The sequence below is a fragment of the Neoarius graeffei genome, chromosome 12 (assembly GCF_027579695.1).
Source record: "Neoarius graeffei isolate fNeoGra1 chromosome 12, fNeoGra1.pri, whole genome shotgun sequence".
NCBI classification, from domain to species: Eukaryota; Metazoa; Chordata; class Actinopteri; order Siluriformes; family Ariidae; genus Neoarius; species Neoarius graeffei.
This window is the reverse complement of record NC_083580.1, coordinates 22431119-22719476: the sequence shown is the minus strand read 5'-3', so window position 1 is coordinate 22719476 and position 288358 is coordinate 22431119. Positions and strand designations below refer to the sequence as shown.

Genomic DNA, 288358 nt, shown 5'->3' with positions numbered 1-288358 from the left:
TCTCTTAACATATTAATTGCTTGATCATATTGCCTTTGTTTTGTAGCTTCTATATGAACCAAATATTGAAAAATGCTTGCATTTTCATTTTTTTCTTGATTGTTTTTCCCTTTTCCTATTCTTTATATTTCATTTGTTCTGTCTTTTCAAAGCCTCCTGTGGACTGGTGTTGCGAATTAGCACTTGTGCTAAAACACTCAAACAATGCATCTGGTTTGTCCAATGTAATTGCTATGTCCACATCAAATAAACATTTAAATAAATAAATATTTATAATGTCCAACAATAATGATTTAAAATATTGCAATGCTATCTCAGGCTCTGGGATCAAATTTACCGTAGTCTAATCACAGAGATAAAGGTCATTTAAAAAAGCTTGTTCACAGAATTACTTAAAATTTCTCTAAAGTATAATACGTGATTTACACTTTGATAACCTTGTGTCTCTCACACAAGCAATTATGCAGTGATCACTAACATCATTTGCAAAAACAGCAGAAGCTTTGTATTTCTGTGGAACATTAGTTAAAACCAAATCAAGGAGCGTTGACTTCTCAGGATGTTTGGTGTTTGGCCTAGTTGGTGAGTATATAATTTGGGTCAAATGCGCTGAATCGCAGAAGCATTTAAAAGAATCAGATGCAGGAGTTAACCAGTCCCAATTTAAGTCCCCCATTAAAACCAATTCATTGTAGTTTAATGATAAGCAGTCAGACAATGAGGATAATCCAACGTTCCACTAAAGAACAAAAGTAACACACTTGATCTTTTTTTAACCATAACATCTGTAATCTTATTATTTATGTTAACGTTGATGTATTTTTTGTTTACTCTGATGAATCTTTTCTTTGTTTCTTCATGTCAGCCTTTTTTCAGTGCATGTTTTATGCTGCAAGTCCTTTTTTGATGTCTACTTTTCAATGTTACCTTACTCTCTCTGTTTTGGAAGGGGAGGAGTTTGGAGGGAAGGGTCAAGAAATTTGTCATTTGCATATATTTAAATGAGACAAACGTCACTGTCCCAGACCCAATGTCTGCCAGCTTTGCCTACAATCCTCTACATTTCAACTTCACTGAGTGCACCTCTGTGACAGGCAACCTAAACCACAAGTATGTCTTTTTGTTGCCCCAAATAAACCGGGATGGCATAAGGTTTACTTTTTTCTTTGTGCTGTTTGGTGGATGCTCTGTTGGACCAAGGTTAACATGAACTGTAGCTAGGTTGTGTTAGCTAGTTTAGCGATGGTTAATGGTAGGCTAGGTTAGCTAAGCTTAACTCTTCCACCCTGTGACTGTGCTTGAATGAACCTAAGGATGTTGTAGACTACAGTTTTTCCTTATTTAAATGCATATATTTAAATAACACATTTTCTTGAGCCTCCACTCCAAATTTGTCCCCCTCCATGCCAAAACAGAGACAGAGCATTGACACTGAAAAGTACTGACATTGGAAAAAGACTTGCAGTGTAAAACAAAACAAAACAAAAACAGCAACTGAAAAAGGTTCAAGTTATGGCCCTTTTCCACTACCCTTTTTCAGCTCACTTCAGCTCGCTTCAGCTCACTTCAGCCCGACACGGCTCGCGTTTCGACTACCAAAAACCAGCACGACTCAGCTCGTTTCAGCCCTGCTTAGCCCCTAAAACTCGCACCGTTTTGGAGTGGGGCTGAAGCGAGCCAAACCGTGCTGACTGAGGTTGGGGGCGTGAGCAGACACTCCCCTGTGCACTGATTGGTGAGGAGGAGTGTCCTCACATGCCCACACACGCCCCGCGAGCGCGCTGGGATCTGTAAACACCGCAAACCCGGAAGAAGAATAATTATGAATTACGAGAATTTCTGAAGCCTTATGCGCCTCGCCTCATCTATACGCTCTTGCCAGTATCTGTTGGCGTTGTCGGTGACAACAAGCCACAGCACCAAGACCAGCAACACTAACGACTCCATGTCCTCCATGTTTATTGTTTACTATCCGGGTCGTGAGACTACCGCTTAAAAGCTCACTGAATCAGTGACATACAGAGCATCGTGGACGAGTTCGCGGAGCGCAAGGCTCGTCGTATGCCCTTCAAATAATGCGCGCAGTAGGCTATTGATGTTTTATTATGAGCCATGTACAGTATGTCGCCGAATGTTTTTTTGTTTCTGAGTTACATGTTCGTTTGAAGGACTTAATGTACAAAATAACATAGTTGCACCCCGGAGTGTTGAAATTGGTAAACACAGTGCATTCAGTGAGGTTTGCACCGCCCTCCTTTTATTTCTGACTCTTCCTGTCACTGCTGCAACCTCTGAGCGCTCATTCGTATGCCCTTCAAATAATGTGCGCAGTATAGGCTATTGATGTTTTATTATGAGCCATGTACAGTATCCTAATGTTTTTTGTTTCTGAGTTACATGTTCGTTTGAAGGACTTGATGTACTAAATAACATAGTTGCACCCGGTAGTGTTGAAATTGGTAAACACCGCAGTTGCGGACATTTTGTAGCCTAAAATGATGTTATGATAAGCTTTAATAAAGGGCCCGGTCATTTGCCCCGCCCCCGGCCCGGCTCTGACTTGTTCCGCCACTGTCACTGATGTCACTGTTTGCGCTGCTTAACGACATCACATGACGTCCACCCACTTTCGCTAACTCCACCCAATGTGTCCACCCACTTCCAGCCAGCACGGTTCAGCGCGGTTGTAGTCGAAATGCAACTCCAACAGCCCCGCTCAGCCCGACTCAGCTCGACTCGGCACGGCACGACTCAGCCGCGTTTGTAGTGGAAAAGCGGCATTAGTAAGACAGAGACAGGGGGTGCTGTGAACCTTGGGCATTTGTAGTTTGCTTCGTGTTCTGACTCACAATGCTATTACTGACACAAATGAAGAAACAATTGTCATTGAAAAAGTACATCAGAATAAATGAACAAAAAATAAAATGTAGCATAAATAATAAGATTACAAATATTATGGTCAAAAAGGATCAAGTTGGTTACATTTGTTCTTCACTGGAAGCTTGCATTATTTTAATGACTGTTTTTAAGTTCAGTGGAACTCTTTTCAGTGCCCAAAGTTAATTTCGACACAAGTGTTTCAATGCCAGAGTTCTATTTTTGAGTTTTTAAATCAATGCTGATTTTGTTTTATTCAATGCCAAATTTAAGGCCTCTGATTTAGGTCCATATAATTCTGCCATGTTTTACCAGCACTGGCTCCTCCCACTGCTACAGACAGCATGTAATTAGTATATGAATAATACATTTAGCATTAAAATTGAACATTTAAATGTAACATTTAGATTTACATTTACCATTTATATTTAGATTTACTATTAACATTTAGCTTTACAACATTTACATTTAGGTTTAACAGGTACATTTAATATTTACATTTAAAAAATTAGGTTTATGTTTAACATTTATAATGTCTGATTTAAAAAAAAAATCATTATATATTTATTATATTTGAATCACTACCTAAATGTAACAAAATTACCTCAAATATTCAAAAGTAAGTGTGTGTGTGTGTGTGTGTGTGTGTGAGAGAGAGAGAGAGAGAGAGAGAGAGAGAGAGAGAGGGAGAGAGATTCACAACAGCCTATATTCCCTTGAAACACATGGGGCCACACACACCACATTTGTTTAGCTTTTGGGGCACACATTTTAATATACTCTTTCAATCATTTATCCTTATTTTACTTCATCCCCGTGTTTCAATCAGGGGTTTATTTGGCATTGCACTAAATTATAGCTTGTTTTATGTATATGTGTGTGTGTGTGTGTGTGTCTGTACTCGCTTCTCGTTCAGCACCCAGACTGCTTTGATTATGCTCTTGCTAACCCCAATGCTCTAATTACACTCCAAACCAAACGATCCCCATGCTCTCCAAATAACCTAGCCAGACCAGATCAAACACATGCACACCATCATTAAGCAGGCCACGCCTGCTAAGACCGCCAATACTACTCCCTCAGCCAATCACAGCAAACTCTTATTGCCAGGAACAATCTACCGCCCATGAGCTTCTTGCAATAATTTCATTATTTACCAAAAACTAATGATATTTTTTCTCCACTGATTATTAAGTTATTGTTTTTATTATAACGGCATTATTATCCTGTTTACAAACATTCAACTTATTTAAGCTGTTGTGATTCCATATATATTTGACTGTCATAGTAACATATACAGTGCCTTCCATGATTATTGACACCCCTTGTAAAAATCAATAAAAAGGGTTAGAAAAAATCCACCTTTTGGTGAAGTCATTTCATCTCACACTGAAAAAAAATGAGAAAAATCCAACCTTTAGTTGAAATAAATATATTCATAGAAAAACAAGTCCCTCACCAAGAATTAATTATTTTCAACAAAATAAATGTGCCACTATTATTGACACCCCTGCACTTAATACTTTGTACAACCTCCCTTTGTCAGTAAAACAGCACTGAGTCTTCTCCGATAACATTTTCTAAAGTTGGAGATACAGAGCAAGGCATCTGAGACCATTCCTCTTTAAACAATCTCTCCAGATCATCCAGGGTCCACGGCTCTCTCTTGTGCTCTCTCCTCTTCAGCTCACTCCACAGGTTTTCAATGGGATTCAAGTCAGGGTACTGAGATGGTTATGGCAGAAGCTTGATTCTCTGGTCAGCGAACCATTTTTGTATTGATTTGGACATATTTTTTAGATCATTGTCCTGCTGGAACATCCAAAAATGACCCAGTTTTAGTTTCCTGACAGAAGCAGCCAGATTTTGTTTTTAAATATCCTGGTATTTCATGGAGTCCATGATGCCATTGTCAGGGACCAAACAGGAGAGGAGATCAAATGCGCTCAAACCACAGTTTATTAATAACAGGGGAAAAGGGAGTTGGGAGAATGTGTGTGGGTGAAGTCCAGTGACAGGAGAACTGAGAGGCAGGGATGGCTGGTGGTGACATCTGAGGTCTCCCATCCAAGTACTGGCCAGACCTGACCCTGCTTAACAGCTGAGATCTGACAGGATCCAGCATAGTCAGAGAGGTGAGGCTGTAGGCTGACAGTACTTGGGTTTCAGGCAGTCTCCCAGCAAGCAGTACCACAGCAGGCAGGAGTTAGAGAGCAGGACCAGGCAGATGGAGAGGCAGGCGAGCAGCAGGGCTAAGTGAGCTGGAGATCAGGCGAAGGTACAGGAGAGGCAGGCAAGAGGCAGAGTCGACAGAATGGAAGGCAGATCAGGTTACCAGGGCTGGAGAGCAGACAGAGTCAGACGGAACAGGATAATTTCAGGAGTCAGAGTAGTTGGAACACAGAGCAGGTTATCAGGCTGAGAGTTGCAGATGATCTGACACAGAAGCTTGGGAGGACTGCAGCTTAAATACACACAGGGGGGAAGCAGGTGATCGGCAACAGCCAATGACAGTCACTGAAAGATAATAAGAGGAAGTGAGTGCGGGCGTGGCCGGTAATGCTGAGTGGAGATGTTACCTGAAGAGAGAAGCCCACAGGTAGGACCATGACAGAACCCCCCCTCAAGGGACGGCTCCAGAAGTCCCTAGCTCCAGATCCACAAAGACGGGTGGGAGGAGGGGGAATACTGGTGGAGGGTCAGAACTCCTCTGACAGGTCAGAGTCCAAGGCCTCAGGATCTGGTTCAGGATCGGACTCAGGGACAGTAGCGGTGGGCGCATCGTCATTCCGACAAGGCCCCTTTCGTCGGCCCCTCCGGTTGGCCAGCTGGTCCGGATGCAGGCGGTGAAAGGTGCTGATGAGGGTACGGTCTAAGATCTTCCCAGCAGGGACCCACATCCTCTCCTCAGGACCAGAGCCCTCCCAATCTACCAGGTATTGGAGGCCCCTGCCCCTGCACCGTGACTTCAGCAGTCGCCGGACAGAGTAGACCGGGCCACCATCGATGAGACGAGGAGGAGGAGGAGAAGGTGCAGCTGGGACCAGTGGGCTCTCATGCACTGGCTTGATCTTAGAGACATGGAAGGTGGGGTGCACTCTCATAGACTTGGGCAGTCGGAGCTGGACAGCAGACTGGCTGATTATCTTCAGGATAGGGAATGGTCCAATGAACCGAGGTGCTAGCTTACGAGACTCCACCTGGAGGGGTAGGTCTTTGGCAGATAACCACACCTTCTGGCCCACCTGGTAGGTGGGCGCAGGCGTCCTCTGCTGGTTGGCTCCAGTAGAGTAGCTGGTGACTGACTTGAGGAGTGCAGCGCGGGCTTGAGACCAGGTGCGGCGGCATCGGCGTGCATAGGTGAGGGCAGCCGGGCAGGTGACCTCTTCCTCCTGGCTGGGGAACAGGGGTGGGTGGTAGCCATACACGCAGTGGAATGGGGACACTGGGCTGAGCTGGTGAGGGAGTTGTGAGAGTATTCCACCCACAGAAGGTGCTCGCACCAGGCCCTAGGGTTGCGTGACGCCATGCACCGAAGTGCCTTCTCCAACTCCTGGTTAGTCCGCTCCGACTGGCCATTGGACTGGGGTCAGAATCCGGAGGTGAGGCTGGCGGTGGCCCCGAGTAGGTGACAGAACTCCTTCCAAAAAGAGGAGGTGAATTGCGGCCCCCAGTCCGAAATGATGTCCTTGGGTAGCCCATGGATGCGGAAGGCATGTTGCAAGACGATCTGGGCAGTCTCCTTGGCTGACAGTAGTTTAGGGAGGGGAACAAAGTGTGCCATCTTGCTAAAGCGGTCCACGATGGTGAGTATGACCATCATCCCGTTAGAAGGGGGTAGACCCATAACAAAATCCAGGGAAATGTGGGACCAGGGTCGCATTGGCATGAGCAGAGGCTGGAGCAAACCGGCAGGGGGCCAGCTGGAGGACTTATTTTGGTTACAGGTAGGGCAGGCTCGGACGAAGTCTCGCACATCCCTGCTCATAGTAGGCCACCAGAACCATTGGGCGAGCAGGTGGTAGGTGCGAGTGGAACCAGGGTGGCAGGCTAGATGGGAGTCGTGTCCCCATTGTATAACCTGGGATCGCAGGTCTTCAGGAATGAAGAGGCAACTTGTGGGGCATGCGCTGGGGCTGGGTTGGTCATGGAGGGCTTCCCGCACTCGTTCTTCAATGTCCCAGGTCAGAGCAGCAACGATACAAGGGGTCAGATAGGATGGGAGCCAGGTCCTTGGAGGGGGCATCATCCTTCTGGAACTGGCGGGAGAGTGCGTCAGGCTTGGTGTTGTGAGATCCGGGCAGGTACGAAAGGGTGAAATTGAATCGGGTGAAAAAGAGAGCCCAGCGGGCCTGTCTGGGGTTGAGTCGTTTGGCGGTGCGGATGTATTCTAGATTCTTATGGTCTGTCCAGACCAGGAATGGGACTACGCTCCCCTCCAGCCAGTGGCGCCATTCCTCCAGGGCGAGCTTAACCGCCAGCAGTTCCCGATTGCCTACGTCGTAATTGCGTTCGGCTGGCGATAGACGGTGGGAGAAGAACGCACAGGGGTGGAGCTTGTTGTCATCCACAGACCTCTGTGAGAGCACTGCCCCGACTCCTACATCCGAGGCGTCCACCTCAACGATGAATTGCTGCTCCTCATCAGGCAGCCGGAGGACAGGAGCAGTGGTGAACCGAGCCTTGAGGGTGGCAAAGGCTTTGTTGGCGGCTGGAGTCCAGGTGAAGGGCTGTTTGGTGCTGGTCAAGGCGGTGAGGGGTGACGCAATGGTGCTGTAATTACGAATGAATTTCCTGTAGAAATTTGCGAAGCCCAGGAACTGCTGAAGCTGCTTCCTGCTCTCTGGTACTGGCCATGAAGTAACTGCAGAGACTTTGGCAGGGTTCAGCTGGATGCTCCCTTCTGCCACGATGTACCCCAGGAACCCCACAGACTTGGCATGAAACTCACACTTCTCCGCCTTGACGAAGAGGGAGTTTTCCAGGAGACGACGGAGCACTTGCTGGACATGCTGGGTGTGTTCGGACAGGGTTTTAGAGAAGATCAGGATGTCGTCGAGGTAAATGAACACGAACTTGTTCAACATATCTCGCAGGACATCATTCACCAGAGCCTGGAATACCGCTGGCGCGTTGGTAAGGCCAAACAGCATCACCCGGTATTCATAGTGACTGGTGGGGGTGTTGAACGCGGTCTTCCACTCGTCTCCCTCCCTTATCCGAACCAGGTGGTAGGCATTCCGGAGATCGAATTTGGTGAAGACTGTGGCTCCCTGGAGCAGCTCGAAGGCAGAGGTAAGCAGTGGGAGAGGGTAACGGTTCTTGACGGTGATGTCGTTGAGACCCCTGTAATCGATGCAGGGGCGCAGGGATCCATCCTTCTTTTCCATGAAGAAGAACCCAGCGCCAGCGGGAGAAGAGGATGGATGGATAAGGCCGGCAGCCAGAGAGTCATTGATGTAGGCCTCCATCGCCTTCCTTTCTGGGGCGGACAGAGAGTAGAGACGACCCTTGGGTGGTGCAGTGCCTGGGAGGAGATCAATGGCGCAGTCGTAGGGCCGGTGAGGAGGCAAGGAAGTGGCCTTGGTTTTACTGAATACCTCCCGAAGGCTGTGATAACACACTGGGACATTAGTGAGGTCGGGGGCAGAGCTGGCAGGTGGAGTACGGGTGTTTAGGATGGCGGCTCATAAGCAGGTCCGGTGGCAGTCCTTGCCCCATTCTCTTATCTCTCCAGTGGCCCAGTCGAGGTGAGGACTGTGCTGGCGGAGCCATGGATAGCCCAGGATGAGAGGTTGGCCAGGGGAACGGAGCAGGTGAAATTGGATGGTTTCGTGGTGGTTGCCTGACAGAGTCATCGGAACAGGGGCAGTGAGGCGGGTGACGGTGCCAAGGAGATGGCCATCCAGTGCCCTGGCTGGAATGGGAGAGGATAGGTGATGGCTTCGCAGACCCAACTGGCGTGCAAGCTCAGTGTCCATGATGTTAGCCTCGGAGCCAGAGTCCACCAGGGCGGCCAGGGTGTGGGTGGAATCCAACAGACGAAGGCAGACTTGGAGCATAGGTTTCTGGCTGGTGGAGGATTGGATGGTCATTGAGCCCAGCCGGGCCCCTCCTATGTCCGGTGAGCTCATCGCTTTTACTGGGCAAGAGGCAGCATGGTGACCGTCACCCCCACGGTACAGGCACAGATTGGAGGTGATCCGACACTGGCGCTCTGCCGGGCTGAGGGAAGCACGGCCGATCTCCATGGGCTCTGACTGGTCCAGAAGGCTCGGCAGAGAAGCAGCAGGAGACGTAGAAGGGGCTGGGTTACTTTGTGTGCTGGTGACTGGCTGATTCTGGCGGGCCCTCTCTCGTCGACGGGTCCAGACCCGGCAGTCAATGCGGACGGCCAGGGCAATGGCCTCATCGAGTGTCGATGGTTGTTTGTACAAGACCAAATTGTCCTTCATGTAGTCAGCCAGGCTGTGCAGAAAAGCGTCCACCAGAGCCTGCATGTTTCAATTGCTGCGCCGGGCCAAGGTCCGGAAATCGATCGAGTAGTCAGCCACTGTTTGTCCGCCTTGGCGAATACTCATCAGTCCTCCGGATGCCTCTACTGACGACGAGCCCAGGTTGAAGACCTTGGTCATCTCCACTGCAAGCAGGGATAAGGAGGCACATGCTGGTGTCCGGCGTTCATACTCTGCAGTCCCCCACAGGCGTGTGCGGCCAGTCAGACGAGTGATGACGAAGGCCACCTTCGCTGCCTCCTACGCAAAGGTTCTGGGCTGCAGGTCGAACAGCAACCGGCAGCTGGTCAGGAAAGCACGGACTTGGGAGGGATCACCGTCAAAATGCTACCGACTGCTGACCTTGGGTTCCGGGGCATCGAGTGTAGCAGGAGCACCTTCCGGAGCTGGAATGTCAGCGGCGGGTATGACGGGGGCTGATGCAACAAGGGGTTGCGGTGGTTGACTCAGAGGAGCAGGGGGTGCTAGGGCGGTGAGCAGCTGGAGTGCTTGGTCCAGTCGTTATTGCTGTTGCTGCTGCTGATGACCAAGCTGGATCAGGGCTGTAATGTCGGCAGACATCCGACTGACCTCCCCTTCGGTGCGCTGCAGCTGGTCTAGGGCAGACCTAGGGCACTGACTCCATGTCTTGGTCAGATCGTTCTGTCAGGGACCAAACAGGAGAGGAGATCAAATGCACTCAAACCACAGTTTATTAATAACAGGGGAAAAGGGAGTTGGGAGAATGTGTGTGGGTGAAGTCCAGTGACAGGAGAACTGAGAGGCAAGGATGGCTGGTGGTGATGTCTGAAGTCTCCCATCCAAGTACTGACCAGACCCTGCTTAGCTTCTGAGATCTGATGGGATCCAGCGTAGTCAGAGAGGTGAGGCTGTAGGCTGACAGTACTTGGGCTTCAGGCAGTCTCCCAGCAAGCAGTACCACAGCAGGCAGGAGTTAGAGAGCAGGACCAGACAGATGGAGAGGCAGGCGAGCAGCAGGGCTAAGCGAGCTGGAGATCAGGCGAAGGTACAGGAGAGGCAGGCAAGAGGCAGAGTCGACAGAATGGAAGGCAGATCAGGTTACCAGGGCTGGAGAGCAGACAGAGTCAGATGGAACAGGATAATTTCAGGAGTCAGAGTAGTTGGAACACAGAGCAGGTTATCAGGCTGAGAGTTGCAGACGATCTGACACAGAAGCTTGGGAGGACTGCAGCTTAAATACACACAGAGGGGAAGCAGGTGATCAGCAACAGCCAATGACAGTCACTGAAAGATAATAAGAGGAAGTGAGTGTGGGCGTGGCCGGTAATGCTGAGTGGAGATGTTACCTGAAGAGAGAAGCCCACAGGTAGGACCATGACAGCCATGTTCTCTAACAAGGTTTCCAGGGCCTTTGGAGGAAAAACAGCCCCAAAACATCACCAAACTTCCACCGTATTTTACAGTTGGGATCAGGTTCTTTCCATTATAGCCATCCTTTTTACGCCAAACCCACCTTAAGTGTTTATTGCCAAGAAGCTCCATTCTTGTTACATCAGACCACAGAACACAGTTCCAGTCAAAGTTGTAGTAGCATTTTGTAAACTTCAGGCACTTACATATGTTGTTAATTGACAGAAAAAGTTTCAAATAATCTGTTGGCATGGAGGTGGAGTCTGATGGTGATTTTGGAGACTTGGAAACCCCACGACTTTATTTTTTCTTGTAATTGACCAACAGTGATCGTTGGGGATTTTTTTTTGCCTACTTTACCATCCTCCTCACTGTACGTGGGGGCAAAATGAACTTGGGTCCTCTTCCAGGCAAGCTTGTAACAGTTCCAGTTGGTGTCCACACTTTTAACTATTGCCCTAATAGTGGAAATGGGCATTGTCAGGCAAGTAGCTATTTGTTTATAACCATTCCCTGACTTATGAAGGTCAACACACTTTCCCTCATTTGGTTTGTGTGTTCTCTTGTCTTTTCCATGTTGATGGATGACTAAGGGAATTTGGCCCCTGTGCCACCTCATATTTGTACCCCAGTTAATCATGGATTACAGCTTGAAAGTTCCTCCACACTCCAATCAACTCAAAAATGTACAATTTAAATGGGAAAAATGGTTCAGTTACATTGTCCATCCATTATTCATAACCGCTTATCCTATGCAGGGTCATGGGCAAGCTGGAGCCTATACCAGCTGACTATGGGCGAGAGGCAGGGTACACCCTGGACAAGTTGCCAAATCATCACAGGGCTGTCATCCTTCACAAACACCTACAGTCAATTTAGAGTCACCAAGGAACTTAACCTGCATGTCTTTGGGCTGTGGGGGAAACTGGAGTACCTGGAGGAAACCCATGCAGACACAGGGAGAACATGTAAACTCTACACAGAAAGGCCCCCATCGACCACTGAGCTTAAACCCAGAAACTTCTTGCTGCGAGGCGACAGGGCTAACCACTACACCACCGTGCTGCCCAGTTACATTGTGTTCACTATCATTTCCAGGGGTGCCAATAATAGAGGCACATGTGTTTTTGTGGAAAATAATTATTTGTTGATGAGGGATTTGTTTTTCGCTGAATAAATTATTTTTCAATTAAAGGTCGGATTTTTCTCATCTCTCTCCCCCCCTTCTAAACCTTTTTATTAATTTGTACAAGGGGTGCCAATAATTGTGGAGGGCAATGTGTCAAGCAAAAATGGGACAACGTTTCACTTTCAAAACTACAGGAACTGGTCTCTTAAGTTCCCAAACATTTACAGTATGTTGTTAAAAGTAGAAATGATGCAACACAGTGGTAAACATGCCCCTGTTCCAACTTTTTTGAAAGGTGTTCCTGGCATCAAATTCAAAATAAGCATATATTTTTCAAACAACAATAAAAGTTCTCAATTTCAACAGATGATATACTCTCTTTGTACTCTTTTCAATAAAATATCGGGTTTCCATGATTTGCAAATCATCGCAGTCTGTTTTTATTTATATTTTACACAGCATCCCAACTTTGATCATTTAGTGATACTGCCACTCTCATGCTCCACTCCGGACTTCCACTCCAGAGATTACTTATCTCCCAGGTCAGCGCTAATCCGGATCCAGGACGGTAATTCCATTTTGCCTGCATTCACTTCCTGGTTTTCTCTGCTGTGTATATAAACGCCGTTCTCAGACAGGGACTTCGCCAGAATGTCTCATCAGTTTTTTTCGCTGTTTCTGTGCCCTTTATACCTTCATGTTTTTTTTGCTCTCTAGCCTGCTTGTTTCTTGTCACGGTTTTTGCTCTAATGTTTTGTCTTTTTCATGTTTTTTTGTGCTAGAGTTTTTTGTCCTTGCCTGCCTCGTTTTTTGTCTCAGTTTTTGTCTGGATTATTTTTCGTGTTCTTTGTGCTAGCGTTTTTTGTCCTTGCCTGCCTCGCTTTTTGTCCCAAGTTTTGTCTGGACTATTTTTGCTATTTTTTGTTTGTTTACTTTTTGCTTCAATGAAATCACCTTTTTTACTGGGATTACTTGTCAGTGTTCTGCTTTTGGATCCTATCACACTTCATCTCGCCACCCTTAGCAGTACGTTTTGGCCAATATGGAGCCAGAAGAACTGACCCAGCTGAGAACGGCTATACAGCAGCAAGGAGCTCTCCTCGGGGCCCACCAACAGGAGCTCCAACAGATTACCCAGAACCTCTCCACCCTGTCCAATTCACTCAACCTTCTAGCCATGCAACTCCAGCACTCCCAAGCCATGCCTACCCCTACCCAGTGGCCTCCTTCACCTCCTGCCACCGCCGCTCTCCACGAACCAAGACTCCCTTCACCTCAGCCCTACAGTGGAGAACCAGGTACCTGCAGACCTTTTCTGTCTCAATGTTCACTGATCTTGGAGCTACAACCTCTGGCCTTCCCCACAGAACGTTCCCGGGTAGCCTATACCATCACGATCCTCACCGGCAAGGCCAGGGAATGGGGAACAGCGGTCTGGGACACCGATGCATCCTTTTGTTCCAGCTTCAAAGAATTCTCTGAGGAAATGAGGCGAACATTCGACCGCTCTCTGTCCGGCCAGGAGGTGGCTAGGGAGCTCATGTTGCTGCGGCAGGGGTCCCGATCTACCTCGGATTATGCCATTGAGTTCCAGACGTTGGCAGCGTCATGCGGATAGAACGAGAGTGCCCAGGTCGACGCGTTCCTACATGGCCTGTCCGACGCCATTAAGGATGAACTAGTCTCTCAGGAACTGCCGTCGGACCTCTCCAGCCTCATGGACCTTGCCAACGACATCAACACTCGGATTCAACAATGGAGGAGAGAGAAGAACCATGCCAGCTTCACCTCCTCTCCACCTTCTGCCTCGTCCCTCGAACCCATGCAGGTAGATAGGGTATGGGTGTCAGTGGAGGAACGACTGCACTGTCAGAGCACAGGGGCCTGCTTCTACTGCGGTCAGCAAGGACACATCTGCTGAGCCTGCCCGCTAAAAGGATGAGCCCACCAGTTAATCAAGGGGCCCTGGTGGGCAATGCTTGGAACCAGTCCCCTGCTGACTGACCATTGCTCCCTGTTATCATCACCCACAACAACCGGCATCACCATCGTCAGGCACTCGTCAACTTGGGGGTGGACAGGAATCTGATCTGCTCCACCACCGCCAAGGATCTTGGAATCCCGTTACTCGCCCTCAAGGTCCCTCTCACCATCCTGATACTCAGTGGCACTGGCTTGACCACCATCACTCACCTTACTGCCCCACTCACCTTAAGGATTTCAGGCAATCACTCCGAAACTATTCAATTTCACATCATGAATGACCCTCACGTTCCCGTCATTCTAGGACTACCTTGGCTGACGCAGCACAACCCTCACTTAAATTGGACTAATAACACCATCCCAGGCTGGAGTCCTTCCTGCCTGGCCTCCTGCCTGAACTCCACTCTGCCTCCTGCCAAACCACCACAGCCCTCAGCCAGCAAGTTTCCCGACCTCTCTCATGTGTCTTCGGAGTATCTGGACCTTAAGCTAGTTTTCAGTAAGACCTAAGCAGTGTCCCTCCCTCCTCACAGACCCTACAACTGTGGTATCGACCTCCTGCCTGGGACAGCACCACCAAGGGACGCCTCTACTCTCTTTCTCCTGCCAAAAGACAAGCCATGGAAAAATACATCACTGAGTTGCTGGCAGCTGGGATCATCCCCCCCTTCCTCCTCCCCAGCAGGGGTGGGGTTCTTCTTCATCGAAAAGGACAAGTCACTCTGCCCCTGCATTGACTATTGGGGTCTCAATGCTATCACAATCAAGAATCGTTATCCACTAACACTCGTGACCACGGCCTTCGAACTACTCCAGGGAGCCAAAGTGTTTACTAAACTGGACTTACACAATGCCTACCATCTCGTTAGGATCAGGGAAGGGGACGAGTGGAAGATGGCCTTTAACACCACCACAGGCCACTACGAGTACCTCGTGGTCCCTTTCGGCCTGACCAATGCACCCGCGGTCTTCCAGGCACTAGTTAACGATGTCTTGAGGGACTTCCTTAACACCTTTGTCTTCATGTACCTGGATGACATCCTGATTTTCTCTCACTCCCTGGAGGAACACCGGGGTCACATCCGGCAGGTCCTCCAACGCCTGCTAGAAAACAAGCTGTTTGTCAAGGCGGAGAAAAGCGAGTTCCACCAAAGCTCTGTCTTGTTCCTGGGATTCATCATCTCTCCGGCGAAGATTCAGATGGACCCCCTCAAGCTGGAGGCAGTTGCTGACTGGCCCACCCCATCTTCGAGATGAGAGCTCCAATGCTTCCTGTGGTTCGCCAACTTTTACAGGCGCTTCATCCGCAACTTCAGCACAGTGGCCGGACCTCTCTCAGCCCTGACCTCGACCAAGACCCAGTTCAAGTGGGGGGAAGAAGTGGAGAAAGCCTTTTCCATGCTCAAGTGCAGGTTTACCACAGCACCCATTCTCACCCTACCTGATCCCACAAGCAGTTTATCATCAAGGTCGACGCTTCCGAGTCAGGGGTCGGAGCCATTCTCTCCCAGAGAGCCAGTGACAACAAGGTCCACCCGTGCTCCTTCTTCTCCTGCTGGCTGTCGCCAGCCAAACGTAACTACGACATTGGCGACAGAGAACTACAGGCTGTGAAACTAGCCTTGGAGGAGTGGAGGCACTGGCTTGAGGGGTCTGATCTTCCCTTCCTAGTCTGGACTGACCATAAAAACCTGGAGTACCTCAAGTCCACCAAACGCCTCAATTCTCAACAAGCCCGATGGTCTCTCCTTCTCCTGGTTCAAATTCACACTCTCCTACCACCCAGGCTCCAAGAACGGCAAACCCGACGCCCTGTCCAGGACGTTCTCTTCCTGCCAGGAGGAGTCCAAAATGCCTGTAACCATCCTCCCTCCATGCTGCCTGGTGGGGGCCGCCATACTTGAGGTTGAGACACTAGTGCAGAAGGCCCTGGAGCAGGACCTCGGAGAAGGTAACTCCAATGACATTCTATGTAATCATCTGTTTGTTCCCTGTCCTGTGTGAACCCAGGTGCTGCAGTGGGGTCATGGCTCCAAGCTGGCCTGTCATCCGGGAGCTGCCCGAAACCTGACACTCATCCAGCAGCGCTTCTGGTGGCCATCCATCAAGGAAGACGTTCAGGAGTTTGTGGCAGCCTGCAACACATGCTCCTGGAACAAGACAGCCAATCGACCCCCTGCAGGCTTGCTAAGACCCCTCCCGACTCTGCATTGACCTTGGTCTCACATCGCTCTGGACTTCGTCACAGGACTCCCCAACTCAGGTGGCAACACATGCATCCTCACTGTTATTGACCATTTCTCTAAGACCGTTACTTTCATCCCTCTGCCCAAGCTCCCCTCAGCCAAAGAAACTGCTGAACTACTCATCCAGCACATTTTCCGTCTACATGGACTGCCCACTGACATAGTTTCTGACCGGGGTCCTCAGTTCACTGTGCAATTCTGGAGGGCCTTCTGCAAACTCATCGGGGCCACCTGTAGTCTCTTCTCAGGCTTCCACCCACAAACCAATGGCCAGGCAGAACAGGCGAACCAAGCTTTGGAGGTAGCACTCAGGTGCATGGTGTCCAGGGATGCCAGTTCTTGGAGTAAGTACCTACCTTGGATCGAATATGCTCATAACACTCTCCCTTCCTCTGCCACAGGTCTCTCTCCATTCCAGTGCTCCCTACGTTACCAACCACCACTGTAAAGGATTTATTCTTAATTGTAAAGGATTTATTCTGTGACCCTCTGTTTCTCTCAGCTAGAAACAGTATTTTTGTTTAAAATGACCAAGAAGGCATTAATTTATTCTGTGACCTTCTGTCCAGCTAGACACAGTATTTTTTGTTTAAGAATTCCATTACTGTCGTAAGGACATATTGATCTGCGTTATCAAGAGGTCGTGCGTAATATTGATATCTTTTTGAACATTCTGTCAGAACATTTGCTGATATGATTGATCCAAGGTTTCACTCACACATACAAAAGGTTCAATATGATCACTACAGCCTGCATTCTTTTCTCAGTCAACATTGAGCAGAACTACTGATAAGTGCTCACAGACTGACCCAGTTACAGATATCAACACACACACACACCACCCACCCACACACACACACACACACACACACACACACACACACACACACGGTATAAAAAGCTTTTGTATTCTCTCGTCTTTGGCAAAGCTGTGAATAAAAGACAGTGAAACTAATTTCTGGGTTCCTGTCTGTTTCATGATTTGCCCCAGAATTCTGGGTGACACAAGGGGACCTATCTGCGAGAGTGTGATCGCTCCGGTTGGGGGCAAGAGGGAGAGATGGTGGATCTCTTACCTATCAGTTTTGGGGGCTTGTCCGGGATACTCCTGATCAGGTAAGAAATCTTTTATTTTAAGGGACTTCCGCCTGGTTGGTAGTATCCGAAAACCCATTTATCTCCGTGTGAGTTGCCACGGAATGATTAGTGTATCCCCGTGAAGAGTTGCCACGGGATGATTAGTGCACGTGCGTCTGTGTGAGTTACCACAGAATAATTTATCTCAAGACGGTCCTTTCGTGTCACCATGGGGGGAAATTGTGTTAAGGTACCCAGACCGGACCCCGAGGAAACCCCACGGGATTGGATGAATCGCTGTGGTTTAGCATTCTACACCAGTCCATAGTTAGACAATTTGGCCGGTTGGACTGAATCCCAGCCTCAGTTTTTGACTTATCCTCGTGCAGGAACTTTTAATATCTCACCTCGGCACATAGACAAATATACGAGAATGGGATTATGATTATATGACTAAAGGCTATTTAGAATGGGTCAGAATGAAACCAATATGGGACGATTTTCACAGAATTAAAAAAAACTATATCCAGATTTAAGTAATCATTCATGCCCTGCTGATAGCGCTCCCAGCGCGCCTGCATCTCTTGAGACAGGTGCTAAACCAAAGAAACCCAAAGCAGGTAAAAAAACCTCTGTAAGCTCAAATATGCTGTTACTAAAAAATGAGACTAACGATTCTAATACAGATGACGACTCTGATGATGACGATGATGATGTGGGACCAGATAGACCGCCGCCTCCCCCCACGAATACCGCTTGTGTATGGATTCAGAAGGGCAGAGAGCTGAAAATCACTTCGCCTTCTGCATCAGACCTAAAAGATATTATTAAAATGTTGCCTTCGTTAGACAAATCACTTAACTTCGTAGACATGCTCGTAAAAATGTCCCGACACTGCCAGCTGGTAGGAGCAGATTACCATTTTATCCTTCATGCTGTCCTAGGCAACAGTTATGATGAAACTGCATTAATAGCTGCAGTGCCATATCTAGATCCTAAGAATGATGAATATGAAGTGGTTAAAACTAAGATAGAAGTAGGTGACGGCAAAACCACCACAAAGAATGAGTTTAATTTCTACTGGAAGGATACCTGTAAAGCTATGAAGGAATTAAAGGAACAATTGATGTGTTATCTGCTCTCACGACAGCAGGCTAACCGTGATCTTTCACAGGTTACTAATTGTAAACAAGAGAAGGCTGAACTCACTTCAAAGTTTCTGACGCGTTTTAGCGAGACTTGGACTTGTCTGGGAAACATGCAATTAGATCAGCAGCGAGCCAACATGCTCTTTATTTCGACATTTTTGAATAATTGTCGTCCTGACATACAGAAGGTTCTGAAATATCATTTAAGTGACCGTAGCAATATGATAATAAAAATCCTAGGGGAAAGAATTAGAACTATGGAGGGAGATGGTATTCTGGATAGTAAGCAGGTAGCCTGCCTCTCTGTGGCCAGTGGAAAATCGTACTCACAGCCCCATGGAGACATGAATAGACGACAAAAGAATCAGAATTCGAGCATCCGCCCGCAAGGCAGGGTACGCTCTGGAGCGTGCCACTATTGCGGCAAAGAAGGACATTGGCAACATGAGTGTAGAAAGAAAAAGGCGGATGAAGCCAATTCGCAGCATATGCTTCCCCTTCACCCCCCAACCCTCAATCTTCTGATATGTTTCCCCTTCCTCCTCCTAATCTTCAGCAGCTGCCACTGGCTGCCCCTACGGCAAATCCTTTTGTGCAGCAACGCCCCACAGGCCCATATCAACCTTAGAGCTGCCTACAGAGCTGTGACCCCCTAATGCTACATTGTTCTTTCGACTCTTATCTAGCCAATGATTTGCCTGTCGTAGAATTAGCTATAGATGGACAGGTGCTTCCTTTTCTAATTGACACTGGTGCTACGATGTCCTCTGTGGGAAAACCCTATGAGGGCCCTCTCTCTAACAAAACCGTTCGCTCTGTGGGAATTGATGGGGTCCCCTTCTCCTCCCCTTGCACTCCTCCGTTATTGGTAACCTGTCCCGCCGACACAGCACTTCGTACACATCATTCTTTTGTGTTTATGCCACAGTGTCCCTTTAATCTACTGGGGCATGATCTAATGAGTCTGTTACATTTATCCATTTCGTTCAGGGATCCAGAATGATTATTTGCACCCCTGACTTTCTGCCTCCCGCCTTGGCTCATCTCTCTTCATGTATGACTGTCCCAAATATCTCTGCTGTTTGTGCTGCTGCTGTAAACCCTGTTGTATTCTCTCCTACAGAGCCTTTGAGTGCTCTCCCCTCCTCCCTCTAGGTGGAAGATAAGGATGAGGTTGGCTTGGTTCACTGTGTGCCTTATGAGGCTAAGCTTAAACATGTGCTTCCTGTTTATGTTAAACAGTACCCTCTCTCTGAAGCTAAGGCTCAGGGGATTGATGGCATCCTACAGTCTCTTCTCGAGCAAGGCGTGGTGAGACCGTGTACCAGCTCGTACAATACACCTGTCAATCCAGTACCTAAACCTGATGGTACCTGGCATTTTACACAGGATTTACATAAGATTAATGAACTGATTGTCCCTGTTGCACCCATTGTACCTGACGTTTCCTCTGTAATGTCACAGGTTCCTGCTCATCATTGCTGTTTTTCCATTATTGATCTCTGTTCTGCCTTTTCAGTGTTCCTGTTGAAGAACAGACACAGCCTTTGTTTGCCTTCACGCACAGGGGGAGACAGTATACTTGGACACGGTTGCCTCAAGGTTTCATTGATTCTCCTGCTGTTTTCTCAGCCGTAGTTCATGACGCACTCTGTGACCTCTCCCTCCCCCAGGGCTCTGTGGTCCTGCAGTATGCAGACAATCTTCTGGTATCTGCTGAGTCACCAGAAATCTGCCAAGACGCTTCCTTACGCCTGCTCCAACATCTGGCTCACAAGGGCTTTAAGGTTTCCAGGACCAAGCTGCAATATTGCATGGACACTGTTAAGTATTTGGGGTTTGAACTTTCACAAGGTTGTCGTAAGCTGTCATCTGATCGGGTGCGGGTGATTCTAGACACAAAGTGCCCTGCAACTAAACATGCACTGATGGCTTTCCTGGGTCTTATCAATTACTGCAGACAATGGATCCCTGACTGCTCTTTATTTGACAAGATTCTCCGTTCTGCAATCTCTCATCACGATCCACTACAACACCCTTTGACCTGGACTGATGCTATGGTGGATGCTTATCACTCCCTCAAAAGCGCTCTTTGTTCCACCCCAGCCCTGGGTTTACCTGATTACTCCAAGCCCTTCCATCTCTATGCCTGTGAACACCAAGGCACAGCCTCTGTGGTGTTGGCCCAGGAGCATGGGGGGGGGAATGCATCCTTGTGCGTTTTTATCTAAAACGTTAGACACTGTTGCTAAAGGCTTACCTGCGTGTCTAAGGGCTGTCGCCGCATGTGCTCTGATGGTTTTAGACACGGAAAAATTGGTTTTGTCTCACCCATTGATTTTGCACTCGTCACATCAAGTTAAACAGGTGTTGCAAAATGTACAGACCCAACATATGACTGCGCAGTGCCGCTCCGGATACGAAACCATTCTCTGTTCTACTAACAATCTCGAAATTTGTGCCACATCCTCTTTCGATACTGTAGGTCACGCTCTCGCATGCCTCCTTAATTCTCAGGATGACACTTTAGACATTGATCATGAATGTCTGTCTGAAATCGTACATACTACAAGTATCAGGTCCGATCTCTCCTCCAGCCCTCTAGGAATAGGGGAAGTACTTTTTGTTGATGGCTCTTGTTCTAAACCCTCAGACGGTGTTTTCCTCTGTGGTTACTCTGTGTGCTCACTGCCTGATATTGTGCATGAGGCATACGCTCTTCCTTTCTCCTCGGCTCAGGCAGCTGAGTTGTATGCTCTTACGCGTGCCTGTATTTTGTATCAGGGCAAGGATGTCACAATCTACACAGACTTTCGTTATGCCTTTGGTGTGGCTCATGATTTTGGGAAGATTTGGCAGTCTTGAGGCTTCCACGCCGCAGACGGAAAGCCCATTTCTCACTCTACCTTAGTACAAAATCCCATTGATTCTTGTCATCTCCCTAGGTCACTCGCCATAGTTAAAACTAAGGCGCATGCCTCGGGAAACACACCTGAAATCATGGGTAATTCTCTTGCCGATTGTATTGCAAAACTTGCTGCTGCCTCTGGTGTCATGTCTCCTGGCCTAGATCCTTCGCTGTGTAATACCTCTTGCCTCACCAGCACGCTGATTCCTGACTTAGATCTTTTTTCTTTACAGGCTTCAGCCTCTCCAAATGACTCTGCCTTTTGGCAGTTACAAGGCGCTTGTGTTGCCCCTGATGGCCTATGGTACAGTCAGGATGGCTGCCTTTGTCGTCCATCTCATTGCCTTCCCTTCCTTGTGCGCGAATTTCATGGCATGAGACATCACGCACAAAGGGGGGTGAAGGGGGACATGAACAAACTTTTTTGTAAAGCCAATTTAAACAGCTCGGTGGACTCAATTCTCGAGAGATGCCTCATCTGTGCACAAAATAATCCCTCTAAAGCAGGCGCGGAACACGAGTGTTTACCCATACCTATGTCTCTGTTCCTAGAATGGCAAATCGACTTCACACACATGCCTCCCTGCAGGCCATTTAAATATCTCCTGGTGATTGTGGACAAATTATCTAAATGGGTAGAAGCCTTTCCCTGTTCTCGAGAAAACACGACGGTAGTTACTCGTATTCTGGCAAAAGAAATAATACCTCATTATGGGGTTCCAGACGCCATAGACTCAGACAAAGGTACCCCTTTTACCTCAAAAGTCACACAAAATCTTTGCAAGTATCTCTCACTAAACTGGCATTTTTACATTCCGTACCACCCTCAATCCTCTGGTATCATAGAACGTACTAATCGAACATTGAAAGACAAACTAACTAAGGCCATGCAGGCCACAGGTTTGAAGAATTGGGTAGACTTATTGCCAGCCACTCTGGCTGAAATTCATATGACACCAAGACCTAGCCTAGGGGGATACTCCCCCTATGAAATTATTTTTGGAAGACCTTTCCCTCTCCCCTGGAAGAAGGGAACTCCGTCTCTGGGTACCTCTGATTTGAAAACACATATGGATGAGTATTCTGCAGCCCTTATAGATAAGTTGCATAAAATTTGTACCAAGGTCAATAGTACAATATCGTCTCCACCAGCAGCACCCACACACCCCTTTCACGTGGGAGACAAGGTGCTGGTGCGACTTTTTAAACGATTTGGACAATTGGGAGAACCTAGATATAGTGGGCCTGCAGAAATAGTCGCCATTACTCGTACTGCTGTTTTAACTGACCTTTTTCCACAGTGGATCCATGCCAAGCAATTGAAGAAGGCCCCATAACAAAGCTGTGTTACAATGACCTGTTTGCCACTAACGTTTTCTCTGTGTCCCTCTCTAGTCTCTCTCTCCTCTCTAAACTCTGTACAGGGATCCTGCAGGAGCTGAGGATCTTCAGATCACTTCCTGCAAAAAGCCGTGAACAAAGAGGGGAAGAGATCTCACGCCCTGTCTGGGACCAATCATCCTCACTACAACCATGAAAATCCTCATCACGAGCTTCATGGCCACTCTACTGCTGCTCAGAGCAGGGTTACCCGCTTGAGCTGGACCTCGAGACAACATCTTTTGGCAATTCGCTAACTGGACTGCATGAGCGCACACGAATGAAAGTTATGTCTGTCATCTGATGCCGTCTTCTACTATTATTACACGTCCACCTTTGCCTCTATGCTCTGAAGCTCTGTATTATGCGTTCTCGGAGAATCACAATCCAATTTTTACTGTTTGGGGCCCTTTCTGTAATTACTCTCCGCATCCCTCTGTGGCAGCAATGTTAAACCAGACTTCTTCAGTATCTAGCACGGAAACCCCTGCCATTGTCTTACAGGACTCTGTTCTCACTACTCTGCAGGTCGATATGCCCTCTAATTTCATTTTCTCTCACTGTTTTAGAACAAATTACTCTGAAGGAAGTAGAGTATATTTGGGACAAATTCCTAATTCTCGATGTAATCACATATATGATCAGAATTCCACCACCTCTTCATGTCCTCGCTGGGTCCCAAATTCATGCCAATGTAACCCTCCGCTAACTAATTGCACACGCAACAGCATCGGGTATGTCAATAATACGTGTAGGGCTCATCCTGCTTGTGTTCCGCCGCACCCTAATAATTATCCTGGTGTTAAATTAGCATTAAACTGGTACTCGTACTGCGGTAATAGATCTGACCTCTTTGTTTAGTTTCCCACCAATTGGTCAGGCGTTTGTGCTCCCATACAACTCAAGAACGCTATCACTGCTCTCCATCCCCTCTCTGCTCTTCGCCAGAAATGAGATGTCTATAGTACTTTCCCACCCCCGGCACATCAGCTTACTTCTAAATGGCACCGTTTCTGGATGTCGCTGTTTCCTCAGTTTGGCGTATCTGATCTGTGGAGGGAAGTAGAAATAACACATTATCGCTTAGCCAGCTTTGTTAATGAAACCACTAGAGCTGTAGATGGTATTAGGACTGAATTAACTGCCCTGCACCTAATGACTACTCAAAATCATATGGCCCTTGATATTTTGTTGGCAGAAAAGGGGGGTGTTTGTGCTATGGTCGGAGAAAGCTGTTGCACCTTTGTCCCTGCTAATGACAGCCCAGATGGCGAAATAGGTGCAGCCGTACATCAAATGAAATAGATCGCTCAACAACTGGAGCATGACGAGCATGGAGACTCAGCTGGGTGGATATGGTTCTCTAAACTGTTTGGGAAATGGACTGCGACTTTATCTATGTGTGTACCAGTGATTGTGGTTTTCCTTTTGTTTCTTCTTTTTGGACCCTGTATTTTTAGATGCTTGGTGGATAGGATATATAATATGATGAATGTTTTTACCTATACCCCCCCCCCCCGCGCAGGGAAAACCCCAATGTATATTATCCTGCTATTACAAAGAATACCGGTGTGTGATACTAGTTGTAATCTCTAGTATCAAAGAGGCATAGGCGGTTTTAAACGGGGGGCCAGAGGGGGCCAGTGCCCCTGTAAAATTGCTCCTGGCCCCTGTTGTGGCCCCTGTGCTGAACAGATAATAAGATTTATTAATTTCGACGTGCGCTGGCTCGAAGATCGGAACTGACATGACGGAGTGTTCTACACGGACTCCTTAAAGCGCTACACGCACACTGTTACCTGCAGCAGAAAGACCAGCAGCAGCGCGAATTGTAAACTTCGGACGTGAGTGATAACAGCTGTCACGTCCGAAGTTTTTTGATTGAAAAGCCATCAGATACAGTAGCGTTGACACGTTTCACTGAGCCATATAAAGAAGTATTTTTTGAGCTCTTTAGACTATGCAAAATAGCTGTGGCACTCCCAGTGAGATCTGCCTCTTGTGAGCGGAGTTTCTCCACTTTGAAACTGGTGAAGACCTACCTCCGATCCACCATTAGTGAGGAGCGTCTAAGCAATCTTGGTGTGCTCAGCATTGAATCCAGAAGGTCCAAGGCTTTGAACCTTGATGCATTTGTAGACCGTTTCTCAAGGAGTCACAATCGCAGAATCTTGTTGTTGTAGTGTTTCAGCCTGCTGTGAATGCTATAGGGTGATTCTGAGACCACTGTATGTGAATTTATTTTTTCTTTCTATTCCCCCCCCCCCCCCGCCCCGGGCAGCACGGTGGTGTAGTGGTTAGCGCTGTCGCCTCACAGCAAGAAGGTCCGGGTTCGAGCCCCGGGGCCGGCGAAGGCCTTTCTGTGTGGAGTTTGCATGTTCTCCCCGTGTCCGCGTGGGTTTCCTCCGGGTGCTCCGGTTTCCCCCACAGTCCAAAGACATGCAGGTTAGGTTAACTGGTGACTCTAAATTGACCGTAGGTTTGAATGGTTGTCTGTGTCTATGTGTCAGCCCTGTGATGACCTGGCGACTTCTCCAGGGTGTACCCCACCTTTCGCCCGTAGTCAGCTGGGATAGGCTCCAGCTTGCCTGCGACCCTGTAGAAGGATAAAGCGGCTAGAGATAATGAGATGAGATGAGATAATGAGATGAGATGAGATTTCCCCCCCCGCTGTACATAAAGAGTGAGATGACAGTGTGATTTAGATAAAGATAGTGATTGTACATTCAAGTCTCATGCTGTGAAAAAGAAAATTCATTCATGCTGTGAATTTAAAAAGTGTCATTGAACAGATAAAAGGTTCATTGTATGCAAAAATAAAAATCTTATTTTACAAAAAAGAGAAACATGGTTTTAAGATTTATTGAGCACAATTTATTTTATGTTTAGGCTATTGAGACAGAATGTTTATCTCATTGTATTTATGCTCAATGTATTTTGTTTTGGTTTTAAATAAACTAAACAAAACATTTTGAACGCTTAAATATTGCCATGTTTTTTCCTTATATGTGCCCCCCTGAAAAAACACTGGCCCCACCTCGGCCCCCCTAGTAATTTTGGTCTAGAACCGCCACTGCAAAGAGGGGAATTGTAAAGGATTTATTCTTAATTGTAAAGGATTTATTCTGTGACCCTCTGTTTCTCTCAGCTAGAAACAATATTTTTTTGTTTAAAATGACCAAGAAGGCATTAATTTATTCTGTGACCTTCTGTCCAGCTAGACACAGTATTTTTTGTTTAAAAATTCCATTACTGTCGTCAGGACATATTGCTCTGTGTTATCAAGAGGTTGTGCGTAATATTGATATCTTTTTGAACATTCTGTCAGAACATTTGCTGATATGATTGATCCAAGGTTTCACTCACACATACAGAAGGTTCAATATGATCACTACAGCCTGCATTCTTTTCTCAGTCAACATTGAGCAGAACTACTGATAAGTGCTCACAGACTGACCCAGTTACAGATATCAACACACACACACACACACCACTCACACACACACATACACACACACACGGTATAAAAAGCTTTTGTATTCTCTCGTCTTTGGCGAAGCTGTGAATAAAAGATGGTGAAACTAATTTCTGGGTTCCTGTCTGTTTCATGATTCGCCCCAGAATTCTGGGTGACACGAGAGGACCTATCTGCAAGAGTGTGATCGCTCCGGTTGGGGGCAAGAGGGAGAGATGGTGGATCTCTTACCTAACAACCACTGTTCCCCAGCCAAGAGGAGGAGGTCGCCGTACCCTCAGCCCAGCTCTTTATACGTCACTGCAGGAGGACGTTGGCATTGGCCCGGAGAAGACTCATTCGCTTTTCCCTCACATCCAAGAGGCAGGCCGACAAACACCGTTCCAAGGCACCCACCTACCGGGTAGGACAACGAGTCATGCTCTCCACATGCCACCTGCCACTTAGAACCATCTCCCGCAAGCTAGCACCCAGGTTCCTTGGACCCTTTCCCATCAAGAAGATAATCAACCCATGTTCCGTTAGACTGGCATTACCACTCACCATGCGATGTGTTCACCCCACCTTTCACGTATCACAGCTCAAACCTCTGGTCTCCAGTCCTTTCCTCTCTAGCCTGCTTGTTTCTTGTCATGGTTTTTGCTCTAACATTTTTGTCTTTTTCATGTTTTTTTGTGCTAGCATTTTTTTTTGTCCTTGCCTGCCTCATTTTTTGTCCCAAGTTTTGTCTGGACTATTTTTCATGTTCTTTGTGCTAGCGTTTTTTTTTTGTCCTTACCTACCTTGCTTTTTGTCCCAAGTTTTGTCTGGACTATTTTTGCTATTTTTCATTTGTTTACTTTTTGCTTCAATGAAATCACCTTTTTTTATTGGGATTATTTGTCAGTGTTCTGCTTTTGGATCCTATCGTACCTCATCTCACCACCCTTAACAGTCACTATGTTAGGACTAGGACTGTTTTGGCCTCTAGAGGCCGCTGTTATTTCCTTTTCGTGTCATGTTTATTTTGGCCTCTAGAGGCCGCCACTGTTCCTGTGTTTTGTGTTTGTGTTAATTGCCTGTTTAGTCCTGATTATCTTCACCTGTGTTCAATTTAGTTTGTGTATTTATACCCCCTGAGTTCAGTCCTCTTGTCACGGAGTCTTTGTGCTGTTATGTTTATCTCCAGTTTCCTCTGTACCGTGTTCTTTATTTTGCATTTTGCTTTTCTTTTGGACCTAGTAGTTACTGTGTTTTTGGATCTTCTGAGCTTTGGTATTTTTGCCTTTTCTTTTCTGTTTTTTTGGCTTTTGTTTTGTACTTTTGGATTTTTTTATTTTTTCTCTTATATCTTCTGAGCGTTTTTGTATTTTTACTTTTTGGATATTTTTTGTACATATTGTAAATAAACCTTTTGATACTTTTTCTACTTCCGCCTCACTCCTCTGCATTTGAGTCATCCTAGTGGGGGTTTGCTGGATTATGACACCAACGAACCAGGTTCGAATCCCAGCAAAACCCCAACACACTAAGCTTTGGAGAACCTGATCTCATGTAAAATTCATCAGTTCAAAGAGTGGTATAGTGATTTTGGTTGATTACTTGAAATTTTAAGAAAACTTAAATCTCTATAATGGGCGGCATGGTGGCATAGTGGTTAGTGCTGTTGCCTCACAGCAAGAAGGTTCTGGGTTCAAGCCCAGCAGCCGATGGGGGACTTTCTGTGTGGAGTTTGCATGTTCTCCCCGTGTCTGCGTGGGTTTCCTCCGGGTGCTCTGGTTTTCCCCACAGTCCAAAGACATGCAGGTTAGGCTAATTGTTGGCTCTAAATTGACCATTGGTGTGAGTGTGAATGGTTGTTTGCCTCTATGTGTCAGCCCTGTCCAACTTGGCAACTTGTCCAGGGTGTACCCTGCCTCTCGCCCATAGTCAACTGGGATATGCTCCAGCTTGCCTCTGACCCTGAGAAGGATAAGTGGTTACAGATAATGGATGGATGGAAAGATCTACAACTTTTAATATGAAATGAATCATACTGGGGCGTCATGGTAGTGTAGTGGTTAGCACAGTCACCTCACAGCAAAAAGGTTCTGGGTTTGAGCCCAGTGGCTGACAGGGACCTTTCTGTGTGGAGTTGGCATGTTCTCCCTGTGTCTGTGTGGGTTTTCTCCGGGTGCACTGGTTTCCCCCACAGTCCAAAGACAGACAGGTTAAATTAATTAGTGGTTCTAAATTGACTATAGGTGTGCATTGTTTGTCTCTGTGTCAGCCCTGCGATGACCTGGCGACTTGTCCAGGGTGTACCCCACCTCTCGCCCATAGTCAGCTGGGATAGGCTCCAGCTTGCCTGTGACCCTGTACAGGATAAGTGGCTACAGATGATGGATGGATGGATGGATAAATGGATGAAGGAATCATGCTGATTGATACAACTTTGCAAGCGTGAGATGATGTTTGCTTTAGAACATTTTCTGAAACTCTATGGAACTTTTTATAATCCAATGCAAAAAGAAAGGAGTGACCATATTCTGTCTCAATTTAATTAACGCTCAAAGGCCATCTGTCAGACACTTTTACATTCTTTTCTTACACTGATTATACTTTACATTTTATTTGTTGCAGAAATTCATTAATTCATTCATTTTTTACACATCTTATCTATTGCAGGTCACATCCCAGCTGACCTTGGGTGAGAGGTGGGGAACACCCTGGACAGATCACCAATCTATCATGGGGTTAACACAAAGAGAGACACAGCCATTCACACTGACACACTCACAGGAGGCATGAGGATAACGTGCAAACTCTCCACAGAAATGCCCTGGTTGACCGACAGGTTCAAACCCAGAACCTGATTGCTGTGAGATATCAGTGCTAACAACAGCACCACCGTGCCAAACTTGTTGCAGAAATTGCCTTAAAAAAAGATTCTATTTCATGACAATGTTTTGTTTCTTTAATTTATTGCTTCTTTTTGTCAAATATTTCTTAACAAATCTCAAAGAACTTCAAATAAACTTTTTATCGCATTAATTCAGTATGTTTAGTATATTATTTGTGCTTATTCCTATTGTCCCCAAATAACGTTTAGGCTCTGGACACAGCCGTGTGTGTGTTCTACCCCATATGATGTAGTCATCATTTTAAAAAGTTTCTTAAAACAGGTGTGGGTGAATAAAGAGGGCGTTTTTTTGTTTGTTTTTTTGGGGTTTTTTTTGCGGCCTGGAAGTGTGTGTATTCAGACCTGAAATTCAGCACTAATTTCATGCTGCTTAACCTTCCATGGAAAATCACACCATGTTAAAGTGGCTAAAAGTACACATAATGAAAGGCATTTGTAGCCTACCAAGAGATTCTAAAAGACCCTTTTCTTGTACTGTGAATATTTGCAGTTGAGAGAAATAAAGCCCCCAATTCTTTTCTGTGAGATTATTTGTTCTAGTGGGAAGCAAAATTATAGCCATTTTTTTTTTAACCTAAATGCAGTTCTATGTTCACACAGGGTAGCACTTTCTAGAAAACACTGCACTGGCCAGAAGACTCTTAATCACATTTAAAACATAAGCAATTAACCCTGTGTCTTTGTCAGTTAGGTAGTAGACAGTCTTGCAATGCCAATCAGTCATTTATATTCAAAAACACTTTGGCTTATAAACAAACACATTCAGTTGAATCTTTTAGCTAGCTTTTGGTGGCACCAGTAACATGGTTTTGCCTACAAATGAATGCTGATGTGCAATATTGGAGATGTAATTAATGTAGTCTGTCTCATCGCATTGTCTTATTGGCTAAGAAACTTCCTTTACTTTGCTCATTGTGTGAATATCACTGCTGTTTATTTATAAGGATAAACCATACAATACTTAGGTCAGTGTTTAAATAATAGCAATCATGAGTATAAATAATTGCTGATTGCACTGATCATGTTTAAATACCCATCCATCCCCTGTCAGTTGCTGGGCTTAAACCCAGAACCTTCTTGCTGTGAGGCAACAGTGCTAACCACTACACCACTGTGCCACCACAGTTAAATACCTCCTATTAAAAATATATGGCTACTTTTTAGGCTGACATTTTGACATACTTTGTAGTAGAGAAATTTATCCATCAAGAGTCGTACACTGTGTGATCCATTCTGAAGTGACCCCTGTAAAGACTATGCAGTCTGTAGTGAAAGCTGTGAAATGTCCAGCTCTAAATGTGATTGTAGGACTTTGAGCGGGTGGGTGGAGCATAGAAGTACGGCAGGCCAGAACTGAATTGTCAAAACTCTTTATTGTGACACTTTTCAGTCGAACACAATCTCCCAGTCGCACAGACACGCACACACACATTAGTCGTCTGGTTAGGGAGATAGCTCCCTTCCTCTGCTCTCTCTCTCTCCTTATATAGGGCGCGGTCACTGGGGAAGACACACAAACACAGGTTAATTCACATCAGGTGTAGTGATTCTGCCACTTACCTTCCCTGACTCCGCCCTCCGGTCACAGACCGACGCTTGACCACGCCCCTGCTGCCACAGTGATGAAAATAACAGCTATCTGCATTCTGTCATTTTAGAAGCTGACTCCTGGTTTTGAATGTTACACAGTCAACCATGTTAAAATAAAGAAGAATAAATATCAATTTAACAGTGAACAATAACTGTCACTATTCTAGCTAGCATTAACTATCTGACATTAGCTATCTGGCTAAATGTTTGACAGGGTATAAGGTACTACAGATATAAACTACTTGTAGCTACATACATGTTCTGAAGTGTTAACTTGTGCATAGTTAGAATCTACAATTTGTGTAGCCATCTGGGAAAACTTGTCAGATGTCACTTTGACTGAATTCTGGAACATAGCCAAAAATGATAGAATGCCAATTCAAGATAATGCCAGTCAGATGATGTTAAAGAGATTGTCAACCAGAACCCATTGTAGTAGTTCAGGATTAAATTTGCTGGGAACATGTTTGTGATGTTATGGAGTGAGAGGGTGATGATGATGATGTTTGCAATGTACTGTGAGTTCAAACAGTTTATGTGATATGAACCCATATGCATTAGCAAGGTCCAACCATAGAATGGTACAGAGTCTCCTCTGCTGTCACGGGCCTCTCTAATGATTTGTGTGACTACACCTGTATGTTCTAGGCAGCTGGGGACTCTGGGTATGCCTCCCCTTTGTACCAAGGTGTTGATGTAGTTGTTTCAGAAGGAACTCTCTCTGGGACAGACTTTTGTCTGGGACAAAATATTAAAAAATATCTTTCCCTCTTCATAGGGAAATGGTTCAAAACTGGCTGATGTTTCTAGAGTTCACTTCTTTAGGAATACAGACACCCTCCATAAATCTCCACTGTTCAGCAACTCGTCCCCTATGCCAAATTGCCTTCAGAATCTTCCACAGATGTCCAACAGCTCTTGACACCACCTTCAGACAGTGTAACATGAAGTAAGCTAAAAGGTTTCAACAAGCAGCACACTATTCCTTGGTCAAAATAAATCCCAGTAAAGATGGGAAAGGCAAGTCAGATGAGAAAATATATTGAAATATATAGGGTTCTAGGGCCATTTCTAAGGCTCTTTGACTCCAAAGAACCTGTCACACCCAACCAAAACAATTCTATGCCAAAACTCCAGAGGGCACCCTCCCTTGAATTTAATTTTTTTTTCAATTTGTCATGTTATTTTCCTGTTTGTCTAATATAAAAAGAAGGTAGACCTTAGCTTCACAGCCAAGCCATATAGTTTGCCCTGTCTTTTATGTAAGTTCTGAAAAACTGATTGTATAAAGTGTGCCTGTGTATGACCCTATTATTTCTTGTCTTGCTGCTGCCTTTAACTGATCCTTTTTGATTTGGTGCTATATCTGACTTCTGGTTTATTGACCCTGCCTACCCTTTTAACCTTTTTTGGATAGTCTTTAGGATTGTTCTTTGTTTGTTATTATTTGGTTTTTCACCTGAAATGTTGTGACCCTGATTTCTGCCTTAATGATCTTAACTTGTATATGGATCCCTATAACCTGCCTGAGAGCCCTTTGTTATTGAAAGCTTTGCTTCAAGCCAAATGTGAGTGTGAATGGTTGTTTGTCTCTATGTCTCAGCCCTGCGATGACCTGGCGATTTGTCCAGGGTGTACCCCGCCTCTTGCCCATAGTCAGCTGGGATAGGCTCCAGCTTGCCTGTGACCCTGTAGAACAGGATAAATGGCTACAAATAATGGATGGATGGATGGATGGATGGATGCTTCAAGCCATGGATTAAGCAGAGGTTCATGACCTGTGCTCTGCCATCATCGCTCAATGTCAACTTTCAGAAATCATGAGCAACAGCTCCAGCGGATGATTACAGTTGTGGAACAGACTAAGAATGGTTTGCCTCAAAACATTCTTTGTGTCTGAAGCTGAACTGATGAAAGTGGCTCAAGTCAGTCTCACCACTGAGGAAAAAGAATACTGTAAATGGTTAGTACTTTGTATGTACTGTAGAAATAAAGGACATTGGTGATGCATGCTAATGTCTGATATCCATGGCCTAAAGTTTAGAGAAACAACCTTGGGCCCAAAGGGTCACTGGTTCAGTTCCCTGGACTGGCAGGAAAATCCATGGCTGACATGCCCTTGAGCAAGGCACCTAAACCCCAACTGGTTTATGTGTGTGTGCTTGTTGTACATTGCTCTGGATAAGCGCAATGTACTGGGTACACACTGGGTATGTGTGTGTGCTTGTTAGGGCCCGAGCCCTATGGGCGAAGGCCCTATTGTTCTTGTAAGAGTTCACTATTATTATTCTTCCGTCTTCTTCTTCTTCTTTATTTTTCTCCGCTGTTGGGCCATTTTCGGGGCGCTTGCCATGGGCGAAAACGCACGAAATTTGGCACCAGTTCCGAGAATTGGCACCGCTACTCAGAACCAAAAGCCCAAACTTGGCCGGGGCTCAGGGCCTCTATAGCGCCCCCTAAGTCGTTGTGATTTTGGTCTCCCGCATTAAGGTGACTGGTTGCCATGTAGTTTGTAGTAGTGGCATGCCATTTGGTACGCATATGTATCTCACTAGGCCGGACAAAAATGTAATGCCAATGCATTAGCCACGCCCAACAGGAAGTGAGGTAATTTCACTTTTGTGCGACATGCATGGCCACGAAGACGGCGCAACTCCTCCTAGACCGTTCATAGGAATGTCACCAAAATTGATACACATCATCTACAGACATGGCTGACAAAAGTTACTAAATACGTTTCATGTAGCATAAACCGTTCAGAAGTTATACATCAATCAATTTTTGATGCAAAATTTTACATGCTTAAAAATTCATAACAAATCTTCTAATTGCTCAAAACTGCTCATGCTTCACACGCAAATCACTCATTGGGCTTCTGACATGTTACCCAATTTCTGTGATATTTCGCCACTGGGGGCGCTATTTTTGGGCAAAAAATCCAATCTTTCCTCAAATTTGGTCAAACTTCACGGCCACCCTCTTACTACCTCCCATGTCATGTATACCACATTTTGGGAATTTCCGTCCATGGGGGGCGCTGTATTTGGCCGACGCAGTTGCTCCAAAACGGGTTTTTGGTAAATTATTCCATAATGCTTTTCCTTCACACCACTACCTTGTGATAGTACGTTGCTGTTGTAGACACTTATTTTTCCAACTCATAATCGCTCATGTACAGCATTGCGCCACCTACTGACATGGGAAAAACCAAAAAATTTATTCTTCAAAAATCTATATCTCATCTTCTATTTACTCAATTGTCATCAAACTTCATACGCAAACTCTTCATAGCTCACCTGACATATACGCCAAATTTTGTGCACTTTCGCCCCTGGGGGTGCTGGTTATGGCAAAAATGATATTGCAGCTTCTGATTTGTCAAACTTGGCCAGCAAACTCTTTACAAGACCCTTTTTGGGGCGCTTGCCATGGTCGACAACGCACGAAATTTGGCTCCTTTTTCTTAGACTGCCACCGCTACTGAGAACCAGAAGCCCAGATCCAGGCGGGCCTCAGGGCCTCTTTAGCGCCCCCTAAGTCGTTGTGATTTTGGCCTCCCGCATAAAGGTGCCTGGTTGCCATGTAGTTTGTAGTAGTGGCATGCCATTTGGTACTCATATGTATCTCACTAAGCCGGACAAAAATGTATTGCCAATGCATTAGCCACGCCCAACAGGAAGTGAGGTGATTTCACTTTTTTGCGAAATGCATGGCCACGAAGACGGCGCAACTCCTCCTAGGCCGTTCATAGGAATGTCACCAAAATTGATAGACATCATCTACAGACATGGCTGACAAAAGTTCCTAAATACGTTTCACGTAGGATAAGCCGTTCAGAAGTTATACGTCAATCAATTTTCAATGCAAAATTTAACATGCTTAAAAATTCATAACAAATCTTCTAATTGCTCAAAACTGCTCATACTTCACAGGCAAATCAGTCATTGGGTTTCTGACATGCTACCCAAATTCTGTGATATTTCGCCACTGGGGGCGCTATTTTTGGGCAAAAATTCCAATCTTTCCTCAAATTTGGTCAAACTTCACGGCCACCCTCTTACTACCTCCCATGTCATGTATATCCCATTTTGGGAATTTTCGTCCATGGGGGGCGCTGTTTTTGGCCGACGCAATTGCTCCAAAACGGGTTTTTGGTAAATGATTCCTTAATGCTTTTCCTTCACACCACTACCTTGTGATAGTACGTTGCTGTTGTAGACACTTATTTTTCCAACTCATAATCGCTCATGTACAGCATAGCGCCACCTTCTGACATGGGAAAAACCAAAACATTTTTTCTTCAAAAATCAATATCTCATCTTCTATTTACTCAATCTTGATCAAACTTGATACGCACACTCTTAACAGGTCACCTGACATATCTCCCAAATTTTGTAAACTTTTGCCACTGGGGGCGCTGTTTTCAGGCAACATTTTATATCTCGGCTACTGATTGGTCAAACTTGATCAAACTTGCCAAAACAACTCTTCATAGGTCGCTTGACATGTATACCAAATTTGGTGAACTTTCACCACTGGGGGCGCTCATTGCGCTGTAGCAGTTTCAGGAGAGGTCTTTACAATCATGAGGCACCAGGAGTATGTTGTTTTGGTTGCCTTAAAAACACATGACTTGTGGGGAATGGGTAGGCAGTCGGGAGCAAGTGTTGTAGCGTTACATACAGACTAATAGATGTCTAACAGAAGACAATCCTACGTAGCTATAGCTTGGTGACTGATGAGGTAAATACATTAATTTGGTTGGGAAGCCATGGCATAAAATTTTCTGTCCATGACAACATCTCAGCGCACCGTGTACTCTGTGTCCGATTCTGTGCTTTGTCGCAATTGTGGGAGTAATGTCTCTTGCCGAAGAAGCTGTGGAAGGTCTTTCGCGGGGACGCATGCCCCCGCCCCCCTTGGCCGCTGGCGCGAGGGCCCGTCGAGGCCGCTTGCGGCTTTAATTATTCTTCTTCCGTCTTCTTCTTTATTTTTCTCCGCTGTTGGGCCATTTTCGGGGCGCTTGCCATGGGCGAAAACGCACGAAATTTGGCACCAGTTCCGAGAATTGCCACCGCTACTCAGAACCAGAAGCCCAAACTTGGCCGGGGCTCAGGGCCTCTATAGTGCCCCCTAAGTCGTTGTGATTTTGGTCTCCCGCATTAAGGTGCCTGGTTGCCATGTAGTTTGTAGTAGTGGCATGCCATTTGGTACGCATATGTATCTCACTAAGCCGGACAAAAATGTAATGCCAATGCATTAGCCACGCCCAACAGGAAGTGAGGTAATTTCACTTATGTGCGAAATGCATGGCCACGAAGACGGCGCAACTCCTCCTAGACCGTTCATAGGAATGTCACCAAAATTGAAGCACATCATCTACAGACATGGCTGACAAAAGTTACTAAATACGTTTCACGTAGCATAAACCGTTCAGAAGTTATACGTCAATCAATTTTCAAGGCAAAATTTTACATGCTTAAAAATTCATAACAAATCTTCTAATTGCTCAAAACTGCTCATACTTCACACGCAAATCACTCATTGGGCTTCTGACATGTTACCCAATTTCTGTGATATTTCGCCACTGGGGGCGCTATTTTTGGGCAAAAAATCCAGTCTTTCCTCAAATTTGGTCAAACTTCACGGCCACCCTCTTACTACCTCCCATGTCATGTATACCACATTTTGGGAATTTTCATCCATGGGGGGCGCTGTTTTTGGCCGACGCAATTGCTCGAAAACGGGTTTTTGGTAAATAATTCCATAATGCTTTCCCTTCACACCACTACCTTGTGATAGTACATTGCTGTTGTAGACACTTATTTTTCCAACTCATAATCGCTCATGTACAGCATAGCGCCACCTACTGACATGGGAGAAACCAAAAAATTTATTCTTCAAAAATCAATATCTCATCTTCTATTTTCTCAATCTTGATCAAACTTGATACGCACACTCTTAACAGGTCACCTGACATATGTGCCAAATTTTGTGAACTTTTGCCACTGGGGGCGCTGTTTTCAGGCAACAATTTATATCTCGGCTTCTGATTGGTCAAACTTGATCAAACTTTACAAAACAACTCTTCATAGGTCCCTTGACATGTATACCAAATTTGGTGAACTTTCACCACTGGGGGCGCTCATTGCGCTGTAGCAGTTGCAGGAGAGGTGTTTACAATCATGAGGCACCAGGAGTATGTTGTTTTGGTTGCCTTAAACACACATGACTTGTGGGGAATGGGTAGGCAGTCGGGAGCAAGTGTTGTAGCGTTACATACAGACTAATAGATGTCTAACAGAAGACAATCCTATGTAGCTATAGCTTGGTGACTGATGAGGTAAATACATTAATTTGGTTGGGAAGCCATGGCATAAAATGTTCTGTCCATGACAACATCTCAGCGCACCGTGTACTCTGTGTCCAATTCTGTGCTTTGTCACCATTGTGGGAGTTATGTCTCTTGCCGAAGAAGCTGTGGAAGGTATTTCGCGGGGTCGCATGCCCCCGCCCCCCTTGGCCGCTGGCGCAAGGGCCCGTCGAGGCCGCTTGCGGCTTTAATTAGGGCCCGAGCCCTATGGGCGAAGGCCCTATTGTTCTTGTAAGAGTTCACTATTATTATTCTTCCGTCTTCTTCCGTCTTCTTCTTCTTCTTTATTTTTCTCCGCTGTTGGGCCATTTTCGGGGCACTTGCCATGGGCGAAAACGCACGAAATTTGGCACCAGTTCCGAGAATTGCCACCGCTACTCAGAACCAGAAGCCCAAACTTGGCCGGGGCTCAGGGCCTCTATAGCGCCCCCTAAGTCGTTGTGATTTTGGCCTCCCGCATTAAGGTGCCTGGGTGCCATGTAGTTTGTAGTAGTGGCATGCCATTTGGTACGCGTATGTATCTCACTAAGCCGGACAAAAATGTAATGCCAATGCATTAGCCACGCCCAACAGGAAGTGAGGTAATTTCACTTTTGTGCGGAATGCATGGCCACGAAGACGGCGCAACTCCTCCTAGACCGTTCATAGGAATGTCACCAAAATTGATACACGTCATCTACAGACATGGCTGACAAAAGTTACTAAATACGTTTCACGTTGGATTAACCGTTCAGAAGTTATACGTCAATCAATTTTCGATGCAAAATTTTACATGCTTAAAAATTCATAACAAATCTTCTGATTGCTCAAAACTGCTCATACTTCACACGCAAATCATTCATTGGGCTTCTGACATGTTACCCAATTTCTGTGATACTTCGCCACTGGGGGCGCTATTTTTGGGCAAAAATTCCAATCTTTCCTCAAATTTGGTCAAACTTCACGGCCACCCTCTTTCTGCCTCCCATGTCATGTATACCACTTTTTGGAAATTTTCGTCCATTGGGGGGCGCTGTTTTTGGCCGAAGCAATTGCTCCGAAACGGGTTTTTGGTTAATAATTCCATAATGCTTTTCCTTCACACCACTACCTTGTGATAGTACGTTGCTGTTGTAGACACTTATTTTTCCAACTCATTATCGCTCATGTACAGCATAGCGCCACCTACTGACATGGGAAAATCCAAAAAATGTATTCTTCAAAAGTCTATATCTCATCTTCTATTTACTCAATTGTCATCAAACTTCATACGCAAACTCTTCATAGCTCACCTGACATATACGCCAAATTTTGTGCACTTTCGCCACTGGGGGCGCTATTTTTGGGCAAAAAATCCAATCTTTCCTCAAATATGGTCAAACTTCACAGCCACCCTCTTACTACCTCCCATGTCATGTATACCACATTTTGGGAATTTTTGTCCATGGGGGGCGCTGTTTTTGGCCGACGCAATTGCTCCATAACGGGTTTTTGGTAAATAATTCCATGATGCTTTTCCTTCACACCACTACCTTGTGATAGTACGTTGCTGTTGTAGACACTTATTTTTCCAACTCATAATCGCTCATGTACAGCATAGCGCCACCTACTGACATGGGAAAAACCAAAAAATTTATTCTTCAAAAATCTATATCTCATCCTCTATTTACTCAATTGTCATCAAACTTCATACACAAACTCTTCATAGCTCACCTGGCATATACGCCAAATTTTGTGCACTTTCGCCCCTGGGGGTGCTGGTTATGGCAAAAATGATATTGCAGCTTCTGATTTGTCAACCTTGGCAAGCAAACTCTTTACAAGACCCTTATTGGGGCGCTTGCCATGGTCGACAACGCACGAAATTTGGCTCCTTCTTCTTAGACTGCCACCGCTACTGAGAACCAGAAGCCCAGATCCAGACGGGCCTCAGGGCCTCTATAGCGCCCCCCGAGCACCGTACAGTGCGAGACCCTATTGTTACCATGTGTCCAATTCTGTGCTTTGTCGCCATTGTGGGAGTAATGTCTCTTGCCGAAGAAGCTGTGGACGTTATTTCACGGGGACGCGTGCCCCCGCCCCCCTTGGCCGCTGGCGCGAGGGCCCGTCGAGGCCGCTTGCGGCTTTAATTGTACATTGCTCTGTTTAAGTGCATCTGCTAAATGCCTGTAATGTAATGAAAACAATGGACCAGTCCAGCCTATGACAGAATGTAGACATATTACCCTGGCAGTGAGATTATCTTGGTGCTCAGAATTCCACAACTTTCCTGCTCTCATTGACTTCAAGGCAGTGGGGTGAAGACATGTTTAAATTGCTCAATGTCCCTCTCATCTCTCTCACAGACCCTGTGACTGCAAGGCTCTTGATGGCACACCATTAGGAGTTGGAAAGGTCACAACATGCACTGTTCCCTTCCAAATACAGACAGGAGTGCTACATAATGAAATGTTATCATTCATGATCATTAAATCTCATAACTCCATCGTCCTAGCATCACCTTGGCTATCTACACATGACCCCCAAAATTCTTGGAAAACAAGTGAGCTTGCTGTTTTGAACCAAACAGGCCATACTCTCTCTCTCTGCATTGCCATTCTACTCATATAAAAAGCCCAGAAACATCAAGTGAATTACAAATTCCTGAACCCTACACTAAACTGGCCTAGGTCTTCAGCAAAGTCAAAGCCACTCAGCTATCACCTCAATGCCCCTAGGATTACACCACTGAACTCCTGCATCTCCCTTACATATCCCTTATATCCCTGCATATCCATTGTCACATCCAGAACTTCATGCCATTGGCTACATTCATCCATCTACTTCATTTGCAACTGCCAGCTTGTACTATCTGAAAAAAAAGGACAGAGGGCCCATGCCTAATATTGATTACAGAGATTTGAATGCAGTCACAGAAAAGTATTATTACCCCCTTCCACTGGTCCCATTAAGCATAAAACTGGTAAGGGTAACACCAGAGAGGGAGATGACTGGAAGAAGTCATTCATCACCAACAAAGACCAATAAAAAAATGGTAATGCCATATGGACTCATGCTCCATTGATCTTCAGTGCCTTAGATAATTTCTGAGCCATTGTGTTATCATTGACATTGATGATATGTTAATCTACTCAAAATCTGAACTAAAACATATCCAATGCCATTCTTGCTCTCTTAAAGAAACTCTTGGAGAATATCATCTATGCTAAACTTGCAAAGTATAAATTTCATCAGAGATCAGTTGAGTTCCTAGGGTATCTCCTGGACCAAAATGGGATGGAGAAGGACCAGAGCAAGAGGCAATCATATCTTGGCCAAAACCCCAAACCACCAAAGTGTAACAATACTTACTTGGATTTGCAAACTTCTACCAATGATTCATCAGAGGGTTCAGCACAGTGGCAGCTGCTCTAACCTCTCCCCTAAAGGGAAAACATAAAACCCTCAGTTGGAGACCAGAAGTGGAACAGCACTCTGAAACATAATTTTATGACAGCCCCATCCTCCATTATCCTGACCCAGAATTTCAGTTCATAGTGGAAATCAATGCCTCTGATAGTAGGTTGAGAGCAGTGCTGTCCCAATGCCAAGGTAACCAACTAAAACTTACCCATGTGCATTCTTTTCTAGGAAGCTGTACCTAGGTGAGAGGAAGTAGGGTGTGGACAACCAAGAACTGTGCACCATAAAAGCTACTCTAGAAGAGTGGGGGCATTTGCTAGAGGGAAATGCCTAAGTTCTCATTTCTCATTCTCGCAGATCATGTGTCAAGTCTGCAAAGAGACTGAACCCTCACAAAGCCCGATGGGCCCTATATTTCACGAGGTTTAATTTTACGCTGACATACAGGCCAAGTTTTAAGAATTGGGAAGACAGATGCTTTCTCTAGAGACTTTGAAAGCAACTCAGTGAATAGAGAACCTAAATCTATCCTCCTTAAGTCTTGCTTTGCAGCCCCAGTTTACTGGGAAATCATGGAGGCAGTCTGGAGAGCCCAGCAGGAAGGACCATCACTGTCAGAGTGTCCCCCAGCAAAAGTATATGTGCTGCACTGGGTCCACACTCTCCCCAGCTCAGGACACTCTGGAATACACAGAATACAATTATTGGTGGAAATCTAATTCTGGTGGAAAACACTAAAACATGAATTTGAAACATAAGTCAAGGTGTGTTCAGCATGTGCACAGTCCTGAACCTCAAACCAACAACCCACTAGATGCCTAGAAGCCTTTGCGATACCTCAAGGACCCTAGTCACGCATCACACTTGACTTCATCACTGACATCCTGAACTTCCAAGATAATACAACCATACTCACTATCACTGACTGCTTCTCCAAAGCATGCCATCTTATCCCTCTTCCCAAGCTTCCTACAGCCATGGAAATCACTGAAATGCTTTTCAAGGAGATCTTCAAATTATATGGTCTCCCAGAGCACACTGTCTCACATAGGAGTTTTCAATTCACCTGGCATGGATTATACAAATGCCTGAGATATTAACATTAGTCTGTCTTCAAGTTATCCCCCACAGTCTAATGGCCAGACAGAGAGATTGAAACAGGAGATTTGGAGGTTTCTTCAGATTCCCTGTGCCAAAGCCAGCAGGAATGTAGTAGGTTCCTTCCCTTGGCTGAATATGCCGAGAACTCCTTGATTCCTCAACTGGCCTCACACCATTCCAGTGCACCCTGGACTATCAATCTGACCTGTTCCTGTAGTCTGGGGAACCACCTTACCTTTGACAAGAGGATACAGAAGAGCAAGCAGACCTGGGGGGGGCACATAAGACTTCAGAGGGCTGTCCAGGGACAGAAACATCTGGCCAATCTAAGTCATTGCCAGCCTCCATCTCTAGATCTAAGTCCTTGTCTCACAGGACCTTTTAAAATTCTCAAACAAGTTTCATTCACCCTAGAATTGCCAGCACAGTGCAAAAGTGCACCCACATTCCATGTATCGTTACTAAGACCATGTCTATTTACACCATCTTACCTTCTGTAACATCCAGCTAGGCTGCCAGATAGTGCTATCCCCTGAATTTTAAATATTCAGTTACCATGTTAATTTCCTGCTTCTCTGACATGAAAAGCACATGGACCCTAGCTTCCTCACAAAGTCTTACAATTTGCCTTGTATTTCATGTAAGTTCTGTGCCATTGATTGTGGAAAGTTTGCCTGTGTATGATACTGTTTTGTCTTGCTGTGTCTCTATTTGATGCTATCTGTGACTTTAGGATTGTTGACCCTGCTTAGTCTTTTGGTCATGATTTTTGGATAGTGTTTAGCATTGTTCTCTGTTTATGGTTATTTGGTTTCGACTTGTTTTAACCCCAATTTCTGGTTACTGAACCTCTTTCAAATGAATCCCTATAACCTGCCTGAGAGCACTTTGTTACAGAACCATTGTGAGAGCCATTATCTCCATTTGAAAAAAGTTGAAACAGTAGTGAATCTGGCAATTGTTTTTCATGTGGATGATGTAGGTGTTGCATAACATTTTTCCTTCAATGAATGAAGTAGTAATTTATAAACTGTTTTGTGTTTCCTCATGTTATCCTAGACTTGTATTACTTTGTGTATGAATATCAGAAACATTTTAGTGTGACAAATATGCAAAAATAGAGGAAATCAGGATGTTTTCATGGCACTGATACACTAGAACAAAATGTCAACAGTTCAGGTGAAGAATTTTCCCAGGTAGCCATATATAGATTTCCCATTCCCACTCACACTAAAAGTGGTATGTTTTCTGCTATTATGCTGTAGTGGTGTCCTGTGGGAATAGGATCAGAATGGCAAAGTCAAAATGTTAATCTATCCCATGGTGACCTAGTAAAATTTACAGAAATCTTTTGCCATGGCTCCAGTCGGAATCAGAACCAACAGATTTACATGTTGTGACCGGCTGTGATGTTGCTGGTGGTGACAGAAATGATGATGTAGTGATATTATGAAGGAACTACTCATACTACCTCAATGTAAAGCAACCAGCAGCAAACTCAAAACAACAAGCAAAGAAAACATGAACAGATACTGTATAAGCAAAAATGTTATAAATAGTCTTTGCTTGAACAAAACAAATGTTCAGAAACAGAACTCTCTCAACAGAAACATGATGCAGCTCGACTCATACCATGTAACTAGCTAATGTCTCAACTTGGGCTTTAAACAACAATGGATTTGCCACCTTGTGAATTATATGTCATATCCAGTCTCACATGGTTTGCATGTCTTGCAGACGTTCGTGCTCTGTAGCAATCCGTTAAATATAGCCAGGTGGGAATACACAGTAGTCATTACTTTTTGGTTATGGAAGACTGAGTGGGAATGAAAATTTATGTATTCCATGTTGCTTTTACCTCATACACAAACTGATTTTGTATGTGAAAGGGGCTAGTAAATAATAACTTTACTTGCTTTGTACTTGACATACATTTCATAGGCTACACAAACAAAAATTATTTCGCCACTGCTTACATTTTTCATTCAAAGCATTCAAAACAGCACAAAAAAAATCTTGGAACGTAGTTTGTCACAATTGGTTTCTACAGTAAGAAGCCTCTTTCACATACAAAACTTGTTAATGTATCAGATAAAAACAACAAAGGATAGATACATTTTCATTCCCGTTCAGTCTTCCATAATGGTAAAGTAATGGCTGACATGTATTCCCACCTGACTGTATTTAACAGGATGTGATAGAGTGTGAAATTCTCTGAGACGTGTAAAACGTAAGCCTGGATATGATGTATAATTCACAGGGTGAAGAATAATCATATATACCATGCACTGAGGGGCTCCGGTTGAAATTATGGATTCTCTGAGGTGACTGGTATAGTACTATTTTCTGAGGGGCGCAGCCTCGAAGAAAACAATACTATGCCAATCACCAAAGAGAATCCATAATTACCAGCACCCCTCAGTGTATATTTGATTTATATCCATCATAAAAAAAAATTCCAAACCAAAAGTGTGAAGATTGAATCTCGGCATAAACTCACTGGAGGCAGCCATGTTTGTTGTTTACATCCGAGCAACCTTCGACCTGCGCATCTGCAATGTATGATGCTATCACCTGCCTCGCATGATCATGATACATAGATCTACACACACAGGAATGCTTACGGAGCCACAACTGTGACTCGAATTGACCGTATAGCTTGAAATTGTGATGTCAGTTTATGGTATATCCAGAGTATACCATGACTGACTCATACCACATCCATTTTTTATTTTTATTTTTGATGTCACAAGATACATTCCTTAATCAATGGTGGAACTATTTTATATCACTAGTTTATGCCACGTTTTATATCACATATCTAATGAGCAAGTTTGTCTTTGGCATAAGCAGCCAACAGGGCTTTTATATGTGCATCATTCCAATTTCCAGCCATATCTGCCAATGTTTTCTTTCCCAGTTGTTTTGAATTTGCCACCAGTCACTTTACAGTGAGGCAGTATTCAGCTTATGTAGGTGTTAGTAATTCTGTCGCAATATCACTGTATTTTCATTTACATCACCACCATCAACATCATAGCATTTTACTCAGGTGGGTCCAATTCCCACTGGCGCTGTGGCAAAAGATTATTGTTAATGTTAGTAGGTCACCAGGGTATATAAAGTTTTTACTTTATGGTATTTACATCATAATAATGATAAATAAATGGTTTTCAGTGTGAATGAGTGTGAATGACCCTGCACATAGCTACTATTAACATTCTCCTATCAAAGTCACCTACATAGGATTCAGTTATTTCAGTTCAACAGCACTGATGATAGCTTTCATCCAACATGCCTAAAAGTTAACAATTCGGGCTCAGGTCCTATAAAAATGTTACTCAGATATAGGTCAGAGTTGGGGTTGGGGAGTGTTTGTACACTATCAGATTCAATCGTCATCAAGCACGATGAGCGCGTGCCACTAAGTGCATGGCTGTTTCCGTTTAGGAAAGTTGCTTTGAAATTCAACTTTGAACCTCTGAAATGGCACTGGTCTGCTTTTTTACTTATATACACAACCGTTCAAAAGTTTGGGGTCACTTTGAAATTTCCTTATTTTTGAAAGAAAAGCAGTGTTCTTTTCAATGAAGATCACTTTAAACTAATCAGAAATACACTCTATACATTGCTAATGTGGTAAATGACTATTCTAGCTGCAAATGTCTGGTTTTTGGTGCAATATCTACATAGGTGTATAGAGGCCCATTTCCAGCAACTATCACTCCAGTGTTCTAATGGGACAATGTGTTTGCTCATTGCCTCAGAAGGCTAATGGATGATTAGAAAACCCTTGTACAATCATGTTAGCACAGCTGAAAACAGTTTAGCTCTTTAGAGAAGCTATAAAACTGACCTTCCTTTGAGCAGATTGAGTTTCTGGAGCGGTGGTGTAGTGGTTAGCGCTGTCGCCTCACAGCAAGAAGGTCCGGGTTCGAGCCCCGTGGCCGGCGAGGGCCTTTCTGTGCGGAGTTTGCATGTTCTCCCCGTGTCCGCGTGGGTTTCCTCCGGGTGCTCCGGTTTCCCCCACAGTCCAAAGACATGCAGGTTAGGTTAACTGGTGACTCTAAATTGACCGTAGGTGTGAATGTGAGTGTGAATGGTTGTCTGTGTCTATGTGTCAGCCCTGTGATGACCTGGCGACTTGTCCAGGGTGTACCCCGCCTTTCGCCCGTAGCCAGCTGGGATAGACTCCAGCTTGCCTGCGACCCTGTAGAAGGATAAAGCGGCTAGAGATAATGAGATGAGATGAGTTTCTGGAGCATCACATTTGTGGGGTCGATTAAATGCTCAAAATGGCCAGAAAAATGTCTTGACTATATTTTCTATTCATTTTACGACTCATGGTGGTAAATAAAAGTGTGACTTTTCATGGAAAACACAAAATTGTCTGGGTGACCCCAAACTTTTGAACGGCAGTGTATATATTTTTAATTTCCATGAATGTTCACTCTTTAAAAAAAGGATTTCACTATGATTTTGAGGACTTAATGAAATAATAATAATAATAATAATAATAATAATAATAATAATAATAATAGAATGTTCAGTGAAAAAAAATGATAAAGAGCGGCGTGTAGCGGAGCGAAACCCGACACCGTGAGCGATTCTCGCACGGTTAGCCTTTTTTTTTTTTAATGGAGGTGTGTGTGTGTGTGTGTGTGTACAGTAAGTAAGTAAGTAAGGGGGGCGGGGGGCGGGGGTGTAAAAAGAAGAGGGACGACGCCGGTCCGCTCGTGCCTCCAAAAGCCCATCTGGAAAGCGCGCGAGTGCGTCTTGCCCGCATAAATGCCTGGTCCAGAGCGGCGGCTGTGGGACGACCGGAGAGACAAAAAGCGCTCGCGCAGCCGCGCTGCACGAAAGGATTATTTTTTTGCTGTTATTCTGGCGGGGTTAGAGTGCGACCCCAGGATTCTTCCTTTCAGCACCTTCAGCCGATACGCAAGTAGGGCAAGAGGGTACCGGCTGGTGACGGCACGTTAACGGATCAGGACTTTGAACTGGCAGGACAAATGAATACAAATGAATTTAGCGACCCGAAGGAGAGACCGCGGTACCTCTCACCTCCACGCAAAGTAAGTGGACTTTAGGAAACGGACTATAAGGAAAAGGAAGCGCGCGCGGTGCCCTGAGACCTGCCTTGTGTCACTCTCCGGTAGTGTGTGTGTGTGTGCGCGCGCGCTGTATGAATGGAGTGCTGTGTTTAAGGACTCGCGCGGTTTAGTTTACCTGTATGGAGGTTGACGACGATCTGAAGTTGAAAAAGTCGAGCTCTCAGAAGAACAAGTCGAGGCTCGATCCTAATAGGATGTAGTGCACAAAAGAGGGTGCAAAAGTCGCTCATTTCTAACCTACCTTTGAGTTTCTTCCTCAAGTCTTTATGTATAACTTAATGCATCACTGTGGTTCTTCACTTCCGAATAGCCTTGACCCTGGAATTCATTTTCATGTGAATTCCTTTTGTCTAGCCTATAAGTTGTAGGGTACCCTTAAGGGTTCCACCTGAGGGACAGAGTAAAAGCCTGAATAGATATATCTGGAGATAGAGAGTCTCATCTCATCTCATATTATCTCTAGACACTTTATCCTGTTCTACAGTGTCGCAGGCAAGCTGGAGCCTAAGGGCAAGAGGCGGGGTACACCCTGGACAAGTCACCAGGTCATCACAGGGCTGACACATAGACAACCATTCACACTCACTTTAGAGTCACCAGTTAACCTAACCTACATGTCTTTGGGGGAAACCAGACCACCCAGAGGAAACCCACACGGACACCATGCAAACTCCGCACAGAAAGGCCATCGCCGGCCACGGGGCTCGAACCCGGACCTTCTTGCTGTGAGGCAATAGCGCTAACCACTACACCACCGTGCCACCTGAGATAGAGAGTGTGTTTGTTAAATATGAGTGTAAGAAGTTTCGTGTCTGTTACCGCACCTTACACTAACACCCAGGGTGTAAGGAGGATGCCATTTAGGACCAAGCCCAGGTGTAGCCGGTTTATTTTGCTCGATGGTTATTTATTTCCAGCCATCCATTATCTATAGCGCTTATCCTGTACAGGGTCGCAGGAGCCTATCCCAGCTGACTATGGGTGAGAGGCAGGGTACACCCTGGACAAGTCGCCAGGTTATCGCAGGGCTGACACACAGAGACACAGCCATTCACACTCACATTCACACCTACGGTCAATTTAGAGTCACCAGTTAACCTAACCTGCATGTCTTTGGACTGCGGGGGAAACTGGAGCACCCGGAGGAAACCCACACAGACTCCACACAGAAAGGCCCTCGTCGGCCACTAGGCTCGAACCCAGAACCTTCTTGCTGTGAGGCAACAGTGCTAACCACCTTGCCGCCCTATTTATTTATTGAAATTCATTACGATGGGCTATAAATAGGCATATATGCCTAAGACTTTTCTTCCTGTTGAAGTTTGTGTAATTTATTTGTTTTGTTTTTAAATGAGATTGGTGACTCCTCTTCTTCTTCAAGAGGGCCTTGTTCATTGCTGAAAGGTATTTTATTTGAGCGCGCGTGTGCTAAATAAACACGGCTTCCGCTTTTCACGCGCTCGCGCTGTGGCCTGTCGGTACGCGGACGGACGCGGCGGTGTAAAGATCCGTTTGTTTCGTGCCAAATGACACTCTGTTTGGCACGTAGGGAACTTTCTAAGGCTATAGTGCACCAGAGGGCCGTTATTTGAGTTTGAAGCGTAATTATACCGAAATGTTTTCAATCATCAGAAATGCAAGAAAAAAAAAAACACTGAAGCGAACGTTGTTTCTTGAGCAGGTGTCAGTGAATGTGAGCAAATTAACATAAGATAAATGAATGAATGAATGAAGTGGCTGATTGACGATGAGTCATGTTTTCTGAATTTAAATCCGTTCGGATTATAATCCAGTTGCACTTGTGGCCTGCTATAGTCGGTGTTGTCCACTAGGGGGCAATTGAACTGCACTGATCACAGGTGCTTATTATCTGAGCGCCCTTTATTTTGGGAGTTAAAGACTGTATGTGGTCTGAAGGCTGAATTTACTAACGCAATCCACAAATTCCATCTGACACCCCAAAGGCTTCTTCTCTCTTCATTTAATGCAGAAGAATACAGTTTCGTTTTCAGAAAACTTAAACTCGTTTAGAAAACTAGGACTGTTAGCCATCAGATCTCTCACTGCGCTGACTGGCATGTAGTTAATGTATTCATCTCATCTCATTATCTCTAGCCGCTTTATCCTGTTCTACAGGGTCGCAGGCAAGCTGGAGCCTATCCCAGCTGACTACGGGCGAAAGGCGGGGTACACCCTGGACAAGTCGCCAGGTCATCACAGGACTGACACATAGACACAGACAATCATTCACACTCACATTCACACCTACAGTCAATTTAGAGTCACCAGTTAACCTAACCTGCATGTCTTTGGGGGAAACCGGAGCACCTGGAGGAAACCCACGTGGACAACATGCAAACTCTGCACAGAAAGGCCCTCACCGGCCACGGGGCTCGAACCCGGACCTTCTTGCTGTGAGGCGACAGCACTAACCACTACACCACCATGCCGCCCTTAATGTATTCATTTTATGCAAAGTTCTGAAAGGACCTTAGAATAAGATAGGTATATGGATAAAACACAATGCACAAGGCATGCTTTTATAAGAAAATTATTGACAGAAAAGGTTAATAATCAGCCAAGGCTGGCCTGGAGTTGTTTCATTTCTTATAACAGTCAGCTACTTCTTGAAGTGCTATTTGATACCACATTGATATCACAATGACTGTAATATTAGCATCATCTCCTCTGACTTTAAAATTTTCCAAAAACCTAACATAACAGCTTAGCATCTGACTGTTACAAAGTGCCAACACTGGAACTTCCTGCCATCAATGTTAAAGAAAGGCCTTCCTACAGAAAGCTCCATTAATTCTTTCTTAATTGTCCTTGTTCATTATCAACAATGTTTAAAGATCTGGGGTGGGTTTCCCAAAAGCACTGCAGCACAAAGATCATCATTAAATGGTAGAGTGGGCAGCACAATGAACACTCTCTCTCCTAGTTAAGACACTCTTAGCGTTAAGAGGCTTTTGGGAAACCCACTGCTGTTCATTATTAGATTTAGATTAGCATATATGAGCCATATAACTGAAATACTATAGAAACAATGCCATATTATGATGGGCAGGTTAAGGTGGGATTTCCTTGCAATGAATAATACTGTCAAAGCTGCTGTTATAGAATATTAATCAACATCTTTTGACCTTTTGATTTGGGTATAATTCGGTATAATGCTTGTCTTGTGCATGTGTGTGAGGGAGTGTAGGTGTTTCAGGTTCCTCTTGGGGTTCTGTTTGTTCAGTTTGTTTCCTAGGTCCACATCTCCCTATGCATGAAGCTGAATGTGTGCATCAGTGCCCTCTACTGACACACACACACACACACACACACACACACACACACACACAGTCTCTCGCTTGTCTCTTTGTGGTTAGTTTGTATGTGTGAGGTCAAAGAGCAGACTGAGGGGTTCTGTGGTCAGACGTTTTACTTTCTCTTACAGGTATGTCCCTCCTCAGGGAGTCTGGGAGTGTGTATTTGTGTGTTTGTACACACACACACCCACCCACACACACACACACACACACACACACACACACACACACACACACACACTCGTGTGCGTGCACACACACACACAGTTACTGGCAGCAGATAATGTATAAAACAGCTGTCAGAAAAAAAGCACACTCACGGACACAAACCTATTAGGGGTCTTGGGATCTATCACTTGTGGTGTTTGTGTGCATTCAGTGAGTCCACATAAACACCTCAGTCTTGTGGCATTCACGAGTTCAGAAGTAAAACATTTCTTATACCTCTGGGTTCACAAATTGTGAAACAATATTTATGTTTCTTAGTATGGTGGAACCTATGGGATGCTTAAGTAGTAGTTAAGGCAAACATGTCTTTTCTTAGTCATTTATGAACATGTTTGAAAGAAATGTTGATTGATCTGGCTTTACATTGGGGGTAGACCTAATGGCTATATGTTAGCTAGCTAAATTCTTAGCCCCAGCAGCTAGATTATTTCAGCCATACTTCCCAGGTGGTGGGCAACAGAGTTCATATAACTTCAATACCTGGCAAAGTGACCTTCAAGGTGACATTCTTTCACAAGACTAGAATGGAGAATAGAAATAAAGTGTCTGTTTAAATCTTTGTTCCTATATGTTTAATGAGGAAATAATTTCAGAAAGATAAAGAATGATTCAGTTACACTAGATAGCTAGTTATGTCTATCAAACAACACTGATAAACATTAACAGAGTAACTGTAACTGCCTCATAACTGTCTAAAAACTTTTAATCTAAAAAGTGTTTTTTAAAGCCTTAAAAATCTGGTGGCAGCAGTTAAAAAAAACAAACAAACCCGAATCATCTTGGGGCTGCTTTATGCATGGTAAGATGTCAACAGTTTGCTCATGGTTAAGGAAAAATGTCTGGTTTATATTCTGTTCATTTAGGAGAGCTCTACTCCTGTGTACTCTTCTGTGTTGCACTTGTTCTTCAGGAATCACACAAGCGCTGTCTGAAGGTAGGTTTTTAATTTATTATTATTATTATTATTATTATTATTATTATTATTATTATTATAGGTTTTACTAATCTGCCTGATGCACCAAACTGAGCACCCATGTAGCATATACCAGTAGTTACATTGTATATATGACCCTGTGTGTGTGTGGTTATGTGATATGTCTTTAAAAGTCCTCAGTTATAATGGTTCAATCGAGTTTAATGCAGTCAGTCAGTTTGTCAGTACATGTTCAGTGGTGGGTTTCCCAAAGAGCGCCCAACATTAAGACCATCTTAACTAGGAGAGAGAGCATACTTTGTGCTACAATGCTTTTGGGAAACTTGGCACAGTTCAGTTATTTATATATTCTGGATTCTAGTGTACACACACACACACACACACACACACACACACACACACACACACACACACACCAGTCTCCCATATTTCAGCAGTTTCCCCCTTTCTTTTCCCAGGGTCCCCACTTACTGCAGTTTTTCCATCATATTCTGTATCTTTATAGATGTGAGAAAGTGTTTTCAGTGTGTGTGTGTGTGTGTGTGTGTGTGTGTGTGTGAGAACATTGTAAGGGGTGATGTCTTTAAAAAAATTAATTATAAATGTTTAATAGAGTCTAATGTAGTTTGGCCATACATGTTTGGTAATTTGCACACTGAACAAAAAAAAAATACTAAAATATAACACATACACACACACCTCTCTCTCTCTCTCTCTCTCTCTCTCTCTCTCTCTCTCTCTCTCGTGTTATATACAGTGCTTTGGAAAAGTATTCATCCCCCTTGGTGTTTGTCCTGTTTTGTTGCATTACAAGCTGGAATTAAAATGGATTTTTGGGGGTTTAGCACCATTTGATTTACACAACATGCCTACAACTTTAATGGTGTACATTGTTTTATTTATTGTGACACAAACAATAATTAAGATGAAAAAACAGAAATCTGGAGTGTGCATAGGTATTCACCCCCTTTTGTATGAAACCCCTAAATAAGAGCTGGTCCAAACAATTCACTTCATAAGTCACATAATTAGTTGATTAAGATCCACCTGTGTGCAATTAAAGTGTCACATGATCTGCCACATGATGTCTGTATAAATCAACCTGTTCTGGAAGGACCCTGACTCTGCAACACTACTAAGCAAGCAACATGAGAACCAAGGAGTCCCCAGACAGGTCAGAGACAAAGTTGTGGAGAAGTATAGATCAGGATTGAGTCATAAAAAATATCCCAAACTTTGAATATCCCAGGGAGCACCATTAAATCCATTATAGCAAAATGGAAAGAATATGGCACCACTACAAACCTGACAAGAGAAGGCCGCCCACCAAAACTCACAGACCGGGCATTAATCAGAGATGCAACAAAGACACCAATGATAACGCTGAGGGAGCTGCAAAAATCCACAGTGGAGATGGGAGTATCTGTCCATAGGACCACTTTAAGCCATACATTCTACAGAATGGGGCTTTATGGAAGAGTGGCCAAAAAAAAGCCATTGCTCAAAAAATCACATTTGGAGTTTGCCAAACAGCATGTGGCAGATTCCCCAAACACACGGAAGAAGATTCTCTGGTCAAATGAGACAAAAATTGAACTTTTTGGCCATCATGGGAAATGCCATGTGTGGCGCAAACCCAACACCCTGAGAACACCATTCCTACAGTGAAGCATGGTGGTGGCAGCATCATGCTGTGGGGATGTTTTTCATCTGCAGGGACAGGAAAGCTGGTCAGGATTGAAGGAAATATGGATGGCACTAAATACAGGGTAATTCTGGTGGAAAACCTGTTTGAGTCAGCCAGAGGTTTGAGACTGGATGAAGGTTCACGGTCTAGGAGGACGATGACCTTAAACATACCGCTAAAGCTACACTGGAGTGGTTTAAAAGGAAACATTTAAATGTCTTGGAACGGCCTAATCAAAGCCCAGACCTCAATCTAATTGAGAATCTGTGGCATAACTTGAAGATTGCTGTACACCAATGCAACCCATCTAACTTGAAGGAGTTGTAGCAGTTTTGCCTTGAGGAATGGGCAAAAATCCCAGTGGCTAGATGTGCTAAGCTAATAGAGACATACCCCAAGAGACTTGCAGCTGTAATTGCAGCAAAAGCTGGCTCTACAAAGTATTGACTCGTGTGTGTGTGTGTGTGTGTGTGTGTGTGTGTGTGTGTGGTGGTGGGGGGAGTGTTTGACTATGCATACTCCAGATTTCTGTTTTTTTCATCTTAATTATTGTTTCTGTCACAATAAAAAAACAATGTGCACCTTTAAAGTTGTAGGCATGTTGTGTAAATCAAATGGTGATCACCCCCCAACAATCCATTTTAATTCCAGCTTGTAGTGCAACAAAACAGGACAAACATCAAGGGGATGAAAACTTTTGCAAGGCACTGTATATTACTATATTTGTAAGGCTTTCCAATTAACTTGAGTATCACTGTAAGTTACAATCAATATATCTAACATATCTTAAATACTTGTTTTTCCTATGCAAAATATATTCTGTGCATTTCTTCTGAACTGCTCTCATGCAATACTCCTGATATGAGTATTATGATCATTCTCTACTTGGTCTTCTACTGTCCTTTACTGCACTTTTTTCCCCACTCTCCTCATCTCATTATGCTTCTCTCCTGTTACAGTATTGCCATTGTTGAAGCTACTGTTAGTGAGATTTCTTACAGTCTATAACAAAATAATGCTAATCCCATATCTGATGCTAATTTTAACCAAACTAAAATGAAATTTGGTTCTTTAAGGTTTGTTTCAATTAATACATAGCAGAAAAATCACTTTTAAATGTATTTATGGAGACCAGCCAGATGTTCCCACAAGTTCAGAATTGTCATATGACTATCATCGTTGGAGCATTTGGTTAGTGATAAAAACATTTGTCTTGCTATCCTTGTGAGGACCGCCGATTATTCCACTGACATAATCAGGAATGCAGTTAGTTAATACCTGCACTGTAATCCAACACTAAACTTCATCTCAGTAACCAAAAGGAAATCTCTGAGCTGTTTTAGTTCTTTCTTAATATATTTGAAACAAAGAAACAAACAAACACTTGTGTCCTCATTAGTGTCCTTGTGGGGACACTGAATATAACCTGGGACACCAAGACACAATACTATGGCAACACACAGCAGTTTTATCTCTCTGTTCCCCACGACCTCACTTTACTTACTGCAGTTTTTCCAATATGTTCTGTAACTTTATAGAGGAAATGTTTTTCCTCTGTGTGTGTGTGTGCGCGCGCGTGTCTGCAGTCTGACTGCTCAAGTCATGTATGCTGAAAACACACACATGCATGCATGCACGCACGCACACGCGCGCACGTGTGCGTTCCAGCTGTGGCCTGTTAACTCTTGCCCTACAGCCTGTTTCCTGGCGTTGTATAGCAAAGTGATAGACACACATTCAGACATGCTCTTTTCTGAAGCTGACTCATTCAACTCTTTGTCTTAAATCATGTTTTCCCAGAACATCATAAACCACTTCCCAAGCGCATACGCATAAGCACACAGAGGGCTAGTGCTGTACACCATTCACACATTGATGTGATTATGATGTAATGCAGAGCTCTGGATCTCACTAACAGTAGCTTCAACAATGGTAATACTGTAACAGGAGAGAAGCATAATGAGATGAGGAGAGTGGAAAAAAAAAGGGCAGTAAAGGACAGTAGAAGGCCAAGTAGAGAGTGATTATAATACTCATACTCGTATTAGGAGTATTGCATGAGAGTAGTTCAGAAGAAATGCACAGAATATTTTGCATAGGAAAAACGAGTATTTAAGATTTCATCTCATCTCATTATCTCTAGCCGCTTTATCCTGTTCTACAGGGTCGCAGGCAAGCTGGAGCCTATCCCAGCTGACTACGGGCGAAAGGCGGGGTAGACCCTGGACAAGTCGCCAGGTCATCACAGGGCTGACACATAGACACAGACAACCATTCACACTCACATTCACACCTACGGTCAATTTAGAGTCACCAGTTAACCTAACCTGCATATCTTAGGACTGTGGGGGAAACCGGAGCACCCGGAGGAAACCCATGCAGTATTTAAGATTTGTTAAGTATATTGATTGGGTGATAAAATGAGCCAATATTACAGTTTCACAAAGTTATTTGTATTTATTTTTAAGCATTAGACAGTAAATAATGCAAGGAAATATAAAAGAAGCAAGTAATTGGTTTTTATTCAATGGCATTATGTTTTCAGGTTGTACGTCTGTCCTCTGTCCATCCGTGTGTCTGTCTGTCTGAGATTCTCCTTTGTGTAATATTTCAAGAATGAGTGGTTGAATGATTGTAGGATTTGTATTGAATTATCATTGTAACCAGAAAATGAACTGATCAGATTTTGGAATTGATCCAGACAGCGTCAAGGTCACAGCAAAGGCAAATTTTTTAACTTTAACACGCAACCAGGAGCCAGTTTTCTCACTTATTTGAGAGAGGAGCTGCTGGCTCTGAACACAATGGGATGAGCCAGGATACGACACCCCATCCCAGCGGAGCTGAGGAGGAAACCCAGGGGCTGCAAGGCTGGAGCTAAGCTAAAGGCTAGGCTAGCGGACAACCGGCAGCGCTACAAACCATTCATTCCCTCCGTTATCATGGGGAATGTGAACTCGCTGTCGAATAAAGTCGACGAGCTTTCCGCTCTGAACAACCAGCGGATTTACCGGGAGAGCAGCTTATTTATCTTTACGGAGACATGGCTAACACACCTTGTACCGGATGCTAACGTGGACCTGCGGGGATTAACTGCTGTGAGAGCCGACAGAGACACTAACACATGCGGGAAAAGCAAAGGTGGGGGACTCATCATTTATGTGAACAACCGCTGGTGTAACCCAGGACATATCTCCGTAAAGACAGTTTTATGTTGCCCGGACTTGGAGCTGCTAGCCGTTAGCCTGAGGCCATATTATCTGCCGAGGGAGTTCAGTCATGTGATCACCATCTGTGTTTACATCCCTCCGAGGGCAGATGCAGCCGCTGCATGTGAGAGGATTCACTCTGTCACAGCAAGGCTGCAGACACAGCACCCTGAGGCATTTATGATCATTTCTGGGGACTTTAATCATGCTACTTGGACTCTACTTTGGCTGCTTTTTACCAGGCTGTGGACTATCCAACAAGGAACAACAGGACAATTGACTTGCTGTATGCTAATGTGAGGGATGCATACAGAGTCACACCCCTCCCCCCACTAGGGAAGTCTGACCACAACCTGGTTCTTCTACAGCGGAAGTACACCCCCCTGGTTCAAAGGCAGCCTACAACAACTAGCTCCATCAGGAGGTGGTCCCCTGAAATGGAAGATGCCCTCAGGGACTGTTATGACATCACGGACTGGGATGTGCTGCTTAGCCCACACTGTGAGGACATAAGGCCTCTGCATGCTCTTGCGACAAGGCTTTTGCAGATAGCTTTTCGCAGACAGTTGTAATTTATCGTTGAGCGGGGAGTAATAGGCATGCGCGATGTTATTCACCGCCACAACGCAAGGGGGCGCGAAGTCACAAAATCGCTAGGAGTAGTTGGTGGGTGTGGTTAGTGGAGTGTTTATCCTCCGGTTACTTATAATGACTAGAACTGGAGTCGTATAGATGTACGTACTTCCTCACTTCCTCGATCAACCGCTCTTCGTGCTGCTCCATCTTCGCTCGTGTTTTTAAAAATGGCGGTCGTGAAAACAAACCAAACCGGGAAAGTAGGGAAGCGGAAGTGCGTGTACAGCGGATGTAGAGTGGACCAATCAGAGCCCTCTTGTCTGCGAGGCTTCTGCGGTGGTCACAATTTTTGGGAGGTGCGCGCAGATCGTCTGCGAAGGTGGGGGGGGCTACGCAGACGCTATCTGCGGCGCCGTCTGCGAGGACTGGGTTGTCAGCATAAATTGGCCTATAGAGGGGCTGACACACTGTCTGACGGATTACCTCAACTTCTGTGCAGACGTGGTCTCCCCCGCTAAGACTGTACAGTGTTACCCTAATAACAAGCCATGGGTAACACAAGAAGTCAAAGCTGTCCTCAACAGGAAGAAGGCCGCCTTCAGGAGCAGGGATAGGGAGGCAATGAAAGCAGCACAGCAGGAGGTAAAACGCTGCGTGAGGGAAGCTAAGGACAGCTACAGGAGAAAAGTGGAGCAGAAGCTGAAGGAGAACAGCATGAGGGAGGTCTGGGAAGGTGTGAAAACCATCACAGGCCACAATACAAAGACCAGAGTCGTTGAGGGGACAGTGGAGAGGGCGAATGAGTTGAATGACATTTTCAATCGGTTCAACCAGCCCACGTCCCCCCCACCCTCTCCCTCACTGCAGCCATCTCTCCTTCTTCCCTCAACACACCTCCCCCCAGTCATCACAGCAGCCCCCTCCTCCCCCTCCTCCCCCACCTCAACACAGACTCCTCCATGCATTACTGCAGACCAGGTTAGAGGTCAACTGAGGAAGCTTCACCCCAGGAAAGCAGCAGGCCTGGACAAGGTGTGTCCCCGACTACTGAAGACCTGTGCTGCTGAAAAGGGTGAACCACTCCAACGCATCTTCAACCTCAGCCTGCAGCTGGGGAGAGTGCCAACCCTCTGGAAGACATCATATATCGTTCCAGTTCCCAAAAAGAATTGGCCCAGCGAGCTGAATGACTTCCGACCGGTGGCACTCACTTCACATCTGATGAAGACTTTGGAGTGGTTCTTCCTCAGCCTTCTCGGACCCCAGGTACAACATGCCCAGGACTGTCTGCAGTTTGCGTACCGGGCAGGTGTCGATGTGGAAGACGCCATCCTCTACCTGCTACACCGAGCCCACTCGCATCTGGATAAGGGAAATGGCACAGTGAGGATCCTCTTCTTGGACTTCTTGAGTGCCTTCAACACCATCCAACCCCTATTGCTTCAGGACAAACTGAACAGGATGCGAGTGGACCCTTGCCTGGTCACCTGGATCTCCAGCTACCTCACTGACAGGCCGCAGTATGTCAGGCTGAAGGACATCACGTCTGACACTGTGATTAGCAGCACCAGAGCACCCCAGGGCATGGTGCTGGCCCCTCTTCTCTTCACCCTGTACACCACGGACTTCTGCTACAACTCGGAGCTGTGTCACATTCAGAAGTTTCCCAATGACACAGCCATCGTTGGGTGTATCAGTGATGACAGAGAGGAGGAGTATAGGAGCCTAGTGAGGGACTTTGCTGTGTGGTGCAACAGGAACCATCTGCAGCTCAACACCTCGAAGACCAAGGAGCTGGTCATTGACTTTGGGAGGTCCAGACCAAGGTCACGACCAGTTCTGATTGAGGGAGTCGAGGTGGAGGCTGTGGATTCCTACAAGTATCTCAGGCTGTGGCTGGACAGCAAGCTGGACTGGACTTGCAACACCAAACACTTATACAGGAAGGGACAGAGCAGGCTATACTTCCTTAGGAGGCTGTGGTCCTTTAACATCTGCAGGAAACTCCTGTGGATGTTCTGTCAGTCTGTGGTTACCAGTGTCCTGTTTTACACTGTGGTGTGCTGGGGGGGCAGCACATCCAGGCTGGACAAACTGATCAGGCGGGCCGGCTCTGTGGTCGGCATGAAGCTGGACTCTCTGGTGACGGTGGCAGAGAAGAGGTCAATGGACAAATTATTGAACATCATGGATGATGCCAGTAACCCTCTGCACACCGTCATCAGCAACCAGAGGAGTCTGTTCAGTGACAGAATGCTCCTTCCCAAGTGCAGGATGAACAGACTCAAAAACTCCTTTGTCCCTCATGCCATCAGACTGTACAACTCCTCTCTGGGGGGGGGGAGGGGTAACAGGATGACAGAGGATGGGAAGGAGCAGTAGCCTAGCCTAATAATAAGCAATACCAGACAATGTGCAATATAATGTGCAATATTTCTCCTGCCGCCGCCCCCCTTTTTTCTCCCTCCTTCCCCCCTTCCCCATATCTTATTCTTTTTATATTTGTATATGTAAATAATTTATTTTAATTTATCTAGAAGTTTTCTCTATTTATTTTCTCTGTTTATCTGTAATGATGCTGCTGGAATCTTAATTTCCCTGAGGGAACCCGCCCAAAGAGATTAATAAAGTTTTATCTAATCTAATCTAATCTAATCTAATCTAATCTAATCTAATCTAATCTAATCTAATGTCTGACATTTTTTTTCAGACATAGTGTTAAATAGTTCAATAGTGTTTGTCCTATGGTGGTGGGTTTCCTCACATGAACTGCTCGCTTCAGGTCCTTCCACAACATTTCGATTGGATTAAGGTCAGGACTTTGACTTGGCCATTCCAAAACATTAACTTTATTCTTCTTTAACCATTCTTTGGTAGAACGACTTGTGTGCTTAGGGTCGTTGTCTTGTTGCATGACCCACCTTCTCTTGAGATTCAGTTCATGGACAGATGTCCTGACATTTTCCTTTAGAATTCACTGGTATAATTCATAATTTATTGTTCCATCAATGATGGCAAGCCGTCCTTGCCCAGATGCAGCAAAACAGGCCCAAACCATGATACTACCACCACCATGTTTCACAGATGGGATAAGGTTCTTATGCTGGAATGCAGTGTTTTCCTTTCTCCAAACATAACGCTTCTCATTTAAACCAAAAAGTTCTATTTTGGTCTCATCCATCTACAAAACATTTTTCCAATAGCCTTCTGGCTTGTCCACATGATCTTTAGCAAACTGCAGACAAGCAGCAGTGTTCTTTTTGGAGAGCAGTGGCTTTCTCCTTGCAACTCTGCCATGCACACCATTGTTGTTCAGTGTTCTCCTGATGGTGGGCTCATGAACAGTAACATTAGTCAATGTGAGAGAGGTGTTCAGTTGCTTAGAAGTTACCCTGGGGTCCTTTGTGACCTCGCCTACTATTACACGCCTTGCTCTTGGAGTGATCTTTGTTGGTCGACCACTCCTGGGGAGGGTCTTGAATTTCCTCCATTTGTACACAGTCTGTCTGACTGTGGATTGGTGGAGTACAAACTCTTTAGAGATGGTTTTGTAACCTTTTCCAGCCTAATGAGCATCAACAACGCTTTTTCTGAAGTCTTCAGAAATATCCTTTGTTCATGCCATGATACACTTCCACAGACATGTGTTGTGAAGATCAGACTTTGATAGATCCCTGTTCTTTAAATAAAACAGGGTGCCCACTCACACCTGATTGTCATCCCATTGATTTAAAACACCTGACTCTACTTTTACCTTCAAATTAACTGCTAATCCTCGATGTTCACATACTTTTGCCACTCACAGATATGTCATATTGGATCATTTTCCTCAATAAATAAATGACCAAGTATAATATTTGTGTCTCATTTGTTAAACTGGGTTCTCTTTATCTACTTTTAGTACTTGTGTGAAAATCTGATGTTGTTTTAGATCATATTTATGCAGAAATATAGAAAATTCTAAAGGGTTCACAGACTTTCAAGCACCACTGTATTCAGTGTGAAATTAAATTAATTAACCATAAAGACATTTTTTTGCATAAATCCATCTTTATCAAAGGTGCCAATAATTCTGGAGCCATATTAAGTTAATGTGTGTGTAAAGTTGTTCATTGATGTGTCTTTATGTGAATGGGCATATCTGTGTGCACGTTTGTGTCATTGCATACTTCTTTGTATTAATAGGCATGCATGTAAATCTGTGTTGCAGATGTGGACGTGTTGCAGCGGTTGGCTCTTCGCCGTGAGCAGGGTTCGCGCTCTGTCCCGTTTGGTGTCATCCCACTCCGCTCCAGCATCATCCTCACAGCACGGGCACGTGTCACTGCTGCCACACACTCCATATTCTCACAGCCTTTCTCCTGGAACACCACATTCGTGCTAAGCATTCGCTCACATCGTGCCAACACTGCCTTCCTTTTCTCTGTTTTCTCTGGCTCACACCTCCAGTTAGGCTTGCAGGTATCGCCGGATGACATTATACTCCATGCTGGGCCTGGCAACTCAGTCCACTTTCCATATCACCTTCATGATGGCCGCTGGCACCACCTGGCCCTTGTGCTTGCTGGCCAGACAGCCACCCTGCTGCCTGCTTGTGACAATGGCAGCAGTGGAACAACCCAGGAGTTTCCACTACTCCCTCCATTTCGCCTGGACCCCCGCAGTACTTTCCGACTGGGCGGAAGCAGTGCCCTCCTACCTGGAATTGAACCTTTTGAGGGGGCAGTGTGCCAGTTCGATGTCATACCCACAAGACAGGTTAACTACTGCAAGGCCATTCGCAAGCAGTGCAGAGAAAATGATACCTACCAGCCAGCACCATCCTCTCCCCTGCTGCCTTTACCCTCCACAATGGTGCAGTCATCCAAATCTAATCGTACCCTTGCAGTCATGCCCACTCTAAGTCCTGTGACACTCCTGAATAACTCTGTCACACCTAGAGTCAGAGCCAACCATAATTCTGCAGGGTCCCGAGCCACAGTGACTCCTCAAATGCTTCCAACTCAGATAGGACTTGAACCGCCACCATTCCATGGAAACCTGAACATTGCCACACCTGCACCAACTTTCAGGGCACACAAAGCACTGCCCCAAAAAAGCAGCAAACCCACAGCCTCCAAGCCCATTGTGGCAAAATCCATCAGTGCCACCAAACTGACAGGGTTCAGACACACAACAGCAAAAGCTCAAGCTAAAACTGTTACTGTGAAACCATTACACATGTTTGCAAGTCCAAAACCTACTTTTTTAAATCCCATTAATGTATCAAAACCCAACAGCTCAAAACACACAAGTATATCAAAAGCCTTCAGCTCAAAACCCACCAGTGCACCAAAACCCAACAGCTCAAAACCCACTAGTCTGTCAAAACCTTCTAACTCAAAACCCAACAGTGTATCAAAACCTGCTAGCATAAAACCCACAACCAAATCAAATCCCACCAATTCAAAACATATAACCTCGAAATCAGCACCAGTAAAGCCCTCTAAATCCACAATTGCAAAATCTATAGCCATCAAACCCACAATTCCGAAAGGATCTCTTCCCAAACCCTCCCCTTCTAAACCTTCATTGGAAACAACCAGGACAAAAAGCCCAGCAAATCTCTCACAGTCTCCAGTGACCCCCACTGTCACTTCCACTAAGCGCCAATCAAACTTAACAATATCTTTATCCAAAAAGATTCCAACTACCCCCAAGGAACTAAGCCCTTTGCCAACTAAAAAGGTCCCAAGCAGCACCCAAGAGACACCCAGACACATGCCTCCCATGTCCAGGACAACACCTGTCATCCCTACTGTTTCAAAGATGTCTCCAAATAGACCAGTAAAACCTACCAAAAACTCAGTGGTACCTATTACCACATTGGCCCCAGAGACAGAGACAGTTCTGCCTGCTGATGGACTTCAGGGCTGGGATCTGGATCTAGGACTGTTTGCTTCTCCGATTGGACCACCAGGGCAAAAGGGAGAACTTGGACCTGCAGTAAGACCCCAGATTAGTTTTATATGCAATATTGTATTATGATAATTGCTGAAACTTGTGTACTTTGTCCTGCAACAGTCACTACGTTTACATGCACATAGAGAGAATCGAATTTCTGCCGTTGCTCGACTGAAATCGAAGTTCAAAATGCCATGTATACACCTTAATTCGGCTGAAATTGAACCGAACTTGATTTCTCGGAATCGAGCTACACGACCTAGTTTATGCGATTTCTGCCGAGCTACTTTGTGCATGTATACCCTATCGAGCTAGTTGTCGAGCTACTTCCGGAAGTGACAAGTGACGAGACCACAAGCGGGAAACACAACAGCCTCGGTCGGCATGACAACAACAGTAGCGAGCAGCAGAAGAGGTCAGGAGGAACAAACGAAGAAGAGAAAATGGCGATGTAGAGCTCTCTGAAGTGTGGGTGGAGCACAGAGGACGGCAGGACAAAGCTTCTGGTACTAATAGGCTTTTTATTGTCAGACTTTTCAGTTTAACAGCCTACTTTTATTCTTGAGAGAAGCGCGCGCTGTGTTCTAGTCCTGGGATGAGCTGTCCCCTCTGCTCTCCCTCTGCCTCCTTAAATAGGGCGCGGTTACTGGGAAGACACACAAACACAGGTTAATTACCGTCAGGTATAGTAATTCTGCCACTCACCTTCCCTGGCTCCGCCCTCCTGTCACAGACCGGCGCTTGACCACGCCCCCACTGCCACAGGCAAGCAGAAACGTGCACTTCTGGAGCAATGAGGAGAAAGAGTTCATGCTCATTCAGCTTAAGGAGTTGAATATATTAAAATTCATGGACGGAAGAAAAACGCGCAATGGAGAACACGGAACTGATAACTTTGTTTACACTCTTGAATAGCTCTTCTTCATGACGACAACCGGAAGTGTACCAACACGATGGGGCGTGTTGCGCCACCTGTGGCTCGGGTGCACAATGCACCTCACACAATAGCCCGATTTCATTGTGTGCATGTAGGATTGGATTTCTCTGGCACCCTGCTGGGACCTTCAGCTTGATTACCGACAGCAGCTCGATTTGGATGTGCATGTAAACGTAGTCAGTGTCCACTTTATTAGGAACACCTAATAGGCAGTTATTTAATCAGCCAATCATGTGGCAGCAGCACAATAGATAAAATCATGCAGAAATAGGGCAAGAGCTTCAGTTAATGTTCCTAGCAAACATCAGATTGGGGAAAAGTGTGATCTCAGTAACTTTGTGGGATGGTTGTTGGTTCAACTGTCCAGTTTCAGTGAGTCTGAGCCCATGATAGCCTCAGACTCCTATTCTTGGCTGACGTTAGTTGAACCCAATATGGTCTTCTGCTGTTGTAGTACATTCACCTTAGTATTTGATATTTTGTGCATGCCTGAGATGCTTTTCTGCTCACCACAGTTATAAAGAGTGATTATTTGAGTAACTGTATCCTTCCTGGCAGCTTGAACCAATCTAGCCATTTTCCTTTGACCTATCTTATCAACAAGGTGTTTCCACCCACAGAACTCACTCAGTGTTTTTAGTTTTTCACACCATTCAAAGTAAGCCCTAGAGACTATTGTGTGTGAAATTCCCAGAAGCTCAGAAGTTCCTGAATACTTAGACCAGCCTTTCTGGTACCAACAACTATGCCACGGTTAAAGGGCATATCATGAGTAAATTAAGGAACAAGATCAATGTAATTCTCCTATTTTATATTAAACTTTGGTCAAATATCTGTAACATTCTGCATTCTCTGCAATTTTTTTACCTTGCGCAATACCAGAAAAATTCAGTTGAAATCAAGCCATTTGAGGCAAATTCGTCCGCCTCTGAAAAAACTTGGCATTTGGATTTCCTGGGAAACATTGATTTTCGTGACGTCATCTGCGGGATGCCTCCCTCTGAATCCTACGTCAGCGCTGGTTTGTTTATGAGAAAGCGACCTGGTGGTTTTCTGCAAATTTCTTCAATGTTATCACGTAATTATTAAAATGGTTAACAGATGTATCGTAGGAGGGTGTAGCAACACGAATCTTGATGGGATTAGTACTCATCATTTTCCAAAAGACCGGACATTGAGAGAGAAATGGGAGCGCTTGGTCTACACAGGCTGTGCACTTACCGTAAATCGTGCAAAGCTCGCGCAGCCTGCTGGCGCTTCCGCAGATAATGTCACGATTCTGGCCCCAGACTCTCTTGGGATTTTTCCAGACGTGTTTTGTTATTTTATTTTTTTCTTCTGTAGACAAATGGCCTTGTGCAAAATTACCCTTCTGGATGAGTGTGTAAAGGGACATACTTTCATATAACCCCCCCCCCCGAAATTGGTCCAGAATATGCCCTTTAAAGTAACTGGGATCTTTTTTTTTTGCATTGTCTGATTAACTGAAACTCTTGATCTGTATCTGCATGATTGTATGCATCATGCTGCTGCCACACGACTGGCTGATTGGATAACTGCATGCACGAGCAGGTGTACATGTGTCCCTAATAAAATGGATAGTGAGTGTCTGTTTGAAATCTTCTATTTGGTGAAATATAGACAGTTTAGTTTGACCCATGTATGTTTATGTACGACAGATATAAGGAAAAGAACAGTTACATGCACATCATTACATATTCATACATTCATATGTGCATATCCTAAAGTCCTGCAGATCATGTATCATTTTTAAGTAAACGTTCATTTTGACACCTCATAAAAAACCAAACCAAACAAAACAGGGGGGAAAAACCCACACCAAAAACTAACACAAAAATTATAGGTTTTCTAAAGATTGAGGATAATTTCATGAGTTTGCAAGATACATGAATGTGTAACATGGCCAACAGGAAACATTTTATGTGATACAGTCGCATACAAACACAGATTCTCTTATATTAAGAAACAAGCTAGAAGGCCCCAAAGTTACTGCTTTCTTGCATCACTTAAGGACAGCAAGATGACAGACTAGGTGATGTGTGTGTGTGTGTGTGTGTGTGTGTGTGAGAGAGAGAGAGAGAGAGAGAGAGAGAGAATTATAAGGGTAAAATGCAGAGAGAACATTATCAGGAGTGTGTCTGTGTGTTTGTATGCAACATGACTCCTCTGTTATTACCAGTTTATTAGCTGAAGTGCACCATTATCCACCTTAATCTCACACACACACACACACACACACACACACACACACACACACACACACACACTAATTCTAACTTACCCTGCTGACACACCTTGGATACCTTCTTATTTACACACACACACACACACACACACACACACCACACAGTGGAAGCACAGGAGCCGTGAGCATCACAGTGCAGACTTGGCACTTAAAGAAGGAAATGTATTCCCACAGTGCTGGACAATGAAGTGTGTGTGTGTGTGTGTGTGTGTGTGCGCACGCACGCACACATGCACATGTGACAGAGAATGCACCGCTCGTGAAAAAGCCAGTGTGTCCCATGTGTGGATGCATAGCTTTAACCCTTAGAGATTCTTTACATAAATACACACGCATCCCCCCCACCCTCAAGAGCTTTCGTCAATAGAGTCCTTTCATCCATCGCCACGTGGCATTGTGGAGGGGGGCACACAGAGAGAAAGAGAGAGATAGAGAGAAAGAGAGAGAGAATTTGATCAGTCATACCTCTTTTTTAGTTAATAAAAAGTCACATTTATACATGTTTTTTTATCCGTGTGTGAACAAAACTAAACTTCATTATCAAGATCAGTTTATTTAGTAACACAGACAATGAGATGTAGCTTCTTCTTCTTGTTAGGTTTTGACTATAGATTTGACTGTAGCAATGTTACCAAATATAATGATGCCTGCTGAGTCAGTGGGCTGATCGAAAAATATGCAAAAAGCAATGGGCCATGCGCACGCGTGCGCACACACACACACACACACACACACGCGCGCGCGCGCGCGCGCACACACACACACACACACACACACACACACACACACACTTTTCACCCCATTATCAGGAAAAGGAAATTCATTCTTATAACTTCCTGTTTCGTCCGTATGTTTACTTTCTAAACATCGAGCTGTATTTTTATTGCGCTGTAGTTTAGAGGAGCAGTGTAAACTTTATGCATACACACAAAAAGAATAAAGATTTTTTTGTATGAGTGCGTACATATGTATGTAGAAGTATAACTTTTGTCACATCTCTTTTTTAGGGAATTCAGGGACCACCAGGAAAACCAGGAGCACCAGGAAAAAGGGGACCACAAGTATGTGTGTGTGTGTGTGTGTGTGTGTGTGTGTGTGTGTGTGTGTGTGGATGTGAGTGTGTTTGTTTTTGGGTGTGTGTATGTTTGTGAGTGGCAAAGACCTTGCTCCAGATAGAATCAGGAAAAAATTTTATAAAAAAGGTGTTTATAATAGCACATCCCATAAAACGTCACACATTTTTACAGTGTGTTAACTACTTCTTTCAAAAAAAAAAAAATGACAATGCTATGCAAGTGGTGAATGAACACAATTGGTTTGTGATCATATATCTGAAGAATGCATACTTCCACATTGCGAGTGGTGTGTAGTAGAGGCCATTCCTTCACTTCTGTATACATGGAGAGCTGTACCAGGTCAGAGACCTTTCCTTTTATTAGCTTTAGCACCTAGGGTGCTTGCAAAATGTGTGAGTAGCCTAGTCTGTCTGAGTTTGTGCTAGACAGACAGACAATGGGCAGATAACTCACTGTATAATGTAGATCCTAGATAGGGAAGAGACAGAGGCAGTGGTACACAATTGGCTAAACCTTTTGAAACAGCTGTGACTGTTATGAGTGCTCTATTGACTAAAATGAAGCAGTCAAGCAGTAACGTTAGTCCAACACAGTAGCAGAGATAGTTTCACATAAAGGCAGCAACAGCTACCGTCAAATGGTGCTGTTGGAGCATCCAAGAGACTATGCAACCAGTGTTGTTCATAGCCTACAGTTTCTGACTGTTTTTGACTTTACTGATAAGTCCTGCAGCAGATGAATGGGTCACTGTGGCACAGCAGACCATTCTCCTTGAAATGACGGGTCTGGCCCCTGGGAGTGACTCCAGGACACTGGCAAGTTTACAAAGGGTCAGGCACACTCTTGTGATTCTGCATGCTCACTGAACATATTGAGGCGAGTCAAAATGTTCTCACTCGTGCAAAACATTGGGAATAAACCAGTGTTGTAGTCGAGTCACTAAACCTCGAGTCTGAGTCCAGTCTCAAGTCCCTAGTGTTCAAGTCCGAGTCAAGTCCAAGTCATTAAAGAAAATTTCGAGCTGAGTTCACCATTGATCCAAGTCAAGTCCAAGAACAAAGCTCCAGCGGCACCATTTGATGGTGGCTGTTGCTGCCTTTATGTGAAACTGTCTCTGCTACTGTGTTGGACTAATGTTACTGCTTGTCTGCTTCATTTTAGTCAATAGGCTACAGATAAAAAGCTGGTTCATTGCCCAGCAAGCCCTGCTATCAACAGAGTAATGAACATAACATGTCATTTACTTCTCTGGGTGGAGTCTTACCAAATGGCGATTGAAGTTCGAAGTTGTCCCTGTCATCTCCTCTATAGTTCTTCTACATATGGAAGATATAGCAGTGCATTTTTTCCCACTGCATGAGAAGTCTGTATAAACAAAGCGGACAGTCCTAGTGGCATTCTCTCCAGGCATTTTAGAGCCATTAACATTGATTTGTTCCTGAACATGATGTATGAACAGGTGAATGTGCATTCTCTTGCACAAAATTAGTATAAAAGTTAATGTAGATATAAATATCTTATGCCAAATTATTCTGGCATGTTACAAAAAATAAAGAAAAAACAGAGTCCTCATCTCCAGTTTACGAGTCTGAATGCAGTTAATGCATGAATCCGAGTCCAAGTCCAAGTCATCAGTGTTCAAGTCCAAGTCAAGTCAAGAGTTGTTAAAATTAGGGCATGAGTCAGACTCAAGTCCAAGTCACTTGAGTACTACAAGCCTGGAATAAATCTCCCATATTACAAAGTTTTCGCAGAATCAACTTGAAGCATCTCTTTCTGGAGCTGCCCTAAATGTATAAGTGGTACATTGATGGATTTGTGCTGGGAGCACATAAAGTATTTCAAAGACAATTCTTAAAGGTGAGGTTTCAAAAAGGTTTCTGGCTTTCATGCAAAAACAGTGGTCCCACACTGGGACTTGGCCTTGGCACTTAGAGGTTTGCAGAACTTGCCATGAATCTGAATAGAAGATACAGATATAAAGTGGCTTTTGCTTAAGACAGCTTTTTTGCCATCCATCATTCAAGCTCTATGTGGAAGCAACTGCCAGGTGGCGTATTACTGACCAGGTGTTTGTGTGCTTTGGGGCGTACCATAAAGGGCTCTGCTGTCTAAAGGCAAGTGAGCCCACTGGGTAAAGGAAGTGATTGCTTAAGCATACTTGAATGCAGGTCAAGAGGCACCTTCAGTTAAATTTTGATGCATGCTGTGCCTACCTTCTGATGCATGCTAGAGGAATGTTACTTGCAGACATACCTATGTGAAGTGGCAACATGTCTACCTTCTCCAGATTCTATAGACATTTTGTAGCCCATGAACTCTGTGGTGAGTCTGAGGGATTCTCAACCCAGTAGTGAAAAGTGTCAGACTGTTATATAATTCTTATCCTCAGTAGAGTACAATAGAAACTGCAGTATGCAGTACGTAAATCTGAATATTCATTATCATGACATTAAATTATTGTAATTATGTGGAATGATTATGAGACAAAGAATGAGAAAGTGAGAACATCAAAGGACATCCATTTCAGTGTTTGGACACTACATGCAAGTATACACACACATACATAACACACAGTTCATGGTCTCACCTTTGACCTTGGGCTAATACGCATGTGGGTGTGATATGTCTCATTAGCAACTGTTGCTAACATGAACTCATACACCCATGTGTTGAGATCAGGGGTCATATTAGGCTGCGTCTTCCTGTCTGTCTGTCTTGTGTGTGTATGTATGTCACCTATGTGCATGTTTTGTATTAGGGTGTATTTCATTCAAGTTTGAATGGAGCCTTGTGTATGTGGAGATTTTGTGAATTGCACAGAGACACACAGACAGACAGACAGACAGACAGACAGACAGATGTATGCACACACTGTCATATCCACACAGTTTGGCATGTTTAAGCTCTTTTTGTCATCGTCAGTTCCCCTCACTGACCTTGACCTCAACCTCATGTTTGAGCCCTGGAACCAGGAAGGACATGTACTCAGTCAGATTTCATAGGTCACTAGGTCAGAGGTCACAGGTTTTAGTGTTTTGACCTCACTTCTGACTTGGACATAAATGGAAAATCTGTGTGTTTGTGCTTGTACCTCTTGGCATTTTCTCTCTGATGATTTGTGTTGCAGGGACCACCAGGGCCACATGGTAATCCAGGAAGACCAGGTCCCCCAGGATTAAAGGTATGTCTACACACTCTCTCTCTCTCTCTCTCTCTCTCTCTCTCCCTCTCTCTCTCTCTCTCTGTCTCTTTCTCTCTCTAACTCCATCCTGTTTTTCATGTATGTGTTTGTGTAAGAATGTATTCTTTCTGGGGAAGTCCTGTCCATATTTATAATTCTGAAAATGAAATGGATTAAACTTGATAAAAATGGAGGTACACAGCAGGGTACATGTGTTAACAGTAGGGATGTGGTTCTCTATATTTATACATTTCCTGTCTCCATTAAAGGCAATAAACCTACTTATGTTACAAATATAAACCAAACACAAAGACATGTATTCACAGTGCCAAAATGTGTCAGAGTTTAACAATACTTATCACACCACTCAGTCCCCATTTCTCAACCCCTACTTCACTACCTGATTCTTACACTTTTTGTGCCTCTTTTTCAGGGGAAGAAGGGTGACCCTGGACTTTCACCTGGAAAAGCCTCTAAAGGAGAGAAAGTGAGTGAAGAACACCCCTACACTGCCTTATGTTCACACTCTTAAGATATTGGGAAGTCCCTCAAACTAGCAACAATAAAATAATCAGAATGATCTCTTTAAAATGGTGTTTGTTGCAGAGGTCAGTCATCTATATTTCTAGTTTGTTTTCTGTTTAAAAGAACTTAAAGATGTAAGTGAAGGCTTGAATGTGGGAGCTAAGGCAAATTTTACTACTCATAATTGTGAAACCTTTTGGGCTGAATCTCATTGAATAGGTATAGCCTTAAATCTGTTATGTAATCTATACACACAGGAATGCTTCCTAGTTTTCTTTAAGCCAAGTGCGTCTTCTGGTAAAAATAAAAACTGAGTGTCAGGAATACAGGCGACAGACGGACGTAAGAGCTGAAAGAGAGCTTATTCAGGCAAACAAATCCAAATCGTCAGACAGAGAGCAGAATATAAAAAATAAAAAAATAAACAGGCAAAAGTCAGGTGAGGCACAGACAAAATATCAGAGGCAATAACAAAAAGGCAAAGTCTAAGGTACAAAACAAAGTCAGACCAGCACAATAATCAGAAGGCTTAGTAAACTTGGACACACACAACTGAGCATTTAATTCACAAAGTTCTAATGCTGGGAGTGTGTTTATATAGTGTGCTGTGGAGATTGAGTCCAGGTGAGTGCAATCAGTAATCAGGAGTCTGTGGATGGTGAAGTCCACGATGGATGTTGTAGTCCATGGCGGCCATATTTGAAGGCTGTTGTGAATTCTGCGAAGTGGTGTCTTGAGTGCAAGCAGGTGCAGGGCTTAATTTGAGCCGGAACATGATGGAACAAGATCCAGAACCTCCGTCGTCAGATCCGGCAGCTATTTTCATTTCATTCGGTGTTCCGGCAGCTACTTAAATGGATCAGATCACCTCTGTGACCATCACAAAGGGAAAAAAATCAAACAATAAATTAAATAAATAAGTAAATAAAAATTTGTTTAGTGTTCGGTTTTGATTTTGATATCTGTTGTTGATTTCTCTCCTATGACATCCACAAAATCTATGCGAAAGGGGAAGGGGGGGGCATGGGGTGTATACTTCCGCTCAATAGAACACTGGTTTTTTTGTAGCCGTTAGCTTGCGCTGTGGAAAAAATGGCAAAAAAACAAGAAAGCTTACTAAAATTTTTAAAATGAATTCTCCAACTTGTTTTGTAAACCCTTTATTTCTTAACTATTACTTGAATTGATTGCACTTATGTTTGCTGGCACTGCTTTTCAATTATTCTCTTTTTTGGGCTTTTTCCACCTTTATTGGATAGGACAGTGTAGAGACAGGAAATGAGCGGGAGAAAAACAGAGAGGGCTTGGAAAATGACCGTAGGTCAGAATTGAACCCGGGGTCCCCGGATTTATGGTATGGCGCCTTATCCACATGAGCCACGAAGTTTTTAATACCCTAATGCTTTTAAATACCCTACTTAAATCCTTAAAATGAGTCATTTAACTCATGTCTTGTGTGATTTGATCTCCAGTGGTGAAATAAACCGGTTGTGATATGAGTACAGTCTGTTATTTTAGAAGATAAATTTAATATATAATTTAATATATAGCCTAATAAAAATAATATTTTATAACATAATATCACAACATATTACTGTCTGTAACTGTTCGTCACTAAAGCGTTTTCTAAGATCATAATGTCTGATATTATTATTATTTTTTTTACACACACAATAGGCGTGTGTGTGTAAAGTTATAGTAAACCACCCCCCACCTTTTTTGTTTTTTTTTGAGTCGCCGGACCCACCCACCTCCTGCGTTCCAGGACCTCCCACTTCACAAATTAAGCACTGAGCAGGTGCATACATAACACTGAGCTTGCTGTGATATGACTCTTTCATTCAAACCATACAAAACTTACTTATTGTTCTTTTCATAGAATTTGATCAATGTGTGCTTAGTCTATTTAGAAGAAGCTTTTATTTGTCACACGTACACTTAAGCACACAATGAAATTTCTCCTCTGCATTTAACCCATCTGAAGCAGTGAACAAACACATGTACACACAAGTGAGCAATGAGCACACACACATACCCAGAGCAGTGGGCAGCTATGCTACAGTGCCCGGGGAGCAGTTGGGGGTTAGGTGTCTTGCTCGGGGCACTTCAGCCCAACCTCAGGCCATGGCTGCCCCATGTTAACCTAACCGCATGTCTTTGAACTTTCACTTCTTTCAAAGGCATTCTGAAAAAACAAACTCTTGAAAAATTAATTATCGAGGAAGTAATCCACCTCATTCGTGTTTATTACATCCTTTATTGTATTTCATGTTCTCAATCACCACTGGTGATGTGTTATGGATGAAACAAGCTTAAACAGATTATCAGCAATGGACACTAAATGTGAGGGCTTTTTCTCAACAATCGGATTCTCAACGGAGTCGACAACAGGCTGCATAAATCTACAGTATGGAAAGAACTCAGCCCCAGACTTTACATCATATGTTTTATTATTATTATTATTATTATTATTTTGAAAGAAGGGGGATTAGCGGTTGCTTAGCCACTCTAGCCCACGTTTGCTGGATTTGTATGTTGGCCTAAATGTCAGGCTGCCCAGGATACAATCAAACATACAAACACCAGTTATATTGATGCCTTCTCATTTCATCTGAGAATCCATCAATATTTTATTACAAATATCTTTTATTTGTAAAGATTTTCTAATATTAGCACTGTTGTATAGCAGAGAATTTTTCATAATGGGATTCACTAATGTGGTCGAAACTCAATCCTTAGACAGTCTTTGCAACTGTACAGACATTGGCCTTTTATTGTGTATAATCCATCCAAGGCGGCACGGTGATGTAGTGGTTAGCGCTGTCGCCTCACAGCAAGAAGGTCCGGGTTCGAGCCCCGTGGCCGGCGAGGGCCTTTCTGTGCGGAGTTTGCATGTTCTCCCTGTGTCCGCATGGGTTTCCTCCGGGTGCTCCGGTTTCCCCCACAGTCCAAAGACATGCAGGTTAGGTGAACTGGGGACTCTAAATTGAACGTAGGTGTGAATGTGAGTGTGAATGGCTGTCTGTGTCTATGTGTCAGCCCTGTGATGACCTGGCGACTTGTCCAGGGTGTACCCCGCCTTTCGCCCGTAGTCAGCTGGGATAGGCTCCAGCTTGCCTGCGACCCTGTAGAACAGGATAAAGCGGCTAGAGATAATGAGATGAGATGAGATAATCCATACATCCATTATCCATAACCACTTATCCTGTGCAGGGTCGCAGGCAGCTGGAGCCTATCCCAGCTGACTATGGGCGAGAGGCGGGGTACACCCTGGACAAGTCGCCAGGTTATCGCAGGGCTGACACAGAGACAAACAACCATTCACACTAACATTCACACCTACAGTCAATTTAGAGCCACCAATTAGTCTAACCTGCATGTCTTTGGACTGTGGGGGAAACCGGAGCACTCAAAGGAAACGCACGCAGACACAGGGAGAACATGCAAACTCCACACAGAAAGGCCCCCATCAGCCACTGGGCTCGAACAAGAACCTTCTTACTGTAAGGCGACAGTGCTAACCACTACACCACCATGCCACCCCCGTTTTGTATCATGTAAATTGTAAATGTAATTTTCATATAGTATCAGCCTATAACACTTATCTGGACAAAACCCCCATGAAAACATGCTTCTGTGTACATTTTTATTAGTCTGACAGGAAAACATACTGTGAACAGCATGACAACAATGAACTTTTTAGTGCACGAAATAGTCACTGGATTGCAAAAGGTTTATGAGGTTGCAGTCAAATAGCTTCCTCATGTAGGTGCTTTTTTAGTGATGAAACTACCAGGCTTATTAGTGATAAGTATGCATAATATGATGAGAATATTGGCTTGGTCATAGTGACTTCACTGATACAGATGTTTAGCTATGTTGTAATTCTTATATGGTACTTGATTCTACATGTGATACATCTCATAGTCCTATAACATTTCACATATCGGCAAACAAGTTACCTGCTCAAGTAAAATGGAATTTTCTTTGTCAATAGATTTGAAGTATGTGAAGTATTACCAGTAATTATCTACATTGACAAACATTTCAAATCACTCAAAGATTTTTTTTTTTGCATAAAATCACTTGGGGCGGCACGGTTGTGTAGTAGTTAGCACTATCGCCTCACAGCAAGAAGGTCCAGGTTCGAGCCCCGTGGTCGACGAGGGCCTTTCTATGCGGAGTTTGCATGTTCTCCCCGTGTCCGCGTGGGTTTCCTCCGGGTGCTCCGGTTTCCCCAACAGTCCAAAGACATGCAGGTTAGGTTAACTGGTGACTCTAAATTGACCGTAGGTGTGAATGTGAGTGTGAATGGTTGTCTGTGTCTATGTGTCAGCCCTGTGATGACCTGGCGACTTGTCCAGGGTATACCCCGCCTTTTGCCCTTAGTCAGCTGGGATAGACTCCAGCTTGCCTGCAACCCTGTAGAACAGGATAAAGTGGCTAGAGATAATGAGATGAGATAAAATCACTTGGATGGAAAAATTTCTTGTGCTTACACTGATCATCAATTAGACAATTAGGTTTTATTACATGAAATGTGCAATATATGAATATAAACTAAATTCTCATATCATTCTCGAAGATCTTTTCCTAGCATTGACTATTGAGTTCATTGCTCTGAATATTGTGTTTGTTTATAGGGAGATCCTGGTATTATTGGTCCTGCTGGTTCACCTGGCGTAGTGAGTCAAAAGGTAGGTAGCAAAACTGTTACTTAAAATTACATATAAAAGTGATTATGCCTTTTGTGCTCTCTCTCTCTCGCTCTCTCTCTCTCACACACACACACACACACACCTTTGTATAGACATATTGTAATATCTCACTGTGTGTCTATGTTGTCATGGATATAACTATAAACACTGCAGGGAATCCCAACGGAATGTTTTACACAGCTGTGACGCAGAATCTGACACACACACATGCACATTCCAGCTCATCTCGATAGGGCTAAGTGCTTTTAAGCATCTTTCTCTGTCTCTCTCTCTCACACACACACACACACACACACACACTTGTTGCACTTCCTGGATGAAACAGGAGATCAATGTACAAACTGCACAGGTTTGTTTATCCTTTTTGCCTAACTGTTTATAAATGTATAATCATTATGCAAGAGCAGTTTCCTGTTACTGTCAGTGCGTGGATTCTTCTCATCTGCCAAAATCTCTGTTACTTTGGCTGAGCTGAGAGTTATAGGAAATGCATCCTTTCCTCCTCAATCACACAATATATAACAGTTATTCCATGAAATCAAGTCGTACGTGAGCTGATAGCCAACGAGGTGTGTTGTGCCGAGTTGGCTGTAAGCCATGTGCGAATAACTGTTTTATTCTATCCACATTCACTGGATTTTGAGAAACTGAGCATTTTTGTTTTTATTTTTTGCAAATTCGATAAATAAAAACTTTATACAAAACGTATGACAAAATCATATCTGCTTATAATGTAAAAAAACAAACAGTGAAATGACAGTAGCAATTTGTGAAAAATGCTATAATCATAATTCATGAAAAATAAAAAGGATACATTCTTACCAGGGCGGCACGGTGGTGTAGTGGTTAGCGCTGTCGCCTCACAACAAGAAGGTCCTGGGTTCGAGCCCCGGGGCCGGCGAGGGCCTTTCTGTGTGGAGTTTGCATGTTCTCCCCGTGTCCGCGTGGGTTTCCTCCGGGTGCTCCGGTTTCCCCCACAGTCCAAAGACATGCAGGTTAGATTAACTGGTGACTCTAAATTGACCATAGGTGTGAATGGTTGTCTGTGTCTATGTGTCAGCCCTGTGATGACCTGGCGACTTGTCCAGGGTGTACCCCGCCTTTCGCCCGTAGTCAGCTGGGATAGGCTCCAGCTTGCCTGCGACCCTGTAGAAGGATAAAGCGGCTAGAGGAGATGAGATGACATTCTTACCATCAAATACTTTTATTCTATATTTTGTTGCTTTTTTTGTTTTGTTTTTTTGGGGGGGGTTTCTTCTTTAGGGTTTTTTGGCAGTTGGCAAACCAGCTTCAAGGTGTATTACCACCACAAACTGGGCTGGAGTGTGGAACAGGAGATATTGTGGGGGGTGTCTATTCTTTTAGCTATTTCTGTTTCTTTCAAATACTTGATAATTTTTAGGATTTTGTTTTCGAGTAAAGTTTTTATTTTGTCCTCGGTTGGTTCAGCAACACGTGCCGCTATTTTGTTTTTCTCTACTCATGGTACTGTATATGAGCTAATATCCTAGTAGTTGAGGAGCCAATCAGAGTGTGCGATTGCTCATATCCAGTAAATGTGGATAGAATAAAAAGGAATAAAGTACTAGGAGATTTTCAACTACATGTTCCATAATGCACTGCAGCCAGGAAGCATGTGATTGTTGTCTCAGAGAATATTTGATTATTTTCTTGTAAATTTACAAGTTTATTCTTGGAAATTCTGTTCTTTTTTTTCTTAAAATAATACCCACCTCCCCCAGCTCCATATTTTTTAAACACTATTTTTCAGAGTATGTTTCTTATAAATTTACAACTTTAATCTCAGAGAATTTCTGAGTTTTTGCTTGCAAATTTATGACTTCATAATCTTAGAGAATATCTGAGATTTTTCTCATAAATTTGTGACTTTAATCTCAGAAATTCTGTTTTATTCCCCCTTGGAATATTACCCCCTCTCCCAGCTCTATAATATTTATATATTTTACCTAAAATGGCTGTAATAGGCCGTCGTAATCCTGCTAGTCTACCTAACCTACAATAATACTCATTTCTCTCCTCCTGCATTAATTCAATTGACCTATAACCTTGCTTTGCTAAAAGAATGCAAACAGCCTGTGTTATATCTGCATAATCAGAGTTTTTTTTATCCCCCACTGGCCGAAAGGCCTGAAGGGGGATTATGTTGTGGTGATGTCTGTCCGTCCGTCCGTCCATCCCGGGAAGGGTGCTCACCTTATGAAATCAACTCCTCTCACAATTTTTGGAGGAATTTCACAAAACTTCACAAGGTTCTTTGTTATCTGTCGGTAATACGCATATTGCAATTTCATTCAATTCATTTGCATTTTACCAGCGTTATGGCATAGTTGCCAGCGGGGGATATTGTGCTCTCAGAGCACTTTTTTTTTTAACAGAACATTTTATTTGAATAAAAATGTCGTCTGTGTAGGCTTCTCAACCATATGTTCTAACATTTAAAGTCTATTTGTAGTAAGTAGTGAAAGCTTTCATTATCCATACTAATCAGATTAAAAAACTTTGAATGACATCATTCAAAACTCCATTGGTAAAACTAATCCACATTGAGTAGGGCTAAACGGAGACTGGTGGCTTGGGACATTCACATTCTATGATTCCTGCCGTGTTTCTAGAATATTATTTTCATATTCATGCATTTGGTTTGTAAGTTCTATTTTCTGAATATTAATATAAAGTTAACTTTCAGCGTTAGAATGTTTGTGTTTTTTTTGGGTGCAGTATCGCCTACAGAGCTGGAGAGCATTCTGAAACAAACTCTACAACCTCAAGACACCAACAGTATTACATTTCAATGTCAAAACACTTTAGCATTCGCTTCACCTAAAAATAACTTGCGCTACTTTGTGCAGTATTAGAGTTGGAACCAAAAAAGCCACTTGGCAGCGTCTTCTTAATAAACAAAAGTATAGGATTGGAATTTACCTCCTTATCATAATACGTATCTGTGACACAATTATAATGCCAAATACCTTACATGACCTTCCTTTTGCTGTTCTTTGTTTGGGACACAACATTTTTAGGGTCTCAGCCTGAAATTGCTCAGTCAAGTTTCTGTATATATGAATTGCTTTGGAACAGGATCATATTGTTTACATATTACATCATGCACAAAAGGTATACCGTATATATTTATATACCGTAAGCTGAGAAGCTAAAAGTAATGATATATGTTGATGCTGAAGTGAGTACCTGAAGTGCCTTTCACGTTCAGCAAATATCACTCAATAAGACAGAAACTGAGCATGTAGCCATTAAAAAATATAGAACATCACCACAGTATCATCATATATGCAATTTTGATTGAATGCAGCATTAAAAGTGTACAAAACTCACTGACTTGAATAAAAGTACTTCTACTGTAGTAATAATTCAGGAAAAGGAAAGTTATTGAGGAGTTATCAAGGAGGACTAACGAAATCATCTGATGAAAAATTACAGTGTTTTGCAAAAGTATTCATCCCCCTTGGTGTTTGTCCTGTTTTGTCACATTACAAGCTGGAATTAAAATTGATTGGTGGGGGGTTAGCACCATTTGATTTACACAACATGCCTACCACTTTAAAGGTGAATTTTTTTTATTATTATTATTGTGACACAAATAATAATTACGATGAAAAAAAAACAGAAATCTGGAGTGTGCAATCAAAATGTCATATGATCCATCACATGATGTCTGTATAAATCAACCTGTTCTGGAAGGACCCAGACTCTGCAACACTATTAAGCAAGCAACATGAGAACCAAGGAGCCTCCAAACAGGTCAGAGACAAAGTTGTAAAGAAGCATAGATCAGGGTTGGGTTATAAAAAATATCCCAAACTTTGAATATCCCAGGGAGCATCATTAAATCCATTATAGCAAAATGGAATGAATGTGGCACCACTACAAACCTGACAAGAGAAGGCCACCCACCAAAACTCACAGACCGGGCACGGAGGGCATTAATCAGAGATGCAACAAAGACACCAATGATAATGCTGAGGGAGCTGCAAAAATCCACAGCGGAGATGGGAGTATCTGTCCGTAGGACCACTTTGAACCTGTTCACTCCACAGAGTGGGGCTTTCTGGAAGAGTGGCCAGAAAAAAGTAATTACTTAAGAAAACATATTTGGAGTTTTCCCGATAACATGTGGCAGACTCCCCAAATACATGAAAGAAAATTCTCTGGTCAGTTGAGACTAAAATTGAACTTTTTGGCCATCATGGGAAATGCCAAGTGTGGTGCAAACCCAACACTTCCCATCACCCTGAGAACACCATTCCATGGTGGTGGCAGCATCATGCTGTGGGGATGTTTTTCATCTGCAGGGACAGAAAAGCTGGTCAGAACTGAAGAAAAGATGGATGGCACTAAATACAGGGTAATTCTGTAGGAAAACCCGTTTGAGTCGGCCAGATGTTTGAGACTGGGATGAAGGTTCACATTCCAGCAGGACAACGACTCTAAACATACTGCTAAAGCTACATTGGAGTGGTTTAAAGGGAAACATTTAAATGTCTTGGAATGGCCTAATCAAAGCCCAGACCTCAATGCAATTGAGACTCTGTGGCATAACTTGAAGATTGCTGTACACCAATGCAACCCATCTAATTTGAAGGAGTTGGAGCAGTTTTGCCTTGAAGAATGGGCAAAAATCCCAGTGGCTAGATGTGCTAAGCTAATAGAGACATACCCCAAGAGACTTCTAGCTGTAATTGTAGTAGAAGGTGGCTCTACAAAGTATTGACTTTGAGGGGTGAGTACCGTGGCACACTCCAGATTTCTGTTTGTTTGTTTTTTTCATCTAAATTATGATTTGTCACAAAAAAAATTGCACCTTTAAAGTTGTAGGCATGTTGTGTAAGTCAAATGGTGCTGACCACCCAAAAATCCATTTTAATTCCAGCTTGTAATGTGATAAAACAGGACAAACACTAAGGGGGATGAAAACTTTTGCAAGACACTGTACTTGAGTAATTACCATCCATCCATTATCGCTTATCTTGTGCAGGATCATACGCAAGCTGGAGCCAATCCCAGCTGACTATGGGTGAGAGGCGGGGTACACCCTGGACAAGTCACCAGGTCATCGCAGGACTGACACATAGAGACAAACAACCAATCACACTCACACCTACGATCAATTTAGTTCCACCAATTAACCTAACCTGCATGTCTTTGGACTGTGGGGGAAACCGGAGCACCCAGAAGAAACCCATGCAAACACGGGGAGAACATGCAAACTCCGCACAGAAAGGCCCCCATCAGCTGCTGGGCTTGAACCAAGAACCTTCTTGCTGTGAGGTGACAGTGCTAACCACTACACCACTGCGCCGCTCTTGAGTAATGACATACTTTTAATATGTGTTGACACAAAATAAAATCTACGGGCAGTTTCAGAATCATGGTTGTCTTTTTGAATAATACCAACTAACTCCTGCAACTAGGTCCAGTATATACACTCACTGGCCACTTTAATAGGAACTTGTTCTTGATTCTAAGATTCCTCTTCTTGGCTGCAGGAGTGGAACCCAATGTGGTCTTCTGCTGTTGCATGCTGAGATGCTTTTCTGCTCACCATGGTTATAAAGAGTTACTATGAGTTCCTATATCCTTTCTGGCAGCTCAAACCAATCTGGCCATTTTCCTCTGACCTCTCTTATCAACAAGGCATTTCTACCCACAGAACTGTCAATCACTCAATGTTTTTTGTTTTTCACACCATTCTGTGTAAACTCTAGAGACTGTTGTGTGTGAAAACCGCAGGGGATCAGCAGTTTCTGAAATACTCAAACCAGTCTATCTGGCACCAACACCCATGCCACAGTGAAAGTTACAGAGATCACAATTTTTCCCATTCAGATGTTTGACATGAACATTAACTGAAGCTCTTGATTTGTATCTGCATGATTTTATGCATTGTGCTGCTGTCAAGGGATTGGCTGATTAGATAACTGCATAAAACAGCAGGGGTATGGGTGTTCCTAATAAAGTGGCTGGTGAGTATATACAGTGTCTTGCAAAAGTATTCACCCCTCCTTGGTGTTCGTCCTGTTTTGTTGCATTACAAGATGGAATTAAAATGGATTTTTTTTTGGGGGGGGGGGGGTTAGCACCATTTGATTTATACAACATACACTTTAAAGGTGGGGGGAGAAATCTGGAGTGTGCATAGATATTCACTTCCTTTTGTATGAAACCCATAAATAAGAGCTGGTCCAACCAATTCACTCCATCTCATCTCATCTCATCTCATCTCATCTCATCTCATCTCATCTCATTATCTCTAGCCGCTTTATCCTTCTACAGGGTCGCAGGCAAGCTGGAGCCTATCCCACCCAGCTGACTACGGGCGAAAGGCGGGGTACACCCTGGACAAGTCGCCAGGTCATCACAGGGCTGACACATAGACACAGACAACCATTCACACTCACATTCACACCTATGGTCAATTTAGAGTCACCAGTTAACCTAACCTGCATGTCTTTGGACTGTGGGGGAAACCGGAGCACCTAGAGGAAACCCACATGGACACGGGGAGAACATGCAAACTCCGCACAGAAAGGCCCTCACCGGCCACGGGGCTCGAACCCGGACCTTCTTGCTGTGAGGCGACAGTGCTAACCACTATACCACCGTGCCGCCCCCAATTCACTCCATAAGTCACATAATTAGTTGATTAAGATCCACCTGTGCACAATCAAAGTGTCACATGAACCATCACATGATGTCTGTATAAATTCACCTGTTCTGGACAGACCCTGACTCTGCAACACTACTAAGCAAACAACATGAAAATCAAGGAGCACTCCAAACAGGTCAGAGACAAAGTTGTGAAGAAGATTGGATCAGGGTTGGGTTATAAAAAAAAAATCCCAAATTTTGAATATCCCAGGGAGCACCATTAAATCCATTATAGCAAAATGGAAAGAATATGTCACCACTACAAACCTGACAAGAGAAGGCCGCCCACCAAAACTCACAGACCGCGCAAGGAGGGCATTAACCAGAGATGCAACAAAAACACCCAAGATAACACTGAAGGAGCTGCAAAAATCCACAGTGGAGATGGAAGTATCTGTCCATAGGACCACTTTAAGCTGTGCACTCCACAGAGCGGGGCTTTATGGAAAAGTGGCCAGAAAAAAGTAATTGCTTAAGAAAACACATTCTGAGTTTGCCCAACAGCATGTGGCAGACTCCCCAAACACATGGAAGAAGATTCTCTGGTCAGATTAGACAAAAATTAATCTTTTTGGCCATCATGGGAAGTGTCATGTGTGATGCAAACCCAACACCCTGAGAACACCATTCCTCCAGTGAAGCATGGTGGTGGCAACATCATGCTGTGGGGATATTTTTCATCTGCAGGGACAGGAAAGCTGGTCAGGACTGAAGGAAAGATGGATGGCACTAAATACAGGGTAATTCTGGTGGAAAACCTGTTTGAGCCAGCCAGAGGTTTGAGACTGGGATAAGGGTTCACATTCCAGCAGGACAATGACCCTAAACATACTGCTAAAGCTACACTGGATTGGTTTAAAGGGAAACATTTAAATGTCTTGGAATGGCCTAATCAAAGCCTAGACCTCAATCCAATTGAGACTGTGGTATAACTTGAAAATTGCTGGACACCAACGCAACCCATCTAACTTGAAGGTGTTGGAGCAGTTTTGCCTTGAGGAATGGGCAAAAATCCCAGTGGCTAGATCTAAGATGCTAAGCTAATGGAGACATACCCCAAGAGACTTGCAGCTGTAATTGGAGCAAAAGGTGGCTCTACAAAGTATTGACTTTTTGGGGGGGCTAGAGCACACTCCAGATTTCTGTTTTTTTTTCATCTTAATTATTGTCTCATCTCATTATCTCTCGCCGCTTTATCCTTCTACAGGGTCGCAGGCAAGCTGGAGCCTATTCCAGCTGACTATGGGCGAAAGGCGGGGTACACCCTGGACAAGTCGCCAGGTCATCACAGGGCTGACACATAGACACAGACAACCATTCACACTCACATTCACACCTACGGTCAATTTAGAGTCACCAGTTAACCTAACCTGCATGTCTTTGGACTGTGGGGGAAACCGGAGCACCCAGAGGAAACCCACGCGGACACGGGGAGAACATGCAAACTCCACACAGAAAGGCCCTCGCCGGCCCCGGGGCTCGAACCCAGGACCTTCTTGCTGTGAGGCGACAGCGCTAACCACTACACCACCGTGCCGCCCCTTAATTATTGTATGTGTCACAATTTAAAAAGAAAAAAAAAACAATTTACAGATTTAAAATGGTAGGCATGTTGTGTAAATCAAATGGTGCTAACCCCCCAAAAAATCCATTTTAATTCCAGCTTGTAATGTGACAAAACAGGACAAACACCAAGGGGGATGAATACTTTTGCAAGACACTATATGCTGGAGTTTTTTATACCTTATTTTACAGGGACACACCAGCCCTACCTACAGCAGTAATGTCTCTTGTGAGTTCTTATAAATATGTTTGTAAGAATCAAATGGAGGTTTGATTTTGACCTTGTGGTCATTTCATTTAATTCTACTTTAATCATTACACTAAGATTTTTACTGGTTAAATTCAGAATTGCATTTTTTAGCAGTAGCTAGGTTTTACTTTTGGACATATACTTTCATTCACAGCAGAAAGATATTTACGTGTAAGTTACATAAAAAAAAAAACTAAGTGCCTCCGACAGTATCCTTTATCCATCAAAAATATCGAATCTGGAAAATCACTAACCATATGATGAGGTTGTAACTGAGGTGTTTTTTTTTTTTGGTTTATTTATTTTGAAGCAGAATACTCTGTTGTTGCACTGTAAAGTAAAAACAGGACTTGAAACAGATGCAAAGCACATTTGCAGTAGAGCTTCACATGTGGTTGAAATGTGAGTCCATCAAAAAGTGTCCCTACGGAAAACCACAAGGATCGTCACCACTTCAGTTGTTACTACAGTTACCACCTTTACAAACATTGTTGCATGGATATTGAAAATTTGGACTTAAAATTACATACATTTCAACCGTGTTTCACTTTGTACACCTTATTCTTGTGGACTATAAGAAAGTGGGTCAATTTTAGAAATACACAAAATGCTGTCTTCTCACCGCAAGTAACATGCCCAGTATATGGCCTGTAGCTTTGAAATTCTGCATAGTTAATTTCCATCTCAAAATGTAATTTTTTTTTCAGCAGAGAAGCAAACAAAAAAAAATCTGAGGTTTGATATTTGGACTATTGCGGACCTGAAAAGTATACCCTGATTGTGAAACAGCCCCTATGCAAAATAATCCATTCTGTTTTTATGTAAACTAATCATGTGAGCTATGCTGAAGTGAGCACCACCCCATCAACAGTATGTAAAAAAATATCAACATTAGCTGACTAGCTAATTTAGCCTAATGCTATTCAGGTTTCAGTAACTTGTTAAATTTGCTAGCTAACAAGCTAGCTCATGTTAAGTCACATAAGTTTCTAGCTAAATAATTAGCTATCTAGCAAAAAAAAGAAAATGCCACTTTACACATTATCCCATTATCCTAAGCACTTCCTATCATCTGTAGTAGCACTTGGATATGTTTAACATGACAAACAATTGCTATTGAGCATGTAAGTTACATTTTAAATGTGTAATATATAGCTTTCATACTATAAAACATCAAAAAATTTGGCTAGCTAGTCTAGCTTAGCTGTACATAGTAGCTCAGGCATTCAGGCTGATACTAATTGGAAAGTTGTGATTGCAAATCCCAACTCCACCATGGTTGGATCCTTGAGCAATGCCCTTAACTCTCAATTGCTCAGATGTTTCCTGTCTCATTTCTAAGCATCTTTGAATAAGCTGTTTACATAAGCTACATTCTGAAGATGATCAACTTTGTTTATGACATATAAATCACAGTCAGTCGAGATAATATAAAAGCCATGAGGTTATGTACAGGGAATGAATAAATGTAGGGAATGAGTCTGTGAAAAAGTTTCATTGGCCACTTGGACCAGCATTTTTAGAGTTATGCGCTTGAGGTGTAATGTGTGTGTGTGTGTGTGTGTGTGTGTGTGTGTGTGTGTGTGCGCGTGCTTCCGTTGAAAACACTGATGAGAAAAGCAGCCAACCCTCAAAAACACAGCATGCAGTATTTAATTTCACAACCTTGGCTGAGTGAAGAGAAAAAGACAGAGAGTGTGTGTCAGCGTCTGTGAGTGTGTCTTTGAATGTGCATTTAAAATACATGTTTTTGCATGTGAATGGATTTCCAGACACTGGCAGGTCAGGAAGAGTCCTGCCAAGACATAAATAACTACACATTTCCCACTGCGTATACACACACACACACACACACACACACACACACACACACTTGTCATATTATCCTTGTGAGGGCCTTTCACTGACAATAATAAATGCAAGTAATTAATATGACACCTACACCTAACCCTTAACCTCAGTAACTAAAATTCCCTCCTACACACACACACACACACACACACACACACACACACACACACACACAGTGCTACACTTAAATCTTACTCCTACTGTACATTAAAAAAACCTGTCTCTGAATAACTGCATTGTTTACCCTAATTCTTCAGATTAGTATTATTTTATTATTTGTATCAAGAACAGATCACAGCAGTTCAGCTAAAGTTTGCAACAGTAAAAGTTCACCAAGGCTCTGTCTTGCCATGGAAAATGATCGTATTGATCAACATACCCGTATTGTTCAACCAAAGTGTGGCTACTGTGTTCCTTTCAGAAAAAACAAAAGTAAGCCAAACATTATTCCTCTGTTTATATAATACCAGATCTATCCTGCTGTATCCTAGTCCTGTCACATGTAATAGCCATTAGTTGACTGAGTACTTAGATTTTCCGTTTTGATGTATTATATTAAGCCCTGTGATGACCTGGCAACTTGTCCAGGGTGTACCCCGCCTTTCGCCCGTAGTCAGCTGGGATAGGCTCCAGCTTGCCTGCGACCCTGTAGAACAGGATAAAGCAGCTAGAGATAATGAGATGAGATGAGATGAGATGAGATGAGATGAGATGAGATGAGATGAGATGAGATGAGATGAGATGTATTACATTAGGCGGCACGCTGGTGTCGTGGTTAGCACTGTCACCTCACAGCAAGAAGGTTTTGGGTTTGAGCCCAGTGGCCGACGGGGTCTTTCTGTGTGAAGTTTGCATGTTCTCCCCGTGTCTGTCCGGGTTTCCTCTGGGTGCTCCGGTTTCCCCCACAGTCCTAATTGGCTTAGACAATTAAGCTAATTGGTGGCTCTAAATTAACCACAGGTGTGAATGTGAATGGTTGCTTGTCTCTCTGTGTCAGCCCTGCAATGATCTGGTGACTTGTCCAGGGTGTATCCTGCCTCTCGCCCATAGTCAGCTGGGATAGGCTCCAGCTTGCCTGTGACCCTGCACAGGATAAGCGGTTACGGATAATGGATGGATGGATGTATTACATAAGTTTCACTTGTTTGCTAATTAGTCCACAATGATTCAAAAATACTTTGTCATGAACTTGAGCAGGCTTTGCTTACTGTCCTGTACTTTTCCAAGTAGGCATTTGTTGGTATTCTCAGTAACATCTTTTCTTGTAATTAGAAGACACAATTTTCATGTGTTGTTGTGTTTTGACGAGAATACTAGATTGCACTTTTTAAAAAATCGAACTTCACCTCCAGCTCCGAGCCTAACTCCACCCACTGCATATTTTTAATAAATGCAAAAAAAAAAAAAAAAATAGTCAAGGGGCTTAGGAGAGGGCGGGGTGGGGTTCTGGGATATGTGAGGCAGGAGTTGCTCAATGAGTTTCGATCAGCATATATTTGAAAATAAGCATGGTTTCACAGACTCCCACTCAAAGGCTGGGCCTGGGTGAGGTCACCCATTCACCTCTGATGAGAGGTCGTTAATATTCTTTTTTTTTATTTTAAAATACAAATTTCATGATTCTCTGCATCAGCATTGGCCTTGCAAGGTTCAGGATGATTTTAAGCAGTATATGGCTTTTTGAGCCATTTTCAACCCATACAATTATACTTTTGTCAATATTAACACCAGCATTGATGTACTTTGTCACAGTACAGTCATATTTAGTTTACGGCTCAGAAAAACACATTTAAATGTGCAGTACTTCTTTTATGTTGGCCACATTCCCAGTGGAGAAGCCATAGGTACAACTGCTCAAAATGATATGCTAACTGAAGTTCAGATTAGCTTAATAAAAATGCTGCTCGCAGTTGTTGCTCACTGAAATGTTAATCAATAGAATGCTGTTTCTCAGACTTCAGAATAACATTAGAATAATCTTCTCTATATTATATAAGAAAAAATGGATGATATTAAGAAAAATCACAAGATGTCTTCAAAATAAAAAAAACCCTTTGATCATGTCACAGGTTTTTTTTTTAACAATTTTTCTTTTATTCTGAGTCACATGTAAATGACACATGGATTCTATGTGCTTCACCACGTGCTACACTATGTACTTCACCAGGGATTATCTACAAAACAGAGACTTAGTGTTTTTTCTTTTGGATCAGCGTGAATAAATTTGTTTGTTCTGACAAGAGCAGCAGGTTAGTATTAGGATTCATAGGAAGCTAGTAGAGAAGAAAACATGCACACACAGATTAGTCTTTGTGGATTTGACTTTTGATGCATATATTCCATTCTTGCTATACTGTAGTAGATCTTGCATTGAGCCGAAAGTATTTATGGGAACCATCCTCCCGAAAATAATTTATATACGGGTATATAAAAACTAGAAGGGTACCCAGTAGAGCGCATACAGTGGTGCTTGAAAGTTTGTGAACCTTTAGAATTTTCTATATTTCTACATAAATATGACCTAAAACAACATCAGATTTTCACACAAGTCCTAAAAGTAGATAAAGAGAACCCAGTTAAACAAATGAGACAAAAATATTATACTTGGTCATTTATTTATTGAGGAAAATGATCCAATATTGCATATCTGTAAGTGGCAAAAGAATGTGAACCTTTGCTTTCAGTATCTGATGTGACCCCCTTGTGCAGCAATAACTGCAATTAAACATTTCCGGTAACTGTTGATCAGTCCTGCACACCGGCTTGGAAGAATTTTAGCCCATTCCTCCGTACAGAACAGCTTCAACTCTGGGATGTTGGTGGGTTTCCTCACCTGAGCTACTCGCTTCAGGTCCTTCCACAACATTTCAATTGGATTAAGGTGAAGACTTTGACTTGGCCATTCCAAAACATTAACTTTATTCTTCTTTCACCATTCTTTGGTAGAACGACTTATGTGTTTAGGGTCGTTGTCTTGCTGCATGACCCACCTTCTCTTGAGATTCAGTTCATGGACAGATGTCCTGACATTTTCCTTTGGAATTTGCTGGTATAATTCAGAATTCATTGTTCCATCAATGATGGCAAACCATCCTGGCCCAGATGCAGCAAAACAGGCCCAAACCATGATCCTACCACCACCATGTTTCACAGATGGGATCAGGTTCTTATGCTGGAATGCAGTATTTTCCTTTCTCCAAACATAATGTTTCTCATTTAAACCAAAAAGTTCTATTTTGGCCTCATCTGTCCACAAAACATTTTTCCAATAGCCTTCTGGCTTGTCCATGTGATCTTTAGCAAACTGCAGACCAGCAGCAATGTTCTTTTTGGAGAGCAGTGGCTTTCTCCTTGCAACCCTGCCATGCACACCATTGTTGTTCAGTGTTCTCCTGATGGTGGACTCATGAACATTAGCCAATGTGAGAGAGGCCTTCAGTTGCTTAGAAGTTACCCTGGGGTCCTTTGTGACCTCGCCGACTATTACACGCCTTGCTCTTGGAGTGATCTTTGTTGGTCAACCACTCCTGGGGAGGGTAACAATGGTCTTGAATTTCCTCCATTTGTACACAGTCTGTGTGACTGTGAATTGGTGGAGTCCAAACTCTTTAGAGATGGTTTTGTAACCTTTTCCAGTCTGATGAGCATCAACAATGCTTTTTCTGAGGTCCTCAGAAATCTCCTTTGTTCGTGCCATGATACACTTCCACAAGCATGTGTTGTGAAGATCAGACTTTGATAGATCCCTGTTCTTGAAACAAAACAGGGTGCCCACTCACACCTGATTGTCATCCCATTGATTGAAAACACCTGACTCTAATTTCACCTTCAAATTAACTGCTAATCCTAGAGGTTCACATACTTTTGCCACTCACAGATATGTAATATTGGATCATTTTCCTCAATAAATAAATGACCAAGTATAATATTATTGTCTCATTTGTTTAACTGGTTCTCTTTATCTACTTTTAGGACTTTTGTGAAAATCTGGTGATATTTTAGGTCATATTTATGCAGAAATATAGAACATTCTAAAGGGTTTACAAACTTTCAAGCACCACCGTACCTCCGCCAAGCCACACTTTTAAATCACTTGTACCTAGGACAATACGAAAACTGTACACCAAATTCCATCAAAATCCGTTCACTACTTTTTGAGTTACGGTGGGAACAGGCGCAAAAATCAAACAAACAAACAAACAAACAAACAAACAAACAAACAAACAAAAACCTGGAACCACATACAGTACATATCTGGATCCTGGATTCACATACATATCCGGATTTGCATTAAAATCTAATCAATTGTTCCTTGGCCCATGGCTCATCTTTCCTCAAAATTTAATCAAAATCAATTCACTACTTTTTGAGTTATGTTGGGAATAGATAAACAAACAAACAAATGGAGGTAGAACCACAACCTCCACCAACAAAGTTGGTGGAGGTAAACATACAAGTAGGCAAGCAGTTTGAGACACACACACACACAGAGTTACATAACAGGATGTTGAAATATATAAATATCAGAAAGTTACAGCAGTGTGCATGTGAGTATGTCAATCATTTTGATTTTCCTTTTTTTATTCTTACAGGGGCAAAAAGGCTATCCTGGACCACCTGGTCTACCAGGGGAAGCAGTAAGTCTAATGCACGCATGCACGTGCGCACACACGCTTGTATTCTTGTAAGGACCTTCCACTGACATAATTATTAATGTAGCTTATAAATGGTATGACTACACTCAAACATAGCCATAACCTCAGTAAAACTCACATTTTTTTTCTCAGTAAAAACACACACTCACATGCACACATGCCCAAAATGCCCTATATACATATGATTTTAATATAGTTGTTAATATTTCATTTTATGACTTTAAATCACTCACTGTCTCTCTCAGGGGAAACAAGGGCCTGATGGAAGTGCTGGTGCCAAAGGTTATCCTGGCAGGCAGGTGCAGTAGATCTTCTGCCGTGAAATGTGTTTGTATGTGTGTGCGTCTATGTTTCAGAGCATTTGTCTGTTGCATGTATTTGTCTGTCTGTCTGTCTGTCTGTCTGTCTCTCATCATTCTCAGACCTTGATTTACTAAAGGTTTTTTGCAAACTTTCACACAAGCAAAATTGCATGTCTCCTCCATTTTTGCATGTTTGCCTTAATGAATATGGACCTTGGAGCATAGAGTTGATGCAAACTGATTAATTTAGTGCTCACAATCTGAATTATTATGCCTGACAGTCATTTTACAAATGGCAATTACCATAGTAAATTAGCCTGACTGCTGGACAGGGGTTAAATTTGTGTAAATGGTTCCACTATTTCACGACAAAGCATAAACAAACAGGTTCAGCAACACAACTGAATAAGAAAAATTTTTTAAATCATTATAAAATATTACAATAAGAAATTTGGTTTCAGATTTGCACCTTTGATGCCAACATCTTTTAAAGAAAAGCTGTGAAAAGGTTTTGTTTACATATAAAGAACTGTGCAAAAGTGTTAGACCCCTATTTTTTCATACAAATTTTGATCTTGGATGTATTCTGCATTATTACATCTGTAAAAAAGAGTGATTTTTAGATTTACATTTTTTCAAAATAAATAAATACATCTTACAGAAAAAAATGTTATTTGTCAGTAGAGAAAATCATAAGTCCTTCCCACACCAGAGCCTGGTCTTCCCAGGCAGTCTCCCATCCCAGTACGAACCAGGCCCTTAAGGCGCCCCTAGCGGCACCAATCTCCATAGCCCTTGGCCTCTTGCCTGGACAGCTAGGGTTAGAATAGGGGCCAGTCCTCTGGTCACCATGAGAGTTTGACTCCTCACTCGTATTCGTGCCTTGCCAGATGGTCTTTTGTATGACCCAACCGTGAGTAGAACTCGTGATCTCCCGATCAAGAGGTGGATAAGCTAACCACTAGGCCAACTCGCTGTCAGTAAAGAAAGTAGCATTTAACAATTATTCACTGAACACAAAGTGAATATTGGTGAATAATAACTGAGATGAAGTTGAGATTATTATTCACCAATATTCACTGAGCCTGAGGCGAATAATTGTTTAGTAGAAATATAAAGGTAATTAATTTAAAAAATCATATTAAAAAACCATTTATTTCAAACTTCAAAAGTGGCATGCAAATGTAGTAATGGCACACTCAGGCTTGTGTCACTTATCTATGCCGAGTCACTTTGTTTTGAAATAAATAAAATAAATCACATTTCCACCTTACCTTTGAATATTTTTAGACCAAATTTCATAGCATCTTTCGTGCTTTTAGGAACAGCATTTTCTTTCATAATTTGTAATTCATCCTCACTTATAGAGATGAAGTGATTGGCTGCCATTTTGCTGAGTCGCTCAAGGTGATTATTGAGAAACAGTCTGAGTTTCTCGACCAGTCAGCGCATGTGATTTCCTATAATCACCTGTGTATTTATATTAAAAAGGTATAAAAGCTGTCAGGGATCAAATGCAAATACAGAAACAAGTGTGAAAATCTCCATAAAACCTGCAGCAAATTCTCCAAGATGCTTAAACTTACCAGGCAATGTTCTCATAAAGTATACCTGTTTCAGAAAGCAAAGGTTGGTTACACCAAATGTTAATGCTAGTTGTTCAACATTGATCAGTTATGTACTTGATGTGTACTAGTGGATCTCAAATTAGAATATTGTGGAAAAGTTAATTTTTGTCATAATTTAATTCAAAAACATAAACTTTCATATATTCCCCTTACACGTAAAGTGAAAATTTCAAGCCTTTTTTGATTAAATTTTGATGATTATAGCATATAGCTCATGAAAATCAGAAATCCAGTATCTCAAATTATTAAAATATTTCCAAAAATCAATCAAAAAATGCTTTACAATAGAGAAATGTTCAACTTCTGAAAAGTGTGTTCATGTATACACTCAATACTTGGTTGGGGCAACTTTGCCACAAATTACTGCATTAATGTGGCATGGCATGGTGGCGACCAGCCTGTGGCACTGCTGAGGTGTTGCTGAAGCCCAGGTTGCTTTGATCATGGCCTTCAGCGCATCTGTATTTTTGGGTTGGATGTTTCTCATCTTCCTCTTGACAATAAACCATAGATTCTCTATGGGGTTCAGGTCAGGCGAGTGGGCTGGCCAATCAAGCACGTTAATATCATGGTCATCAAACCATTTGGTATTAGTTTTGGCACTGTGGGCAGGTGCTAAGAACTGCTGGAAAAGGACATAATCTTCATAAAGCTTGTCAGCAGATGGAAACATGAAGTGCTCTAAAATATCCTGGTAGATGACTGCATTGACTTTGGACTTGATAAAACACAGTGGAGCAATACCAGCAGATGTCATGGCACCCCAAATCATCACAGACTGCGGAAACTTCACACTGGACTTCAAACATCTTGGATTCTCCACTCTTCCTCCAGACTCTAGGACCTCGATTTCCAAATGAAATGCAAAATTTACTTTCATCTGAAAAGAGGACTTTGGACCACTGAGCAACAGTCCAGTTCTTTCCCTCCTTAGCCCAGGTAAGACGCTTCTGACATTGTCTCTGGTTCAGGAGTGGCTTGATATTAGGAATGCGACAGTTGTAGCCCCCTTTCTGAAGACATATGTGTGTGGTGGCTCTTGATGCACTGACACCAGCCTCAGTCCACTCCTTGTAAGGCTCTCACAACTTTCTTGAATCAGCTTTTCTTGTCAATCTTCTCAAGGCTGTGGTCATCCCTGTTGCTTGTGCACCTTTCCCAGCCAACCTTTTCAGCAATGACCTTCTGTGGCTTACCCTCCTTGCGGAGGGTGTAGATGATCGTCTTCTGGACAAGTGTCACGTCAGCAGTCTTCCCCATGATTGTGGTTATGTGTACTGAACCAGACCGAGAGATACACAGTATTTTGAGTTTTATTCAAACTCAAAATTAAATATTTTTTGCACTGTAGGCCTCATCTCCAGCTTGCCTGCGACCCTGTAGAAGGATAAAGCGGCTAGAGATAATGAGATGAGATGAGAATGAGGCCTCATCTCGTCTCGTCTTCTTCCGCTTATCCGGGGCCGGGTCGCGGAGGCAGCAGTCTGAGCATGGAAGCCCAAACTTCCCTTTCCCCAGACACCTCGGCCAAGGAACTCCTCGGGAAGAACACTGAGGTGTTCCCAGGCCAGCCGAGAGACATAGTCCCTCCAGAGTGTCCTGGGTCTTCCCCGGGGCCTCCTCCTGGGGGGACATGCCATAGGTGAGAGTCAGAATGTAGATCAACCGGTAAATTGAAAGCTTTGCCTTTTGGCTCAGCTCCTTCTTCACCACAACAGACCGGTAAAGCGACCGCATCACTGCGGAGGCTGCACCGATCCGCCTGTCGATCTCATGCTCTATCCTTCCCTCACTCGTGAACAAGATCCTGAGATACTTAAACTCCTCCACTTGAGGCAGGACTTCTCTGCCAACCTGGAGAGGGCAAGCCACTCTTTTCCGGCTGAGAATCATGGCCTCGGACTTGGAAGTGCTGATTCTCATCCCAGCCGCTTCACACTCGGCTGCAAACCGCCCCAGTGCATGCTGAAGGTCCTGGTTTGAAGAAGCCAACAGGACAACTTCATCCACAAAAAGCAGAGATGAAATCCTGTGGTTCCCAAATAGGATTCCTTCCGGCCCCTGGCTGCGCCTAGAAATTCTGTCCATAAAAATTATGAACAGAACCGGTGACAAAGGGCAGCCCTGCCAGAGTCCAACATGCACTGGGAACATGTCTGACCTACTGCTGGCAATGCGAACCAGACTCCTGCTCCGTTCGTACAGGGACCGGACAGCCCATAGCAAAGAGCCCCGAACCCCATACTCCCGAAGCACCCCCCACAGAATACCATGAGGGACACGGTCAAATGCCTTCTCCAGATCCACAAAGCACATGTGGACTGGTTGGGCAAACTCCCATGAACCCTCGAGCACCCTATGAAGGGTATAGAGCTGGTCCAGTGTTCTGCGACCAGGACAAAAACCGCATTGTTCCTCCTGGATCTGAGGTTTGACTATTGGCCGGATTCTCCTTTCCAGTACCCTGGAGTAAACCTTCCTGGGAAGGCTGAGAAATGTGATTCCCCTATAATTGGAGCACACTCTCCGGTCCCCTTTCTTAAAAAGAGGGACCACCACCCCAGTCTGCCACTCCAAAGACACTGTCCCCAACTGCCACACGATGTTGCGGAGGCGTGTCAGCCAAGACAGCCCCACAACATCCAGAGACTTGAGATACTCAGGGCGGATCTTATCCACCCCCAGTGCCTTGCCACCGAGGAGCTTGCAAACCACCTCAGTGACTTCGGCTTGGGTAATGGACGAGTCCACCTCTGAGTCATCAGCCTCCACCTCCTCAATGGAAGACATGACTGTGGGATTGAGGAGATCCTCAAAGTATTCCTTCCACCGCCCGACAATGTCCCCAGTCGAGGTCAACAACTCCCCACCTGCACTGTAAACAGTGTTGGCAGACTACTGCTTCCCCCTCCTGAGGCGCCAGATGGTTTGCCAGAATTTCTTCGAGGCTGACCGATAGTCCTTCTCCATGGCCTCCCCGAACTCCTCCCAGTTCCGAGTTTTTGCCTCCGCAACTGCCCGAGCTGCGGCATGCCTGGCCTGCTGATACCCGTCAGCTGCCTCAGGAGTCCCGGAGGTCAACATGGCCTGATAAGACTCCTTCAGCTTGATGGCATCCCTTACTTCCAGCATCCACCACCAGGTTCGGGGATTGCCGCCACGACAGGCACCAGAGACCTTGCGGCCACAGCTCCGAACAGCTGCGTCTACAATGGAGGTAGAGAACATGGTCCACTCAGACTCAATGTCCCCTCGGAAGCTGGGAGAAGCTCTCCCGGAGGTGGGAGTTAAAGACCTCCCCGACAGAGTGCTTGGCCAGACGTTCCCAGCAGACCCTCACCATACGTTTGGGCCTGCCAGCTCTGTCTGGCTTCCTCCTCCGCCAGTGGATCCAACTCACCACCAGGTGGTGATCAGTTGACAGCTCAGTCCCTCTCTTCACCCGAGTGTCCAAGAGATAGGGCTGGAGATCAGATGAAACGACAACAAAGTCAATCATCGACCTCCGACTTAAGGTGTCCTGGTGCCACGTGCACTTATGGACACCCCTATGCTCGAACATGGTGTTTGTTATGGACAAACCGTGACTAGCACAGAAGTCCAATAACAAAACACCACTCGGGTTCAGATCGGGGAGGCTGTTCCTCCCAACCACACCCCTCCAGGTGTCACTGTCGTCGCCCACATGAGCATTGAAGTCCCCCAGTAGAACAATGGAGTCCCCAGTCTGAGCACCTCTCAGTACCTCTCCCAGGGACTCCAAGAAGGCCGGATACTCTATACTGCTATTCGGCCCGTAGGCACAAACAACAGCAAGAACCCTCTCCCCAATCTGAAGGTGCAGAGAGGCGACCCTCTCGTTCACTGGGGTAAACTCCAACACATGGCGGCTGAGCTGGGGAGCTATAAGCAAGCCCACACCAGCCCGCCGCCGCTCACCATGGGCGACTCCAGAGAAGTGGAGAGTCCAGCCCCTCTCGAGGAGCTGGGTTCCAGTGCCCAAGCTGTGCATGGAGGTTAGCCTGACTATCTCTAGCTGGTACCCCTCAACCTCCCACACAAGCTCAGGCTCTTTCCCCCCCAGCGAAGTGACATTCCATGTCCCAACAGCTAGCCGCTGTGTTCGGGGATCAGGTCGTCAAGGCCCCTGCCTTTGACTGCCGCCCAATCCACACTGCACCGGCCCCCTACGGCTACCTCTGTGGGTGGTGAACCCACAGGAGGTCGGGCCCACATCACCACTTCGGGCTGAGCCCGGCCGGGCCCCGTGGGCAAAGGCCCGGCCACCAAGCGCTTGCATACGAGCCCCAACCCTGGGCCTGGCTCCAGGGTGGGGCCCTGGCTGCGCCATACCAGGCGACGTCACGGTCCTTGATCGATTATTCTCCATAAGGGTTTTGGTGAACTGCTCTTGGTCTGGCCTGTCACCTAGGACCTGTCTGCCTTGGGAGACCCTAACAGGGGCATAATGCCCCCGACAACATAGCTCCTAGGATCATTCAAGCACACAAACCCCTCCACCACAATAAGGTGGCAGTTCTAGGAGGGGTTTGTGTGCTTCCTTTGTGTGAGGGGTTTTAGGCACTGTCGGCCATAATTATTAAAATTAAAATAGAAAAATACTTGAAACATTTTTGTTTATGTGTGATGAGTCTCGAATATATAACATTTCCCTTTCTTAAATAATTGATGGAAAATATTGAACTTTTTCATGATATTCTAATGGTTTGAGATGCATAATCCAGAGCCTTTGGATTATGTAGATTATGTACATTAACATTCTTTATTTGGGATCCTAGAAACTTGGGCCTGATTCAGAGTTTAAATCTGTGCATCTGTCAGGTACACAGGTGGCAGGCGGATGTAAGTGCAAAAGGAAAGTTTAGTCAGGCAGTCAGGCAGACCAATACAAATCATCAAGTAAAAGAGCAATCAAAATGTAGGCAAGGTTCAGACGAGGCACAAACAGAATATCAAAGACAGAGGTAAAAGTGCAAAATCCAAAAACAAAGACAACATCAAAACCAGGCAAAGAATATGGAATTCAAAAGGTTTGGTAAAATCAGATCAACAGTTACTGAACATTTACTTTACAAAGTCCTGGTGCTGTGAGTGTGCTTAAATGGTGTGCAATCGTGATTGCCTCCAGATGTGGGCAATCAGTAATCAGGAGACTGTGAGCAGTGATGTGGGTGTGTGTGTTGGGTGTTGTAGTCCATGGTGGCCATATATGAACAGTGATGGGAATAACGGCGTTAGAAATAAACGGCGTTACTAACGGCGTTACTTTTTTTAGTAACGAGTAATCTAACTAATTACTTTTTACATCGTTATAACGCCGTTCACGTTACTTACAATAAAATACTATGCGTTACTTTATTAAAGCTGTTCTCATCTGGCACGCTGCTCGTTCAGCCTTTCTTTACTCTGCTTTAGTGTGGGGCGGGGAGACGCGAGACAACGGCACAGTAAGCCAATCAGAGTAGATTTTGACAGCATACGTAGGTAGGCCACGCCTACTGCACTGCGCACACTTTCAATGAGAAGACACAGCGATGGCGAGCGGTCAGCCCAGCACTGCGCTTTCACATTGGAAATACAGCCAGGACTTTTCATTACTTGAAATAAAAGGCAAAAATGTGTACGTGCAATGCACATTATGTCGAGGAACAAAGCGTTTGTCCTCGTCAGTGGCCAGTAATTAGTAACATAATTTTAATAACTACAATATATTAAATTTGATAGATGTCTTATCTCACATTGTCCCACAAAAATATTAATATAGTGTAGATAACGTTACTAACTGGTTCTGGTAAGTGTCCATTTCAGTCATTAAACACATTTAACATTCACTTTTATTATGATTACACTAATTGAATTTGATTTTTTTTTTTTTTGAGGGGGAACAAAATGTAACGGAATAATTACTTTCCCTGGTAATTAGTTACTTTTATCACAAAGTAACTCCGTTACTAACTCAGTTACTTTTTGGGAAAAGTAACTAGTAACTATAATTACTTTTTGAAAGTAACGTGCCCAACACTGTATATGAAGGCTGCCGTTAATTCTGGGAAATGGAGTCTTGAGTGCTGACAGGCGCATATGTGACAACATCCAGTAAGCACCAACAATCCTGATCAATTCCAACAACATAAATGTTTCCATGTAAATTATAAACTTCAACTAAGAATGTTCTGGACTACAACATTCAGTTTTAGAATCACAAGATTAAGTTATAAAGTAGCTATTTTTAGGCGCTGCCTAAAAGCGGAGCTCCTGATGAGTATATGAGCAGAATATTTGCAAAGGCACAAAATCAACCTGAATAGAATAACAATATTATGGCATATGAACCATCGGATTATGTAGTGTTGTGTATTTTGCATCAATAAATTGCTGCATTGTCTTGTGACAGTGATACCAATAATGAGATACACATCGCAGTTACGATTACATATTTATTCCTTTCTTTGACACAGCATCCCATCCACCAGAAACAACACCATGACATTTATTATTTGGTGCCTGGTGGATAGCAGTAAATCAACGCTTTCACTTTATATTATTACTATATAGTTACAATCGAATATCAAACTTGATGTCAAACAGTTGTCTGATTACATCTTTCTTGGCCACACACGCTGGAGCTTGGAGCATAGCCAGACTGCAAAGCGTGCGCACAAAATTAAGACTAATTACCATGCACCTGTTCCTGATTCGAGCTCAATCACAGCACATACATATAAAAACTCTCGGTAACACAGAGACTTTGCAAAAGCCTTATATTTTGTATCCCTTTTCTGCTTTTGATCCTCTTTGTGTTTTTGGACTGTCAGTATTGTATTACCTCTGATATCCTGTCTGTGCCTCACTCGACCACTGCCTGTTTTTCGACTCTGCCTTTGTCTCCATTTTGGATCTTTTTGCTAGCGTGTTTTCAACAAAACTCTTCCTGCGCTTACATCTGTCTACCATCCTTACATGACAGAAACTGTTAATTGTCCAACAAGTTAGTGGACTAATAAAACTGTTTTAACTAGTTTAACTAGTTTTATATCAAACTGCCATGAATATTTTCCATCAAATGTTAGTAAATAATCCTACGCTGTTTTTTAAAAAGCAAATTAAATTTAAGTGCTGGAAAAAACCCCAGCCATCTTTTTTAAATAAAGATACAAATTTCATTGATCAGTGGTCAAGTGTTTATGAAATATGTTGCCTTGCACTTACAGCCAGTTTCCCTGTGGTGGTACGTTTGTACGTATGTACAAACATCATACGGTCAAGCCATCAAAAATCAGGTCGATGCATTTCATAAAATCTGAAATTTAGTTCTGTCTGAAATTTGGTCATTGTGATATATATTTATTTCTGTAATATCTCACAAAATATCAGGCTATTCTGTGGCTGGGAAGTTATTTAATTTGAGGGGATTCCCTAGCAAATAATGTGCATGAAATTGCTCGCTTTGCACAGTCAGCAGACAGAGGAAGTCCGTGTGCACATGCTCAGGTTTATCTTTGACCATCTACTGACAGTTACATTATTCTGTCGCTAAACAAACAGCGGATCACACCAAGATGCTCACTGACTGCCGATATTTATTAGTTTGGTCCTGCGTTTCCTTTCCTTCGCAACATAAGGTCTTTGCTGCTCACTTTCTGTTACTGTAGTCGGTCTTTCCAGTTTCATTTGTACACTCGTGTCCTGCATTTTTTCTCCTGTTTCAAATTTGTATCCCACAATGCCTTGCACGAATGGGGAAAGCCCACCATGTGATGCATGATGTAGTATCTTGAACTGAGTCATGTTGAAGCAGGCAAAAATAGCAGAGAATTTAGGGCCACATGGCCCTACATTCATTAATTGTTCGATTAGGGGGAAAAAAACCCAATAAATTTGGAAGTCTTTGATTCAAATTCAGTAGCTTTCAGTTCACTAAACAAAAATAACTGGGTGTCAGGGAAAATTCTTGTTATGACCTACACTTGAAAAATCTGAAAGGCAGGCTACCTTTAAATATAGGGCGTGCATGAGAAACTCCGCTATTAACAAGCCCATCTAATGACAAGCTTTTTTTTTATAAAAAAAGAGTTATTTTTAATAATATATGTTTGTCTGTTGTATGCAAGTGTGTGTCTCTGCATTCTCCTGTGTGTGTGTGTGTGTGTGTGTGTGTGTGTGTGTGTGTGTGTGTGTGTGTATACCCATTGTATCTACTGTATCACTGATGAAGTACTGGAAGATTTCATTTGATGTAGCAGGAACAATGATTAAACACTATCATGCTTACAGCGTTAGTGAAGAAGTGACCGATGTTCAGATATTAAAGCTGCTTTTAGTTTTAAGTTTAACAATTAAACTTTTCAGAGCTGTTTTAAATATCCTGTTTTTTTTAACTTCTCTACTCAGTACTAGATCACCATACAATCCATCAAGCCAAAAGTTCTTCAGCAAAATGCTCTCTATTCATTCCTGCATCTTGAACTCATAATACTGGTGATAGGAAGCCTCTGCTATCATTAAAACAAAGCTTTGTTTTTATACCAAAAAAGAAATTGAATTATGGAATTATAAAATGTTGTTTTTAATTTTCCTGCTATCATCCAAAGTTCATATACAGTCCAGTCCATAAATATTTGGACAGGTTTTTTTTTTTTTTTTTTTTACTCTTTACCATAGTATACTGGAGTTAAAATAAAATAAAAAAAATTAAATAATAATAATAATAATAATAATAATAATAATAATAATACAAAAAGAATATGAACTCAAGATATAGAATTTCAGCTTTAATTTGAGGAGATTTACATCCATATCAGGTGAACACTAGGAATTATAGCATTTTATACATGTGGTCCCCCATCACAGACACACACACCCCTCCACTTAAGGTACCAAAAGTAATCGGACAATTGGCTGCCCAGCTATTCCATACCCAACTGTGTATAAATCCATTATTACAAGTAAGCAGATAAAAGGTCTACAGTTGATTTCAAGTGTTGAATTTGCATTTGAAATCAGGTTCTGTTAACTCTCAATATGAAGAGAATCCAAAGAGATGTGATGAAATTCAAAACAAACCTGTCAGAGTGATAGCAAAAACATTAAGCATGGCCAAATCAACTATTTGGTACATTCTTAAAAAGAAAGAAAGCACTGGTGAGCTGAGGAAAACTAAAAAGCCCCAAAGAGCACAGTGGTTCATAACAATAGAATTCTTTACCCTGAAGTGTACAGGGCCTGCAGGATGAATTCTGAAGTGTATCATGCTATATTATATGCAAAAATTCTGCCAAATGCTCCAAAACTCGTTGGACAACATTTTAATGGTATTTGGCATAATGACTTACAGAAGTGCTTTGAAGTCTTTATCCGTAAACAATGGTTCACTAGGTCATGAAGAATAATCAGTCTTAAAACTCTGTTGCGGAGGTGATACAGTCAGAAAAGCACACAGACAGCACAGTTTTTTTTAATGGACATGCTTTGTCGTGGAATGTTCAGCAATGGCCAAGCCATTCACCTGATCTGCATCTAGTTGAGCATTATTATTACATTTCACTTGCTGAAGGCAAAACGCCCCCAGAACAAGCAGGAAGTGAAGACAGCTGCAGTAAAGAACTGACGCAGCATCCCCAGGGAAGAAACATAGTGTCTGGTGACATCTATGGGTTCCAGACTTCAGGTAGTCATTGACTTCAAAGGATTTGCAACCAAGTTTTAGAAAACAAACGTTTAATATCTTACAATGTTAGGCTGTCCAATTATTTTTGTTCCTTTAAAAAGGGGAGGACCACATATAAAAAGTGCTGTAATTTCTTACACTGTTACCCCAATTTGGATGTAAATGCCCTCAAATTAAAGTTGAAAATTTGAGCTTTAATAAATAATGAATAAAATATTCATTATATAATTTCAACTCCATCCAATAAGAGCACTAACAATAACTTTGATAATGTCCATATATATTTTAATGTCCTGGATTTTAAATATACAGTGGTGCTTGAAAGTTTGTGAACCCTTTAGAATTTTCTATATTTCTGCATAAATATGACCTAAAACATCATCAGATTTTCACACAAGTCCTAAAAGTAGATAAAGAGAACCCAGTTAAACAAATGAGACAAAAATATTATACTTGGTCATTTATTTATTGAGGAAAATGATCCAATATTACATATCTGTGAGTGGCAAAAGTATGTGAACCTTTGTTTCAGTATCTGGTGTGACCCCCTTGTGCAGCAATAACTGCAACTAAACGTTTCCAGTAACTGTTGATCAGTCCTGCACACCGGCTTGGAGGAATTTTACCCCATTCCTCCATACAGAACAGCTTCAACTCTGGGATGTTGGTGGGTTTCCTCACATGAACTGCTCGCTTCAGGTCCTTCCACAACATTTCGATTGGATTAAGGTCAGGACTTTGACTTGGCCATTCCAAAACATTAACTTTATTCTTCTTTAACCATTCTTTGATAGAACGACTTGTGTGCTTTGGGTCGTTGTCTTGCTGCATGACCCACCTTGTCTTGAGATTCAGTTCATGGACAGATGTTTCCTTTAGAATTCGCTGGTATAATTCAGAATTCATTGTTCCATCAATGATGGCAAGCCATCCTGGCCCAGATGCAGCAAAACAGGCCCAAATCATGATACTACCACCACCATGTTTCACAGATGGGACAAGGGTCTTATGCTGGAATGCAGTGTTTTCCTTTCTCCAAACATAACGCTTCTCATTTAAACCAAAAAGTTCTATTTTGGTCTCATCTGTCCACAAAACATTTTTCCAGTAGCCTTCTGGCTTGTCCCCATAATCTTAAGCAAACTGCAGATGAGCAGCAATGTTCTTTTTGGAGAGCAGTGGCTTTCTCCTTGCAACCCTGACATGCACACCATTGTTGTTCAGTGTTCTCCTGATGATGGACTCATGAACATTAGCCAATGTGAGAGAGGCCTTCAGTTGCTTAGAAGCTACCCTGGGGTCCTTTGTGATCTCGCCGACTATTACACGCCTTGCTCTTGGAGTGATCTTTGTTGGTCGACCACTCCTGGGGAGGGTGACAATGGTCTTGAATTTCCTCCATTTGTACAAAATCTGTCTGACTGTGGATTGGTGGAGTCCAAACTCTTTAGAGATGGTTTTGTAACCTTTTCCAGACGGATTAGCATCAACAATGCTTTTTCTGAGGTCCTCAGAAATCTCCTTTGTTCGTGCCATGATACACTTCCACAAACATGTGTTGTGAAGATCAGACTTTGATAGATCCCTGTTCTTTAAATAAAACAGGGTGCCCACTCACACCTGATTTTCATCCCATTGATTGAAAACACCTGACTCTAATTTCACCTTCAAATTAACTGCTAATCCTAGAGGTTCACATACTTTTGCCACTCACAGATATGTAATATTGGATCATTTTCCTCAATACATAAATGACCAAGTATAATATTTTTGTCTCATTTGTTTAACTGGGATCTCTTTATCTACGTTTAGGACTTGTGTGAAAATCTGATGATGTTTTAGGCCATATTTATGCAGAAATATAGAAAATTCTAAAGGGTTCACAAACTTTCAAGCACCACTATAAATTGTCTTGCATGCCTAGTTTCTGCCTGTTTCATTAATGTAAGAAAAGAAAAAAAAGAAGGAACTTCCAAACATTTTTGAAAATACTGTTCCAGAGAATTTTTTGTCTTTTAAGTACTAGACATTTTTGACAAAAAAAATATAACTGGAGAGACAACTGCAGCAAAAGAAGGACTAAACGTTCTCCAAGAACAAACAATTTCCTTCCAGTACACTTGAGAGTATTTATACAGTTTTAAATGCAAAAGTAAACAGTGATTAATTTTAATTGTTATATTTTTTATCAGGGGCGTAGCTAGGACTTTTCAAAGGGGGGGGGGGGGGGGGGCACACACTGACTGGCAGCCTGAGTACATACCCGCAGGTTTGTAAATGAAAAAAATACATTGAATACATTTGAGAAAATAACATCATTCTTTCATCTCATGTTGCGAGCTGTTGAGATGTCAGACAATGATTAGGCCAAATCAGCTTTATCCGGCAGTGTACATGTAACAAGGTTTGAGCAATTTCCCAATGTTTGTGTAAGATTGAATTTACTAAACCGAAAGGTGAAATGTTGTTCAAAATTGCCGTTAAAATAAAGATGGTGAAAATGAGTACAGTGTCTCTCAAAAATGCTCTTAAAACTATGGATGGTGTAGAAAGGAGGATGTCCTGTATCTAATCTAATGTAATGCAGCTGTGACAAACCAGACGCTCTCGGATTAAAAATAAACTCAATGCTTTAATGAACACAGTGAGAGAAAACAATGTACAAAAGCCAGGTCAGATCAATACTGAGAAATCAAACACAGTAATGAGAGCTAGACAAATCGTGGTCAGGAAACAGGCAATAGTCCAAGAACTGGGAATCAGAAAAGCACAGGCAAGATAAACACAAGGGCTAGGGAAATCTGAGTCGAAAAACAGGCGAGGATCGAGAAACCGGGAAGCAAGAAAGACGAGCAAACAAACACAGGGGCTAGGCAAAACAGGAAGAAACCGGAAGGCAAAATGGGTCATACATATGAATGCAATCAGAAATAGAAACACTCAGTAGGCTCACGAAAATGTGGAGGCAATACTGTGCAAAGGGTAAAACAAACAGAGGGGTATAAATACAGATATAAACAAAGAGGTATGGGTGATGATAATTAGAACTCGGGGGAGCCACTCCTAGGAAGTGGCTCCGGGTTGGCTGATGGAGTGCACGTGGTAGTGACAGGTGTGTGAGGGGGATTGTGGGAAGTGGAGTCCTGAGTGTTAGGTGAGCCCGGGATCGTGACAGTACACCCCCCCCCCCAAAGGAGTCCAAGGAGGCCGAGGGACAAGGGCGACCACAACGACCACCCACCACGCTGCCAGGAACATTCCTGAATGAGCCATTGGAACTGCCACAGTGCTGGACAGAGGGTCATCGCCACAGACTACCTCTGGGACCATTGCTGCGCAGATTGCTGGGGGGGCTGGACCCATGGCACCTGGGACGGCCCCTAGGCCGAGGTGCGGGCTTCTCTGATGACGCTGATGGAACTCCTCCACCAGCCCCAGATCCAGGTTATCTCGTCTGGGAACCCAGCTATGCTCCTCGGACCCATAGCCCTTCCAGTCCACGAGGTACTGCAGAGTCCCTCCTCTCCTTCTGGAGTCCAGCAACTGGTGGACAGCATACACCGGGGTACCTTCTACGTCCACTGGAGGTGGGGGCGTGACATCGGGTGTGGCCTAGTCCAACGGACCTGAGACAACAGGTTTCAACAGAGATACATGAAAAGAATTGGAAATGCGGTAATGCACAGGCAGATCCAATTTGTACGTGACTTCATTAATTCGCTGGAGAATTTTAAACAGACCTATGTATTTGGGTAATAATTTTTTACTTCCCTCAGGAAACCTGAAGTCCCGGGTCGACAGCCACACTCTGTCCCCAGGGAGGTAGGTAGGGGTGTCCCCTCTATGATGATCCTCCAGCCTCTTGTGTTGGTGGAGGGTGTCCTCGAGCCGCTGGTGGGTCTGTTCCCAGACCTGCTCACTCTGTTGCATCCAACTGTCCACGGCTGGGTTGTCAGAGGGCGTGGCAGACCATGGCATTAAGGGGGGTTGATAACCCAGCATGCATTGAAAGGGTGTGAGACCCGTAGCAGAGCTAATTAATGAGTTTGGGGCCATTTCGGCCCAGGACAAATAGTTGGACCAGTCGGCTTGGTTCTCATGACAGTACAGTCTCAAAAACTTTCCCAGTTCTTGGTTAACCCTCTCACATTGACCATTAGACTGGGGATGGTAACCGGAGGTGAGACTGATGTTAACTCCCAACCTCTCGAAGAAAGCAGACCATACTTGCGAGGTGAATTGGGGCCCTTGATCGGACACTATATCCTCTGGGATACCAAACATACGGAACACAAAATTAAAAAGGGTTTCAGCTGTCTGAAAGGCGGTGGGTAGGCTAATGAAGGGAATAAATCTAACTCCACGTGAGAACCTATCAACAATGGTCAGAATGGCCATGTAATTTTGTGAGGGGGGCAGGTCAGTGACAAAGTCTACCGCTACATGTGACCATGGATGGGAAGGGACAGGCAGGGGCATGAATTTACCGGCAGGGAGAGCTTTGGGTGTTTTGCATTTAGAACAGGTGGTGCAAGAGGAGACAAACCTATGGATATCTGATAGCATATTTTCCCACCATTATCTGCCAGACAATAACTGGTGCATACGTGTCTCTCCTGGGTGGCTGGATGACAGAGAGGAGTGGGCCCATGTAATCAGCTTATCCCTGCATTGAGTGGGTACATATTTACTTCCTACAGGGCAAGATTCAAGGGCAGGAGTGACTGATAGTTCTCAGTCGATCTCTTCATCTTTTTCCCATCTAATGGGGGCAACTACAACGGACAGGGTAGTACATCAACTGCTTCCAGGGAGGATTCGGGACTGGGATATATGCGAGACAGAGCATCTGCTTTAGTAGTACGGGATCTGGGACGATAAGAGATGGAAAAATCAAATTGGGAAAAGAAGAGAGACCACCGAGCCTGACAGGGATTGAGCCGTTTAGCTGACTGTAAATATTCTAGGTTTTTATGATCTGTTAACATGAGGAGGGGCTGCATAGCTCCCTCTAGCCAATGGTGCCATTCTTCGAAAGCTAGTTTCATGGCCAGCAATTCTCAATCCCTGATTACGTTCGGCAGGGGTCAGTTTGTGGGAGTAGAAGGCGATTGGATGTAGTTTACAGGGGTCACCTATGTGCTGGGAGAGCACCGCCCCAGTGCCTACCTCGGAGGCGTCCACCTCCACCATGAAAGGCTGAATGGGCTCAGGATGCTTCAGAATGGGGTCAGAAGTGAAGACTACCATGAGGGTTTCGAACGCCTCCTGCGCCTGGGGGTTCCATGAGAGTCTCTTAGCAATCCTTAGCAAAGGTCCTTTCAATAAGCTGGTAAGGGGAGCTGCTAGACTACTGAAATTGCGAATGAAACAACAGTAGAAATTAGCAAACCCAAGAAATCATCGGAGCTCCTTTATGGACGTAGGGACGAGCCAATTCATTACGGCTTTCACTTTTTGATCGTCCATAACAACACCTTCCGGACTGATGACATAACCTAGGAAGGAAGTAGAAGGGAGATGAAACTCACATTTCTCTCCTTTAACATACAGCTGATTCTCAAGCAGACACATAAGGACGGAACGGGCGTGACGAATATGAGTTTCAAGATTAGGGGAGTAGATCAAAATATCGTTGATATAGGCAATGACATATTTGTCAAGCATATCCCAGAGTACATCATTCATTAAAGCCTGGAATATGGACAGGGCATTGTGCAACCTGAAGGGCATTACCAAATACTCATAGTGTCCCCTAGTGGTAAGAAATGCTGTTTTCCATTCGTCACCCTCCTTTATACGGACTAGGTTGTATGCACTTCTTAAGTCTCATCTCATCTCATTATCTCCAGCCGCCCCATCCTTCTACAGGGTCGCAGGCAAGCCGGAGCCCATCCCAGCTGACCACGGGCGAAAGGCAGGGTACACCCTGGACAAGTCGCCAGGTCATCACAGGGCTGACACATAGACACAGACAACCATTCACACTCACATTCACACCTACGGTCAATTTAGAGTCACCAGTTAACCTAACCTGCATGTCTTTGGACTGTGGGGGAAACCGGAGCACCCGGAGGAAACCCACGCGGACACGGGGAGAACATGCAAACTCCGCACAGAAAGGCCCTCGCCAGCCCTGGGGCTCGAACCCAGGACCTTCTTGCTGTGAGGCGACAGCGCTAACCACTACACCACCGTGCCGCCCACTTCTTAAGTCAAGTTTTGTAAATATTAATGCTTCACGAAGTTGTTCAAGCACTACGGGGACTAAGGGCAGCAGGTAGGAATAAGGTTTCATGATTTAACACACGATAGTCAATGCAGGGCCTAAGTCCCCCATCTTTCTTGTTGACAAAAAAGAACTCTGCAGCTGTGGGGGAAGTAGAAGGATGGATGAAACCCTGTTGTAAGGTCTCCTGGATGTACTCCTCCATAGCTCTCTCCTCTGCCTGAGTGAGTGGGTAAATTCTAGATTTAGGTGGGAAAGCATCATCTAGTAACTCAATGGAACAGTCATTCTCTGTGAGGGGGAAGTTTGGTAGCACTTTTCTTACTAAATACTTCTAACAGGTCACTGTATTTGGGGGGCACGGAAACTATGGCATTGTCATTGGGGCTTTCTATAGTCGTAGATGACACCTGGGCTGTGGGAAGCATGAGACAATGATCATAACAGTAACTGGACCATGAGAGTATTTCTTTATCAGACCAGCAGATGACGGGGTTATGCTTTCTGAGCCAGGGCAAATCTAAAATAATGGCATACTCACGAGTATTCAGTCCAAAAAAAAAAAAAACAATCTCTTCAGAATGCAAAGCACTGACAGTCATAGAAATGGGTTTCGTGACCCAGTTAACAAGTCCTTCTCCCATGGGATCTCCATCGACGGCAGTCAATCTCAGTGGCGTCTCCAGTGGCTCCACGGGAATCTGGAGTTGCTCCACCAGCTTGGCGTGGATAAAGTCCTCCTCAGCTGCAGAATAAATTAATGCTGAAAACACACAGACAGACTGAGGGCAGTTAACTGTCACAGGCAGGAGGAAGGACTTGGAGACCAACCCCTTAGTGGGTGCACTCACTACATTAACGGGGGTTGGTGCCAGAGTACTGCCTTGGCAGATTTGACAGTCATGTAGAAGGTGACCCTCAGCTCTGCAATAGAGACACAGCCCCTCCTGGAGATGTTGTTGCTTCTCCTCTGCAGACAAACGGAATGAGTCATACTGCAAGGGTTCGGGGGATTCTGGCTCCTTATGAGCCAGTCAGTGCGGGTCAGTGGTGGGCACTGTACGGGTCAGTGGTGGGCACTGGTGACGAGGAGTCAGTGCAGCAGCTGGAGCCATAGGGGATTTATGCAGACCTTTCCTGTGCTTCAGTTGGTCTAGGCGGATGGCTAGGGAAATCAGCTTCTCTAGTGAAAGGCTGTCATCCTTGCATGCCATTTCCACTAGTATGTCAGAGTTCAAACCGTTGCGAAATGTCACCAGTAACGCTGGCTTATTCCAACCACTCCCAGCTGCAAGAGTGCTAAAGTCCAAAGCATAGTCAGACACTGAGCGATTACCCTGATGTAAACGGGTGAGTAATTCCCCTTAAGAGCAGCCCTCATTGGCATGATTGAAAACCGCTTTAAATTCTTTAATGAAATTATCATAAGTGTCAGACTGGACTATGGGCCAGACTGCGGTAGCCCAATCTGAGGCCTTGCCTGTAAGGTGAGAAATCATAAAAGAAATACGAGCCTTGTCCTAGCTCGGGGGGTAATTTGCAAAAAATATTGAACATTGTAACAAAAACCCCTTACACTGATTAGGTGAGCCATCAAATTTATCCGGCTTGCTGACAACAAACGGACTGGAACCTGCTGTGGGGGGAGCAGCCTGGTTAGTGACCATAGGCATGCCGGGGATGCTGAGTCATTGGAGTTGGGTAGTAATTTCTTTCATGCTTTCAACAATCCGCATTAACTGTTTTTGCTGCTCCCCCTGCTGCTGCGTAAGATTCTGCATGGATTGAGTCACGGAGTCAAAACACTGGTGATGTTGTCCAAGCATTTTGTCCTTGGCTGCTAAGCACCACCTGTAGCTCCGTGTAATCCGCCGTCTGCATGTCGGCACAGTATTCTGCAACGCGGCTGTGACAAACCAGACGCTTGCAGATTAAAAATAAACTCAATGCTTTAATGAACACAGTGAGAGAAGACAATGTACAAAAGCCAGGCCAGGTCAATACCGAGAAATCAAACACAGTAACGAGGGCTAGACAAATCGTGGTCGGGAAATGGGCAATAGTCCAAGAACCGGGAATCAGAAAAGCACAGGCAAGATAAACACAAGGGCTAGGCAAATCGGAGTCGAAAACAGGCGAGGATTGAGAAACCGGGAAGTGAGAAAGACGAGCAAACAAACACAGGGGCTAGGCAAAACAGGAAGAAACCGGAAGGCAAAAAGGGTCATACACAGGAATGCAATCAGAAATAGAAACGCCTAGTAGGCTCACGAAAATGTGGAGGCAATACTGTGCAAAGGGTAAAACAAACAGAGGGGTATAAATACAGATATAAACAAAGCAGTACAGGTGATGATAATTAGAACTCGGGGGAGCCACTCCTAGGAAATGGCTCCGGGTTGGCTGATGGTGTGTACATGATAGTGACAGGTGTGTGAGGGGGATTGTGGGAAGTGGAATCCTGAGTGTTAGGTGAACCCAGGAGCATGACATTGAACGTGAAACTTTTCCATAACACGGCCGTGTGATATAGCTGCAGCAGCCTTTTGCAGGTACTTGACAAGCTACAGTATGGAACACTGCCGAGAGCGGTAGGTGCTTCATAATCTTCAAGATTATTTCATCTGGTAAATCAAGAAAGCCTACATCAATCAAAAAGAATGGTTGAGCTTACTGACCGTACTAATGTTTTGGGCTAATTCTATCAAACCAAACAACAGCGACCATAGCATAAGCAAACCAAGCTCACTCACCGGCAACTGCCACTTGGGCCGGTGTTTCTTGGTCTGCCGAAGGCGATGATGCATCTTGTTTTGAGTCTGTTTTATCATAAAAAAATTGACTTAGTTCTAGAATAGAACTATGAAAAATATGTAACAAAAATAATTACCATTGCTAGTTTTAGGTAGTTTAGAAACCGGTTCTTCCATTATTGCTGTTTCTTCCATGTTTTCTTGATGCTGTGTTCTAGAAATGGCACACTAAAACTTAGCTTTGAAGCCACAAAATGTAACTTTGATGGAAAAAAATATATAATAAATTGCTTACCTCTCTTCACGTCGAAAGAAGGAGGAAAGTTTCGCTTGTTTTGACATGGCAAATTATTAACACAAGAGGAAATACTCATAATTCACAACTAAAAAGACTGCAGCTACACTGGCAGCTTAACCTTGCTTTCTAGTGCGATCGTGTTGGGCTTGCACAGAACTGGGTTTTCGCGCCCAAACCACAGGAAGTCCATACAAGGTTATAGAAACCCTAATGAGGCTGCGTTGACAATCTAGTTTTTTAAAAAATGTTAGAAAAATTACAGTGGGTGCTTTTCTAATATTCTTATGCGGCTATTGAAAAAATGTATGGTTTGACAAAGGAGAAGGGGGTGTCACAGGCACCCCAGGACCCCTCCGCTACACCCCTGTTTATGTAGCAATTATGCAAAATCTATTTCCTGCATTTGGGGATAAAAAGCAACTAGTGTACCACAGCTTTCCATACACTAGATGTCAGCAGAGATCTGTACTGATAAAAGATCCTACTGAATAATCAGTGCGTACACACACACACTGGTTGAAACTATGCATCATAGACCATAAACACAACACATTCTTGAAATCACATGTACTATAACCGTCTTCAACAATTTATTTATCCATTTTTTTATTAGAATCTGACAGATATTTTACATTAAGCTTTTAGATAATCCTTCAGCTGGATGACTGTAAAAAAAAAACGTCATAAAATAATTGGGAAACGTACTGTTTGTGTGATGTAACCCAAAATAATGGAAGCCGAAAAACCAAGTTATTGGTCTTAGCCAGCAATGTTTGTCTCAGTGGTTCAATAGTTACTGCTAGATATGATTGATGTCAAACATTTCAATGAAATAGCAAACAAAATGCTTTCCAGACTTCCTGCAATTGTTATCAGAATAAATTAAGGTTTAAACTGTGTAATATGAGGCTGTGCTTGATAGGAGTGTGTTGTAACTGAACCAGCGGTCTAGACAGTTTTTTCCCAGTTAAAACTAAATTTAGGTTAAAAATTGAAAATGTTTACAGTACCAGTCAAAAGCTTGGACACACCTTCTAATTCAATGTTTTTTTTCCTTTATTTTTATTAATTAAAAAAGACAATTCATGCCTTAAAGTAATAATGGACGTCGTTCCTCTTTACTTAGTTGAACGCTTCTTGACTTTATATGGATTGTATAAAGTCAAGAAGCACAGTACTTGAATAGGACTATGTACTGTATTGTTATTATTTGCTATTTACTGTTTGATGGTCTCAAATGCATTAAGAAGGCAAGAAATTGCACTAATTAACTTGTGACGAGGCATGCTTGTTAATTGAAAAGCACTCCAAGTGACTACCTCATGAAGCTGGTTAAGATAATGCCAATAGTGTGCAAAGTATCATCAAGGTAAACAGTGGCTACTTTGAAGACTCTAAAATATGAAACGTATTTAGTTTTTTTAACACCTTTTTGTTTTCCACATAATTCCATGCATGTTGTATAAGTTATTTCATAGTTTTGACGTATTCGATATTGTTCTACAATGTCACAGTGAAAATAGTTACAATACAGAAAAACCTGTGAATGAGTAGGTGTGTCCAAACTTTGGACTGGTACTGGAAATTTCTTGCTCATATTCTTCCTGGTGGGCGGCACAGTGGTGTAGTGGTTAGCACTGTTGCCTCACAGTAAGAAGGTCCTGGGTTCAAGCCCAGCAGCCGGCGAGGGCCTTTCTGTGTGGAGTTTGCATGCTCTCCCCATGTCTGCATGGGTTTTCTCTGGGTGCTCCGGTTTCCCCCACAGTCCAAAGGCATGCAGATTAAGCTAATTGGTGGCTCTAAATTGACCGTAGGTGTGAATGTGAGTGTGAATGGTTATCTGTGTCTATGTGTTTGCCTTGCGATGACCTGGAGACTTGTCCAGGGTGTACCCCACCTCTTGCCCATAGTCAGCTGGGATAGGCTCCAGCTTGCCTGCAACCCTGTAGGACAGGATAAAGCGGCTACAGATAATGGATGGATATTCTTCCTGGTCACTCATAAACTTTTTTTTACATTCTTGTACTTGGATTTGATTCTCCTTGCTCCTGGTGCAGCTCAGACCCTGTCCACATGTCCTGTATACAGATATTTTAGATAATGTAATTTGCATTTTGGCATCCGATTCAAATAGAAATGTTGTTTTTGGTCACTGAAAACGAAGCTTTTTGAAAAGCACATTGTTCTAAGACTTTATAATGGCTGCTAATCAGGTTAATACTTTGTGGTCTACAATTGATCATTGGATAATGTTAATTTCACTTAGTTTTATGATTAAATATAATATGACCCCTTCTGTACTGCTGTTGAATCCATTGCTCCAGCGGTAGAAATCACATTGTCAATGAAGATTTTGGATAAGACCCAAATGTAACATTAAGCATTTAGTTGCTTTAGGTTGCAAATAAAATCCTTGCCATTTTTATTCTAACATTTGGCTAACTGTGACCCAGACCAGGACAAAGCACTTACTGAAAATGACTGAATGACTGAATGAATGATGTTGGTGTTCTCTTAATTGAATTCTTGACTCAATCGACTTAAGAATTTGAATCAATACAAATCCTTTTATTGTCATGTACACCAAAGTACAATGAAATTCTTACTTGCATGTCATTCCTCAGTACAATACAGACATATGCTATAGCTATAGTCACAACAGAATGAAATACTATCACCATCTAACTTGATGGTGTGCTCACTTGAACAGTGTGGAGGGAGATACTTTCAAAAATGCTGTTTGTGCAGATGGGATTTTTCTTCCCCAAAAGGGATTGGTAAAAACTACATTTTCAGAAATATTGTATCTGTAAACAAGTGGACAGGGCCTCAGTGTTACATTGCCAGAAGACATCAAGCAATCAGGTTTATGGGTTTTGACAAAAGCACTTTTCAGTGACTGTTCCTACTCTCCAGTGTTTATATTGGTAGAAGGGACCACAGACTAAAAGTTTTTGCACAAATGATATATGGATCAGGAAATGATTGCTTTGCCTGGAAAGGTTTATTCGATCAATTGTTGTAATATAAATTAGTTTTACTAAATGATCACTTTGGATATGATCTTGTACTGTATATAATCCCACTTTGCTACCATTGTACTATTATTTGTGGAAGATTATCAGGTTTTATTCTATCCACATTCACTGGAAATGACCAATCACGTACTCTGTTTGGCTACTCTACTACTAGAATATCTGCTCATATACCGTGAGTCAAGGAAAAACAAAATGGTGGAGTGTGCTGCTGAAACAACCGAGGACGAAATAAAAACTGTACTCGAAAACAAAGCCCCCAAAAATACAAAAAAAGCAACAAAAATATGGAATAAAAGTGTTTGATGGTAACAAAGAATCTTTTTTTTTCAAGAATTATTATTATCACATTTTTCACAAATTGCTACTGTCATTTCGTTGGTTTGTTTACATTCTAAGCAGAAACGATTTTGTTGGATGTTTTAAATAAAGTTTTTATTTTTCGAATTTGCAAAAAATAAAAATGCTCCATTTCTCAAAATCCAGTGACTGTGGATAGAATAAAACAGTTATTCCACTCAATCTCATCATACAAGGCTTATAGCCAGCTCAGTGCTACCTGCTGCTTGGGGGGGGTTTGAAAATTTTGAAATTTTGCATTCAAAATGGTGCATTCTGGTGGCATATCACTTCACGCATATCCACGCTTTGGGGAAAGTCCTATATATATGTTTAAGCTCAAAATATAGATTCAATTCTGCTCATTACCGTGAAGGGTGCCAGTAGTTTTTGGAGTTGACTGTACTAGTGTTTTTTTCATGTTTTTCATGACAGTGACATTATAATGTAACATAATAAATGTAATAATTTTAATCATAATTATGATATTTATTTTCTTTATTTCAGGGGCTTCCAGGTCCCATAGGGCCTCGTGGGCCAAAAGGCGCTCGGGTGAGTGCAAAGCTACTTCCACTTTCAGCACTGTCTGTAGCCTTCATCACCCCGGCCATGTAACTGTGGCAACAGGTTGGGCCGTAACATCAGACTTGGCCTGTGGCATCCATGGTTACTAATTAACAGGCTTGTTGTCTGGTTATTATAGGGTGTCTTGGTGTTTCTTCTGTGGTCCAGCTTGTAATATTAAGCAGTTTGAGTGACTCTGTTGTAGAGATGTGATAACTCTTGTTTTGCCTTGGTCTGTTTGTTTTTCTTGCTTTCTCTCTTGTTCTACCTCTCTTCCGCTTTATCTTACCTTTTCTGTTTTTTATTTTTACCTTTCATGTATTTATTCTGTTTATTCTTATACTATCCATTGTCCTTTTTCTTTCACTGTCCAGAACACACCATGTGAAATTGCTTTCTGGACTGTTGCTAAAGCCATAAGGCTATATATGTGTGTGTGTGTGCTCAGTACAAACTCACTGTTTGTTTTGATGCTTTCTACTCCTTCAACATGTATGACAGACAGACACCCACCCACCCACCCACCCACAAGCTCTTTATCAGGGTTTGCTCCACCCCTACTGACTGGAATTTCCTGTTTAAAATCAGACTGAGGCCCTGCTGTCTTTTTGCTTAAACCCACTAAACACACACACACACACACACACACACACACACACACACACACACACACACACACACACACACAGCAAGGAGCAGCAACAACAACAATAGAGAATTAGTTTATTATTGATTACCTCCACTCTCTCTCTCTCTCTCTCTCCCTGTGTGTGTGTGTGTACTTGCTTATCTATGTGTATGTGTGTAATAATTAACTCTCAGGTGTTTGTATAGAATGTGTGTATAATACAGTTGTATGTGTATGCTTGGGACTTAATGTATAGTATGGTGTGTGTGTGTAAGATAAATTAGCATGTATGTATGCATGTGTCTGGTGTCCGTGTAATCAGTAAATCTCAGGTGTTAGTATAGGCGATACTGTCATACAGTTTCATAGGTTATATTTGTGTGTGTGTGTATATATATATATATATATATATATATATATATATATATATATATATATATATATGTGTATGAATTTCTGCTCCACAGTCAGCATGGCACGGCGTGTGTATCCCTGGCGTGAGGGTATGTGCCCTTGGACTACATTGTGGAGGCCAGCACCATGCAGTCCATGGGCATATACACTTTCCTCAAGGTTTACCTCTACAGTGAGACCATCAACATGTCCATTAATTCTTTCATCTGCCTATCCATCCATCCATCCATCCATCCATCCATCCATGCATCCATCCACTTTTTCTCCTGCAAATATATGAAAGATTTCCAGTAGTCTTAAAAGTTTTTTTTCTCTTTCTTTCTCTGTGCTCCCTGCTTTCTCTCTCTCTCTGTAGGGTTTTATTGGCATCCCGGGCCTTTTTGGTTTACCGGGACCTGATGGTGAAAGAGTGAGTTTGTTCACCTTTTCTTTATATTTATACACACTTACTGGCATCTAAAATGGAGATTTTTTTCTATGTTTTGCTTGCTCCTCATTGAATGTTGACAAAAATAGCTAATTTGTTTATTTGAGCTAGGTTTCTAGTCCTCTTAGCACTTGACATTGTTTCTATGGGCTCTTTTACACACTGTATCCCATTAATAATGACTCTCTTTGTGATAAAAAAAAATAACCCAAAAGTGATGATAAAAAACTGAGGACTATAAACAATAACATTTGCTGAAGACTCGTAATAGACTGGCGACCTGTCCAGGGTGTACCCCACCTCTCACCTGTAGGCTTCAGCTTGGCTTCAGCTCACCTGCAATTATATTACATTACATTAATGGCATTTAGCAGACACTCTTATACAGAGTGATGTACAACGTACCCAGAGTAGCCTGGGGAGCAGCTGGGGGTTAGGTGCCTTGCTCAAGGGCACTTCAACCATTCTTGCTGGTCCAGGGAATCAAACCGGCAACCTTTTGGTCCCAAAGCTGCTTCTCTAATCATTTGGCCATGACTTTCCCCAATGGGATGGAAAAGTGGTATAGACAGTGAATAAATAAATGAATGAATTTGTTGAAGAACAGGAAGTGAATTTTTGTAGAGTAGAATGTAGAGATATACAATCGAGAGAATTGTCATTGTAGCCATTTACAAGTATACAGTAAAATCAAATAACATTCTCCATGGCCTTGGTGCAATACATTCTAGAAAAGTGACAAGAAGGCAATACAAGATAATAACCAGCCAACATGTAGTGTCAGGGTGTAACACAATGCCAATATCTGTATCTGTATATTTACAATCCCAATTCCAAAAAAGCTGGGACGCTGTGTAAAACATAAATAAAAAGAGAATATGATTATTTGTAAATCATGGAAACCTATATTTCGTTGAAAATAGTACAAAGACAAAATATCCAATGTTGAAACTGAGGAATTTTATTGTTTTTTGAAAAATATATGCTCATTTTGAATTTAGTACAGCAACATGTTTCAAAAAAAGTTGAGACGGGGCAACAAAAGACTGGGATAGTTGTGTAATGCTAAAAAACAAACAAACAACCCTAATAACGTTAATTGGCAACAGGTCAGTAACATGATTGGGTATAAAAAGAGCATCCCAGAGAGGTGGAGTCTCTCAGAAGTAAAGATGGGGAGGGGTTCAACGTTCTGTGAAAGATTACTCGGGGAAAATAGTGCACCAATTTAAGAATAACATTCCTCAATGTAAAATTGCAAGTATTTGGGGATCACATCATCTATGGTACATGGTGGGTGCAGTGGTTAGCACTGTCACCTCACAGCAAGAAGGTTCAGGGTTTGAACCTCATGGCCAACGTAGGGCTTTCTATGTGAAGTTTGCATGTTCTCCCCGTGCCTGTGTGGGTTTCCTCCAGGTGCTCTGGTTTCCTCACACAGTTCAAAGACATGCAGTTTAGGTAAAAATACCCAGCTACTGGGGTTGCACATGCCAGTGCACATGCCAGTGCTGATCCCAAGCCCAAATAGATTGGGGAGGGTTGTGTCAAGAAGGGCATCCACTCTAAAAACCTATGCACTACATGAAAACCAGACACAATTCTGTAATGGAAATCAGTGTATGGGCTCAGAAACACTTCTGAAAACCACTGTTTGTGAGCACAGTTCATCACTGCATCCACAAATTCGAGTTAAAACCATATATAAACAATATCCAGAAACACCGTCACCTTCTCTGGGCCCGAGCTCATTTACGATGGACTGAGGCAAAGTGGAAAACTGTCCTGTGGTCTGACAAATCGAAATTTGAAATTCTTTTAATTTTAACCATTAATGTAACAATAAACAATTAAATCCTCCTCTCCTCTTTCTCTCCCTGTCAGTCTCCATATATATATATATATATATATATATATATATATATATAGTGCTCAGCGTAAATGAATACACCCCCTTTGAAAAGTAGCATTTTAAACAATATCTCAGTGAACACAATTTCCAAAATGTTGACAAGACAAAGTTTAATATAACAACTGTTTAACTTATAACGTGAAAGTAAAGTTAATAATATAAACTTAGATTACTCATTTTTTCAGTTTTACTCAAATTAGGGTGGTGCAAAAATGAGTACACCCCACAACAAAAACTACTACATCTAGTACTTTGTATGGCCTCCATGATTTTTAATGACAGCACCAAGTCTTCTAGGCATGGAATGAACAAGTTGGCGACATTTTGCAACATCAATCTTTTTCCATTCTTCAACAATGACCTCTTTTAGTGACTGGATGCTGGCTGGAGAGTGATGCTCAACTTGTCTCTTCAGAATTCCCCAAAGAAAATAATTTCTTTACACCACAAAGGTGAAGGCTACAAGATCAGCAAAGCTTTACTTATCAGTCAGAATACTGTAGCAAAAGTGGTACAAAAATTTAAGAAAGATGGAACTGCAACCATCTCACAGAGATGTCCAGGTTGTCCACGGAAGTTAACACCTCGACAGGAGCGTCTTCTGATGAGAAGGGCTGAAGAAAATCGGCATGCAAGTTCACTGCAGTTATCTAAAGAAGTAGAAAGCCAAACTGGGGTGACTATTTCCTGTGACACAATACGGCGTACACTGCAGAGGAATGGCATGCATGGATGCCGTCCACGAAAGAAGCCTCTCCTAAAGCCCAGGCACAAAACAGCCCGCCTAGAGTTTGCCAGGGCCCATGCTGACAAAGATGAAGACTACTGGGACTCTATACTCTGGAGTGATGAGACCAAGATAAATGTTTTTGGAACTGATGGCTTCAAAACTGTATGGCGTCGCAAAGGTGAGGAATACAAAGAAAAATGCATGGTGCTTACAGTGAAACATGGTGGTGGCAGTGTCTTTATGTGGGGCTGCATAAGTACTGCTGGTGTCGGGGAGCTACATTTCATTGATGGCATCATGAATTCACAGATGTATTGCTCTATACTGAAAGAGAAGATGCTACCATCACTCCGTGCCCTTGGTCGTCATGCACTTTTCCAACATGACTAAACATAGATCTAAGGCCACTGTTGGATTTCTGAAGAAGAGCAGGGTAAAAGTGATTCAGTGGCCAAGTATGTCTCCTGATCCGAACCCAATCGAACACCTATGGGGAATTCTGAAGAGACAAGTTGAGCATCGCTCTCCATCCAGCATCCAGTCACTAAAAGAGGTCATTGTTGAAGAATGGAAAAAGATTGATGTTGCAAAATGTCGCCAAATTGTTCATTCCATACCTAGAAGACTTGGTGCTGTCATTAAAAATCATGGAGGCCATACAAAGTACTAGATGTAGTAGTTTTTGTTGTGGGGTGTACTCATTTTTGCACCACCCTAATTTGAGTAAAACTGAAAAATGTGTAATCTAAGTTATATTATTAACCTTACTTTCACGTTATAAGTTAAACAGATATTATATTAAACTTTGTCTTGTCAACATTGTGGAAATTGTTTGTGTTCATTGAGATATTGTTTAAAATGTTACTTTTCAAAGGAGGTGTACTCATTTACGTATCTTGATTTTTTTTTTCAGGGGAGTCCTGGTCCTCCAGGGAAGAGGGGCAAGATGGGTACGCCGGTAATGTTTAATCTTAACTTCCTCAACTCATTTTGTGTGTGTGTGTGTTTTAGTTATATGCCAAGCCCTCACACCAGGTATTAACATCTGTCTCGGGTGATCTAAGAGGACAGCCGAGACAGAGAACGTTTCACACCTGGCATTTCTTATGTTTTGAATGCATGACTACTTCTTATCAGATTTCGTAAAGTGGCCAATGAAAGTACCTTTAGCTTATACATACCTTTACATCAAGTATACTAGTTTATATACTGTATGTCATCCAGTATTTTTAAGAATGTATTACAGTATGTGGGTGTGTGTCTGCTTGTATGTGTGAAATCTTTCTTCTGAGTCATCAGTCATGTTTTCAGCATGAGAGAGTTGTCTGTGTATTACTGGAACAGGAGTGGATTTCGACTCAAGACACACACAGATACACACAGACGTTTGAAATATGTACAAAACCAGAAACATGCTTAAGCCTAAACTGCAGTGTCAGCAAGTGTGTAGAGAGAGAGGTGTGTGTGTGTGTGTGTGGGGGGGGGGTGTCTGCTTTTCACTCAGTTTGTTTTTTAGCAGTCTAACTTTCTCTTTATATTCCTGCAGGGCTTTCCAGGTGATTTTGGTGAGAGGGGACCTCCAGGAGCTGATGGAGAGCCTGTAAGTCCAACTGTATCCCTGCCTCTAAACACAATACACACTGTAGGCCCAATGAGAAACACATATGTGAGAACAGCCTGTCCAAGTGTTAAGTCTGTAGCCTAACGTATGCCTTTAATATGACTATAGGTTTAGATTTAGCTCCCTTTCTAAAATGACGCTGTGAAATAAAAACTTGGCTTTGATACATTTTCCATTAACTCACAGAGAGTATAAGCACAACACCATGCCACACAGACATAAGCATGCGGTCAGAGCCATAAAAGACACGTTCTCTTTATGCCACTTGAAACTTTGGAAATTCTTTCACTTATGTTATCCCTCATTTTCATAGTTCTCTGTGGACATGAGGGTTTGACAACACTCCACATTCCATGTGCTTCACTAATGAAACATTAATTCCTCCCTCATGCTTAACTATGCAGCCCTGCTGCTGACATGCCTACTTAATAAAAATAATGCAGGGCCACAACTTGTAACTGCAGGGAAATGAGCTCTTAATGCATGGTCATGGCCTAATAAAGCATGGGAACGAAGACATTAAGTTGTGGCCTTGGCTTAGGGAATTAGATGATTAAGTGCAGTAACATCTTGATAAGTTTGTGCCCCCACCTGGAGTGTGTGTATATACAGGGTATTATAAAGAAGCTGCTGCACATCTGTTTTAGTTTAAGTGTAGACATTACAAAAGTTCAACTTAACAACTTTTCTTCACATAGAATGTTGGTTTTGCATCCATTTGTTCAACGAAATTGCTTTCAATTTCAATTCAATTGCTTTTTATGAAACCATATATAATGTATAAAACAGTAAACCTTTCAGTTCTGTAGTATGCAATTAGATAAAATAGTTGATATAGTAATGGGAAGAGCTCTACTCTATTGTTCTTTAAAATAATATTGTATTGAAACATAGTCTTTTATCAGCCTCAGAATTTAAGGCATTTCAGAATTGCCATACTGAACTGATTTCATATTAAAGAACAATAGAATACAGGTATTTAAAGCTATATGGCCTTTCGATTTCATAAAATCAGTTCTCTCTGAAGTTTATTTCCCTCTGAAAATTAGTTCCCTCTGAAACTTGGTCATTGTGATTATACGTTTACTTCTGTAATATCTAAAAAAAAAAACACACAAAAAAAACAAAAACAGGCCATTCTGTGGCTGGGAAGTTATTTAATTTGAGGGGATTCCCTAGCAAATAATGTGCATGAAATTGCTCACTTCGCGCAGTCAAGCAGACAAAGGAAGTCCGGTGTGTGCATGCGTCAGTTTACCTGCTTCTTCTTCTTTTCCTTCTTCTTTTGGGTTTTACAGCAGCTGGCATTCAGTGTTGCATTACTGCCATCTACAGGTTTACCTTGACTGTGCACTGACAGTTACATCATTCTGTCGCTAAACGAACAGCTGATCACACCGAGGTGCTCGCTGACCGCTAATATTTATTAGTTTGGTCCTGCATTTCCTTTCCTTTGCAACATAATGTAATTTCTTCTCACTTTCTGTTATTGTAGTTGGTCTTTCATGTTTCATTTGCGTCCTCCATTTTCCTCTCCTATTTCAAATTTGTATCCCACAATGCCTTACATGAATGGGAAAAGCCCACCACATGATGCATTATGTAGTATCTTGACTTGGGTCATGGTGAAGCAAATAAAAATAGTGGAGAATTTTGGGCCATGTGGCCCTAAATTCATTAATTGTTCTATTAAAAAAAAAGGAAGTCTATGATTTGAATTCAGTAGCTTTTGGTCCACTAAACAAAAATAACTGGCTATCAGGGAAAATTATTTTTATGACCTACACTTGAAAAATCTGAAAGGCAGTCTACCTTTAAATAATATTGGTGGGTGTTGAGTGTTATATCAGATATATTTAATTTAGCTAGCATGATACTGAATGAGTCGAAGATGAGTTCAATATCATGCTAGCGGAATGGAATATATCTGATATACCGTACCATGAAAAAAAGCCAGCCAATATTATTATTATTATTATTATTACTTACTCTCTTCATATCAGCATTCTCAAAGGCCAACGCTAGCTTACTTGCAAGTTGGCACTATCAGCACGGCAGTGCAGTCACCTTCCAGCCAGTGTAGCATTCATCAGTAGTGTTAGCGAAGGCCAACGCTAGCTTACTCATGACTCGGCGCTGTTTGCCCGACAGTGAAGTCACCTTCCAGACGGTGTAGCGTTCATCAGTAGTGTTAGTGAATGCTAATAAAGCAGTCAAGCCAGTGCTGTCGAGAGCAAATCACAAGCTAACGACCGAGAAACTAAGATTTCTGTCTCCAGACTCTTCTTCCATGCACGCTCGCCTCAGTATTTTTCACTCATACTTAAGTATTCATTTCCTTGTGTAATTTACTTACTTACTTTTAAAATCAACATCAACAACTACACACAATAGAGCCACCTGGCAGCCAAAATTCTCTCAAAAGTTTCCATATTTAACGAAGCAAACCTGGCTTGTTTGTTTACAATGTTTGTTTCCAAATTGTCACAATCACTCACTAGCGCAGAAGTTTTACATGTCCGACATGTCTCTTTTCCAGTTTTTCAATGTCTGTTGGTATGCTTTTCTCTTGTAAATATATGTGAAGAATATCTAATGAAGTTTTGGAAGCCTTTAGGATGTTCAACGCATCTTTCTTTTTCCCGGTGAACACAGACATGATTGCGTGCATGCACAGCAGAAAAGTTTCTCATTGGATATTCGTGCTCTGACGTGTGACATCGTGTTGTCTTGACAACGTGCAATATCGTAGCGGTATTGTACGCTCATTCTCCATTGGGTAGAATGAACCTATCGAACCAAATGAATGAAACCCGATAGAAGGGAATAGAATACATGTTTTTATTCCATCAAAAAAGTATCCTGTATGTATAATAATAGCCAATATTATACATTGTACATTTTATCTAGTTATTGTTACTTATGTCACTAGGATGTTCAGTTTTTGTTTTATTTGAACAAGCATATGGGGTGTGTCACCACAAAATGAATCCAGTTGGTCAAGAAATTAAAAGTGGTTTTATTGGATATTCTAAATCTACAGTTAATTATCTTTAAAATAACAGATGATTTGTTAAATTTGTTGGAGCCAATCCAGAGGAATTAGTGGAAATGTTTAAGGTATTATCATCTTAACAGAAAATCAAGTTTGGAGAAAATCAGCTGTAAACTTTGTGTTGTGTAAATTAAAATTAATGCATAGCACATCTTTCTTTGTGCTATTCATTATAATTATAGATTAAGGTGAATGTACTTACAGTAAAATGTAAAAAAAAAGCATATGTAAGTCATTTTTTGACACACTCTCATTACAAATTGTGATATCTTGGAATGAACTTTTGCTACACTGGACTCATTTTGTGGTGACACGCCCTACATGCAAAATGAACATTCTATGCCAGCAAAAAATGTTATTCACAGGAATTATTAATAGTGTTTATGGCCGACTTTTTCATGTCAGCTAATTAATTTGTTCCCTTACATAACTAAGCCATGGCCACTCATTAGTTTTTCATTATCATACATGATAAGTTATGGCCGCACCCTGAAAAATGTATCTGCTGTTTGGTGAAGGTAATGATACAGCAGCCTGCATTTAAACAAAGCCAGACCTCTCAATTATTTAAGCATAGCCCCTCTTCCTTCAGAGGAAACAAGAGGTGTTGCAGGTTCTCATTTCCTGTCTCCATTCATCCCAGCAATCCTGAATAAAAGAAAAAAAACCCCACAAAAACCTGAGACTATCAGTGACCGCGTAGCTCACTCTGGCCCAAATTTGGGTAGAAGCTACATGCACCCCAGGCAGACCCACCTTCCTGCCAAAAAGAATAAAAATCAGTGAAGAATTGAGAGAGGGAAGAAGCGATTTTCGTGAAATGTGGACGATGCCATATGGACAATGGACGACAGATGGATGATGGACAACACATAATGGCTTAAGTTCATTGCCTGTCGGCTGGATGAGCTAATAATAATCACACCTCATCATGCCAGGGCTGGAGGAAATAGGTACCTCTGATATGATGAAAGGATGATCACTTTACTGCTTCAGGAACAGGAGGATGGGTGGAGACAGGAAATGTGAAGAGGCACGTTCTGTTGATAGTCCACAGAACCCACGTGCACACACAGACAGACACACAGGGTACATGCACATGCATAAATATGAACACAAAAGCAACATCTACTCATAAATGCACTTGGGTGTGCACTCATACAATTTTTATCATAAATGCACAAAGCCAGACTGAGCACAGACACACATTACACAAACACGCTCACGCACACGCGCGCACACCTAGTTATATGCTAAACCTCAAAATCACTTCTGAGATGCTTATAGGATCGCAGGAGATTTTAATCAACTGTTATTATGGAGTTCTATGCAGAGAAACTTGATTTATGGAATATTTTCCAATAATAATGAAAGCTATTTTAATATACCAAAATTGCACTGACCTAGATGTAGGGTTCTCAAACCTTTTGCAGCACAGAACACTTTTAACTGTAAAAACTAACTAAATAAATAAATCCATCGCTCTCCATCTTTTCAAATATCTGCCTCATTATTTAAATGGGTACAGTAATTTTGTGACTATTTATTACAGATACAGAGCTTTCTATTCATACAGTTTCCATCAATGGAGCATGTTAGGTCCAAATTGACATTATTTATAGGCTTACTTGTTTTTAGGTTATTGAGGTTTGGATTAAACCCATTCAATTTATGTGTAAAGTCAAATAGAATAATAACTATAATAAGTTAATATTAAATATTATTTTAAATGGTGGGGTGTGATTTTCCACCACTGCAACAAAACAAAGCTATCATTCATGAACCCCACTTGGAAAACCATTGGCCTAGACTCTTTATTTAATTTGGAGCATCTCTTTCGTTCCTTTTTATACCAGACCACAGCAGTGCTGCAGCCAGTATGCTCCCAAGTACAACCCTGATTCTAAAAAAGTTGGGATGCTGTGTAAAATGTAAATAAAAACAGAATGCAATGATTTTCAAATCCTTTTTGACTGATATTCAATTGAATACAATACAAAGACAAGATATTTAATGTTCAAACTGATAAACTTTATTGTTTTTTTTAAGAAGAAGAAGAACTTTATTCATCACATGCACACTTGTGAAATTCCTCTCTGCATTTAACCCATCTGAAGCAGTGAACACACATGCACACAGACGTGAGCAATGAGCACACACACATACCCAGAGCAGTGGGCAGCCATGCTACCAGTGCCCGGGGAGCAGTTGGGGGTTAAGTGCCTCGCTCAAGACAATCAATATACAGAATACCAATATACAGAACTAAATATATAAATATCAGTATACAGAACTCAGACTCGGCGGCACGGTGGTGTAGTGGTTAGCGCTGTCGCCTCACAGCAAGAAGGTCCGGGTTCGAGCCCCGTGGCCGGCGAGGGCCTTTCTGTGCGGAGTTTGCATGTTCTCCCCGTGTCCGCATGGGTTTCCTCCGGGTGCTCTGGTTTCCCCCACAGTCCAAAGACATGCAAGTTAGGTTAACTGGTGACTCTAAATTGACCGTAGGTGTGAATGTGAGTGTGAATGGTTGTCTGTGTCTATGTGTCAGCCCTGTGATGACCTGGCGACTTGTCCAGGGTGTACCCTGCCTTTTGCCCATAGTCAGCTGGGATAGGCTCCGGCTTGCCTGCGACCCTGTAGAAGGATAAAGCGGCTAGAGATAATGAGATGAGAACTCAGACTCAATTAAAACATTCAATAAGCATTTAAATGATACAAAATTCTAAATGAATTAGTTTCTTTTACCTACAAGTACATCCACCCATCCATTATCCATAACCGCTTATCCTGTGCAATGTCGTGGGCAAGCTGGAACCGATCACAGCTGACTATGGGTGAGAGGCGGGGTACACCCTATACCCATCCATCCATTATCTGTAGCCGCTTATCCTGTTCTACAGGGTCGCAGGCAAGCTGGAGCCTATCCTAACTAACTATGGGCAAGAGGCAGGGTACACCCTGGATAAGTTGCCAGGTTATCCCAGGGCTGACACATAGAGACAAACAACCATTCACATTCACACCTATGGTCAATTTAGAGCCACCAATTAGCCTAACCACGAGTTGGCCTAGTGGTTAGCGTGTCCGCCTCTCGATCGGGAGATTGCGAGTTCTACTCACGGTCGGGTCATACCAAAGACTATCATAAAAATGGCACCTATTGCTGTCTGGCAAGGCACGCTGCAATACAGATTTGAGTGGGGAGTCAAACTCTCGCGGTTACCAGAGGACTAGCCCCCCACTGTAACCCTAGCTACATAATAGGCGAGAGGCTGGGGGCTACGGAAACTGAGATCGGCGCCACATGGTGTGGGAAGGACTTTTGACTTTCACTCTAATTAGCCTAACCTGCATGTCTTTGGACTGTGGGGGAAACCGGAGCACCCAGAGGAAACCCACACAGACACGGGGAGAACATGCAAACTCCATACAGAAAGGCCCTCGTCGGCCGCTGGGCTCAAACCCAGGACCTTCTTGCTGTGAGGTGACAGTGCTAACCACTACACCACTGTGCCGCCCACCACTGAAGTTTTGAAAGTGAAATTCTTTTCCATTCTTGCTTTATATACGACTTCAGTTGTTGAACAGTCTGGGGTCTCTCTTGTCGTATTTTGCACTTCATAATGTGCCACACATTTTCAATATGAAGCAGGCAGGCCAGTTTAGCACCCACACTCTCTTTTACTGCAAATCCACACTCTTGTAACAGATGTAGAATGTGGTTTGGCATTGCCTTTCTGGAATAAGCAGGAACATCCCTGAAAAAGATGTCATCTACATGGCAGCATATGTTGCTCCAAAACCTGTATGTACCTTTCAGCATTAATGGTGCTTTCACAGATGTGCAAGTTACCCATGTCATGGGCACTAACTCACCCCCATACCATCACAGATGCTGGTTTTTGAACTTTGTGCTGGTAACAGTCTGAATAGTCCTTTTCCTCTTTAGCCCTATGGGCACAATGTCTGTGATTTTCAAAAACAATTTGAAAGGTGAACTCATCAGACCATAGCACAGTTTTCCACTTTGCTTCAGTCTATCTCAGATGAGCTTGGGCCCAGAGAATTCGGTGCGATTTGTGGATGTTGTTGATATAGGGCTTTCGCTTTGCATGGTAGGCGCAGTCATGAACTGTGTTTACTGACAATGGTCTTCTGAAGTGTTCCCAAGCCTATGTAGTAATATCCTTTATACAATCATGTCAGTTTTTAATGCAGTGCCGCCTGAGGGAACAAAGGTCACTGGTGTTCAGTGTTGGTTTTTGGCCTTGCCCCTTATGTACAGAGATTTCTCTGGATTCTCTGAATCTTTTGATCTTATTAAGGATTGTATATGGTGAATTCCCTAAATTCCTTGCAATTGTACATTGAGATATCCATCCATCCATCCATCCATCCATCCATCCATCCATCCATCCATCCATCCATCCATCCATTATCTGTAGCCGCTTATCCTGTACAGGGTCACAGGCAAGCTGGAGCCTATCCCAGCTGACTATGGGTGAGAGGCAGGGTACACCCTGGACAGGTCAATATTGAGGTCAGGTCAACATTGAGATATATTGTTCTTAAAGTGATGAACCTTGGCCCATCCTTGCTTGTGAACGACTGAATATTTCGAGGATGCCCCTTTCATATTCAGTCAAGCTACTATCACCTGTTTACCTGTAGAATGTTCCAAACAAGTGTTTTGGAGCATTCCACAACTTTCCCAGTTTTTTGCTGCCCCTCTCCCAACTTTTTTGGAATATGTTTCAGACATCAAATTCAGAATGAGTGTACATTTACAAAAAACAATAAAGCTTATCAGATTAAACATTAAATATCTTGTCTTTGTCCTGCAATGGCCTGGTGACTTGTCCAGGGTGTACCCTGCCTCTCACCCTTAGTCAGCTGGGATAGGCTCCAGCTTACCTGCGACCCTGTACAGGATAAGCGGCTACAGATAATTGATGGATAGATGGATAACTTGTCTTTGTATTATATTCAAATTAATATAGGTTGAAAAGGATTTCCACATAATTGCATTTTGTTTTTATTTATGTTTTACACAATGTCCTAACTTGTTGGGAATTGGGGTTGTAAATCAAATTAATACCGAATGTGCACATACATAGATTGTAATTTTTTTTCTTCTAAAAAATGATTCATCCAAAGCTGAAATGCGTGGGCAGTGTACAGTATAAAATCAGCCTTATACTCATATTATGCGAAATGCAACACATGACCTTGATGGAACCAACAAACTGAACTACTGATCCCATTTATTAGCACTTTTTTTTGTGCAATGCAGGGCACTTGGCAGTCTGTACTGCTTTCCTGCCCTCTTAATAAACATGGTGAGTGCAGACTGCTAAATAGCAATGAAACAGATTTATTCATATAGTTTTCATTTTCAAATAAGAAAATTACCAAACATTATGTGATTCGGCACTATTTCACTGTAATGCACCATGAAATTTCAGGCTTATTAAAAAAAAAAAAAAAAAGAAAATACAGAAGTAGGGGGAGGTAGAGTTATGAGAATGTTGGGCTCTTAATATGGGGTAACTGAACAAATAAGGTTGAGAACCCAAGCCTTAACACATTTAAAATTAAAATAAAAAGACAAAAACACACAAATACCCCAATACCCATTCATACCCAAAACCTACACAAGCTATGTCTCGGTCTATAGTCATACTCACGCCATATTTAAAACCCAATACTTTCTATTCTTGGCATGTGTGAAACAGAAAACTTCTCTTTCTCTATCTCTTTCTTCAGGGTGTTATTGGTGCCACTGGCCCTCCTGGAGTACATGGACTGATTGTGAGTATATTAGTTATAAAATGTATTATAGTACTTGATGTATACATTGTACTTTAACTTTCAACCCAAGCATGCGGATGGACAGCAGAGCAGCACATTTGTTACATAAAACAAAGTAAGATTATTGAAAACCTTTAAACACATTTTTCTGTACCTTTCTTAACATTAAATGTGCCACAGAGAGCAAAATTAGGCATGATGTGTGGATGGGAAATGATTCGCTCACGTCAATCACAGTAACACCAGCCAATCCTGGGTGTCTGTAAGCTCATGAACACAGATAAGGGCAAATAGCACTTTCCTCCTGCGATGCAGCATGAGCAGCAATTCTAAAAGATGTGTCTGGCTAACTTCGTGTGTCTTGGAGGAAGCACATATTAGCTTTCGCTCTCACCAGTTGGTAGCTGTTGTATGATAAGGAAGAGCTACCTGGTGGGTGGGAATTGGCAGGTGACCAAATTTGAAGAAAAGTATTTTTTTAAAAAATGTTTGTAACAAAATGTTTGTATTTTAATGCATGATTACACTGCCCTCTCCTGGGCGCATCTGGTAGTGCAACAATATAGAATGTTTTTTCTCTGATCTGAGACATTACAATTTATAACATGAGAGGACTTAATCCATAGCTTGAACATTTCATCTTAAATTTTATCTTAATTTGGGATCCTTTGAGAACTCCGTCCTTGTCATTCTCAAAACATGGTATAGCAATGCGTGTTACTCTACTACTGCATTCCCTGCACTGGCTCAAAATCCTGTAGCTCATCCAACCACACCAGACAGCTCCGGTTCTATTTTCAGTGATGCTTTCATTAGGCAAGGTTCTCCGTTTTGTTAGTTGCTCTTATGTCTTAGGATAGATTTCTTTCTCTTTTAACATTTCCAATCTTCCAAACAGCTTCCTGCTATACAGTGTCTTGGACTTTTGAAGCTTGCCTAACCCCAAAAGTGAAATGGAATTCTGATACTGTATATTTGTTTATGAGGGAGAACAGCATTATTTTTTTAAATATGAGGATAATTTATGTTAGAGGAAAGATGCGGAGTTTATCCAAATGATTGAAAGGAAACTTTGATCATTTGTGTGTAATTTTGCTCATTCTTTTGATAAGTGCCAATAATTTCAGTCTTCATTGTAGAGCAGGAAAACAAAATGAGTTCAGAAATTAAGATCAGGATATGTGTTGGTGTGTCTAAGACATTTTACTGTTTCAGGGTGACATGGGCCCAGCTGGCGTGGTTGGTATTCCAGGACTGATTGGACTAAAAGTTAGTAGCATGCGCGCGCGCGCGCACACACACACACACATACACACGCACATGTCCTGACTTATTAATAACAATGGCTGTGCCATGTGTTGTACAGTAAGGTCCAAAAGTCTGAGCTCTCTACCGAAAGGACAAATACAAAATTTTGTGCTGATTTTGTGACCCATTTAGTTCACATGCTGATTTGTCAGATTGTTATGATGACACATCTTTCATGAAATTGTAACAAATGTATTCATCCATAACAAAGTTATGAACTGTATAATAATTTATACAATCAATTGTAACTATTGTCATTTCATATCAAACTAGAAGTGCACCCGGTAGAGTGCATACCACCGCCAAGCCACATATTTGGATTTGCATCAAGATCTAATCAATTGTTGCTTGGCCCATGGCTCAGCTTTCCTCAAAATTTCATCAAAAGCCATTTATCTGTTGGGAACAAACAAATAAATAAACAAATGGAGGCGAAAACACAACCTCCTCCAACATAGTTGGTGGAGGTAATAACACCTGACATTCACTCAAATATTACAGTCCTCTATGTGTTACATGTTATTAGTATAAATATGCAGGTGACTTAAAAAAATTGCACGTGCTGATTGGTCAAGAAATTCAGGCTATTTCTTGATAATCACCTCGAACGACTTGGCAAAATGGCTGCCAATCGCTTTGTCACCATAAGTTTAGATTAGATTAGATTTGACTTTGTTATTGCACATGTCACAGGTACAAGGCAACGAAATGCAGATTGCATCTAAACAGAAGTGCATAGCAGTAAATAACATACTAAGTGTAGTATACAAATATAAATGTACAGGAATTACAGAGTATGGAATGGTATAATGATATGATAGATATTTACAGTATGTACAACGTGCAATATGAATGTACTATAGTGCAATGGTATGGTATAGATATTTGCAGTGTATACAGAACGACAGTAGTGCAAATGGTGAAAGTGCAGTGATAGTGCAGTGAAGTCAGTTCAAGTCAATTCAGTTTGTTCGGGGGGGGGGGATTGGGGGATTGGGGTGTGCGTGTGTGTGTGTGTGTGTGTGTGTGTGTGTGGAGGGGGGGACCATGGGGGTGGAGTTCAGCAGTGAGACAGCTGAAGAAAAAAAAACTGTTCCTGAACCTGGTGGTTTTGGTCCGAAGGCTCTTCTAGCGCCTTCCAGAGGGCAGGAGAGTGAACAGTTTGTGTGCTGGGTGGCAGGAGTCTTTGTTGATGTTTATGGCTCTCCTGAGACATCGCTTCCTGTAGATGTCCTCAATAGGAGGAAGTGAGGCTCCCACAACACGCTGGCTGATTTTCATCACCCTCTGCAGTGCCTTTTGGTCTGAGAGAGCAGTTCCCATACCGGACTGTAATATAGTTGCTTAGGATGCTTTTGATGGTACAGCGGTAGAAGTTCACCAGGATGTCTGAAGAGAGGTGTTTTTTCTTCAGAGTCCTCAAGAAAAAGAGACGCTGGTGAGCCTTCTTGACCAGGTTGGAGCAGTTGGTTGTCCAGGTGAGGTCCTGCAAGATATGGATCCCCAGGAGTTTCAAGCTGGTCACACGCTCCACTGCTGTACCGTTGATGTGGATGGGTGTGTGTGGGTGTGTCAGCATTCCTCCTGAAGTCCACGATGAGCTCCTTGGTCTCATTGGTATTGAGCAGCAGGTTGTTCTTGCTGCACCACACAGCCAGGCGGTCCACCTCCTCCCTGTAGGCTGACTCATCGTTGTCCTTGATGAGGCCTATCACTGTGGTGTCATCCGCAAACTTGATGATGTTAGTGTAATGTACAGGTCTGCAGTCATGAGTAAAAAGGGAGTAGAGGAACAGGCTCATCACACAGCCTTGTGGTACATCGGTGTTTAGGATGAGGGTGGAGGAGCAGTGATGGTCTAAATGAACATGTTGGGGCCTGTTGGTTAGAAAATCCAACAACTAGTTGCAGATGGGAGCATTGATGCCCAGATCTGTGAGTTTGGTGATGAGCTTAGAGGGGATGACAGTGTTAAATGCTGAACTGAAGTCTATGAACAGCATTCTGGTGTATATGTTGTCATTGTCCAGGTGCGAGAGGACAGAGTGCAGTGCTATGGAGACTGCATCTTCTGTGCTCCTGTTCTTGTGGTAGGCAAATTGGTGGGGGTCCAGGGTGGGGGGAAGACAGGATTTGAGATGTGCTAGGACTAGCTGCTCTAAACACTTTGTAATGATGGGGGTGAGTGCTACTAGACGGTAGTTATTGAGACATGCTGGAGTGGAGTGTTTTGGTACTGGCATGATGGAGGTGGTCTTGAAGCAGGTCGGAACAACAGCATAGGCCAAAGACATGTTGAATAAATACATCAGGACCCCCGCCAGCTCCCCAGCACATGCTCTGAGCACACGTCCAGGGATGCCATCAGGGCCTGCAGCTTTGTGTGGACTGAGCCTGCTCACCAGTGCTTTGACATCAGTGGGGGAGAGTGTTAGGGGTTGGTGGTCTACAGTCAGCCTTGCCCTGGATGCAGACTCTTGGTTGTCCTTCTCAAACCGAGCATAGAAATTGTTGAGCTCATTGAGAAAGGAGATATCAGAGGATGGGAGGGAAGGTTTGTTGGACTTGTAGTCACTGATGACCTGAATGCCTTGCCACATACATCGGGGGTTGGAGTTGGAGAAATGCTCCTCAACCTTCTGTTTGTAACAGTGCTTGGCCTTCTTGATGCCACGCTTCAGGTCAGCTCTGGCTGTACTGTAAGCTTGTACATCTCCTGATCTAAAGGCAGCATTGCGGGCTTTCAGCAGTAGATGGACATCTCTGTTCATCCAGGGTGGAAGTGAGGAAGAATTAGAAATTATGAAAGAGAATGCTGTTCCTAAAAGCACTAAAGATGCTATGAAGTTTAATATAAAACTATTCAAAGGTAAGGTAGAATTGTGATTTTTAAAATCTATTTCCAAACAAAGTATTTTATGTGAGTCAGCATAGGTAAATAGTCTTGTAAAATTATTCATCCCCCTTGGTTTTTGTCCTGTTTTGTCACATTACAAGCTGGAATTAAAATGGACTTTTGGGGGGTGAGCACCATTTGATTTGCACAACATGCCTACCACTTTAAAGGTGAAAATGTTTTGTTTTATTGTGATGCAAACAATAATTAAGATGAAAAACCAGAAATCTGGAGTGTGCATAGGTATTCACCCCCTTTCGTATGAAACCCCTAAATAAGAGCTGGTCCAACCAATTCATTTCACAAGTCACATAATTATTTGATTAAGATCCACCTATGCGCAATCAAAGTGTCACATGATCTGTCACATGATGTCTTTATAAATCAACCTGTTCTGGAAGGACCCTGTCTCTGCAACACTACGAAGTAAGCAACATGAAAACCAAGGAGCACGCCAAACATGTCAGAGACAAAGTTGTGGAGAAGTGTAGATCAGGGTTGGGTTTTAAAAAATATCCCAGACTTTGAATATCCCAGGGAGCAGCATTAAATCCATTATAGTAAAATGGAAAGAATATGGCACCACTACAAATCTGACAAAAGAAGGCTGCCCACCAAAACTCACAGACCAGGCAAGGAGGGCATTAATCAGAGATGCAACAAAGACACCAAAGATCACATTGAAGGAGCTGCAAAGATCCACAGCGGAGATGGGAGTATCTGTTCGTAGGACCATTTTCAGCTGTACACTCCACAGAGTGGGGCTTTATGGAAGAGCGGCCAGAAAAAAGTAATTGCTTAAGAAAACACATTTGGAGTTTGTCCAACAGCATGCAGCAGACTCCCCAAACACATGGAAGAAGATTCTCTGGTCAAATAAGACTTAACTTGATCTTTTTGGCCATCATGGGAAATGCCATGTGTGGCACAAACCCAACACCCTGAGAACACCATTCCTACGGTGGTGGCAGCATCATGCTGTAGGGATATTTTTCATCTGCAGGGACAGGAAAGCTGGTCAGGACTGAAGGAAAGATGGATGGTACTAAATACAGGGCAATTCTGGAGGAAAACCTGTTTGAGTCAGCCAGAGGTTTGAAACTGGACAATAACCCTAAACATACTGCTAAAGCTACACTGGAATGGTTTAAAGGGAAGCATTTAAATGTCTTGGAATGGCCTAATCAAAGCCCAGACCTCAATCCAGTTGAGAATCTGTGCCAAACTTGAATATTACTGTACACCAATGCAATCCAACTAACTTGAAGGAGTTGGAGCAGTTTTGCCTTGAGGAATGGGCAAAAATCCCAGTGGCTAGATGTGCTAAGCTCATGGAGACATACCCCAAAAGACTTGAATCTGTAATTGCAGCAAAAGGTAGCTCTACAAAGTATTGACTTGGGGGGTGAATGCCTATGAACACTCCAGATTTCTTTTTTTTTTCATCTTAATTATTGTTTGTGTCACAATAAAACAGTAATTTTCACCTTTAAAGCTGTAGCCATGTTGTGTAAATCAAATGCTGCTCACCCCCCCAAAAAAATCCATTTTAATTCCAGCTTGTAATGCGACAAAACAGGACAAATGCCAAGGGGGTTGATTACTTTTGCAAGACACTGTACATTTCATTTTTCCTCCTCTCCATTAACCTCCTGTTTTTCATTAGCTCAGACAATTATCACCAGTCTTTAATCATTTTCCTTCAGTAGCTTCCTTCATGTGTGTCATACAGAGATGTTACTTCCACATTCATGTCTAAGTACTCAAAACCCATTTTAGTTCCTCATTTCGGAAAACAGCATTTATTCTGAATGTTACAAACTGCTCTCACTGGAGATTCCTCCCAAAAAGGCAAAATCAGTGTCTCGACTCTCCACAGAGAGTTTGGCATAGTTTTTAATGTCACTGATGTTAGTACAATGATAAATTAGAATGAGTGCATTAATATAAACCTGTGATTTGTTATAATGATAGATAATGCATTATTTTCTATGATAATTAAAAAAAAAAGGTTTTGGTTGTGAATTTAGAGTTTTGGGCCTCATTGTATCTCTCAAGGCTTGAATTGAATATAAAGTGGGTATATGCCATTAGTGTGTATTGTTTTGTGTCATTCTTCTGTTTTGTGTTGTTGTTTTTTTTTTGCCAGGGTGTTGCTGGGAACATGGGCGAGCCTGGACTGAAAGGTGATAAGGTGATCCGAATGCTCTTATTGGCCCTGTTATTCCACAGCATGCCATGGAAAATCCTTCCCCACTGGTTGGCCTGTGTTGAGCATGTGCTTTCAGAACCTCCTCTGTTGGTCTGCCCCTGTGTGTAGAATGATCAGAAATGTCTCTGATTGGTCAGTGAGAAAAGAGATTCTTTCCCCAAGCTTATCCACAATGCCCAGAAATTTGTTCTAGATGATAACCACTATGCATAATTTGACCCAGAACAATACATGAATGAAGAGTAGCAAATACATAAAGACAAGGGTTAAATAAGTAATAAAGTACAACATACAATAAAGACAAATGATACAGTGCCTTGCAAAAGTATTCATACCCCTTGAACTTTTTCACATTTTTCCACCTTACAACCACAAACTTAAAAGTTTTTTATTGAGATTTTATGTGATAGACCAACACAGAGTAGCACATAATTGTGAAGTGAAATGAAAATGATAAATGGTCTTTAAAAATTTAAACAAATAAAAATCTGAAAAATGTGATGTGCATTAGTATTCAGCCCCCCTGTGTCAATATTTTGTAGAGCCACCTTTTGCTGCAATTACAGCTGCAAGTCTTTTGTGGTATGTCTCTACCAGCTTTGCACATCTAGACACTGAAATTTTTGCCCATTCTTCTTTGCAAAATAGCTCAAGCTCAGCCAGATTGGATGGAGAGCGTCTGTGAAAAGCAATTTTCAAATCTTGCCACAGATGCTCAATGGGATTTAGGTCTGGACTTTGACTGGGCCATTCTAACACATGAATATTCTTTGATCTAAACCATTCCATTGTAGCTCTGGCTGTATGTTTAGGGTCATTGTCTTGCTGGAAGGTGAATCTCCTTCCCAGTCTCAAGTCTTTTGCAGCCTCCAACAGGTTTTCTTCCAGGATTGCCCTGTATTTAGCTCCATCCATCTTCCCATCAACTCTGACCAGCTTCCCTGTCCCTGCTGAAGAAAAGCATCCCCATAGCATGATGCTGCCATCACCATATTTCACAGTGGGGATGGTGTGTGCAGGGTGATGAGCAGTGTTAGTTTTCCGCCACACATAGCGCTTTGCATTTAGGCCAAAAAGTTAAACTTTGGTCTCATCTGACCAAAGCACCTTCTTCCACATGTTTGCTGTGTCCCCTACATGGCTTCTTATGCCTGTCTTTCAACAATGGCTTTCTTCTTGCCACTCCTTCCAAAAAGGCCAGATTTGTGGAGTGTATGACTTATAGTTGTCCTGTGCACAGATTCTCCCACCTGAGCTGTGGATTTCTACAGCTCCTCCAGAGTGATCATGGGCCTCTTGGCTGCTTCTCTGACCAGTGCTGTCCTTGTTCACTCTGTCAGTTTAGGTGGATGGCCATGTCTTGGTAGGTTTGCAGTTGTGCCATACTTTTTCCATTTTTGAATGATGGATTGAACAGTGCTTCTTGAGATGTTCAGAGCTTGGGATATTTTTTATAACCTAACCCTGCTTTAAACTTCTCCAGAACTTTATCCCTGACCTGTCTGGTGAGTTCTTTGGTCTTCATGATGCTGTTTGTTCTTCAGTGTTTTCTAACAAACCACTGAGGCCTTCACAGAACAAGTGTATTTATGCTGAGAGTAAATTACACACAGTAGGACTCTATTAACTAATTAGATGACTTCTGAAGGCAACTGATTGCACTGGATTGTATTTAGAGGTATCAGAGTACAGGGGGCTGAATACTAATGCACACCACATTTTTCAGATTTTTATTTGTTTAAAATTTTGAAGACCATTTATCATTTTCGTTTCACTTCACAATTATGTGCTACTCCGTGTTGGTCTATCACATAAAATCTCAATAAAAAACTTTTAAGTTCGTGGTTGTAAGGTGGAAAAATGTGAAAAAGTTCAAGGGGTATGAATACTTTTGCAAGGCACTGTATGTACTTATTGACTGACTGAGTGGGCGGGCCGGACAGGAAAATATTTAGCTTGAGGTCATGCCGTATGGACCGAGCCGTACAAATGACCAAGAGCCAAATATTTTCCCATCCGGCCCGACCTAACTCAGTCAATAAGCATTTTATCATATGACCATTTTAAACTAACATACACAGTGGAAAACAATGAACAACGGTGTGTGAAAAACGAACCCATCAATTTTTATTTGATTGATAGCAAACCGGGCGGCACGAAGGTGTAGTGGTTAGTGCTGTCGCCTCACAGCAAGAAGGTCTGGGTTCGAGCCCCGTGGCCGGCGAGGGCCTTTCTGTGTGGAGTTTGCACGTTCTCCCCATGTCCGCGTGGGTTTCCTCCGGGTGCTCCGGTTTCCCCCATAGTCCAAAGACATGCAGGTTAGGTTAACTGGTGACTCTAAATTGACCGTAGGTGTGAATGTGAGTGTGAATGGTTGTCTGTGTCTATGTGTCAGCCCTGTGATGACCTCGCGACTTGTCCAGGGTGTACCCCGCCTTTCGCCCGTAGTCAGCTGGGATAGGCTCCAGCTTGCCTGCGACCCTGTAGAAGGATAAAGCGGCTAGAGATAATGAGATGAGATGATAGCAAACCATTTATATGCTGAATCACCTTTGCACTAGGTTGAAATAACAGTTTGAACTCTATAAAATACAACTGACTTTTATGGTGTCCGAAATAAAAACAATTTTAAGATAATATCATTAGTAAAAATCAGTTAGAACTCGGGCCAGCTCATGGAGACATCATCAATACAAGCCTATTAAATCTACACAAAAGAACTTTGATTTGAAAACAAAATACAGTCAAGTCAGCAGTCGAGTCAGTTCAAAATGAAAATGGCAGAACCGAGGGAACCAGGTCGGGGGCCGCATATGGCTTTTTCAGGACCGGATTCAAAAATCCGTATCTGCCCAGTCACGTGACTTTTCCCAATGGTTTTATTAAGAGCGTGTGCTCAGGCCCATACGGGTCATATGATAATTAAATATTGGCTGGATTTGAGTGGTCTATCAGATATAGTCCATTCAGCTAGCATGATTTAAACGAGTCAAAGGTGAGTTAAATATCATGCTAGTTAAATGGAATATATCTGACATACCACGAAAAAGACAGCTATTATTATTATTATTATTATTATTATTATTATTATTATAATACATACTCTCTTCATATCAGCATTCTCAAAAGCCAACGTGAGCTTACCCATGACTTGCTGCTGTTAGTGTGGCAGTCCAGCTGCGTTCCAGCCAGTGTAGCATTCAGCAATAGTGTTAGTGAAGGCCAACGTGAGCTTACCTGCGACTCGGTGCTGTTAGCATGGCAGTCCAGTTACCTTCTAGCCGGTGTAGTGTTAGCGAAGGCCAATGCTAGCGCAGTCAAGCCGATTATTATTATTATTATTATTATTATTATTATTATTATCCCTGTATAATTTACTTAGTTACTTTTAAAATCAAGATCAATAACTACACACAACAGAGCAACCTGGCAGCCAAAATTCTCTCAAAATCTTCTGCTTTTAATGAAGCAAACCTCACGGCCATGCTTACAAACTGTCACAGTCAATTGCTAGCACAGAAGTTTTGCATCTCTGATGTGTCTCTTTTCCAATTTTTCAATATCCGTTGGTATATTTTTTCTTGTAAATATGTGTGAAAAATTTATAATGAAGTTTTGGTAGCCTTTCGGGTGTTCAGTGCATCTTTAGTTTCAGGTTTGTTTATTTATTTAGTGCTTAAACCTAGCACTGGATTAGCCTCGTCACCTCTCCTTCCCAGCCGACAAAGAAATGATTGTGCCCAAGCGCAGCAGAAAAGTTTTGTCATTGGCTCTTCGCATGAGCTCCGATGTGTGACATTGTGTTGTCTTGACAACATGCAATATTCCAACAATCTTTCAGGTTCATTCTCCATTGGGGAGAGTGGCGTAATACATGTAGGATAAGCGATATGATAGCAATATTGCATGCCATCAGTAAACCCGCTAGAAGGGAATAGAATACATGTTTTTATTCCATGGAAAAAGTGGCCTGTATGTATAATAATTATAAATACTCTGTCAAATATTTTACAGTTCTTAAGGATGTTAATGTGTAATTAATTCATTAATTGCTTATTAAGGGCCTGCATGTGTCATACAAGCATCAACAGGCAAAGTACTCTACTTATCCTTGTCAAAAAGCATTAGATAAAGGATTGTGCGAAAATGGTTTGACAAACGATACGAGTTGCTGATTACATATTCCAGTCAATTTGTTAAACTGTGTGTAATTAGTGGCAACCAAGTTTGCACATGATTTTGTCCAATTTTTATCTGTGTTGCCCAGAGTAGTACAGACTTTTTTCAGCCATTCTTATAGATATTCTTTATATATTATATGGACATGAGTGTTTTACTGGGAAATACACCAGTCATATTTTTCATACGAGCTACATCCAGGACACGGCGATCCAAAACTGTGACATAAATCTCTATTTATCACTCATGAGGAAATCGATGAATTGTTTTGATAAATTTGGGTGCTTTTTGTTTGTGAATGTGTCTATATAATAAAAAGAACATCGCATGTTAGCTTGAAGATATGAAGTTTATCTTATGAAAAATCTTGCATTTTTCATATGAAATACATCGTGGATCTGAGTGACATATTTAAATAATATTGGCTGGCTTTGAGTGGTATATCAGGTATATTTCATTCAGCTAGCATGATACTGAATGAGTCAAAAATGAGTTCAATATCATGCTAGCTAAATGGAATAAATCTGATATACCATGAAAAAATGCCATTATTATTTATTATATACTCCTTTTGTGTTTTCAACGTGTCTTTCTCTTTCAAAATTCTCTCAAAATCTTCTGTATTTAATGAAGCAAACCTGGTGACCATGTTTTTTGCAAATTATCACAATCGCTTGCTAGCAGGGAAGTTTTATGTCTCCGACATATGGCGTCATGTTGTCTTGGCAACCATGCAATATCGTAGACCATATTCAATGCTTATTCTCCATTGGGTAGAGTGATGTAATACATGTAGGATCAGTGATATGATAACAATATTGCATGCTATCAAACCAAATGAATGAAACCTGTTAGAAGGGAATAGAATACATGTTTTCATTCCATGGAATAAGTGTCCTGTATGTATAATAATTTCCGATATTTCACTCTGATGATGTCACTCCCAGTGTTTTCCCGCTGACTTGATGCATGTTGTCAAAATAGCAAACCGGTTCAAAATTAAAATTCTCTTGATTAACTTGTGTATTTTTTTTTGTGTGGATGTGTCCATATAATTTAAAAAAATTACATGGTGGTGCAAAGATATAAAGTTTATTTTCTTGTATTGAAAATATTTTCATATTCACCACTTGATAAACTTCATATCTTCGTGCAACTGTGTAATATCCTCTATTTATGAAAACCATATAAAATGTGACATCATTTTAGGACCTTGATGAAAAAAAATATTCAGGCAACAATTCAGTGTTCTAATCATGCTTGTTCATTGGACGGCTGTTGTCACACAGATCATGCAACCATGGAATATAGTTTGATTACACTTTTATACAGCATTATACTGTAGCTCATTCTGTACACAGCAGTCTTAATTATTATTTAAAAAAAGATTGGAAATCTAATGAAATAAACCACTGTAATACCTTCCACACCAATTACTTGTTCTGACATGAGTTGTCTCCCATGCACATTGCATTTGGCAGGTGGTCGATTGCTAATGTCATTTGTATTGTGAGCGAATATTTGAGTTGTACCTTTTTTGCATAAATCTGGCCCCATCTGTCAATTTTCTCATTAGTCACTAGAGAGTTTCTGATTTTGTCTACAGCCACATAGTGTAGATGTTGGTAAAGTCAGGCCAGACCCACATTGGACTCAATTGTGCTGATGTTATTTTTGTGTTGGAGCAAATTTAATCATGCAAATATGAAAATCTGATATCACACTTATTCCTTAACGAAGAGGGATTCCTCTCCCGCAAACATCTCTTAGATTCTCTCTTTCTTTCTTTCTTTCTTTCTTTCTTTCTTTCTTTCTTTCTTTCTTTCTTTCTTTCTTTCTCACCTGTCTCTTAGGGTGAAATTGGGCTCCCTGGACAGCAAGGAGAGATCGGGTTCCGTGGAGACAAGGTACGTGTTTTAGGGTTTACGGTGATGTGTGACCCACTGTGCAATGCTCGGTAATGTCTTGCTGACTTCAGCCAACTCCATTAATTTTATCTAAGTACAGATGTAACATTTATTTTAAAATTGTCACTATATCTTTATCTCCTTTATTACATAACAAAGCCTTTACCAATCTTGGGCATCCTACTGAAAATAGGTGTGTGTGTGTGTGTGTGTGTGTGTGTGTGTGTGTGTGTGTGTGTGTGTGTGTGAGTTTGTTTGCAAAAGAATGGAACTTCCAAAAATTCTTGAATTTGTGTCAGATTTCTCATTCACTGACATCCTTTACTGTGAAATTCTTGGAACAAAATTACATGAACATGATGTAACATGTAATATCAGGTGTGGATTAAGTGGTCTACTGGATGAGTGTTAATGCCATTGTGCTGACTAGTCCCATGTTTTGTTTGGACAGAACCCCTACTGACTAGGCTAAACTTGCTAGATAACATCATGCAGTATATACTGAGCTAGTTGGCTAATTAACTGCAAAAATAAATGAGTTTTGCATGAATGTATAACTGCCCATCGTCGTCGTTGGCTGTCCACTGCTAGTGATGATGACTGCTTCATTAGGATGCGCAGAAATCTCCTTTCCTAATGAAGCGCCTTGCACAGTAAGGTAAGACAAACAATGTTGTGCCCCCATCGTGTTGTCTCTCTGGACCTCCAGACCTGATGCCAAGTGGTGCACAAAAATGCCACAGACCTGACGGGTATCGAAGTTGCGCCGCAGTGACAACTGACTTGCAAGTGATGCCATCTGTTGGCCATTTGAGTGACTCTTCTGCATGCCATCAGGTGGTGTGCCATTGACCTTGTTGGGTTCATCTGCCATATTGCACCGAACAGTGCCTTGCTGCCAGCATCTTACTGGTGATGTATGATTTAACCCATAGCTGGAACCCAGGCAGGTGCTACCACTCCGGATCAGAGTGGACCTGGGAGCAATGGTGATTAAGGGGAAACTCCACTTTCCCCAATACTCAAGTCCTCTCGGACCTGAGACTCGCCTCCGGTTGCAGTTTAAAGTCATACCCAGGACTAGGACTGACAGTATAATGCATTATGGCTAGAAATAGAGAATAGAATAGGATAGAGTAGGACAACTTAGGAGAGAATAGAATAGAATATGACAAATTAGTATTAAGATAGAACATAGAGAATAGAATGCATGTGCACAGAAGAGAACATGACAAAGTAATAATAATAATAATAATAGGGCAGCACGGTGGTGTAGTGGTTAGCGCTGTCGCCTCACAGCAAGAAGGTCCGGGTTCGAGCCCCGTGGCCGGCGAGGGCCTTTCTGTGCAGAGTTTGCATGTTCTCCCCGTGTCCGCGTGGGTTTCCTCCGGGTACTCCGGTTTCCCCCACAGTCCAAAGACATGCAGGTTAGGTTAACTGGTGACTCTAAATTGACCGTAGGTGTGAATGTGAGTGTGAATGGTTGTCTGTGTCTATGTGTCAGCCCTGTGATGACCTGGCGACTTGTCCAGGGTGTACCCCGCCTTTTGCCCGTAGTCAGCTGGGATAGGCTCCAGCTTGCCTGCGACCCTGTAGAACAGGATAAAGCGGCTAGAGATAATGAGATGAGATGAGATAATAATAATAATAATAGGATAGACATTAGGACAATATATTGTAAGAGAACAGAAGGGAATATGATCGAATAGAAAGCATTTTGAAGACATAGAAAAGAATATGACAAAATGCTACTGTACACATACAGTGGTGCTTGAAAGTTTGTGAACCCTTTAGAATGTTCTATATTTCTGCATAAATATGACCTAAAACATCATCAGATTTTCACACAAGTCCTAAAAGTAGATAAAGAGAACCCAGTTAAACAAATGAGGCAAAAAATATTATACTTGGTCATTTATTTTTTGAGGAAAATGATCCAATATTACAGCTCTGTGAGTGGCAAAAGTATGTGAACCTCTAGGATTAGCAGTTAATTTGAAGGTGAAATTAGAGTCAGGTGTTTTCAATCAATGGGATGACAATCAGGTGTGAGTGGGCACCCTGTTTTACAACCCCGATTCCAAAAAAGTTGGGACAAAGTACAAATTGTAAATAAAAACGGAATGCAATAATTTACAAATCTCAAAAACTGATATTGTATTCACAATAGAACATAGACAACATATCAAATGTCAAAAGTGAGACATTTTGAAATTTCATGCCAAATATTGGCTCATTTGAAATTTCATGACAGCAACACATCTCAAAAAAGTTGGGACAGGGGCAATAAGAGGCTGGAAAAGTTAAAGGTACAAAAAAGGAACAGCTGGAGGACCAAATTGCAATTCATTAGGTCAATTGGCAATAGGTCATTAACATGACTGGGTATAAAAAGAGCATCTTGGAGTGGCAGTGGCTCTCAGAAGTAAAGACGGGAAGAGGATCACCAATCCCCCTAATTCTGCGCCGACAAATAGTGGAGCAATATCAGAAAGGAGTTCGACAGTGTAAAATTGCAAAGAGTTTGAACATATCATCATCTACAGTGCATAATATCATCAAAAGATTCAGAGAATCTGGAAGAATCTCTGTGCATAAGGGTCAAGGCCAGAAAACCATACTGGGTGCCCGTGATCTTCGGGCCCTTAGACGGCACTGCATCACATACAGGCATGCTTCTGTATTGGAAATCACAAAATGGGCTCAGGAATATTTCCAGAGAACATTATCTGTGAACACAATTCACCGTGCCATCCGCTGTTGCCAGCTAAAACTCTATAGTTCAAAGAAGAAGCCGTATCTAAACATGATCCAGAAGCGCAGACGTCTTCTCTGGGCCAAGGCTCATTTAAAATGGACTGTGGCAAAGTGGAAAACTGTTCTGTGGTCAGACGAATCAAAATTTGAAGTTCTTTATGGAAATCAGGGACGCCGTGTCATTCGTACTAAAGAGGAGAAGGACGACCCAAGTTGTTATCGGCGCTCAGTTTAGAAGCCTGCATCTCTGATGGTATGGGGTTGCATTAGTGCATGTGGCATGGGCAACTTACACATCTGGAAAGACACCATCAATGCTGAAAGGTATATCCAGGTTCTAGAGCAACATATGCTCCCATCCAGACGACGTCTCTTTCAGGGAAGACCTTGCATTTTCCAACATGACGATGCCAAACCACATACTGCATCAATTACAGCATCATGGCTGCGTAGAAGAAGGGTCCGGGTACTGAACTGGCCAGCCTGCAGTCCCGATCTTTCACCCACAGAAAATATTTGGCGCATCATAAAATGGAAGATACGACAAAAAAGACCTAAGACAGTTGAGCAACTAGAATCCTACATTAGACAAGAATGGGTTAACATTCCTATCCCTAAACTTGAGCAACTTGTCTCCTCAGTCCCCAGACGTTTACAGACTGTTGTAAAGAGAAAAGGGGATGTCTCACAGTGGTAAACATGGCCTTGTCCCAACTTTTTTGAGATGTGTTGTTGTCATGAAATTTAAAATCACCTAATTTTTCTCTTTAAATGATACATTTTCTCAGTTTAAACATTTGATGTGTCATCTATGTTCTATTCTGAATAAAATATGGAACTTTGAAACTTTTTTTTGAACTTTTTGTTGATGCTTATCAGGCTGGAAAAAGGTTACAAAACCATCTCTAAAGAGTTTAGACTCCACCAATCCACAGTCAGACAGATTGTGTACAAATGGAGGAAATTCAAGACCATTGTTACCGTCCCCAGGAGTGGTTGACCAACAAAGATTGTCTTTGTGGAAAAGTTCCATGGGATTGAATGATTATGCAAAACATTTTACTACAACTTTTATTGCAAATATTTTGTGATTGAATAATTAAATAAAACTAACTTTTCATAGCTGCAGAAATAAAAGTGCACTTTTGCACTGTGCTGTAGGTATGTACATAGAGTAGGTGTCCTTTAATTTTGATGTGTGTTTTGTTTCAGGGAAATCAGGGTTTGCCAGGGTTACCAGGTCCTCGTGGAAAACCTGGCCCTCAGGTGAGCTATTTCTCTTATAATGGAAACCAAAACAACAAATCTAATTCTGTGTGTATAGTGCTGCAATCGGCTTCCTTGTCCTGTCTCAAATTAGTGTGTATTGTTTTAAGAGTACACCAGTATTATAAGAAAGGTCCCAAACTCAACTTTGTGTTTTAAAAAGTCCTTGTGCTTTCTATCAGGCTTTTGCTGAGTGTGTTGATTCATGTAGTGCATATCTTGTTACCTGGTAACTAGCAAATTAACACACTTAGGTACAGTAGCAAGGTAGGTTATGACACTATTCCCAGTGACACTTCTTTCAGTTTCAATGAACGCTTTCCCGCCTAAATACATTTTTTAAAGAATTCTTGAGCTTTTTTATTTGTGTGTTTCTCAGGGTAGACAGGGAGAGAGAGGCCCTGATGGGGTTCCTGGCCCACCAGGTCCTGAGGTAACAGTTAAATCATGATAAAAACATATAAAAAAACAATATTAATTTATTCATTTTGATGTATTACTTTGTTCTAAAGGAATGTTAATGTAATGGGTTTCAGGGTTTCCCTGGTGACATCGGACCACCTGGACAAAATGGGCCTGAGGGACCAAAGGTTAGTGTGTTAATCAGAGAGCCGTGTGTGTGTGTGTGTGTGTGTGTGTGTGTGTGTGTGTGTGTGTACTTGCAACATATTGAGGATCAGAATGTGTTTTACCAACAGACTTATGACATTTTTGGGAAGGGAGGACATTTTGGCTGGTCCTCACTTCTTCAAAGGGCTGTTTGAGGGTTAAGACTTATTTTTAGGTTTCAGGTTAGAATTAGGTTTAGGTTAGGGTATGGGGCGGGTTTAGAATTAGGTTTAAGTTAGGGTATGGAGTGGGGGATAGAATTAGGTTTAGGTTAGGTGGTGGGGTGGGGTCAGAATTAGGTTTAGGTTAGGGTGTGGGGTGGGGTTAGAATTAGGTTTAGGTTAGGGTGTGGGGTGGGGTTAGAATTAGGTTTAGGTTAGGGTGTGGGGTGGGGTTAGAATTAGGTTTAGGTTAGGGTGTGGGGTGGGGTTAGAATTAGGTTTAGGTTAGGGTGTGGGGTGGGGTTAGAATTAGGTTTAGGTTAGGGTAAGGGGTGGGGGTTAGAATTAGGTTTAGGTTAGGGTATGAGGCAGGGTTAGAGTTAGGTTTAGGTTAGGGTATGGGGTGGGGGTTAAAATTAGGTTTAGGTTAGGGTTAGGGTATGGGGCAGGGCTAGAATTAGATTTAGGTTAGGGTATGAGGTGGGATTATAATTAGGTTTAGATTAGGGTTAGGTTATGGGGCAGGGTTATCATTAGATTTAGGCTAGGGTTAAGATATGGGGCGGGGTTAGAATTGGGTTAGGATATGGGGAGGGGGTTAGAATTAGATTTAGGTTAGGGTTAGGGTATGGGGTGGGGTTAGAATTAGATTTGGGTTAGGGTATGGGGTGGGGTTAGAATTAGGTTTAGATTAGGGTATGGGGCGGGGTTAGAATTAGGTTTAGGTTAGGTTATTGTGCGGGGTTAGAATTAGGTTTAGGTTAGGGTATGGGGCGGGGTTAGAATTAGATTTAGGTTAGGGTTAGGGTATGGGGCAAGGTTAGAATTAGGTTTAGGTTAGGGTTAGGGTATGGGGCAAGGTTAGAATTAGATTTAGGTTAGGGTTGGGGCAAGGTTAGAATTAGGTTTAGGTTAGGGTATGGGGTGGGGTGGGGTTAGAATTAGGTTTAGGTTAGGGTATGGGGCAAGGTTAGAATTAGATTTAGGTTAGGGTTAGGGTATGGGGTGGGGTTAGAATTAGGTTTAGGTCAGGGTATGAGGTGGGGTTAGAATTAGGTTAGGGTATGGGGTGGGGTTAGAATTAGGTTTAGATTAGGGTTAGGGTGTGGGGTGGGGTTAGAATTAGGTTTAGGTTAGGGGGTGGGGTGGGGTTAGAATTAGATTTAGGTTAGGGTTAGGGTGTGGGGCGGGGTTAGACATTTATCTGTGATGGTTAAGTTTAGGGTAGGGGGCTAAGGAATGCATTATTTCAATGCATGTCCCCACAAAGATTGAAGTACAAGAGTGTGTGTGTGTGTGTGTGTGTGTGTGTGTGTGTGTGTAGTTGCACTTGTATATACAGTGGTCCAAAAGATGCTTTTATCTTTTGAATATTGTCAGTTGAAAGGTGGCTAAATTATGCAAAATTTCACACTGATATTTAAATACACTCTGTACCAAGAGCTATGCCAGTCTAAATGTTTTTCAGGCCGTTGAATCTCTTGTGTATATGTATTTGCCACACAGGGTGTACCTGGAATAAGGGGGTTACCAGGACCTCGTGGAGCCTCAGGACGTGAGGTATGTGAATGTGTATGCAGGTGTGAGATAGATAGATAGATAGAGAGAGAGAGAGAGAGAGAGAGAGAGAGAGAGAGAGAGCAGAAGAATGTATCCCATTAACTGCAATGTATAAATTGAATAATTTATTTATTTTTATTTCGTTACAAGGGAGAAGAGGGCCCAGTTGGACTACCTGGGCCGACGGGGCTAGAGGTGATCTTCCTATTTTGAACTTCCTCATCTAAATAATAATGAACTCAATCAATTGGTGTGTGTAGGTAGCTGTGACAGCTCACAGTGAAAATTATGTTATATTATTAAGCTGCAGTAAAGCCCAGGTTTTTCCAGTCTTACTGTACTTACTGGCTATAATATTCTTACACTATTGAAGAGCCTGATTGTATATAGTACCAGTAAAAAAAAACTGGATCCACCTTCTAATTCAATATTAAAAACTCTTAAAGAGTCAAAATGATTGGCTTGAGAGAATTTGCTTCTAGAAATATTTAAATGCTGTTATTATTTGCTTCTCTTGTTCTCTCCTTTTTTCCCTTTTCCTCTTTTTTCTTCTTAGGGTTTTATGGGACAAAAAGGTTTTCCTGGCAAGTTTGGTCCTGAAGGAGTTAAGGTTAGAGCTCAAGTCTGCACACAGACAGTCAGACACAAACATGCAATGACGGCACAAATGCACACCTGAACTTATTTACTGTTTCAGGGCGAACAAGGAGATACAGGGAAGGCTGGTCCAATGGGAGAGAGAGTGAGTGTTATATGTGATGTATAGTGTTATACACAGATACCTGCATGTACCATGATAAAATAATTGAAATGGTATACTGGTTTTATACACTGAAAAATGACTGAAGGATAAAATGACTAAAACAATTTGTATGATTGTATGATTTTTCAGTACCAGCACTAAATGTGGACACATTACAAGATGGCAGTGATTAGTAAAGCATTACTTCAGACTTAAGGACATTGTGACATCATACAATTTTACAATTATTACTGCATGTATCCACATCGAGTAATCATATCTTTTCAAAGATACCTGAAAAATGGTGATTCACAGTCATTCGACTTTATTTCAGGCTCCTGTTTACACAGCTCTACCCATTTTCCTTAAAAGGAATCTCAGGTGGCATTCTCAGCTTGACATACTGTACATTTTTTCAGTGGAAGTCTGTAGTCAGAGACTAATGCTGCATTTGACCTAAGCTCATTCCTCGGACTAAGAAAAAAGCAAAGAAAATGCTCCTTCAACTGGAAAAGTCAGAAAAGTGTCCTCAAGCCCAAGCACATGATGTAATGATATGTCAACACGACCATCAACTGTTAATAAAGCCTCACTTCACTACTTTAAATGAGTTTATAGTAGTGTGTACTTTGCATCAGTGACACAGACATATTAATTGGTTAAATCTACAACACTGACCACACAGCTCTCTGTTTTGAAAGTAAATACGTGATAATTAATATTAGCTGGCTAGCTTGTTGCTAATACAGCACATACTTTCATGGAGGCCATGGTTTTGTTTTTGTTTTTTTCGCACTTTGTAGTTTGAACATACCAAGCTCAAAAATGATGTAATTCTGAGTTCTCACTTCCAAGTTAAAGGTGCTGACTGCAAAGTCATCTGAAATTTTTACATATTTTTTATTGTGCATGGCATTTTCCTATGTCCCACAAGAACAATATCATGTGGACCAGATGTGATCATTTTGATGTGCTGAGGGTTGCTTTCCTCCATTTTGAGACCAAATATCCTACCTCTTGAGGTAAACAGTATGGCCCTACAGAAACAGCCGAACGTGAAGAGCTTTAACTAATTAGCATAACTACTGTATGGAACTGCGTCACACTAAGGTGGCGAAGCACGGAAAACATCATGACTCTGCATCGAACTCGGAGGGTTTTGAGTCATAGGGATGTAATTTGTGGTTGACATTTGCAAATAGATCTGTGAAAGAAAAGGTGAATATATCTTTTCTCTGTTACTGCGTTTGTGTTATCATTTCTTTCTCTGTAAGATCAAAACATGACATGTGTAAGTCCATACTCGCTACCGTGGAGTCGAGCTCATGCATTCTAAGGCTAAGATAGCTAAGTACTAGCTAGAATGATTTAGTTATCTGTCCAGAAAAATGACATCATTTAACCTTGCTCTGTCTTGCAGTTGCACTCACTAGGCAGGCTTTCCTTTTCTTTTCTGCTGGCTTTTATCTGGTGAGAGAGCGGAGTCTACTATGTTTGCCCATGCTGACTTGTTTTGGTTAAAAGTAGGTCAAGCACGCCCCACAGTGGTCACGTGATATTGCTGCTCACTTGCTTTGGCAATCTCCAGAATCATAAAATGTGGGAAGCATTTTATCTCAGCAAAACATTTACACGCAGGAGACACGGTGTGAGCAGCAGTGAAACATCTCAAAATAGCAATAGAAACAGAACATTTTGCCCAGAATTCAACTTTGCAGTCAGAACTTTTAAGATAAATGCAGCATACATACGGTTTCCCCCACAGTCTAAAGACATGCGGTTAGGTTAATATGGGACGGTCTTGGGCTGAGGTACCCTTGAGCGAGGCACCTAACTCCCAACTGCTCCCCGGGTGCTGTTAGCATGGCTGCCCACTGCTCTGGGTATGTGTGTGTGCTCATTGCTCACGTGTGTGTGCATGTGTGTGTTCACTGCTTCAGATGGGTTAAACGCAGAGAGGAAATTTCACAAGTGTGTGATTAATAAAGTTGTGCTTTCTTTCTTTCTTTCTTACATTGAAGGCTTCTTGCTGTTTTCCTTGGAATTACAGTTCTCTGTGCAGGCAGCAGGGGGCTCTAAAGGCAAAATTCTACTTTGCCAGTCTCAGTCAAGTGTTTTGAACTCATCTCATCTCATTATCTCTAGCCACTTAATCCTGTTCTACAGGGTCGCAGGCAAGCTGGAGTCTATCCCAGCTGACTATGGGCGAAAGGCGGGGTACACCCTGGACAAGTCGCCAGGTCATCACAGGGCTGACACATAGACACAGACAACCATTCACACTCACACCTACAGTACAGTACGGTCAATTTAGAGTCACCAGTTAACCTAACCTGCATGTCTTTGGACTGTGGGGGAAACCAGAGCACCCAGAGGAAACCCACACAGACACGGGGAGAACATGCAAACTCCACACAGAAAGGCCCTCGTTGGCTGCGGGGCTCGAACCCAAACCTTCTTGCTGTGAGGCGACAGCGCTAACCACTACACCACCATGCCGCCCATGTTTTGAACTTAGAGCATGATATGGAGTGGTATGTGAGTTGTAACTTGTAACAAATGTGGTGTTTTGTTTTGTTTGTTAGAAAACCAACAACTTTCAAATAAAGTCATAACTGTCATCAGAATTTAGAGCTGTGTAGGAAATGAATATTATTGACAATAAACCTAACCTACCCTAAGCCAAAGCACAAGAATACACACAATGAACGCACATAACAAGGCTGAAAGCTCATGTCAAAACATAATCATAGTAATAATCATCAATTTGGAACATTGCATATGTGAATATTAAGAAATCATAAATATGTGGACACTTGACCAATCTGTTTAGTGTGTTCTTTAATTCCAAAGGAATGCCCGACTATTTAGCTGATTACAACAATATGAATGAGTGTCTGACAACACTCATTCATATTGGAAAGGATCCACTTTGTAAACATCAGAACACAGCCTCAGTGTGATAATTGACTAAAGGCACTGAATGGGGCACTGCATTAGAGACCAGAAGAAGAGAAAGCTAAAACAATAAGTGTAGAAAGTCATTTTCTACAGTTTCTTGACAGTTAGTGAGGTAACCAGACACAGGTGTATCTCTGCAGGGATCCCTTCCATGTTGTCAGACACTGATAATAACATTATGACCCTGTCAGTGGCGAAAACAAGCTGTTTACTTTGACGCAGATGATTTCCTTGTAGAATTACTTTGTATAGCAATTTTGCGGTTGCCGCTTGTAGCATTCTCAACAATAATTCAGTACTGGACTGATTTCAATTGTTTTGTCCCTAGTAAATATTTGGACCCAAAGAGATGGGAAAATAGGGTCCAGGTAAAAAAAAAATCCTGGAATTTTCCTTTAATTGGCTTATTTGTAATTATTTTACATGATCAATGTTGCATTAATAGATATCCAGTATTAGTTCAATAACAGTACAAGAAAACACAAATTCTTCTTGTGGGGCATAATCTGGAAGACTTAAAAAAATGCTGTCTGTGGAAATGATTTAATTCCTGCACTTAATGTCTTTGAAAATGTAAAATTATAAGTATGCCTAAGATATTGAATAATGTGGTTATTATCTGATTCCATTTTATACACTTCCACTACTGTGATGTTTATCTTTTGATTGTGTGTGTGTGTGTGTGTGTGTGTGTGTGTGTGTGTGTGTGTGAAGGGTTTGGTTGGCTTTGTGGGACCAGTGGGGGAACCTGGACTGGCAGGAGAAAAGGTGAGACACTTCAAAGTTGATTTCCTTCAATCGACAGAGCACTGAGTATTTTGAGCATGACTTTAGAACAAAATATTGTTTTATGTGTGTGTGTTTCCAGGGCGATCGAGGAGAGACAGGATTGCCAGGACCACCAGGCGAAAAAGGATCTACTGTAAGTTTGCTCATAAACACTAGCAAAGACACACACTACACATGCAGACACACACTGTATGTAAGAGTTGTGAATATCAGTAGCACTGGGAAAGCTTTAGTGTGTATGCATATAAATGTAAGCAGTTATACTTGATAGAGTTGATTTTACATGTAGCATGGTCCACTTCTGTTGTCTCTTGACATCAGACCCAAACAGAATGAATGAGTCACAGACGTAGCACAATAAGCTGAATGGATGAATCTGTGGTTGGTAGAAGAGAGCAACTGGACTTGCTTGAAGATTCTTGAAGACATTTTGCCTCTCGTCTGAAAGGCTTCCTCAGTTCTGTCTGACTAATAGGGAGTATCAAGTATTTATCCTCTCATGGATCATCATAGAATCCGAATCAGAATGCTGATGGCTGCATTGTAGGTGGCTGATAAAAGATGTCTTAGACACCCACCTCTGTTCAGTGATGGTCGTTCCAGGTTGACAAAAATGAACGATCCTCTCTGGCTAAGATGTCTGCCAGTTTTCTGGAAGTCCTCTCATACTCCCCCACCAGTTGAAGGGATCTCATCCCAAAGTGCATAGAAACATATCTGTGAAGATACTCAGTCATCCAGGTACATAGTAATCTGTGGTTGGTAGAAGAGAGCAACTGGACTTCAAGCAAGTCCAGTTGCTCTCTTCTACCAACCACAGATTACTATGTACCTGGATGACTGAGTATCTTCACAGACTGAATGGATGAAGAACACAAAGAATAAAAGTGAAACTAGATAGATAGATGTGACTAAAGTCACAGTGATTTGTGCTAGCTCTTACAAACCAGGACGTCTGGTCACCATACCCTATAGATCCGGAATCGTAAGAGATAGAGAATGATGCTCAGTGAGGAAAAAAGCCTGTTTTTCCACGGATCATTCAAGTTCAGTGATCTGGATCAGCACCAAAAGTCATAGCAACTTAATTCAGCCCAGAGGTATTCTGCATGTGAAATTTGGTGATGATTGGTTGAAAACTGAGGAACAAATACCATCCTAAAACGTTAGGAGAATAATAAGAAGAATAATAAGGAAATAAAGTGGAAAGCTCCTGAGTGAGAGTAACAATTTGCGCCAGCACTGCTAGCACAAATTAATGAATAAATTAGTATAGCAATGAATTAAAATGAAAATTAAGATGTGTCTATCACATGCTTATGTAATATAACTACTTTTCATAGACAGATAGCTATGATTCCATGATGGAGATATTTTCTTCCAAGTTAAGTGCAATACAGTACCATTTTCACTTGATTTGGCACAGCTAAATTTCAGAGGATTTATTGATCTAAATGAAACAATTAAACAATCAGTATTCTAGTAATTTAAGATTCACAACTGTTCCTACAAAGTTGCACATGTGCATGGTCACCTAATTCTGATAATGCTCCCATGCAGAGAAAGATAAAATCTGCAAAAAAATGTGTATAAAAAAGTTAGTTGATTGGAACAACTGACAGATGATTACAGTGCAGTTCAGACCAGCCACATGAGTAGGGATGATAATTTTCCATTTCAGAAAATTGCCAATTCCATTTTTTTCTCATCTCATCATCTCTAGCCGCTTTATCCTGTTCTACAGGGTCGCAGGCAAGCTGGAGCCTATCCCAGCTGACTACGGGCGAAAGGTGGGGTACACCCTGGACAAGTCGCCAGGTCATCACAGGGCTGACACATAGACACAGACAACCATTCACACCTACGGTCAATTTAGAGTCACCAGTTAACCTAACCTGCGTGTCTTTGGACTGTGGGGGAAACCGGAGCACCCGGAGGAAACCCACGCGGACACGGGGAGAACATGCAAACTCCGCACAGAAAGGCCCTCGCCGGCCACGGGGCTCGAACCCAGACCTTCTTGCTGTGAGGCGACAGCGCTAACCACTACACCACTGTGCCGCCTCCATTTTTTTCTGTTTTCTTTAATAAGAGATAGGAAAAACTTTCCATGTCCCAATGATACAGTTATGGATATGATACAGTTTTGGAGTTCTGAAATTCATAAAACACAAAACTTGAGCAATACATTTTTATTCAATTTCTACATAATTATAGACTTTCAGGTTCAAACTGGGAGAGTGAGAGAAAGACGTTGCTGAAGAAATGTATGGTATCACCTATGCTGAAATGCATCAAAATGAATTAAGACATGTCAGAGCTCAACATTTAACTTTTTAATCCACTTGTCCAGTCGGACAAGCAGCAAGATTTTTCACTTGTCCTGACCATAACCTTTTTATTATTATGTATTTACTATTTCAATGAAAGGAAAGTGGTTAACAAAGTTTGTCAGAAATCAGGTATAGTTATGATAATAATTTTCTTTAATAATTTATACATTTTCAATAAAACTCAAACTTGGGCGGCACGGTGGTGTAGTGGTTAGCGCTGTCGCCTCACAGCAAGAAGGTCCTGGGTTTGAGCCCCATGGCCGGCAAGGGCCTTTCTGTGCGGAGTTTGCATGTTTTCCCCGTGTCCGCGTGGGTTTCCTCCGGGTGCTCCGGTTTCCCCCACAGTCCAAAGACATGCAGGTTAGGTTAACTGGTGACTCTAAATTGACCGTAGGTGTGAATGTGAGTGTGAATGGTTGTCTGTGTCTATGTGTCAGCCCTGTGATGACCTGGCGACTTGTCCAGGGTGTACCCCGCCTTTCGCCCGTAGTCAGCTGGGATAGGCTCCAGCTTGCCTGCGACCCTGTAGAAGGATAAAGCGGCTAGAGATAATGAGATGAGATGAGATGAAACTCAAACTTTAACTGTAACAATAAACAAAATCTATCGAGTGCCCAAGTGGCACGGTGGCTAGCACTCTTGCCTCACAGCAAGAAGATTCTGGGTTTGAGCCCAGTGGCTGACGGGGGCCTTTCTGTGTGGAGTTTGCATGTTCTCCCTGTGTCTGCGTGGGTTTCCTCCGGGTGCTCCGGTTTCCCCCACAGTCCAAAGACATGCAGATTAGGTTAATTGGTGGCTCTAAATTGACTGTAGGTGTGAATGTGAGTGTGAATGGCTGTTTGTCTCTATGGCCAAGTTTACATTAGACCGTATCTGTCTCGTTTTCTTTGCGGATGCACTGTCCGTTTACATTAAAACGCCTGGAAACGCCGGGAAACGGGAATCCGCCAGGGTCCACATATTCAATCCAGATCGTGTCTGGTCCGGTGCTGTGTAAACATTGAGAATACGCGGATATACGGATACGCTGTGCTGAGCTCTAGCTGGTGTCGTCATTGGACAACGTCACTGTGACATCCACCTTCCTGATTCGCTGGTGTTGGTCATGTTATGCGACTGCTGAAAAACGGCGCGGACTTCCGCCTTGTATCACCTTTCATTAAAGAGTATAAAAGTATGAAAATACTGATGCAAATACTGCCCATTGTGTAGTTATGATTGTCTTTAGGCTTGCCATCCTTCCACTTGCAAGTGGTAAGTGACTTGCGCACAGCGGCTCAGTCCCGAATCACTGCTCGTGCACTACACTTGCGCGCTCTGTGAGCTGCGCAGGGCCGGAGTGCGCACCCTCCAGAGGGCACTCGCTGTTCAGGGCGGAGTGATTTGGAGCGCAGCCGCTGAGGAGGAAGCAATGAGCCGCACTGACAAATTTCAACTTACGTGCCGAATTAGTCATGTGATTAGCGTATCCGTGTATTGGCGTTGCTGTGTGCACGCGAATCGTGTATTGGCGTTGCTGTGTGCACGCTAATCGTTTTTAAAAACGTTAATCTGATGATCTGCTGATACGGTCTAATGTAAACCCCACCTATGTCAGTCAGCCCTGCGATGATCTGGCCACTTGTCTAGGGTGTACCCCGCCTCTTGCCCATAGTCAGATGGGATAGACTCCAGCTTGCCTGTGACCCTGCACAGGATAAGTTATGGATAATGGATGGATCTGCATCCAGGATTGTTATGTTTTTTAAATCCCACTTCCACTGGCTCCTGGACACTCTTGACCAATCACATGTGTTCCCACAGAAGCTTTTTGATCCATCCCGCCTGCTCCCACAGTTATGTTTGTTTGTATCCCCAGAATAGTTTCTAATGAACTTAGCTAGATTCATTTTTCAATTTTAAATTAAAGCAATCCTGACACATTCATTCATTCATTCATTCATCTTTAGTAATTGTTGTGTGACACATACCACATCCAAAATGCACCTATATTAATCAACATGGGCTTTTTTGTCTTGCAAGCTTCATATGTGACTGCCTTATTTGGCATAGTCCCATGGAAAAGATCATTTCTTATTTAGAGTCTTATGGAGAAAAAAAAACTCATGGAAATGATAGTCATTACTATATCCTGCATCTAATGCTGTAGTAAATCTTGTGCCAACATTCATTCATTCATTCACTATCTATACCACTTATATACTGAGGGTCACAGAGGAAGCTGGAGCCAATCCCAGCTGATTTCAGGCAAGAGGTGTGGTACACCCGAGACAGGTCACCAGTCTATCGCAGGGCTAACACAGAGACGAACAACCAATCACATTCATACCTATGGGTAATTCAGAGTAGTCACTTGATCTAATCCTTATGTCTTTGGAATGTGGGAGGAAACCAGAACACCTGGAGGAAACCCACGCAGGCACGAGGTGCCACCGGGGTGCTGTCCTCATGTGCGAATAATGCATATTAATTGTTGATGTCAGAGTTACATACAGAGTTACACAGTTACAGCTCCACCTCATACACTTCAATGTCTGATGACAAGACCATGAAACTCAGAGTGTCTGATGGTAAGAATGTAAGTCAAGTTTATTTGTATAGTGCTTTTAACAATAAACATTGTTGCAAAGCAGCTTTACAGAATTTGAACGACTTAAAACATGAGCTAATTTTATCCCTAATCTATCCCCAACATCAGAATGTAGTGATTGTCAGAAGTGTCGAACAATTAAAATGGTTGGAAGTTAATTAGTGTGGCAGCAAAAATGTCAGTTTTAACGGGTATGATTGGACTTTCAAAAAATAAGTAAGGCATAGGGCTGTTATGAGACTCAAGCAGGGATGATTTTCCACGATCACTGAAAAATCACGGAATCGCTTGTCTGAAATGGAACTGCCATTCTGAAACGGAAAACAGGTTTTTGTCAACATCCAGTTTCAAAACCCAAGAAATTCAATCCATGTTTTGTTTTTGGCAAAAAGAAATCAAATCTCGGTGTAACCCAGTGTAGCAGTTCAGTATGAGTGGGTGGAGCACAGAGGATGGCAGGACAGAGATCAGGTTTATAATAAGGCTTTATTGCCACACTTTTCAGTCTAACAATCGTAACCCAACAGACACACCCACGCAACCGGCGTCTAGCTTGGGGATGAGCTCCTCTGCTCTCTGCTCTCCCTCTTTAAATAGGGTGCGGTCACTGGGAAGACACACACAAACACAGGTTAATTGGCGTCAGGTGTAGTGATTCTGCCACTTACCTTCCCTGACTCCGCCCTCCTGTCACAGACCGGCGCTTGACCATGCCCCCGCTGCCACACCCAGGTTCTCAACAAACTATCAACGTCCTGCCATGTTGTAGATTAGATTAGATTAGATAAAACATTATTGTAAATGACGCAAGGGCTGGGGCGGCACGGTGGTGTAGTGGTTAGCGCTGTTGCCTCACAGCAAGAAGGTCCGGGTTCGAGCCCCGTGGCCGGCGAGGGCCTTTCTTTGCGGAGTTTGAATGTTCTCCCCGTATCCGCATGGGTTTCCTCCGGGTGCTCTGGTTTCCCCCACAGTCCAAAGACATGCAGATTAGGTTAACTGGTGACTCTAAATTGACCATAGGTGTGAATGTGAGTGTGAATGGTTGTCTGTGTCTATGTGTCAGCCCTGTGATGACCTGTCCAGGGTGTACCCCGCCTTTCACCCGTAGTCAGCTGGGATAGGCTCCAGCTTGCCTGCGACCCTGTAGAACAAGATAAAGTGGCTAGAGATAATGAGATGAGATGAGACGTGAGGGCTTATGATCAGTGTGAAGCCTAACCTGCATGTCTTTGGACCGTGGGGGGAAACTAGAGCACCCGGAGGAAACCCATGCAGACACGGGGAGAACATGCAAACTCCACACAGAAAGGCCCCTGTTGGCCACTGGGCTTGAACCCAGAACCTTCTTGCTGTGAAGTGACAGTACTACACCACTGTGCCGCCCCGGATGCACATGTATTCTAATTTTATTTTTATTACTTGAATTTCAGAATGTACATTTGCCTATCTGATTATGTATTTTTGGAACACGGTCCATGTACAGTACCAGTCAAAAGTTTGTACACCCCTACTCATTCATAGATTTTTTTTTGTATTTTAACTATTTTCTACATTGTAGAACAATACTGAAGACATCCAAACTATGAAATAACATATGGAACAGATATGGAATTATGTGGTTAACAAAAAGTGTTAAAAAATGTTTCATATTTTAGATTCTTCAAAGTGCCACCATTTACCTTGATGACGCTTTGCACACTATTGGCATTATCTTAACGAGCTTCATGAGGTAGTCACCTGGAATGCTTTTCAATTAACAGGTGTGCCTCATCAAAAGTTCCATCAATCCATTTTCTCCCACTTATCCAGGTCTGGGTCACGGGGGTAGCAGCCTAAGCAGAGCAGCCCAGACTTCCCTCTCTCCAGCCACCTCTGCCAGCTCTTCCAGGGGAATACCGAGGCGTTCCCAGGCCAGCTGAGAGATGTAATCTTTCCAGTGTGTCCTGGGTCTGCCCTGGGGTCTCCTCTCAGTGGGGCATGCCCAGAGAACCTCCCCTGGGAGGTGTCCAGGGGGCATCCTAACAAGGTGCCCAAACAACCTCAACTGACTCCTTTCTATATGGAGGAGCAGCAGTTCTACTCTGAGTCTATCCCAAATGATCAAGCTTCTCACCCTGTCTCTAAGGGAGAGCCCAGCCACCCTATGGAGAACTCATTTCGACCACTTGTATCTGCAATCTCATTCTTTTGGTCACTACCCACAGCTCGTGACCGTAAGTGAGGGTGGGAACATAGATGGACCAGTAAATTAAAAGCTTTGCCTTTTGGCTCAGCTCTCTTCACCACAAAAGACCAGTTTAGCATCCACATTACTGCTGACGCTGCCCTGATCCGTCAGTCCAACTCCCGCTCCCCCCACCCTCACTTGTGAACAAGACCCTGAGATACTTAAACTCCTCCACTTGAGACAGCAACTCCCCCATGACCTGAAGTAGGCACTACACCTGTTTTCGGCTGAGCACCATGGCCACGGACTTAGAGGTGCTGATCCTCATCCCAGCCGCTTCACAATCAGCTGCAAACCATCCCAGCACATGCTGTAGGTCACAGATTGATGAAGCCAACAGGACTACATCATCCACAAAACACAGAGACGCGATCCTGATGCAACCAAACCAGACACCCTCCACCCCTTGGCTGCACCTAGAAATTCTGTCCATGAAAGTTATGAACAGAACCAGTGACAAAGGGCAGCCCTGGTGGAGTCCCCCACATGCACCTGGAATGAGTTCAACTTACTGCTGGCAATGTGAACCAAACTCTTGCTCCAGTCATACAGGGTCCGAATGGCCCACAGTAGTGGGCCCTGAACCCCATACTCCTGAAGCACCCCCCCACAGGGCACCCTGAGGGACATGGTCATAAGCCTTCTCCAGGTCCACAAAACACATGTAGACCTGTTGGGTAAACTCCCATGCACCCTCCAGTACCCTTGCAAGGATAAAGAGTTGGTCCAGTGTTCCACAACCAGGACAAAAACCGCATTGTTCCTCCTGAATCTGAGGTTCAACTATCGACCGGACTCTCCTCTCCAGCACTCCAGCATAGGCTTTTCTGGGGAGGCTGAGAAATGTGATCCCCCTATAGTTGGAACACACTCTCCCACCACCCCAGTCTGCTAATCCAGAGGCACTGTCCCCGACCTCCATGCAATGTTGAAGAGGCGTGTCAGCCAAGACAGCCCAACAACATCCAGCACCTTCAGGAATTCAAGACGAATCTCATCCACCCCCTGAGCCTGGCCACCGAGGAGCTTTAAGCTACCTTGGCAACCTCAGCCCCAGTGAAGGGTGAGTCCTCCCAAGCACCCTCAGACTCTGTGTCCTCCTTGGACAATATGAAGGTGGGATTGAGGAGATCCTCGAAGTATTCCTTCCACTGTCCCCAGTGTCCCCAGACGATGTCCCCAGTTGAGGTTAACAGCACTCCATCCCCACTGTAAACAGTAAGGACAGAGCACTGCTTCCCCTTCCTGAGCCACTGGATGGTTTGCCAGAATCTCTTCGAGGCTGACCAAAAGTCGCTTTCCATGGCCTCACCGAACTCCTCCCACACCCAAGTTTTTGCTTCAGTGACCGCCAGAGCTGCATTCTGCTTGGCCCTTCGGTATCTGTCAGCTGCCTCTGGAGACCTGCAGGCTAACCAAATCTGATATGACTCCTTCTTCAGCTTGACTGCTCCCCTCACTGCAGGTGTCCACCACCGGGTTCAGGGATTACCGCCACAACAGGCACCAACAACCTTGCAGCCACAGCTGTGTATGGCCACCTCAGCAATGGAGATACAGAACATGGTCCACTTGGACTCAATGTTGCCATCCTCCCCCAGTATGCAGTTGAAGCTCTGCCGGATGTGACAGTTGAAGATCTGACGGACGGGAGCCTTCGCCAGATGTTCCCAGCATACCCTCACTACACATTTGGGCCTACCAGGTCTGTCTGGCCTCCTCCCCTGCCACCTGATCCAGCTCGCCACCAGGTAGTGATCAGTTGACAGCTCTGCTCCTCTCTTCACCCGAGTGTCCAAGACATATGGTTGCAGATCAGATGAAACAACTACAAAGTCAATCATCCATCTATGGCCTAGGGTGTCCTTGTGCCATGTGTACTTATGGACACCCTTATGCTTGAACATGGTGTTCATTATGGCCAAACCATGCATGGCACAGAAGTCCAACAACAGAACACCGCTCGGGTTCAGATCGGGCAGGCCGTTCCTCCCAATCACACCCCTTCAGGTCTCACCGTCGTTGCCCCCGTCAGCATTGAAGTCCCCCAGTAAAACAATGGAGTCCCCTCGTGGTGCACTGTCTAGTACCCCCTCAAGGACTCCAAGAAGGCCGGGTACTCTGAACTACCATTTGGCGCATAAGGGCAAATGACAGTCAGAGACTGTTCTCTGACGCAAAGGCGCAGGGAAACGACCTTCTTGTTTACTGGGGAGAACTCACCCTTGGCAACTCCAGCATGTAAGAGAGTCCAGCCCCTCTCCAGGAAATTGGTTCCAGAGCCCAAGCTATGTGTTGAGGTGAGCCCACTATATCTAGTCAGTACCTCTCAACCTCACACACAAGCTCAGGCTCCTTCCCCACCAGGGAGGTGACATTCCATGTCCCCAAACCCAGTTTTGTCAGTTGGGGATCAGTACGCCAGGGCCTCCACCTTTGGCTGCTACCCGATCCACAATGCACCGGACCCTTACGGCACCTCCTGCGGGTGGTGGGTCCACAAGAGAATGGTTCTGTGTTACTCATTTGGGCTAGGCCCAGACAGGCCCACTCTCATCAAAAGTTAATTAATGCAATTCCTTGCCTTCGTAATGTGTTTGAGATCAAACAGTAAATAGTAAATAATAAAAATACAGTAAATAGCCCTATTCCATAACTGTAGTAATCCATGTTATGTCAAAAACCACTCAACTAAGTAAAGAGGAACGACATCCATCATTACTTTTAGACATGAAGTGTCTTTTAATTAATATAAATAAAGAAAAACCACTGAATTAGGTGTGTCCAAACTTTTGACTGGTACTGTGTATTTCCAATTTTTAAAATTTACACAACAGCCAACATGCCAACTTCAGCCAAACTTCATTGTTATTTAGTGGGACTATGGAAATAACTAGATAACGAGTATAGTTAGTTCATTTATATATGCTTATTTAGCTAAACTGTGTATATAACAAACCAGCAACTATTGTTTGCTCCACAGCAAGCTAACTACATAGTGTATGTTCCTGCATTGCCCCAGTGTTCTGTTGAGTTCTCAAATCCTTCATTTTCAGAAATGTCATTTTTATTCTTGATGTGTTGTGGGTTAATGTTACTGCATTATCATTTAAATCATCAGATATATGTGCTTTCTCATATTATTGTGTTTGCACTTCAGGGTTATTATAGTATGAAATTAAGTGTGTGCATACTACCTGTTTCAGGGACATCCAGGGACTCCTGGAGAGGCCGGACCTCCTGGACCACCAGGTTCACCAGTAAGTCTGAAGAGAACATTTTAGAAACTTGTATGTCCACAAACCTGAATACTATTCATGATATAATACATTAAATTAGGACGGTGTGTTTTTAATTTTAAGATGCATTGTGATTCTTATTAGAATCTCCAGAAATTTTCAAACTAATCACAAATGATTGTTGGTGCCAGATGGGCTGGTTTGAGTATTTGATATGCTGTTAATCTCCTGTGAATTTCACAGAAAACAGCCTCTCGAGTTAATACAGAATGACAAGAAAAACAAAAAACATTCTGCATGTAGAGGGTCTGCAGGCTGAAATGCCTTGTTGATGAGAAATCAGAAGAGAACAATCAGACTGATCTGAGCTAACAGGAAGTCTATAGTAACTCAAATAATCACTCTTTACAACCATGGTGAGCAGAATGCATCTCATAAAACACAACACATCAAATCTTGAGGTGGATGGGCTACAACAGCATAAGACCACATCAGGTTTCACTCCTGTCAGCCAAGAATAGGAATCTGAGGCTATTATGGGCACAATCTCACAAAATTGGACAGTTGAAGACGAGAAAAATGCCACTTAATTTTTTTTTCTTTTGAACCTTCAGCTGTCCAGTTTGGATGAGCCTGTGCCCATAATAGCCTCAGATTCCTGTTCTTGGCTGAGAGGAGTGGAACCCAATGCGGTCATCCGCTGTTGCAGCCCATCCCCCTCAAGGTTTGGTGGTTTGTGCATTCTGAGATGCTTTTTTGCTCACCACGGTTGTAAAGAATGACTACAAGAGTTACTGCATCCTTCCTGGCAGCTCAAACCTATCTGGCCATTTATCTCTAACCTCTATTATCAACAAAATGTTTCTGAACTCTTGCTCATTCAATGTTATTTTGTTTTTCACACCATTCTGTGTACAACCCCGATTCCAAAAAAGTTGGGACAAAGTACAAATTGTAAATAAAAATGGAATGCAATCATTTACAAATCTCAAAAATTGATATTGTATTCACAATAGAACATAGACAACATATCAAATGTCGAAAGTGAGACATTTTTAAATTTCATGCCAAATATTGGCTCATTTGAAATTTCATGACAGCAATACATCTCAAAAAAGTTGGGACAGGGGCAGTAAGAGGCTGGAAAAGTTAAAGGTACAAAAAAGGAACAGTTGGAGGACCAAATTGCAACTCATTAGGTCAATTGGCAATAGGTCATTAACATGACTGGGTATAAAAAGAGCATCTTGGAGTGGCAGCGACTCTCAGAAGTAAAGATGGGAAGAGGATCACCAATCTCCCTAATTCTGCGCCGACAAATAGTGGAGCATGTGGCAGCGGGGGCGTGGTCAAGCGCCGGTCTGTGACAGGAGGGCAGAGTCAGGGAAGGTAAGTGGCAGAATCACTACACCTGACTGCAATTAACCTGTTTGTGTGTGTCTTCCCAGTGACCGCACCCTATTTAGGGAGGGAGAGCAGAGAGCAGAGGAGCTCTCCCGAACCAGACACCTGATGTGTGTGCGCATGTGTCTGGCTGTGTGTGTGTATGTTCCACTGAAAAGTGTAGCAATAAAGCTATTTGTTGAACCTGATCTCTGAGCTGCCGTCCTCTGTGCTCCACCCCTTCATAAGAACTGCTACAGTGGACCCAAAACCCGGGACCTGGAGCACAGCAGCCTAACAGCCCCATGGAGTCCTCCCCGTTCGCTGAACTGGTCCACGCCCTCGCCACGGCCCAGCAAAGCCAGCACCAGGCACTACTCACCCTCCGAAAGGAGCAAGAAGAGCAGTTCGAGGCCCTGGTGTTGGCCCAACAAGAAGATCGAGAGGCGTTCCGGCACCTCCTCGCGTCGGCGGGGTCCACCAGTGCTCCTACCGCGGGCCCGTCTCCCCTCATCGTCACCAAGATGGGCCCGCAGGACGACCCCGAGGTGTTCATCATGCTCTTCAAGCAAGTCGCCGAAGCCTCGGGGTGGCCGATGGAGCAGCGTGTGGCACGCCTCCTCCCCCTGTTATCGGGAGAGGCACAGCTGGCCGCGCTACAGCTCCCCGCCGACTGCCGGCTGGCCTACATGGACCTCCGCCGGGCCGTCCTCCAGCGCGTGGGGTGCACCCCAGAACAGCAGCGCCAGCGCTTCCGCGCGTTGCGCTTGGAGGAAGTCGGCCGGCCGTTTGCGTTTGGCCAGCAACTCCGGGACGCCTGCTGGCGGTGGCTGAGGGCCGACAACCGCGACGCCGAGGAAGTCATCGACCAGGAGGTGCTGGAACAGTTCATCGCTCACTTGCCAGCAGGAACTGCGGAGTGGGTCCAGTGCCACCGCCTGGCGTCGCTGGATCGGGCAGTCGAGCTGGCGGAGGACCATTTGGCAGCTGTCCCGGCGGCAGAACAGCAGATGGCATCTTCTCTTCTCTCCTCTTCTCTCTCTCTCTCTCTCTCTCTCTCTTTCCCCCTCCTCCTGTGTCCCGTCCTCGCCCCATTCCCCCACCGCGGAGGCGGGGGCCGGCACCACCCCAGCCGGCCTGCCACACCCGCGGTGCCCTTCCGTTTCTCCCTTCTGTGTCTGTCTCTCCCCCACCTTAGGTGAATGAGCCTCGGATCACCAGTGCAGAGGGAAAGCCCGGGCCGGTTTGCTGGTGCTGCGGGGAGCCGGGCCACTTTCAACAGCAGTGCACGGCGATGGAGGTGGGCACGGTGGTTCGGATCCCCGACGAGCCAGAGGCCGCCCTCAATAGGGCCGGAGCGTATCGCATACCGGTGAGTATCCAAGGGGATACATATCAGGCGTTGGTGGATTCGGGCTGTAATCAGACCTCAATTCACCAAAGCCTGGTTCAAAACGAGGCATTGGGGGGAGCACAGGGGGTGAAGGTGTTGTGTGTGCATGGGGATGTTCACAGCTACCCACTGGTGTCAGTCCAAATTTTTTTCCAAGGGGAAAAATTTATAGTGAAGGCTGCGGTTAATCCTCGCCTTACCCACTCTTTGATTTTGGGGACTGATTGGCCGGGATTTCGGGGTTTGATGATGCGCTTAGTAGAGAGTGGGTCCTGCCATTTAGCAGGGGGAGGTCCCGGTGTCGCTTTGGCAGGAGCAGCTGTCACAGAGCCATCTACATCATCTCCGCGTCAGAGTGAGGAGCCCCAGGCTCCTCCTCTCTCTCTCGGGGAATTCCTCGCGGATTTCCCGTTAGAACAATCGCGAGATGAGACTCTGCGACATGCGTTTGACCAAGTGAGAGTAATCGATGGTCAAACGCTCCTGCCGAACGCCACCCCGTCCTTCCCCTATTTCTCTATTATGAAGGACACATTATACCGAGTGACGCAGGACACTCAGACGAAAGAGCAAATCACGCAGCTTTTAATTCCAAAGAGCCGCCGGGAATTGGTATTCCAGGCGGCTCACTTTAATCCCATGGCTGGACACCTAGGGCAGGACAAGACACTAGCCCGAATAATGGCCCGATTCTATTGGCCGGGGATTCGCGGCGATGTTTGTAGGTGGTGTACGGCATGCCGCGAATGCCAGTTAGTAAATCCAGCAGCCATTCCAAAAGCGCCTTTGCGCCCTCTTCCATTGATCAAGACCCCGTTTGAGAGAATTGGGATGGATCGCGTCGGGCCATTAGATCGGTCAGCACGAGGGTACCGCTTTATATTAGTTCTGGTGGACTATGCAACGCTATACCTGGAAGCAGTGCCTCTGCGCAATATCTCAGCACGCAGTATTGCAGAGGCACTCTTCCGCGTCATCTCCCGAGTCGGAATCCCGAAAGAGATTCTGACTGATCAAGGCACTACATTTATGTCACGAACACTGCGCGAACTGTATGGGTTATTGGGGATTAAGCCGATCCGCACCAGCGTGTATCACCCACAAACGGACGGTTTAGTAGAACGGTTCAACCGCACCCTCAAAAATATCATTAAAAAATTCGTAAGTGAGGACGCACGTAATTGGGATAAGTGGCTCGAGCCCTTGTTGTTCTCAGTGCGAGAGGTTCCCCAGGCCTCCACGGGGTTCTCCCCGTTCGAATTATTATATGGGCGTAAGCCGCGCGGCATCCTAGACGTGCTGTGGGAAAATTGGGAGGAGGGACCTTCACAAAGCAAGAATGAAATTCAATACGTTATGGACCTGCGCGCAAAACTCCACACACTCACACACCTAACCCAGGAGAATTTGCGGCAGGCCCAGGAATGGCAAGCCCGCCTGTACAACAAGGGTACGCGCCTTAGGGAGTTCACACAGGGAGATAAAGTACTCATACTGTTGCCCACTTCGAGCTCCAAATTGATTGCCAAGTGGCAAGGTCCCTTTGAGGTCACACGGCGAGTCGGGGATGTCAACTACAAGGTGAGGCGAACGGACAGGGGTGGGGCGCTACAAATTTACCACCTCAATCTCCTTAAACTCTGGAAAGAGGAGGTCCCCGTGGCGTTGGTGTCGGTGGTTCCGGAGAAGGCGGAGCTGGGGCCAGAGGTTCAAAAAGGGGCATTGACATCACGTACCCCTCCGGTCCCCTGTGGAGACCACCTCTCCCCGACCCAGCTCACGGAGGTCGCCCAGTTGCAGACCGAGTTTTCGGATGTGTTCTCGCCCCTGCCCAGTCGCACTAACCTCAGAGAGCACCACATAGAGACGGCTGCGGGGGTAGTAGTGCATAGCCGCCCTTACAGACTACCCGAACACAAAAAAAAGGTGGTTCAGGAAGAACTTGAGACCATGCTCGAAATGGGCATCGTCGAGGAGTCCCACAGTGACTGGAGCAGCCCGGTGGTCTTGGTACCCAAGGCCGACGGGTCAGTCCAGTTCTGTGTGGACTACAGAAAAGTCAACGCGGTGTCTAAATTCGACACGTACCCAATGCCTCGTATTGATGAGTTGCTCGATCGACTCGGCACTGCTCGCTTTTATTCGACGCTGTATTTGACGAAGGGATATTGGCAGATCCCCTTGACTCCACTATCCCGAGAAAAAACGGCCTTTTCCACACCATTTGGTTTACACCAATTCGTCACCCTTCCGTTTGGGCTGTTTGGGGCGCCCGCTACATTTCAGCGGCTGATGGACAGAGTCCTCCGCCCCCACGCCACCTATGCAGCTGCTTATCTAGATGATATCATCATCTATAGTAATGACTGGCAGCAGCACCTCAAACATCTGAGGGCCGTCCTTAGGTCGCTGAGGCGAGCGGGGCTCACAGCCAACCCAAAGAAGTGTGCGATTGGGCGGGTGGAAGTATGGTATCCAGGCTTCCACTTGGGCAACGGGCAGGTGCGTCCCCAAATTAATAAGACGGCAGCGATTGCGGCCTGCCCGAGGCCCAAGACCAAAAAGGGGGTGAGACAGTTCCTGGGGCTGGCTGGCTATTATCGTAGGTTTATACCTAATTATTCGGACGTCACCAGTCCGCTGACTGATCTCACTAAAAAGGGGGCACCAGATCTGGTCCAGTGGACGGAGCAATGCCAGCAGGCTTTTTCGGAGGTAAAGGCTGCACTGTGTGGGGGGCCACTTTTACACTCCCCTGACTTTTCTCTCCCCTTTGTGTTGCAGACCGATGCGTCGGACAGAGGGCTGGGGGCGGTTTTGTCCCAGGAGGTGGAGGGGGAGGACCGCCCAGTCCTGTACATCAGCAGGAAGCTGTCAGTACGTGAGGGGCACTACAGCATGATAGAGAAGGAGTGTCTGGCGATCAAGTGGGTGGTCCTCGCCCTCCGTTACTACCTGCTAGGGCACCCTTTCACCCTCTGTTCAGACCACGCGCCCCTCCAGTGGCTCCACCGCATGAAAGATGCCAACGCGCGGATCACCCGTTGGTATCTGGCACCCCAACCCTTCAATTTTAAGGTGGCCCACAGGCTGGGGGCGCAGATGGTCGTGGCGGACTTCCTCTCCCGTCGGGGGGGGAGTTGGCTGCAGGCCGGACGGCCGCCCGGCCTGAGTCGGGCGGTGGGGGTATGTGGCAGTGGGGGCATGGTCAAGCGCCGGTCTGTGACAGGAGGGCGGAGTCAGGGAAGGTAAGTGGCAGAATCACTACACCTGACTGCAATTAATCTGTTTGTGTGTGTCTTCCCAGTGACCGCACCCTATTTAGGGAGGGAGAGCAGAGGGCAGAGGAGCTCTCCCGAACCAGACACCTGATGTGTGTGCGCGTGTGTCTGGCTGTGTGTGTATGTTCCACTGAAAAGTGTAGCAATAAAGCTATTTGTTGAACCTGATCTCTGTCCTGCTGTCCTCTGTGCTCCACCCCTTCATAAGAACTGCTACAGAGCAATATCAGAAAGGAGTTTGACAGTGTAAAATTGCAAAGAGTTTGAACATATCATCATCTACAGTGCATAATATCATCAAAAGATTCAGAGAATCTGGAAGAATCTCTGTGCGTAAGGGTCATCAAAAGATTCAGAGAATCTGGAAGAATCTCTGTGCGTAAGGGTCAAGGCCGGAAAACCATACTGGGTGCCCGTGATCTTCGGGCCCTTGGATGGCACTGCATCACATACAGGCATGCTTCTGTATTGGAAATCACAAAATGGGCTCAGGAATATTTCCAGAGAACATTATCTGTGAACGCAATTCACCGTGCCATCCACCATTGCCAGCTAAAACTCTATAGTTCAAAGAAGAAGCCATATCTAAACATGATCCAGAAGCGCAGACGTCTTCTCTGGGCCAAGGCTCATTTAAAATGGACCGTGGCAAAGTGGAAAACTGTTCTGTGGTCAGACGAATCAAAATTTTAACTTCTTTATGGAAATCAGGGACGCCGTGTCATTCGGATTAAAGAGAAGAAGGACGACCCAAGTTGTTATCAGCGCTCAGTTCAGAAGCCTGCATCTCTGATGGTATGGGGTTGCATTAGTGCATATGGCATGGGCAGCTTACACATCTGGAAAGACACCATCAATGCTGAAAGGTATATCCAGGTTCTAGAGCAACATGTGCTCCCATCCAGACGACATCTCTTTCAGGGAAGACCTTGCATTTTCCAACATGACAATGCCAAACCACATACTGCATCAATTACAGCATCATGGCTGCGTAGAAGAAGGGTCTGGGTACTGAACTGGCCAGCCTGCAGTCCAGATCTTTCACCCATAGAAAACATTTGGCGCATCATAAAATGGAAGATACGACAAAAAAGACCTAAGACAGTTGAGCAACTAGAATCCTACATTAGACAAGAATGGGTTAACATTCCTATCCCTTAACTTGAGCAACTTGTCTCCTCAGTCCCCAGACATTTCCAGACTGTTGTAAAGAGAAAAGGGGATGTCTCACAGTGGTAAACATGGCCTTGTCCCAACTTTTTTGAAATGTGTTGTTGTCATGAAATTTAAAATCACCTAATTTTTCTCTTTAAATGATACATTTTCTCAGTTTAAACATTTGATATGTCATCTATGTTCTATTCTGAATAAAATATGGAATTTTGAAACTTCCACATCATTGCATTCCGTTTTTATTTACAATTTGTACTTTGTCCCAATTTTTTTGGAATCGGGATTGTAAAATCTAGAAACTATTATGTACAAAATCTCATGAGATCTGCAGTATCTGAAATACTCAAATCAGCCCTTCTGGTACCAACAACCTTGCCACAATCAAAGCCACAGAGATCACACTTTTTCTTCATTCTGATGTTTGATGGAAACTTTAAAAGTAGATGGCCTTTCGATTTCATAAAATCAGTGAAATTTAGTTCCGTCTAAAATTTGGTCATTGTGATATGTTTATTTCTGAAATATCTAAAAAAAAAAAACGCAGACCATTCTGTGGCTAGGAAGTTATTTAATTTGAGGGGATTCCCTAGCAAATAATGTGCATGAAATTTCTTGCTTCACACAGTCAAGCAGACAGAGGAATTCTGGTGAGCACATGTGCAGGTTTACCTGCTTCTTCTTCTTCTTCTTTTCCTTCTTCTGTTGGGTTTTCCGTCATGCAGCATTCATTGTTGCATTACTGCCATCTACAGGTTTATCTTGACCATGCACGGACAATTACATTATTTTGTCGCTAAACGAACAGATGATCACACCGAGGTGCTCGCTGACCGCTGATATTTATTAGTTCGGTCCTGCGTTTCCTTTCCTTTGCAACACAATGTCTTTTCTTCTCACCTTCCGTTACTGTAGTTGGTCTTTCACGTTTCATTCACGTCCTCCATTTTCCTCTCCTGTTTCAAATTTGTATCCCACAATGCCTTGTGCAAACTGGGAAAGCCCACCACGTGATGCATGACAGTATCTTGAATTGGGTCACAATGAAGCAAGAAAAAATAGCGGACAATTTAGGGCCACATGGCCCTAAATTCATTAATTGTTCTATTTAAAAAAAAATTGGAAGTCTGTGATTTTAATTCAGTAGCTTTGGGTCGACTAAACAAAAATAATTGGGTGTCAGGGAAAATTCTTTTTATGACCTAAACTTGAAAAATCTTAGTCAGTCTACCTTTAACTGAAGCTCTTGACTTGTCACTTCATGATTTTTTTTTTTGCATTGCACTGCTGCCATTGGTTGATTAGATACTCGCACGAATGAGCAGGTGTCTAGGTGTTCCTAATAAAGAGGATGGTGAATGTATGTACTAAATAGTTTATGAACGGGGGTGAAAGTAAGCCGGTCCTGGCCGGTCCGGTGTATACCACTAAAAGATTTGGCCGTACCGGAAAGAAAAATATACTGTCTCTGAAAAAAAAAAAAAGCACTTTCAGCATAACAACACACCTGCTAACGTCAATTTACCAAAAGCAACACGTTTTCCTCAATATACATTGCATATAACTCATTCTGACCTGACTCTGAATTATGTCTGAAGTGAATTCCTTCCGTGTTTCACTCGACAGACAACGTGCAAGATGGTGCGCAGAGCCCACTGCTTAACCATCTTGCGCCAACGTGTGCAGATGATATCCAAAGTGTTTTAATAGACAGATGTTTGTTGCAAAGTCTCCCAAATAAAAACAACATATACAGAAACATATGTTGATGTTTCAATATTCTATTATGTGTGCAATGTTTTGCTGGACAAACAACGAGCGAGCTACAGCGCGCGTACAGCTTAACCAGATCTTGTGCTATAATGTGCGCAGCTGGTAATCAAAGTAACTTTCACTTTTCTGTTCTGTTACACTGTTCTGTTCTGTGTCCAATGTCCAAAATGAAAAGTTAGTTTTCAACTGTTCAGCTAAAAAAAAATGTTATTAAAACGATTGTGTTGTTGAAATTATGTTTGCAATTTATTTATAATCAAAAACTGATACAGGTGGATGAAAGAGTGATAGTAGTACTATACTAGTACTACTGAGTGATAAGAAGTCCTAGTGAATGCTTGATAAGTAGACAATAATAAATAATTAGGTGTATTTTTCGGCACGCGATGTGCGCGCACTATGATTCAAAATAATAGTCGGCAAGAAATAAAAGTTACTTTCACCCCTGTTTATGAATACTCCGAAGTATACAGTATGTTTTTTGTCAGTACTTATTGACAAAAATCAACACCTGCCCTTATACTTCCAATGTTTTGAAAGTGTCAAAAATTTTCAAAGTTTTGAAAAAGTGTCTTTTGATTGTTGTAATTTGGAATGATACAGTTGTGGTAGATAGATATTAGGTCCTTTCTGAGGTATTCCTTTAAACATAAGTAGCACAATATAGCCAATTAACCAAGTAGGCAAGTGTCACATGAAAAACAGATGCATTTTTTCTGAAACATTCCTGAATTATCTGTTTTTTATTTTTTAATTTTAATTTATTTTAATTTTAATTTAATATTCTTCAACACCCAACTATGTGAAAGTGTGTGTGTGTCAGATAAACCCTTATACCTTTGTCATTTAGGGCCCTCCTGGATCACAAGGCCCTGCTGGCACACGAGGGCCTAAGGGAAGACGGGTAAGATCTATGGGTGTGTGTGTGTGTGTGTGTGTGTGTGTGTGTGTGTGTGTGTGAATAACATATTGCTTACCAAGCTATCTCACACACACACACACACACCAAATGTTTATTATCAGCCCCATAATACATTAACATGAATTTCACAGACATAGAGAGAGAGACTTGCTGCAGTTATCAGTGCACATGCAACATTGTTATATTCAAATTATCTGGTATTGATTTGTAAATTGCTGGGTTTCATGTGACGTCACATCCACCCCATTAGTTATTCAAAACTTTAGCTGGCAGTCTACCAAAGCTCAGTTGACAGTGTTTGTACGGAGATGGTGCATTGCTTGCATGAAAAATGCCTTACGCTTGCATTGTTGTAGGCTGTTCAAATCAAACCATGAAACTGATAAGTTTCTTCAGGGTTCCCCGTGAACTAATAAAAAAGGGTGAATGAGCACAGTATTTCACACAAAAAAAAACGTCGAGAAAAGTGGCTTTTGAACCTCTCACTGAAATCGAAGGGAGCCGAGTCGAAGCATGCTTGAGTTTGCAGTGACCACTTTGTGAAAGGTTTGTATCCCTCTCAGCTATGTCGTTAGTGTTTTCTAAATACTTTTCTTGCTGTGTCATTATTTTACAGTACTTTTTTTAGTCACGAAGCGCTAAAGTCCCCAGCTGTTTCTTTGTTTACTCCTCACAAAGTCCATATGCATGAAGGTTGCGACAAAATTCTTACCCAGCCATACAGTTACAATGCGCCGTGATCACTTCTCAATCTTGTTTAACAAAGAGCCAGGTCTTTAAAGGGGTTTCTGATCATTTTTGTGAATGATTTACCTGAGAGATAAGCGCGAACACAAGTGAGAATCAAGCGAACTGTGGTTTGTTTACACTTCAATTTGCAGTGCTTCGTTGTAAAGATGCGAATGAAAAGCTTAAAAAAAACATACTTACACAGGTAAAAACAATACAGGATTCATTCGACAGTGACTTGATACAGAGGTCCTTTACCCAGTCACATACAAAAAAGTTGTAAGCCTCCATACTCTTTCATGCTTTCATCTGTTTTGCGATGTAGAAGGATGTCTGCAACACCAGATAGTTTGAGTTGTCGGGGAACTCGACTGAAGGGTAGTTTTCAAGATCGTATGACAAATCCTTCTTTCCCAGACTGTAGGGGCCTATTCTATTGCACATACTGTAGCAATCTTCTGAATATATCTAAAGCGAGCAGTGGCTTCTAGATTACAAGCATACTCTGATGTTATCACTAGTTGTTTGCACTACAGCAGCCATTTAGACCACCAGCTATTTCACTTCTGGTAAAACCGCTAAGAAAAGTCAAGTGACTGAAACCCAGCAACAGTCTGCATGCTGGTGTCTTCAAATGAAGATACAGTGGCATGCAAAAGTTTGGGCACCCTTGCTGAAAATGTCTGTTACGGTGAATAGTTAAGTGAGCAGAAGATGAACTGATCACCAAAAGGCATAAAGGTAAAGACGAGACATTTCTTTTCAGCGTTTTATGCAGGATTTGTGTATTATTTTTGTTTTGTACAATTGGAGAGTGAAAAAAGAAAAGGAACACCATGCGAAAGTTTGGGCACCCCAATACATTTGAGTTCTCAGGTAACTTTTACCAAGCTTCCAGACCTTAATTAGCTTATTGATCTGTGGCTTGTTCAAATTTTTCATTAGGAAAGGTCAGATAATGCAGATTTCAAAGCTGTATAAATTCTCTGACTCCTCAAACTTGTCCCTAAAATCAACAGCCGTGGGCTCCTCTAAGCAACTCCCTCACATTCTGAAAAATAAAATAATTGATGTTCACAAAGCAGGAGAAGGCTACAAGAACATAGCAAAGTGTTTTCAGGTAGCTGTTTCCTCAAATTGTAATGTTATTCAGAAATAGCAGTTAACAGAAACAGTGGAGATCAAGGTGAGGTCTGGAAGATGAAGAAAACTTTCTGAAAGAACTGCTCGTTGGATTGCTAGAAAGGCAAATAAAAACCCCTGTTTGACTGCAAAAGACCTTCAGAAAGATTTAGCAGACCCTGGAGTGGTGGTGCACTGTTCTACTATGCAGTGACACCTGACCAAATATGACCTTCATGAGAGAGTCATCAGAAGAAAACCTCTCCTGTGTCCTGGCCACAAAATTCAGTGTCTGAAGTTTGCAAATGAACATCTAAGCAAGCCTGATGCATTTTGGAAACAAGTCCTGTGGACTGATGAAATCAAAATAGAACTTTTTGGCCACAATGTGCAAAGGTATGTTTGGAGAAAAAAGGGTGCCAAATTCCAGGAAAAGAACACCTCTCCAACTCTTAAGCATGGGTGTAGATCAATCATGCTTTGGGGTTGTGTTGCAGCCAGTGGCACAGGGCACATTTCATTGGTCGAGGGAAGCACGGATTCGAATAAATACCAGCAAACTCTGAAAACAAACATCACACCATCTGTAAAAAAATTTGAAGTTAAAAAGAGGATGGGTCCTACAATAAGACGATGATCCAAAACACACCTCAAAATCTACAATTGAATACCTCAAGAGGCACAAGCTGAAGGTTTTGCCATGGCCCTCACAGTCCCCTGACCTAAACATCATTGAAAATCTGTGGATAGATCTCAAAAGCGCAGTGCATGCAAGACAGCTGAAGAAACTTGTAGAACTGGAAGCCTTTTGCAAGGAGTTGGCCACGAGTTGGCCTAGTGGTTAGCGTGTCCGCCTCTCGATCGGGAGATTGTGAGTTCTACTCACGGTCGGGTCATACTAAAGACCATCATAAAAATGGTACCTACTGCCGTCTAGCAAGGCACGCTGCAATCCGGATGTGAGTGGGGAGTCAAACTCTCGCGGTTACCAGAGGACTCGCCGCCCCCCCCCCCCCCACACACACACACACACTGTAACCCTAGCTATGTAATAGGCGAGAGGCTGAGGGCTATGGAAACGGAGATCAGTGCTGCCACATGGCATGGGAAGGACTTTGACTTGACTTGACACAATAGACTTGAAGTTAAAACTATAATAAATTCAGAAATGAGACTGGTGCTCATACTCAGCTCGTGTTTACACAATTACATTTTTTGACAATATTGTATACAGGAATAGAAGAGAAATTATTTATAATTGTGCTACCCAGTATCACCCAGATGATGATGGGTTCCCTTTTGAGTCTGGTTTCACTCAACGTTTCTTCTTCATGTTGTCTCAGGGAGTTTTTCCTTGCCACCATCACCTCTGACTTGATCATTAGGGATAATTTTTTTTTTAATTGAAAATTTACATCCAGAATTGAGATGTTTTTGTAAAGCTGCTGGGTGACAATGTCCATTGTTAAAAGCGCTATACTAGAGCATCTCAAAATATTAGAATATCGTGAAAAAAGTTAATTTTTTCATAATTTAATTTAAAAATGTAAAAGTTCATATATTCTATATTCCTTACATGTAGCATGAGATATTTCAAGGCTTTTTTGTTTTAATTTAGATAATTATGGTTTATAGCTCATGAAAATCAGAAATCCAGTATCTCAAATTATTAGAATATTTCCAAAGATCAATAAAAAATGGATTTACAATACAGAAATGTCCAACTTCTGAAAAATGTGTTCATTTATACACTCAGTACTTGGTTGGGGCTCCTTTACCATGAATTACTGCATTAATGTGGCATGGCATGGAGGCGATCAGCCTGTGGCACTGCTGACGATTATTGAAGCCCAGGTTGCTTTGATCGTGGACTTCAGCTCGTCTGTATTTTTGGGTCGGGTGTTTCTCATCTTCCTCTTGACAATACCCCGTAGGTTCTCTATGGGCTTCAGGTCAGGCGAGTTGGCTGGCCAATCAAAGCACTGTAATATCATGGTCAGCAAACCATTTGGTAGTAGTTTTGGCACTGTGGGGAAGTGCAAGCCCTGCTGGAAAAGGAAATAATCATCTCCATAAAGTTTGTCAGTGAATGGAAGCATGAAGTGCTCTAAAATCTCCTGGTAGATGGCTACGTTAACTTTGGAATTGATAAAGCAGTGGAAGCAATGGCCTAATGGTTAGAGAAGCAGCTTTGGGACCAAACGGTTGCCAGTTCGATTCCCTGGACCAGCAGGAATGACTGAAGTGCCCTTGAGCAAGGTATCTAACCCACAACTGCTCCCCAGGCTCTGGGTATGTTGTATGTTGCTCTGAGCATCTGCTAAATGCCAATAATGTCATGTAAAATACAGTGGACCAACACCAACAGATGACATGGTACCCCAAATAATCACAGACTATGAAAACTTCAAACACCTTGGATTCTGTGCCTCTCCAGACTCCAAGACCTTGATTTCCAAATGAAATGCAAAATTTACTTTCATCTGAAAAAAGAACTTTGGACCAGTTCTTTCTCTCCTTAGCCCAGGTAAGACATTACATTACATTAATGGCATTTAGCAGATGCTCTTATCCAGAGCGACAGTTGAGGGTTAGGTGCCTTGCTCAAGGGCACTTCAGCCATTCCTGGTGGTCTAGGGAATTGAACCGGTGACCTTTTGGGCCCAAAGGTGCTTCTCTAACCTTTAGGCCATGGCTTCCACCAAGATGCTTTTTATGTTGTCCCTGGTTCAGGAGTGGCTTGATATTAGGAATATGACAATTGTAGCCCCTTTCTTGAAGACGTCTGTGTGTGGTGGCTCTTGATGCACAGACACCAGCCTCAGTCCACTCCTTGTGAAGCCCTTCCAAGTTCTTGAATCAACTTTTCTTGACAGTCCTCTCAAGGCTGTGGTCATCCCTGTTGCTTCTGCACCTTTTCCAGTCAGCCTTTTCAGCAATGACCTTCTGTGGCTTACCCTCCTTGTGGAGGGTGTCAATGATCATCTTCTGGACAACTGTCAAGTCAGCAGTCTTCCCCATGATCGTGGTTCTGTGTACTGAACTAGACTGAGAGATACACGGTGTTTACCCTGTTTTACTCAGTCAAAATGAATATTATAATCTTTTGAGGTTTTTTTGAGTTTTTTTTTTTTTTTTTGCTGTGGGCCATAATTATTAAAATTAAAATAGAAAAATGCTTGAAGCATTTTAATTTACTTGTAATGAGACTAGAATAGATACAATTTCCACTTTCTTAAATAACTGATGGAAAGTATTGAACTTTTTCATGATATCCTAATTTTTTTAGATGGACCAATACAAATAAAATTGATTTGAATTTTATTTGTACACACCTATACACACAACAGCTCATTTACTGTTATTCATCACTTTTCTGCTACACTCATCTGTCTTAGGTGCTCATTCATCTCCTTTTCCATCTTCTCTGTCTGTCTTTGATTATGCTTATGTCAATCATTTCTCTTTTGCCTCATTTATGTTATTCCTCTGTGACCACTAACACCATTAGAATGGTGTTTAAGAGGACCCTGATATCTTAATTGATTTTATGTTTACTTTGAGTATTTTAGCATTTCCTTTCAAATTATTTTTCTCTTTATGTTCTTATTTTAAGAGTTCTGACTCTGTGTGTGTGTGTGTGTGTGTGTGTGTGTGTGTGTGTGTGTGTTTAGGGCCCACGAGGACCAGATGGTCCAATTGGCGAGGCTGGCACTGAGGGCAAAAAGGTAAGAGTTCAGAGATTTTGACTTAATACCAATACCAGACTTGGCACCATGATATGTGTCGTGGTTTTTTTTTGTTGTTGTTTTTTGTCCAAATCATGTGTAAGCTGTCTTAGAGTGGGGCTGGAAACAGGCAGAGGAAGCAGTGATATGGTGCAGAAAATAGTGCTCTTTATTTTAAAATTGAGGTGTGAGTGAAAGCATGTGTGGGGAGCTCTTGATGCTCGAGTGGTGATCATGGCGGTGAAGTGCAGGCTGGATGGGATGGGAGCAGTGCTGACGTGTCCGACGGAATGCATCAGCCACATTTGCAGGATTCTCTCATCCTCGCTGTCTATAGGCAAAAGAAAGAGGCATTAAGATAGGAGTCTTTGCGAGTGAAAGTTTACTTGCTTGTGTGTGGGCATGGTGCCTTTTTTTTCTCGCTGGGGGGGGTTTACATAATTAGCATGCTCCAGTTGTGCAGTCAGCATGCCCTGCCATCTGGCCATGTGTGTGCTGTTGGTCCACAACATCGGTGGTACTGAAATGCTGAAACAGAGAATAGTGAGGAGGAGGATGCTTTCCCTTCAGCACCACTGGAGTGGCACGGCGAGGAGCGCTTGCCTGTTTGGAGGCCCATGCCACTGGAACCTTTCCATACATTATGCACTAAATTCTCACTTTGTGTTTTTATCAACCTAATTGGATGCTTATGGGTCATGAAGTAAATGTACTAATTGTGGCTATTCACATTACAAGGGAACTTGCTTATTTTATAAGATGGGTTAATAATGTGCATAACTGTGTTTTAATAAAGCACAATATATATTTGTACACAAGAATATTATCTAGATAAGGTCCTTACCCAGATAATGTTCTTTGTCCTTAATTTTCTTTGTGGTTTTAAGGAAGTAGGAAGAGTTATTGGATCTTAAAATGATTTTAAAAAAATACAGTGGAACTGAACATACAGTGAGGTCTAAAAGTCTCATCTCATCTCATTACCTCTAGCCGCTTTATCCTTCTACAGGGACCAAATTGAAAATCTGGGATTGATTGATTTTAAAACTGAAAATAAAGAATTCTTGAATTTAAAAAAAATTTAACCAAAGAAACGAAAATGTTCAAATTCTTGGATATTCAGTATTCAAGATTCTGCACCATTTCTCGGTTGCTGTTTAAAGTTGCACAAATTTGTGAAATTGACCATGTTTAACTGCTTTGTACAAAAGGTCAGAGTCTTATCCCTTCCACTGAAGCACACATTCAGATGACAACGCAATGGATTTGATCGAACTTGGATCGTCATGTTTACGCAAAGTTACACAAAATAGAAGCACTTTCACTAGTGGTCACACACTTTTGGATTCCAATATATGTATCAGTGGAAGGAAGCTCATGGACTTGATAAAGTAAAACTAATTTGGGAAAGACAATATTATGAACATAAACCTAATCACTGAATTCAAATGTTTTTAATACTTCACTCAGAAAGTTATTGGTATCCTAGCAGGATTCATATAGTTGACTATTATTATTATTTTTTTTTTTTGTGTGTGTGTGTGTATAGTGATGTAGTGGTTAGCACTGTCGCCTCACAGCAAGAAGGTTCTGGGTTCGAGCCTAGTAGCCGACAGGGGCTTTTCTGTGTGGAGTTTGCATGTTCTCCCCGTGCCTGTGTGGGTTTCCTCTGGGTGCTCCAGTTTCCCCCAAAGACATGCCGGTTAGGTTAATTGGTGACTCTAAATTGACCGTAGGTGTGAATGTGAGTGTGAATGGTTGTTTGTCTCTATGTGTCAGCCCTGTGATGATCTGGTGACTTGTCCAGGGTGTACCCCGTCTCTCACCCATAGTCAGCTAGCTGGGAGGTTGCCCGCAAGCCTGCACAGGATAAGCGTTTACGGATAATGGATGGATGTGTGTGTGTGTATATATATATATATATATATATATATATATATATATATATATATATATATAATTGGAGCAATTATATTTTTATCAAATAACATCATTTAACTGATTTTGGATCCTCCTTTTGACTTTCCTCTCCTCTCCTGGTCTTTAATAACGTTTTCTTTTTGTCTCTGTCCTGTTCTGTGATATCCTGTCCTAGGGTCCTATTGGTCCCCTGGGAAAAGTCGGGCTTCCAGGAGAGCAGGTAAAAGCTCCACAGCAGTATGATATTTTTATATTCATTATATTATATTGTATTATATTTCAATCATCTACTTCATCTACTACATTATGTCCTCTATAGTTGTCTGTCTAAAAATATTTTATTTTCACCTCTTTAAAATGTAAGCTACTGTGTTTAAAATCTTTGAGCATATTTCAACACTTAGCACCTTGATTACTGTGCAAGTGTTTTAATATTGTAAAATGTCTGCAGGGGAAGATCGGCGAGCCAGGAGAGACAGGGCCAAAAGGATTTCTGGTGTGTTCCATTCCATTCATTAAATGACAGTTGTTTCAGCAGATATTAACAAATAATGTATCAGTTCAAAAAAGATTGCTACTGTTCACTACAGGAAGTCCATAAATATTCAGAAAAGTGTAAAGTATTAAAAAGTCAAATTGGGATGGTGAAGTATCGAGGACTGTTCTAATTGAGTTAATATCAGATGTTGGTTGATAAAAGTCAATAATTAACACTGTTGTTGTGTTACCATTTGAATGAAATACACAATATGGCCAGAAGTATGTGGACACCTAACCATTACATCCATGTGTGGGTCTTCGTCAAATTTGCCACAAAGTTGGAAGCATATGATTTCCTAGAATGTCTTTGTATGCTGTAGCATTATGATTTCACTAGAACTAAGGGGCCCAAGCCTGTTCCAGCATGAAAATGCATCTGTGCACTATCATGTGGTGCTAAATAGTGAGCTAAAGACATGGTTTGCCAAGGTTGGTGTGAAAGAACTCGAATGGCCTGCACAGAGCCCTGACCTCAATACCACTAAACAACTTTTGGATGAATTGGAACACAGACTGCATGCCAGGTCTCTGCACCCAACATCAATGCCTGATCTGACTCATGTTTTTGAGGCTGAGTAGGCCAATCCTCATAACAAGGTTCCAAAATCTAGTGGAAAGTCTTCCCAGAAGAGGTTATTATAACAGAAAGAGGAATTAAATATAGACTGGGATGTTCAGCAAACACATATGGGTGTGATTGAGCATTCATCTAACAGTTTAACCATATTATTTGATAAATAAATATAGGATATTACATGGTTGTGTGAAGATATGAAGTTTATCCTTGACTGGTGAATATATTCACAAGTGAGCGAAGTGAATGAGTGAGAATATTTTCAACACGAGAAGATAAACTTCATATCTTCATGCCACTGTGTAATATTCTTTATGTTATATGGACACATCCACAAGAAAAATAAAATACGCAAGTTAATCAAAAGAATTTTAATTTGAACCGGTTCACCATTTTGACAACACACGTCTAGTCAACAGGAAAATGCTGGGAATTATGTCATTGGAGTGAAATATTCAGAAATATGTCACTCAGATCTGAGATGTATTTCAAATGAAAAAAGGAAGTTTTTCAACGCAAGAAGATAAACTTCATATCTTCAAGCCAACATGTGATTTTCTTTTTCTTATATAGACACATTCACAAACTAAAAATACCCAAATTTATCAAAACATTTCATCGATTTCATCACAAGTGACATATAGAGATTTATATCATGGTTTTGGATCTCCATGTCCCGGATGTAACTTGTATGAAAAATACAAGTGGTGTATTTCCCAGTAAAACACTCATGTCCGTATAATATTAGTAATTATTATACATATGGGACAATTCGATGGAATAAAAACATGTATTCTATTCCCTTCTAGTGGGTTTCATTCATTTGGTTTGATAGCATGCTATATTGTTAGCATATCGCTTATTCTACATGTATTACGTCACTCTACCAAATAGAGAATGAGCGTTGAATATGGTTTACAATATTGCATGGTTGTCAAGACAACATGATGTCACACGTTGGAGACATAAAACTTCCATGCTGGCGAGTGACTGTGACAATTTGTAAACAAACATGGCTGCCATGTTTGCTACATTAAATACAGAAGCTTTTGAGAGAATTTTGAAAGAAAAAGATGCGTTGAACACCTGAAAGGAATGTGTATAATAATAATAATAATAATAATAATAATAATAATAATAGCTAGCTTTTTTTTTCATGGTATATCAGATATATTCCATTCAGCTAGCATGATATTGAACTTGTCTTTGACTCGTTCAGTATCATGGTAGCTGAATGGAATATATCTGATATACCACTCAATGCCAGCCAATATTATTTAATTATGTTATGTAATATTATTAGCACTTCAGTAGCACAGTCATGTTGATGGGAGGTGTATGCCAATAATATATTTCCATATTACAAGTAATTGCTTTACCGCAATATCAGCACAATTTATTTTAAAACCCTTTGGTGACTGACCCCTTGAAAATGGTTCCTCCAGGAACCATGACATTTCAGTTGTCAAGACAACGGAAAAACTAAAATACAAATACAAGAGCATTTTGTTTTGTGCACAAGAGCATTGTGACGTATCTTTCTGTTTTTGTATTTTAGTTTTTCCGTTGTCTTGACAACTGAAACGTCATCGTTCCTGGAGGAACCATTTTCAAGGGGTCAGTCACCAAAGGGTTAATAAGCTCCACATCACTAAAAAAAAACCCTGTTCCTCCCTGAAAGCTTTGCCTGCCATCATTTGTCTAATGAAGAAAATGCCCTTCCATTATAAGATATCCTTTCCATGTGCCTTGGAAAAAAAAAAAGCAGGAAAATAAAATTCAAATGCACGTGAATGGGATGCAAGTTTAACATGCAGCTTGATGAGACAATGCAAGTAAGGAAACGCAGTGTTGGATTTACTGGGGCAAATCTGGAAATTATTGCAATTATTTATGGCAGAGGTCAACGCACAGGCAGAAAGGGTTAACCAGGGAATATGCATAATCATAGTGCAGAACAGGCTGAGATCAAAACCAGAACACAGAGGAATGCTCAGAACTTGGAAAACATAAAAACAAGCTCAGATTATTGTCATGAATGCACGATAAGATTTTTCAAGTAGATGAAGAAACAGCATGGTTTAAATAAACTAATTCGGGTGAAATAAGGAACAGGTGAACACAATCAGGACAAACAAGCCAGTGACTATGTGGAAGTGGAATCATGATGGAAACAGAAACCAAAACACAAGCACCTGACGTCCATGCACATGATTTTGTGTGCTTGGAATATTGCAATATGCTATCGAACTGATTATTCCCACACATCTAGTTATTGGTTGTTAATACTTTATATGTCTCCACAGGGAATCCAAGGGTCTTCTGGAGCTCCAGGAGAAAAAGGGATTGCAGGAGAGCCAGTGAGTGAAATCGAAGCTAAATGAAACCATCAAAGATGCTTCCTGGTGTAGCTCACTCCAGCCCCATCTAGTCCAGAAGGAATGATCTAAAGTGGGCCAACTTGCACAATAACTGTTGCAAGCTATATACACTATATAGAAGTTATATACACCCTAGGAATACCAACCTATTTGACAGAAAGAATCCAAAATGGCGAGAAATTGACTGAGAAGAAGCAATTTTTGTTGAACTGCTCATTAAGGCTTAATTGGTTCATAACTTCATTAATAAATGTAATTAAGCAAATCTGGGTAGAAGTTATATGCACCCTAGGTACCCCTACCTTCCTGCCAAAAAGAATGAAAATTGGTGAAGAATTGAGGGTGAAGAAGCGATTTGTGTGGAAACTGCTCATTAGGGCTAAATGACTCCATATCTTCATTATTAATTGCAATTATGCAAATTTGGGTAGAAGCCATATGCACCCCAGGCAGACCTACCTTCCTACCAAGAAGGATAAAAATCAGTGAAGAATTGAGAGAAGAGATTATTTTCGTGAAATGTGGACGCCGCTGGATGGACGACGGACAACACATGAGGGCATTAGCTCATTGCCTGTCGGCCGGATGAGCTTATAATAAAAAGCTTTATGTATACAGGGGACACACTTCAGCAAAGCTGTTCTCTCAGGCACCCCGATACAAAATAAATACAAAATTGTAATGAATAGGATAATTATTTACCATATGAGATACAATATCAAACAATTATAATATACAGTGGTGACTCTATTAAAATATATGGACTAGTAGGCATGGGTATAGGTGACTATTAAAATATATGGACTTGTAGGTGGGCAGCACAGTGGTGTAGTGGTTAGCACTGTCGCCTCACAGCAAGAAGGTTCTGGGTTCAAGCCCAGTGGCCGATGGGAGCCTTTCTGTGTGGAGTTTACATGTTCTCCCCGTGTCCATGTGGGTTTCCTCCGGGTGCTCCGGTTTCACCCACAGTCCAAAGACATGCAGGTTAGGCTAATTGGTGGCTCTAAATTGACCGTAGGTGTGAATATGAGTGTGAATGGTTGTTTGTCTCTATGTGTCAGCCCTGCGATAACCTGGTGACTTGTCCAGGGTGTACCCTGCCTCTTGCCCATAGGTAGCTAGGATAGGCTCCAGCTTGCCTGCAACCCTGCAGAACAGGATAAGCGGCTACAGATAATGGATGGATGGGTATAGGGAGTACCCTGCCTGTCGCCCATAGTCAGCTGTGATTGGTTCCAGCTTGCCCACGACCTTGCACAGGATAAGCGGTTATGGATGGGTGGATGTACTTGTAGGTAAAAGAAACTAATTCATTTAGAAATTTGTATCATTTAAATGCTTCTTGAATGTTTTAATTGAGTCTGAGTTCTGTATATTTTGGGGGATAGAGTTCCACAGTTCTATACTTGTGTATTTAAATGTGTGCTTTGAATAATTTGTTCTTGAACTAGGGGGAACGAAGTTGTCTTTCTGTCTTGTGTTTTAACTGTGGAAATCAGAATGTCGCATATAGTTTGCGTCAATTCCTTCGAGTTTGTTGTTCAGGCACTTGTACATCAAGGTAGCTTTATGCTGTTTCCTTCTTTGTTGAAGTGTAGTCCATTTCAATTTTGCACATCCTGTCACAGATGGAGTGTAAGTGTCGGGAGAGAGAATAATTTTTCCTGCACGATTTTTCAGTCTTTGGTGTTTTGATGCAGATATGTTGCCGCATGTGTCCCAAACTACTCCACAGTAGTCAAACAATGGTTTTGTAGACAGTTTGAGCAAATTACAAAGTAAGAAAGGACATTATGCATTTTAGGATTCCAATTCTCGAGGAGGCATTTTTGCTCAGATATTCTGTATATTCTTTCCGGGAGATATTGCTGTCCATTACTATTCCAAGATATTTAAATGTATCAACTCTTCTAATGGGTGTCCGGTTTAGTATAAGATTACCAAATGAACAGTATCTGAGTCTCTGTGGTGATCCAGTGACCATAAATTCAGACTTTTTTGGGCTTAATACTAGACCATTTGATTTGATCCATTCTGAGACGTCTGCAAGATCATCATTAAGTGCTTTCTGAATCTCATCAGCATTATCTGAGGACTAATATAGGGCAGTGTCATCTGCAAACATGTTGACTGTTGCTTTTGAAATACAATGAGGAAGATCATTCACATAAACCAAAAATAGGAGTGGACCCAATGCTGATCCTTGAGGAACACCTGTTTTAATGGATTCTGCTATCGAGAGCACACCATTAAAGAAAACTTGTTGATGATTGTCGAGGTACAAGATAAACCAGTCCAAGTCAGATCCTGTAATCCCAAGGTGTGGCACAGTTTAGTGTTTTTCATGCTATTAAACACAGTTCTACCTCTCATAGCTTGATATGTATGTGTCTATGCGTGCATGTGTGTGAAACTGCTTCCTGATCAAATATTTAATTTTTATTAAGGGACCCCCAGGAATACCAGGAACAATAGGGCCACTTGGAAAAATTGGACCAAAGGTAAATCTGCATAATTTAATCAACACACACGTGCGCGCGCGCACACACACACACACACACACACACACACGTTCCCAGGTAGTTTGATTGCATTTCAAATTAAAAACATTGAGTATTAAATATTGATGACTCAGTTCAAGAAAGGGCCTCTTTCTGTCTATCATTGTATGTCACTGTCTCTCTTCCTCAGGGTCCATCAGGAAAAGTGGGAGACATGGGAGTCCCTGGTGAACCAGGAGAGAAGGTAGAATGATCACTATCTGTCTTCTGAGAAAAAAACAGACCAGGATAAAGTGGCTCATGACAATAAATGAAGATGTTATTTTTATAAATTTTGGAAGTTGGCAAGGGGCTAATGTTAGCCTGTGATAGCTGGGCTTCACCACTATTGATATTCTAGTTAGTGTTTGCTGATCATAACATTCTGTAAAACAAGTGTTGCCAGGCAAAACAAGCCTCGCAGCACTTATTTAATACCTATATATTGATAATGGTAATATTTCTCAATCATCAGCTGTCAGGTTATAGTCCGATGCAAATCCATGACCTTGAGTTTGGCATTTCAAAGTCAAAGGTCATGGCGGCAACTGAAAGCCCATATGGGACTTCTTATACGTTGATAATGGTAAATGTCTGGCTATCATGAACCATTTTAAAGTTATAGCCCTTTGAAAACCCATGACCTTCAGTTTGACCTTTTGACCTTTCAAGGTCACTCAAGGACAAAGATCATGGGGCCAAATGAAAGCCCATATGGCACTTCCTATAAGTTTATAATAGTAAATATCTGTCTACCATCAACCGTTTTCAAGTTATAGCCCTCTGAAAATCTGTGACCTTGAGTTTGAACTTTCAAGGTCACTCAAGGTCAAAGATCATGGTGCCAAATGAAAGGCCATATGGGAGTTCCTATATGCTCATAATAGTAAACATCTGTCTATTGGCAACCGTTTTTGAGTTATAATAGAAAATGTTATTTTGACCGAAAGGTTGTCCTTGACCTTCACCTTGACCTGATTACCCCCCAAATTTAGTCAGGTAATCTACGGACCATTGCCCACCTACCCTGAAAATTTGAAGTCAATCAGTGTAACCGTCTAGACACTAGAGTGTTAATAGACAGACACACAAACAAACAAACTGCACCGATTACAATATCTCGCCTCACTTACTCCATCGTGGGCGAGGTAATTATAGAATCTACTCAAAGGAAATCTCAGGAACTCAGTATTTTGTGTTTTGTAATGCTCTAGGGTGCAGTGGGAGCTGAAGGGAGTGCTGGAGCGCCAGGCCTTGTCGGACCCAGGGTGCGTCTGACCTTTGTTCATGCATACAGTAGCATGCGTCCAAAAGTGTGAGACCACATTCAAAATCTTGGGTGTTTTTTTTTTAAACTAGAACTAAAAAAGGACTGTTCAGTATTCAAGATGTTGCACTACTTCAAGGTCAGTATTTAAATTCGAGCAACACACTGATCTTGATCTTGTTAGCTCCTTTACAAAAGGTCAGATTTTCAGTGAGTCTTGTCCCTTCCATTGAAGCACGTGTAAAGATGAAATACTAATGGACTTGATTTAACATGGATCATCAGTTTTTACACAAGCTTGTGGAGTCTGTGTCAGCTCGATTGCACTTTGTCATTAAAGAAAAAAGGGGAAATACCAAATACTAAGAAACTCTGAAATTAATGTAAATAATTCTAAGACTCTACTTTTCTCTCAAGTTGTTGCTGATCATGTCATTTGTCATGAAAAGCTTTGTGAAGCAGAAGCATTTTCACTAGTGGTCTCAGACTTTTGGATCTCACTGTGCTATACATGTGAGAGCATTTTTTATTAACTTAATTAATGGTGTATGTGTATGTCTATGTATGTGTGTGTATAGGGAGAGCCAGGTTTGGAGGGTGAACAGGGTCTTGCTGGTCCTGATGGTCCCAAGGTATGAGTTTCCCATTAAAGTCAAATGAAATGTGTCCTCTGTTGGGTTTTATTATGGTGTCTGTGTGTAATTATTACTCATTATTTACTTTATTTTTCAGGACAGTGCACATTAATGAACATATATACATACATGTAAATGTGCCAGATTTTAGCACAAGTGCTAATTTCCATCTGTTGTCCAACATAGGCAGGTTAGATGTATGTTAAACACAAACAGAGTAGTAATAAGAACAAGTAGTAAGAGTATATAAAAGCAATGGAAAGGTAGTAATAAAGCAGAAACTAAAAGAACAGAGACACAGGGAATAAGCAAACATATACAGACCAGAGACAAAAGAAATTAGCAGATATACACACTTATATAAATACATATACAGACCAGAGACAATAAAAATTAGCAGACATGCACACTTAATAAGAGGGGGGGGAGAGAAAAAAAGAGAAAGAGAGGACAACAATCAAAGGTGTGTACATATTTGTTGATCTCTGATCCACATTTGCTTGTATGCCTGCATCTTAATTCCATATATGGCCAATGACTGGCATGTCATCAGAAAACGTAGGCTCTTTCAAAGTGCAGTCACTGGCAAACATAGAGTAAAGTATACTGTACGTAAAAAGACACAACCTTGAGGCAATCCAGTGAATCTGATGTGGGCTTTGCCAGTCTCTCATGCTGTATCCTGTCAATCAGATCCACCAGCACAGATAGCATGGAAAGTTTAACAGTTATGGGAACATTGTGTTAAAGTAGTATCATGTAGGAATTTTACTTTAAAATATCAGCTACAAAGTCATTTTGATGGTACACTGACTTATAATAGGGAGAATGGCTTATCTTCTATCTCGTCTCCGCACCCGGTTTTCCAGTCATAGCACTATGCAGTGTTGTAGTTGAGTCACTAAACCTCGACTCCGAGTCCAGTCTTGAGTCCCCCAGTGTTCAAGTCCAAGTCATTAAAGAAAATTTCGAGTCAAGTCCACGATTGATCCGAGTGGAGTCTGAGAACAAGACTCCAACCGCACCATTTGACGGTGGCTGTTGCTGCCTTTATGTGAAACCGTCTCTGCTATTGTGTTGGATTAACATTACTGCTTGACTGCCCCATTTTAGTTAATAGGCTACAGGTAAAAAGCTTGTTCATTGCTCAGCGAGCCCCGCTATCAACAGGGAAAATAACATGAGAGAGGGTTAACATTAGCTAGTTCATCGGTCAACAAGCCCCGCTATCAACAGAGCAAGGAACATAGCATGCCACTTACTTCTCTGGGTGGAGTCTTGCCAAATGGCGATTGAAGTTTGAGGTTGTCCCCGTCGTCTCCTCGATAGTTCTTCTACATATGGAACACATAGCAGTGCATTTTTTCCCACTGCATGAGAAGTCTGTATAAGCAAAGTGGACAATCCTAGTGGCATTCTCTACAGGCATTTTAGCGCCATTAATGTTAGTTTTTTTCCTGAACATGGCATATGAACAGCTGAATGTGCATTCTCTTGCACAAAATTAGTATAAAAATTAATGCAGATATAAATGTCTTATGCCAAATTATTATGGCATGTTACAAAAAATAAAGAAAAAAATCCAAGTCCTCATCTGCAATTTACAAGTCCGAATGCAGTTAATGTATGAGTCTGAGTCATCAGTGCTCAAGTCCAAGTCAAGTCACGAGTCCTTAAAATTAGGGCACGAGTCAGACTCGAGTCTGAGTCCTGGACTCGAGTACTACAAGCCTGGCACTCTGTAACTTGGGTGGGGTGTCCTGGAGACCTCATGCAAGAACTATGGAATGCTTTATGACACCACGAGAAGTGTGAAACGCATTACGGCACTTGCTAGATAACGCTCAGACATCTCTACTGGTAATAAGTACTCTTGTGTTGGTTGCTGTCTAGGTTTGTTGGCAGCTTGCCACCCAAGTTTGTAAGTTTAATTTAGTTGACTAGCTGTTCTTTGTCCATTAGCATCCCCTAGTATTAGATATGTCTGTGTTCTTGTCGATGGTTCTGGTTATGTTAGCTTGTCATGCTATTATTTTGAGTTGTGTGCAATATTTTGACAGCCACACAGCAAAAAATGTCTCAGCAGGCATGTTTACTTCAAGACACAAGTAATGATCTGTCTCACAGCTAACAGGAAAACAATGATAATCTGACAGCATAATGTACATCCATGCCAATGCTTTTTTAAACGAAAGATTGTGACGTAGTTGTAGCACTTCCTGATGTGGGTGGAGCACAGAAGCATGGCAGGCGAGACTTGATGTTTACACAAACACTTTTATTTTGGCTTTTCAGCTTTCTTTCATTCACTCTTTCATTCACTCACTCACACATGCATTGTGGTCGGAGAGAGAGCTCCCTTTCTCTGCTCTCTCTCTCCTTTAATGCTCCATCCTTGTAACAAACACACACACACACACACACACACACACACACACATTAATTGACAGCAGGTGGAATGACTTAGCCACTTACTTTCCCCGACCCCACCCTCCATTCACAGACTGCTGCTTGGCCACGCCCCTGCTGCCACATACCCCCTCCGGCTGACTCAGGCCAGGGAGCCGTCCGGCCTGAAGCTGACTCCCTCCCCAATGGGACAGGAAGTCCGCCACCGCCATCTGTGCACCCGGCCTGTGGATCACCTCAAAATTAAATGGCTCGAGGGCAAGATACCAACAGGTGATCCACGCATTGGCATCCTTCATGCAGTGGAGCCACTGGAGGGGCGCGTGGTCCGAACAGAGAGTGAAAGGGCACCCCAGCAGGTAGTATCGAAGGGTGAGGACCACCCACTTGATGGTGAGACACTCCTTCTCGATTGTGCTGTACCTGCTTTCACGCATCGAGAGTTTCCGGCTGATGTACAGCATGGGGTGCTCCTCACCCTCCACCTCCTGGGACAAAACGGCCCCCAGCCCTCTGTCCAATGCATCAGTCTGCAAAATAAAAGAGAGAGAGAAGTCAGGGGAATGTAAAAGTGGCCCCTCACACAGTGCAGCTTTTACCTCAGAGAAGGCCTGTTGGCACTGCTCCATCCACTGGACCGGATCTGGAGCCTCCTTTTAGTGAGATTGGTTAGCAGGCTGGTGATGTCCAAATAATTAGGTAGAAACCTACAATAATAGCCAGCCAGCCCCAAGAACCATCTCACCTCCTTTTTGGTCTTGGGCCTCGGGCAGGTGGCAATTGCTGCGGTCTTGTTAATTTGGGGACGCACCTGCTCATGGCCCAAGTGGAACCCCAGATACCATACTTCCACCCGCCCAGTCACACACTTTTTTGGGTTAGCTGTGAGGCCCGCTCACCTCAGCGACTTTTGAACGGCCCTAAGGTGTTCCAAGTGCCGCGGCCAATCATTACTATAAATTACGACGTCCAGATAGGTGGCCGTGTAGGCAGCGTGAGGGCGGAGGACCCTGTCCATAAACTGCTGGAATGTACCGGGCGCCCCAAACAACCCAAAAGGGAGCATGACAAATTGGTGTAATCCAAACCGTGTGGAAAAGGCTGTTTTCTCTCAGGATAGAGGAATCAAGGGGATCTGCCAATATCCCTTTGTTAGATCCAGTGTCGAATAAAAGTGAGCAGCACCTAACTGATCAAGCAACTCATTAATGAGAGGCATTGGGTATGCGTCAAATTTAGACACCGCGTTGACCTTTCTATAGTCCACACAGAACCGGACCGACCTTTCGGTCTTGGGAACCAGGACCACTGGGCTGCTTCGGTCACTGTGGGACTACTCAACTATGCCCATTTCGAGCATGGCCTTGAGTTCTTCCGGAACCACCTTTTTCTTTTGTTCGGGCAATCGGTAAGGCCGGATACGCACTACCACCCCTGGGGTCGTTTTGATGTGGTGTTTTATGAGGTGGGTATGACCAAGAAGGGGTGAGAACACGTCAGAAAATTCCTTCTGCAACTTGGCTACCTCCGTGAGCTGGGCTGGTGAGAGGTGGTCTCCACAAGGGACCAGATTGGTCCAAGATGTTATCTTTTTTTACCTCTGGCCCCAGCTCCGCCTTCTCTGGGACTACCGAAGCCACCGCCACGGGGGCCCCCTCATTCCAGCATTTTAAAAGGTCCAGGTGCCCTGCCCCTACCCATTCGCTTCACCTCACAGTCAATGTCCCCGACTTGCCGTGTGACCTCAAAGGGCCCTTGCCACTTGGCGACTAATTTAGAACTCAACGTGGGCAATAATACGAGCACTTTGTCTCCCGGCGTGAACTCTCTAAGGCGTGTGCCCCTGTCATACAGTCGGCTTTGACGTTCTTGTGCCTGCCGTAAATTCTCCTGGGTTAGGTGCATGAGGGCGTGGAGTTTTGCATGCAGGTCAAGAATGTACTGGATTTCATTTTTACTCGGTGAAGGTCCCTCCTCCCAATTTTCCTGTAGCACATCCAGAATGCCATGCAGCTTACGCCCATATAATAATTCAAAGGGAGAAAACCCCGTGGAGGCTTGCGGGACCTCTCGTACTGCGAATAACAGGGGCTCGAGCCACTTATCCAAATTACATGCATCTTCACTTACGAATTTACGGATTGTTTTTGACTGTTTGGTTAAATCACTCTACTAAGCCATCCATTTGTGGGTGATAGAGACTGGTGCGGATAGACTTAATCCCCAGTAACCCATACAGCTTGCGCAGTGTGCGTGACATAAATTAAGTGCCTTGGTCTGTCAGGATTTCTTTCAGAATCCCAACCCGGGAGATAAAGCGGAAGAGCGCTTCCACAATACTGCATGCTGAGATATTGCGGAGAGGCACTGCTTCCGGATATCACGTTGCATAGTACACTAGAACTAAAATAAAGCGATATCCCCATGCTGACTGATCTAATGGCCCAGCGAGATCCATCCCAATTCTTTCAAACAGGGTCTCGATTAGAAAGAAGAGGGCAAAAAAGGCGCTTTTAGAGTGGCCGCGGGATTTACTAATTGGCATTCATGGCATGCTGCACACCAACGACGGACATCCCCATGAATCCCTGGCCAATAGAACCGGGCCATTATTCGGGCTAGTGTTTTATCTTGCCCCAAGTGTCCAGCTATGGGATTAAAGTGAGCCGCATGGAATACGAGTTCCCTACAGCTCTTTGGGATTAACAGCTGGGTTATTTGTTCCTTAGTTTGAGTGTCCTGCGTCACTCGGTACAATCTATCTTTAATAATGGCAAAATAGGGGAAGGTCGGTGCTGCACTTGGCTGAAGAGTTTGACCATTGATTACTCTCACTTGGTCAAACACATGCCGCAGTCTCGTCTCACAACTGCTCTAACGGGAAATCTCCCCGAGAGAGGGAGGAGGAGCGGGCTGCTCCTCACTCTGACGCAGTGTTGACGTAGACGGCTCTGTGACAGCTTCTCCAGTCAACGCCACACCAGGATCTTCCCATGACCTACTAGTGCAGGACCCACTGCATGTTAAAAATTCCATTAGGTTTTTAAATCCCAGCCAATCAGAAAATAATAAATTCTTCTCTTATGATTGGCTATGTACCCAAATCCTTTAAACTAGCAGTTATCAAACCCCTGATTAAAAAACCTGACCTTGATCCCTGTCAGCTGTCCAATTATCGGCCAATATCAAACCTCCCCTTTATCTCCAAGATCCTTGAAAAAGCTGTGGCACAGCAGTTATGCTCATATTTACATAGGAATAACATCCATGAAATGTATCAGTCAGGATTTAGACCTCATCATAGCACAGAGACAGCACTGGTTAAAGTAGTAAACAACCTACTGTTGGCGTCTGATCAGGGCTGTGTCTCGCTACTTGTGTTGCTTGACCTTAGTGCAGCATTTGATACCATTGATCATTCCATTCTTCTGGATAGACTAGAAAATGTTGTGGGAGTTAAGGGAATGGCCCTCTCCTGGCTCAGGTCTTATCTAACTGATCATTATCAGTATGTTGATATAAATGGTGATATTTCTAGACGTACCAAGGTAAAGTTTGGTGTTACACAAGGTTCTGTCTTGGGTCCACTGCTTTTTTCTCTATATATGTTACCTCTGGGCGATATTATTCGTAAACATTGTATTAGTTTCCACTGTTATGATGACACACAGTTGTATGTCTCTGCAAAACCTGATGAGAGACACCAGCTTAATAGAATTGAGGAATGTGTTAAGGACATTAGACACTGGATGCTTATTAATTTCCTTCTGCTTAACTCTGACAAGACTGAAGTACTTGTGCTAGGACCACATACAGCTAGAAGTAAGTTTTCTGATTACACAGTGACTCTGGATGGCCTTTCTGTTTCTTCACGTGCAGCAGTAAAAGACCTCGGAGTGATTATTGACCCCAGTCTTTCATTCGAAACTCACATTGATAACATCACCCGGATAGCTTTCTTTCATCTCAGAAATATTGCAAAGATAAGAAATTTAATGTCATTGCATGATGCAGAAAAACTAGTCCATGCTTTCGTTACCTCCAGGTTGGATTATTGTAATGCCTTACTGTCTGGATGTTCCAATAAGTGCATAAACAAGCTCCAGTTAGTTCAAAATGCAGCAGCAAGAGTCCGTACTAGAACTAGAAAATATGACCACATCATGCCTGTCTTATCCACACTGCATTGGCTCCCAATCAAATTTCGTATTGATTATAAAATACTACTATTGACCTTTAAAGCACTAAATGGTCTCGCACCACAGTATCTGAGTGAACTTATGCTCCTCTATGACTCGCCACGCCTACTTAGATCAAAAGGTGCAGGCTATCTGCTGGTACCTCGTATAGTGAAGGCTACATCAGGGGGCAGAGCCTTTTCTTACAAAGCCCCACAGTTATGGAACAGCCTTCCAAGTAATGTTCGGGAATCAGACACAATCTCAGCATTTAAGTCTAGGCTGAAAACATATCTGTTTAGTCAAGCCTTTTGTTAATGGTGTTTATGAGGTAAAGGAGTAGATCTGGAGGGTCCTCAGACATAGAGTGTTTTGGTAAACTGGGATGTATGGATGCTGTCAGTCCCCACTCTCTTGCTCACTCGAGTTTGTTGACGGTGTAGTGGCTGGCTGCTTTATGTCCCGGGGCTCCCTCATGCCTGTGTTACCTTCTAGCTCTCTCCTTTTAGTTATGCTGTCATAGTTAGTTGCCGGAGTCCCTGCTTGTACTCGGTGCAATATGTATACTGCTCCTACTTATTCAGGTGACATTGGGCATACCTAACAACCTGCGTTTTCTTTCCCTCCCCCCACCCCAAATCTGTCCCTCTGAGTTACATAGAGTCAACAGGAAATCTTTTGGTGGAGAGGGTGGAGACCTCGACTGGCTATCGTAGCCTGCAGGGAATCGGCCGTCAGACATTCTGTCGCATGTCCCAGACCCGGTGAAATGTAACTGAATTGTCTTGGCCAGCCCTAAGGGTCCCATCTGCATCTCATCATTGCTGAGGAGTGTGCTCCCATCACCCAATCAAGCATCCAGCCAGAGCAGAGTCATGATATATTTTTTACCATATTAACATGCCATTGTTATGTGTTATGCCTGATGTAAAGACTCTCGTCTCTGCGAGCCTACCACACAGATTTAATACTTGTCATTTTTAGGGCATACCTAACAACCTGTGTTTTCTTTCTCTCTCTCTCTCCCCCCCCAATCTGTCCCTCTGAGTTACATGTTGATCCTGGGATTGAGATGCTGGCCTCTTCTGCCCCTCGGACCTGCTTGATCCATCCTGGTGCCCTGTGTCTGGTCGGAGTTTTATCGCACCGCTCCTGTGAAGGACGGCCCCATGAGGACAGTTGAGGGTTATACCTGTTAAAACTGTTAATATTATAGTCAGGCTGTCTGTTGTTGCCCAAATGAGGATGGGTTCCCTTTTGAGTCTGGTTCCTCTCGAGGTTTCTTCCTCATGTCGTCTGAGGGAGTTTTTCCTTGCCACCGTCGCCACAGGCTTGCTCACTGGGGATAGATTAGGGATAAAATTAGCTCATGTTTTAAGTCGTTCAAATTCTGTAAAGCTGCTTTTTGACAATGTTTATTGTTAAAAGCGCTATACAAATAAACTTGAATTGAATCAGTACCCAAAATCAACAAGTGGGTGAGACGGGGACTAACTGCTGCCTTTATTCTATGCATTTGGCCCCGGAATATAATTTGGACAGACACTAGAGGGTAATGGTGAACATCCCCGTGCACACACAACACTTTCACTGCTTATGCTCCCCCCAATGCCTCACCTTGCACCAGGCGTTGGTGAATTGAGGTCTGATTACAACCGGAATCCATCAAAGCATGATATGTAGCCCCTTGAATACTCACCGGTATGTGATACGTTCCGGCCCGATCAGGGGTGGTTTCTGGTGCATCGGGGATCCAGATTACAGCACCCACCTCCCTTGTGGAGCTCTGACCCTGGAGATGCTCCGATTACCCGCCGCGCCAGCACACCGGCCCAGGCTTTCCCTCTTAATTGGTGTTATGGGTGTCACTCACCTGAGGGGGAGACAACACAGACACAGGAGAGGGGAGGACACCACGGGTGCGATGGACCGGCTGGGGAGGAGCCAGCCGCCACCTCCATGGCAGGGGAAGGGGTGGAGAGGGGGACGAGAGACAGGGGGAGAAAAGAGAGAAGAGAAGCGAGGGGAGATGCCTCGTCTGCCTGCCGTTGGAGCTACCTCCAGATGGTCCTCCGCCAGCTTGATGGCTCGCTCCAGCGACGCCGGGTGATGACACTGGACCCATTCCGCCGTTCCTTCCGGAAATCGAGAGACAAACTGCTCCAGTGCCACCAGATCGATGATCTCGTCAGCGTCGTGGTCTTCCGCTCTCAGCTACCGCCGGCAGGTGTCCCGGAGTTGCTGGCTGAATGCAAACAGTCGGCCAACCTCCTCCAATGCCAGCGCCCGGAAGTGCTGGCGATGTTGCTCCGGGGAGCAGCCGAGCTGCTGCAGGATGGCTTTCCTTAGGTCTGCGTAGACCAGCCGGCTGTCAGCAGGGAGCTGCTGTGCCAGTCAGGAGCGGGAGGAGGCGTGCCACGCGCTGCTCCAGCGGCCATCCCCACGCCTCGGCTGCTTGCTCGAAGAGAGCGAGGAATGCTTCTGGATTGTCCTGTGGTCCCATCTTCGTGAGGGTGGCGGCAGCGGTGGTCGATGCCCCTGCTGACGTGAGCAGGTGCCAGAACGCCTGGCGATCTTCCTGCTGGGCCAGCATCAAGGCTTCAAAGCGTTGCTCCTGCTCCTTTCGGAGGGTGATCAGCGCTTGATGCTGGTTCTGCTGGGTGGTAGTGAGGGCAAGGATGAGTTCTTCGAATGGCAAGGACTCCATGGGGTGGTTTTCTTCTGTGCTCCCGGGTTTCGGCACCACTGTAGCACTTCCTGATGTGGGTGGAGCACAGCAGGCAAGAGTTGATGTTTACACAAACATTTTTATTTTGGCTTGTTTGCTTGCTTGCTTTCTTTCACTCACTCACTCACTCACTCACTCACTCACTCACTCACTCACACATGCATTGTGGTCAGGGAGAGAGCTCCCTTTCCTGCTCTCTCTCTCCTTTTATGCTCCATCCCTGTAACAAACATGCGCACACACACACATTAATTGACAGCAGGTGGAATGACTTAGCCACTTACCTTCCCCGACCCCGCCCTCCATTCACAGACTGCTGCTTGGCCATGCCCCCGCTACCACAGTAGTGTGTAACCTTATGTTTTATCCCTGTCTCATGGAGATTTGTACTTTTTCGGTTGGCAAACGTCACCTAACATCAGTCCTGTCTCAGGCTAGTATGTCATTCTTTTTTGTTATTCTTTTTGTTATATTAGTGTTCATCTAACAATAAATAAAACTACGCAGTCATATTTGTGAAAATAAGGTAATTTTACTTGACCTTATCAGTCATCATGGTTCTTTGGCTACTGCTGGTGCCGTGTCCTTCAGCTTGTCAATAAATGCACGTGTACAGCTGTCCATGAGGGAAGCTGTATTTATGACAGTGGCATAAAAGTGAATTGCACTCCGCAACTGCAGGGAGACCCCAGGAGTGAAAAATACCAATTTTCACATAATGTTGCTTTAAATACCTAGGTAAACTCAACAAACAGGATTCTGGAATATGATCCCAGAGAATTCAGATGTTGCAAGGTGTAAGCCACATGCTTACAGCATTGTTTGCAAATTTAAGATGCAGTATATTCTTTTTTTTCTTCAATCCACATTCACTGGATATGAGCGATCGCATGCTCCGATTGGCTACTCTACTAATAGGCTATCTGCTCATATACCGTGAGTAGAGAAAAACAAAATGGCAGTGCGTGTTGCTGAACCAACCGAGGATGAAATAAAAACTGTACTTGAAAACAAAACCCCAAAAATACAAAAGTAACAAAATATGGAATAAAAGTATTTGATGGTAATATCTTCTCTACTTTTCGAGAATTATTATTATAGCATTTTTTATAAATTGCTACTGTCATTTTACCAGTTTGTTTACATTCCGGTTTGTTACAATGTAAATTCAATCATTACAAATGATTTTGTCAGACGTTTTGGATCAAGTTTTTCTTTATTGAATTTGCAAAAAATAAAAATGCTCCGTTTCTCAAAATCCAGTGAATGTGGATAGAGTAAAACAATTATTCCACTCGATCTTGTCATACATGGCTTATAGACAACTCGGTGCTACGTAACTCATCAGCTATCAGCTCATGTCTGATTAGATTAGATTAGATTAGATTAGATTAGATTAGATTAGATTAGATTAGATTAGATTAGATTAGATTAGATTAGATTAGATTAGATAAAACTTTATTGATCCCTTTGGGAGGGTTCCCTCAGGGAAATTAAGATTCCAGCAGCATCATTACAGATAAACAGAGAAAAGAAATGGAGAAAAACTTCTAGATAAATTAAAATAAATTAAGTATTTACATATACAAATATGGGGCGGCATGGTGGTGTAGTGGTTAGTGCTGTTGCCTCACAGCAAGAAGGTCCGGGTTCGAGTCTCGTGGCCAGCAAGGGCCTTTCTGTGCAGAGTTTGCATGTTCTCTCCGTGTCCGCGTGGGTTTCCTCCGGGTGCTCCGGTTTCCCCCACAGTCCAGAGACATGCAGGTTAGGTTAACTGGTGATTCTAAATTGACCGTAGGTGTGAATGTGAGTGTGAATGGTTGTCTGTGTCTATGTGTCAGCCCTGTGATGACCTGGCGACTTGTCCAGGGTGTATCCCGCCTTTTGCCCGTAGTCGGCTGGGATAGGCTCCAGCTTGCCTGTGACCCTGTAGAACAGGATAAAGCGGCTAGAGATAATGAGATGAGATGAAGATATGGGGAAGAGAGGAAGGGGGGAGAAGTGGGGTTAGGGTAAGTGTGTGTGTGGGGGGGGGAAGCAGGAAAGATATTGCACATTGTCCGGTATTGCTTATTGTTAGGCTAGGCTAGGCTACTGCTCCTTCCCGTCCTCTGTCCTCCTGTTACCCCTCCTCCCCCCCAGAGAGGAGTTGTACAGTCTGATGGTGTGAGGGACAAAGGAGTTTTTGACTCGATTTCGTGGAATAACTGTTAAATATTATTGTACAGTATATGTATTGTATATATAATTTGAGAAACAACAACATTATTATTATTATTATTATTATTATTATTATTATTATTATTATTATTATATGTAAGTCTCTCTGGATAAGAGTGTTTGTTTGTTAAATTATATAAATGTCAATAATATTGGGGCAAATACAACCCAAAAAATCAGAAAAAGTTTGGTTGGTGTGTTGAAATTAAAATTAAAACTGAAAACAATGATTTGTAAATAATTTTTGACCTGCATTGCACTCAGGACAATGCAGCAGCACATTAGTAAGCTAGAAACAATATTGAAGCAACTGTTGATGAAATTTTGTTCTCTCGTATGCATAAAACAAACTGCTTTTTTGCATGCTAATGCTGGGTTTTACTTAATGAATTTTACTGTTTCAAAATGAACATTTATTTCAATTTTGATTCTTGCAACACATTTAAAAAAAGTTGGGACAGTAAAGTATTTACCACTTTATAATATTGCCATTCCTTCTCACAACACTTAAACATTTTTAGAGACTGAAGACACAAACTGATGAAGTGTTTCAGGTGTTCTTTTGTCCCATTCTTCCTGCAAACAGGTCTTAAGGTCTACAACAGTATGGGGTCGTAATTATCATATTTTTCATTTCAAAATTCACTACACATTCTCTACTGGGGCCAAAAGGGATAGACACCCTCTTCTTCCACAGCCATGTCTTTGTAGTGTGTGCAGAATGTGGTTTTGCACTGTCTTGTTGAAATATCCCTGGAAAAGATATCGTCTTGAAGGCAGAATATATTGATCCAAAAGCTCAATGTACTTTTCTGCATTAATGCTGCCATCATAGAAGTGTAAGTTATTTTTGCCAAGGGCACTGACACAACCCCATACCATGACAGACCATAGCTTTTGGAATTTTGGACCCTGGCTTTTGGACTTCCTTTTCGCACAGTAAGGTTTAAATGGGCATTTGTTTCTGTAACTCCATATTGTAGTACTTGACAAAGGTTTGCCAAAGTAATCCTGAGCCCATGTAGTTATATTAGCTATGGATGAATGACGATTTGTGATGCATGTTAGGCTTGCTCCCGTCCCCTTCATGCACCAAAATTCCTCCAGATTCCTTCAGCTGTTTAAAGATATTATGCACTGTACCAGGTGAAATAGCCAAATCTCTTCCTGTCTTTTTAAGGAAGATGTTTTAAAATATTTCGATAATTTTCTCACCTGTTTATTGACAAACTGGAGATCCTTGACCCGTCTTTGCTCCTCAAAGACTAGCATTGTGTCCGAAATCACTCACTCATTCACTGTTCCCTATTCACTATCTCAGGAATTCTATATAGAGGACTATATAGTGAGCTCATTGGTAAAATGAAAAAACACTTTCAGACACTACTCCGCCGTGCTGTTATTTACATCATTACTGTCGCACAATTAAAACGTGCCATCTGTCAGCTGGTGGGTTTTCAAAATAATAAATACATGCATGTATTTTTGTGATAAATACACATTATACTGGGCGGCACGGTGGTGTACTGTAGTGGTTAGCGCTGTCGCCTCACAGCAAGAAGGTCTGAGTTCGAGCCCCGTGGCTGACGAGGGCCTTTCTGGGTGGAGTTTGCATGTTCTCCCCGTGTCTGCGTGGGTTTCCTCCGGGTGCTCCAGTTTCCCCCACAGTCCAAAGACATGCAGGTTAGGTTAACTGGTGACTCTAAATTGACCGTAGGTGTGAATGTGAGTGTGAATGGTTGTCTGTGTCTATGTGTCAGCCCTGTGATGACCTGGCGACTTGTCCAGGGTGTACCCCGCCTTTCGCCTGTAGTCAGCTGGGATAGGCTCCAGCTTGCCTGCGACCCTGTAGAACAGGATAAAGCAGCTAGAGATAATGAGATGAGATGAGATGAGACACATTATACTGACCGAATTTCCCACATTAATAAATATAAAGTACTTTTTGTCTGCTGCATCTTTCAGTTGCTCTCCTGTTGCTGCACCGGGTCTGTTGTCTGCCGTTTTTCTTTCAGCACAATTGCAATGCATGATGGTATATATTGCTTGGTTAGTGACTATCAGTTGTAAACTACTTTTCACAATGCACTGTGGGATACTTAGAGTCCACTATATTGGGTGTAATAATTCTCACTATACATTCGGACAGCACTACAAAATGGCAAACTCACTATATAGTCCACTACATAGTGAGTAGTGAGTGATTTCGGACACAGCATAGGCCTTTCCTGGTTACTGATTTTGGACCAGATCATGATTACAATCACCTGTTGGCATCACCTGTTTCAAATCACATCATTATTTAATTGTTTTACTTCATTACTAGCCCTAAATTGCCCCATCCCAACTTTTTGTGGAATGTGTTGCAGGCCTGAAATGCAGGAATTGATGTATATTAACAAATGAAATGACCAGACAAAACATGAAATATCTTAGGTTCGTACCATCTGCAATTAAATACAAGTCAAAGTACATTTAGAAATCACTGCTTTCTTTTTTTAAACTGCATTTCCTATACTGTTCTAACTTTTTCTTATTTGGAGTTGTAGAAGGCAGATCGGGAGCTTAGTATGGCTTCTGTCATGATTATTAAAATGTTCTTGGCATTAGCAACATCCATCTTTCCATCCATTACCAATGGAGGCTTTGCACTGTCACATGACTCCATAGCAATGGTAACTATGCCACCATGACAGGAGGCACACATAGTACTTCATTCAGATGAGTTAGTTGTTATTGATCCATATCGGAAGGCTTTGCTGTATTTTTGGATGTGCAAATCTTTTTGAATGAAACAAATGCATCAGATATTTTAAATTTACCAAAAGTAATTCATCACCAGGGGAAAAACTAGAGACATTCCTAAATGGAAAATGGGGAAAAAAATCCGCAGGACTCGGTGTCCAGTGAAGAGGTCAAAAACCCTATGGTATGTTCACTTCATTTCCACAAAGGTAAGAATAAAAAAATAATAATTTCACAACTGCAGCAAGGTGCTCATTCTTAAACAATAAAGTGAACATGAGCAATACAACGGCTCTGAGCCTAACTTTCACTGAAACTTAAAAAGTACATTTACATTCGGGGATCCTTTGGAGTGTGTTGTACTCACGCTTGGGACCCAGGCACGCTTATAGTACTTCATTCAGACAAGTTATTATGGGAAACACTTGATGCTGATTTGAGCACAATCAGTATGCGCATACAAGGACACTGTTCACATAGACTTTGCAAGTATTCTGTCAGGTATGTGGCAGTAGATGGATCTAAGTGCAGAGAGTGTGTTTATTAGTAGGAGTGATATTTACAAAAGCGAAACCGAAAGCAGAGTCATAAACATGGCTACAAACGTCTTGTCTTGTCTCGTCTCGTCTCGTCTTCTTCCGCTTTATCCGGGGCCGGGTTGCGGAGGCAGCAGTCTGAGCATGGAAGCCCAAACTTCCCTTTCCCCAGACACCTTGGCCAGCTTCCCCAGGGCCTCCTCCCGGGGGTACATGCCTGGAAAACCTCCCCAGGGAGTTGTCCAGGAGGCATCCGAAAAAGATGCTCGAGCCACCTCAGCTGATTCCTCTCAATGTGGAGGAGCAGCAGCTCTACTCCGAGCTCCTCCCAAGTGACTGTGCTTCTCACCCTATCTCTAAGGGAGCGCCCAGCCACCCTGCAAAGGAAACTCATTTTGGTCGCTTGTATCCGCGATCTTGTTCTTTCGGTCATTACCCAAAGCTCATGACCATAGGTGAGAGTCGGAACGTAGCTCGACCGGTAAATTGAGAGCTTCGCCTTTTGGCTCAGCTCCTTCTTCACCACGACGGACCGGTAAAGCGACTGCATCACTGCGGAGGCTGCACCGATCCGCCTGTCAATCTCACGCTCCATCCTTCCCTCACTTGTGAACAAGATCCTGAGATACTTAAACTTAAACGGTGACAAAGGGCAGCCCTGCCGGAGTCCAGCATGCACTGGGAACAGATCTGACTTACTGCCGGCAATGCGAACCAGACTCCTGCTCCGTTCGTACAGGGACCGGACAGCCCTTAGCAAAGAGCCCCGAACCCCATACTCCCGAAGCACCCCCCAGAGAATACCATGAGGTACACGGTCGAATGCCTTCTCCAGATCCACAAAGCACATGTGGACTGGTTGGGCAAACTCCCATGAACCCTTGAGCACCCTATGAAGGGTATAGAGCTGGTCCAGTGTTCCATGACCAGGACAAAAACCGCATTGTTCCTCCTGGATCCGAGGTTCAACTATTGGTTGAATTCTCCTCTCCAGTACCCTGGAGTAAACCTTCCCTGGGAGGCTGAGAAGTGTGATTTCCCTATAATTGGAGCACACTCTCCGGTCCTCTTTCTTAAAAAGAGGGACCACCACCCCAGTCTGCCACTCCAGAGGCAATTGTCCCCGACCGCCACGCGATGTTGCAGAGGCGTGTCAACCAAGACAGCTCCACAACATCCAGAGACTTGAGATAGTCAGGGCGGATCTCATCCACCCCCGATGCCTTGCCACCAAGGAGCTTGCAAACCACCTCAGTGACTTCGGCTTGGGTAATGGACGAGTCCACCTCTGAGTCATCAGCCTCAGTCTCCTCAATGGAAGACATGAGGGTGGGATTGAGGAGATCCTCAAAGTATTCCTTCCACCGCCTGACAATGTCCCCAGTCGAGGTCAACAGCTCCCCACCCGCATTGTAAATAGTGTTGGCAGAGTACTGCTTCCCCCTCCTGAGGCACCAGACGGTTTGCCAGAATTTCTTTGAGGCCGACCGATAGTCCTTCTCCATGGCCTCCCCGAACTCCTCCCAGTTCTGAGTTTTTGCCTCCGCAACTGCCCGAGCTGCAGCACGCCTGGCCTGCCGATACCCGTCAGCTGCCTCAGGAGTCCCGGAGGTCAACATGGCCCGATAGGACTCCTTCTTCAGCTTGACGGTATCCCTTACTTCTGGTGTCCACCACCGGGTTCGGGGATTGCCGCCACGACAGGCACCAGAGACCTTGCGGCCACAGCTCCGAACAGCTGCATCTGCAATGGAGGTAGAGAACATGGTCCACTCAGACTCAATGTCCCCCGCCTCCCTCGGAAGCTGGGAAAAGCTCTCCCGGAGGTGGGAGTTAAAGACCCCCCCAACAGAGTGCTCAGCCAGACGTTCCCAGCAGACTCTCACCATACATTTGGGCCTGCCAGGTCTGTCCGGCTTCCTCCTCCACCAGCGGATCCAACTCACCACCAGGTGGTGATCAGTTCACAGCTCAGCCCCTCTCTTCACCCGAGTGTCCAAGACATAGGGCTGGAGATCAGATGAAATGACAACAAAGTCAATCATCAACCTCCGACCTAAGGTGTCCTGGTGCCACGTGCACTTATGGACACCCCTATGCTCGAACATGGTGTTCGTTATGGACAAACCGTGACTAGCACAGAAGTCCAATAACAAAACACCACTCGGGTTCAGATTGGGGAGGCCGTTCCTTCCAACCATGCCCCTCCAGGTGTAACTGTCATCGCCCACGTGAGCATTGAAGTCCCCCAGTAGCACAATGGAGTCCCCAGTCTGAGCACCTCTCAGTACCTCTCCCAGGGACTCCAAGAAGGCCGGATACTCTATACTGCTATTCGGCCCGTAGGCACAAACAACAGCAAGAGCCCTCTCCCCAATCCAAAGGCGCAGAGAGGCGACCCTCTCGTTCACTGGGGTAAACTCCAACACATGGCGGCTGAGCTGGGGAGCTATAAGCAAGCCCATACCAGCCCGCCGCCGCTCACCATGGGTGACTCCAGAGAAGTGGAGCGTCCAGCCCCTCTCGAGGAGCTGGGTTCCAGAGCCCAAGCTGTGCATGGAGGTGAGCCCGACTATCTCTAGCCGGTACCTCTCAACCTCCCACACAAGCTCAGGCTCTTTCCCCCCGAGCGAAGTGACATTCCATGTCCCAACAGCTAGCTGCTGTGTCTGGGGATCAGGTCGTCGAGGCCCCTGCCTTCGACTGCCGCCCAATCCACACTGCACCAGCCCCTTATGGCTACCTCTGTGGGTGGTGAACCCACAGGAGGTCGGGCCCACGTCACCTCTTCGGGCTGAGCCCGGCCGGGCCCCATGGGCAAAGGCCCGGCCACCAAGCGCTCGCATACAAGCCCCAACCCCGGGCCTGGCTCCAGGGTGGGGCCCCGGCTGCGCCATACCGGGGGACGTCACGGTCCTTGATTGATTCTCCATAAGGGTTTTGGTGAACTGCTCTTGGTCTGGCCTGTCACCTAGGACCTGTCTGCCTTGGGAGACCCTGACAGGGGCGTAATGCCCCCGACAACATAGCTCCTAGGATCATTCAAGCATACAAACCCCTCCACCACAATAAGGTGGCAGTTCTAGGAGGGAACAAACAAACGTGACCGTGATAATAATAATATTTCACAAAGCCTCTGTGTCCTTATTTGTACGTGCTGATTGGGCTCAACTCACCATCTGCAGCAAGGTGTTTCCTGTAATGACTGGGTCCCAAGTGTGCACACAATGCCCTCTGAAGGATCCCCGAATGTAAATACACTTTAAGTCCTGGTGAAGGTTAGGCTCTGCTGAGCCGCTGTGTTGCTCATGTTCACGTCACTGGATAACAATGAGCACCTTGCTGATTTGATTTGATTTGGCAATAAAAAGTACATGTATATAAAATACATAATAAACAATATATTGCTGAGGATGACACAAAAAAGCAAACTTATTTCCATTGTGGGCTGCAGTTGTGAAATTATTATTTTTTTTTATTCTTACCTTTGTGGAAATGAAGTGAACATACCATAGGGTTTTTGACCTCTCTGCTGGACACCCGAGTCCTGTGGAATATTTTCACACCCATTTTTCCCTTCTATGTTTAAAAATCTCTCTAGATTTTTCCCTCAATGATGAATTACTTTTGGTAAATTAAAAAATCTGATGTCTTTGTTTCATTCAAAATGATTTGCACATCCAAAATGCAGCAAAACCTTCCCATACCAATCAATAACAACTAACTTGGCTGAATGAAGCACTACAAGCATGCCTCCTGTCATGGCGGTGTAGTTACCATTGCTGTGGGGTCACATGATGGTGCAAAGCCTCTATACCACTTATCTGTCGGGGAAGTGGGGGGAACTAGAGCCAATCCCAGCTGACTGGGCAGGTCGCCAATCTATTGCAGGGCTAACACAGAGATGAACAGCCAGTCACACTCACATTCACACCTATGGGCAATTTAGAGTAGCCAGTTGACCTAATGTGCATGTCTTTGGACTGTGGGAGAAACCCAGAGCACCCGGGGGAAACCCACACTGGCATGGGGAGAACATGCAAACTCTACATAGAAAGAACCCAAAATCTTCTCACTGTGAGACATCAGTGCCCACCTCTGCACCACTGTGCTGCCCTATTAGCAACATTTCTTTGTGACACAGGGTGAAAAAGGTGACATGGGGCCAGAGGGTGAACCTGGTATGAGGGGTGATCCAGGGATTAAAGGCAAAGAGGGGCCACCAGGTGATCCTGGACTCACTGGAGTCAGAGTGAGTACACACACACACACACACACACACACACACACACACACTACTATGCAGGTACACACAAATTTAACAAAATAGTGATAAAGCAAATGGTTTTAAAGATAATAATTCATATAAACAATGAAGCTATTGTTTAGCTTTCATATGTTAAGTGCTTCTTACAAAAGTTTGCAAAGAATTTGAGGAAATTCAACACAATAAAATAAAACACTTAAATAAAAAAATAAAAGTAAAGACTACAAATAAATAAAAAATTAAGTAGCCAAGAGACTATTTGTAAGTGTCAGTTACTGTACATTCTCTACTTAAAATATATTCATGGACTGGACTGGGGGGAAATTGGATCAGTGCATCTCTAAAAATTACTAATGAAGGGTCCCTATGCCAGAGGCGACCTATATATTTTTTAGAAAGCACAAAAGCAGAAATCCATTAATATTTTTTCTGTTATAGCAATATGATATTTTAAATTACCTATGTCTCTCTCTCTCTCTCTTTCTCTCTCTTTGTGTGTGTGTGTGTGTGTGTGTGTGTGTTTATTTTGTGTTCAGGGTCCTGAAGGGAAATCAGGGAAAATGGGTGAGAGAGGGAAGCCTGGCCTCAAGGTTAGTGACCCCAAAAGGTCCCAGAATTAAATATTTTTAAATAAATAAATAAAGGCTTTTCCCCCAATTCAGTGCCAGGTTTGTTTCCTGAAGTGCTCCTGCAGTTTGAACCCTAAAATGAACATTAAATAAAAGACAATAACTGAGATTTACTGCTCTCCAATGGCAAACCATGTTCACTGCTGTTTTGGTTGAATTTGAATAATGACTCAAAATAACTTTCTTTGTCTTGTGACAATGTGACCACATTGTGATTTGCTGTAGGTTGGGGGGGAAAAATGGTGTGAAAATCATGTGTGCCAGTACAGTTTTCCTCAGTTTCAGTGTTTGCATAGTTTCAGTATTTTCATAGGACCGTATGCTTCTTTGTATTTACAGCAATACTGTGCAAGTTTCAATGACCAACAGGCCAACTGGAATTTGTTGCACCATTTTATTTTTTGCCTTTTATCAAGCTTATGTGTAAGCTTAGGCTTTTACTCTTTACACTTTTCTGTTTTACTGGGTGTTATTAATCTCAAAAATAAATTACTACATTTAATATGATCTTACAGTGGTGCTTGAAAGTTTGTGAACCCTTTAGAATTTTTTATATTTCTGCATAAATATGACCTAAAACGTCATCAGATTTTCACACAAGGCCTAAAAGTAGATAAAGAGAACCCAGTTAAACAAATGAGACAAAAATATTATACTCTGTCATTTTGTTTATTGAGGAAAATGATCCAATATTACCTATCTGTGAGTGGCAAAAGTATGTGAACCTTTGCTTTCAGTATCTGGTGTGACCCCCTTGTGCAGCAATAACTGCAACTAAACATTTCCGGTAACTGTTGATCAGTCCTGCATGCTGGCTTGGAGGAATTTTAGCCCATTCCTCCGTACAGAACAGCTTCAACTCTGGGATGTTGGTGGGTTTCCTCACATGAACTGCTTGCTTCAGGTCCTTCCACAACATTTCGATTGGATTAAGGTCAGGACATTGACTTGGCCATTCCAAAACATTAACTTTATTCTTCTTTAACCATTCTTTGGTAGAAAAACTTGTGTGGTTAGGGTTGTTGTCTTGCTGCATGACCCACCTTCTCTTGAGATTCAGTTCATGGACAGATGTCCTGACATTTTCCTTTAGAATTCATTGGTATAATTCAGAATTCATTGTTCCATCAATGATGGCAAGCTGTCCTGGCCCAGATGCAGCAAAACAGGCCCAAACCATGATACTACCACCACCATGTTTCACACTGTAACTGTTGATCCGTCCTGCATGCTGGCTTGGAGGAATTTTAGCCCATTCCTCCATACAAAACAGCTTCAACTCTGGGATGTTGGTGGGTTTCCTCACATGAACTGCTCGCTTCAGGTCCTTCCACAACATTTCGATTGGATTAAGGTCAGGACATTGACTTGGCCATTCCAAAACATTAACTTTATTCTTCTTTAACCATTCTTTGGTAGAAAAACTTGTGTGGTTAGGGTTGTTGTCTTGCTGCATGACCCACCTTCTCTTGAGATTCAGTTCATGGACAGATGTCCTGACATTTTCCTTTAGAATTCATTGGTATAATTCAGAATTCATTGTTCCATCAATGATGGCAAGCTGTCCTGGCCCAGATGCAGCAAAACAGGCCCAAACCATGATACTACCACCACCATGTTTCACACTGTAACTGTTGATCAGTCCTGCATGCTGGCTTGGAGGAATTTTAGCCCATTCCTCCATACAAAACAGCTTCAACTCTGGGATGTTGGTGGGTTTCCTCACATGAACTGCTCGCTTCAGGTCCTTCCACAACATTTCGATTGGATTAAGGTCAGGACATTGACTTGGCCATTCCAAAACATTAACTTTATTCTTCTTTAACCATTCTTTGGTAGAACAACTTATGTGGTTAGGGTCGTTGTCTTGCTGCATGACCCACCTTCTCTTGAGATTCAGTTCATGGACAGATGTCCTGACATTTTCCTTTAGAATTCGTTGGTATAATTCAGAATTCATTGTTCCATCAATGATGGCAAGCTGTCCTGGCCCAGATGCAACAAAACAGGCCCAAACCATGATACTACCACCACCATGTTTCACAGATGGGATAAGGTTCTTATGCTGGAATGCAGTATTTTCCTTTCTCCAAACATAACACTTCTCAATTAAACCAAAAAGTTCTATTTTGGTCTCATCCGTCCACAAAACATTTTTCCAATAGCCTTCTGGCTTGTCCACGTGATCTTTAGCAAACTGCAGGCAAGCAGCAATGTTCTTTTTGGAGAGCAGTGGCTTTCTCCTTGCAACCCTGCCATGCACACCATTGTTGTTCAGTGTTCTCCTGATGGTGGACTCATGAACATTAACATTAGCCAATGTGAGAGAGGCCTTCAGTTGCTTAGAAGTTACCCTGGGGTCCTTTGTGACCCCGCCGACTATTACACGCCTTGCTCTTGGAGTGATCTTTGTTGGTCAACCACTCCTGGGGAGGGTAACAATGGTCTTGAATTTCCTCCATTTGTACACAATCTGTCTGACTTTACATTGGTAGAGTCCAAACTCTTTAGAGATGGTTTTGTAACCTTTTCCAGCCTGATGAGCATCAACAAAGCTTTTTCTGTGGTCCTCAGAAATCTCCTTTGTTCATGCCATGATATACTTCCACAAACATGTGTTGTGAAGATCAGACTTTGATAGATCCCTGTTCTTTAAATAAAACAGGGTGCCCACTCACACCTGATTGTCATCCCATTGATTGAAAACACCTGACTCTAATTTCACCTTCAAATTAACTGCTAATCCGAGAGGTTCACATACTTTTGCCATTCATAGATATATAATATTGGATCATTTTCCTCAATAAATAAATGACCAAGTATAATATTTTTGTCTCATTTGTTTAACTGGGCTCTCTTTATCTACTTTTAGGACTTGTGTGAAAATCTGATGATGTTTTAGGTCATATTTATGCAGAAATATAGAAAATTATAAAGGGTTCACGAACTTTCAAACACCACTGTATTTGCAGTTAATTAGATTAGAATCCAAAAGCCGCTACCAAGAACCATTTAATCAGTTGCAAAAACTATTACAAAACTGTGCTAAGGTTTGATTTTGGCAGAAAGGCAGGGGTTACACTGATATTTCGAAGTAGGAATAGCCCAATGCAGGAAGAGTATGTTTAATTTCTGTTTATTTTATGGTGTTCTGAACATTCAGCATATATGTCCACATATTTGTCTCTGTCTTTCTTCATACATACACACATGGCCAAAAGTGTGTGGATGCCCAACCATGACATTCATATGTATTTATTGAACATCTTTTTCCAATGGCATGGCATTTTTATTTATTTTTTTGTTGCTATAACAGCCTCGACTGTTCTTGGAAGGCTTTCCCGTAGATGTTGTGGTTGCTGGGGAGATTTGAGAGGTAGTGAAGTTAGGCACTGGCCTAATGTTGTGTGATAAGGCCTAGTGTGAAGTCTCATCTCATCTCATTATCTCTAGCCACTTTATCCTGTTCTACAGGTCGCAGACAAGCTGCAGCCTATCCCAGCTGACTACGGGCGAAAGGCGGGGTACACCCTGGACAAGTCGCCGGGTCATCACAGGGCTGACACATAGACACAGACAACCATTCACACTCACATTCACACCGACGGTCAATTTAGAGTCACCAGTTAACCTAACCTGCATGTCTTTGGACTGTGGGGGAAACCAGAGCACCCAGAGGAAACCCACGTGGACACGGGGAGAACATGCAAACTCCACACAGAAAGGCCCTCGCCGGCCACGGGGCTCGAACCCGGACCTTCTTGCTGTGAGGCGACAGCGCTAACCACTACACCACCGTGCCGCCAGTGTGAAGTCAGCATTCCAAATTATTCCAAAGATATTCATTGGGCTTGAGGTCAGGGGTTGCTGTAGGCCAGTTGAATGTTTCCAAACTAGCCTTGGCAAACTAACCCTTTGTGCTTTGCTTTCTTTGTGCACAGGAACATTGTCATACTGGAGCATGTTTGGGCCTGTTTGTTGTTGTGAAGGGAAATTTAATGCTACAGCATCCAAAGACATTCTATACAATTATGTATGCCCAACTTTGTGGCAAAAGTTTGGGAAAGGGCTATATATGGGGGTCATGGTCAGGCAACCACTTATGTACTTTTGGCCATATAGTGTATTTTGTATGAACTTGTTGACTTTGTTGTTATAATTTGTTGGTCCTTTAAGAATTATTGTCTCTACATAGTACTGGACTGTACACTATATCTGCATTTGACTGTATCTGTTCCTTATAGGGGGCAAAGGGCAACATGGGACACCTGGGTGTGACAGGAACAGCAGGGAAACCTGGACCAGTTGGAACCATTGGACCAAAAGGATCAAGAGGAACTGCTGGACCTGTGGTAAGCAAAAAAGAAAGTAATAAATAATTTATTTTGGCTGATGACACTTTTCTAAACCCTGAGCTAAAGTGAATGTATAATGAAGTGGATTTTAGCAATTTCAGTCTTGGGTGTGTAGTGGGGTTTCCATTCACTTATGTTTACAAGCTGAAATTGAACCACAAAAACTTTCAGACATAGAATAGAATAGATGTTTTGAGAAACCACACCCTCAATAGGGCATTCAAGGAGCAGAGCGTGCAAGATCAAAAACAAGCTGCAGAATCTTCGAGGTTGTAGTTGCCACTGTAATTACATCCAGACCCTCTTTTGGTGAAACTTTTTTTTTTTTGTAAATGTAAAGCGACCTTGGGTGCGAGAAAGGTGCTATATAAGTTGAAATTATTATTATTATTATTATTATTAGTAGTAGTAGTAGTAATAGTAATCTGATTGGATTTCTGCACTTCCATGTATGCTGGTTTCCAGCAAGACAAGAAATTGGAAAAGCTTTTCAGAGGAAGATATTTGTCACTAGATTTAAAAAAAAAAGTCTTGTCTCAGATTTTTTAAGAGAGCTTTGTTTGAAACCCTTCGTGATGATTAAGAGTGATTTCACTTTTTTTCCCCTCAACCTCCATGTAATCTACATGTAATTCTATGGGAAGTACCGGTAAGTGCATTTTGCACATTTTTGGTCTGAGCAAAGTTCAACTTTTTAGCAAAGTACAGATTGAGGGTAATCACTATTTTATTTCCTGACCAATCAGGTCACAAATTGGGGGTGAAATAAGAAAATGCAGCATGGAAGACAGAGTGCTGGTTAAAAAATAAAAATTTTATATATATATATATATATATATATATATATATATATATATATATATATATATATAGTCATATTTTTAAGGTTGGATTACAGGTTGGATTACAGTATAATATTTTGGTGACAAATACATTATAGATTAAACAGTGTATTTATGGCAAAATTATTTTAAAAAAAGTTATGTGGGTCATTTTTTGGCATACTCTATCTACAACCCCTGATGAAACTGAGAAATGTTATTGTTTTTTGAAAAATATGTGCTTATTTTGAACTTGATGTCAGCAACACATTTTAGAAAAGTTGGAGCAGGAGTAACAAAAGACTGAAAATGTTGTGTAATGCTTAAAAAAATTATTTGGTTAATTGGCAAAAAGTCAGTAACATGATTGGGTATAAAAAGAGCATTCCAGAGAGGCGGAGTCTCTCAGAAGTAAAGATGGGGAGGGATTCACCACTCTGTGAAAGACTGCATGGACAAACAGGAGAACAATTTAAGAATAACATAATTTTATGTAAAATTGCAAAAAATTTGGGGATCACATCATCTATGGTGCAGAATATCATTAAAAGATTCAGAGAATCTGGAGAAATCTCTGTATGCAAGAGACAAGGCTGAAAACTGACTGTAGCAGTCCATGTAGGTGGGTGGAGCACAGAAGGACGGCAGGACAGAACTGAGTTCCAAAAACTCTTTTTATTTGCACTTTTCAGTCGCAAAACCACACTCTCCCAGCCACACGCATACACACACACATAAGTCATCTGGTTGTGGAGAGAGCTCCCTCTGCTCTCGCTCTCTCTCCTTAGATGGGGTGCGGTCACTGGGAAGACACACAAACACATTAATTAACAACAGGTGTAGTGATTCTGCCACTTAACTTCCCCGACTCCGCCCTCCTGTCACAGACCGATGCTAGACCACGCCCCCGCTGCCACATACCCCCACCGCCCGACTCAGGCCGGGCAGCCGTCCGGCCCACAGCCGACTACCCCCCCCTTGACGGGAGAGGAAGTCCGCCACGACCATCTGTGCCCCCGGCCTGTGGATCACCTTGAAGTTAAAGGGTTGGAGTGCCAGATACCAACGGGTGATCCGCGCATTGGCATCTTTCATGCGGTGGAGCCACTAGAGGGGCACGTGGTCCGAACAGAGGGTGAAAGGGCATCCCAGCAGGTAGTACCGGAGGGCAAGGACCGCCCACTTGATCGCCAGGCACTCCTTCTCAATGGTACTGTAGCGCCCCTCACGCACCGACAGCTTGCGACTAATGTACAAGACGGGGCGATCCTCCCCCTCCACCTGCTGGGACAAAACGGCCCCCAGCCCTCTGTCCGACGCATCTGTCTGCAACATAAAGGGGAGAGAAAAGTCAGGGGAGTGTAAAAGTGGCCCCCCACACAGTGCAGCCTTAACCTTAGAAAAAGCCCGCTGGCATTGCTCCGTCCACTGGACCGGATCTGGTGCCCCCTTTTTAGTCAGATCAGTCAGAATCTCTTTTGGGATTCCAACTCGGGAGATGACGCGGAAGAGCGTCTCCGCAATACTGCGTGCTGAGATATTGCGAAGAGGCACGGCTTCCGGGTATCGCGTTGCATAGTCCACCAGAACTAATATAAACGGTACCCTTGTGCTGACTGATCTAATGGCCCGACGAGATCCATCCCAATTCTTTCGAACGGGGTCTCGATTAACGGTAGAGGGCGCAAAGGCGCTTTTGGAATGGCCGCTGGATTTACTAACTGGCATTCGCGGCACGCCGTACACCACCTACGGACATCGCCGCGAATCCCCGGCCAATAGAATCGGGCCATTATTCGGGCTAGTGTTTTATCCTGCCCTAAGTGTCCAGCCATGGGATTAAAGTGAGCCGCCTGGAATACCAATTCCCGGCGGCTCTTCGGAATTAAAAGCTGCATGACTCGCTCTTTAGTTTGAGTGTCCTGCGTCACTCGGTATAATCTATCCTTCATAATCGCGAAGTAAGGGAAGGACAGGGTGGCGTTCGGCGGGAGCGTTTGACCATCGATTACTCTCACTTGGTCAAACGCATGCTGCAGAGTCTCGTCTCGCGACTGCTCTAATGGGAAATCCGCGAGGGATTCCCCAATAGAGAGAGGAGGAGCCGGCGGCTCCTCACTCTGATGCAGAGATGACGTAGACGGCTCTGTGACAGCTGCTCCCGCCAAAGCGACACCGGGACCTCCCCCTGTCAAATGGCAGGACCCACTCTTTACTAGGCGTGTCATTAAATCCCGAAATCCCGGCCAATCAGTCCCCAAAATTAAAGAGTGGGTAAGGCGAGGATTAACCGCCGCCTTCACTATAAATTTTTCCCCTCTGAAAAAAATGTGGACTGACACCAAAGGGTAGCGGTGAACATCCCTGTGCACACACAACACCTTCACCCCTTGTGTTCCCCCCAATGCCTCGTCTTGAACCAGGCTTTGGCGAATTGAGGTCTGATTACAACCAGAATCCACCAACGCCTGATATGTAGCCCCTTGGATACTCACTGGTATGCGATACGCTCCGTCCCGATCGAAGGCGGCCTCTGGCGCGTCGGGGATCCGAACCACCGCGCCCACCTCCATCGCCGTGCACTGCTGTTGAAGGTGGCCCGGCTCCCCGCAGCACCAGCAAACCGGCCCGGGCTTTCCCTCTGTACCGGTGATCTGGGGCTCACTCACCTGAGGTGGGGGAGAGACAGACACAGAAGGGAGAAATGGGAGGGCACCGCGGGTGCGGCGGGCCGGCTGGGGTGGTGCCGGCCCCCACCTCTGCAGTGGGGGAACGGGGAGAGGATGGGACACAGGAGGAGGGGGAGAGAGAGAGAGAGAGAGAGAGAAGAGGAGAGAAGAGAAGATGCCATCTGCTGTCCTGCTGCCGGGACAGCCGCCAAATGATCCTCCGCCAGCTCGATTGCCTGATCCAGCGACGCCAGGCGGTGGCACTGGACCCACTCTGCGGTTCCCGCTGGTAAACGCACGACGAACTGTTCCAGTACCACCTGGTCGATGAGTCCCTTGGCGTCGCAATTGTCGGCCCTCAACCACTGCCAGCAGGCGTCCCGGAGTTGCTGGCCAAACGCAAACGGCCGGCCGACTTCCTCCAAGCGCAGAGCGTGGAAACGCTGATGTTGTTGCTCTAGGGTGCATCCCACCCGCTGGAGGATGGCCCGGCGAAGGTCCGCTTAGGCCAGCCGGCGGTCGGCGGGGAGCTGTAGCGTGGCCAGCTGCGCCTCTCCCGTTAGCAGGGGGAGGAGGCACGCCGCGCGCTGTTCCACCGGCCACCCCGAGGTCTCTGCTACCTGCTCAAAGAGCGTGAAGAATGCCTCGGGGTCATCCTGCGGGCCCATCTTCGTGAGGGTGAGGGGGGAAGGGCCCGCGGTGGTGGAGATGGTGGACCCTGCCGACGCGAGGAGGTGCCGGAACGCCCGACAATCTTCCTGTTGCGCCAGCACCAGGGCCTCGAACCGTTGTTCTTGCTCCTTTCGGAGGGCGAGCAGCGCCTGGTGCTGGCTCTGTTGGGCCGTGGCGAGGGCGTGGATCAGGTCGGCGAAGGTGGAGGACTCCATGGGGCTGTTGTCTTCTGTGCTCGGGTCCCGGGTTTCAGCACCACTGTAGCAGTCCATGTAGGTGGGTGGAGCACAGAAGGACGGCAGGACAGAACTGAGTTCCAAAAACTCTTTTTATTTGCACTTTTCAGTCGCAAAACCACACTCTCCCAACCACACACATACACACACACATAAGTCATCTGGTTGTGGAGAGAGCTCCCTCTGCTCTTGCTATCTCTCCTTAGATAGGGTGCGGTCACTGGGAAGACACACAAACACATTAATTAACAACAGGTGTAGTGATTCTGCCATCAAACATCTCTGTAAGACAGCCTTCTATCACCTCAGAAACATAGCCAAACTCCGTCCTTTACTCAGCCTGGGAGATGCAGAGAAGCTCGTCCACGCCTTTGTCTCCTCCAGACTGGACTACTGCAATGCACTCCTCATCGGGATTCCTGGCAAGAACATCCAGAGGCTTCAATACATCCAGAACTCTGCTGCCAGGATCCTGATGAGGGTGCGCAAACATGAACACATCACCCCCATTCTGAAAAACCTTCACTGGCTCCCTGTCCATTTCAGAATCCAGTACAAGGTCTCACTTCTCACCCACCAGTGCATAAATGGAAATGCCCCCCACTACCTACAAGAACTCCTCACCCCCCAGGTCAATACACGCTCCCTCCGGTCCACAAACACAAATACCCTCCACATACCCAGAACCAAACTCCACAGTATGGGTGACAGGGCCTTTTCCTGTGCTGCTCCAAGGCTGTGGAACGCCCTCCCTGACCATCTAAGGGCCCCACAGCCTACAGAAACCTTTAAAAGGCACTTAAAAACACATCTTTTTAAATTGGCCTACTGTTAATCTTGTTCCTTCTTTTCATTTTTATTTTATTGCCTCTGCTTCCTTTCATTTTTTATTGCAATACTTTTTTTTTGCAACCCTTTTTTTAACTTCCTTTTTTATCCACCTTTTGTAGCACTTTGAGATTTTAACAATAGAAAGTGCATTATAAATAAAATGTATTATTATTATTATTATTATTATTATTATTATTATTACTTAACTTCCCCGACTCTGCCCTCCTGTCACAGACCGATGCTAGACCACGCCCCCGCTGCCACACTGACATTGGATGCCTATGATCTTCAGGCCCTCATATGACACTGAATTAAAAGCAGACACGTGTCTGGAGTGGAAATCGTTGCATGGGCTCAGGAACACTTCAAAAAACCATTGTCTGTGAAAACAGTTCATTACTGCAGCCACAAATACAAGTTAAAACCATATATAAACAATATCCAGAAACACCGCCACCTTCTCTAGGCCCGAGCTCTTTTACGATGGACTGAGGTGAAGTGGAAAATTGTCCCAAGGTCTGACGAATCAAAAGTAGACATTCTTTTTAGAAATCATGAACACCACGTCCTCCAGGCTAAAGAGGAGAGGGACCATCCAGCTTGTTATCAGTGTACAGTTCAAAAGCCAGCATGGTATGTGATGGTATGACTTTTTTTTTTAATAATGCATGACATCGGTAGCTTGTACATCTGGGAAGGCAGCATTAATGCTGAATGATATATACACGTTTCAGAGTCATATGCTGCCATCCAGACAAAATCTTTTTCAGCAAAGGCCTTCCTTCTTTCAGCAAGACAATGCCAAACTGCTTTCTGCACATATTAAAGCTGCATGGCTCCATAGTAAAAGAGTCTGGGTGCTAAACTGACCTGCCTGCAGTCCAGACTTGTCTCCCATTTCAAACATTTGGCACATTATACAACAAAGGAGACCCTGAACTGTTGAGCAAATAAAATTGTATATCAGGCAAGAATTGGACAACATCTCTTTCAAAACTACAGCAATTGGTCTCCTCAGTTCTCAAACGTTTACAGAGTGCTTTCAAAAGTAGAGGTGATGCAACACAGTGGTAAACATGCCCCTGTTCCAACTTTTTTGAAATGTGTTGCTGACATCAAATTCAAAATGAGCATACATTTTTCAAAAAACAACAAAATTTCTCAGTTACAACATTTGATATGTTGTCTTTGTACTATTTTCAATGAAATATAGGGTTTCCGTGATTTTCAAGTTTTTATTTACAGTTGACAGTGTCCCAACTTTTTTGAAATTGGAGTTGTATATAAATTGTTATATACAATAGCTGATACAATACTGGCCAGAGCATTGTTATGGTTTCAGTGCGAAAGCAATATTGTGTTGCTTTAGGATGACTCTGTCCCTTGAGTTTGTTGTCCCTTTAAGGAGCCATTAAGATTATACTAAAATATCATTGCTTTACTCCCTATATTCTCATTTCTGCACTTGTGTTCACTTGCCGTTTTACTCTCAGTTAAGGCATGTGGGTGAGAATGTGACGTGACAAATTGGTATGGAAGCAATTTATTTTTTTTCAGAATATTCAACAAACAGTATTTAATTTTTCTTCAGGGTGCTCCAGGCCGGATGGGACAACAGGGGGATCCGGGTTTAGCAGGCTATGAGGTGAGGATGATGAAAGGTTGTCAGACATACTGGGTATTTATTAGCTCACTCTTTCACACTTTTAATTGAGAATATAGTGGAGCAGTATTATGGAATTTCAGACAATGAAAAAGTCTGTTTATTTGCTCTCCTCTCTCCCCCTCCATTTCCTCTCTCTTTGTCTCTCTCTTTGTAGGGTCACCAGGGGCCACAGGGTCCTATAGGGCCTCCAGGACCAAAAGGTGTAAAGGTAAAATCACACTTCCTGTGACTACCTGGTTATTTGCTCATTAATAAGAACCTTCAAATTTACAACAGTGAAATGTATGCAGTTAGTTCATTTTGTGCACATTCAACTATGAAGGTTTTTCACTGCACCATCCATAAAGCATTACAATCATGATTATTTACACCACAAAGTTTAAACTACACACATAAACATGGCAAAGAGGCATCTTATGCATCACACTTTCATCTCATCTAATAGAAGTTTTGTTGTTTAGGGTGAACAGGGAGATGATGGGAAAATAACAGGTCCTCCTGGTTCACCTGGACTTCAGGTAAGTTAATCTTTTTGGTCTCTTACACACTCTTTTTGTTCTCCTATATATTATGTCTGCAGTATAGCAATAAACAGTATACTGTATGTGCATGTGTGTGTTTGTGTGTTTGCTAGGGTCGTATGGGTGACCGAGGTGACCGAGGGGAACCAGGAGATCCAGGATACCCAGTGAGTTAATATCGGGTTGGATTTGACCTTTGGCTCTTTGGTTCATAACACATAAACAACATAGCAATATTCTATTGGAGTGAAATATTTCTTTCTTTTGAAGTTAATAAGAAATAAAGCACAATGTCAAGAAACAGCAAAGCCTTTTTTATTTTGTTTCTGTTTATGTGAAGGATCCATCATACAAGTCCCTGTGTATTAATGAAACGATAACATAAGGGCATGCAGTGTCTTGCAAAAGTATTCATCCCCCTTGATGTTTGTCCTGTTTTGTCGCATTACAAGCTGGAATTAAAATTGATTTTTGGGGGGTTAGCACCATTTGATTTGCACAACATGCCTGCCACTTTAAAGGTGCAAATTGTTTTTTTATTTTTTTTAATTAAATTTTTTTTTTACACAAAAAAATAAGATGAAAAAAACTAAATCTGGAGTGTGCATAGGTATTCACCCCCCCCCCCCCCCCCCCCCCCAAGTCAATACTTTGTAGAGCCACCTTTTCTTGCAATGCAAATGTCTTGGGGTATATCTCTATTAGCTTAGCACATCTAACCACTGGGATTTTTGCCCATTCCTCAAGGCAAAACTGCTCCAACACCTTCAAGCTAGATGGGTTGTGTTGGTGTACAGCAATCTTCAAGTTATGCCACAGATTCTCAATTGGATTGAGGTCTGGACTTCGACTAGGCCATTCCAAGACATTTAAATGTTTCCCTTTAAACCACTCCAGTGTAGCTTTAGCAGTATGTTTAGGGTCATTGTCCTGCTGGAATGCGAACCTTCGTCCCAGTCTCAAACCTCTGGCTGACTCAAACAGATTTTCCTCCAGAATTGCCCTGTATTTAGTGCCATCCATCTTTCTTTCAATCCTGACCAGCTTTCATGTCTCTGCAGATGAAAAATATCCCCACAGCATGATGCTGCCACCACCATGCTTCACTGTAGGAATGGTGTTCTCAGGGTGTTGGGTTTGTGCCACACATGGCGTTTCCCATAATGGCCAAAAAGTTCAATTTTAGTCTCATCTGACCAGAGAATGTTCTTCCATGTGTTTGGGGAGTCTGCCACATGCTGTTGAGCAAACTCCAAACATATTTTCTGATTTTTTTCTTTAAGCAATGACTTTTTTTCTGGCCACTCTTTCATAAAGCCCTGCTCTGTGGAGTGTGTGGCTTAAAGTGGTCCCATGGACAGATACTCCCATCTCTGCTGTGGATCTTTGCAGCTCCTTCAGTGTGATCTTTGGTGTCTTTGTTGCATCTCTGATTAATGCCCTCCTTGCCTGGTCTGTGAATTTTGGTGGGTGGCCTTCTCTTGTCAGGTTTGTAGTGGTGTCATATTCTTTCCATTTTGCTATAATGGATTTAATGGTGCTCCCTGGGATATTTAAAGTTTGGGATTTTTTTTATACAGTGGTGCTTGAAAGTTTGTGAACCCTTTAGAATTGTCTATATTTCTGCATAAATATGATTTAAAACATCATCAGATTTTCACACAAGTCCTAAAAGTAGATAAAGAGAACCCAGTTAAACAAATGAGACAAAAATATTATACTTGGTCATTTATTTATTGAGGAAAATGATCCAATATTACATATCTGCGAGTGGCAAAAGTATGTGAACCTTTGCTTTCAGTATCTGGTGTGACCCCCTTGTGCAGCAATAACTGCAACTAAACATTTCCAGTAACTGTTGATCAGTCCTGCACATTGGCTTGGAGGAATTTTAGCCCATTCCTCCATACAGAACAGCTTCAACGCTGGGATGTTGGTGGGTTTCCTCACATGAACTGCTCGCTTCAGGTCCTTCCACAACATTTTGATTAGATTAAGGTCAGGACTTTGACTTGGCCATTCCAAAACATTAACTTTATTCTTCTTTAACCATTCTTTGGTAGAACGACTTGTGTGCTTAGGGTCATTGTCTTGCTGCATGACCCACCTTCTCTTGAGATTCAGTTCATGGACAGATGTCCTAACATTTTCCTTTAGAATTTGCTGGTATAATTCAGAATTCATTGTTCCATCAATGATGGCAAGCCATCCTGGCCCAGATGCAGCAAAACAGGCCCAAACCATGATACTACCACCACCATGTTTCACAGATGGGATAAGGTTCTTATACTAGAATGCAGTGTCTTCCTTTCTCCAAACATAACACTTCTCATTTAAACCAAAAATTTCTATTTTGGTCTCATCCGTCCACAAAACATTTTTCCAATAGCCTTCTGGCATGTCCACGTGATCTTTAGCAAACTGGAGATGAGCAGCAATGTTATTTTTGGAGAGCAGTGGCTTTCTCCTTGCAACCCTGCCATGCACACCATTGTTGTTCAGTGTTCTCCTGATGGTGGACTCATGAACATTAACATTAGCCAATGTGAGAGAAGCCTTCAGTTGCTTAGAAGTTACCCTGGGGTCCTTTGTGACCTCGCCGGCTATTACACGCCTTGCTCTTGGAGTGATCTTTGTTGGTCGACCACTCCTGGGGAGGGTAACAATGGTCTTGAGTTTCCTCCATTTGTACACAATCTGTCTGATTGTGGATTGGTGGAGTCCAAACTCTTTAGAGATGGTTTTGTAACCTTTTCCAGCCTGATGAGCATCAACAACACTTTTTCTGAGTTCCTCAGAAATCTCCTTTGTTCGTGCCATGATACACTTCCACAAACATGTGTTGTGAAGATCAGACTTTGATAGATCCCTGTTCTTTAAATAAAACAGGGTGCCCACTCACACCTGATTGTCATCCCATTGATTGAAAACACCTGACTCTAATTTCACCTTTAAATTAACTGTTAATCCTAGAGGTTCACATACTTTTGCCACTCACAGATATGTAATATTGGATCATTTTCCTCAATAAATAAATGCCCAAGTATAATAATTTTGTCTCATTTGTTTACTGGGTTCTCTTTATCTAATTTTAAGATTTGTGTGAAAATCTGATGATGTTTTAGGTCATATTTATGCAGAAATATAGAAAATTCTAAAGGGTTCACAAACTTTCAAGCACCACTGTAACTCAACCATGATCTATGCTTCTCCACAACTTTGTCTCTGACCTGTTTGGAGTGCTCCTTGGTTTTCATGATGCTTGCTTAGTAGCGTTGCAGAGTCAGGGTTCTTCCAGAACAGGTTGATTTATACAGACATCATGTGACACTGATTGCACGCAGGTGGATCTTAATCCACTAATTATGTGACTTATGAAGTGACCAGCTCTTATTTCAGGGTTTCATATGAAAAGGGGTGAATACCTATGCACACTCCAGATTTCTGTTTTTCATCTTAATTATAATTTGTGTCACAATAAAGAGACAATTTGCACCTTTAAAGTGGTAGGCATGTTGTGTAAATCTTTAACTTTATTTCATTTTCAGCATTCATTTATTTAAATAAACAAGCAAAAAAAAAAAACCTTGGCTACTTATAGCCATGTTATGGTGTGAAATTGACCCAATGCTTGCAGTGCATTATGGGAATTCACATGGCCACTGGCACTATACTGTATATAACCATTCAGTAATTACACTTGTCAAGAAATCCTTCTTAAACTTCTTAAAGTGCTTAGAATTGTAGCAATAGAGTGCAGCCTAGTTATCTAGTTATCTAAATATCTTGCAAATTTGAAATCAGTTGCAAGCAAATGCAAAACTACTCACATGTTCAATATACAGAAATGTAAAGATCTTCATATTTTCTTGGGTTTTCACTGGTGATGTCTTGATGCCCAGGGTCTGCCAGGTGTGGATGGACTTCGAGGCAAAGCTGGTGCACCTGGATTACCTGTGAGCAAACTCTCTCTCTCTCTCTCTCTCTCTCTCTCTCTCTCTCAGGTGTGTTGATGTTTTAATATATTTTAGGGTCACCCTGGTCCTCGTGGACAACAAGGCCCCAAAGGATCAAAAGGAGAGCAGGTTGTGCTTTTTGTAAATTTGAGATCTAAACATGTGGAAATATTATGTGCCACACTCAATCACTGTGTGTGAGGAGTGTTAGAGTAGGAGGTTTTTAACATCTTGTTCTTTTTTCTCTCATAAAGGGTCAAAAAGGTAAACAGGGTCAGCAAGGAGAACGTGGAAGTAGAGGATCACCAGTAAGAACAACATCGTTTTCTTCCTCTTATCATTGTGTTTGTCACACACAAAAACTGTAAAATGTAAAACTTCCTGAAAACTGAAGTAACTTGCACAGCAACAAAAACAGTTTCACCGAAACAGCAACCTTTCTTAACAGCGTCAATTCTGCTAACTCCTCTGTTATTGTTACTTATAAATTACCTAGAAAAATTGCAGGACAATTGTCAAACATGGCATTTTGTCAACAAAATAATTTACTTTAATTTTTCTTCCACATTTGTTTACAAGTGTTTAGAATGAATTTTCACAACAGCATTGTTTACACTTCATTGTAATGATGATATGTGGTTGTATGTATTGTTCAGATCAGTAAAAAAAATCCTTAGACTTATGTGAGTGGAAAATTGTGTTTACTGGGTGTGTGGAGTTTGGCAAGGCTTTATCATTATATAAATATCCATCCATCCATCCATCCATCCATCCATCCATCCATCCAACATGACATAGTTTTTCATATAGTACAAAATTTCTCTCTCCTTTTTTTGAAGGGTGTGGTTGGCTTGCCAGGACTGAGGGGTGTGATTGGTCGAGAAGGCCGGGAGGGCATTCCTGGAGTGGATGGTATTCCAGGGAAGGACGGAAGTAAAGGAATACCTGTGGGCCTAATTTTCTTCTTCTTTTTTTTCTCTTTTAAATCTATGGCACCATTCAAAAGTTTGGACACAAATTTGATTATATTCTACACTGTAGAACAATACTGAAGACATCAAAACTCTGAAATAACATATGGAACATATATGAAATTATGTGGTAAATAAAAAAAGTGTGTGTGTGTGTGTGTGTGTGTGTGTGTGTGTGTGTGTGTGTATATATCCCTTTGATGCAAAACATATGCACACCCCTTCTAATGCACAACATGGGTCAAAAATGACCCGCATTCATTTTCCAGGTTATTTCATGCTGACTGAGTTTTTCTTTGCTCTATCTTTTGAAATCAATTTATTTTATGATTGAATATTCCAAGTATTCTTTAAATATCTTGTTTTTAATTATCACAAATCATTAATTTAATTTTTTCTTTCCTACTTTATGAACAAAAATACTTTTTATATTCCTACACATGGGTCATCCAAGTGGGATTTAAAATTAAATGTCTTAATACTATAATAATTTGTTTCAAGTAATTACTTTAGCAGTGAATGGGGCCAGTTATTTATTTATTAACTATGTAGTTAGCTAAACCAACTACAATAAAATTAGCTAACTAAAGTAGAATATGTCAACAGCTCGGTAGCTAATAGTAATTACTTGTAACTTTCTGACAAGTAATCTACTCACTCTCAAGGGAACCTAAACATCAGGGACGCCGCCAGAAATTTTGGGCCCCATGAAAGATTAGAATTTTGGGCCCCCCAACTTTGCCCACACTCGTCACAATTGCACTATTGTCATTTATTTGACTTTTGATAGCCCATGGACCTTGAGTTTGTGACTTTATTACATTTTATGTATTAACCTACCAGGGACAAGATTATTGCCGTTATTACCATTATTAACTAGATTACTGTTATTAGCAACACTTTAATCTAGCAAACTGTATATGGCGCTCGCTCATTAAAAACTTCAATCCTAAAGCATTTATGGGTTGTATTACTGTTTACCTCCTTCTCCAAAGGGGGGTTCAGTGGTTTGGTAGGGCGGAGGTCCCCCTGAGGCTGAATCTGTGCATATTTAGGGCACCCCATTAGTTATGAAACTGGTTATTAGCACTAGTTATTAGCACCAGCATAACGTAATATTTCATCTTATCACACAAGTCAGTTCAGTTATTAAAATGGAAAAAATGTCACTGTACAAACTGTAAAAGTGTTCTCTTGATAGGCTAATCCAACCACGTTCATACTGTTCATTTACCATTCGCTAATATTTTGAACACACGTGAGCGATAGCTACCTTTCTTTGGGAAAAACTGAGTGACCAGTTGCCTGCCTCTCCGGTCCCTCTCAGCTTTCAGCTGCCTTTCTTTACGTTTTTGACAGCCACTCTTCATATTTAGCGATCATAGACTGTACGCACTCCACTGCTGGCTGGCTGGCTGCTGCACCGCGACACAGCAGCAAGTAGCGTTGCACTGATCAGCACACAGATTTAACGCATCGCGCTTCTACCAGAACTGGACCGTACCATTTCACAAAAGGGGGAGGGTTAAATGACAATATGTTGAAGTACTCAAGAAATGGACAACCTTGTTCAATTAGCTCATTTTACCAGATGGAATATTGCATTGCTGTTATTTCAAAAGTCTTATTAAAATCATTAAAAGCATATTATCAGCCCCTTAAAGGGCCCCTTGGCAGTGCTGGGCCCCTAGAATTGTTCTAACCTTTCCCCCCCTGGCGGCACCCATGCTAAACATAATCAATTTTTTTCTAAGGTAATGTTAGAAAAACATTACTTGCATGTATTAGATGGGTAAAGAGCGCTGTGCTGAGCTGTGAAATGTCTGACACAAGCACAATTCACAGTTCCCACCAAACGCTGGAGTAAATGCATGCGGGTCGGTTCTGACCCATGTGTGTAAACTTGATGTAGAATTACAAAAGCTGTGCTTGTTCATAACTTAAGAAAGGAAAAATAAAAATGATGATTTGTGCTAAACAAAAACAAGATATTTACTGCATATTTGGAAAAGTAAATGACAATGAATTTATTTCAAAAGTATATCATAGAAACACTCAGCCATACATGAAATAACCTGGAAAATGAATGCAGGTCGTTTTTGACCCATGTTGTGCATTAGAAGGGTAGTGATACAAAAAGGGCTTTTATTCAAAAAGTAAGAAAGGAAAAAATAAAATAAGGATGTATGATGATCAAAAACAAGTTAATTGAGGAATACCTTGAATACTGAATGATGGAATTAATTTATTGCAAAGATATAGAAGATAAAAACTCCGCTGGGTCACTTTTGACCCATGTTTTGCATCAAAGGGATATACAGTGGTGCTTGAAAGTTTGTGAACCCTTTAGAATTTTCTGTATTTCTGCATAAATATGACCTAAAACATCATCAGATTTTCACACAAATCCTAAAAGTAGATAAAGAGAACCCAGTTAAACAAATGAGACAAAAATATTATACTTGGCCATTTATTTATTGAGGAAAATGATCCAATATTACAAATCTGTGAGGGGCAAAAGTATGTGAATCTTTGCTTTCAGTATCTAGTGTGACCCCCTTGTGCAGCAATAACTGCAACTAAACGTTTCCGGTAACTGTTGATCAGTCCTGCACACCGGCTTGGAGGAATTTTAGCCCATTCCTCCGTACAGAACAGCTTCAACTCTGGGATGTTAGTGGGTTTCCTCATATGAACTGCTCGCTTCAGGTCCTTCCACAACATTTCGATTGGATTAAGGTCAGGACTTTGACTTGGCCATTCCAAAACATTAACTTTATTCTTCTTTAACCATTCTTTGGTAGAACGACTTGTGTGCTTAGGGTCGTTGTCTTGCTGCATGACCCACCTTCTCTTGAGATTCAGTTCATGGACAGATGTCCTGACATTTTCCTTTAGAATTTGCTGGTATAATTCAGAATTCAGTATTCCATCAATGATGGCAAGTTGTCCTGGCCCAGATGCAGCAAAACAGGCCCAAACCATGATACTACCACCACCATGTTTCACAGATGGGATAAGGTTCTTTTGCTGGAATGCAGTGTTTTCCTTTCTCCCAACATAATGCTTCTCATTTAAACCACAAAGTTCTATTTTGGTCTCATCCGTCCACAAAACATTTTTCAAATAGCCTTCTGGCTTGTCCACGTGATCTTTAGCACACTACAAACGAGCAGCAATGCTCTTTTTGGAGATCAGTGGCTTTCTCCTTGCAACCCTGCCATGCACACCATTGTTGTTCAGTGTTCTCCTGATGGTGGACTCATGAACATTAACATTAGCCAATGTGAGAGAGGCCTTCAGTTGCTTAGAAGTTACCCTGGGGTCCTTTGTGACCTCGCCGACTATTACACGCCTTGCTCTTGGAGTGATCTTTGTTGGTTGACCACTCCTGGAGAGGGTAACAATGGTTCTGAATTTCCTCCATTTGTACACAATCTGTCTGACTGTGGATTGGTGGAGTCCAAACTCTTTAGAGATGGTTTTGTAACCTTTTACAGCCTGATGAGCATCAACAACACTTTTTCTGAGGTCCTCAGAAATCCCCTTTGTTCGTGCCATGATACATTTCCACAAACATGTGTTATGAAGATCAGACTTTGATAGATCCCTGTTCTTTAAATAAAACAGGGTGCCCACTCACACCTGATTGTCATCCCATTGATTGAAAACACCTGACTCTAATTTCACCTTCAAATTAACTTCTAATCCTAGAGGTTCACATACTTTTGCCACTCACAGATATGTAATATTGGATCATTTTCCTCAATAAATAAATGACCAAGTATAATATTTTTGTCTCATTTGTTTAACTGGGTTCTCTTCATCTACTTTTAGGACTTGTGTGAAAATCTGATGATGTTTTAGGTCATATTTATGCAGAAATATCGAAAATTCTAAAGGGTTCACAAACTTTCAAGCATCACTGTATATATATATATATATATATATATATATATATATATATATATATATATATATATATAAAAAACGTTCCATATTTTAGATGCTTCAAAGTTGCTACCATTTACCTTGATGATGCTTTTTACACTACTGGCGTTATCTTAACCATCTTCATGAGGTAGTCACCTGGAATGCTTTTCAATTAACAGGTGTGCCTTGTCAAAAGATAATTAGCGCAATTTCTCACATTCTTAATGCATTTGAGATCAAACAGTAAATAGTAAATAGCTAACAATTATTTGCTGAAGGTGAAGTGAATATCAGTGATTATTCTATCCACATTCACTGGATATGAGCAGTCACACACTCTGATTGGCTACTCTACTACTAGGCTATCAGCTCATATTACCATGGGTACAGAAAAACAAAATGTCAGTGCGTGTTGCTGAACCAACAGAGAACGAAAAAAAAACTCTACTCAAAAGCAAAACCCCAAAAAATACAAAAACAGCAACAAAATATGGAATAAAAGTATTTGATGGGAAGAACATATCTTTTTTTTTCAAGAATTATTATTATTGCATTTTTCACAAATTGTTACTGTCATTTCACCGGTTTGTTTACATTCTAAGTGGAAATGATTTTGTCGAACGTTTTTTATAAAGTTTTTATTTATCGGATTTGCAAAAAAGAAAAATGCTGTGTTTCTCAAAATCCAGTGAATGTGGATAGAATAAAACAATTATTCCACTCAATCTCGTCGTACAGGCGGCATGGTGGTGTAGTGGTTAGCGCTGTCGCCTCACAGCAAGAAGGTCTGGGTTTGAGCCCCGTGGCTGGCGAGGGCCTTTCTGTGCGGAGTTTGCATGTTGTCCGCGTGGGTTTCCTCCGGGTGCTCCGGTTTCTCCCACAGTCCAAAGACATGCAGGTTAGGTTAACTGGTGACTCTAAATTGACTGTACCGTAGGTGTGAGTGAGAATGGTTGTCTGTGTCTATGTGTCAGCCCTGTGATGACCTGGCGACTTGTCTAGGGTGTACCCCGCCTTTTGCCCGTAGTCAGCTGGGATAGGCTCCAGCTTGCCTGCGACCCTGTAGAACAGGATAAAGCGGCTAGAGATAATGAGAGAGAGAGAATCTCGTCGTACATGGCTTATAGGCAACTCGGTGCTATGCGCCTCATCAGCTATCAGCTCATGTATGACTCGATTTCGTGGAATAACTGTGAAATAATAACCGAGACAAAGTCGAGGTTATTAGTCACCAATATTCACTGAGCCAAAGGTGGATAATTGTTTTAGTATAAATACGCATGTGATTATTTGAAAAAAATTAAAAATCATATTCAGAAAACAAATCATTTATTTCAATCTTCAAAAGCAGCATGCAAATGCGTGCAGACTTGTCACTTATCTATACCAACTCACATGAAATACTTTGTTTTGAAATAGAAAAAAATTACAATTCCACCTTACCTTTGAATAATTTTAGATCAAACTTCGTACCATCTTTGGTGCTTTTAGGAAAAGCACTTACTTTCATAATTTGTAATTCTTCCTCACTTATGGTGACAAAGCAGTTGGCAGCCATTTTGTCAATTCGCTCAAGGTGATTATTGAGCAATAGTTTGAGTTTTTTGACCAATCAGTGCACACAATTTCCTATAATCACCTCTGTATTTATACTTATAATAAATACAGTAAATCGCCCTATTCCACAGCTGTAATAATTCATATTATGTAAAGAAGCACTCAATGAAGTAAAGAGAAACGACATCCATCATTACTTTAAGACATGAAATATTCTTTATTCATTAAAATAAAGAAAAAAACATTGACCTAGAAGTTGTGTCCAAACTTTTGACTTGTACTGTATTTGGTAGAATAATTTTTTGGTCATACTTTAATGACACATTTTGGAATAAAATAAATCCACCAATATATGTGTATATACTGTACAGTGTACCGGTATTCAGTTATATCACTACGCCATTTCAGAGTGAAGCATGACTGAAAATGACTTCTGTAACTTCTAACATCTTTCCAATCTCTCTTTTTCTCTCATTCTTCACTTTATTCCTCTTTCTTCAGGGTGACCAAGGAGATGATGGAGAGGTCGGGCTTCCAGGGAAATCTGGAGCAAGGGGGAAAACTGGTGTTCCAGGTTTACCAGGAAGTCAGGGTTCATTTGGCGCAAAGGTGACCGAACTCTCAAGCTGAACATACAGTGGAAACTAAAAAAAAAACCCTGATTTACTGACATAAATATGGCAACTGCACAAAAATTTGCAAGCTAGTTAAAGAGTCTAGTGAAAGGGTCTATGGATAATTATTAAACATAACAGCATGAAATGTCTATTTTGTGTTTTTACGGTTGCCTTGGAAATATGTAATTTGGGCCATCTCTACCCTGAAATGCAAATAGAGATAAGTGTTTATGTCAACTGAATAATTTTGCATTGTAGTAATTTTGGCAAAGAACATTTTGAATTAGAAGTCTGAATAAAGAGGGTTTTTTTCTACATTATACCTTAGTATCTCAAAACAATCTGAATGTTTTTCATCAAGATGACTTCTGCCTCAGTTAACATTGATTTCATATTAGGGATATTTGGGTTGCATGCTTGCAAATCTGATGCTGACAAGCATTTAAACGGAGCCTTTGAGCAGATTTTCATGAACATTTGCCTCATTAACAAAATTCACACCCATGTCTACACTCGTTGGTTTTATGTTTTTGAATGCATTTTACTGCCTTTTGTTGTCATGATACTGCCATTTTAGTGCAAGATACTCCTCCGATATTCAGTTGACACTAATTATTTTACAGTAAGAACACTTTAGCGATCTGATAAATCCTTTAATGCATCTGAAATATAGTATACAGTGGTGCTTGAAAGTTTGTGAACCCTTTAGAATTTTCTATATTTCTGCATAAATATGACCTAAAACATCATCAGATTTTCACACAAGTCCTAAAAGTAGATAAAGAGAACCCAGTTAAACAAATGAGACAAAAATATTATACTTGGCCATTTATTTATTGAGGAAAATGATCCAACATTACATATCTGTGAGTGGCAAAAGTATGTGAACCTGTAGGATTAGCAGTTAATTTGAAGGTGAAATTAGAGTCAGGTGTTTTCAATCAATGGGATGACAATCAGGTGTGAGTGGACACCCTGTTTTATTTAAAGAGCAGGGATCTATCAAAGTCTGATCTTTACAACACATGTTTGTGGAAGTGTATCATGGCACGAACAAAGGAGATTTCTGAGGATCTCAGAAAAAGCGTTGTTGATGCTCATCAGGCTGGAAAAGGTTACAAAACCATCTCTAAAGAGTTTGGACTCCACCAATCCACAGTCAGACAGATTGTGTACAAATGGAGGAAATTCAAGACCATTGTTACCCTCCCCAGGAGTGGTCGACCACCAAAGATCATTCCAAGAGCAAGGTGTGTAATAGTCGGCGAGGTCACAAAGGACCCTAGGGTAACTTCTAAGCAACTGAAGGCCTCTCTCACATTGGCTAATGTTAATGTTCATGAGTCCACCATCAGGAGAACACTAAACAACAATGGTGTGCATGGGAGGGTTGCAAGGAGAAAGCCACTGCTCTCCAAAAAGAACATTGCTGCTGGTCTGCAGTTTGCTAAAGATCACGTGGACAAGCCAGAAGGCTATTGGAAAAATGTTTTGTGGATGGATGAGACCAAAATAGAACTTTTTGGTTTAAATGAGAAGTGTTATGTTTGGAGGAAGGAAAACACTGCATTCCAGCATAAGAACCTCATCCCATCTGTGAAACATGGTGGTGGTAGTATCATGCACCTGTTTTGCTGCATCTGGGCCAGGATGGCTTGTCATCATTGATGGAACAATGAATTCTGAATTATACCAGTGAATTCTAAAGGAAAATGTCAGGACATCTGTCCATGAACTGAATCTCAAGAGAAGGTGGGTCATGCAGCAAGACAGCGACCCTAAGCACACAAGTCGTTCTACCAAAGAATGGTTAAAGAAGAATAAAGTTAATGTTTTGGAATGGCCAAGTCAAAGTCCTGACCTTAATCCAATCGAAATGTTGTGGAAGGACCTGAAGCGAGCAGTTCATGTGAGGAAACCCACCAACATCCCAGAATTGAAGCTGTTCTGTACAGAGGAATGGGCTAAAATTCCTCCAAACCAGTGTGCAGGACTGATCAACAGTTACAGGAAACGTTTAGTTGCAGTTATTGCTGCACAAGGGGGTCACACCAGATACTGAAAGCAAAGGTTCACATACTTTTGCCACTCACAGATATGTAATATTGGATCATTTTTCTCAATAAATAAATGACCAAGTATAATATTTTTGTCTCATTTTGTTAGGAATCGAACCCGGGTCACTGGTGTTGTGATCCAGCAAACCCCCACTAGGCCACCAGGGGAATGACTCAAGTGCAGAGGCGTGAGGCGAAAATAGAGCATCAAAAAAACCAGTTTATTTACACTATATACAATCCAGGGCAAAAAACAAAAAGTATTATCCAACGCTGAGAAGACAAAGGGAAAAAAATAAAAAATCCAACAATTCAAAGTCCAAAAAAAAGAAAGCAAAAAATATCAAAAAAACAAGGGCACAGGCAAGGTACATGGGACAGAGGAAACTAGCACTAGACAGCATAGCATAAAGACTCCGTGACTAGGGAACAAACAGAGGAGAATTTATACACAAAATAAATTGAACACAGGTGACGATAATGAAGACAAACAGGTAATCAACACAAACACAAAACACATGAACAGTGGTGGCCTCTAGAGGCCAAAACAAACATGACAAGAAAAGGAAATAACAGCGGCCTCTAGAGGCCAAAACAGTCCCAGTCCTAACAGGACCCCCCCCCCCCCCAGGAGCGTCTCCTGACGTTCCCATGGCGATCCGGATGGGCCGAATGGAAGTCCCGACAAAGTTCCTTATCTAAAATGTCCCGGGCGGGGATCCAACAGCGTTCCTCAGGGCCATAGCCCTCCCAGTCCACCAGATATTGAAGCCTGCCACGGACCCGGCGGGAGTCCAGCAGACGACGCACAGTGAATACAGTCTGACCCTGGAAGATGCGGGGGGGCAGGGGATTCCTAGGGGCAGGGCCATACGTGGACGACAGTACAGGCTGCAACAAGGAAACATGAAATGTAGGGTTGATCGTAAGAGTTTGTGGTAACTGGAGCCGGTAGGAGACAGGGTTCACCCTGTGCACAACCTTGAAGGGGCCAATGAGGCGAGGAGCAAGCTTGCGGTTCTCCACCCGCAGTGGAAGGTCCTTGGTGGGCAGCCAAACCCACTGCCCCGGGCGGAAAACGTGGGCAGGCCTTCTATGGCGGTTGGCCTGAATCTGGTTGGACCTGGAAGTCTGGATGAGGGTCCTCCTGATCTTGTTCCAGATCTTGCGACACCGTCTCACGTACTGATTGACCGAGGGCACCCCAGCGTCCTCCTCCTGGTCCGGAAACAGAGGTGGCTGGAACCCGAACTGGCACTGGAACGGTGATAACCTGGTGGCCGATGACTGCAGGGTGTTGTGAGCGTACTCTGCCCATGGCAGCCAGGTGCTCCATGTAGTTGGGTTATCCATCGCCAGGCCTCGCAGGGTGGTTTCCAGATCCTGGTTGAGCCTCTCCGTCTGGCCATTGGACTGGGGGTGGAACCCAGAGGAGAGGCTGGCAGTGGCTCCGATAAGCTTGCAGAACCCGCACCACACTCGGGAGGAGAACTGGGGCCCCCGGTCTGAGACAATGTCCTGCGGGAGACCAAAGACTTGGAAGACATGAGTGAAAATGAGTTTGGCTGTTTCAAGAGCAGAAGGGAGTTTGTACAGTGGTATGAAGCGGCAGGCCTTAGAGAATCTGTCAACTATTACCAAAATGACAGTGTTACCTTGTGAGTCTGGAAGGCCGTGATAAAGTCGACCGCCACATGAGACCAGGGACGCCGGGGAATAGGCAGAGGGTGCAGGAGGCCCTGGGGATGCTGTCGTGGATTCTTGCTTCTGGTCCACACTTCACAGGACAGGATGAATGACCTCACCTCCTTCTCCATGCTTGGCCACCAGAAGCGTCTTTTCAAGAAGTCCAGGGTCCTCCGAGCTCCCGGGTGGGCGGTGAGAGGGGACGAATGACCCCACTAGAGAACCTTGGCCCGGGCTTGACGAGGGACATACAAGAGGCCCGGTGGCCCCGTCCCAGGACCGGGGTCCTTGCGTTGAGCTCGTCAGACGACCTCCTCGACACCCCAGCGGACAGGGGCCACAATCCGGGACACAGGGATAATAGGCCCGACTTCACTCTCCCTGTTAGTGGCAGAGAACAGCCTGGACAGTACGTCAGGTTTGGTGTTCTTGGAGCCGGGGCGGTACGATAGGGTGAAGTCAAAACGACTGAAAAACAGGGCCCACCTAGCCTGTCGTGGGTTCAGTCTCTTGGCTTGCTGGAGGTACTCCAGGTTCTTGTGGTCCGTCCAAACCAGGAATGGATGTTGCGTTCCCTCCAGCCAGTGCCTCCACTCCTCAAGGGCCAGTTTGACCGCTAGCAGTTCTCAATCCCCCACATCATACCGGGACTCCGCAGGGCTCAGGCGGTGGGAGAAGTATGCGCAGGGGTGCAACTTTCCTTCCGAACGTTGAGAGAGCACCGCGCCGACACCACTGTCTGAGGCGTCCACCTCCACGATGAATGGTTGGGAGGTGTCCGGGAGGACCAGAATGGGTGCCATGCAAAAGCGGTGCTTGAGGTCTTTAAACGCCTTCTCCGCCTGAGGAGACCAGACATAAGATCCACCAGTCCCTTTGGTGAGATCTGACATGGGTGCTGCTACGGAACTGAAGTTCCTGACGAACTTGCGGTAAAAGTTAGCGAATTCTAAGAACCGCTGCACCTCCTTGATGGACTTGGGAGTGGGCCAGTCCTGGACGGCCAGGGTCTTGGCTGGGTCCATTTGGAGTTGTCCCGTCCGAACAATAAATCCCAGGAAGGAGACCTCGGGGACATGAAACTCTCATTTCTGGGCCTTCGCAAACAGATTGTTCCATAGCAGCCTCTGGAGAACCTGGCGGACATGGTGGCGGTGCTCCTGCAAGGTCTTGGAAAATACCAAGATGTCGTCGAGGTAGACAAAAACGTACTGGTTAATCATGTTCCTCAAGATGTCGTTGATTAGGGCCTGAAAAACAGCTGGTGCGTTGGTGAGTCCGAAGGGCATCACCTGGTACTCGTAGTGCCCTGACGGGGTGTTAAAGGCAGTCTTCCACTCGTCTCCCTGTCGGATACGGATGAGGTGGTATGCGTTCCGTAGGTCCAACTTGGTGAAGACGGTGGCGCCTTGGAGCAGGTTGAATGCTATGGACATCAGCAGAAGGGGATAGCGGTTGCGCACAGTGATCTTGTTCAGGCCCCTGTAGTCAATACATGGTCGGAGCCCCCCATCCTTCTTGCCGACAAAGGAGAAGCCGGCACCAGCAGGTGAGGTGGAGGGTCGAATGAACCCAGAGACCAAGGCGTCCTTGAAGTATTCCTCCATGGCCTTTTGTTCTGGCTGAGAGAGGGAGAACAGTCTTCCCCGAGGAGGGGTAGTCCCAGGGAGCAAGTTGATGGCACAGTCATAGGCACGGTGCAGAGGAAGAATGGCGGCCCTGCTTTTGCTAAAGACTTCTTTGAGGTCCCAGTACTCTGTGGGAACTTGAGATAACTCGGTGAGATCAGGAGGCTCAGCAGGAGACACAGGAGAGCTAGAGAGCAGACAAGAGGCATGGCATGCAGGACCCCATTCCACAACCTGGCTTGTTACCCAGTCTATACGATGGTTGTGGCGGGTAAGCCACGGAAGGCCTAGAATCACCGGGAACTCTGGTGAGTGAATAAGGTGCAGGGATATTTCTTCTTTGTGAGCTTGAGACTGGAGAAAGACTGGAGAAGTAACTTGGGTGACTCTTCCGTCACATAAGGCTTGGCTATCGAGGGCAGACACAGACAGCGGGATTTCAAGAGGAACAGTCGGGACATTGATACTTTGGGTGAAGTGAACATCCATAAAGTTTCCAGCTGCCCCGGAGTCTAACAAGGCTTGACAAGAGTGGACAGACTCACCCCAGGAGATGGAGACCGGGATGTAGACTCCTTGGCCAGGGAGTTCGGGAGAGAGGGTAGGCCCCATCACAACCCTCCCTCGGCTGGACGGGGCGGTCCTTTTCCCGAGAGTTCGGGACATGATGCTCGGAAATGACCAGGCTTGCCACAGTAGATGCAGCACTTGTCCCTCCTTCTGCGCTCCCTCTCAGATGCGGAGAGACGAGTATGACCCACTTGCATGGGCTCTGGACAGTCACTGGAGGGGGTAGACGGGCTCCATGTTGAGGCAGTGAGGCCGGGGAGGCTCAGGACTTGGCGGTGTTCTCTAATCCTGTTGTCAAGACGAATAGCATGTGAGATTAGAGTTTCGAGGTCACTTGGGCATCCGATAGAGGCCAGGCCGTCTTTGATGGGGTCAGACAAACCATGGTGAAAGGCTGAAACCAGGGCTTTCCCAATTTGCTGAAGCAGTACCTCGTGGCAAGCAAGGGCCTCATGTTGGCTTGCGAGCATTCATCCATGAGCGTCCATGGTCGCTCCGAAGCATGTCAAAGCTGCCATAATTCCCTGAAGGTTGGCCGGGTAGACAGTTGAAGCAGCCTCTGCTGAGTCGGTCATGACAGAGTCTTTCTGTTAGGGTTTTGCTGGGAATCAAACCCAGGTCGCTGGTGTAGTGATCCAGCAAACCCCCACTAGGCCACCAGGGGAATGACTCAAGTGCAGAGGCATGAGGCGAAAGTAGAGTATAAAAAAAAAAAAGTTTATTTACACTATATACACTATATACAATCCAGGGCAAAAAACAAAAAGTATAATCCAATGCTGAGAAGACAAAGAGGAAAAAAAATCCAACAATTCAAAGTCCAAAAAAAAGGAAAAGGCAAAAATGCAAAACGCTCAGAAGATCCAAAAGTACAAAGTTCAAAGAAAGCAAAAAATATCAAAAACACAAGGGCACAGGCAAGGTACATGGGACAGAGGAAACTAGCACTAGACAGCATAGCATAAAGACTCCATGACTGGGGAACAAACAGAGGAGTATTTATACACAAAATAAATTGAACACAGGTGACGATAATGAAGACAAACAGGTAATCAACACAAACACAAAACACAGGAACAGTGGTGGCCTCTAGAGGCCAAAACAAACATGACAAGAAAAGGAAATAACAGTGGCCTCTAGAGGCCAAAACAGTCCCAGTCCTAACACATTTGTTTAACTGGGTTCTCTTTATCTACTTTTAGGACTTGTGTGAAAATCTGATGTTGTTTTAGGTCATATTTATGCAGAAATATAGAAAATTCCAAAGGGTTCACAAACTTTCAAGCACCACTGTATCTGGCTGCTAGCACAGGTTCACTCGTAACCCACAGTGTGGTACCCTATGGGGGGTGTGTCTTGATCCATGCTGATTTCAGTAAGGATCAAATTTATATTTAGGTGATAACAGTATACGAAAATTAATTTCAATAACCTATTTAATAATTGGCAGGGTGAACAAGGTCTCCCAGGTCATCCTGGTCCTTCAGGGAAAAGAGGATTTAAAGGAGGAATGGGAATGCAAGGAGCTCAGGGAGCTCCAGGGCCCAAAGGACAGCCAGTGAGTACCATAAACACTGTGTTAGAGATACAAAATACAAAAAATATGTCTGTGTTATTTTTCTACAATGGTTTATAATCTTTTTTTTTAATCAAAGGTCAAATCCCTTGGGAATTAAAATATTTTGTTTGCACCTTGTTTCTTCATACTATTTGCTGTTTAGTATTTCGTACCATAGATTTTACAACAAAACCGAGATGCATACGATTACTTCTATTTAGATTGTGACAAACTAAATATAGTTGGGTTTATTTCAGGATATATAATATTAATATCACAGAATTACTGATATATTTGGACAAATGCTTTCAGTTCTGATAAGTAATAGATATTCATTAGTACTAGTATTATTTTTACAAAACATTATTTGTTTTTCCAGTGCTTCAGTAAAGATATATTCTTATAATTGAAGGATTTTGTATTTTGAATAATTCATGCACATCTGCTTGCATTTAAAATTTAGAGTATCGAAAGATTTTAGAATTTGAAATTGTAAAGTTTGAATGATTTAAAGTTTTATGAAGGTTTGAATGACTAAGAGGGAAAAGTTTGGAGTGAATTTTCCTTGTTTTACCATTTTATTCATAAATGTAAATTTCAGAATTCATAAACATAATGCAAATAATTAACTAATAGCCAAATTAGGTAAATATAAATTATACAGTAAGATAATTCATTACTTTTCTTAATCAGTGATTTACATTATGCTTATTAATTTTGAAATTTAAGTTTATTAATTTATGTTCTAGATTTTGTCTTACTTGCTGCTCATAGGGCTACTTGGAAAAAAATAATTCAAAATGTTTACAGTTTAGAATGAACTGCAACTGAAAATAATGCTGAAAATTAAAATCTTGCAATTCACTCCTCTATGAACAGCTACACAGTCTGAGATGCATGCAGGCCAAAAAGAGACATCTTGAGGACAGATTCTTAATTCATAAACATTGTTTTAAAGTGAATCTGAAAAGATATAATGTCTTGTTTTTTTTAGGGCAATGTTGGAGAGCCTGGATTTCCAGGGATACTAGGAATATTTGGTCCAAAGGTAAGACAGAGAGAGTAAGAAATCCAGAATGTAAAGCTTTCTGCATTTTGTTGACCTTGGTTTACATTTTCAACACAAATTTGAATGGCAAATGCAATGAAGTGCTATTGATATTATAACTGAAGTAATTGAACTTTGGGAAAAGGACCACGCCCGAAGCCTGGCCTTCCTCCTAGTTAACATCCAAAACCTCCTATTTCTAGTTTCTACCGCTACCACATCCCTCCTTCTTTTCCATAGTGTTCAGTGTCTACACAAGAGTCTACAGTGGTGAGCCTGGTGGTCTCATGCAAAACAGAAGTCATCCAAAGTCAAATTCTCAGTTCTTCCCTACACTATAGTTCCATAGTTACTTTCTATACCATTCCAAAGGTGAACAAATCATAGATTTATTATCTATCCTACTGGACAAAAGCTCTAGTGTGCTGCCAAGTTCCATATTTTGGTTGTTTAGAAACATAATTAGTTGAGCTTAAACTGGTAACTGATTTTAATGTAATAATGTACACAAGTTAAAAATGCAACAAGCTGACTAGTTACTGTAAGTGCAATACAGAGCAGGGCTGACCGCTATTTTTTAACAAAGAAATACATAAAAAATAATGGTAAATTGAAAGTGGATTATTTCTTACATTTGTGGAACTAGAACAACAGTACCAACATGTGTTGTAAGAAAAAAATACACAGAATGGTATGAAGAAGCTAAAGGCTAGGGCTGAATCCTTTCTAGCCCAGACTGTATATTCCATCCATTATCCGTAACCATTTATCCTGTGCAGGGTTGCAGGCAAGCTGGAGCCTATCCCAACTGACTATGGGCGAAAGGCAGGGTACACCCTGGACAAGTCACCAGATCATCGCAGGGCTGACACATAGACACAAACAACCATTCACACTCACATTCACATCTACGGTCAATTTCGAGCCACCAGTCAGCCTAACCTGCATGTCTTTGGACTGTGGGGGAAACCGGAGCACCCGGAGGAAACCCACACAGACACGAGGAGAACATGCAAACTCCACACAGAAAGGCCCCCGTTGCCCCCTGGGCTCGAACCCAGAACCTTCTTGCTGTGAGGTGACAGTGCTAACCACTACACCACCATGCCGCCCGTGACTGTATATTGACACAGCCTATTGCTGATAGTTATGTCACTTGGTGATGCCTGACCATCACACCCATATTTGGACCATTCCTAAACTGTTTCCACAAAGCAGGAAGCACACATAAAATGTCTTTGTATGCTGTAGCTTTACAATTTCCCTTCACTGGAACTAACCTAAACATATTCCAGCATGACCATGAACTTCTGCACAAAGCGAGGCCCATGAAGTCATGGTTTGCCAAGGTTGGAGTGCAAGAACTCAAGTGACCTCAACCCCACCGAACACCTTTGGGATGAATTGGACCGGAGACTGTAGAAAGCTTTCCCAGAAGTGTGGAGGTTATTATAACAGCAAAGAGGGACTAAATCTGAAATGGGATGTTCAAAAAGCACATACGGGTATGATGGTCAGGTGTCCACAAACCTTTTAATATAGCATAGTTTTATGCCTATGACAAGACTTTGCTATCAGGCTCAAATCAAGTTTGTAACTAGCTATCATGGTTAGGACTGTAGTAGCCCAGTGGTTAAGCTACTGATGGGAAGGTTATGAGTTTGTGTCCCAAGCTGCCACTGTTGAGCCATTAAGCAAAACCCTTAACCCTCACTTATCTAAATTTGTCATCATGTCTAACTTGTAAGTTGCTTTTGACAAAATAATCAACCCTATGAGGTAACTGTAAATGATGCAGATGAAGAGAAATGTATGTAGTCCTCTTCTAACAAAGCTTGTAATGTAGCATGTTTGTGTCCTGGCCCTCAAAGAGGACAAGGCTTCACTTATGAGGTGTGGTGTGCTAATTAATCTCATCTCATCTCATCTCATCTCATTATCTGTAGCCGCTTTATCCTGTTCTACAGGGTCGCAGGCAAGCTGAAGCCTATCCCAGCTGACTACGGGCGAGAGGCGGGGTACACCCTGGACAAGTCGCCAGGTCATTGCAGGGCTGACACATAGACACAGACAACCATTCACACTCACATTCACACCTACGGTCAATTTAGAGTCACCAGTTAACCTAACCTGCATGTCTTTGGACTGTGGGGGAAACCGGAGCACCCGGAGGAAACCCACGCGGACACGGGGAGAACATGCAAACTCCGCACAGAAGGGCCCTTGCCAGCCATGGGGCTCGAACCCGGACCTTCTTGCTGTGAGGCGACAGCGCTAACCACTACACCACCGTGCCGCCCGCTAATTAATCTATAAAGTAAAAAACGTTCTACCATCAGTCAGGCCACACCTCAACCAATGTGTGTAGTTCGGTGGGTGGTGGGATTCAGAGGCCTGTGCTATAGTTAGAGCACTGAGGTGCATCACACTATTCTAAAGTGCACGGCGTAAACTATAAATATAGAACTAAAATAGGGAAATGAAATCTGTTTGTCTACCCCTGCATCCATAATGAATATGTGGTCTGCACTTGCGAATACTAATTCTTCTTTGAAGATTTGTTTGTGTGCGCGTGCAGGGCCGTTGACAGCTTTGGCTGGGCCCGGGACAAAATAATCTGAGTGGGCCCCCCACACACACACACATACGCGCGTACGCACATCGCCACACAGCAACCACCCACACCCAACCCCTCTTTTCACAGTCTCCATTCACTCCAACCCTTAAATAACAGGTATTCCAAGCCCATTATAACAGTCAACCATTTTATTTCAACATTTCAACATATTTACAGTTTGAACATTTCCTTAGTCTGCAACTATTCAGGTGCGAAATGCAATGCGCCGGACTTTTGCTGTGGCAAAGTCGTCAATAAGGTCATTGAAGTCCAGCTTCTTTGCAAGTTCGCGCTCTATAGAGAGCATAGCCAGCCCATTGAGCCTCTCCTGTGACATGTTTGAGTACAGGTAGTTGATAAACCAAAATGATTGTTTACAGGATGGAACTGGGCCTCAATGAGAACGGAGTTATGGCTTTCCCAAAATCTGAACATAGAAGCATCACCACTAGTGATGTGTACAGTGAGTTTTTCAGTGTATTTTTTTGTCTTGTTTTTCATAAACGTCCTTTCCGTACTCGATTTAGAATGTTACAAAAAAAATTGACACCCTCCCAACCACGTAACATTAGCCTATCTGACCTGGGGGCTGACACGTTTATTACGGATAAACCAAAAGGATTACAACGTTCCCTGGATATAGAACTGGACCGAGAAGATTTCAAAATCTTAACGTGTAAGCAACAACAATAAAACAGAGGTTGTTTTATTCATTTAGGGCTTATTAGGCTACTTTCATTAATTGCGCTTTTCATACAGGCCTATCATTTTTCACTTGAGCAAGGGAATTGTTTGAAGAGTATCCAGTCTAAGCGAAAGTTTAATGTTTTGCAACAGACTAACCTCAAAACACCCCATTTATAGCCCATTCGTTACATTAAACTCTATCTAGCTGGCAATTTCACATGCCGTCGTATCTACACGGGATGATTTCCAACAAAATAAGGCTTAATTAACAAGAGGCAGCGTTCCACGGGCTTTCAGCTAACCGGAGTCCAGCTCAGCGCAGCTCAGCAAGCGTGCCTAAAACATTTGGATATGATTGCGGGCCAATGTGATATTCTTTGCTTCATTGAGATATATGCAACACAGTGTTATTAAACCGATATGTTTATGAAATAATTCAATGCCCTGTGCATTTCAGTGTTCACTCACTGTACCCTGCTATCCCCTACTTTATAATTATGAATGGCGCGTCACGCGTGCTGGGGTTACATTACGGGGCTGGAAAAAAGTTATCTGTGTCTTACCTGGCTCAGCTGCCCCACTGCATCATCTGAATCTTTTCTAAAATATCTATGCAGTGAGCCCCTGAGGCTCTTGGCTTCTTCATCTCTTTTTCTCTTTTCTTTTCTTTGCTCCTGACTTGTGCATGTTGGCAAACAGCCTCGCACGCTTATTGTCGAAGCGTTATGATGGAATAGTGCCGTGTTATTTGGCGCCTTAATCAAAGACCAAACCATTTCTGCATTAGGGGTGGTAGGTGGGTTCTTGAATCTATTTTCGAAGGCAATAAAGGCAAAAGAACCAGAAATCATTCATTGAATGCAAATATAGGACATTTTTCTCCCCCAAATCAGCACATTTTGAAATGAAACAGAATGATTAATGGCATCTTCATGAGGGACCAGTTCTGGGCCCCCCCTCATGCCTTGGCCCGGGACAAAATACCCGGTTGTCCCCCCCTGTCGACGGCCCTGTGCACGTGTGCAGGATTAAATCACAAAGTTAATTTATTCACAGTTTTAAATGGCCCCACACATTCACTACACACACATGTACAGCAATAAGTGCAGTTTATGGAAAAGCACAGGCACCATCATCTGTCAACAAACATACCAACCCTCCACACATAAACACACTCAAATATAGTCTCTGGTTTTCTTGGTTTCTGGTTATGGCAAGTTGTACTAGCTTTGCAAAACAAGGAAATACCATGAACACATAGTATATGTGAGTAGTGATATTGTTTGTATATAGGTGCGTATGTGTTTAATTAATAGTGTCTTTTTTTTTCTTGGGCAGGGGCCTCCAGGAGACTTTGGGCCAAAAGGCATTCGTGGACCGAAAGGGCCCCCTGGCCAAATGGTAAGACTAATATACATATTCTTACACACCAACACACACACACACACACGATATATATATATATATATATATATACACACACATATCTACAGGATAAGCAGGGTGGGTGGTTACCTCAGGTAATCTTTTAGGTAACCTTTTAACTTTTAGCTTTTTTAATAAAACATGCAGTTTTTGAAACTGACATTTCAAAATTACATTTTCATATTTGCTTTGACAGTTATGGTGCAAATTATAAGTTGTTATCCATCAACACATACACATATGGTTTTTACAGTCTTAATCTAGACTTATTTACATATATCAATAGTGCAAGGCAGAAATATTTAAAGTTTTTCTTTCCCATCTTCCTCAGGGTAAAGGGGGAGTGACTGGTCCTGTTGGTATAATTGGCCCAAGAGGCAGTCCTGTGAGTGATGTGTCAATATATGATATTTAATATAAAGCAAACATTAAACATATATGAGTTTAATAAGTGAGGAAGTGTTTTATTCCTCTTATTAATTCCAGCAACTTGCCAACAGTTATTTTTTTAATTAATTAAAGAACATCACACCATACATTGTCAGTTTATACTTTAATGTAGTAGAATGTCGGGGAAACAAATTAGTTCCTGTTATACTGCTAACTTACATTATAGCTGTTGTAAAGAGTAGTTAACACCCCCCGTTAATAAGGAAAAAAACACAGTTTGTGATTTTATCAAGAAACCTAAATGTGCCAAGTCCCCCTACATTGAAAACATGCCCATGGCAGAAAAAATACCAACTGCTACAAAGTGCTGACACCTGAGTTTCCTTCAAATAAATGTTAAATCTGTATATAAAAATTGATTCAACATATCAAATAATAACATCTCATTATCTCTAGCCGCTTTATCCTGTTCTACAGGGTCGCAGGCAAGCTGGAGCCTATCCCAACTGACTATGGGCAAAAGGCAAGGTACACCCTGGACAAGTCGCCAGGTCATCACAGGGCTAAAACATAGACACAGACAACCATTCACACCTACGGTCAATTTAGAGTCACCAGTTAACCTAACCTGCATGTCTTTGAACTGTGGGGGAAACCGGAGCACCTGGAAGAAACCCACACAGACATGGGGAGAACATGCAAACTCCGCACAGAAAGGCCCTCGCTGGCCACAGGGCTCGAACCCGGACCTTCTTGCTGTGAGGCGACAGCACTAACCACTACACCACCACGCCGCCCACCAAATAATAATTTTTAAAAAAAAAAACCTGTTTATCATTAGATTAAGTATCATATAGTTGCCTGTGAATTAGTTGTTACTACAGAAACTGTTAGTGTTTTGCTGGGATTCAAACCTGGTTCGCTGGTGTGATAATCCAGCAAACCCCCACTAGGCCACCAGGGGGATGACTCAAATACAGAGGCGTGAGGCAGAAGTAGAAAAAGTATCAAAAGGTTTATTTACAATATTTACACTATTTACAATCCAAGGCAAAAACAAAAGTACAATCCAAACGCTCAGGAGATAACTAGGAAAAAAAAGTTCAAAGAAACAAAGAGCCGAAAAAACAGAAAAGAAGAGGCAAAAATACAAATGCTCGGAGGATCCAAAATGGTAAACACAAAGTCCAAAAAGTCCAAAAGAAAGCAAAGTACAAAAACCACAAAGACACGGGCGAGGAAATCGGAACAGAGGTTACTGGAGCTAAACATAACAGCACAAAGACTCCGTGACAAGAGGACTGAACTCAGGGGTATAAATACACAAACTAATTAAGGACAGGGCAGGGCAGGAAACAGGCAATAAGACAAAAACAAAACACAGAACACAGTGGTGACCTCTAAAGACCCAAAACAAACATGGCCAGGAAAGGAAATAACAGTGGCCTCTAGAGGCCAAAACAGTCCCAGTCCTAACAGGACCCCTCCTCTAGGGGCGTCTCCTGACCTTCCCAGGACGATCAGGATGGGCCGAATGGAAGTCCCGACAAAGTTCTTTATCGAGTATGTCTCGAGCTGGGACCCAGCAGCGCTCCTCAGGGCCATAGTCCTCCCAGTCCACAAGATATTGGAGGCCCCCGCAAACCCGGCGGGAGTCCAGCAGGCGGCGCACGGTGAACACAGTCTGACCCTGGAAGATGCGGGGGGGCGGGGGGTTCCTAGGGGCAGGGGCATATGTGGACGTCAGTACGGGCCGCAACAGGGAAACATGGAACGTGGGGTTGATCCTTAGCGTATGTGGTAACTGGAGCCGGTAGGAGACAGGGTTAACTCTGCGTACAACCTTGAAGGGGCCAATGTAGCGAGGAGCAAGCTTGCGGTTCTCCACCCGCAGCGGAAGGTCCTTGGTGGACAGCCAAACCCGCTGCCCAGGGCGGAAAATGTGGGCAGGTCTCCTATGGCGGTTGGCCTGAGTCTGGTTGGTACTGGAGGTCTGGATGAGTGTCCTCCTGACCTTGCTCCAGGTCTTGCGACACCGTCTCATGTAATGGTTGACCGAGGGCACCCCAGCGTCCTCCTCCTGGTCCGGGAACAGAGGTGGCTGGAACCCGAATTGGCACTGGAACAGCGACAGCTTGGTGGCCGATGACTGCAGGGTGTTGTGGGCGTACTCTGCCCATGGCAGCCAGGTGCTCCACGATGTCGGGTTATCCATAGCCAGGCCTCGCAGGGTGGTTTCCAGGTCCTGGTTGAGCCTCTCCGTCTGGCCGTTGGACTGGGGGTGGAACCCAGAGGAGAGGCTGGCAGTGGCCCCAATGCTCTTGCAGAAGCTGTGCCATACTCGGGAGGAGAACTGGGGCCCCTGGTCAGAGACGATGTCCTGAGGGAGACCAAAAACTCGGAAGACATGAGTGAACAACAATTTAGCAGTGTCAAGGGCAGAGGGGAGTTTGCACAGTGGAATAAAGTGGCAGGCCTTGGAGAATCTGTCCACTATGACCAATATGACAGTGTTACCTTGAGACTCAGGGAGACCCGTGATGAAGTCGACCACCACGTGGGACCAGGGACGCTGGGGAATAGGCAGAGGATGCAGGAGACCCTGAGGACACTGTCGCGGGTTCTTGGTTCTGGTGCAGACCTCACAGGACAGGACGAATGACCTCACTTCCTTCTCCATGTTAGGCCACCAGAAGCGTATTTTCAGGAAGTCCAGGCTCCTCCGAGCTCCCGGGTGGGCGGTGAGAGGGGAAGAGTGACCCCACTGGAGAACCTTGGCCTGGGCTTGACGAGGGACGTACAGGAGGCCCGGTGGCCCCATCCCAGGATCAGGGTCCCGGCGTTGAGCTTGTCGAACGGTTTCCTCAATACCCCAGCGGACAGGAGCCACAATCCGGGATATAGGGATGATAGGCCCAACTTCACTCTCCCTGTTGTTGGTCGAGAACAGCCTGGAGAGCGTGTCTGGTTTGGTGTTCTTAGAGCCCGGGAGGTATGATAGGGTGAAGCTGAAACGGCTGAAAAACAAAGCCCACCTAGCCTGTCGTGGGTTCAGCCTCTTGGCTTGCTGGAGGTACTCCAGGTTCTTATGGTCCATCCACACCAGGAATGGATGTTGCGCTCCCTCCAGCCAGTGCCTCCACTCCTCAAGGGCTCGTTTGACCGCTAGCAGTTCCCAATCCCCCACATCATAGCGGGACTCCGCAGGGCTCAGGCGGTGGGAGAAGTAAGCGCAGGGGTGCAGCTTCCCTTCCGAGCATTGAGAGAGCACCGCGCCGACACCACTGTCCAAGGCGTCCACCTCCACGATGAATGGTTGGGAGGTGTCCGGGAGAACCAGAATGGGTGCTGTGCAAAAGCGGTGTTTTAGGCCATTAAATGCCTCTTCCGCCTGAGGGGACCAGACAAAGGAGCCACCAGTCCTTTTGGTGAGGTCCGACATAGGTGCAGCTACGGAACTGAAGTTCCTGATGAACTTGTGGTAGAAGTTAGCGAATCCTAAGAACCGCTGAACCTCCTTAACGGACTTGGGAGTAGGCCAGTCCCGGACGGCCAGGGTCTTGGCTGGGTCCATTTGGAGTTGCCCCGTTCGTACGATAAATCCCAGGAAGGAGACCTCGGGGACATGAAACTCGCATTTCTGGGCTTTAGCAAACAGATTATTCTGCAAGAGTCTCTGGTGGACTTGGCGGACATGGTGGCGGTGTTCCTGTAAGGTCTTGGAGAATATAAGAATGTCGTCGAGGTAGACGAAAACGTATAGATTAATCATATCCCTCAAGATGTCGTTGATAAGGGCCTGAAAAACAGCTGGTGCATTGGTGAGTCTGAAGGGCATCACCTGGTACTCGTAGTGCCCTGACGGGGTGTTAAAGGCAGTCTTCCACTCGTCTCCCTGTCGGATACGGACGAGGTGGTGTGTGTTCCGTAAGTCCAACTTGGTGAAGATGGTGGCACCTTGGAGCAGGTCGAATGCTGTGGACATCAGCGGAAGGGGATAGCAGTTGTGCACGGTGATCTTGTTCAGGCCCCTATAATCAATACATGGCCAGAGACCCCCATCCTTCTTGCCGACAAAGAAGAAGCCGGCACCAGCAGGTGAGGTGGAGGGTCGAATGAACCCAGAGGCCAAGGCTTCCTTGATGTACTCCTCCATGGCCTTGCATTCTGGCTGAGAGAGGGAGAACAGACGGCCCCGAGGAGGAGTAGTCCCAGGGAGCAAGTCGATGGCACAGTCGTAGGCATGGTGCGGAGGAAGAACGGTGGCCCTGCTCTTGCTGAAGACCTCCTTGAGATCCCAGTACTCTGTAGGAACTTGAGATAACTCGGTAAGATCAGGGGGATCGGCAGGAGACACAGAAGAGCTAGAGATCAGACAAGAGGCATGGCATGCAGGGCCCCATTCCACAACCTGGCTTGTAACCCAGTCTATACAAGGGTTGTGGCGGGTAAGCCAAGGAAGACCTAAAATAACTGGGAACTCAGGTGAAGGAATCAGGTGTAGGGATATTTCTTCCTTGTGACCTTGAGACTGGAAGAAGACTGGAGAAGTAACTTGGATGACTCTTCCATCACCTAAGGCTTGGCCATCGAGGGCAGACACAGACAGTGGGACTTCAAGAGGCGCAGTCGGGACATTGATGCTTTGGGCGAAGTGGATATCCATAAAGTTTCCCGCTGCCCCTGAGTCTAACAAGGCTTGACAAGAGTGGACGGACTCACCCCAGGAGATGGAGACCGGGATGTAGATTCCTTGGCCAGGGAGTCCGGGAGAGAGGGTAGGCCCCGTCACAACCCTCCCTCGGCTGGACGGGGCGGTCCTTTTCCCGAGAGTTCGGGACATGATGCTCGGAAGTGACCAGGCTTGCCACAGTAGATGCAGCACTTGTCCCTCCTTCTGCGCTCCCTCTCAGATGCGGAGAGGTGAGTACGACCCACTTGCATGGGTTCTGGACAGTCACTGGAGGAGGTAGATGGGCTCCAGGTAGAGGCAGGGAGGCCGGGGAGGCTCGGGACTTGGCGGCGTTCTCTCATCCTGTTGTCCAGACGAGTAGAATGTGAGATCAGTGTTTCGAGGTCACTAGGGCATCCGATAGAAGCCAGACCGTCTTTGATGGGGTCAGACAGACCATGGCGAAAGGCTGACACCAGGGCAGTCTCGTTCCATCCACTTACTGCTGCGAGCGTCCGGAACGAGATGGCGTAGTCTGCGACGCTTCCCCCTTGCCGGATGGACATGAGCTTTGGGCAGCGTCTTTACTGATGTCTGCTTGATCGAAGACACGCAGCATGTCCTCACTAAACAGCTGCAAATCAGAGCACTCAGGTCCCTGTCTCTGCCAGATAGCAGTAGCCCAGGCTCATGCCTTACCAGCTAACAGGGTTATCACAAAGGCAATCTTGTGGCGATCCATAGTGTAGGTGGTAGGCTGAAGCTCAAAGGTGAGTTGACACTGGGTAAGGAACTCTCAACACTCACTGTGCTTGCCGTCATACCTCTGTGGTGCAGGAAGGCTGGGTTCCTGTGCCAGGGTTCTCCCAATCTGCTGAAGCAGTACCTCGTGGCGAGCAAGGGTCTCATGTTGGCTTGTGAGAGTCCATCCATGAGTGTCCATGGTGGATCCGAGGCATGTTAACGTAGCCATCATTCCCTGTAGGTTGGCCGGGTAGACAGATGAAGAAGCCTCTGCTGAGTCGGTCATGACGGAGTCTTTCTGTTAGGGTTTTGCTGGGATTCGAACCTGGTTCGCTGGTGTGATAATCCAGCAAACCCCCACTAGGCCACCAGGGGGATGACTCAAATGCAGAGGCGTGAGGTGGAAGTAGAAAAAGTATCAAAAGGTTTATTTACAATATTTACACTATTTACAATCCAAGACAAAAACAAAAGTATAATCCAAACGCTCAGGAGATAACCAGGAAAAAAAAGTTCAAAGAAACAAAGATCCAGAAAAGAAGAGGCAAAAATACAAACGCTCAGAGGATCCAAAATGGTAAACACAAAGTCCAAAAAGTCCAAAAGAAAGCAAAGTACAAAAACCACAAAGACACGGGCGAGGAAATCGGAACAGAGCTTACTGGAGCTAAACATAACAGCACAAAGACTCCATGACAAGAGGACTAAACTCAGGAGTATAAATACACAAACTAATTAAGGACAGGGCGGGGAAAGAAACAGGCAATAAGACAAAAACAAAACACAGAACACAGTGGTGACCTCTAGAGGCCCAAAACAAACATGGCCAGAAAAGGAAATAACAGTGGCCTCTAGAGGCCAAAACAGTCCCAGTCCTAACAGAAACTGTAACATATTAGAACAAGAGCATTAATTTAAATCAGAGATTTATATTATAGCCATTGCTTCTGTTAGAACTGTTGTTATAGAAAATTAACACTTTTATACGTGATGGTAGAATATGCTATAAACAATACCAAATATAAATACTGTGGGACCCCTGTATTTATAGGGGATATGTTCCAAGATCTAATGCGGATAGCCAAAAGTGCATATAGTAGCAAACACTAATTTTATACATATATATATATAAAATCAGTGTGTGCTACTATACGCAGTTCCGGCTATTTAACACACACACACACACACACACACACACACACACACACATATACAGTATATATATATATATAAACTTATTTTTGGTGTACACACAGAAAAAGTTTGGACACACCTTTTAATTCAAAGGTTTTTCTTTATTTTTATTAATAAAAAGACTCATGTCTTCAAGTAATGTTGGATTGTTGGATGTCGTTTCTCTTTACATAGTTGAGCGGTTCTTGACATAATATGGATTACTACAGTTGAATAGGGCTATCTACTGTATTTTTATTATTTACTATTTACTGTTTGATGATCTCAAGTGCATTATGAAGGCAAGAAATTCCACTAATTAACTTTTGACAAGGTACACCTGTTAATGACCAGCCAGTCTACATGTGTTTTGTAGATTTGGAAAAGGCTTACAACCCTGTCCCCTGGGGGTTCTTGTGGGGGTGACTGCAGGAGTATAGGGTATTTGGGCCATTGCTACGAGCCATCTGGTCCTTGTATAACCAACGTGTGAGCTGTATTCGAATTCTCAGCACAAAGTCAAACGCGTTCCCAGTGGATGTTGGACTCCGCCAAGGCTGCCCCTTGTTGCTGATCCTGTTTGTAATATTCATGGATGGGATCTCAAGGCATACCCAGCGTGAGAAGGGTATCCAGTTTTGGAACCTCAGAATTGCATCTCTGCTCTTTACAGATGATGTGGTTCTGTTGGCTTCTTCAGAGCATGCCCTTCAGCAAGCACTGGGATGGTTTGCAGCCAAGAGTGAAGCGGCTGGGATGAGAGTCAGCACCTCCAAATCTGAGGCCATGGCTCTCTGCCAGAAAATGGTGGAGTACTCCCTCCAGGTTGGGAATGAATTGCTGCCCCAAGTGAAGGAGTTCAGGTATCTTGGGGTCTTGTTCATGAGTGACGGTAAAATGAAACATGATATGGACAGGTGGATTGGGGTGGCGTCAGCAATAATCTGGTCATTGTACCAGCCCATTGTGGTGAAGAGGGAGCTGAGCCGGAAGGCAAAGCTTTCGATTTACCAGTCAATTTACATTCCAACCCTCATTTATGGCCATGAGCTGTGGGTAGTGACCGAAAGGATGAGATCATGGATACAAGCGGCTGAAATGAGCTTTCTCCATAGGGTGGCTGGGCTCACCCTTAGAAATAGGGTGAGGAGCTCAGACATCTGGAGGAATCTCAGAGTAGAGCTGGTGTGCCTTCATGTCGAAAGGAGTCAGCTGAGGTGGTTCGGGCATTTGATTAGGATGTCTCCTAGGTGGCTTCCTTTGGAGGCTTTCTGGGCACGTCCAACTGGAAGGAGACCTTGGGGTAGACCCAGAACACGCTGGAGAGATTATATATCACATCTGGCCTGGGAGCACCTTGAGATCCCCCAGGAGGAACTGGAAAGCATTATTGGGGAGAGAGACGCCTGGAATTACCCTGCTTTAGCCTGCTGCCACCATGACCCGACTTCAGATAAGTGGGAGAAAATGGATGGATTGATGGATACCTGTTAATTGAAAAGCATTCCATCAATGAAGACCTCATGAAGCCGGTTAAGATAATGCCAATAGTGTGCAAAGCATCATCAAGGTAAACGGTGGCTACTTTGAAGAATCTAAAATATGAAACATTTTGTTTGTTTAACAATTTTTTGTTGATTACATAATTCTATATATTGTATGGACACAAGTGTTTTACTGAGAAATATGCCACTCGTATTTTTCATACGAGCTACATCTGGGACATGGAGAACCAAAACCGTGACATAAATCTCTATATGTCACTTGTGAGGAAATTGATGAATTGTTTTGATAAATGTGGGTACTTTTTGTTTGTGAATGTGCCTATGGAATAAAAAGAACATCACACGTTGGGTTGAAGATATGAAGTTTATCTTCTTGTGTTGAAAAACATTACATTTTTCACATGAAATACATTGCGGATCTGAGTGACATATTTAAATAATATTGGCTGGCGTTGAGTGGTATATCAGATGTATTCCATTCAGCTAGCATGATATTGAATGAGTCGAAGATGAGTAATGATGTTTTGGTAGCCTTTTGGGTGTTCAACACGTCTTTCCCTTTCCTGGCAAACACAGAAATGCTTCTGTGCATATGCAGCAGAAAACTTTCTCATTGGATATTCACATCAGTTCTGACGTGTGATGTCATGTTGTCTTGACAACATGTAATATTGTAAACCATATTGCACACTCATTCTCCATTTGGTAGAGTGACGTAGTACACGTAGGACAAATGATATGCTAACAATATTGCATGCTATCAAACCAAATGAATGAAACCCGCTAGAAGGGAATAGAATATATGTTTTTATTCCATGGAAAAAGTGTCCTGTATGTATAATAATTCCCGTTATTTCACTCCGATGACGTCACTCCCAGTGTTTTCCCACTGACTAGATGTGCGAAATGGTGAACTGGTTTAAATTAAAATTCTTTTGATTAACTTATATTTTTTGTGTGAAAGTGTCTATATAATATAAAGAACATTACATGGTTGTGCAAAGATGCAAAGTTTATCTTCTCGTGCTGAAAATATTTTCACTTGTTTGCTTCGCTTACTCGTGAATATGTTCACCACTCAAAGATAAACTTCATATATTTGCGCAAACATGTGCCATATGTTATTTCATAGTTTTGATGTCTTAGTATTGTTCTACAACATAGAAAACAGTCAAAATACAGAAAAATCTATGAATGAGTAGGTGTGTTCAAACATTTGACTGATACTGTACATATCTCTAATAAAGTTTCATTTATAAATTACACACAATAACACATTAACAACAATAACTGATAATAAAATTAAACAATTATGACAATATACTGTATAAAGAGTTATGTGAATGTGCATTTTCTCTCTCTCTCTCTCTCTCTCTCTCTCTCTCTCTCTCATATGAATGAATGAGGTTCTGATGTTTCCATTTAACATATTTGGGCCAGGGTAAACCAAATCATGGTTACCGAGTCACTGGAGACAGAGGTTCCACTGTCTAGAGAAAACATACAATAGGGGTCCAAAAGCCTGATTCCATTACTAAGAACCTTTATTTCTTTAGTTATCAAAAACTAGTATAAGGCATTAAACATACAGAATAAATACTCACTATTACAGAATCTTGTGAGTTGGCCTAGTGGTTAGTGTGTCCGCCTCTTGACCTGAAGATTGTGAGTTTTACTCGAGGTCGGGTCATACCAAAGACCATCATAAAAATGATATGTACTACCGTCTGGCAAGGTACGCTGCAATACAGATGCGAGTGGGGAAGTCAAACTCTTGCAGTTACCAGAGGACTAACCCCCCACTGCAACCCTAGCTGTGTAGACAAGAGGCTGAGGGCTATCGAAACAGAAATCAGTGCTGCACCCATATGCCTTAAAAAGTTGGTTAGTGCTGGGACAGGAGACTGCCTGGGAAGACCAGATTCTGACGTGAGAGGGACTTTGACTTTTAATTACAGAATCCACTGTTTCAAACAAAGAAAAATCCATTTTTAGCTGTTTTAAAAAGAGAACTAAAATTTATATAAATGTCCCATTTACACACTTCTTGCTTCATTTTGTCTCATTGTTGGGTCACCATCTCACTCTTTTAAACTGGTGTTCATTCAGTTGGTGTTGCTTGTTGATGACAATCTTTGTATAGTCCATTATGCATTGTTACTTAATTTTCTGACCTTTTTAAATTCTGAAATATTTGTGCTATACAATTTGTTAATGTCTGTGTTAATTTCTAAAAGATGAAAAGAAACAAGCCATTTAAGGCATTTAGTAAATTTGATGAATACTGCACCACTGGCTTTTTGACACATGAGTTTCTTGATCTTTGATTTTTTGTCTAGGGTCGTAGAGGAGGTTCTGGTAGCAGAGGAGCAATGGTAAAATGGAATATACACACACAGAATTCATGTCTTTGGTTTTTTTTTCGTTGCAATGTTTCAGGAATATTAAAATCAAAAACTCTAAATGTTATGTTTTCTTTATTTTGTCATACAGGGTGCTCAGGGCCCAAGGGTGAGGCTTTCAATCCATACAAACTCACAGACACATACATGCACAGACTCGCATACATACACACACATACCCACCTTTCACAATCATTTAGAGTATGCTGACTGATTTTAGGGTGCTCCTGGACGTCGAGGACCTCCTGGACCACCAGTAAGACAGCTTTTTATCATTTCTTTTTGGCCTAGGTGCACATAGAAACATGCACACAAACTTAAGCCCTAACTGCTTTTTTTTTTTTTAGGGACCTCCCAGTATTGCAAAATCCTTTGTAAGTTTGTTTGTTTGTTTGTTTGTTTCACTGATCAGCCATTATAACCAAATGGATATCAAACATTGATTGATTGATTTTGTGTGTATTTGTGTGTTCATTCTAAAGCAACAGGATGATAGTGGTAGAACTCTGTCTGAGTTCATTGGTTCACATGCTGCTTTTAAAACCAAGGTATGTATAAAAGTGTCACAATACACACAACCACACAATACATAACTACAGTATGCAATACCAATAAACACTTTCTTGAGCAACAAAACAACATTATTTATGAAAGATTGTAAATTAACAGCCTGCTACTGTCCTGGAGACTGTTAAAAAGCTGGATTTCATGTAAATTCTTTATTGGGACAACTGTGGGATGATTTAAAAAAAAGTAATCGGTGATGATGGCTTTTGACAGCAGCTATCTTAAATCAGTCTCAGGTTTGCTGTAGTTTAGATGGTGTGCATGATGAACTTTGTATGAAAACCAGGTGTACACTACTGCTCAATTTTGTCTTGGATTTACTCTTATTAAAAAGATTATTCAGCCATCTGTTACTGGTTTCTACCCTCTCTTTTGAAAATCGCATAAACTCCCTGCCCTTTTTTCATCTCCTTAACATTGCACATTTCTCCTACACTCAGCACCAAGGTTGCTGAAAGGCTCATCCATATTTTATTTCAGTGTGACTCGATTATTGTAATGCTCTGTTCATTGGTCTCCCAGCCAAGTCCATTGCTTGGCTTCAGTATATTCAAAACTCTGCAGCCAGAGTCCTCACCCATACTAAATGCTCGGCACACATCACCCCTATCACAACCACACCAATCCTTTCACCCTCAAACCAAATGGAACATTTAGAAAGTCTTGTTTGATGTACTCTGGGTCCCTGCAAATGGGTGTAGTTTTGAAAACCAGCTGGGACCCAATATGCCATTCTCTATTCCTGTGTTGATAAGAAATAGAAAACATAGAGCACATTTAACCCAGGGGGTGAACCAATCTAATATCCTTCCTGTTTTAAAACAATATCAGAGTGCACAAGCAGATATTACTTCTAGACTTTCTGTAAAGCTAGCTCTTCTGAACGTTAGATCACTTTTAAACAAGTCATTTTTAATTAATGATCTTATCTGCAAACACAATCTTGATTTTTTGCTTCTAACTGAAACTTGGCTGGATCAAGCAAATAGTGCTACCACCCTTATTGAAGCAGCTCCCCCAAATTTTAATTTTTTGAATGTTACCCAACAAGGGAAAGGTGGAGGGATCACAAATATATTCAAAGTCTCTTTTCAATGTAAACAATCCTCACTTGGTGATTTTACATCCTTTGAACACTTATGTGCACTTGTTACATGCTCTCCTAACATATTATTATTATTATTATTAACTATTTATAGGCCTCCGAGACATTCAGCCAAAGTCTTTCTTGAAGAGTTTGGTGAACTGTTGTCAGTCATTTGCTTAGAGTTTGATTGTCTTATTATATCTGGGGATTTTAACTTGCATGTAGATAATCCTGAAAACACTTATGCCAGAGAACTACTTGCACTTATTGACAACTTCAACCTAGTACAACATGTACAGGGGCCGACCTACTCTCGTGGTCATACCCTTGACCTCGTCATCACAAAGGGTCTTACTGTTTCTACTACTGTTGTTGACCTGGCCTTATCTGATCATTTTTGTGTTTTCTCTGATGTTTCTATGTCTCCTCACATTCAGAACAGCTCAACGACTATGGGTAGGAGAGTCATAAAAGACAACACATGTGCTCTCTTTGAGCAAACTCTCTCTCAGAACTCAACCAAAATGTCAGACTCTGTAGATGATTTACTGGAAATTTTTAATTTAAATATGACCCAAATTATGGATGATATTGCTCCATTCAAAATCAAAAGAGTCAATGATAAGCAGAAAGCACCATGGAAGCAGTACCCGGCTGTTAAACTGCTAAAGAGAGAATGTAGAAAGACTGAAAGAAAATGGTGCAAATCTAAACTTCACATCCATTATCAAATCCATAAAGAGATGCTTTGTAATTATAATTATGAAATTCGTAAAGCAAGACAGTCTTTCTTCTCCAATATCATAAACAGGAATATGAACAATGCCCGTGTGCTATTTTCAACAGTAGAGAAGCTAACTAATCCCCCACCACAATTAGCACCTGAACTTCTCTCAGTTAATAAATGCAATGAGTTTGCATCCTTCTTTAAAGGTAAAATTGATAAAATACGGCAGAATATTGCTCATAATATATCTCAGCTGCAAAAAATTGAAAAACTGCAATCACCAATGACACAAATAGATAACTTCAACACAATGTCAGAATTTTGTTTAATTGATTATGAGACTCTTGAAAAAACTGTACAAAATCTCAGTTCCTCAACATCTGAATTGGACATTCTGCCCACCAACTTTTTTAAGTCTGTTCTTCATCTTATAATTACAGATGTGCTTCAAATTATAAATACATCCCTAGAGACTGGCGTTGTTCCTGTGTCCCTGAAAAAAAACGTTGTAAAGCCCCTACTTAAAAAAAAATAATCTGGATCCTTCAGTATTAAATAACTACAGGCCAATATCAAATTTACCATTCATCAGGAAAATCCTTGAAAAAATTGTCTTCAATCAATTAACTGCCTTCTTGATATCAAACAGCCGTTTTGATAATTTTCAGTCAGGTTTTCGTGCCAGTCATAGCACTGAAACAGCGCTGAGTAAAGTTATAAATGACATACGTCTTAATACTGATGCAGGCAAAACATCGGTCCTGGTATTACTGGACCTCAGTGCAGCTTTTGATACTGTTGATCACAACATACTGCTATATCAACTTGAACACTGGGTTGGATTGACTGGTAAAGTTATCAATTGGTTAAATTCATACTTAAAAGATAGAAGCTTCTTTGTTACCATGGGAAATTGTTCCTCAACGTCAATGTCCTTGACCTGTGGTGTTCCCCAGGGGTCGATTCTTGGACCATTACTTTTCAACCTTTATATGCTCCCACTTGGGCAAATTATCAATAACAATTCAATTTTGTATCACTGCTATGCAGATGACACCCAAATTTATCTTGCTGTATCACCTAATGATTATGCCCCCCTTGAATGTCTCTACCAGTGTATCGATCAAATCAACAACTGGATGTCACAAAATTTTCTTCAGCTGAACTCAGATAAAACAGAAGTAATTCTATTTAGAAAAAAAGATGAAAGACTCAGGATTACCAGTATTCTAAAGGGATTAAAACTAAAGAAATGGTTAAAAATCTTGGTGTTTTCATTGACAGCGAGCTAAACTTTGACAGTCACATGAAAGCAATCACTAAAACGGCATTCTATCACCTAAAAAACATTTCCAAACTAAGAGGACTTATGTCAAAAAATGATCTGGAAAAACTGATACATGCCTTCATCTCTAGTAGGGTTGATTACTGCAATGGCCTTTTCACAGGCCTGCCAAAAAAGACCATCAAACGACTTCAGTTGGTGCAAAATGCAGCGGCTAGGGTTCTCACACGAACAAAAAGAACAGATCATATTACTCCAATTCTAAGGTCCCTTCACTGGCTTCCAGTAAGCTACAGAATTGACTTTAAAGCATTGCTGCTGGTGTACAAATCTCTAAATGGTACAGGGCCCAATTACCTCTCTGATATGTTGCAGTGGCCTAACCCAATCAGATCTACCAGATCGCAACAGAAAAATTTACTATTAAAACCTGTTGTTAAAACAAAGTATGATGAAGCAGCTTTTAGCTACTATGCAGTGCAGCTATGGAACCAACTCCCAGAGGACATCAGAAATGCTCCTGCTGTTGGCAGCTTCAAATCTAGGTTAAAGACCAAGCTGTTTTCAGATGCTTTTTGTTAAATAATTAATATTGTCTTCTATACATGTTTTTATAATCTGTACTTTTACAGTTTCTGCATGTTTCAAATTTTACTTAACTTTTATTCTATTTTATTCTGCTGTTTTTTTCCTCCCCCTATTTGAACTTCTACTTCATTTTATTATTTTATTTCTACTATTGTTTAATTCTTATTATATTTTCCCATTTATTTTATGTAATTTTATTCTCTATTGTTTACTGTTTTGCTTTTACTTCTGTAAAGCACATTGAACTGCCACTGTGTATGAAATCTCATCTCATCTCATCTCATTATCTCTAGCCGCTTTATCCTTCTACAGGGTCGCAGGCAAGCTGGAGCCTATCCCAGCTGACTACGGGCGAAAGGCGGGGTACACCCTGGACAAGTCGCCAGGTCATCACAGGGCTGACACATAGACACAGACAACCATTCACACTCACATTCACACCTACGGTCAATTTAGAGTCACCGGTTAACCTAACCTGCATGTCTTTGGACTGTGGGGGAAACCGGAGCACCCGGAGGAAACCCACGCGGACACGGGGAGAACATGCAAACTCCACACAGAAAGGCCCTCGCCGGCCCCGGGGCTCGAACCCAGGACCTTCTTGCTGTGAGGCGACAGCGCTAACCACTACACCACCGTGCCGCCCTGTGTATGAAATGTGCTATATAAATAAACTTGCCTTGCCTTGCCTTGCCTATCCTCCAGAACCTCCACTGACTCCCTGTTCTATATCCTATTCAACAGAAAATTCCTTTGTTTACATTTAAACCACTCCATGGCTACACTCCTCAATATCTAAAGGAACTACTTCAACACCACTTTACTATTTGCAGTCTCAGATCTTCATCTTCAGGTCTTTTGTCTGTCCCCAAATTTAAATCATCCACCAGGGGATCCAGGGCATTTAGGGCTGCAGCCCCCAAGCTGTGGAATTCTCTCCTTCAGAGCCTTCATGATAGTGCATCTTTTCACAAATTCAATACTCAACTTAAATCTTCTCTCTTCTCTCTCTACTATCCCTCCTCTCCTGCTCATTGACTATTCAATGTTTTACTCTGCTTTGAGCTAGTCTGCTGTCTTTATGCCCATATTAATATCCATCCATCCATCCATCCATCCATCCATCCATCCATCCATTATCTGTACCATAACCGCTTATCCTGTGCAGGGTCGCGGGCAAGCTGGAGCCTATCCCAGCTGACTATGGGTGAGAGGCAGGGTACACCCTGGACAAGTCGCCAGATCATTGCAGGGCTGACACATATGGCCCTTTTCCACTACCCTTTTTCAGCTCACTTCAGCTCACTTCAGCCCGACACGGCTCGCGTTTCGACTACCAAAAAACAGCACGACTCAGCTCGCTTCAACCCTGCTTAGCCCCTAAAACTCGCACCGTTTTGGAGTGGGGCTGAAGCGAGCCAAAGCGAGCCAAGTGAGGCTAGGGGCGTGAGCAGACACTCCCCTGTGCACTGATTGGTGAGGAGGAGTGTCCTCACATGCCCACACACGCCCCGCGAGCACGCTGGGATCTGTAAACACCGTAAACCCGGAAGAAGAATAATTACGAATTACGAGAATTTCTGAAGCCTTATGCGCCTCGCCTCATCTATACGCTCTTGCCAGTATCTGTTGGCGTTGTCGGTGACAACAAGCCACAGCACCAAGACCAGCAACACTAACGACTCCATGTCCTCCATGTTTATTGTTTACTATTCGGGTCGTGAGACTACAGCTTAAAAGCTCACTGATGTCACTGTTTGCGCTGCTTAACGACATCACGTGACGTCCACCCACTTTCGCTAACTCCACCCAATGTGTCCACCCACTTCCAGCCAGCAGGGTTCAGCGCGGTTGTAGTCGAAATGCAACTCCAACAGCCCCGCTCAGCTCAACTCAGCACGGCACGGCTCAGCCCGACTCAGCCACGTTTGTAGTGGAAAAGCGGCAATAGAGACAAACAACCATTCACACTCACACCTATGGTCAATTTAGAGCCACCAATTAACCTAATCTGCATGTCTTTGGATTGTGAGGGAAACCGGAGCACCCGGAGGAAGCCCACACAGACACGGGGAGAACATGCAAACTCCACACAGAAAGGCCCCCATCAGCCACTGGGCTCAAACCCAGAACCTTCTTGCTGTGAGGCAACAGTGCTAACCACTACACCACCGTGTCGCTCCCTGTGTTAATAGTGATGTTGTTTGCCTTTTCTGTGTCTCTTATGTGTTATATCTTCTTTTGGCTGATTTGTTTGTCATTCTGTTTTGCCTTTTGGGTGTGCCATTACTCTGTAAAGCATTCTTGGGTTGGTAAAAGGCGCTATTAAAACTAAACTTGTTGTTGTTACTGACAAATGGTCAGAATGAAAATTCTCATGCTAAATGCTTGATCAGAACTGATTGCTGGTGCAGATGATTGGGTGGTGACTGTAAATGAGTCAAACAAATAACTCAAATAAGATGAACAAGCCTTCAGATCCCACTCCAGAATAGTTTTTACGAACTGGGTCTTGTAGTGTATATATAATGTCAGGTATATGCCACTGGGGTGGCACGGTGGTGCAGTGGTTAGCGTTCTCACCTCACAGCAAGAAAATTCTGGGTTTCAGCCCAGCAGCCTATGGGGGCCTTTCCAAGTGGAGTTTGCATGTTTCCCCCACAGTCCAAAGACAGGTTAACTGGCCCATAGGTGTGAATGGTTGTTTGTCTGGGAAGCTGTGACAGGCTTAGCAAGCTGGTGGTAGATGAAATGTGCCCTCAAAAGATGCAGACAGCCTCATAAGTGGCTGCCAATTGACAGACCAATTGGCCTACAGGGCATCAGGATAAAATAATATGCCACTCACAAACACAGTGGATCCAGGTTAAGCGTGTCCACACGGCAACGGATTCAGGTGAATCTGATAAAATTGTTTATCGTTTCGGCCTGGCGTCCACACGGCACTGGCGTTTTGGGTGCCCCAAAACGAAATCTTTTGAGAACGGGTTCCAGAGTGGAAAAATCTGGCAACGGCACCGTTGCGAAGTCATCTGGATGAGTAGAACGGATTTGTTTACGATGACGTCACAACCACATGACTGTCAGTGCTTCACGCTGGCTAGAAGTGTAACGAACTCGATGCGAGTTGTCAACAAATCCTATAACTTGGTTCATGAAATGCACTTACAAAATATTTTCACTGCTTTCCAAAAACAAAAACAATCCCGCCAGCAAAAATAGGGGAAAAAAGGAGCGATCTCACCTCTTCAGATGTTGGTTTAAGTCCGACAATACATTCCTCAAAAAGGGCGTAGAAGAACAAAGTAATCCATCAGCGTGTAGCATTCAATTTATTCCGGACCATTAAAAAATTCTGGAGGATATCAGAATGTTGGCGTACCGGCTTCCATCTAACCCCATTCATTCCTCTTTCTGCATCTTTTGTTTTATGCTACTGATTAATAATCAAAACTTTATGTGGCTAATGCTACAGAAGAAGGGGTTTATGCGCATGCGTCTACTTCTTCTATTGTTCTGGTGTCTCCGATGGGACCGTCTTACAGCGCACTTAGAGGTGTGGCATGTGTATTGCATCGTTTTCAGCAAGCGTTGCGTTGCCATATGAACCTGATATTTTACTGATCCGTTGCCCATGTGGACGCGATATTTAAAAAAAAAATCTCGTTGCCGTTGTCGTGTGGATGTAGCCTTATTTCATGCCTGTGGCCTGATAGTTAGCTCTGCACATACAGCTGATGCCTCTGGACACATCTTCAGTAATGTTCCTGGAATCATCGGGTGTTTCAGGTCTTTCAACATCATACAGCCTCCACAGACCTGATCAGACCCCAGCTTTTGTCCAGATGGCAAGCTACTTATGACTCCATTGCTCTCCTCTTTTGAGCCACAGCCATCTTGAGGCCCTCTCTGCCACATCAGTGGTACTGCAGATGGCTTCCTCTTCCTCGCTCACTCTATGCCCAAATCGCTGAAGGCTGTGGATAAAGAACCGGCTGCAAATTCCCTGCATCCATCCTCCACTGGGAGACATTTTGCTCTCCATCCAGGCTGCTGACATTTGCTGACCAGTCCTGCATATTTGGAGAGCTTCCTTTCAAAAGCCTTTTCCAAGCAATCTTCTCATGGGACTGTCAGCTCCAGCAATATAGGTTGGCGGACTCAGACACAAGGACAATGCCTGGCCGCAGTGTGGTAGCTGCAGTGTGGTTGGGGAACTTTAGCTGCCATTTGAAGCCCACCAACAGCTGCCAGTCCCTTGCAGAATTCAGGATGCCTGCAGATGTTCTTTTGGTGGATTTTGACTGTTCCCCAGCTTAACAAAGGTGATGACCTGCTTGGACTGTCGGGACCACTTTGCCCACACAACTCCTGTGATGAGCTTCAGCAATGGTCTTCAGGACCTGTTCATGCCTCCATCAGTACCTCCCTCCCCAAGCCCCTTTATGCAGTAGGATGTGCTCTGGGGTTCCACGCTTGGTGCACAGTGGGCATGTTGGTGACAAATTAGGGATAAAATGAGCTCATATTTAAAGTCTTTAATTTTCTGTAAAGCTGCTTTGTGACAATGTCTGTTGTTAAAAGTACTATACAGATAAACTTGGCTTGACTCTGCTTTGCCCCAAAATAGAAAATCTTAAATTTATTCAAGACCAATAAACATGCTCACACACTCAGCTCACTGCTTAAGGTAAAGAGATCACATGTAAGTCATTAGCTTGTCCCTAATTAATACCCTCACACTGCAGACTCCACCTGCTACACTACCGTTCAAAAGTTTGGGGTCACCCAGACAATTTTATGTTTTCCATGAAAAGTCACACTTTTATTTACCACCATAAGTTGTAAAATGAATAGAAAATATAGTCAAGACATTTTTCTGGCCATTTTGAGCATTTAATCGACCCCACAAATGTGATGCTCCAGAAACTCAATCTGCTGAAAGGAAGGTCAGTTTTATAGCTTCTCTAAAGAGCTAAACTGTTTTCAGCTGTGCTAACATGATTGTACAAGGGTTTTCTAATCATCCATTAGCCTTCTGAGGCAATGAGCAAACACATTGTACCATTAGAACACTGGAGTGAGAGTTGCTGGAAATGGGCCTCTATACGGTACACCTATGTAGATATTGCACCAAAAACCAGACATTTGCAGCTAGAATAGTCATTTGCCACATTAGCAATGTATAGAGTGTATTTCTGATTAGTTTAAAGTGATCTTCATTGAAAAGAACAGTGCTTTTCTTTCAAAAATAAGGAAATTTCAAAGTGACCCCAAACTTTTGAACGGTAGTGTACATACAGTAAGCGGGGCAACAATGTTATTATACAACTGGTACAGGCAATAGCCAGTGACAGATGGGGTGAAAAAAAAAAAATGATTACAGAGATGGAGAAGATAAGCCAGCAAGTGCATTTTTCATTTGAAAATTACACTCACTGCTCATTAAAAGTAAGATGAATTATGTCCAGATGTATCTGTCTGTGATGTGATTTTTGGGTTTAGGGTTATGAAGATTTTTTTCTTCTGTTTCCTTTATGTTGTGATGACTTATCATCTTTGTGTACACAATCTTACAACAAAGATACAAAGAGTTCTGGGGTTTTTTTATTTTTAAATGTGAATTACACTCCGTTTTAAAAATATCCATCCATTATCCATAACTGCTTATCCTGTGCAGGGTTGTGGGCAAGCTGGAGCCTATCCCAGCTGACTATAGGTGAGAGGCAGGGTACACCCTGAACAAGTCGCCAGGTCATCGCAGGGCTGACACATAGAGACAAACAACTATTCACACCTATGGTCAATTTAGAGCCTCCAGGTACTGTGGGTGACACTGGAGCACCCGGAGGAAACCCGGGTGTGGACTGTGGGGGAAACTGGAGCACCCACGCAAACATGGGGAGAACATGCAAACTCCACACAGAAAGGCTCTCATTGGCCACTGGGCTCGAATCCAGAACCTTCTTGCTGTGAGGCAACAGTGCTAACTACTACACCACCGTGCCACTCGTCAAAAGTTATTTAGAGCAATGCCTTGCTGCCTTAATGTTTGAGATCAAATAGGATATAATAAATAAAATTCAGTCACTAGCTCTATCTCACAACTGTAGTAATCCAACTAAGTAAAGAGAAATGACAGTCTATCATTACTTTAAGACATGAAGTGTCTTTTAATTAATACAAATAACAAAAACATTGAATTAGAAGTATCTATGTATCTTTATCACTATATATGGAGACATGGGGGATTCAGGGGAACATAAACTCAGCCAATCAGAGAACAAGAGGAACAAGTTTAAACGAGGAGCAGTAAGACACACGGTGCAAAGATTGTTTCACTTGAAAATGACTACAATCCCATTTATTAATCCAAGATTTAGGAATTATTATACTTACAACACCTATTGACGTCATACTGAGCCTAATATATAAATACTCCAGCATTTTTTCAACCTAATTTCTTTTCATGAGAACTGCAGTGTTTTTGCAATTAGTCCGCCTAAGATTTCTGACATGTATCTCAATACTAAAAGAACCCTCCCCCCCAAAAAAAAAAAAACATTAGAATGCAAAACTGACTTACTGGAACATTGTAGAAACTCCACACAGAAATGCCCCTGTTGGCCACTGGGCTCAAACCCAGAACCTTCTTGCTGTGCGGCGACAATGCTAACCACTACACCACTGTGCCGCCCTGTTTTAAAAATATGTCTCTCATAATTAATCATGCCCACCTTTACTAACGTATCTTATTTTCTCATCTGCTTTCTTTTATAACTACAACTACATTGGTTGTTTCAAATTATTCCATCACTAATCTCTCAATATTGCTTCTCTCTCTCTCTCTCTCTCTGTATCTCTCAGGTGGCAGATCTAATGGATCTTCCCATGGACCAAGCTCCAGAGATCTTACAGATGCTGCACTATCTGAATTTGCTAGTTCTCAGTCTGAGGAATCCACTAGGAACACGGGATCATCCGGCTCACCTCTGCCGGGACCTTATAACCTGTCAGCACAAATTCAATGATGGTATGTTTGTGTGTACATTCTTTAAATGTACAGTACCTTGTGTACATTTGTTACACTGACAAAATGTTCTTCCATATATAGCTTGTGAATGATGCAAAATTTGAAACATGATTAAAAAATTGACAGCTCTTTTCAGCTTGTATAAATGCTGTGCTTAAATATCCTCACCTTTCTATAGGCACTTACTGGATTGACCCAAACCTGGGTTGTCCCTCTGACTCTATAGAAGTGACTTGTAACTTCACAAGAGGCGGGCTTACCTGCCTTAGACCAATTACTGTTTCCAAGGTATTGAGATTAACTAATCATTTATGTGTACATAATCAGAATTAACATAACATATTCAAATGTAAACCTGCATGTTAACCTAATATAATTGTTCAATTAAATTAATTACAAACCCCATTTCCAGAAAAGTTGCAATATTTTCCAAAATGCAATAAAAACAAAAATCTGGGATTTGTTCATTCACATGAACCTTTATGTAACTGACAAAAGTACAAAGAAAAGATTTTCAATAGTTTTACTGACCAACTTAACTGTATTTTGTAAATATAAACAAAGTTATAATTTGATGCCTGCAACACACTCAAAAAACTTGGGACAAGAGGCATCATTACCATTGTGTTACATCACTTTTCCTTTTAATAACACTTTTTAATTGTATGGGAACTGAGAATACTAATTCTTGCAGTTTTGCAAGTGGAATTTTTGTCCATTCTTGCTTGATACAAGACTAAAGCTGCTCAACAGTCCATGGTCTGATTCTCTTTTTCATGATGAGAATATTCACATTCTCAATAAGAGACAGATCTGGACTGGCAGTAGGCCAGTCAAGCACACATACTCTGTTTATGAAGCCGCATTGTTGTAGCCCATGCAGAATGAGGTCTGGCATTGTCCTGCTGAAATAAGCATGGACTTCCCAGGGAGAGACATCGCCTTGATGGCAACATATGTCTCTCTAAAATACCAATATATGCTTCCATGTCAATGATACCTTCACACACATGAAACTCACCCATGCTGTGGGCACTGATGCACCCCCATACCATCACAGATGCTGGATTTTGCACCTTTCTCTGATAACAAACTGGGTGGTCGTGTTCACCTTTGGCACGAAGAACTCAATATCCCATTTTACCGAAAACAAGCTGAAATGTAGAAATGTTTCCACTGTCTTTTGGTCATCTGAGATCAGGCCCAGAGAAATCGGTGGTGTTTCTACATTGAATTGATGAATGGCTTCCTCCTTGCGTAATACAGTTTCAGGTTTCATTTCTGGATGCAGCAGCAGATTGTGATAAGTGACAACGGTTTTCTGAAGTACTCACAAGCCCATGTGGCTATATTTGTCATATTAGCATGACGGTTTCTTAGGCAGTGCCACCTGAGGGCTCCAAGGTCACGCACATTCAACAGTCATTTCCAACCTTGCCCTTTACGCACGGAGATGTCTCTGAATTCCCTGAATCTTTTCACAATATTATGTATTGTGGATTTTGGAAGATCTAAATTCTCTGCAATCTTGCATTGAGAGGTGTTTTTTTTTTAATTGATTAACAATAATTTCATGAATTTTGGTACTGGCACAAAGGGGTGAGCCACTACCAACCCTTGCTTGCAAAGACTGAGCCTTTGGTACATACTCTTTTTATATCAAGTCATGATCCCCTCATCTGTTACCAATTAACCTGCTTATTGTGGAATCTTCCAAAATGGTACGACTTGAATATCCTATGAACTTTTCAGTCTTATTTTGCCTCTGTCCCAACTTTTTTTTGAATGTGTCTCGTCTCGTCTCGTCTTCTTCCGCTTATCCGGGACCGGGTCGCGGAGGCAGCAGTCTAAGCATGGAAGCCCAAACTTCCCTTTCCCCAGACACCTCGGCCAGCACCTCGGGAAGAACACCGAGGCGTTCCCAGGCCAGCCGAGAGACATAGTCCCTCCAGCGTGTCCTGGGTCTTCCCCGGGGCCTCCTCCCGGGGGGGCATGCCTGGAACACCTCCCCAGGGAGGCGTCCAGGAGGCATCCGAAAAAGATGCCCGAGCCACCTCAGCTGGTTCCTCTCGATGTGGAGGAGCAGCGGCTCTACTCCGAGCTCCTCCCGAGTGACTGTGCTTCTCACCCTATCTCTAAGGGAGCGCCCAGCCACCCTGCGAAGGAAACTCATTTCAGCCGCTTGTATCCGCGATCTTGTTCTTTCTGTCATTACCCAAAGCTCATGACCATAGGTGAGAGTCGGAACGTAGATCGACCGGTAAATTGAGAGCTTCGCCTTTTGGCTCAGCTCCTTCTTCACCACGACAGACCGGTAAAGCGACCGCATTACTGTGGAGGCTGCACTGATCCACCTGTCGATCTCACGCTCCATCCTTCCCTCACTCGTGAACAAGATCCCGAGATACTTAAACTCCTCCACTTGAGGCAGGACTTCTCCACCAACCTGGAGAGGGCAAGCCACCCTTTTCTGGTCGAAAACCATGGCCTTGGACTTGGAGGTGCTGATTCTCATCCCAGCCGCTTCACACTCGACTGCAAACCGCCCCAGTGCATGCTGAAGGTCCTGGTTTGAAGAAGCCAACAGGACAACATCATCCACAAAAAGCAGAGATGAAATCCTGTGGTTCCCAAACAGGATTCCTTCCGGCCCCTGGCTGCGCCTAGAAATTCTGTTCATAAAAATTATGAACAGAACCAGTGACAAAGGGCAGCCCTGCCGGAGTCCAACATGCACTGGGAACAGGTCTGACTTACTGCCGGCAATGCGAACCAGACTCCTGCTCCGTTCGTACAGGGACCGGACAGCCCTTAGCAAAGAGCCCCGAACCCCATATTCCCGAAGCACCCCCCACAGAATACCATGGGGGACATGGTCGAATGCCTTCTCCAGATCCACAAAGCACATGTGGACTGGTTGGGCAAACTCCCATGAACCCTCGAGCACCCTATGGAGGGTATAGAGCTGGTCCAGTGTTCCGCGACCAGGACGAAAACCGCATTGTTCCTCCTGGATCCGAGGTTCGACTATTGGTCGAATTCTCCTCTCCAGTACCCTGGAGTAAACTTTCCCTGGGAGGCTGAGAAGTGTGATTCCCCTATAATTGGAGCACACTCTCCGGTCCCCTTTCTTAAAAAGAGGGACCACCACCCCATACTGCCACTCCAGAGGCACTGTCCCCGACCGCCACGCGATGTTGCAGAGGCGTGTCAACCAAGACAGCCCCACAACATCCAGAGACTTGAGATACTCAGGGCGGATCTCATCCACCCCCCGTGCCTTGCCACCAAGGAGCTTGCAAACCACCTCAGTGACTTCGGCTTGGGTAATGGATGAGTCCACCTCTGAGTCATCAGCCTCAGTCTCCTCAGTGGAAGACATGACGGTGGGATTGAGGAGATCCTCAAAGTATTCCTTCCACCGCCCGACAATGTCCCCAGTCGAGGTCAACAGCTCCCCACCCGCACTGCAAACAGTGTTGGCAGAGTTCTGCTTCCCCCTCCTGAGGCGCCGGACGGTTTGCCAGAATTTCTTCGAGGCCGACCGATAGTCCTTCTTCATGGCCTCCCCGAACTCCTCCCAGTTCCGAGTTTTTGCCTCCGCAACTGCCCGAGCTGCAGCACGCCTGGCCTGCCGATACCCGTCGGCTGCCTCAGGAGTCCCGGAGGTCAACATGGCCCGATAGGACTCCTTCTTCAGCTTGACGGCACGAGACGAGACAAGACGAGACGAGATGAGACGAGACGAGACGAGAATTAAGTTGGTCAGTAAAACTGTTGAAAATCTTTTCTCTGTACTTTTGTCAGTTAAATAAAGGTTCATGTGAATTAACAAATCACAGATTTTGTTTTTATTGCATTTTGGAAAATATCCCAACTTTTGTGGAAACGGGGTTTGTACATATGTCTATATGTCATATGTCTATGGTAAATTAACAGTCATATATTAACGCATTAGCTCTATTACATTATCATTTCTATCCAAACAAAAAGTGGTGATAATCAACAAAGACAACTGAATAATCATTGACAGATTACTCTGATGAAGCATATACAAGGTTGTGGCTATGTTGTGCTCACCCTCTGGGCATGCTGCTAGATTTAGCTTGCTCCAACTTTGGCAAGTGTAACACTACAGATACCATCTCAACATGGTTAAGTAGAATGCAAATATTAGGTCATAAGTAGCTGACTCAAGATGGCATGCCACACTGTGTTATCAATAGTCCCTGCTGTTATCAACAGGCACAGTCATCAGTTAATTTAGTACTTTGCAGTGATTAATCTCTTACTTTGGTATCACGGATTCATTTCAAAAACGTTTAAGTAACTAAAATAAATAGTGACTCAGGATGGTTAATAATGGCACTTTTTTATTTTCAAAAGCTAATTTGTGGGTGCTGTGATTTTTTTTTTTTTAGCTGGAGTTCAGAGTCAAGCCTGTCCAAATGAACTTCCTGCATCTGCTGGGTTCATGGGCAGAGCAACATATCACCATCCATTGTCTTAACATCACCATATGGAGCTCCACCCCCACACAGACTCCTTCCAAGAATGCCGTGAGGTTTATGGCATGGAATGGAATAATGCTGGAACCAGAAGTGTTGGAGGACACATGCTGGGTGAGAATGCCGCGACATACACACAGTGATTCTGATTAGTTGTTTCTAGCTAATTAGAAGACTTTCACTTTCTGATTAGTTGGCTTTGTTGAAAGTCATTGAACCCACCTGTTCTGATGGACGTCTATCATTGACCCAGGCCATATGATAATTTTATAACATTATTGTACGTTTCTTTTAAATTTATTTTAAGAATATCTAATATTAATTGAAACCAACTGGGTTATTATCAACAGAATGTATTATTAATATAAGTTACAGCTCTCCTGATGTCAGGTGTGTGTATATGATATGGGAGTGGTTCTGGTGTAATAAATCCTTAATAGCATCAACATCCTAGTTTACCATGAATATACCTATGAACCAGATCAGACACTTTATCCATGAGACAAACAGTTCACAAAAAGCTGCCAAAAGAGCCAAATCCTAAAATAAACTGTAGTATAGCAAAACTGAGTAGAATGGCTGCTTGAGGCTACAGAAATTTTTGCACACATTCCTTCTGATTTTGGGGCGGCACGGTGGTGTAGTGGTTAGCGCTGTCGCCTTACAGCAAGAAGGTCCGGGTTCGAGCCCCGTGGCCAGTGAGGGCCTTTCTGTGCGGAGTTTGCATGTTCTCCCCGTGTCTGTGTGGGTTTCCTCCGGGTGCTCCGGTTTCCCCCACTGTCCAAAGACATGCAGGTTAGGTTAACTGGTGACTCTAAATTGACCGTAGGTGTGAATGTGAGTGTGAATGGTTGTCTGTGTCTATGTGTCAGCCCTGTGATGACCTGGCGACTTGTCCAGGGTGTACCCCGCCTTTCGCCCGTAGTCAGCTGGGATAGGCTCCAGCTTGCCTGCGACCCTGTAGGACAGGATAAAGCGGCTAGAGATAATGAGATGAGATGAGACTTCTGATTTTAAAACAACTTGCATTCATTATCACATAAAGAGCACTTGTTCATTCCTTATTCTTTAAATATTCTCGTTCCTACACACCATCATGGGCCAAGTTTCCCAAAAGCATCACAGCCTTGTCATTTCCAGTGTTGTAGTTGAGTCACTAAACCTTGAGTCCGAGTCCAGTCTCAAGTCCCCAGTATTCAAGTCTAAATCAAGTCCAAGTCATTTAAAGAAAATTTCAAGTTGAGTCAGAGTCAGGTCCACTATTGAGCCGAGTCAAGTCCGAGAACAAGACTCCAACTGCACCATTTGACGGTGGCTGTTGCTGCCTTTATGTGAAAGTGTTTCTGCTACTGTGTTGGACTAACATTACTGCTTGACTGCCCCATTTTAGTTAACAGGCTACAGATAAAAAGCTTGTTCATCGCTCGGCAAGCCCTGCTATCAACGGGGCAAATAACATGAGAGAGGGTTAACACTAGCTAGTTCATCGCTCAGCAAGCCCCACTATCAACAGAGCAATGAACATAGCATGTCACTTACTTCTCTGGGTGTAGTCTTGCTGAATGGTGATTGAAGTTCGAGGTTGTCCCCATCATTTCCTCGATAGTTTTTCTACATATGGAACACATAGCAGTGCATTTTTTTCTCACTGCATGAGAAGTCTGTATAAGCAAAGTCCTTGTCTCCAATTTACAAGTCTGAATGCAGTTAATGCATGAGTCCCAGTCCAAGTCTGAGTCATCAGTGCTCAAGTCAAGTCACGAGTTTTTAAAACTAGGGCACAAGTCGGACTCAAGTCCGGGTCCTGAACTCGAGTACTACAAGCCTGGTCATTTCCATTGTAGTCAAGTCACATAAAGATCCATGGGAAAACAGGGCTCAGATATTTCAGTAAACCAAAAACTAAGAAAGGTTTATATATATATTTTTAATTCTAAAATACATTATTTTCAAAAAATGATTGTTCACATTTGTTAGAGTAGTTGAGCCAAGTATCATTTTGAGAAAATGTTAGTATTGTTCCACTTTCAGTAAATATTTAAGGTGGATTTTCTTGATTTAAGAAGATAACAGATAATATTTTTTACCCCATTTGTTTCTATGTACAGCAACGCGATGACCATTGGAGGAAAGCTGTCTTTCTGTTCAGAGTTATAGACGCCTCATTGCTTCCCATCAAAAACATTGCTAATCTGCCAAAAACCGCATCCATGTCACGCTATCACCTGGAGGTTGGACCTGTGTGTTTCCTGTAGTGTGGTGTGTGTAAACATGAATTGGTATGCATGTGTGTCCACTTCCTCACACACTATAACCAGCTGAAGCTAACCGCTTTATTATTCAGCCACTGATTGGACTGCAGAAACAGGAAGAAGGTGGTGTGAGCGGGGCTTCTGGGAGATTTAGCACTAAAAGACTGTGGAGGAGAAATCCACCCTTCCTGGCTCAGATGTCATATGAGAGAAGACTCTAAGAATATGACCCAGTTTACATAGGTACAGGACATCCAGGCCAGGAAGATACTACCACACTCTCTCTCTCTCTCTCTCTCTCTCTCTCTCTCTCTCTCTAATTAATCTTTATTGAATATTATAAGTTATTATAATGCTTGTCCTAAGGAAATATGCTCCATTGTAGAGAAGAATTAAGAATTGGAAAAAATTATATATGTATGTATGAGCTTTTATACAGTAACAATATTAGTAATGCAGAAAGTGCAATACAGAAGGAAACTGTTTATTAGATGTTAATTATATATCAAGTGGGTTAACTTTATGGAAGGTATTTCAGGGGTACTGTCAACAATCAAGTGTGTAATTTAACATAGTATCAGACAGGGAGGTATAAGTGTGTGTGTGTGTGTGTGTGTGTGTGTGTGTGTGTGTGTGTGTGTGTGTGTTTTCATGTGACTGGTCAGGGAGATTATAGTGCGTGTGTGTGCGTGTGTGTGTGTAATGGATAGTTCTCTTGACATTACAAATTACATACATCAGACACACTTCCTCACAAAAGGGTCACAACGGTTTAGTGGCATTTCTCAGGCAAAATGTGAGGAGGCCTGCAAAGGAGTGTGTCTTATTGGTAGTGGGGCATGCTCACTCAGTGGGGCATGTCTACCTCTCACCATAGCAGCTGGATATTATTTAAAGTGTTCAAGAACAGTGCTGAATTTTAAAAAGTGAATTTTGGTGCTTCAGAAGAAAAAATAAGTACATAGAACAAATCGGTAAGCATGTTTGCAAATTCAAGATGCTAAAGCTGCCATTCATTCAGAAATTTTTGTTTTGTAGCAACAGTAGTAGAAAATCATAATAATGCTTACTGTGGTGCATCGCACATACACTACTTCACCGGCTGAATCTGCATAAGCTCATCATTGAGTACAGTGTTAAGAACGACTTGCCAATTTTAATGAGATTTTGTTGCTATAAAGTGTGCTTGAATTATTTGATTCACCTGCATGAAATACAGTTTCTCCGTGTTAGTGGTACAGCAAATTTTTTTTTTGTTAATATTGTAAGATGACAGTTATTTAACTGAAATTTCTTTCTGTATTTCGGAGCAACACCTGTCTGGTGCTTTAATCCCGATGGCAATGGCAATGTGAAAGTATGCAAAACTTTAAATATAGGATGAGAATTATTTGCCTGGGTCTTCCTGATAGTCCAGTAAGGCTATCGATTTCTGATATCCAGGTTTCTGGTAAGAGATCTGTCACTCACATGGCCACTACAGATGCAATAACAGCAAGGCCGTGCCAGTAATTTCAGAATTCAGTATAGCATTCTGTAATCAAGTTATTGACATTTGTGCCCATTAGGTCCTGTCTTTTTAGCAGAAGCAAATCATAAACTAAAACCCTTTCAAAACCTAAAATGGTAATCTGCTCTGCTGGCAGCTATCTTACTAAATATGTAATCTAACAAAATGCAACAGAATCAGAAAAACAGACAGGATTATAAAAGGTTAGAAGGGCATTTTTATGCAGGGGGGGGGGAAAAACCAAACATACCCTGATGTGCAGCACAAATTCTGATGAGTTCATAGCCAGACTATGCGTGGGGTTACATTAGCACTAAATTAGTCAAACTTGATAAACAGTGCTACAGTCAGAGAGCATATAAAGCTGAATCTGTTTCATGGACATTAGTACACTTGATTCTGAAACTTGGCATTAGAGGGAAAAATGTCCCTGCATAAAATATGTGTGACTGGACTTCATATCCTTGAATCCAAGGCCATTGTGCATCCAAATATCAGAAGCGCTTTCCAGGTCAGCTTCAAGTCAGTAAAGAAGGAACATGCTGTGATTGGTTAAGGTGTTTAATTTTTGTTTTTTCTTTTCTTTTCTTTTTTTTTTTTTGCTAAACTTTGTTTACTCTAAGCCTGTGAAATCATATCTGCACAGCAAAAAATGCTATTAAAAAGTTATCTGCTTCCTCTCTTTTTACATAATGTGTCTAATTACTCAAGTCTTCATGTATACAGTGCATTCCTTTTAGCTAATTTCATCAAATTTAAATATTATTCAAATGCTTGGAAAACAAAGAAGGTTCTGTTTTTCTGAGCAGAAATCATGTCCTGGTGACGTATCACAATAGCATCCATAACTAGTTGACAAATTATTTTTTTAATCTGTAAATTTAGGAATCCAAAGAAGGATATAAATGTATTACTGTTGTTAAAATGATACATAACAATGCTGTACTGTAATCTTTTTTTTTTTGGTATTTTGCTGTAGTTTTCTCCTGATAATCAGCTCCATACTCAATGGCAGTCATTCTCATCTCCAGTCAAGGGAACCCACTGTTAGAAGTTTTCCGTAGTGTAGACATACAGTACATGTTGGGACCAGTGAACACGTCACATTGTCAAATGCAGCAGCTCTCCTTGAGTGTAGCTGATAACCCATGCTGTTTTAGACAGTCGAATTATATTACCGTAGCTTTTCAAAGACATGACAGTGTGTGAATTTTTGCAGGCAACTTCTGTGAAATCCAGTTACCTCACTCTTCCTGACTTGTCATTTTTGGGTCCCATCTGTGATAATGTTGCATGTAAATATGACTAAAAAAATGTTTTCTCCCATATTGCCAAAACATTATCTGTCTCTGTATTTATCATTTTTAGACCAATTGCCATGCTTATTCACTGCAGTCTTACATGCTTGGTTAAATATCTGGAACTATTTTACATACCCAATAAAGATGTTGTTACATGCTTCACCGTGTTCTGTAATTGTTAATGGTCAAACAAAAACATTATTTTACATGGACAGCAAGTAACATTGTTAAGAAGGTTCATGAAATATTTCTGAAAGAACAAACATTTGCTTTGCTCCTCTTTTGTAATATTTTAGAATGTGGTGTGAGCAGAAATGAAAAATAGTATAATCATATGGTATGAATGTTTTGTTTAAAAAAATATATATGAAAGCATACATTTCAGGCGGCACGGTGGTGTAGTGGTTAGCGCTGTCGCCTCACAGCAAGAAGGTCCTGGGTTCGTGGCCGGCGAGGGCCTTTCTGTGTGGAGTTTGCATGTTCTCCCCGTGTCCGCTTGGGTTTCCTCCAGGTGCTCCGGTTTCCCCCACAGTCCAAAGACGTGCAGGTTAGGTTAACTGGTGACTCTAAATTGACCGTAGGTGTGAGTGTGAATGGTTGTCTGTGTCTATGTGTCAGCCCTGTGATGACCTGGCGACTTGTCCAGGGTGTACCCTGCCTTTCGCCCGTAGTCAGCTGGGATAGGCTCCAGCTTGCCTGCAACCCTGTAGAAGGATAAAGCGGCTAGAGATAATGAGATGAGATGAGCATACATTTCAGAGAATATCTAAATTGGTGTCTAATTTACATAACTTCACTTGTGTTGGCTATTTGTTTTGTGTTAGGTCATTGTAATGTAATGTTGCTACAAAATGTCAGAAACAGGCGAGTTAAAGGACTTTCAGTCTGCAGGTGGCTGCAAATGTGGGTCAAGCTTTTTATTAAAAGATCTGGCAAACAACTCCAAAACATCAAACAAAATCATAAATATGGGGCAGGCAAGAAGCCAGACAATTGGCAAACAACAATACAAGGGAAAAAAAATGCAAAAACCAGAAACTGTCACAGTCCAGTCCATCCATGCCTTAGATTGTGGGACTTCCACACCGGCTCCAGGACAGGAATTCAGTCCTGCCTTGCTGAAGGCCATTTCCTGAAGTGGCACTCCCACACCTGCTACCACTCCTCTCCCACCAGCCAGGGCTTTTTAAGAACTGTTTGGAGCTACTCCATTTGCCAGACTGTCTCTTGTAGACTTTCCTCGCCTCGTTATAGCTCATTGGTATTGTCTTCTTGATTCCCCCTGCCTGAATTTTTCCTTGTTTTTTGTCAAATTTTTTCTGTCCAGTTTTTTTGTCCCTGTTTTCGCCTGCCTGTTCTTTTGGATTGTGTCTTTTGCTATTTCTGCCTGGATTTCCCTTGTCCATGTTCATCAGTTTTTGTTAAGGTTTTTGTCCCTGATCGTGTCTACCTGCTCCTGTGTTTTTGACCTCCTGGCTTGTTTTTTTACTACTGATTTTTGCCTGAGCCCTACTGTCAAGTCAAGTCAAGTTTATTTGTATAGCGCTTTTAACAATAAACATTGTCGCAAAGCAGCTTTACAGAATTTGAACAACTTAAAACATGAGCTAATTTTATCCCTAATCTGTCCCCAATGAGCAAGCCTGTGGCGACGGTGGCAAGGAAAAACTCCCTCAGACGACATGAGGAAGAAACCTCGAGAGGAACCAGACTCAAAAGGGAACCCATCCTCATTTGGGCAACAACAGACAGCCTGACTATAATATTAACAGTTTTAACATGAGGACAGTTTTGTTGATGTTATAACTCTTCATTGATGGAAACTTGAGTGTAAAACTGATTCATGATAACTGCAGTCCTAAAGTTAGCAAGACAACTGTAGTCCTCAGCCATAAAAGCATTACTGTAAGAGTCAAGAGCATCCTCCAGGTATAACCCTCAACTATCCTCATGGGGCCGTCCTTCACAGGAGCGATGCGATAAAACTCCGACCAGACACAGGGCACCATGATGGATCAAGCAGGTCCGAGGGGCAGAAGAGGCCAGCATCTCAATCCCAGGACCAACATGTAACTCAGAGGGACAGATTGGGGGGGGAAAGAGAGAGAGAAAGAAAACACATGTTGTTAGGTATGCCCTAAAAATGACAAGTATTAAATCTGTGTGGTAGGCTCGCAGAGACGAGAGTCCTGACATCAGGCATAACACACAACAATGGCATGTTAATATGGTAAAAAATATATCATGACCTGCTCTGGCTGGATGCTTGATTGGGTGATGGGAGCACACTCCTCAGCAATGATGAGATGCAGATGGGACCCTTAGGGCTGGCCAAGACAATTCAGTTACATTTCACTGGGTCTGGGACATGCGACAGAAGTCTGACGGCCGATTCCCTGCAGGCTACGATAGCCAGTCGAGGTCTCCACCCTCTCCACCAAAAGATTTCCTGTTGACTCCATGTAACTCAGAGGGACAGATTTGGGGTGGGGGAGGGGGGAGGGAAAGAAAACCCAGGTTGTTAGGTATGCCCAATGTCACCTGAATAAGTAGGAGCAGTATACATATTGCACCGAGTACAAGCAGGGACTGTACCTTTTGCCTTTCTGCCATCTACTTCATTAAAGAAATTTTCTCTTTACATTGCCTGTTTTCTGAGTCTGCTCTTGGGTTCTCACTTCACCTCAGCTCGCCATTCGTGACAGAAACAGAATGAGATCAAAAGCCAAAAACAGCAATCACAATAACAAAGGCTTGGTAAAATCAGGTATGGCTCAGTGAGCATTGACTTTGAAAACGAGTCACTGTTTGAGAACATATTTAGATGCTGTGTGTGAAATTGGGAACAGTTGTGTATGATTATGAACATGACTGTGAGATGTAGTGATGAGAATTGTAGTCTGTAGCAGTCATGTTTGCAGGTGGTGATGTGTTCTGGGAAGTGGATTCTGGAGTGCTTTCCACTGTAAATTTGTTCAATCATTCGTCCACTGTGGGTGAGTCTCTGGAATTAGCATTCCAGGGGAACAAAGGTGGCTTGTAACTAAGCACACATGGAATGGGGTCAAGAGCATGCTGGATCCTGCCTTGAACCCAGGTCTACAGGATGCCAAACCTGCACCCTGGCCACAACACCAAAGAGCCAGGCTTGTTGGTATGGCAGTCAGAGCACATACTCAACTGTAGTGATGGGCAATCCATCACACTGCCCTCCCCTTCGGGAGGCACACCCGTGTTCTTCATGCACACAAGTGTCCTTCATGCATCCTCCAGCCATACTTCTCCTGTACCAGGGTGCCCCACACACTCATGCGTCACCCATCTCTAGGGTCCCTTGCACAGGGGCCAACTATCCTGGGGGTCCCTCATATGGCTCACACACAGGGCACACCTTCGATGGCCTCCGGGCAAGCCATCCCACTTCTGACTCCATCTATAGAGAAGCAAGAGAACAGTCACCTTATCCTGCCTTGAACCCAGGTCTACAGGATGCCAAACCTGCACCCTGACTACAAAACCAAAGAGCCTGGCTCATTGGTATGGCAGTCAGAGCACATACTCAACTATAGTGATGGGCACTCCATCACACTACAGGTTAGCATATTGGGTCTCCAGTACTTAGTCTTGAGCAGGTTGTATGTACAGTGGGTGCAAAAGTACTCTATGGCTGGAGTTATGAGCCTAGGTTATGAGTTGACCCTGAGGTGTCTTGGAACAAAGGTCTGAGTAAGGAGCTCAGCAGAGGGAACTCAGTGAGATGGTGACTTAGCTATATCTCTGTCAAACTTCCAGGTTTTGGCTCGGATGATGCAGGCAGGAGGGAGTATGGATTCATGGTTTGGGTTTTGGTTATTTGTAGGATAAAAGCAGGACAGAGATTTAGCCTTAGTGTTCTTAGAACCTAGTCTTTATGAGAAAATGAAGTGAAATCTGGTAAAGAATAGTACTCACCAGGCTTGGTGTGGGTTGAGGCATTTGGCTGTTTTCAAATACTCTAGGTTTTTATAATCAGTGAAGATTGTGAATGGATAAGCAGCTCCCTCTACCCAGTGGCACCACTCCTCCAGGGCAAGCTTTACTGCTAGGAATTCATGGTTACCAATATCATAATTCTGTTCCACTGGGGAAAGTTTCTTTGAGAAAAATGAGACAGGATGGAGTGTGTGCTTTTCTCCAAAGCATTGGGATAACACAGCTCTCAGTCCAGATTCAGAGGCGATGACCTCCATGATGAAAGGCTTGGACTGATCCAGGTGTTTGATGATGGTATCTGCCTGGTCCCACTTCAGTCATTTGGGGCCTTTTTTTTTTTTTTAAGAAGGGTAGTGAGTCGGGTGGCAATGGAGCTGAAACCCTAAATGAACCTCTGGTAAAAATTGGCAAAGCCAAAGAAGCAGTGGAATTTCTTCACTGTCTTGGGTGTGGGCCACTCCATCACAGTAGCCACCTTGGCTTTGTCCATGGCTGCCCCCTCTTGGTTGATGATACTCCAGGAATGAGATTGTGGAAACATGGAAATCACATTTCACCTTTTACTTAGAGCTGTTTTTTAGGAGATTGGATAACACTTGTTGTATGTTGGTCACATGACTGTCAAGGGAAGGTGAATAAATCAGAATATCGTCAATATAGGCCATGACAAACTTTACCAGTATATCTCTCAGCACATTTTTAATCAGGCACTGGAATGCCAAGGGCATGCAAGAGAGCCCATAAAACATGACTCAGTACTCAAAGTGGCCAGGGTGGTGCTAAAGGCCATCTTCTACCCATCACCCTATCTGATTCACATGAGATTATAAACAGTACGTAGATCCAGTTTGGTGAAAACTTTGGCAGAATGGAGGTGTTCCAGGGCTGAGAGGACCAGAGGCAGAGGATAGGGATACTTTACTGTTATCTGATTCAACCTGTGATAGTCGATGCAGGGACAAATGTCGACTCTGCCTCTGTTATTACCAATTTTTCAGGCTCAGAGTTGGAACAAAATGACCCCCCCCCCCCCCATTCCATAACAATTCTGCCTTAAGGGGTTAAAACAATCTGATGACCTTAATAATAGTGACTGTACCTGACTGTGGTGCAAAGTGCAAGATGATAATCAGGTTGTAAGCAATATGGAAGATGGGTGTTTCACAGAACACCATGTGGCTAGTGTGACAGCGAAGTTTAATGAGTTGAGAATTGTGTTAACAGATTTTAGGGTGTCCATGGCCTCTAGAAAGATCGTGGAAACGTGCATTCGTTTGTGACTTATCTATGGCATGCAATCAATTTTGTGCCAAAATGTTCATACAATACTTTTGAAATATCAAACAAAAACGACAAATCAAAATACAAAAAAAGAAAAAAAAAGTCAATTTTTTTAGACTGGCAAACAAATTATTCGTGTAATCGTGCAAAATATCAGTCTATTATTCTTCAGAAACCTTTTATTTTTGTTCCGCGGCTTTCTCAGTTTTGTTTGACGTAATTTATTTTGGTTGCGATTCCAGTTTTCTCGTTTGTGCTCCCTGACTTTTTGCTTGCAATTTTGGCACAAACTTCACGTGTGGGTGGGCTGTGCAGGAATGCATTCCCATTGGCTAACTTGCGTTTGACTGACAGCTACGCTCAGCCATTCCCAGGAGGCTGTTGCGGCCATTCCCTACTCGGATTCTGGCGGACTGTTTGCCGAGTGACCGATCCATTGATGGTAAACAAGGATCGAGTGGACTTCAGTGGCGACTATGATATTAAATTAATTCAACAAAGTGTAAATTCAATATCATAGTCACCACTGAAGTCCACTCGATCCTTGTTTACAGTCAATGGATCGGTCACTCGTCAAACAGTCCGCCAGAATCCGAGTAGGGAATGGCTGAGCGTAGCTGTCAGTCAAACACAAATTAGCCAATGGGAATGCATTCCTGGACAGCCCACCCACACGTGAAGTTTGTGCCAAAACTGCAAGCAAAAAGTCAGGGAGCGCAAACGAGAAAGCTGGAATCGGAACCAAAATAAATTACGTCAAACAAAACTGAGAAAGACGCGGAACAAAAATAAAAGGTTTCTGAAGAGTAATAGACTGATATTTTGCACGATTACACGAATAATTTGTTTGCCAGTCTAAAAAAATTGACTTTTTTTTTCTTTTTTTGTATTTTGATTTGCCGTTTTTGTTTGATATTTCAAAAGTATTGTCTGAACATTTTGGCACAAAATTGATTCCATACTAAGTGAGCATCAAATGGCCAAGCTTGCGGCTTGCTGGGCGCAACGTCTGCATAGTATGGTGAAGGGTGGGTGGCGCCAGAAGGTTTCTGATGAGAAGGATGAAGCATTTCACTTTGTTTACTTGAATGAAGACTTCTTGGAAATAACAAAGACTGTAGCCATCAGAGATATTATCACTGTGCAGTATTTTAAATGGATTGCTCATGTATGTAGAAAAGAAAATGTAAGACTCATGAAAAAGGTCTTATTTGCATTGCCAACAAAAAAATTCTACAGAGACCCCTGGCTAAAGATTGGCAACCTGTTGGGGATCACAAATGAACAGGCGAAGAGGGCCACACAGTCCAAACTTGAGTTTAGCAGGTTCATTAACACATGTTTTGGCCTGCCTCTGGGGTGACTATTGTCACTTAAGGAGAATTACACTGTACTGTACTGATAGATAAAAAGTTTGACCTCATATGCACTGGCATTTGTGTTCATGATCTTACAAAACCCAGTAATATATAGATTTAGGCACTGCCTAAAAGCGGAGCTCCCATCTGTTTCTGGGTTGTAGAATTTTCTTATATCATAGCCAGTCTCTTTTGTTTTATTTCTTTACTGGCTAGCACTGGCCACTAGGCGGTGTGTATGACTGGTAATTACTAACACTGACCACTAGGCGGTGTGTATGACTGGTAATTACTAACACTGACCACTAGGCGGTGTGTATGACTGGTAATTACTAACACTGACCACTAGGCAGTGTGTATGAGTGGTGGTACACGTACACGGACAAATCACAAAAAAATCGACTCAATGGGTTTACCATTTTTTCTTAGGTATGGTGCTCCACTGGGAGCTCCGCTATCATCAACGCTGATGCTAGTAGTTATGAGCTCAATGACATTTCAAAGCAGCAACAAAGGCATCAGCTGAAGCTAGTGCCATTCTGTTCTAGAACACTCACAACAGCAGAACAATTTGTGCTCACACTTCACATAGATCACAAATCCCTGCTGTCCCTGATAAGCAATAAGAATGTGAATGCAGTGCCACTGAGACTAAGGCCAAGTTTACATTAGACCGTATCTGTCTCGTTTTCTTCACAGATGCACTGTCCATTTACATTAAAACGCCTGGAAACGCCGGGAAACGGGAATCCGCCAGGGTCCACGTATTCAATTCAGATCGTGTCTGGTCCGGTGCTGTGTAAACATTGAGAATACATGGATACGCTGTGCTGAGCTCTAGCTGGCGTTGTCATTGGACAACGTCACTGTGACATCCACCTTCCTGATTCACTGGCGTTGGTCATGTGACGCGACTGCTGAAAAACGGCGCGGACTTCCGCCTTGTATCACCTTTCATTAAAGAGTATAAAAGTATGAAAATACTGCAAATACTGATGCAAATACTGCCCATTGTGTAGTTATGATTGTCTTTAGGCTTGCCATCCTTCCACTTGCAAGTGGTAAGTGACTTGCGCACAGCGGCTCAGTCCCGAATCATTGCTCGTGTGCTTCACTCGCGCGCTCTGTGAGCTGCGCAGGGCCGGAGTGCACACCCTCCAGAGGGCACTCGCTGTTCAAGGCGGAGTGATTTGGAGCGCAGCTGCTGAGGAGGAAGCGATGAGCCGCACTGACACATTTCAACTTACGTGCCGAATTAGTCATGTGATTAGCGTATCCGTGTATTGGCGTTGCTGTGTGCACGCGAATTGTGTATTGGCGTTGCTGTGTGCACGCTAATCGTTTTTAAAAACATTAATCTGATGATCCGCTGATACGGTCTAATGTAAACCCCACCTGAGATACCAGAGACTTTTGATGAGGATAATAAGGTACAACTAACAGCCACTTATGTGCTTAGAAAACCATTCATGTTTGCAGACAAGCTGTCTAGACACCCCCTAACTGTCAGAATTATGCCGCTTTTCCACTACAAACGCGGCTGAGTCGGGCTGAGCCGTGCCGTGCTGAGTCGGGCTGAGTCGAGCCGAGTGGGGCTATTGGAGTTGCATTTCGACTACAACCGCGCTGAACCGTGCTGGCTGGAAGTGGGTGGACACATTGGGTGGAGTTAGCGAAAGTGGGTGGACGTCACGTGATGTCGTTAAGCGGCGCAAACAGTGACATCAGTGATCTTTTAAGCGGTAGTCTCACGACCTGGATAGTAAACAATAAACATGGAGGACATGGAGTCGTTAGTGTTGCTGGTCTTGGTGCTGTGGCTTGTTGTCACCGACAACGCCAACAGATACTGGCAAGAGTGTATAGATGAGACGAGGCGCATAAGGCTTCAGAAATTCTCGTAATTCGTAATTCTCCTTCTTCCGGGTTTACAGATCTCAGCGTGCTCGCGGGGCGTGTGAGGACACTCCTCCTCACCAATCAGTGCACAGGGGAGTGTCTGCTCACGCCCCCGGCCTCACTCAGCTCGGTTTGGCTCGCTTCAGCCCCACTCCAAAACCGTGCGAGTTTTGGGGGCTAAGCAGGGCTGAAGCGAGCTGAGTCGTGCTGTTTTAAGGTAGTTGAAACGCGAGCCATGTCGGGCTGAAGTGAGCTGAAGCGAGCTGAAGTGAGCTGAAAAAGGGTAGTGGAAAAGGGCCATTAGTGACTGAAGTTCAAGCATACAAACATCATAGGTATGTAGCCTATCCTTGGTCAAGTAGCAGGCCAAATGGGATCCAGAGTTACGGAGTTCTGTTATCAGTGACAGCTGGCCAAAGTACTTTAGCAGAGTCCCAGCAGAGATTCACAGATACTTCCCCTGGATTAACAAACTCACCATATCTAAAGGCCTGCTGTTTTTTGGTGATAGAATAGTCCTACCAAAATTTTGACTTCAAAAAGCTCCTACAGTGGCTGCATGATGAACATCAGGGCATTGTTTAGTTGTATAAGGTTTGTAATAGGTTCTAGCACTCTGAAGGAATCAAAGATGACCCTGAAGAGACTGTGTAAAGCAGAGCTGGGAAGGTCAAGGAAAATCATATGGAGAGCTCTTTTAGCAGAGTGAATTTAATACCAGATCATGCTGGTATGCTCTAGTCATCCATAAAATCCTGGCAATCTGATATACCCTGTCTGGGGCATCACTTGCTCATCATATCAGAGGGCTATAAGTATTCAAACACAGTACATGATGTTACAGTACATTCATCTATCCATCCATTATCCATAATCGCTTATCCTGTGCAGGGTCACAGGCAAGCTGGAGCCTATCCCAGCTGACTATGGGTGAAAGGCAGGGTACACCCTAGACAAGTCACCAGGTCATCACAGGGCTGACACATCAAGACAAACAACCATTCACACTCATACCTACGGTCAATTTAGAGCCACCATTTAGCCTAACCTGCATGTCTTTGGGCTGTGGGAGAAAGCAGAGCACCCGGAGGAGACCCACGCAGACATGGGGAGAACATGCAAACTCCACACAGAAAGGCCCCTGTTGGCCACTGGGCTCAAACCCAGAACCTTCTTGCTGTGAGGCAACAGTGCTAACCAGTACACCACCACGCCGCCCTCTACAGTACATTCAGTACATACAGTACAGAATTTAATCCAATTCAAATTTATATACATATATATATATATATATATATATATATATATATATATATATATATATTTTTTTTTTTTTTTTTTTTTTTGCAGCTTTACAGAAATACATAAACACTGGATAGAAATTTTAAATTTATAAATTTATTCTTAATGAGCAAGCCAGAGGTGACAGTGGCAAGGAAAAACTCCCTGAGAGAATATGAGGAGGAAACCTTGAGAGAAACCAGACTCAAAAGGGAGCCCATCCTCATCTGGGTGACACTGGATAGTGCCTTTTATAACTGTATAATATATTGTTGTTTTTAAAGTGCAACTTGGGCATTGCGGAAACCAGTCACAAGGCCTTGGCAGATCTGTCTTCAAGATCACAGCAATGTGGAGAAAGGGAAGGGAAATATTACACCACCAAAAATGGATGCTGGGAAAGAAGACCAAATAGCAAAATACAAGTGGGTTGTTTTTTGTCCTATTTTTTTTTCACTGTTCTAAGTCTCTGTAACATGAGGTATATAGTGAAGATCAAAATAAGAAATTGATAGATGTATACCTATGATATACACTACTAGAAAAAAAGAGAAAAAGAAAAATTGGCATTTGGATTTAGATATGCACATACTTAAGAGCTTTTGATTGGAAAATCACTGCACTGATTAACATGTTTCAGTTGGCAACAATTCATTTAACCCTAAATGATGCAGTGAGTAGCTTCTCATTTTTAAATACCCATGTCAGAAGACGCATCCTGTGGTCAGGGAAAAGATCTTAACGTGTTTCAGAAGTGTCAAATTATTGGCCTGCATCAAGCAAGGACAACAGCTATGAAGACTAAGGTGGGGTTTACATTAGACCGTATCAGCGGATCATCAGATTAACGTTTTTAAAACGATTAGCATGCACACAGCAACGCCAATACACGATTCGCGTGCACACAGCAACGCCAATACACGGATACGCTCGGCTCCGCAGGCATCCTGCGCTCCAAATCACTCCGCCCTGAACAGCGAGTGCCCTCTGGAGGGTGCGCACTCCGGCCCTGCGCAGCTCACAGAGCGCGCGAGTGAAGCGCACGAGCAGTGATTCGGGACTGAGCCGCTGTGTGTGTGATCTCAGTGCATATCGGGCATGCGCGTCACTTACCACTTGCAAGTGGAAGGATGGCAAGCCTAAAGACAATCAGAACTACACAATGGGCAGTATTTGCATCAGTATTTGCAGTATTTTCATACTTTTATACTCTTTAATGAAAAGTGATACAAGGCGGAAGTCCGCGCCGTTTTTCAGCAGTCGCGTCACATGACCAACGCCAGCGAATCAGGAAGGTGGATGTCACAGTGACGTTGTCCAATGACGACGCCAGCTAGAGCTCAGCACAGTGTATCCGCGTATTCTCAATGTTTACACAGCACCGGACCAGACACGATCTGGATTGAATACGTGGACCCTGGCGGATTCCCGTTTCCCGGCGTTTCCAGGCATTTTAATGTAAACGGACAGTGCATCCGCGAAGAAAACGAGACAGATACGGTCTAATGTAAACTTGGCCTAAGATGAAGCTAAGATGAAATTGCTGGAATTATTTTAAGAACTGCTCAACATATTATTAAAAACTGGAAGGATAGTGGTGAACCATCAACTTCACAGAAGAAATATGATCAGAAAAAAACTTGACTGACCATGATCAGAGATCAGGTAAACTCTTGGTGAAGTCGAATCTTTAAAAAAAAAAAAACACTTTAGGACTCACAGTTATGTTTAATAGTGAAAGTAAGACATTTTGCACATGCACAGTGTGGCAAGAACTCTACTTATACATACTCACACACGAGCTGTGTGGCCATAAGAAAATCACTTGTGAAAAATCATTAGTGAGGCTAATCGGACGAAAAAGCTTCAATTTGCATAAAGATTGCTTATGGAAAAAGGTCATGTGGTCTCACGAGTCCAAATGTACAACTATTCCTTAGCAAGAAGCACATGAAGCAATGTCCCCATCATGCATAGTGGCCACTGTACAAGCCTCTAGAGCAGGGGTGTCAAACCTGATCCATAAAGGGCCGTGTGGCTGCAGGTTTTCATTCCAGCCATGCAGCAGCACCCTGATTTGGCTTATTCAATCAACTGACACACCCACCCTTTAATCAAGGGTGGGTGTGGCTGCAAGTATTTGACTGTGTGAAGACAGTTCAGTTGATTGAATGAGCCAAGTCAGGTGTGCTGCTGCATGGCTGGAATGAAAACCTGCAGCCACAAGGCCCTTTATGGATCAGGTTTGCTCTAGAGGCAGTATTATGATCTGGGGTTGCTTCAGTTGGTCAGGTTGAGGCTCAGCAACATTATGTGGCAATAAAATGAAGTCAGCTGATGACCTGAA

General features: G+C 43.1%; 1 protein-coding gene across 1 annotated transcript; it reads left to right on the top strand.

Annotated features, from left to right (window-relative positions):
• The first annotated feature begins 46457 nt into the window (after positions 1-46457).
• Positions 46458-273832, top strand: col27a1a (collagen, type XXVII, alpha 1a). Its single transcript, XM_060936627.1, has 60 exons — positions 46458-46510; positions 50958-51028; positions 60711-62485; positions 66654-66707; positions 69853-69906; positions 70340-70393; positions 75075-75128; positions 90093-90137; positions 90401-90454; positions 114935-114979; positions 116389-116442; positions 120016-120060; positions 120649-120702; positions 129545-129589; positions 130805-130858; positions 135943-135987; positions 142038-142091; positions 146061-146114; positions 146494-146547; positions 146651-146704; positions 148391-148444; positions 148595-148639; positions 149001-149054; positions 149142-149186; positions 152862-152915; positions 153016-153069; positions 163293-163346; positions 173176-173229; positions 178773-178826; positions 180922-180966; positions 181198-181242; positions 184167-184220; positions 186689-186742; positions 186933-186986; positions 187996-188049; positions 188627-188680; positions 207644-207751; positions 208303-208356; positions 212640-212747; positions 219571-219624; positions 219800-219853; positions 220107-220163; positions 220280-220333; positions 224069-224122; positions 224198-224251; positions 224377-224430; positions 224962-225069; positions 231085-231192; positions 238592-238699; positions 239694-239747; positions 244390-244452; positions 244808-244861; positions 255300-255335; positions 255454-255471; positions 255583-255618; positions 255710-255736; positions 266484-266649; positions 266828-266937; positions 271071-271271; positions 273266-273832. The coding sequence occupies exons 1-60, from the start codon at positions 46458-46460 to the stop codon at positions 273410-273412; spliced, it is 5487 nt and encodes a 1828-aa protein (XP_060792610.1). The 3' UTR covers positions 273413-273832.
• Positions 273833-288358: the final 14526 nt, after the last annotated feature.

Excerpts from the sequence above, each read along its gene's own strand:
- col27a1a (XM_060936627.1), top strand. The coding sequence starts at position 46,458 with ATGAATTTAGCGACCCGAAGGAGAGACCGCGGTACCTCTCACCTCCAC. Across the intron at positions 135,988-142,037 it reads CTGGACTGAAAGGTGATAAG|GGTGAAATTGGGCTCCCTGG; the intron begins GTGATCCGAATG and ends CCTGTCTCTTAG. Across the intron at positions 207,752-208,302 it reads CTGGACTCACTGGAGTCAGA|GGTCCTGAAGGGAAATCAGG; the intron begins GTGAGTACACAC and ends TTTTGTGTTCAG.